Below are 288358 nucleotides of genomic sequence, written 5' to 3'. Positions count from 1 at the left end.
TTCTTCCTATCCATGAGCATGGTATATGTTTCCATTTATTGGTATCTTCTTTAATTTCTCTCTTCAATGTCTTATAATTTTCTGAGTGCAGCTCTTTTACTTTCTTGGTTAAGTTTATTCCTAATTTTTTGTTTGTTTTTTTTGGTTTTTGGTTTCTGATGCAGTTATAAATGGAATTGATTTCTTAATTTCTCTTTCTGATACTTCATTATTGGTGTATAAAAATGCAACCAATTTCTGAATATCAATTTTTTATTTTGCTACTCTGCTAAATTCATTTATTAGTTCTAATAGTTTTTTGGTGGAATCTTTGGAATTCTCTCTATATATAGTATCATGTCATCTGCAAATAAAGGCAGTTTTACTTCTTCCTTTTCAATTTCAATGACTTTTATTTATTTTACTTGTCTGATTGCTGTGGTTAGAACATCCAATATTATGTTGAATAAAAGTGGTAAAAGTGGACATCTTTGTGATGTTCCTGATTTTAAGAAAAATGGCTTTAGGTTTTCCCCACTGAGTATAATGTTAGCTGTGGGTTTGTCATATAGGGCCTTTATTATGTTGAGATATGTTCCCTCTATTTCTACTTTGCTGAGAGTTTTTATCATAAATGGATACTGGATTTTTTCAAATGCTTTTTCTGCATCTATTGATATGATCATATGATTTTATTTTTCACTTTGTTTATGTGCTGTACCATGTTGATTGATTTGCAGGTATTGAAGCAAACTTGCATCCCAGGAATAAATCCCACTTGATTGTGGTGTACGATCTTTTTAATGTATAGCTGAATTTGATTTGCTAATATTTTGCTGAGGATTTTTGCATTTATGTTCATCAGGGATATTGGCCTATAATTTTTGTTGTTGTTGTAATGTCTTTGTTTGGTTTTGGAATCGGGGTAATAGTGGCCTTGTAGAATGAGCTTGGGAGCCTCCCTTCCTCTTGAATTTTTTGGAATAATTGATAAAAATAGATATTAATTCTTTTTTGAGTGTTTGAAGCCATCTGGTCCAGGACTTTTGTTTGTTGGGAGCTTGTTTTACTGATTCAATGTCAGTAGTAGTAATTAGTCGGTTCAGATTTCTGTTTCTTTTTGACTCAGTCTCAGAAGATTGTATGCTTCTAGGAATTTATCCATTTCTTTCAGATAGCCCAATTTGTTGCATAAAATTGCTTGTAGTATTTTCATAATTTTTTTATTTTTTATTTCTGTGGTGTCAGTTGTGACTTCTCTTTTATTTCCGATTTTACTTATTTGTGTTATCTCTCTCTCTCTCTCTCTCTCTCTCTTTTTTTTTTTTGATGAGTCTAGTCAAAGTTTACCAATTTTGTTTATCTTTTCAAAGAACCAGCTCTTGGTTTCATTGATGTTTTGTATTCTCTTTCAGCCTCTATTTTGTTTATTTCCACTCTGATCTTTATTATTTTCTTCCTTCTACTCACTTTGGGCTTTATTTGTTGATCTTTTTCCAGTTCCATTATGTGTAAAGTTAGTTTGTTTATTTGAGATTCTTCTTGTTTCTTGAGGTGGGCCTGCATTGCTATGAATTTCCCTCTGAAGACTGCTCTGTGTTCTGTAGATTTGGGGTCATTGTGTTTTCATTTTCATTTGTCTCAAGGTATCTTTTCATCCTTGATCTCATTGTTAACTTATCCATTATTTAGTCACATGTTATTCAGCCTCTATGTGTTTTTGTGTTTTTCAGTTCTTTTCACGTAATTGATTTCTCATTTTATACCATTTATATCATTGTGGTCAGACACATGATATGATTTCAATCTTAAATGTATTGAGACTTGTTTTGTCAACTTTTGTGTGGGCCGTCCTGGAAAATGTTCCATGTGCACTTGAAAAGAATGTATATTCTGCTGTTTTGGGGCGAAATGCTCTAAAAATATCAGTTACATTCATCTGGTCTAGTATGTCACTTAAGGCTGCTGTTTCCATGTTGATTTTCTATCTGGATGAACTGTTCATTGATGTCGATGGGTGTTAAATTCCCCTACTATAACTGTGTCACTGTCGATCTCTCACTTTGTATCAGCCAATATTTGTTTTATATATTTAGGTGCTTCTATGTTGCGTGGATAGATGTTTACTAGAGTTATGTCCTCTTGTTGGATTGATCCCTTTATCATTATGTAATGTTCTTCCTTGCCTCTTACTATAGTCTTTGACTTAAAGTCTATTTGTCTGATATATGTATTGCTATTACAGCTTTTTTTTGTTGTTGTTCCCATTTGTGTGAAATAACTTTTTCCACCCCTTTACTTTAAGTCTGTTTGTCTTTCAATCTGAGGTGGGTCTCCTGTAGGTGACATATGTAAGGGTCTTGTTCTCTTAACCATTCAGCTACCTTGTGTCTTTTGATTGTAGCATTTAATTCTTTTATATTAAACACAAGTACTGATAGGTGCAAAGTTATTGCCATTTTCTTATTCATATCTTTGTTCTTCTTTTGTTTGTTTGTTCCCCCAACCCCTTCTTAAAGTAGTCCCTTCAACATTTCTTGGAATACTGGCTTGGTGGTAATGAATTCATTTAGCTTTTTCTTGTCTGGGAAGCTCTGTAGCTCTCCTTCAATTTTATATGATAGCTATGTTGAGTAGTGTAGTCTTGGTTGTAGGCCCTTGCTTTTCATAACTTTGAATATTTTCTGCCACTGCCTTATGGCCTGCAAAGTTTCTCTTGAGAAATCAGCTGATAGTCCCTGGTAAGTAACTAGTTGTCCTTCTCTTGCTGCTTTTAAGATTAGCTCTTTTTCTTTAAACTTTTCCATTTTAATTATGATGTGTCTTTGTGTGGGCCTGTTTGAGTTCATCTTGTTTGGGACTCTCTGTATTTTCTGGGCTTATATGTCCATTTCCTTTGCTAGGTTATTATTTTTTCAGATCTGAGACGCCATTGGTCTGGTAAAATCCACATGCGGGTGTACCACCTTGCAACCCACTTGCCCACCCCTCACCACACTCCTCCAACTAATGCGGCATCACCCATGGCACTCCCAGATCCTGGGTGGCCAGCCCTTCCCTGAAAGCTAGAGGAGACTTGTACAACAGTTGACAGCCTGCTGCAGCCTGGAAAATTTTCAGTGGTGGGCAGTCAGCCCCAGTTTGTGCTGCAGGCTTTTTTGGGCATCTCTCTGAGATCTGTAGACCTAAGGTAAGGGATGGCTGGCTGCAGTTTTCTCTGGCCATTTTGCAGGGTGGCCACAGGCTCAGCACTGGCACAAGAAATGAATCTGCACTACATTTGTAAAGACCACAGGCCACAACCCGTGACTCCCTGAGACCCTGCCCCACCTATATTGAGAGGCATTGCTGGGGCACTGTCAACACTGGGTCATTCAGCCTGGCTGATGCACCTTAGGGAGAATCTTTTAGTGGCTGAGCGTCACAGGCAGCTGGTAGATGCCAACAGGCCTGGGGGGCTGTGGACCTTTTGCTAAGCTGTCCCAGGCTTGATACTAGTGGCAGCTGGCCTTGGTTCTCCTTGTGGTACTCCTATGTGTATGTTTTGTGAATGTTGTTAAGCTTGATGTTGTCCCACAAGTCCCTTAAACTATCTTCATTGTTTTTTATTCTTTTTTTCCTTTTTGTTGTTTTGATTGGATGTATTCTTCTGCCTTGTTTTCTAAATTGCTGATTCAGTCCCCTTCTTCATCTAACCAGCCGTTGATTCCTTCTAGTGTATTCTTCATTTCAGTTACTGTGTTCTTTATTTCTGAGTGGTTCTTTTTTTTATGATTTCTGTATCTTTATTTAAGTTCTCAAAAGTTCCTTAAGCATTCTTATAACTAGTATTTTGAACTGTCTCTGGTAGGTTGGTTGCCTCTATTTCACTTGGTTCTATTTCTGGAGGTTTCTCCTGTTCTTTTATTTAGGAGATGTTTCTTTGTTTCCTCATTCTGGCTGCCTCTCTGCTTCTACATATTAGGTGGATCTCCTATGTGTCTGGTCTTTGCCAAGTGGTATTATATAGTAGGTGTCCTGTGTGGTCCAGTGGCGCATTCTCCCTGATCAGCTGGGCATGTGTTCTAGGAGTGTCCCTTGTGTATGTTGTGTGTGTTCTCCTGTTGTAATTGAGCCTTAATTGCTTTTGGCACATCAGTGGTTGGGATTGACTCCCAGGCTGACTGACTGTGAGGATTGGTTATGTCCACAGCATATGAGCTGCTATGTAGGGCTGACCCCTAAGAGGAGAATTCACCCAAGTGGGCCTTTGCGCCTGTTGAGACCACCCTTTGGCTCTGCTACTTGTGGGGCTAATCAGGTAGTGCTCTGTGTGGTCTGGGCTTGACTCTGGGTGTGTTATTTCTGGTCCCTCTTGGGATTGGCTCCCATGTAAGCCAATCTCAACCATGTTTGTGACCAGCTTGAGGCTACCTAGTAGTATCTGCAAAGCTGTATGCAATTGGTTGCTGCCTGTGGTAGACCTGGAGGTGTGGGATGGTGGCCTTGCTGTGAACCAAGGCCAGCTGCCACTAGTATCAAGCCTGGGACAGCTTAGCAAAAGGTCCACAGCCCCCCAGGCCTGTTGGCATCTACCAGCTGCCTGTGACGCTCAGCCACTAAAAGATTCTCCCTAAGGTGCATCAGCCAGGCTGAATGACCCAGTGTTGACAGTGCCCCAGCAATGCCTCTCAATATAGGTGGGGCAGGGTCTCAGGGAGTCACGGGTTGTGGCCTGTGGTCTTTACAAATGTAGTGCAGATTCATTTCTTGTGCCAGTGCTGAGCCTGTGGCCACCCTGCAAAATGGCCAGAGAAAACTGCAGCCAGCCATCCCTTACCTTAGGTCTACAGATCTCAGAGAGATGCCCAAAAAAGCCTGCAGCACAAACTGGGGCTGACTGCCCACCACTGAAAATTTTCCAGGCTGCAGCAGGCTGTCAACTGTTGTACAAGTCTCCTCTAGCTTTCAGGGAAGGGCTGGCCACCCAGGATCTGGGAGTGCCATGGGTGATGCCGCATTAGTTGGAGGAGTGTGGTGAGGGGTGGGCAAGTGGGTTGCAAGGTGGTACACCCGCATGTGGATTTTACCAGACCAATGGCGTCTCAGATCTGGCCCTTTGGGTGTGGGTTTAAGACAGGAAAGATGACGCCCTCCTGTAGGTTACACATGAGGTAGGCACCACACAGGGATAATGGCAACTGTCCCTCTAACCCTTGCCCTGAAGCCAAACAACTCAGAATTTCCCTGTATGTCTCTGCTACCACTCAAGTTGTCACCCCTCCAGCAAGCCCAGGGTGAGTGCTTGCAAGTGAATGAGTCTGTGTGCAGGCTCTTTAAGAGGACATCTGGATTTCTAGCCACCCTCCATCTCACCAGGATGGATGGACAGAATCCTCGCTGATTTTCACTGCCGGATGTTGTGGAGACTCCTCTTCCTGGCACAGGACCCCTGGGTGGTGGAGCCTGGTGTGGGGCTGGAACCCCCTCACTCTTTCAGGGGGACCTCTGCCACCGAGGTGTCCCTCCAGGCGCTTAACAACTGCCTGTGGGTTTGAGGTCAGTCTGCTTCATGTCTCTGCCCTTCCTACCAGTCACAATGCAGCTTCCTCTTTATATTTTTAGTTATAGTGGTACTGTTCAGCTAGTTTTCAGCTGCTTCTCGAGGTTGATTGTTCTATAATTTATTTGTTATTTTTAATGTGATCATGGGACATGGCAGATATAGCATTTACCTATTTTGACCATCTTGGATCTTTTCCCATCCTATTTTCACTAAGATTTGTAAAGATGGTTAAGAAAAAATTTTAAGTCTTTTGAGCAAACCCAAATGATCAATTGCATAATTTTTCTACACATTTCAAATGGCTTCAGTATTGTGTACATGTGGGACCAGAGACCAGATTGTAGGGATGTGAGGAATGAACCAGCAGGAGAAACCAGAGAATGGAGGGAGACAGAGATAGTCTTTCAGAAAATTTAGTTAGCAAAGGAGATTACTCATAAGCAAAGATGTAGTGTCCATGTTTGTTTTTCTTTAGTTTCTCTGTTTAACTAAGCATGTGGATATTTGAGAGGTGGACTTATCCATGGCTTTTAATGCAGATTTTAGGAAGAGAGGTCACATCTCTCATTGGAAACAAACATTTCCAATGCTTAGGCTTTCTCCGGTTTATATTGTGTTGGCCAGAGACCATAGAAGCTGGGGATTTTATTACGTTATCCATTTGTTTTGTCATTGAAGAGGGAAAAAATTTATAAGTTTAGACACTCAAGTGATACCTTAAATGTAGTTCTTTACAAAGATCATGACAGCCTTTGTTTGTTTGTTTTTCACTTACAGTGAGATTTAGACATGATCCTTAAGGGTGAATTGCTAGAAACCATTCTCCATGTGGAAATTTTAAAATACGTATTTCGTATTAGAAGCCTAAAAATCATTCTTCAGTGACTTAAAAAATTTCCTTTAGAAAATGACTCTTATATGCATATTTTTCATAAGACACCTGACATAAAGAAAACCATCAGTGACTTTTTATTTTTTTTAAGCAAACATATTTTTAAGGGAAACCTTAAATTGGTAAGAATTATCTGTTTTCCTTTTGGAATCATTATGTTAATGCAGGTGCAAAAATAACTGTGCATTCATTTTCTAATCCATTTTATTTCCATTGCACTTCAGTACTTCCCATCTAATACCAAATAAAGTACTTCCTTACAAAAAAATGACTTCGAAGGTTGCTTATCTTGACATTTTAAAAAATATAAACTGAATCTATGCATGAGAAGATCAAAAGGTGATTTTTACTTCCTTGTTTGTACTTCAGTTTTTTCTTCTAAAAAAATGGGGATAACAATATCACCTGCTGTGTAAAATTATTGTGATACATTATGAATATCAAATACATGTTATTATAATATACTATTATTCTAGGTATGCTATCATATATTCTATAGACTGTACTATATATTAATATAATTAAAATATACTAGTATACAATTATTCTTTTCCTAAATGATACATAGTCCATTTTCCCTCCCACCTGTCCCTTTCAAGTGTGTTGTAATGTACAAATACGTCTTTACTATAGCTTGTGTTGTATTATGGTATAACATTACTATCTCTTGTAGTCTGCTTTCAGATAAATGCTACATGGAGTGAATCCACATAGACCTGAAATTTCCCTCAGTTGAATCCATAAACTTAGCTCAGACGATTACTTCAGTACTTTTCTTTGTTCCCAAATTCTTGTTCTGTAAGATTCAATGGAATCAGAGTGGAGAGTTTTTTTTTTTTTTTTATGAAGTCAGAACAAAAATCTTCCTAAAGTGATTATTGAAATATATTACAAGTGAAAGATGCCAAAAGGAAAAATGTTTAACAAAATAAGTTTTTTGAAAATATAAATGATGTGAAAGTTACCATATGTTGATAAAATATGACATATAGTGGAGGTAAAAAGACATTCTACAATCATTTTATAGTTTAAAGTGACACATTTGGATACCCCAAAAGCCTGAAGGAATTAATATTATTTCCAAAGTGTGACTGTTCCCTGGTCCACATTACTTTACTTTATCCATTGGGACAAAGTGCTAATAAAGAAAAAAAAAAAAAAAAGGCAATGATACAATTGGTAAAGAAGAACTCTCTTTCTCTCCAAAGACAGTCTTTATAAAGGAGATTTTTTAAAATGAGCTCCATTGTATTTACTCTTATAAGCTGGAGTGGAAGTATAGTGTGATGAAATACAGCCCCCTCAATAAAACTATGCCCCAAGCTCTTTTGCTCTCAACCAAATGTCCACAGCTACAGCCTCAAAGCATAAGGCTTTTCTATTACTTGACTACACATTTATAACAGATTACCCTCAAAAAGGTCAAGGAAATAAAATACATCTTAGCTTTGTACCATGGAAACTTCAGCATTGGCACTAAGATTTCGAGTTTGCATTTAATGTCTCTTCTGGATGTCTGAATTGGGCTAGCCAAGGGTGTTTTTATGAACTTGAACCAGAGTCTTCTCTTGGTGGGAATGCAGGATACAAGCTTCACTTCTTATGGCACTCAGGTAAATATGTATGTACGTATGAATATAACTTATGGTTTGGTGTCAGTCTGAGATTTTATTGTATTATTTTTATTTGTTTCTTTCTGAATTGTTGTCATTGTTGTTAAACCATGAGAAATGTTTAGCTGTTGCAAATTCCTGTCAAACTGTTGATAATGAATCCTGGTTTAATATGTTTATTTTATTGACTGCTGACATTAAGGAATAAGAGATAAAGTGCAGGATGTGACATGCTAGATGCTACTAAAACCATGTTTTTCATAACTTCTGATACAACTTTTCTAAGTTTTGATCATAATGACATCAATTTTATTATTATAAATAGTTCACAAATACATATTTATTTCTAGGTAACATTTTTTGTCATGTGGGCCGGCCTGTGGGGTCTCTACCCCCGCTCCCCACATAAGAACGCAGGATATGGTGAGGCCAAAAAGGAACACCCACGGAGCCATAGGTAGGGGAGTCATACCACTATTTTCTCGCTGGCTGCTGGGTTGGAGACACAGGAAGCAGGCGCCACACTGTCCGCAACCTGCCGTCCTAACTGCAATCTGTGCTTGCCAGCCACCATCTTCTTGCTAGCCCCCATTTTCTGTTGGCATAGCCATGGCAGTTATATTAGTGGCCAATGGCTCACTGGTTACAGGTGATGGCCAACTAGCCACAGCTGATGACCATCCAATCACAATTGATGGCCATTTACTATCTGAGCCAGCACCCTTTAGTGTGAAGCCGAGAGCCTGGAAACTGCACTCCTGGCTCTGTCCCCACATTTTTCTATACACTTTTCTAGAGAAAAAGAATTATTGGAATTATGTCATAGAAATGACAGCATGTGAGCCTCTTGAAATCTCTCTTGGAATTTGCAACAAATTGAACAGCCATAATTCCACAAAGGACTCCCTGCACAGCAGACAGGCAAGACTAAGAGATGCATAACTGAAATCATCTAAAGGTGGGCAAATTGAGCGAGCAGGGGTGGAGGGAAAGGAGGAAGTGCAGAGACACAGGTCGCACGGGTGCAGGACACGGACCAGAGTTCCCAGGAACTGCATTCCGGAGCTACCACAGCCAAAGAGAGGGGAGAATTCAGATGACCAATGCCCCCCTATGGTTCACAGTCCCGCCTGAGGGATCAGCATATAACACGGCTGAACCCAATGCTCACAGCAGAGACTTTGAAGCAAAGACTGAGGGAAGAAGGGTGAAAGTGGAGATTTAAGCCCTCACTGCCAAGCAGAGGATGGAAGGCATAGGCACGGAGGCTAGCTGACCCCTCTTTACCCTTCCAGAGCTCTCTCTGCCTCCACCTGCCCCATGCTAGAAGCAGAACAGTAGCGGTGTTAGATCAAAAAGCAGGACATTTACAGTTCTGAGAACTGCGGCCCGCAGCTACGGACTCATGGCCCAACTAGTGGTGGGGAAGGAGAGGGACCCTTGAGTACAGGACTGGCTGTGTTGGTGGTCACCACCATTGCTCAGAGCCACCTCTCACAACCCACTCTGCCACTACCTCCACCTATCTAGGTGGATCCCTGAAGAAGTAAACAGCTGCTGAAAAACACAGGCTCTGGGACTTGTGTAGGAAGAACTTTGGAACTTCAGAAGCTCTCCACATTCCCCCCACAGGGGTGAAGCCCTGAGACTTAAGTGAACTGCTCACAGAGGAGAAGCCCACCTTCCAGGGAACCCCCACCCATTCATCGTATTAGAAGCTGGAACAGTGCAGAGAAAATAAACCCTACAGCATGACAGAGAATAAAAGACTGCAGTCAGAGAGAAAATAAAACATTCTACCAACACCTAGTGGAAAGCGAAAGAAAACCTCTTCCTATAAACTTGTTGTAGAACTCACTCCTGTAGATGCGTAGGCAGAAAAATAATAATTCACTAATTGCTATAAATAACCAAGGTAACACAGCAGCTCAGAAGGAAAATTAAAAGACTCCAGAAAAGGAACTTAAAGACATGGAAATATGTGACTTAAATGACAGAGAATTTAAGATTGCAGTTCTGAAAAAACTCAACAAGATGAAAGAAAACACAGACAGGCAGTTTAATGAACTCAAAAACACAATCAAAGAAGAAAATGAACATTTTACTAAAGAGATTGAAATTTTTAAAAAACAACCAAATAGAATTTCTGGAGATTAACAACTCAATAAAACAAATGAAGAATGAAATTCCAGCTTAGGTAATAGAACTGGCCAGATGGAGGAAAGAATCAGTGACACCAAAGATAGAAATCTGGAAATGACACAGATGGAAGAAGAGAGAGACTTGAGAGTTAAAAGAAATGAAAGAACTCTGCAAGAACTTTCTGACTCCATCAGAAATAGCAATATAAGAGTAACGGGCATACAAGAAGGAAGAGAAAGGGAGAAGGGAACAGAGAGTATATTTAAACAAATAATCAATGAGAACTTCCCAAACTTGTGGAAAGAACTAAATTCTCGAATCCAAAAAGCAAATAGAACACCTAATTACCTCAATTTCAACAGGTCTTTTCCAAGGCACATTGCATTGAAGCTGTCAAAAATTAACGACAAAAAAAAAAAAAAAAAAAAAAAAAAAAAAAATTCTCAAGGCAGCCAGGGAAAAGGTAACCTACAAAGGAAAGCCCATTAGATTATTGTCAGAGTTTTCAGCAGAAACTCTACAAATCAGAAGGGAGTGGAATCAAATATTCAAACGATTGAAAGAGAGAAATTATGAGCCAAGAATAATATATCTAGCAAATATATCATTTAGAAATGAAGGAGGAATAAAGACCTTTCCAGACATACAGAAGCTGAGGGAATTTTCTAACACACGACCTGCACTACAAGAAATACTGAAGGAGGTTATTCGAACGAAGAGTGGTATTGTGAACAGATAGACAGACACAGGAAATCACAACCCCTACACCAAATAGGACACTATACACTTAAAACTAACATACAGAATAAAGAAGAAAAAAAATTTAAGAAAAAAAGAGAGGAAAAAGATAACTTGCTACTGCAGTGCAGAAATCAACTCACAGCATAAACAGGGATAATTTTGACAACAAAAACATAAAAGGGGAGAGAGTAAAGATCTGAACCAGTACAAGAGACTGGAGAAAGGAAGCATGTTGAAGAAAAAGGAATACTATAAATATGAAACTTTGTTCTACATAAACTTTATGATAACAACTCAAAAAAATCAGAACTGAAATATATAACATAAAAAAAGAAGCAAAGGGCAAAATCGTAGAATACCACCACACTGAAATAATAGACAGCAACAAAAAGGCAAAGAAACAATGGAGACACAGTCTTGCCAGAAAACCAGACATAGAATGATGGGAAATTCTCATATATTAATAATTGTTCTAAATCTAAATGGACTGAACTCACCAATATAAAGTCACACAGTAGCAGATTGGATCAAAAAACTAAACCCAAACATGTGCTTCATCCAAGAGACACATCTCAGTTACAAGGACAAATATAGACTCAAAACAAAAGGGTGGAAATTGACACTCCAAGGAAATGGTATTCAGAGAAAAGCAAATGTAGTCATACTAATATCAGATAAAATAAACTTCAGGATGAAAAAGGTAATAAAAGACAAAGATAGTCATTTCATAGTGGTAAAGGGGACTATACAACAAGAAGACATAACAGTCATCAATATTTATGTCCCCAATCAGGGAGCACCAAAATATACCAAGCAACTACTAACAAAACTAAAGGGAGAAACTTACCAAAACACAATTATAGTAGGGGACCTAAATACATCATTGACAGCTAAGGATAGATCATCCAAACAGAAAATAAATAAAGAGATATCAGCCCTAAATGACACATTCGATGAAATGGACATAATTGACATATATAGAGCACTTCATCCTAGAACATCAGACTATACATTCTTTCTAGTATACATGGAACATTCTCAAGGATAGACCATATATTAGGACATAAAACTATGCTCAGCAAATTTAACAAGACTGAAATCATCCCAAGATTATTCTCTGATCACAAGGCTTTGAAATTGGATATCAACTGCAAAAAGAAAGCAGGAAAAAAACAAAAAATATGTGGAGATTAAACAACATACTTTTAAAGAATGACTGGGTCAAAGAAGAAATAAGAAGAGAGACGAAAAGATACATAGATACAAATGAGAATGAAAGTACCTCCTACCAAAATTTGAGGGATATAGTGAAAACAGTTTTAAGAGGGAAATTTGTATCATTACAGGCCTATCTCAAGAAACAAGAAAAATCCCAAATAAATAACCTTATGCTACACCTTATAGAACTAGAAAAAGAACAACAAATGAAACCCAAAGTCAGCAGAAGGAAGGAACTAATAAAAATCCGAGCAGAACTAAATGAAATAGAGAACAAAAAGACAATAGAAAAAAATCAATGCAGCAAAGAGCTGGTTCTTTGAAAAGATTAATAAAATTAAAACACCATTGGTTAGACTCGGTAAGATAAAAAAAGGAAAGACACAAATAAACAAAATCAGAAATGAAACAGGGGTAGTTACCATAGATGCCACAATAATACAAAGCATCATCCAAGAATACTATGAAGGACTGTATGCCACAAAATTCAATACTTAGAAGAAATGGACAAGTTCTTAGAAACATATAGCCTTCCTAGGGTGAATCACAAAGAACTGGAAAATCTAAATAGACTGATCGACAGTAAGGATATTAAATCAGTCATCTGAAACCTTCCCAAAAACAAAAATCTGGGACCAGATGGCTTCACTAGTGAATTCTACCAAACCTTCAAAGAGGATCTAATACCAATCCTGCTCAAACTCTTCCAAAAAATTGAAGAGACAATACTCCCTAACTCATTTTATGAGGCCAACATTACCCTGATACCAAAACCTGGCCAGGATAACACAAAAAAAGAAAATTACAGACCAATATCTCTGATGAATACAGATGCAAAAATCTTAAACAAAATTCTAGCAAATCGAAAACAACAATGCATTAAAAAGATTATTCATCACGACCAAGTGGGGTTCATCCCAGGGGCACAAGGATGGTTCAACATATGCAAATCGATCAATGTGATACATCGCATAAACAAAATAAAGGATAATAATCATATGATTATATCATAGATGCAGAAAAAGCGTTTGACAAGATACAACATCTATTTAAGATTAAAACACTTAATTAAATATGTGGAAGGAAAATACCTTAACATAATAAAGGCCATATATGACAAACCCTCAGCTAATCTCATAATTAATGGTGAAAACCTGAAATCCTTTGCTCTATGTTCAGGAACACGACAGGGCTGTCCCCTATCACCTCTGCTTTTCAACATAGTGTTGGAAGTCCTCGCCAGAGCAATCAGGCAAGAGAAGGAAATAAAAGGCATCCAACTTGGGAATGAAGTTAAATTGTCAGTTTTTGCAGATGACATGATGCTATTTATAGAAAACCCTAAAGACTCCACCAAAAAGCTATTGGAAACAATAAATGAATACAGTAAATTTGCTGGCTACAAAATCAACGTACAAAAGTCCATTGCATTCCTATACACCAGCAATGAAATCTCAGAAAAAGAAAGAAAAAAAAAAGAAAAACAATATCTTTTGCAATTGCAACAAAAAAATGAAATACCTAGGAATAAACTTAACCAAGGATGTGAAAGACCTATATACTGAAAACAATGAGACGTTTTTAAAAGAAATTGAAAAAGACAAAGAAATGGAATGACATTCCGTGCTCATGGATTGGAAGAATCAACATAGTTAAAATGGCCATATTACCCAAAGCAATATACAGATTTAATGCAATCCCCATCAAAATCCCAATGGCATTTTTTTAAAGAAATAGAACAAAAAATCATCAGATTTGTATGGAACCACAATCGACCCTGAATATCCAAAGCAATCCTAAGAAAAAAGAACAATGCTGGAGGAGGTATCACACTTCCTGACTTCAGCTTGTGCTGTAGGGTAACAATAATCAAAACAGCATGGTATTGGCGGCAAAATAGACACACAGACAAATGGAATAGAACTGAGAACCCACAAATAAATCCACATAAATATGGACAGATAATTTTCGATAAAGAAGCCAAAAACATACAATGGCAAAAAGAAAGCCTCTTCAATAAATGATGCTAGGAGAATTGGATAGCTATGTGCAAAAGGATGAAACTAGACTGCTATCTGTCACCGTGTACCAAAATTAACTCAAAATGGATCAAAAACCTAAACATGAGACCTGAAACAATAAACTGCATAGAAGAAAACATAGGTACTAAACTTATGGACCTTGGCTTCAAAGAGGATTTTATGAATTTGACTTCAAAGGCAAGGGAAGTAAAAGCTAAAATACATGAATGGGACTATATCAAACTTAAAAGCTTCTGCACAGTAAAAGAACCCATTGACAAAATAAAGAGGCAAGCAACTGAATGGGAGAAGATTTTTGCAAACAGTGCCTCCGATAAGGGGCTAATATCCAAAATATACAAGGAACTCATACAACTCAACCACAAAACAACAAATAATCCCATTAAAAAATGGGCAGAGGACCTGAATAGATATTTCTCCAAGGAGGACATACAAATGGTCAATAGACATATGAAAAATGCTTAACATCACTAATCATCTGAGAAATGCAAACAAAAACCACAATGAGATATCACCTCACACCAGTTAGAATGGCTATCATCAACAAGACAAATAGTACCAAGTGTTGGAGAGGCTGTGGAGAAAAAGGAACCTTTATACACTGTTGGTGGGAATGCAGATTGGTGCAGCCGCTATGGAAGGCAGTGTGGAGGTGCCTCAAAAAATTAAGAATAGAATTACCATATGACCCAGCAATCCCTCTCCTGGGTATCTACCCAAAAAATCTGAAAACATTTATCCGTGAAGACATATGTGCTCTGATGTTCACCACAGCTTTATTTACGGTGGGCAAGACATGGAAACAACAAAAGTGTCCTTCGATAGATGATTGGGTAAAGGAGATGTGATATATATGCACAACAAAATACTATTCTGCCATAAGAAAAGATGAAATAGTACCATTTGCAACAACATGGATGGATCTTGAGATTATTATGCTGAGTGAAATAAGACAGGAAAAGTCGAAAACCATATGATTTCACTGATGTGTGTATTTAAAACTGAAAATGACTGAAGAACAAAACAAACAAATGAAGAAACAAAAACTCATAGATACAGACAATAGTTCACCAGAGGGTAAGTGGGAAGGGGGTGGTAGATGGTGGTAAAAGGGATCAAATATAGGGTGGTAGAAGGAGAACTGACCCTGGGTTGTGAATACACCATGTGATATATAGATGATGTATTACAGAACTGTGCACCTGAAATCTACGTCACTTTGTTAACAATTATCACCCCAATAAACTTTAATTTTTAAAAAAAAGAATTATTGGAAAATTAGTGACACTATAAGATAGAGATTATGGAGAGCATTTAAGTTTACCAGTGGAATATTGGTAATTCATTCTGCAGTATACATTTGTATTTTACTTATTATGGGTTGAAATGTGTTCCCCGAGTTCATATGTTGAATTTTAACCCCCCAGTACCTCCGAATGTATGCTTGTTTGGATTCTTCCACAAACAAAGAAATGCCAACAATTTTCAGCAAAGTTCCAGAAGCTAGGGGCGAGGCATGGACAAGATTCTTCCTCTCAGCTATCAGAAGGTGCACCTCCTGACACCTTGATCTTGGATTTCTAGCTTCCACAATTTTGAGACAATAAATTTGTTTAAGCCACTCAGAATGTGGTACTTTGTTTGAGTAGCCCCAGCAAATTGATACATTACATACTAGCAGAAGCATAGTCAGTTGTTTATAGTAGATAAGAGTTCTCATTAGCCAGTCATTAATTCTGCCTGATGGATACCAAGCTTTACCAGTTATTAAATTTGTGAATACTACCCCTGTTACTTTTCTATCAAGAACAATATTCATGCAAGATATAAGACTTCAGTTGAGCCTGAATACTGGCCTTCAGTTTCCTAATTTTAAATGAAGATGTTAGAAAAATAACCCCTAAGCTGTCATAGAATTCTGAAATTCTCTGGATGTTATAATTCTGGGAATGGAAAGAACATGTTACAGATAAGAAAAACTGGGACTCAAAGAAATTGAGATAGACTAGGATTGCATGCATGACCTGGAAATATCAGAAGAGAAATTCAATTTAAGACATATGCCTCCAGTGGGTTTTTCAGTTTGCCACTGTGTCCCCAAAATGGTGGTTTGTCATATAAACATTGACGGTGCAGTAGAATATAACATTGATACAAAGTAAAGCTGGGTCTAGTGGATGTATATGTTTATTGTCAAGAAAGTGTTAATTTTGTATTAGTATTAAAGGATAGGTATTTCCCAAGTACCCTGTAATTGTAAGCTTTATTAGAATGTTGCTGTGTAATGGATGTCCTTGAAAGAAAGGAATGGCTCAAGCAAAGCCAGCTGAAAAATCAGTAAACTGTATTTAAGGATTACATGTATGGCTGTAAATAGATTTTTAGAGTTCACATTTTATTTGTGTGTTTTTATAGCAATCAATAGGAAGTCGTCTATAGCATTTAGGTGTTCCCATGATGATTACTGTGACAGCTACTGAATCACTGCTAGGAAATTCAATGTGTTAACAGGTTATATTGGCTAGCTAAACACATCAACTGAATAGAATAGGAAACAACAGTAGAAGGTCAACGTAAAATAAAAATATAAAAATCCAGTTGAATAGAGAATGAAGGGGAGATACAAGCAGTTCCTACATTATGTCTTACTGATTGGGACTCTCCAGTGATACTAATATTTAATTTTATGTTAAAATTATAAATTAACAATAATTGCAAATCTGTTCATTGTTTCATATATTCTGCGAGAACAAGAATCAAATACTGCAGAAGAATATGCTGAGATTTTTGGTTCAGTAGTTTCTGTGTTTTTGATGTGGCTTTGTCACCTTGCCACATATCACTCTCAGTAAGTGAAAACTCATAAGAGTTAATTAGTCTATTCCTTTAATATCAAGATATGTTTCTTTATTAGGGAAAATCATATTCCATGTAAGATGTCTCCATATTAAATCTTAAAATCCTGGAAGAAACATTACTCAGAGATTGCTATTTTCTTGACTGAAATTTTAGGAAGTATTCTCTAAGATGGGTAGAATCTAAACTACAAAGGAATTTATTTTTTAAATCAATATCTTGGACCCATTTACAGGTAACCTTAGCATGTTTATCTCATTAGGTGACATCAACTAAACCTAAATGACAAAGCAGTTCCCATTGGATTCATACTTTGGAACCATCTTCAAAGAACACTTCCCAGGGATGAAAGTTGTGGTAAAATTAATCTGGAAAAAGTCATGAAATATTGTGATATATTTTGAATTTCTAACCAGAACATCATAAAACAGTAAAAATATTTTAAAGATTGATTTTAAAATTATCAAGAAAAATTAAAACAAAAATCTAAAAAATTAAAGAAAAATTAAAACTTACACAAATATAATTGATTGCATGTACGTTTATTTTAAAGTTTATATGAAAAATATCCTAAAACATTGTGATGAAACATTTATATATGCAGGGTTTTAAAAAGTAAATTGAGATATTTAGAAGAGACCAATATTGCTAAGTTTATAGCAGAATACTACTTATTTGAAGCATGAGTCTCTATTGCTTGTGGAGAATAAGGTGGGGCAATGTAATTGTACTTTTTTAAACAGTAACAGCAGACAGATAGCCAATATAATATGATATACTTATTCACACACACAAAGATTCATGGGAGTTTTATAATGCAATATAATTAAGTTATCAGAAAAACACACCCCTTTAAACAATATTTAATTGATGATTTTCTAATTCTTTTGTAGAAATATAACCATCTTTTCTTTTACTTTTGTTTTCATGAAAAGGGAGTTAACTTGTGTGATTGAGGCATGAAAAGTACTTCAATGTTGTAAAATTAATGGAAGAAATAGATCACTGAATTTATATGAAGAACAAATGGGGGGTATAAAAATTTCTTTACATGTGATTTTATGTTCTTCCATTAATTATGGTATTTATACTTTTTTCTATTTTAATTACTTATGTTTAAATTATACATAAAAATCCATCACTAATCAATATGTGGTAATATTAAATTATTGAGTCACTTGTTAGTGTGATTTGTTCTCTTATAATCTTTACTTTCTCAGATTGTTATTTATATATGTTTATATATAGATTTAGGAAACATAGGGCAAAAGAAAAACTGTAGAAAAATTTAGAATTAAAAATGTATTCGTATGTATAGAATATCATATAATGATATTTTATAAATGATGTATACCTTTGGTAATTTTTTAAGAAGAGTTATGAGCTGAATTTCAATGCATTTTAAAAAACCTCATTATTAGGTGCTATAATCCCATATGCTATGGGTTTTGAATTTCAACATACCTCAAGGGAAAAAAAATGTTTGTTTCATCGGCAAAATTATTGCATCTTAAGGCAATATTTAATTATTAATTTTATAAGGATTCTGTTTTGGTTTCTTTTGTTGTCTTAGTGAAGAAAACAATAGAGAGTACAATAATACTGCATAAAAATCCATCCACTGAATTTAAAAACAAACAAAAAACCAGGTTGGCATTTTAAAAGATGTTAGTCTTTGGAAAAGCCTGGACACCCCACTGAATTAATGTTTTTTAATCAAAGCCTAAAGTGAGAAATTCTTTTTCGTCATTTGCAAAATTATGCTGTGAATTATTGTCATTTAAAAAGTTTGCTTCTGATATGAAACTAAAAATTAGCAGAGAATCTTGAAAGATTTTTCTGGAATGTTTATAGAGTATCTGGAAACTTGGGAGCATTTTAGGCAGTATTTGTTTATTTATTTATTTATGTCTGTTTTTATGCCAGTACCATACTGTTTTTTTCTTTTTATTCCAATCTCCTGACCCCCTCAACTTTGGCAACCATCAGCTTGTTCTCTATATCTATGAGTATGTTTCTGTTTTGTTCCATTTTTTCACTTATTTATTTATTTATTTTTAGTCTGTATATAAGTGGGATCATACAGTATTTGTCTTTTTGTGTCTGACTTATTTCACTTAGCATAATACCCTCTAGACCATCCTTTATGTCTCAAATGGCAAGACTTCATCCTTTTTTGTTGCTGAGTAATATTCCAGTGTACATATGTACCGCCTCATCTTTATCCAGTCATCTATTATTGGACATCTAGGCTGCTTCCATATCTTGGCTGTGGTAAACAACGCTGCAATGTACATAAGGGTGCAGATATCTTTTTGAATCCGTTTTGTTTTCTTGGAATAAATACCCAGAAGTGAAATTGCTAGATCGTATGGCTGCTCTATTTTTAGTTTTTGAGGAATCTCTGTACTGTTTTCCACAGTGGCTGTACCAATTTGCAACTAGGCAGTGCTTTAAAATGCTTAAATGCCAATTTTTAAAGTTATCTTTTTGCCTATTAAGAGTAAAGGAACCTACTGATTAATGTTGTTTTTATATGTTTTAACTGTAATTGTATTTGAGGTGTTAATGGTTTGGAATTACATTTATGTAGCATTTATAATGATTTGGGTAACGCTTAACAATAGTAAAATCAATGACCATAATAATAACAATAGTTTATATTTCTTCAGTGCTTAGTCTGTGCCACATCCTATGCTTAGCAGGTGATAAGCACAATTCTACTTTTCCATCATAACAGATCTCTGACCTGTTTACTACTACATTTTCCTTTTTATTTTACACTGAATAGGAGATTCCCCAAGGTCACACACAGTTAAAAATCTTTTCACTTGCACCTGTTTTTTTGAAATGTGTAGAACCCAAATATTAAGAAAAGCGGTACATCTGCAATTGAAATGTCTATTTGACTTTAAAGCCTATATTCTGGATTGCTATTCTTTACTGTCTCATAAATTATTAGACTAGTTATCTTATTCTAGTTGGCCTTTTAGGGTTGTATTGAGAAGATATCAAGGATTTACATTCCTATGTCTATTTCAGTCACTCTCTATGTGGAAAGATATACATAATTTAGGAAACTGAGTTGTTTTTGTTTCAGTGATACAACTGTAAATAGTTCGTTTTTGGAAACTCTTCAAGGATTTGAATATTGATTTGCCTTGAGACTGCGGGTATGTAGCCAAGATGACAGGAGATGCTGCCATAATAATCCCCCAGCTATTAGAGGTGGGGTGTGGAATTTTAGCTTCTTGTGCAAATTTGCTATAAGCTCTGCTTTTGACCATTAAAAACTCATTTAGTTCACAAACTTTCCTATTTTCCATTTCATGGTTCTAAGAAAAATTACTGATGCTCCGTCAACAGAGATGACAAACAGTCCTTAAGTAGTTTTATCGTTGCTACTGGCTTCCAGTTATTATTATTATTATTATTGTTATTACCATCATCATCAACATCAGGTAAGATATTTCTTCTCTTTCTTAAATGCAGGCACTATTATCTGGTAAAGACAAAAACTAGAATGGGATTAAAGAGCCTGAAATCCACTCTCAATTTCTTCTCTCTTTTTGTGACATTGCACTGCCTCGGGATACCTGTGTAAGACATCATCCTATTTCTAAAATTCCAGTGTAAATTTATCACCAACTACAGCATCTCCTGATAGTATGAGATAACAGATCGGGTATGTTAATTGATCTTCCAAATACTGTGGGATTCTCTAATCATATTAAAATGGCTGATTTACAAATATAAACATTTGTTTTAAATCCCAGACAGTTATTTGATCTGCTCCTGAATCTAGTTCCTTTTTTATACCCCAAAATATAGACTTTCTTTGATTTGGTTTACATTTTCAAAGGAGAACATTAAATGAAGGTGACATTGTCTGGGGCATTTTCCTCTTGCCAAAGGGAAAGTATATGGACTACGTGGCAAAGAGGACTTACACAATAGCAGTAATTTTTATCTGGCCTAATATCCCCTGCATTCAAACAAAGAGAAATGAGTTGTGCTCTGAGTGCCTCAGAAGACACATCCCCATAGACACGGATAATAATATAAAAGATTTTTCCACTTGTACTTGCATGTAGAATTATTTAGCATCAGAATATTGGGACAAGTGAGAAAGACAGTAAGTATGGAATATGGTCCCTACTGTGTCCTTGAATTTCACATTCAATATTCCGTTTCAAAAGCTCCCCAAAGAGACCATTTCCATATTATTCCTCTTTATACTAAGCTTGATAGCCAAATATGACTATTTGAAGTCTGATCTTCAAATATAGGAACCCAACCTGGAATTTCAAATACAATACGTAGCATCATACACTTTGGGCAGACTAGATGCAACAAACTTCCAATGAATTAAAACACCTGCTTTACAGATACCCCATGGAGGACAAGACATACACATGTGGGCAATTCAACAAATTTAACAAGACCTAATGAGCCTTGAAACTGTAATTTAATTCTTAATTTCTGTGAAGTAAATTTAGTAATGACTGATAGGATCATCATCGTCCATACTTAGAGAGTCATTAACAGGGAAGTGGAAACACCTGTCCTTTTATGTAAGGCGCTTAGTTCAGGTTATCTAGGATTTGAAGCTGCTGTCCCTTGTACAGGGGCAACAAATAAGGATTCCAGGGTTAAAATTATCTTTAAAACACAATTCCACACTACAAGGTGTGATGATCTTTAAAATCAAATTCCAAAGCTACAAGGTTAAGGCTAACAAATGCTTTCAACGTGCTGTCTTGCCTGGGAAGAGCATGTCTGGTATGATCTATATACACTTGGGTGATTAGCTGCATGCATGATGGTAGTTACAAACAAGGATATGGTTTCCTTTGTGCAGTGGAGTTTCAGAAGAGACGATTTTCTTTCAATGGGTTTACTTTGTTAATATCACAGCAGAGCCTCTGAGCATTCTTTCTCTGATAGTACTGGTGTAGTGTAAGAGTTTTTATGTTGGATTTTAGACAAAGATACTGGTCATGTTGAACATTAAGACAATGATTGGATAAGTTGGAGATGAAGCAAACTGTTCCAACAGCTCTGAAGGAGAAAATTTGTCACAGAAGTCTAACAGGCAGTGTAGATTATTGGAAGGGATGGAGCATCAAACATCAAGCCTTGCTTCTGCCACCTCCCAGTCTACTAGCCTAGTGATACCCCTTGAATAGTAGGTGGCAGGAACTAGTTGATATCATTTCTGATTCTTAATTTCTCTGTGACTGCCTTTCCTCAGCTATAAATAATGATTTCACTCAACCCTATGTTTCTTGGAAGAAAACAGGGAGATAAATATCTGAAATTACTTCGTAAATGGTCAGATTTATGTGAGTCTGTTACCATTCTTGCCATAGTCAGTACGTCATTCCTTAGACAAATTTAATACCTTAACGCTTTCAATGCATTAAGACAAAGTTAATTCTTACAGTGATGCAGGCAGCAGTATCGCCTGAGTCTGAGAAGGAATTGTTGAGAGTGCTCTACTCCAGGCCTTATGTGGAGCTATCCAGGGAGAGTAATTTATTTTTTTGTTCTTGCAAAACAGATGAAAATGAACATATTTAAAATTATCATTCATGCCAATAATGGTGTTGATGTTTGTTATTTTATTTGCATTATACCTCAATGAGCACTTACAAAAGAGGGAATAAGGGAATAAGCGATTACATGAAGAAGATGGGGTTATAGAGCTATAGAGATATAGAGACAGGGCACAATATGCCATGAAAGTAAGGAAAGAGAATATGACGGTATGAAAGTGGAAGGGTGGAAGCAACAACCACATTATGAGGTCAATCTCACAGTTTTGCAGAGATAATCAGATAAGATAAATTCAAGTGGTCTGCAGAATATGGATTTTATCTAAAGAATTTCAAATTAATGTGTAGGAATTACCTAAGATGCCAGCTAAAGTGCAGACTTCCAGGCTGAACCATCGTGTCTATTTTAGTAGTAACGTATTTCCCCGAAAATAAGACCTAGAAAATAAGACCAGAAAATAATCCTTAGCATAATTTTTCAGGATGACATCCCCTGAACATAAGCCCTAATGTGTCTTTGGAAGCAAAAATTAATAAAGACCCAATCTTATTTTGGGGGAAACACGGTACTGTCCTCGACCCAGGAACTGGGTCATGTAGTTATGGAGTTGGTTTAAAGACCACACTGAAAATCACTGAGTTAGTGTAACTGAATTAAGTGATTAAAAAATCAAAATCAGTAAAATTTTCCTTCTGTTCAACTGTTCAATTGAAAGGTTTATTTTATAAGTAAGGTAATATGGCCTTTAGAAATTGAATAGCTACATAATTTTTTTGTTTTTAATGATGAGACGCTTTTAGGTGATGAAGTTTAATTTATTAAATTTTTCTTCTGTGTACTGTATTGCATAGCCTAAGACTATTTTGCTTACCCAAAGCCATGAAAGTATTCTCATGTTTTGTTCTAGAAGCATTAAAAGTGCTGCTTTTATGTTTTCATCTATGATGAATCTGAAATTAATTTTTGTGTGTGGTGTGAAGTAGGCCTCAAGGTCTCTCCCTCCTACTCCATATGGGTATCTCCTTATTCCAACACCATTTGCTGAAAGTATCTCTTTCCTATTGGATTGTTCTGTTGCATTAAAAAGAAAAATCATTTGATCACATAAGCTTGGGTCTGTTTCTGGGCCTTCTACGAATATTCTGTTCCATTGATCTATTTGTTAGTACACCAATACCAACCTCTATGGTTACTGAAACTTTCTTATATGTCTTAAAATCAGGTAGTGTGAGTCTCTCAACTTTGTTCTTTTAAAAAATTGTTTTGGCTATTATATTTCCTTTGCCTGTCCATATACATTTTAGTTCAACTTATTGATTCTACAAAATATCCTGCTGAAATTTTGACTGAGATGATATCTAATATATAGATCTGAGATAAAATGATATCTAAACATTGAGTCATGAATGCAATATTTATTTCTATTAATTTAGGTTTTCTGCAGTTTCTTTCAACGGTGTTTGTGATTTCACCATACTGATCTTGCATGCATTTTGTAAAGTTTGTATCAATGCATTTCATATTTTTAATGCTAGAGTAAAAGCTACTGTTATTTGTTTTGTTTTGTTTTCAATTCCCAAAGCTTTATTGCTCATCCATTGACTTTGCGTACTGCAATGTTGCTAAACTCACTGGTTGCTTCTGGAAAAATTTGCAGATTATTGGGGATTTTCTACATAGAAGATCATGTGATGAGAGAATAGAAACAGTTTTGTTTCTTCCTCTCAAATATGTATGAATTTTTTCTTTTAATTACTTTGCTATACTGGCAAAGGTACCCAGTAGGTTGTGAAACAGAAGTGATGGGACCAGATATCTTTATTGTGCCTGATGTTAGGGAAGAGTTATTCAGATTTTCACATTAGATAGAAGTGTAGCATTGGGTTGATATCCTTTCCATTCCTGGCTCGTTGAGAGTTTTTATCAGAAATGGATTTGTTTTTCTGGCTATTATCATTTATTTTATATTTACATATGCCCTAAACTCACAATACATTGCTATTCTTTTGGCTTTAGGCAGTTAGCTATAAGTGTAATTAAAAATGAGGAACAATCTTTTATATTTACAGTCATTCAAAATTTATCCAGAGTGATTCATAGGTTTTTATAGACCCAAATTTCTCTCTGGTATTATATTGATATGTTTGACAATTTCTTTTAACCTTTCTTGTAGTCCAGGTCCCTTGACAATGCATTCTCTAGTTTTTTTAAAATCTAAAAAGGCTTTATTTTTTTATTTCTCCTTCATTTTGAAACCTGTTTTCACCAGGTATTGAATTTTGGATTGACAGTTTTTAATCCATCAGCCTTTTTAACCCCCTCCCCATTGTCTTCTAGATTGCAGAATATCTGACATGAAATTTACTGTAATTCATATATATTCATATATATGTGTATATATATAAGCTGTTTATTTAGTGTTGCCTTTCAACAATTTGAATATGGCATGTCTGGGTATTTATGATCGTTTGTTATTTTTAAATGTACCTTGCTGAAATTTGTGTGCTGTAATTCCCCACCTACTCATTTATTTTGGCCATCTTTTGTGCTAGAGTCTTTTACATATTATTTATAGCTATTTTCAACTCTGTCTGATCCAACATCTGTGCCATGTCTGAGTTTGGTACTTTGGATTGCTTTCTCTTTGGACAGTAGGTTGTTTCTCCTGGCTTTTATTTGTCCTTGAGTGTGTCTCTAAAGTTTTGACTCAGTGCTAAACATCACATATGGGATAGTAAATTCAGGCAAATAGTATGCATGCCTGAAAATTGTCATACTTCTTATGTTAAGACATTAGTGGGGGAGAGGGGTTGAGTCAATAGAGTTGAGAGTTGAACTGAATTTGGATTTTGATACAGCTTTATGTTATTGTCAGTCCTCTGTAAGGGAGAATTCTTCCATGGTTGCCACGTGTGTAAGTAGAAGATGTTTCACAATATTTCTGCTGTAATCTCGCATTTAGTCCATTTCTCTGCACTTATGCCTCAGACAGGGCTTCTCACATTATTACCCTCCCACAGTAGTAAACTGCTATCACTTTTAACTCGGTGCTGATAGTCTGGTTATTGGATTTTGGGGGTAGTTTCTGTTGTCCTTAATCTTAGGCTGTGTCTGTGTGCCGGACTCTTGAATATGGGCCTTTCCCAAAGAACCAGCAGTAGGAGACCTGTAATGGTCTGAACTCAGGATTGTTCCTCCCTTGAGGGGTACAGAATTTGATTTATTTTCCCACTCCCAATGGGTATCCATCTGTTCCCTGGGGCAGTAATTTTGGATTTCCTCTAAGAGCTGAATCAATTGTCACTTAGGAGCGATAGATTCCTTTTCTCAGGACTGCATTGCTTTCTTGCCCATGGTCTTTCCTGGGAGAGCCTGATAGCGGTCCGTGGAAATGTGCCTACACACAGTCCAATCTCCCTTTGTGTCTGTGACTCCTTGGGTTTCATATTATCGTGCTAGCCAACACTCAGATTTTAGCAATTAGTTAAACTTGAACCTGAATTCTTCTTACTCATTGTTATGTCTGGCTGATCTTCCTCCCACGTTCTGTTGCAGGTGACCTAGTGCTCAAGCTCTGCCCCTTCTTGGAAGCTCCCCTGACTGTCTTTAAATTCAGATTATTGGGTTTGTGACCTCAGTTCTCTGAAAGGCTCAAGAAAAGCCATGGTTGTGTAGATTACCTGGAGTGACATTCTTTCCAGCTTTCTCTGTCCTAGGCAGAGAGGAATCTCTGTTTTGCTTTTCAACAGCTTTCTCTAATTTCTCAACCTCTTGTTCTGAATAGCTTTTGAATTTTATAAAAAGTCTTAATGAGAAAACAGGTCAAATATCAATTTCAATTTTCTGCCCCTCCATTTTCTGGCTGCTCAAGTCTCTAATTTTTTACTTTTACTAATGAAATTACCCTAAACTCCTGGTTTTTAAAACCAGATATTGATCTCTTTCATGAGTGACTCAGATTATCCCCTTCTTGTTTGGGACCCAGAAGCATTAAATACTCCAAAGAGAATGGTTTTCCCTACTGTGTGATCTTACCCTTTCAAGTTGGGTTTGCCTCTGCAGTTCTCAAATGCCTCATTTATTCATTCAAATTTGTAATTTATGTGAGGAAGCACTGGTCTGCCACAAACCATTCAATTTCAGTTAGCAGCAGATGTCCCTTTTTTTCGTGTTTTAATTAATTACTATTCTCCCCTTTTCTTTTGTCAATCTATCCACTTTATAATGCATATAACACCTTAAACACATTATTTAATACAATCTGGCAAGTTCATTTTGCATGTTTAGGGTGCATTATATGTAGCTATAAGAAAGAAGAAAAAAAAACACCCCCTAAAAATATATTGGCTCAGACAAGAGTTTGTTTTTCTCCCATAGAACAATCTAGATGTAGGGTCCTAGTCTGAAGTGACTATGTCCTGCTTCTTAGGTACATCAACGTATTCTGGTTCCCACTATCTTTTCCTCCTTCTGATAGAATGTTGTCCTATCAGATCAAAAGTGTTCATGATCAAAAGTGGTTCAGCAGAACCATAGTTTTCACAGTCTGTGTTGTTCTGCTGGTTTAGTTTTGGAGACTGGCGTTGCTTTAGAAGCAGAGAAACCAGAGGTGTTTTTTGCTTTGTGTTTTTTTTTTTGTTTGTTTGTTTGTTTTTGCAGGCAGAGCGATGTTTCCTTTGACAATAGAAATCCCCTAAAACGTAATCAATTTCTGTTTTTTTTTCCCCTTTCTCCAAATCTCTTCTGCAAATAACCACAGTCAAACTTCTCATCTTGTCATAATTCTTGAAATTTGGAAAGAATGCACTATCGGTCTCTATGCTATGCACATCTCTTTCTTCCTTAACTGAATGATGACCAATTTGTGGTAAAATGAAAAAAAATAAAAAATCAGCTGCAAGCAAAGAAAGTTTCTCTTTTCTGGGCTGTTCCCCCTTCCATCTCTATCTGAAAATTATGTAATTCTGGTCTGACTTTATCTTCCCTTGTGGAATTTTACTAAAGCAATGATCACATATCATCATTGTAAGTTTTGCTAAGCTCCCTTAGAATAAATAATAAGCTTGGGGGGAACATCTACTTTCTGTGTTAATAAAGGCATTAATTTTATCAAGAGCCTTATCACCTTTGCCCGATGCAGTATTTCTTTTCACCACCAACTGCCCAACCTCTGGGGCATTTCCACACATTTTAGGTTTATGTTAGCACTCTACCTCCAGGTGAAATTTTCTGGAGCCGTCAGTTACAACATAGTCACACATGTACATTCCTTCCCACACAACCATGAAATTATCATGTTAAAAATGAAATAAGGCAAAAAACTATAAGTGTTTCCTCATGCAGAATTTTCACAGGGTAAGGAACTCTAGAACAACCCTATTTTTAGAATAACAATGTCAACTGTAAATAATAAAAATACTTTGTATGCATGAATGGATTTCAGAAGTCAGAAAAAATAACTCCGGGAGATGCAATATATTTCCAACTCCTGGTGAAACTTTTTTTTTTTTTTTGTCTTATTTGACTGTTCTGAATGTTGAATCATTTATAAGTTAATTCCATGTTAATGCACCAAGAATTAGCTTATTGACACTGTTAAGTCTTCAAAGTCAATACTGAGAATATAGTAAGAAATTTTCAATTAAAACAATTGTATTTTAAATTTGATCGTTGATTATTTTGTTCTGATAGGCATTAGGTTTAACCTCATGATAAATGTCCACAATTGTATTTACTTTACTTCCAGGCATGATTTGAAATTTAATTATAGCAGCTAGTAGTTGTGTGTGTGTGTTTTCCCCATAAACATGCAACTTTATTCAAATTATCACCAACTGCTTTATAATGCATCAGTTCCTAGACTAATGAACCATATATCCTTGTCAATTTTAGTAATATTCTGACAGTTTTTGCCTCAGTGCCTTTGAATTATAAGTGTATACAGCTGTATTGCTCAAAGCTACAACAGGTCTCTTCCTAGGTCATGATTTCTGATTTTGAATTGTTTAACCAAGCGATGACATTTGTTTTTTCTAGTACAAAAAAAACCCCGAAATGATCTAGTTTTATGCTTTTCATTAAATCTTAGTTCATTATAAAAGTCAAATATAAATAAATTATTTATATATTTAAATGCATGACAAAATATGCACATTTATAAATAAACAAAATTTTTATAGCACGTGAGATTATCTATACTAGTCTACAGTCCTGGTCCACAGTTATGAAATCCAAAAAACTATGAAAAACAAATTTTTATTTATTTATATATTTTTCTTTTACCAGAGATTTTTTTTTTTTAAAGCTTCTAAACATCTCTAGGAGATAAGATCTATTCCTATTCTAATTTTATTTTATTTTTCCAACCCATTTGGTAGCAAAATCTGTTCTGGACTGAAGTGGGGTTATTTATTGACTTTATTTATTTAACTCAGGGTGTATATTAATTTTTTGTTAAAAAATATTAATGCACTTGACCCTGGGGTGCTGTTCCAGACTCTGCTGTGGGTGGTAATTAATATCCCATATATACACATTATTGCTTTACTAAAATAAATATATATGCATATGTATTATATATATTATATATATGTGTTTTATAATTCATATGTACATGTGATCCAAAGATAAGAGATTGTGTAGCTTTAAAATTAGATTGAATTACAAAAAAAGTGTTCACCAAAAGTAGATATTGGCAATTTCATATAGTTCAACTACGTAGCTCAATCTAATATGTTCCTTGATTACTTAAAAATAATTATAAGGAAATTATCTTATTATATATAGAGAGAGAGTATAAAAAACTACTATTTGTAAACCTTAGGTTAAAGCTATCCCCTAAAACGAGACCTCTAAATTCATAATTAATTATAAACCTGTATTTCTATTTGTAGTCCCAGTTTTCTATCTAAATTCAATCTTGTACTTCTACTTGTGATACAATTTGATCGCTTTTCCTCCAGTCTTTGTAATTTCACTGCACCTATTAATGGCGTCCTAGCATCCAGGTTTGAAACCTCAGTCATACTTGATATCACCATTGTTTGCTGGTTAGAGCCTAATTGGTCTTCTTTTAATCTTTCTCACAGCTTATCTGTTGCTTCCATAAACATTAATCTAGTTCAGAAATTTTGAGGCTCATACCTGGACTATTGTAATAGTTGTTCAACTTGACCTTCTTGAATCTCATTCTTTCATACTCCAATATGCTCTATCCATAGTTACTTGCTTAGCAGTGCTTAACAATTCTTTATTTTCTCTTTAATTTGTGCTGAAATTCTATAACTTTTTGGTTAATGCCCTCAACAGCCTGGTCAGACATTTATATTAAATCCTTATTTCCTTCAGGGTACTAGGAATAGAGTAGACTTCCTCAATCTAATAAGGTACATATGTAAAAGCCCACAACTCACATCATACTTAATGGTGAATGACTGAGTGTCTTTCCTTAAGATGGAGGAAGAGGTAAGGATATTTGCTGTTACCACTTCCATTTAGGACAATATTGGAAGTTCTAGCCAGTGCAAGAAGGCAAGAAAAGGAAACAAAAGGCATACAGATTAAAAAGAAAGAAAGTAAATCTTTCCCATTAGCAGATAGGATATGATTATGTAGAAAATCCCAGGAAATCTAAAAAAAAAAAAGAACCTTCATGTACTAATAAGTGACATCAGCACAGTTACTTTGTAGAAGATCAACATATGAAAATCAATATATTTACATATTAAGTAAAAAATCATTTACAATTGTACCCCCAAAATAAAATCTTAGGTATGAGCTTAAAAAAACATGAATCTGTATGCTGAAAACTACAAAACGATAATTAAATGAGTAACAGAAGATCTAAATAAATGGAGAGACATAGTGTATTCATGGATTGGAAGAATCAACCTAATAAAGATCTTAAATCTCCCCAATTGATCTGTGATCAGTTTGATGTATAATCAATTTTAATACAATTCCTATCAAAATCCCAGCAAGATTTTTTATAGATATAGATAATCGTTTTCTAAAACAAATAGCTAAAACTGTTCTGAAAGAGAAAAAAATGTGGGATAACTCACTCTCCCCAACTTCAACACTTGTTATATAGTTCCAATAACCAAGACTGTGATATTAGTACCCGGAATAGACAAATAAATCAACAGACTAGAGAACCCAGAAACAACCCCACACAAATATAGACAACTGAATACTTTTGCCAAGATGCAAAAACGATCAGATGGAGAAAGAATACTCTTTAAGAAATGGTGCTGGACTACTTGGCCATCCATAAGCTAAAAAAAACCCCGAAACATTATAGAAAAATAATTCAAAATGAATAATGTATTTCAGTAAAAAAGGTAAAACTTAGAGGAAAACATAGGAGAAAATCTTTGGGACCTAGAACTTGGTAAAGAGTCCTTATATGTGAAACAAATATGTGAAACAAATAAAAAAAAAAAAAAAACAATTGGGCTTAATAGAAACTGAAAACCTTTTCTCTGCCAAAACCATACTAAGAAGGTGAGAAGACAGGCCACACAGACTGGGAGAAAATATTTTCAAACAACATATGTAACGAAGGACTTTTATCTTGAATATATAAAGAATTGTCAAAATGCAACAGTAAGAAAACAAACAATCCAAATAGAAAATGGGCAAAAGAAATGAACAGACATTACACCAAAGATGATAAATGGAGAACTTTTAAAAATATACAAGGATGAGGTACAGCCAATTCAGACTGCAGGTTCTCTCTTGAGGTGGTGAGGAGGATGTAAACATCTGTAATTTTTATTTACTGGGTAAACATTTCTGAATTAAATATGACATGTTAGTATTTGTAAAAGGTGAATGATGAGTGCTGGCACTTAATGCTATTTCTATATTCTTTTTTAGGCTTGAAATGTTTCATGGAAATAAATTTTCTGATTTGTTTCTAAATGTACATGACAAGTATAGGTCTCTTTATACTCTCGATGTTTACCTGAAAAATATGTTGACGAATATTATATAAATGGAATAATTTTTAAAACCTCTGACAGCTTACTCTGTAAGGGATCCAAGAGTAAATTCTTTTGTTTTTTTTTAAATCATAAAGTGTATTATACTGGAATCTGCTTAAAACGATGTGTATGGATTGATGAACTCTAAGTGGGCACATCAAAGCAGTTACGCAATATCTATAGTTCTATCTCATGATTTATGTTAGATACGCCCTTCTTATCATGAAGTAAATAAGAACAATCCAGGAAAAAATATATTTAAATAATGGATATTTTTATTGTAAGAAACAGCATGATTTTATGAATATATTATAGGGATTTTATTACCAATTTAATGAGAATTAGACTATTACATTGAGAGTTTGTTATTTTTTTTGAACTTTTTCTATTTGGCATCAACTGTTGCAAAAGAAGAAAATGTTGAAAGGATGTAGTAGCAAAAATTTTATTTCATTTACCATTGGAATTCTGACAAGTTAATATGAAGATGAGCTAAAATTGCTGGTAATTCTTTGCATAACAGCTGTGCTTACACTCTGTGTAGGAGTCGGAACTAAGGGTGAACGCAGAGCTCAGGAGTACCGCTGGATAAGTGGTCAGGAGAAAAAAAGAGTCTAACAGATTAAATAAGCATCTTGTCTTTTTCGTTGTAATTATAGCTGCCTGCTGATCTTAAAAAAAGGATAATCTTCCCATAACTTGCCACAAGTCAAATCTCTATTTTCTCTAGTTAGCTGGCATAAAGACAGCAGCGCAATTTGAATGAAACTTAGGATGTCAGTGCATAGACCTAAACAGAAGACTAGGGAGAAGATGGTTCACAATGTTGGTAGTAGCCATTGCCGTCAGATCCTTCTACAAACCCATCACGATATCCAAGCTTTAAAAAAGCCAAACAAACGAAAGTCAAAGATCAGTATCGATGATACGTGAGCATATGGAGCAACTCAAGCTTTCACTCTGCTTTTGGAATTCCAAGTTGATTCAACTGTTGTGGAAAACTGTCAGTATCTATTATAGATGAACATATTCATACCCTACAGCTGCAATTCCACTCTGCTCAGTAGAGTATAGGCACCAAAAACATGTGCCAGAATGTTCACCATATCACTGTCTGTAATAGCCCAAAACTTGAAACAACATTAGAATGGATAATCTGAAATATCTATATGTTTCATACAGTGGCATATTACAGAGCATTAAAAATGAATAAATATTACTGTGTGTAACAACAAGGACTAGTCTTATAACAGTAATTGAAAGAAGCCAGGCACAAAAGGGTATGTGTTGTATGTATTAGTTTTCTATTGTATAAAAATCTACCAGAAGTTTAGCAGTTTAATACAACATATGTTCAGTATCTCAGTTTCCATGGATGGGGAGTCCAGGAATAAGTAGCTGGGTCCTATGCCCATGGTTTCACCAAGCTGAATCAAGGTGTCCTTTGAAACTGCAATCTCATCTGAGGCTTGAGGTCCTCTTCCAAACTCAGTCAAGCTGTTGGCAGAATTTGGGTCCTCACAATTAGGATTGAGGTCCGTGCTTCCTTGCTGGTTGCTGGCCAGGGTTTGCTTGGGTCCTGGAGTTCATGCTCAGGTTCTCACCACATGGTCCTTTCATAACATGGCAGGTTATTTCAAGTCAAGTAGGAGAACATGTATGTCTTTGAAACTCCCTCAGGAAGGCCCTAATCCCTCTTTTGGGCTCTTGAGTAGGTCGGTCTCATAAATGGTAATCTCCCATTTGGATAACTCAGAGTCAAATACTTAGTAACCTAATCACAGGAATGGAATCCCATTATATTCACAAGTCCCGCCTCTACTCAAAGGGAGGGGGATAAATGGATCATATACACCAGGGAGAGGGAATCTTGGGAGCCATCTTAGAATTCTGCCCATTTGTACCATTAAATTCTATTCACATAAAGTTCAAAAACCAAACGAGGAAAGAAAACAAAGCAGTGGCCGTTTTTAAGAGGGAATAGTAATGGCTGGAGTGGAGCTCAAGGAAAGCTTCTAGGGTACTAATAACCTTCTGTTTTTTGGCCAAAACGGTGGTTACAAGATGTGTTTAATCTTCAAACTGTTTAATTATGATTTGGTGCTTTTTGGCATGTATGTTATAATTTGATTTAGTTTATTATTTAAAAAAATAGTTTCCCCTTTCTTCAAGAATATATGTTGGTGGACATATATATTAGCATCCTCAGAAAATAATAGCATTCTCAGTCAAGAGTGAGCAGGGACACATTACTTATAAGTGAAAAGTTATTTCACGATGTAGCTCTGATTTGTCATCTAACAAAGGGGAATTCAGTCAAAATATCTTTGGGTCTACTGTCAAAAACAAAACAAGCTTTTCATTTTAAAGAATAAAATGAATATATTCCTCTTTCAGGAATCCTTCCTTGATATAGTTAGAATAAAATGCATCAAATTCTGCAAAGAAAATTGCTGTGGAACAACCACAACACAAATTTGGACACAATTTAGTTGATGATTAACTTTCAGCCTCTATGAAAGTCCCCACCAAAAAAAAACAAAAAAAAAAACAATAGCATGACATCTATTTTGGTTAAAGTTTATTTTACTGGTAAAAATGGGGAGGAGGGTTAGTTAGTAAGTGACACTGTCCTATGATTATTTGAGACTTTTCAGTCTAGTATATGGTCAATTACATATTATATATATAAAAGCCACGTCTTTGCCTTTGTGTTTTTTGGAATAGTGCAGTTCAATTAAAACAACCTTATTTTAACTTAATCTTGCCAAAATATGACCTGTGTTACCTCCAGCCTCATATCCTAATACGTTCTGCCTTGCTCACTCTGCTGAAGCCTTACCAGCCTCTCCGCTCTTTCGGGAGCAACTAGCACTGGATTGACCTAATGCCATCAGGCTGGCTGTTCCCACTGCCCAGGACACGCCCAGATGTCCACATTGCTAACTTTCTGTTTTCCTGCAAATCTTTGCTTAAACATCTTGATGACACCCGCTTTAAAAAACCTGTTTAAAACTTTAACCGATTCTCCTACCCCCTCACATTCTAAATCTCCCTTACATGGCTCCACTTAAAAAAACAAAAAAATTCTGACAGCTCTTTTCACATTCTAATATACAAAATAATGTACTTATTTATTAGATTGGTTGTTTATAGTCTGCCTCCTTTCTCTCCTCTTACTTTTACAACATACTGCCAGAACATACTGTATGGGGAACCCAGGCAGAGATTTTTGTCTGTTATATTCGTTGATGTATCCTAAGCACCTTTGGAACGGCATGAACACAGGCACATCATTGTTTGCCTATATATGTATTTAGGAGAAATTTAATTACAGATTGTCTCAGACACACACACACACACACACACACACACACACACACACTACATGCATAGTGACTAACACATGCCCAGCCCAGCAGCAAGTGAAGTAATTGTAGATGGTTCCAATGCTCAAAAATATTTGTAGCATTGAATTTTATTAAAATATTTAGAATTATTTAAAAAATAACTGGTAGATCTTAGCATAATTACCTCCTGGTATCTTGTAACAAAAAGCATAGCAGATAATTATTTGTTTAAACATTTTCTACAGTTCAGTTGTACTTTTTTAAAAAAAGAAAATCTTTTTTTCCCTGTGACTATTGATAGAAATGTGGCATTTAAGCTGTTTCTTATAGATCTAGTACCAACTTAACAGTATCAGGACACATTAGTCCTGAGTTTCACTGTTCTAGTCTTTATTAATAGCTATACTTAATAAAGTTAAGCTAGGACTTTTATCAATTTCTTAATTATCAGGGCATTTTGATTATACTAAAAGTTGGTTTGTGTTTTACTAAAATATGTAGCAGTCAGTTAATGTTGAAATTCTAAAGACAATTGTGTGAAGTAATCTCTTTCTAACATTAAAAGCAAAATATATACTTTTTAAATTTTATAATGTTTTCTAATGACTCTCTATATGGATGGCCCTGAAAATGATATTAAGAACAGTGAGCTTAATATTCAGGATATTATTCTAGGTCTCTTTGCATACCCATCTACTTAAATATCATCAAATTATAAGAAATACTGTGTTTGATCACATTGCTTACTGGTGTTCTGTCAATACCTTTATAAAATTTATGTATGCCTTCCAAATTGGTTCCCTACTCCAGATTTCTTAGGAAAAAATACATATCTGATGGTTAATAAAAAATTCATTCTACCTCCCATTTATTACATGCTGTACTTGAAAAAATGTATTGAGCATTGAACTATGTACTTGATAGACTGTAACAGACAGGGCACTTAAAGAAAATAAGGTAACGCTAGTCATACCATGAATTAATCCTTGGGGGAAAGGAAAGAGAAAAATAGGAAACTATTATCAATTTGCAGTGATGGTAATGATGCTTCTACTCTGAAGAGAGCAAAGTCCTAGAAACTCTCAGTATTTATTACTGAATAAAAGAGTGTTTGTTTCCTTCCAGTAAAGATCTTAATTGAAAAATCATAAAATAATGCCTTTCTAATTACTATTACTAATTTTAAGTTAATTTTAGAAGGAGAATTTGTGATCAATGGACTAGAAACATAAACCAGTTGTTTGTTATTTGATAATATAAACTTTTATTTTAGACTAGTCTTAGATTTAGAGAAAAGTTTCAGAAGTAGTTCATAGAGTTCATGTATACTTTATACATGTTGTTAAGACCTTCCATGAGCATGATGTGTATAACACAACTCATAACCCAATAGTGATATACTATTATTAACTGAAGTCCATACTTTTTTCAGATATCCTTAGTTTTTATCTAATGTTTTTTTGTTATGGAATCTCATGCAGTATACCATACGAGGTTGGACAATATGGTTCATGAACTCATTCTAGAAAAAGTGCTACCTACCTCATTGCTGAATATCACTATGGTCACCTTCAAAGTACTCCCCTTGTGAAGCTATGCACCGATGCCAGCATCTAGTCCACCCTTCAGAGAAATTTTGAAACTATTTTTCTGGAATAGCCATTAGAGCTGTCATCGTATTACCCTTGATCCTGAATGTCATCAAAATGTCTTCTTTTCAATATTTCCTTTCTCTTTGGGTAAAGAAAGAAGTCATTGGGACCCAGATCAGGTGAGTAGGGAGGCTGTTTCAATACAGTTATTTGTTTACTGGCTAAAATCTTCCTCACAGACAGTGCCGTGTGAGCTCGTGCATTTTTGTGATGCAAGAGCCATGAATTGGTGGTAAAAAGTTCAGGTCGTTTTCATCTAACTTTTTCACGCAGCCTTTTCAGCACTTCCAAATAGTAAACTTGGTTAACTGTTTGTCCAGTTGGTACAACTTCATAATGAATAATCCCTCTGATATTAAGAAAGGTTAGCAACATCCTTGCAAAGAAGTTCATGAATTTAATTGTCAGACCACATGCTACATTTCCTCATCATGTCTCTTTAGGCTCCTTTCAGCTATGACACTTTTTCTGACTTTCCTTGTTTTCTGGTGACCTTGAGAGTTTTAAGGAGTACTGGTCAGGTACCTGTAGGATGTCCTTTAACAGAATTATCTGATATTTTCTCATGATTAGACATGAGTTATGAGTTTGGAGGACAAAGACCACAGAGGTAAAGTGTCATTCTTATCATATTATATGAAGGATACATGTTATCACATCAGTATCACCATGATATTACCCATCATCAGCTGGTTGGAGTAGAGTTACGGTTTTCCACTGTAAACTTCCTCTCCCCAACTTTCCATATTGTATTCTTAGGACGCAAGTCAATATGCACAGCCCAGACTTGGAGATGAAGAGTTATGTTCCACGTCCTTGTGGGGCAGTACCAACATAAATTATTTGGAATTATTGTAAATGAGAAATCTACTTCCTCTTCCCATTTGTTTATTTAGTCATTTATTTTTATCAGCATAGACTTGGGGGTATTTATTTCATATTTTGGGTTATAATGCAATAATGAAGTTTATTTTTTGTTTGTTTGTTTTTTTGCTGCTCAAATTTTCCAATTTTGGCCATTGGAGATCTTTCAGTCAGCTCCTATATCCCTTTGGCACACCTCAATAGTTTTCTTCTTTTCTTTTTTTGAACACCTCTTTATTTTTTGACACTACTTCTGGTATCGTTTTGTATCTTTCTTATTCCAGTTTTAGAATCAACCATTTCCCCAAGAAGCCCTGATTTCTTGTATTGAAAAATAGTATCAGAAACCAATATCTGGGCATTGGGTATGCTAGTTTGTACTTAGGTGTAGTTGCTTCTAGCAACAGGTTTTGTAATTATGTGTGTACACTAACCCAAGTGTACACACATACCTGTAACTATTTCCATATTTACGCATCTGAATCTTTATTATGCTAAACATAAATTCACACTAATGTAACTAACTTTAATCTAGTATCACATGGCTCATTCTAGTTTTCATCCCTTGGTTACATTTAATATTCCATTCCAACAGTGAGAAATCTGGCTCCCACTATCTGCCATCCAGGTACTGATTTATTTGAATGCAACTACGGTGGTTCCAGAATTGCTAACTCATACACCAATAAGAAACAACTTTGCCAACTAGAAGACAGTGCTTATGTACAGTTCCTGTTGTCTTTAGTCTTACAGTCTCCATGATTTCCAAAGTTACTTAGGTTAACACTTATTTGCCTCTACCCTCTTCAATGAGGTGATGTCCGACAATTATAATACAAAGAGATTATGTTGTCACAGTCTACATTTCATCATGGTGTCCCCGAATATCCTAATTTAGTTTTTTTTTAAATTTGCGTACACTAAGGCTCACTCTTTGTACTATACATTTTTATGGGTTTTGACAAATGTTTATCATGTATACCACTATAGTATTATATTACGTAGATTAGTTTCACAACTCTTAAAACTCCTATACTTCAATTATTCAAAACTCCCCCTTCTGCAAACTCCTACCAACCACTGATGTCTATCCTTCTACGTAGTATTCTTTTCTAGAATGTCATGTGAATGGAGTCATACAATATGTAACATTTTCACTAAGAATTAGTTTCTTCCACTTAGCAATATTTATTTAAGATTCATCTATTTAATTGTGTGGACTGATACTTCTTTTTTTTAAATCACTGAACAATATTTAATTATATGTATTACAACAGTTTGTTTACCAATTTACCTTATGAAAGATATCTTAGTTGTTACCTTTTTTTTTTTTTTTTGGTGATTATGAGTAAAGCTGCTGTAAACATTTGTGTGCAGTTTTGTGTGTGGATATGATATTTCAAATAAGTGGGATAAACACCAAGCAGTATGATTGCTGAATTGTATTGTAAGACTGTGTGATGTATGTAAGAAAAACTGCCATACTGTCTTCCAAAGTGGCTGTGCCATTATGCATTCCCACCAGCAATGAATAAGAGTTCTTGTGGCTCCACATCCTCACTGGCAATTGGTATCTTCATTTTTTTTTTTGAATTCTAGCCATCCTTATACATGTGTAACATTCTCTCATTGTTTTAGTCTGCATTTCCCTAATGGCAAAGATGCTGGGCATCTTTCAATATGCTTATTTGTTATCTATTTATCTTCTATGGTGAAATATTTGTTGAGATCTTTTGCCCATATTTTTAATTGAATTTTTGTTTCTTATTGTTAAGTTTTAAGAGATCTTTGTATGTAATGGATGCAAATCCTTTACCAGATACATGATTTGCAAAAATTTTCTCTAAATGCTTTTTTTCACAGAGCAAATTTGGAATAAAGTCCAACTTCTCAAAATTCTCTTTCATATATTGTACTTTTAGTGTTGTATCTAAAAATTGATCATAATACTGAAGGTCATTTCAATTTTCTCCTGTTTTTTCTTCTAGAATATTTTTAGGTCTATAATCCATTTTGAGTTAACTATTTTGATGAGTGTAAGGTCTGTGTCTAGGTTCAGTTTTTTGCACATGGATGTCCAGTTGTTCTAGCATCTTTTATTGGACAGATTCACCTTTCTCTGCTGTGCCTTTGTCAACAATCAGTTGACTGACTATATTTGTGTGGATCTATATCGGGCTTCTTTGTTCTGTTCCATTGATCTATATGTCTATTAATTCTCCAGTAAAACTCTGTCTTGGTTAATCTAGTTTTTTATTGTTTCAAAATCAAGTAGTGTGAATCCTCCAACTTTGCTCTTTTTAAATACTGTTGCCTATTCTACATGCTTTGTCTTTCGATATACATTTTCAAATCAGTTTGCTAATATCTATTTTAAAAAGCTTGTTTGGATTTTGATTGGGATTACATTGAATCTATTGAATATTGCTAAGAAGTTTGATATCTTAACAACATTGTCTCTCAATCTATGAACATAGAAAATATCTCCATTTACTTAAATGTTCTTTGATTTCTTTCATTAGAGTGTGTAGTTTTCTGTATACAGATCCAGCATGTTTTGTTAGATTTAAACTTAAGAACTTAATTTTCAATGTTGTTGTATTTTAATTTTATATTATAATTATTATTTGTTAGAACATAAAAAAGCAACTGACTTTTGTATACTGGTATTGTATCTAGTGACCAAATGAAAACTATCTCAATAGTTTTCCAAATTCTTTGAGGTGTATACATAGGTGATCACGTCATCTGCAAATAGAAACAGGTTTATTTCTTTCTTTGAATTTATATGCCTTTTTTCCCTTGTCTTACTGTACTAGATAGGACTTTTAGTTGCTGTTAAATAGGGGTGATGAGAGAGGACATATTGTTTAATTCTTGAACTTATGAGGAAAACAGTGTCTCCTTATTAAGTATGATGTTCGCTATAGATATTTTTGTATATACCTTAGTTTAAGATAATTTCTTTCTATACACATTTTTTTTTGTCAGTTTTTATCATGAAATGAGTGATAACATTTTTGAATGTTTTTTCTGCATCTTCTAATAGGTTTTTCCTTTTTTAAAATTCATTAATGTGATGGATTACAAAAATCTGAGAACATACTTTGCATAATTTCTATCTCTTTAAATTTATTAAAGTGTGTTTTATGGCTCAGATGTGATTATTTTGTACAGAACACTGATCTTAGATCCTTCTTCCCTGTCTGACTGAGGAGAGGCAATTGGCAACAATTCATGAAATAGGTTTCAGAGGAGCTTATCTATAGTTACAGTGCATAAAATAATATCAAGATGAAAGGTATTAGAATCCAGGTGGATTATTTTGAGAGTAAATGCAAACATATCAATTGACATAGGTGTTGATATGAAAGACAAGAATTCTTAAAAAGTCAATATTCTCAAAACAAAGAATAGCAGAGTGAGCAAAAAGAAGATAATGTGGAACAAATAAAGATGGAGAGTAAATATCCATGATGTTTTTTTAAAAAGATGTATCTACATGATGTTTCATAGATTAGTAAAGTCATTTAAAGATAGCTGTAGGCAAATGCACTTCAGAAAATTTTTTCTTTCTTTCCTGATAGTCACACTTGGGATTTCAGTTAACATTACAGTGATCTAGTAGCTACAAAGTTAAAAGCTCATCTTAAAAGACATGAAGTGTTATGCAAGACAGATGAAATTTCAAAGAGAATGGTGATACCTATCTCTGATATTGTTACTGGTTAGCTTAATTCATTTCTATGATAAGAGATAGTAAAAGTAATAGATAATTTTTAGTAGATGTAACATTCTTGGTCAGTTTTCTCCCTAATGGATAATTTGGTATTCAATGAGCAACTTGTAACTTCAGTATTATGAAGGTGATTGAAGAGTTTGTTAGATGATAACATCCATGGAGAATACTGAAATTTTTATAAAACTATTCACAGTACTGTACTTAACCGTACTTGGAGTTTTGGACTAGCCTTGTCAAACAATGGTAGAAATCCACCTATTCATAGTATAAAGTAGTCACATAATTCCTTTTTTAGGTTCAAAATATTTTATGCATTTTAAATTATGTTTTGAATAAGTATTTAGTTTTGGGTGCATATGCCATCTTTGATTGAAACAGTTGAGTGGTTTTCCCGCTAAGTGATACGATTTGTGATGTGTGTATAAAAAAACAGAGTAGAAATAGTAACTAATATAACCTCCCGTTACAATGAGGAATTTTAACATTAAGTTGGCAGCCAAATTAGAATAAAGCAATTAATAATGTTTTTTAATTAAATTCATCTTTAGTTACTGCATTTAACATTTCATTTAGCTACTGTGTAATTATCTTTTCATTCTGAGATGTTCTTATATGCTTCCTTTTGTCTAAAAATTGTGTGAATTTCTGACACTTATTACATTTAGAAATATATTTTTCAACTTCTATAGAGTTAAAAGGGGGGGAGGTCTTCATGAGGTCAAAACTCAAATCTGTTCTTGTAATAGAAAAGTATGTTAGAATACAACATTGTGTTTATGACACATCTGTTGACCCTTAACAGCAGAAAGCCAGGATTGAGAATAATATTATCTTTACTTGGTATTAGAAGAAACTTAGACATAGAAATTACCATCTGTTTGAGGTTTACATAAATAACCTGTACACATAAAATACCACTGTCTTTGAGCTTCATGGCTAGTAGAGCAGTAACTCATTAGTACTTTTCTTTTGTGACTAATTATATCATTATTTCTAAAAGAGCATCAAGGAATGTATCTCATGTCTGTGAGTTCTTCATTAAAAAACTTTTTGTTTTCAATTATAACCTAAGAAAAATTCATGCTATTATATCCTCTAACATCTGAATGGCTACCTTACAACTCGGACTATAGTATGCTTTCGAGGCCCATCTTATTTGTCTTTGTATTGGTTCCAAGCTTTCTTGTTGCTTTCTTATTGCAGGATAATGAGAAAAAAATACAGGCTGATTTTATGTGTAAATGATGCAGTATACAAAGAATTTTGCTGTGATCCTAGTAGGTAAATTTGTTGTTGGAAACAAAGCTTAACAAGTTAATAAGAAATGCTAAAAGGGGGGGTAGAGAATGCTACTCTTGAAGGCACTAATATTTTCATTGGAAGTGGCATTTGTTATCAGTAAAATATCATCCATAATATTTTGTATTTAATGTTGTTAATTTTAGATTTTATTTGGTTTGGTTTTATTTAATATGTCAAAATATTTTGGTTTTAAATGATATAAAAGAGCTATTATCATAAGGAACCCAATTTTAGGTTTATATTTTTTTAATGTTATAATAAAATAATTTGAGTCACTGAAAGATTCATGTGTTTTGTTTTTTTTTCCCCCATAAGAAAGATTTAAATGTGAGAAATCCTGTTATTCAGGAAACATGTGGGGCTCACTTGTGTGATGCTTCCTACAGCCATGCAATTATGCTTGTACGAGAGCAGTGATTAAACACAGCAGTTCTAGCACTTACATTTTATAGCACATCAAAGAGTTTGCTTTTGTTTAGGATGGGAGAAAAACATGCAAAAATGCTATCAGGTCAATAGTTTAGTAATTGAAACCTTGTTTTTATTTTTGCCTTCAAACTGGAAGGAAAAACACTACTTCATTAGGGAATCAAAGCTGTCAAATGTGATATAAATTGTTCCTCAGATCTAGAGTGTTATCAGTAAGTTCACTTTGGTCACACATATTAATTTTATTTTGAAGTGTCTGTTGCATGGATAAAGATTTTGGTTCACATGAAAACTTTGTTGTGGAATAGACCTGGAGTAAGTAAGTAAAATAACTGATCTATATTGTCAAAAATAAATTATTGGACAATTTAGGCGCCACTTTTGCCTTGGGCATAGGGATATGTGGAGCAATAGATTGCAATTTATTTCCAAGTTCCAAGAGACATATTAACATCATAGTTTTCTTTCTTTATCTTTGTGACTATGTATGTCAACAGTGTTTAAAGTGTTAAAGCATCGCTCACGGGGTTGTGCAAGAGAGGACTCAACCCGGAGCAGCGGTGACTGGGTTCTTGTCTCTGCTCAAGAAAGAATTCAACAGTGAGACAGATGCAGGAAAGTGGAAGTGATTTACTGAAAATGAAAGTACACACTTGAGAGGAAGAGATGGTTGAACTCAGAGAAGAGTTGCATGGAGGAAGTCTTGACCATGCGTATTTATACCTCCTGGGGCAGGTTTTGGTAACATCCCATTGTAGGAACCACAGTGTAAATGAGATTATAATGACAGTATAATTAGCTGAAGGTCAGGTCCTGGTCATAAGGAGCAGCCTAGGTGGAATAAACTGGTTCTTGTTTTTGTCCAGCTGCAGGTACAGGATACATTCACTTTGTTACTGGTGCAACCAGCGAAGCACCTCACAGTTGTACCCTGGAGGGGGATGTCAATTTTCTAGGCTACATGTCCTGCCTCAGTTAGCAGTATTACAAATTGAACATACATCCCATCTCAATTAGTCCTTTACAGTTTTCAGCAATCTTTGTCTCTATCATAAATGACCTCCTATATCTCTTTGCATGTATCTATTTTCAAACCTTTTTTCACCCTTCTATACCAGTGTTTCTCAACCATGGCTCCATTTTAGAATCACCTGGGAACCTTTAAAAAATCCAGACATCCAGGACCCACACAGATCAATTAAATTTATAACTCTGAAAATGGAAAGCAGTCATCTATAGTTTTTAAAACTCTCCTGGTGGTTCCAACATACAGCCAAGGTGAAGAACTACTGACCAAAGCCATCATATTTCCCTCCAGTGGAAGATTATTTTGCTTCTTTTAAGAGTGAGAAGCAGGCAGACTCCATAATCATTCACAGCCCTTTGTCAATCCAGAACAATTCTTCGATCTTCGTTATTCCCCTCTTTCTTTGCTTCATTCAGAGCGAGGTGTGTGTACCTTCAGAATAGCACAACTGACTTATTCTTGGCTTTTGATCCCAGTGCTTTATGCCTCTTTGGGGTCCTTAGTACATCAACTAACTCCTCACTCATTTGCAATTTTCATTCGTCACTTTCTGATGATCTTTTTCTGCCAAATTCTTTCCTACCTAAAATGTAGATAATGATATATATTTTTTAAAGTCAGTGGAAGGATGGATTGGAAATAAAGTGCGCCTACAGCAACGTCATTTGACAAGAAACCTTGTGTGTCATGGTCCTCGTATTAGGATCAGGGATAAACTATTTCCCTTGAACATTTTTATCCTGTTTTGCTCTCACGCAGTTTGGGGGCTTAAATTTACACTACATACTTTGTACAGAAAAGCACACGCTAAATTAACTAACTAACTAATTAACTAACTAACTACTAACTAACTAACTGACTAAGTAAATAAATAAATATCAGGTCCTAGGTTGGTAGACCACTGAAACACTTGAGCTCCTTCCCTTCCCCCCAGAGAAAACAAACACAACTTTTTTTGCAGGACACAATCAACTTCAACACTGAAGGGTACTCACAGAGAAGTTTAAAGGAGAGTCAGCTCAGAATCAAAATGCTGGCAAAGAAACAGACAAGACTAGGAGTTGGTAGTCCTCTTAGATTGTTTTTAAGAAAGGATGTACTACATTGTATTGTATTTTCATCAGTAGAGACTACGTATGTACATCACTGCCAACACTTGGCTCTATCAACTGAGTTCTGCCACTTGAATAGCTATCCAGTGGCCTTTCCCTACTGTTTAATTTGCATTTCTCATTACCATCAAATGTGAGCATCCCTTCTAAGTGTCTTGGCCTTTTGGCTTTCCTCTTCCATACTCTGTCCATTCACAATTCTTCTACGGGATTCCTGAGTTCTGCATGTTGACTTACAGGAGTGCCTTCTCAGTCATCTTCATCTAGATCGTCATCTTCAAAATAACAATTTTGCTCAATTCCCTAATTGTTGTTGGATACAGTGTATGCTGTTTCAAAATATTAAGTTAACGTCTGTATTTTATCATATTTGTAAATGATGTAATTTCTAACATAACTATTGACTTGTTAAAGTTAAATAATCTTTTATTATGCAAAAGTAGCATATATACCCTGTAAAATGACAGAAAATAATGCAAAGCAAAACTAAGAAGTAAAGCATCACATTCCTGCCTTTCTGATCATAACAATCTAAAGAACTTCTCATATATTTTAATATATTATGTATCTCATCTACAAGCATTTTTTTACCAAAACATGATCACACTGTATATGTTTATTTACAAACTGCTCTTTTCAGTTACCAAAATGTATCTTTCCTAGTAAACAGATTTTTATCTCTTTAAAGCCCAAATCCGTAAGTAAATTTTCCCCCAAATTTCCTTTATAATTTGTTAGATTTGCTTTTTAAAAACACATTTTATGTGGTTATCGTGTTTTTTTAATGTTATTTTGCTTTGAACATCATTGATTTTGTTTCTCACGTCCTTGGTTATCGAATAGAACCATGTCTTTGTCCTCCAAAATGTCCCATCTTGGGGATTTATCTGGTTGCTTTTTCTGTGGTATCAATTAGATTATCTGTCACCTATGTTTAGATTTAAAAGTTTATAGATTCAAGTTAAGCATATATGGGTAGAATAAATCATAAATGATATTATGCATCACTTTAGGGGACTCAACATGGGGTGACTCTCCATTAATGATGCTAATATTGACCACGGGCTTGATCCCTTCACTGTGATTTATTTTTCTCTCTTGAGACTTTGTATTTACATTATTTGTATAACTGTTTGCACTCTGATAATCCTAGCATGAGTTAAGAATTTCATTAAGGGTTATATAATAGAATGATAATGAATTTCTAATTCTAACAGTAATTCTACAATATTCCATTGAAGTCTTTTGTACAATAGAACTTTCCCCAATCAAGTGTCCTTAGTCAGTTACTTTGAAAAAAAGTACCTAAATGAAAGGAAAAAAAAAAAAAAAATAAATATAAATATATATATATATATATATATATATATATATATATATATATATATAATACTTTTCTTTTAGTTACAGTATTTTGAAGATGGCTTATCAATGACATTGAATGGTGAAAATTTTTTTTAGATTTATCATTCTATACTCATTGGTTTTGCTGATTTACTGTGTTTGAAATGATTAACATCATTATTTTCTCCAGTGCAGGCTCCTGTATGCTGCCTCCTTCTCATTTTGATGTGAACCTTAGAATTTTTTGGAAACTTCTTTGCTTTCTGGTACAAAAAGATATCTGAGGTTTACTTTGCACCTTTCTTGACTCAGAACTACAATCAGTCCTTTGTCTGAAGAAATGTGGTTCCTTTTATGAAGAAATTATATTCAAGATAAAAATCTAGATTCTAAGGCACTTATTTCTCCTGGATTGGTATTGATTTTAGGTCACACCAGTGGACATAGCTAGATAACATATATTTTAAAATTTTTTAATTAATTTTATTTCAATTATTTTCAACATTGGTGTATATTTGTATATTAAAAAGTTTTATTGTTTCATTTTACTTACTACACTGAAAATCTTAAGCCTTAAAAAAGTATAATTATTGATTTTCTACAAATTATTATATAAAAAAATTCCAAAATGACAATATCAATATTAATACAAAAAATAAGCACATGTACTAACTATAAATGTCCCTTTTTTTTTTCCCAGCCAATGATAGGTGGTTCTGAGTGGATATTCTACTTTCATAAATTTTTAAAAAGATCAGTTTATTTAATAGTAGATAGTTGTTGAAGCAGGATGGCATTTATCACATTGTGGGCCTCTTTCTCTCACGATGTCTTTCACAGCACGTATATTTTTGGAATCCTTGTTCTGAAGTAAAAGATAAACAAACTATCATCCAAGACATATAGCGCTTTCCATAAACAGCATAAATCTCTTGTGTTCTCCCATAAATATCCCTTTGTGACTGGATCTTGGGATATCCTAGAGCAAAATATGTTTTTGGTAATTGATGCTCCTCAGCTAACATCATTAATCAAATGAGTTTATGAGAAACAAACCTAAAATGCCTATTGATATTTTCCTCTGACTTGGTAGATGGAAAGCAGACTTTAATAGTAGCACTGCTAGACTGTTTTAAGATTTCCAAGGGAATTTCACTTCCTTCCCCTCCTGTTCACTTTATCCACCCACCCTAAACCTTAACACCCCTCCTTAAATACTACATTCCAGGATGGGATAAAAATGTCCACTTCAAAAATATATTCTTTAAATATATAGGTTATTTCCAAGTAGGACAGGGAAGCAGAGTACAGGAGTCTTACTGGAGGCAGCCAAATAGCATAGTGGTTTGTATACAGGCTCTGAAGTTAGGTTCCCTGACTACAAATCTCACTTTGACCCCTTATTAGCTGTGTATGCTTTGACTATGTACACTATGTTTCAGTATTTTACATGTATTAAAAAATGGAAATAATATTTACCCATGTCACAGGATTATTTTAAAGCTCAAATATAATCATTTATATAATGTTCTTAGTTTTGTGCCTGGTGTATAATAAAAAGCCTTCAAATTTCAGTGTTTAACAATGGCCATATACACTTCAGTGTGAATTCAGTTCAGTTCCTCCAGATTTTTGACTGACAGTACTTTGATATGATTAGAAGGTCCAGACATGTGTACTGAAAATGACAAGAAAATTAACAAAAGTTGGGAAAGGGAGGAAAGCAAACCATTGTGCATATAGATAATGCTGAGTAATGACTGATAATTCATTGAATTAATCTTAATCCTCTACACATTTCCTATGTCATATGTGTTTTTAAATGCATAAATAAACTATAATCATTATATAAAATAGACAATCAAAATAACTGAATAGAAATTAAAAGTAAAACACCTCAAAGTTCACTACATAGGAATGACAATAATAGAAATTTTGGTGAAAATCTTCCAGTCCTATTTATAGAAAAATTCATTTCATGTAAATTAACATGTTATTAAAGTGTATCACACTATTTTTTATTCTGGATTGGATCTATTATTTGAAATACATCAACGCATTTCCATATGAATAAAAATTAGTGTATATCATAATATTTAATGATCAGAGGACATAAATATTAAGAATATTATATAAATTATTGCTCCAAGCCCCTCTTGTTGGACATTTAGGTTACTTACAATTTTGTATCTTATATAACATTAAGTTCCCTGCCAGGCTGCATATTTGGCTTCTTATCGAACATGGTATTAACAGGAAGGAAAGGTGAGGCAACGTGGATTTTTGTGAACTTGGTTTATTTACAAAGTAGAGACAATGCCAGTGGGAGAAATGAGAAGCATGCGGACTCTGTATGTTCCATATCTAATTGATCCTTATTATTTAGAGATTCCATATTTGCACATTTGACTCTTCCCCAAAATTTACTTTTTATCCCCCAAGCCTATACTTATGGTGCTTTCACAGTCATTTCTAGACGTGCAAAATGGCACAAAATTTGAGCCTCCAATGTTCACATCCCCAGATGAGATCAGACAAGGCAACACACTGCCCTTCTGTTTCCTTCTTATACTATGAACAAATAAATATCTTTTTCGCAGTCTTCTTAGTGCCATGATTTTTGCATTTTTGCGTTTTTAGTTGGTGATTTTATTGTTTAAATTGGCCCCAAAAGCATAATGCTGAAGTGCTGCCTCATGTATCTACGTGCAAAGGGCTGTGATGTGCCTTGTGAAGAAACTATGTGCTAGATAAGCTTCTTTCAGATATGAGTTATAGTACTGTTGGCCATGAGTCTAATGTTCACGGACCAACAAGATATAGTAAATAAGATTTGTTTAAAAAGAAGCACATACACCACAAGTTTTTTAAAAAAACAAAGAATAGTGAATAGTTAGAATCAACTGTATTTCAATCCTAGTTATCCCATACATGATTTCCCTCTTTATTTTCTATTTGAAACAACTGACATGCTCCTTAATGTCTGCTTCAAAATAAAATTTATGAGATTTTGCCTTGAATGTCCACGATCACTATTTAACTAATTTGTTTTTATTATAATGTTATTAGTAGGATGATAGAGTGCTATAACCAAAGCAACAGGGATCATTGGTTACCCAAATGAATGAAAAAACATTATTTCTACACAAAAACCTGCACACAGATACCTATAGGAGTTTTATTCATGATCTCTGAGACTTGAAAGCAGCTAAGAAGTTCTTCCAAAGATGAATCAATGGATAAATAAACTGTGAGGTATGCACACAATGGAATATTACTCACTGATACAAAGAACTGAGCTATCATGACATGAAAACACATGGAGGAACCTTAAATGCATATTGCTAAGAGAAAGATGCTAACTTGAAAAGTCTGCATGCTGTATAATTCCAAATACATGACATTCTGGAAAAGGCAAAATTATGGAGAGAGGAAAAAGATCAGTGGTTCCCAGAGGTTAAGGAGGAAGGAGAGATGAATGAGTGGAGCACAGAGATTTTTAGAGCAGTGAAAATACTCTGTATAATGCATGTAATTATACATTTGTTTATACTCATTGACTGTAGAACACCAAGAGCGAACTGCAGACTTTAGGTAATTGAAACAAAAAAAAAAACTTAATGTAAGTTATGTAAATACTAAAGGTTAGATTTCAACACCAATTACAACTCTATAAGCTCTAAGACAGAATTCATTTGGGGAGAGACATAGTGAATTTGAAAATACTACAAATTCAAGCAGTCTCAAAGAACCAAAAGGAAAGAGGAGTGATGAGACCTGGAGATTCAATCTGAGGCTTGATGCCTTATATGAAGTTCCAAAGGGAGATAGTCAGAAGGGAGAGAAACAATATTGAAGAGAGTTGCTGAGATTTGAAATTGTATCTTTAGATCAAAATTGCACTCAAATAGAAAGAAGATGAAGATACACTGAAACTGCAAAACAGCAAGAATAAAGAAAAAATATGAAAAGCTGTCAGAGAGAAAGCAGACGATCCATAAAGAAGTCATTCTTAGGCAAAATAATTAGACTTCTCTTCAGCAACAGATATGTTATAGAGGACAATAAATTAAATTTTAATCACTCTGAGAGAAATAAATCTCAACTTTGATTTTTATATAAAATAAAACATCATATATGGGAAAAATAAAGATATTTTTGTCCACATAAAAACTAAAATAATTTACCATTATTTTTGTTCAGCAAAACAAGTACTAAAGGTTGGATTTGAACCAAAAGAAAATAATACAAAGACAGGATTTGAAAGAAACTTGAAGTAATTTTATGCCAGAGATTCAGTCTAAAACCTCAAGGAAAAATTGGAATAGGTGGGATCTAAGTAAGGATCATAAAAAACTATTGTATGAGATGTGGAAAGGGAATGGGGGAGATCAGGCAATAAACATACTAGTACATTGGAATCAGTTATTTTACATATTGATGGCATTGTTCTATAGGTTTCTGTTTTTTCTTTTTTTTTTTTTTTCCACTTCCAGTGTTTTTCAAAAACTCCTTGTTTTGGTTCTTAATTTTGCCCATTGGAAATGACCACCTCTTTAGCTATAAATAAAATAAAAACTCTCCTGTATGTTCCAAACTAACTGCACTAAAATTCTATTTGTTAAATTTAACAAACTCAAAGCCATTAGTAGCCAGTAGTCCCAGAAGCACCTTCTCACCCCAGATGTTATTTACATACTGGGTCGTACCATTCTCCCTTAGCATCTTTCCAGGTAGTATCACTTGAAATTGAAATTCTGTTTCAAAATGTGAGAGTACGTTACTTAAACTGTGATTTAAAAAATATATATGTATAAATAAAGTACTCCTTCTTTCTTCCTTGCAAGCTAATTCATAGCGACATTTCCTTCTAGTTAGATTATGCTGACTATTTTTTTCAATCCTTTTTCCCCACTCATACTTATTTCAACCTGGCTAAAATTACACTCTGCCCCTGGGCTGTTCAGCCTTTAAATATCAGTGGATACCTATCATTTATAGTTCTCATTTAGCTAAACCACACCCATTGTGGCTTGTTTCAATCTTTATCCATAAATCAATCCCTTTGCCCTTAGTCAGAAAACTGAATAAAATAGTGAATCAACTGCTTCTAGTCTGATGGTTTTTCTTACTGAGCTCAGAATAGCAACTCAGTACAAAATTGCAGACTGCACCTCAAAAATGTACCACTGGCTCAAAGGACATGATAGCATTACAGCATTGCAGAAAGACCCTCAGTAAGTGACATTTCTGCAAATCCTTGCCTGACCTAATAAGCAAATCAGTTCTTGGTGGGTAAAGGGGTATCAGAAGGAAGAATTTTAGTGAATAATTGTTATGTAGTTTTGTACTAGTTGATAAAATGATCCCTAGAGTTAATAAGAGAAAAGTTTATATCTTCTTTTCTTTCTTTTTCTTTTTACTTTCTGCTGAGTTTCAGCACTGTAATTCTAATACTAATGAATAGCTTACATTTTTGCTAAAGTTTATTTAACTTCTTTAAATGAAATACTCTCTGTTTTACTATAGTGAAATGGAGGGCTTTAAGTAATCAGTATATTTAAAACTCTATTAATAATCATATCATGTAGCATTTCTTCTTTCACCACCAGAGGATTTCAATGACCTACCCTTTAAATGAGCATACCCCACATAAAAATACTCACCTACATTTTTAGGTATTCAGGTACTTTGTTTTGGATTTAGAATAAAATATTTCTCCATTAGGCAGAAGAGAGCCTGGGATGTTTCCTAGTCTGATGTTTAAGGAAAGTGTGGAGATAGCTAGTTATGTTACCTCTATCAGTTAACCTTTCTGTTCTTGATCCCAATTAATCTCTTATACACATACCCCCCACCCCAAAAAAAAAAAAAAAAAAAAACACAGAAAAACAACAACACAAAAACTCCCATCCCAAAGCAATGGATATCCCATAAAAGAAGTTTTTTCTATTTTACCTTCTCCATCTTACCTTCTCCCTTCTCTTCATATTATTTGCATATTTAACCTACCATTTACAGGTAGAGTCTATCTATTCTGTTGGGTTGGATTTTGATGTTTTGTTTCAATAATATTTCATCCATATTTATTTCAACCTGGCTAAAATTACACTCTGCCCCTGAGGGGCTCCTCAGCCTTTAAATATTAGTGGACAGTTGTCATTTACAGTTCTCATTTAACCAAGCCACACCCACTATAGTTATATACAATCTTTGTTCATAAATCAATACCTCTGTACTTAGAAAACTGAATAAAACAGGTATCACCTGCTTTCTAGTCTAATGTTTTTTTGTTTTCTGTTTTTTTGAATTAGTTTCAGGTGCACAAAACATAGTAATACTTAGACGTTTATCATTTATATCCCTCACACTGTGTCAATCCCCCTCCCCCCCTCCGCTATCCCTCTGACATCGTACACAGCCATTACATTTCCACTGTTTCTATTCCTAATGCTGTACTCCGCTTCTTGTAACTATATACATATACACACACACACACACACACACACACACACACACATATATATATATATACACATAGATATGTGTGTATATATGTGTGTGTATATATATATATATATATATATATATATATATATATATATATAAACTTGTAGTTGACATTCATTATTGTTCAGCTTCAGCTTCAGGTGTACAGTGCAGTGATCAGGCATCTCCATCATCCCTGAGGTGGTCTCCCTAATGAGACAAGTGTCCATCGGATACCCTACATTATTGATTACATTATTGAATCTTTACATTATTGATTACATTCCCCAAATTAACTTTCATAACCCCCTGGCAATCTTGTGGCTACTGACTGCTTTCTAATCCCCTCACCTTCCCCCTTATCCCCACCCCCCTGCCATCTATCAACCCTCAGTTTTTCCTCTATGTCTCTGAAACTGTTTCTGATTAGTTCATTCACTTATTCTCTTCTTTAGATTCCACATATAAGTGAGATCATATGGTATTTGTCTTTCTCTGTCTGACTTATTTCACTTAACATAATGTTCTCTAGGTCCATCCATGTTGTTGCAAGTGGTAAGATTTCTTTCTTTATGGCTGGGTAATACTCCATTGTATAAATGTACCACAGTTTCTTAATCCAGTCGTCTACCGATGGGCATTTTGGTTGTTTCCATGTCTTGGCTATTGTGTATAGTGCTGCAATAAACATAGGGGTGCAAACATTTTTTTGAATTAGAGTTTTGTGTTTCTCCAGATAGATACCTAGGAGTGGAATTGCTGGATCATAAGGTAGTTCCATTTTCAGATTTTTGAGATACCTCCATACTATGGAAAACAGTATGGAGGTAATGGTTTTTTTTTTCTTTCCTTTTCTTTCTAGATAAGAATAGCAACTCTCAGTGCAAAATTGCAGACTGCACCTCAAAAATTTACCACAGCTACACTGGACATGATAGCATGACAGCATTACAGGAAGACCCTTAGTGGAAAGATCCTTCCTTTCTAACTACTGTCCTCAGAACTACTCCTAAGTGTAAGTAAGTGAACCAGAGCAGACACAATTAAATAAAGGTCATTGACAGTAGAGGACCAGAGGCATTTCCTCTGCTCTACCCCTCCTAGTCGTGTACCCATTGCTCCCTATTCTGGGAAGGACCTCATCCGCTAGGCCTGATTAGTGATAGCATTTGCCTTGTTTGGAAATGCCAGTCAGGCTATAGGTTTTCCATGCCTTCCTTGTCATACAGCAGTAATCCTTAGAAAGATATGAAGCAGTAGTCTTCAGGCAGAAGTCTTGAAAATCAAAAGAACTAATGTTGAGTTCTGCTTTGCCAAGAAGAACATGCATGTTTGTATGTAAATCAGCTATTTTCTGTATTTCAGATTTTTCTTGTTCTACATGATAAGTCCAAGTGTATTGATCAGGAACTTTGCGGGAGTGAGAAAAGGGAGGGTAATGGTATAACTTAACAGTGGTTGTTGAATCGATATTTGCCCCCAAGTGATGAGTTTGTACCAATTAGAGAAAGTATCTTAAAAATGTGTGTATAAATTTAGTAACACTATTGAAATTATACTAGATATTTAAGAATCTTTGGGTGTTTTCCAAATCAACAGAAACTGAAAACACAACTTTCTTATTTGATTTTATTTAAAAATATTCTTACGTTAAAAAATTTTGATCAAAATGGCGGCATGAGGTGAGCCTCTGTAAAGCTCCCCTGGAATTTACAACAAATCGAACAACAAAAACTCCACAAAGGACTCTGTGCACAGCAGACAGGCAAGACGAAGAGGCCCACTACTGAATTTGCCTAAAGGTGGGTGAATCAAGCGAGCTGGGGAAGAGGGAAGGGAGCCGTGCGGAGACAGAGGCGGGGGCGCAGGACACAGACCTAGCTCAGTGCTCCGAGCTCGCTGCATCCCGGAACTACCACAGCTGCGGGAGAGGGAAGAACTCGGACTGCTAGGGCTCTGCTTATGGCCCACAGGGCTGAGGGGGCAGCATATAACACGGCTGAACCCAACGCTCATGGCAGAGACCTCGGAGAAAAGACTGAGGGAAGAAGGCTGAAAACGGTGGTTTAAGCCCTCACTGCCGAGCAGAGAACGGAAGCCTTAGGCACTGAGACTAGCCGCCCCCTCCCTACCCTCCCAGAGCTCGCCCCTCCCCCACCTGCCTGGTGCTAGAAGCGGAACAGTAGCCGTGTCAGATCAAAAGAACAGAATATTTGCTGTTCTGAGAACTATGGACTGCAGACACAGATTCACAGCCCAACTAGTTCTGGCAAAGGGGAGGGAGCTGTGGAAGCAGGACCGGCTGAGGTGGTGGTCCCCGCCATTGCTCTGGGCCACCTCTCACAACTCACCCCGCCCCTGATCCCACCTATCTGGGCGGATCCTTGCAGGAGTAAACAGAACTGCTGAAACATACGGGCTCTGAATCTGGAGCTGGAAGAGCTTTGGAACATCAAAAGCTCTCCGCATACCCACTGTGACACTGCGCCCTGTGACCCAGGCAAACTATTAACAGAGGAGAAGCCCGTCTCCCAGGAAATCCCCCTATTGTGTGAGAAGCTGGAATAGTGCAGAGAAAACATAGCACTACCATGTGAGAGAAAAAATAAAAGGCTGCAGTCGGAGAGAAAATAAAACATTCTACCAACACGTACTGGAAAACAAAAGAAAGACCTCTTCCTTTCAACCTATTGCAGAAGCCACTCCTGTAGATGTCTAGGAAGAGAAATAATAAATCAGTAATTGCCATGAATAACCAAGGCAACAAGACAGCTCAGAAATAAAGTGAAAAGTCTCCAGAAAAGGAACTTAAAGATATGGAAATATATGACTTAAATGACAGAGAATTCAAGATTGCAGTTCTGAAAAAACTCAAGGAGATGCAAGAAAAGACAGCAAGGCAGTTTAATGAACTCAGAAACAGAGAACAACATGAGCATTTTACAAAAGAGATTGAAATTTTAAAAAAGAACCAAATAGAATTTCTGGAGATTAAGGACTCAATAGAAGAAATTAAGAATGAAATAACAAGCTTAGGTAGTAGAGCTGACCAGATGGAGGAAAGAATCAGTGACATCGAAGATAGAAACCTGGAAATTACACAGATGGAAGAAGAAAGAGACTTGAGACTTAAAAGAAATGAAAGAACTCTACAAGAACTTTCTGACTCCATCAGAAAGAGCAATATAAGAATAATGGGCATACCAGAAGGAGAAGAAAGAGAGAAGGGAACAGAGAACATATTCAAACAAATTGTTGATGAGAACTTCCCAAACTTGTGGACAGAAATGGATCCTCGAATCCAAGAAGCAAATAGAACACCTAATTACCTCAATCCCAACAGGCCTTCTCCAAGGCACATTGTATTGAAGCTGTCTAAAATCAACGACAAAGAAAGAATCTTCAAGGCAGCCAGGAAAAAGAAGATGGTGACCTACAAAGGAAAGCCCATTAGATTATCATCAGATTTTTCAGCTGAAACTCTACAAGCCAGAAGGGAGTAGAACCAAATATTCAAACTATTGAAAGAGAGAAATTATGAGCCAAAAATAATATATCCAGCAAAGATATCCTTTAGATATGAAGGAGGAATAATAAAAGGCATCCAAATTGAGAATGAAGAAGTTAAATTGTCACTCTTTGCAGATGACATGATGCTATATATAGAAAACCCTGAAGACTCCACCAAAAAGCTATTAGAAACAATCAACAAATACAGTAAAGTTGCTGGCTACAAAACCAATGTACAAAAGTCCATTGCATTCCTATATAATAACAATGAAATCTCAGAAAAAGAAACATAAAAAACAATTCCTTTTGCAATTGCAGTAAAAAGAATAAAATACCTAGGAATAAACTTAACCAAGGATGTGAAGGACCTATATGCTGAAAACTATAAGACATTTTTGAAAGAAATTGAAGAAGACACAAAGAAATGGAAAGACATTCCGTGCTCATGGATTGGAAGAATCAACATAGTTAAAATGACCATATTACCCAAAGCAATATACAGATTTAATGCAATCCCCATCAAAATCCCAATGGCATTTTTTAAAGAAATAGAACAAAAAAATCATCAGATTTGTTTGGAACCACAAAAGACCCCGAACAGCGAAAGCAATCTTAAATACTGGAGGTATCACACTCCCTGACTTTAGCTTGTACTACAGGGCTACAATAATCAAAACAGCATGGTATTGGCAGAAAAACAGATGCATAAACCAATGGAATAGAATTGAGAACCCAGAAATAAAACCACATAAATATGGACAGATAATTTTTGACAAAAAAGCTAAAAACATACAATCGAGAAAAGACAGCCTCTTCAATAAATGGCGCTGGGAGAATTGGAAAGCCACCTGCAAAAGAATGAAACTGGACTGCTATCTGTCACCATGTACCAAAATTAATTCAAAATGGATCAAAGACTTAAGCATAAGACCTGACACAATAAACTGCATAGAAGAAAACATAGGTATTAAACTTATGGACCTTGAGTTCAAAGAGCATTTTATGAATTTGACTCCAAAGACAATGGAAGTAAAAGCTAAAAATAAACAAATGGGACTACATGAAACTTAAAAGCTTCTGCACAGCAAAAGAAACCATCGACAAAATAAAGAGGCAACCAACTGAATGGGAGAAGACTTTTGCAAACAGTGCCTCTGATAAGGGGCTAATATCCAAAATATACAAGGAACTCATGAAACTCAACAACAGAAAAACAAACAACCCAATTGAAAAATGAGCAGAAGATCCGAAGAGACATTTCTCCAAAGAGGACATACAAATGGCAAATAGACATATGAAAAAATGTTCAACATCACTAATCATCAGAGAAATGCAAATAAAAACCACAATGAGATATCACCTCACCCCAGTCAGAATGGCTATCATCAACAAGACAAATAGTAACAAGTATTGGAGAGGCTGTGGAGAAAAAGGAACCTTCATACAGTGTTGGTGGGAATGCAGACTGGTGCAGCCGTTATGGAAGGCAGTGTGGAGGTTCCTCAAAGAATTAAGACTAGAACTTCCATATGACCCAGCAATCCCTCTCCTGGGTATCTACCCAAAAAATCTGAAAACATTTATCCATAAAGACACATGTGCTCCAATGTTCATTGCAGCTTTGTTTATGGAGGCCAAGACATGGAAACAACCAAAATGTCCTTCGATAGATGAATGGATAAAGAAGTTGTGGTATATATACACAATGGAATACTATTCGGTGGTTAGAAAAGATGAAATAGGATCATTTGTGACAACATGGGTGGATCTTGAGATAATGCTAAGAGAAATAAGTCAGACAGAAAAAGCAGGGAACCATATGATTTCACTGATATGTAGTATATAAACCAAAAACAACAAAAGAGCAAGACAAACAAATGAGAAACAAAAACGCATAGACACAGACAATAGTTTAGTGGTTACCAGAGGGTAAGGGGGGTGGGGGGTGGGAGATGAGGGTAAGGGGCATCAAATATATGGTGATGGAAGGAGAACTGACTCTGCGTGGTGAACGCACAATGAGATTTATAGATGATGTAATACAGAATTGTACACCTGAAATCTATGTAATTTTACTGACAATTGTCACCCCAATAAATTAAAAAAATAAAAATTTGAAATCTCCAAACTAGATATTTTCTATAGCTCTTTCCTGTCTGAAATTATAGGATTCATTGACACTTGATAAATTGATTGTTTTGGCCATATTTATGGGTTGTATTTACTCTTGACACCACTAAACTAATTTTTAGTTTGGATTTAATCTTTTTTTTTTTTTAAAGCGTATTATTTTCATTCCCTTTTAACTTTTATCCAGTAAAACACACAATAAAAATCCTACCTATTTATTAACCTTTTCTATGTAACGTTTTCTTTTGGGGGACTATCTAGAATTCTCTTTCACTCTGCTGGAAGCATGTTTTTCCCATAATGGCAATGAATTGATACCTACATGTCAGGTGCCTAAGGTTTGTACTGGTTTTGACATCTGGGCACTTGACTTTTAAGTGAGTTCTAATGCAGGCAGCATGGGCTCTATCCCTGGGCAACGCTATTTTTCAATAGCGGTTACATTAACAATTACTGCAGGGCATCCAAGTGGATGCTGTGTGGTAAATAGAAGAGAGATGGACCACAGCAAGCCAGGCCTGGAAGTGAAATTGGATCAGAGCACTTTGAAAAATCACTTCTAAGAATGGGGCAGCATCATTTTTACAAGCCTGGAAGTTGTAGCAGCATACTAACTTTCCTGGGCTCTAACGATTCCAGATGAGGTGCTTGAGAGGAATTCTGTCCAAAAATTTAGAAACAGACAGTCATCATAAGATACCTGCCCCTTGGAAATTCATCTGTGTACTTGCAAAAAGAACGTACTTTCTTTTGTGTACAGTAATTCTTTTGTGAACAGTAATTCCCCTATTTATACTCGTGTATTTAGCAATGGTGTGCGTGTATGTGTGTGTGTGGCTCCTGTGCACCTATCATTATGCCAGGAATCATTATGACACCTTATCTTAGCTCCTTATATCATGTCTCCTTATCCTCCAGGAATTTACAACCTACTTGAGGAAATAAGACGTATCGGATGTTACTTGCTAAATGCATTCATGCCCTGTGAAACAGCTACCGAAGATGCCAAATTTACTCTCCAAAATTATAACACATTACCTTGAATAATGTGGCTCAGTGTCCCACAGAGAGCTAAATTAGAAGTCTGATTAAACTTTTTAGCCAGAAAATTAATGAATAACTTCAAAACTTATTCTCCTTTTTACATTTTTATTTCTAAAAATTATTTTTTAATTAAGAGGAACTTCTTTGAGTAGAGTTCTTTTCAAACACAACTTCTTGGAGAGAAAAACAACAGTGAAATCCAAACTTGTGGATTTATTAATATCACAATTCAAAGTTAATTCTCTTAATTAATCAGCAATTAATTTTTAAGGGATGAAAATATTTAATTCTAGTCAATAATTAAAATGCTCTTCCTAGATATGGCTTGAGATAGTCCATAGCATATACCTAGTGTCTATATATCATCTATCTATCTATCTATCTATCTATCTATCTATCTATCTATCTATCTATTATCTATCTGTCATCTATCATCTTCAATGCAGTAGGTGCTATGAATAGAAAAATGGATGTAATCTGAAAAGAAACATAGTCAGTTAAAATTGTTGATAATCTTAAACTAATGGGACAAAATATTCTTTATTTAAAGACAGTTCACCTTTGGGATGTTGGTTGATAACTAGAGAAATAATTACAAGCAAATTACTCGATAATAATTAATAGTAATGGAGAAGAAGGGAGTTACCTTTGAAGTGGACCATCTCTTGAAATCTAGCTACAAGGAAGTTTCTGAAGTAGAAAAATATTATAATATGAGATGAAACAAGTGAACAGACAAGTACAATATTAGTAGTGCTCAAAAAACAAAGGACATCAGACGTGGTAGCCCATGAACTCACAGTTTGCCCACTCTAGCCAGGCTGCTTGCTCATTAACAATGTCAGCCACCAGGAGGAAGTGTCCCCTTTTCAGAGGATTTGTACTAAGGGCTCCCAGATCCAGGGAAAGGATTAGAGCCTTGCAGGTTGCAAGAACAGAGTAGACCTGGTTTACAAGTCAAAGACCAGAACTGCTTCTAGTGAAGCTTGCACAGTAAGAAAAATATAGCCATACTCGATGTGTCCTCAAAACCACCTTCAGGTGATGATTTTCTAGGAGGACTTACAGGATACAGCACAGAGTCATACCTATGGTTATGGTTTATTACAGCAAAAAGAATACAGAGAAAAATCAGCAAAGGGAAAAGGTATATGGTGCAGTCTGGGGAAAACCGGGCACAAACTTTCAGAGTCCTCTCCCAATGATGTTACACAGGATGCATTTGATTTCCAAAGTAAAGAGTTGTGACAATGTATGTGAAATGTTATCTCTCAGGAAAGCTTGTTAGAGACTCAGTGCTCAGGGTTTGTACTGGGGGCTAGTCATGTAGCTACCGTCTGCCTAGCACATACCAAAATTCTAGAGTCCCAGAAGGAAATCAGGTATTCAGTATAAATCATATTGTTTGTACAAACATTTCAGGCACAGCAAGCCACTTTTACCAGTTCCGGGAATGGTGAAACCTTCCTGAAATGAAACCCAAGTTCCCAGATACCAGGGTAGAGCCAACCTTATAAATAGCCCTTTCAAAGGATGACAGTCAGGCTTGCTGTGTTAACTCTTTCCTGCACACTCATTACTAGAAACTGTACTTTTAGCTATACAGGTTAAATGACTGTTTCCCAAATATTTTCGTTTCACAAAAAATATAGAAAATTATAATATTTGAAGACACACTAGAGCAGGGATGTCCAAACTTTTTTCAACGTTTTTTTACCAAGGGCCATATGTGGTAAAATACACAAACAACTGGGCCACTCACTCGAGGTGAAGTACATATTGCCTCACCTGGTTTATTTAAGTAAACTAAATATATTTTTGGAATTTGCTGCGGGCCAATTAAAAATGGATTGTGGCCCGCAGTTGGCTCAGGGGCCGCAGTTTGGACACCCCTGCACTAGAGTAAATAAATTTGGCTGTTCCAAGAGGCAACGGTCTGTGCTCTTTCCCTTTGGCCACCAGCTGCTCAGACACCTGAGGGTTCAACCATATTGGTGTATCCCATTTGTGTCACACTGCAAACATTCTCTGCCTGAGAGAAAAGACCGAATTTGTACACAAGGAGACCATGTAGGTAAAGTTCTTTGCAACCTCGTTTTTAATTTTGAAAAATTGGAATGACTTAAAAGTCTATAAACTGGAGAATGAATTAATATATTACACTATGTTAGTACATTATAGCATATTTCCAAAAATGAAAATAAATGGCCAAAAGATACATGTATCAACATGTATAACTTTTCCAAATATAAAGAGTGAAGATGGTTAAGCTGTGGACTCTTACTCTTTAGATAAATCTATATACTTGCAAAAGTACTAAAGATTGTGTTTGAGTACATAGCTATGTAATACAAGTTTAAAAAGATGTATGGGAAAAATAAACACCAAATCAAGGAAATTTTTGTCTTTGGGATTGGCAAGAAATATGAGATCTGGGATGGGACCCTAAGGGATTTCAACTATATTAATAATGCTTTCTTCCTTAAAAAATTCTGAAGCAATTTTGGAAAAATGCTAATATTTTAAAAAGTTGGGTGGTAGGGTCATAAGTATCTATGATTTTGTTTTCTAGGACTTTATCTGTGTTAGAGCTGTCTCCTAATATAAATTCAAAATAGATTTTAGTGTCTGTATCTCCACTTATGTTGAAAGCACTTTAACCTCTCTCACTAAAGATAATTTAAAAGGCTAATTGAAACTGCAATAGTCTTTGACACAGTAATTCACCTTAGTAAGCACCACAGACAATATCAGGATGCTAGGTGAGTTAGGAAGTATATTCTACTAGGCCTAAAGATAGAAATAGTTTTGATTGTAACCGGGAGAATAAACCGTAGATGGTCTAGTGAGTAGAAATAAAGATAGCATTTATTAGTCTAATTTTGTCTCCAGTGAGACTCTGGTAAAGAATTGACCAGGGAACTTTTGAATCCCCAAATGCCATGCATCTAGCCCCTTTAAAAAATGCTAATTCTGCAAATACCAGATGTTGCTACTTTAACGGGGGATTTTGTCCCAATTAATTGCAGCTCTCAACTCTCAGTACTAGAGCCCTGTTGTCCCCAGGAAGCATTTTACCTTTGATCTTCTATGCCCGTATTCACCTTTTTTATCAATAGTACATCAGATGATAAGGCAGAAACAGTAATAGAAATAGTAACTATAATTCTCCAAGTTCTTACTCTGTGCAAAATGTGGTTTCGAGACTTTAGTAATTATAATAATACGTATTCTTAAAATCTCCGCTTTGATGTTAAGCAAACATCTCAAACAGAACTCTTGATGTTTGTATGACTCTTCCCTCTTTCCTGGCCTTGCCAGTTGGTCTAAGGCAAAAACTTCACACATACATTTCCTTTACACCCTACATGTAATTTGTCCATGAAACGACTCATTAGCGGTACCGTCCAAATATGTTTCTAAGCTCTTTCTTCTTTCCCGTTCCTTTTACATTTCTGCCCTAGTGCAAGCCACAACCACTGGCTGTATCATTCGTGTACCTTCCAGTATTTCTCTGCATCCATCTTGCCTCTCATGTGTCCTATTGTCTACATGTGCTCAAAATGGAAGTCATATCATGTCACTTTCTGCTCAAGAGAACATATCTTCTCATCATACACAGAATAAAAGCTGAAGTTCTTTCAATGTCCCAAAAGGACACTCTATTATCTGTGTCCTGACACTTTTTGACCATATGCCTAATTCAACAACCCTGGAATTTCTGTAGATTCTGACTTGTCTAATACACACCATCTCAAGGCATTTTGTACTTGATTTTCCCTCAGCCTGAAACAAATTTTCCTCTAATATTCGCATGGCTTGCTACATCAGAGATGACTTTCTTGACAAACACTTTGACTTTTATTGTTTTCCTTAATAACACTTTAAGTGTTATTTGTCTATTTGTATACTGTCAATGTCCTGCCCTAGAACATAGTTTGTGCAGACTGGGTGTCTGTTGTTTAGCATTATTTTCTAGCATCTAGAGTAGTGTCTGTCAAGTAGCAGGGGCCCAATCAATATTTGTTGAACAAGTGAATTAAATTTATGAGAAGTGCATTTTATAATCTCAATTTTACAGATGAGGAAACAGGCAAGGACTGATTAAGTAACTCATGCAACTAGCAAATGAAGGGTCCAAGACTTGAACCCAATTTCTGAGCACACACTACCAATGTCTATAGGGAGACATTGATATATATAGAAGAATGACTTTTTTTTTTTTTTTTTTTTTTTTTTTTTGCCTGGGACCTAGGAACCTGAAAGCTCAAATATTCAACAATCAATCTTGCAGGACCAAGTCACAAGTTAGCTTATACTGATTACTACAGGCTGCTATACTAGTGTGTGTTCCCTGTTGAGCTCTTAATGCAATCTCCTTGGGTATCAGCCTGCTCACTGTGGGGTGGCAAACACTCCTCTTACTGAAATGAGGCACACAAGTTCTAGCACCTAAATAAGCCAAGAAATCTACTTCTTTCTCCATAAACCTATTTCCAGAATATAGTCCTCAAAAAATAACCAGTCCCATGAGAATTAAAGACTAAAGAACTAAAGAAGAGTAAAGAAAAAAGAAAGTGAAGAAAGTGTTTTTTGTTTTTGTTTTTCTTCAATGTTTAGAATAGAACTAAATGAATGTACCCATCTTAGAAGGCGCCTTCTTAGAGCCTCTTCATATTGGAATAAGCCTCATTTTACCCAGTTTCCTCCTAATTACCTGAAAAACTAGGGCTCTAGTGTGATGAATCTCAAGGGAGGTTACAATGGGAAAACATGAGAGTCCTAAACTAGAGAGAGAGAAACGGACACCTATCACCTGGGCCCTACCCTGTCATGTGATTTATCCCATTTTAAGGGAAATGAGGGTATGAAGGAATCTTGGGCTCCTCCTTGTGGTCAGCATCTGCCATTAAGTAATCATCCTCAATTTTATGAGAAAAATAAAACTGAGTAAATAAAGGGTTTGAATTTTTATTTACTTAAATAACTGTGCTTTGGGGAAACCCAAGCATTCACACCATAAAATTAAAGTCAAAACAGTCTTATCAACCAGTTAACAGTTTATTTAAAGTTTAGTTCAAACATCTATCAGAAGAGAACACTCTCAGGAAATTTAGATTTACCACGCCAAATCTATAATTAGCACTTGCTGTGCCAGTGATACTGTCTCTCTATTCATAGATATCATTCCTAATCCATACCTTAGTCAAGTGATTTGAATGTTATTATCACTATCTTACCGAGGAGGAACTGAGAATAAAAGAGTTTAAATAACTATTTCAAGGTCACAAGATCAGTAAATATCCAAGACAGGATTTAAACCATGGTTGATCTAATTTCAAAGCCCCGTGCTCTTTTCTGCTATGCCGTGTGGCTTCCATTAAATTATGACAAATATCACAATGTTGAGAAAATTAAAAACATATCATTGATGTTTCAAATCTCAGCTTTGCTATTATTGGGGATGCTGTTGCTATTTATGTGAGGATGGCTGAAAGTGGGGGGAAAAATGAGTCACTGTATATACATCACTGTCGCTAATGTAGTCACTCTCTCCAGAGCCTGTCACCATTTGTAACTCTGCCACTTTCCTTCACCAGCTGTCCAGGGCCTCTGCACAAAATAAGCCAATCTATATCCGATCACTAAATTCCCAAGTTAGTTGGCTGTTTGTGCCCTTCAGTATCCTCAGTTATGCCGCAGAGGTTGAGGTTGTTTCCAAGTCTGCACGGTAGATCATCTGTTCTGCATACCCAGAGCCCCTGAACAGGCCGCTGTTGGATGCCTGGAAGCAGCAATTTGAGCAAAAGGACCAGGACTATCTCAAAATTTAATGGTCTTCCAAAGGTGCCAGTATAATTTGCCGGGAAAATATGGCTGGTTCTGCAAGAAATCAATTCATGTATTAAAACACAGGAATAGGTGGTTTAAATATTTAAAATCATTTCTTTTATCCTTAAAATGTATTTTCCTCCAGATTGAGTTGAACAAATATTCAGGGAATCACATATGCCAAACGTATGACAAGACGATTGGATGTTGAATGTGTGGATGGTTTCAGTAAATACACTTTGCCCAGACTGAAGTTCATTGTTTAATTCTCATGGGATGAGAGGGTGGGTGACGTGTGGTTGTGACCGTCCTGGGGTTGGGGGAACATCCTTTCCCCCAAATGGCCTAGCTCCGTGATTTCTTGACATTTGGAAGTCAAATGCTAGAAAATTGGTTCATTTGCCTGCTTGCACGGTGTTTCAATACGACACTTGTTGGTCCTGTTTGTTCCCTGGCTTCCTCATACTGCAGGTCACGTGCCATGCACTTCTCCACACACTTCATGCTCAAGTAAGGCCAAAGAGCAGCTGGGCAAAGACACTCAGAGAGCTTGGCGAGTCACGCCATACCTGTGTGCCTCTTGTGACAGTGGATGATCTTCTGAAACATCTGAGTTAGAAGGGAATTACAGCAGTCGTGCTGCTAAGATTGGGCAATTTGGAATCCTTGCTGTGAGTTACCACCGACTAATTTAATTCCACTGTTGGTCGAAAAGGTTGCTTTTTGCCCGAGTTATGAAAATAATCACATCGAGCCTTTTAGAACACACTCTTTTATGTGGATTCCTAAGCGTCAGGGTTTTGTCAGTTGATCACACACTTCATCAAATGCCCTTCTTTCTGGGACTTGCTTTGCACGATGCTGGACAGAAAGATTTGGAGATTAATTTGAACTCTAATGAAAATTAGCTGTGCTGTTTGGTTTTATGTTGTGATTGTCATTACGCAGGTCAGTACTAATGATGTGTCAGGCTCTCTGTGACAGTTTGCACACAGATAGAGTTTACTCAGAGCTCAGCAATGCCATTCTTAGACGATGAGGAGGTACTGAACTGTCAAATGGGGACTGCACAGGTGACAGCTGATGCATTTTAAAAGATAAGCTCCTTAACAAAGTGAACAGGCTTTTCCTCCTCTCCTCCCCATAACAATGAACTAATTTATTTTATCAAAGTTACTAGTGTGAACATAGTAAACATTTTCCCACCAGATTTTTTGAAATCCTTATGAAAAGAAATGTAATATCGTATGAACCTTTCAGAAACTATTTAATAAAAGAAAGTATTTGTGCTACATTGCAACTTAATTATCTTAATGCTTTTTTGTGATTGCAGTTAATTTGTGTGGATACTGAATTGTTTCAAGCAAGAGAAAATAGGTACAGATATTCACAAAAGGATATTTGTTTAAATATGACAAACAATTCCATATTAATAGATTTTTATAATTTCATGTCTTAAATAAATTTCTATTATTTCTTACTTTGGAAACATAAATGCAATTAATAAAAGTAGAATTAAATTTTAGTTCAGTTCTTACTTTATATTACCAAGACAAAATTATATGAAACAATTCAGAAAAATATGCAGCTTTTGCTAACTGATTTCAGTATATCTTGTTTTTTCTCCTCTAATCATAAATTTACAGGCAATATATGCTTGAGGCTACAAACTTATAATAATTTCTAATATATGTTAGCATTTGAAAGATTCTTCTGAGTCATTGGGGAATGATGGTTTGCTTGAGAGCTTTTTATTTAATCTTCCTTTGCAGGAGATACAAAGTCCTATTCCTAAGGTAAACCATTATCTTTCATAATAGTTTAATAAGAATATATTTACATATGTAAAAGTATTTTAGGAACTCTATGTTTTAAGTTTCTAAAGGTTTATTTCATTGTCCTACCGGCATTTATTTACATTAATCTACTAATTTAATATAGATTTTACGTTATTGGAAATATGATTTCAATAATAATTGGATTCCACAGATTATATTAAGTAGAATAGGCCAGACACTACAATTTGGCTTAGACATAAATGAACATAATAGCATTTACACTGAAGTCACTTAAATGGTATTCCTTTTACCTTCAGGCCAGTAGGGAATGCAATAGAACTAGAGATGATTGACATTTTTTCCTAACCTCTCTGTCCTTTCCTCATGAAAATGCTTAGCTACTTCTGAGCAGCACAGCTGTTGGACAAAGCACAGGGTCTAAGAGGTTGTGCCTTTGGGAGGGCTAACAGAGAAATTCAGCCAATCGAAAGGCAAGCTGGAAAATGTCAGATGAGATATGCCAATCACCATAAGAAAGGTGATGACCCAAAGAGGTGAGAGTGCCAACTTGACGCTGAACTCAATCTATGAAGCACAATTCTCTTGCTACTGATTTCACTTATTTATCTTTGGTATCAGTAGGGACAGTTGCAGAACATATGAGCTGACATGTAGTTAATGCTTCAAAAATGCTGCAAAAACATCTTTTGTTAAAGAGAAGGTAAATTTCTTTTACCAAAAGAAAGACTTTAGCTTATCATATAAGTGAAAAAGAAAAACAACTTCTGAACATAAATTTTTCTATGCAGGAAAAAATGACACGCATCTCTCTACCCTACTTTAAGCAGCAGAGTTATCTATTATATTGTGAAGATATAAAAAGGTGATTAATACAAAGAGCATGTTTTTTTCCTTTTTTAAATGTTGGAAGCATTTTTGCCTGATAATGTCAACAATTTAATTGGAAACAGACATTACTGTATGATAAAAGTGGAAAAAAAAAACCACACATAATTATTGGATTAATGCAATAGCTATTCAATGTCCAGTGTGAAGAGATAGTTTTACTCTAAATTATTAATTTGCTTTTAAATTGCTTTTCCATTTTGATTTCCTTTTTTAACAGAAAAATATTAGAACTCATTGCTACTATTATTGAACTTGGGTCTGGCTGCTTGCCACTCATAAGCCAATAACCAAGAAACAAGAGTTGATGGGCGGAAATCAGGTTTATTCAGGGGCTGGCACCCTGAGAGGATGGCAGACTATCATTCCAAACATCTCCGAAGTTCTGGACCCACCAGAGGAATTTAAAAGGGGGGGGGTGTGTGAAAGGGGAGTAGGGGCTCCAGGAAACTGAGAGAAAATTTTGCGTTTTTTTAGTCATAAATAATACTTTTTCACATCAGGCTCCTGGGCGCCAGCAGCTGGTCATAGGGGCCTTGGAGATATTCCTTTCTTCTGCAAAATAAATTCATAAATTCTGGAGATCCTGAAGTTATCTCCTCCTGCTTTCAGTTTGCTCAGCAGACATCTGAAACTGATTAAAAAGAGGGTCGGTCTGCATCATTGGTGGTATTTGCAGTTTGGTCTCTGGCACCTGGGTTATTTGGGAACCAGGTCAGCTTGCTTTTACAAGATCCTCCCTGGAACACTTTAAACAAAGGTTAGAGCATCTACAAGTATATGTTGCTACCTATAAGTAACTAGCAACAGAGCATAGAGGTCTGCTTAGTGTATAGCAACAAAAAGGAAGAATAAGAATTAAGAGCTTGCAGTTTCTAGTTACATTACCTACCACATTTGCTACTATATTTACATTTTAACATTAGTTGCAAAACGTCCTGAGCTATGTAATGTTACCAGTTACATTGTTAGTAAATTATATAATCTCCCAATTACAACTAAAAATAAATGCCAGGTGTTTAGATCCCAAGTCATTAAAATTTACAGGATGGGCTGGGGCCGACCCTGGGGCCATCTTATTAATATTCCACATAAAAATCACAAGCACACAGAGTAAAAACAAGAGGGGGCAATCAGAAGGAAAAAAAAAAATGTCTCTTTTATGTTCCTGCTTTTCTGTCAGCCCATGTGCTCTTCTTGGTTTTTGTAGTTGCATGCTGACCAGTAGTAGAACTTATTTTGCAAGCCTCTATGGTAATACAAGTGTTGGAATGCATATCTTCTATTTAAAAAAGAACAACCTGAATTCCATTTGTGGGGGTGGAAAAATGATTTTCTCTCAACCCTTTTAGGCTCTTGGTTGAAACTAAGTGCTGCAAGCCGTCACCTTAAATACCATCTCCAGACAAAGACAAAAAAAGATCTGGGCATAGGGTCGGAGCATATGAGAGCAGGTTGTTATGCAGATTTAAGTCCTGGCCCTGTCCATTGATATGAGTTTCTAGATTTAGTTATTCTCCCCTTCCTGGTTCAGCCAGGGAGACCCTTTACAAATACAGATTTCCCTTATAAATGCAAATGTCTCTTATAAAAGGGTAACTTCTACTTGGTTTTCAGAGCTCTTCCTGTGACTGCAGTTTCTTAAAAATAATCTGCCTAAAATAATCCTTATGCCAAAAAGGCATATTTTGGGGTGACAAATTCTGCTCCCTTTTACATTAGATATTAGAATGTTTTCTCCTAAACATGAGAAGGGAAAAAAAGAGTAGAAAACTGTAACTGCAGAACCAGCTCAGAATGGTCCTGTCCTGTTTAAAATGATTCTGAGTTGCTTCTCAAAGACAATAGAACAAAACTGCAACCATGTTTCCCCGAAAATAAGACCTAGCCAGACAATCAGCTCTAATGTGTCTCTTGGAGCAAAAATTAACATAAGACCCGGTCTTATTTTACCATAACATAAGACCGGGTATAATATAATATAATATAATATAATATAATATAATATAATATAATATATAATTAATATAATATAATATAATATAATACCAGGTCTTATATTAATTTTTGCTCTAAAAGATGCATTAGAGCTGATTGTCTGGCTAAATCTTATTTTCCGGGAAACATGGAAGTTATGTAGCTGAAGCATTCCTGCATGAGAGAACTTTAACCTCCAGCTGCACAGGGAACCAAAGTCTCACCTCCCTCCCCACCCTGGAACTGAAGGACAGGGACAAAACTGGAACTTGAACCTGAACCCTTTCAGAAGGGAAGGCTCAGTTTTCCAGGAAGAGCCGGTGCTAACACCCTTTACCATAAATGAACAAGCTACAAGGTGCTTCAATTAAAACTTGCCCCCCAGCACTTCTGCGTACCTGACCAGGCTAAACCCGTATGACCTGCCTCAACCCCACATCAGGGAGTTTGGGGTTTTCCAGCACCAGGTGCCCCTTCTCCATTATGTAGTTCTATACAACTAACACCACTGTCACTGCACCCTGGCGTCAGCGTAAGTGGCTCTATGCAGCACTGGATGGACAAACTCTTTGCTCTGTTACAAAATCTAGATGCTTCTCGGAACACATTTATCAATTCAAGCTGTGAGAAAACTAAAATAATTCAGATTTACAGATGTGTTTTAGCTGCTTTTACATTAATTGTAGATTTTTTTAAATTCTTACTTACCTTCCAGGAACCTTAGAATCTGCAATTTTTGAATTCACCTCACTTTCTAAATATGATGTGGAGATAGCAGAGGGACTTACGTCCAGGGCAGGAGGAATGCCAGAAGGCCAGGAAGAACGCTGGATGAGCTGACCACAAGAAAGCCACCACCCCCTCACCCCTACACAAAAGTGCAGAAGTAGGTAATTTGTATCGCCTTTTTTACTCCTTCCAAGAGATGGAAACCACTGTTTCTCATACGAAGTTGATGAAGGTTGGACAGCATACAACCTTCTTGGGTGGCAATAATGAGCAAGCCATCATCTTGCCCGAATAGCGCATGCGCGAACATGTTTACCAGGCAACATAGCAACTAAAGGCCCGCCTTTAAAAACAAACCGAAAAAACGCCTTTCGTGCAAGCCTAATTTGTCCCCAGCTTATACAAGCAGCCAAGCAGAGCCAGCCCTCAAGTCCAGAGGACCTTCCTTTTCTCTATGCTGCCTCCCTTGTGCCTAAGCATAAGCTTAATAAAATTTGTCTGGAAATTTTCCTGGGGGTTCCTCTCGATTTCTATCTTGGGAAACCCAAGAACCCTAACACCCTTAACAGTGTCCTCTTCATTGGCCTATATGAAGATGCCTAATTTAAAAATGCTCCGTGAATAGTTGCCAAGTACAGGGGATGACCGTGGGAATGAACAGTGGTGCCGGGTGTGGGGCATGGAGTTGAAATCCTTATCTATGCCCATATAATTGCCTTTCCATTAAATATCCGTGATCCCAGCAAAAAACAGCCCTACTTGTGCATTACCCACCTACTCAAGGACAGTACTCTTACAAGTGTATCCTCCGAGTCCTGCATTATCAATGTTTCCATCTTCACGGTCATTTGAGGGTCACCCAAACATGCTATAGCATTTCTTATGTTAAGTAAGAATGAACCTTGTATCCCTCCATAGCTCCAGTGTAACTTCTCTGCTCCCATTTACATAAAACTCTCAAATGACTGTGTTTTATCTTTACGCATTATCTCTTGAACTCACAACGTCATGTTTTTTCCTAACCATGCCATCAAAACAGTTATTATGAAGGTCACAAATGACCTGTAGTTAGTAAATACAATTTTCAGTTCTCAAGTAATACCTTATTCAAGCACTCAGAAGCAACTGACAGAGGTGATCATAACTTCCTCTTGAAACATTTTTTCCACTTATTTTTTAAATTGTATTATGTTTTATCTAACCCAATATAGTGAAAATAGTATCCTTCCAACCCATAATCAATATTTAAAAATTACTAAAACATATTACTTTTCTTTTTGTTGCTAAATCTTCCAAAATCGGGGTATATTTTATTCTGTATTCACAGCACTTCTCAAATCAGACCAGCCGCTTTTCAAGTGCTCTATGGCCACACGCTGCTGGTGGCTGCTGTGGGGACAGGCAGCTCCAAGCCTTTCCTTGCTTGTGCATCTCCACACCCCCATCCCACCCCACCCCCACCCCACCCTCACCTCACCCCCTGCGCTGTGCTCTCCCACTGAAGCAGATTCCGAGGGCAGGGTCTGCATTCCACCTCGTCCCATGCTTGCTGGGCCCTGTTCCACCTTGGGACCCCTGTGCACTGGCCCCTGGCTGCCCTGGCTCCTCGCCCAGGGTCTCTGAGGGATTCATCCCTACCTGCCACGTGAGCTCTGGCCACGTAGGCGGGTCCCTCCCACACCACGCCAGCATCGGATTCCCTTGCCAGCGGCACGCCACCTGCTGGGAAGAGGCCCTGCCCTAAGGCCTCCGCCATGTGGCCTACGCCCACGAAGCCCAGAGCGGAGGGTCAGGCCCAGCAGCCTCCACTTACTTTTGAGTCATCGCTCTTATCTGTACTCCGGTTACCTCTTTGGATGCTTCTTCTCATACTTCATTGCTCCACCGTTTTCCTCCTGCTGACTTCTCGATTTTGGACAGCCTGAGTTCCAGCCGTCCCTCCTACGACACACATCCACTTCCCAGGTGACGTCATAATCTCCCATGACATTAAACAACGTTTATTCTGACAACCAAGTGTACCGCTGAAACTCAAAACTCTCTCCTGAATTCAACATTTGAAAATCAAATTCCCTGTTCAACATTTCTACTTCAATGTCCAATAGACGTCTCCAATGAAATATGTCCCAACCTGCACTCTTGATTTCCCTCACCAAAGGTCTTTTGCATTCTAATAAGAGGCAGTTCCATTTTGTCAATTGCTCCAGCCCCAAATCAGGGAATCCTCAATATTTTTCTTTCTCTTATACTCCAGTCTTTTCACCTTCACCTCCTGTCAATTCTTTCAATTGCCCCTGCTATCAATCTGATCTAAGATTCCTAAATTCTTACCTGGGCATTTGCTGTAGTCCTCTAACTGCTTTCCCTGTTTCTGCTCTTGCCTCATCCTCTTCATTGTTTATTACCCTCAAAGCAGCCATAGCTATTATTTAAAAAAACAAAAAACAGTCAAATCATAGGACTGTTCTGCTCAGACCTCTCCACTGCCTCCTATCTCATTGAGAAGAAGTTGGAGTACTGACTAACAGTCTACAAGATTCTATATGATGCAGGTCTCTGGTTTGACATGAGAGCTCTTTGATCCTTTTCTCTACTTTGCTCTTTCTGCTCCAGCCATGATGACCTTCTTGGTACCCACCAACATGCTGAACCTATTCTGCTCTAGGTTCTTAGCTCCTGCTCTTTCCTCTGATACAATACTTTTTTTTGTTTGTTTGTTTATTTGTTTTTGCAAAGTGCTTAGTTTTCTCTGCCACTTTCTTTGGGTCTCTTAACTTATGTGACTTTATCAGACAAAGTCTAACCATACGCATACTAACCTGATACTTTTAAAAAATCCTGTAATTCTCTATTTTCCTTTATCATGGCTTACTTTTCTTCGAAGCATTTATTGGATGTCATATATTATACATTCACTTGTTTACAATTTTAATGTCTGCCTCCCCAACACATAAATGTAACAGGCTAATGACTTTATTTGCACTTTGTTTCATTGTTATATTCTCACTTCCTAGGACAGTGAATGATACATGGTAAATGCTAAATAAAGATATTAGAATGATGAATAAATTAGTAAAATAATGAGAGAATTTTTTAGTATACTACAAGATATTTCTGTTCATATTAAGTAGTTCTATAATGAATTTTCTTTGGGTACAGTTTTTCCACCAGCAATATAGCAATATAACAGCATATCTATCAATATTTATACATCTAATACATCTGCCATGTATACAAGAACATCGAAACCTGTGAAAAAATATAAATATATTTCTAATTCATGAGATATAGTGGTTTGGAAATTCTATGAATGATTTTGGTAAACACAATTTGGACTTTTTTTATTTTCTATGTTTGCGTGTATGTATGTATGTACGAGCATGTATGTATGTATGCTACAGGATTTCCCATGTGGCACAGCTATTGATGACTCCTTTCTCTTCCAGCATTTCCAAAAAATCTGTTTGACAATTTAGGCTAGATCTTATTAGGGTGTTTTTATCACCGTGTTTGAATTTTGGAAATAAATTACTTAGTTTAATTTGAATATTGATGCATTTATCCACCACCTCACTTTAAGTGACTCTTTGATTCCCTGTTATTGTAAAACCAGTATTACAGTGGAATTGCCATAAAATCAACATTGTTTGTCAATCCCTTTTGATGTAATTTATAAAAGGCATAAAAGATAAATTCACTGAAAATTTTAAGGATTTAGTTACTGTGTGGGTATTAGTTTTGAATTCCCTCTTATTTTCTTGTGTTTATTATTTTACTACTGTGGGCTCACATCTGTGGGAACTCTTGGAACAGAAGTTCAAAGACACCAGTATTGGACTGGAGATCCCCACACCTTCTGCCTAGGTAAAAACATTCACACATGTATGAGTGTGTATCTATGAAAACTTCTGTTTGATTTTTCCTGGTACTGTCAGAAGTACCATCTCAACTGGATGATTTGAGGATGTAAACATTCAGGGCCTAAACACACATGAGGGTGACTGATGCCCTTAAAATTCTAGGGAAGAGGAAGAAGTTTGGCTTTTCTAATTTTTGTTTTTGTGTTGTTAATCTCCTCTCCAGAGTATACAAGAAATGCTGTCTATTTTCTAAGTTCATCACTTTCCTCAAGATACATCTTTCCCTGATTTTAGATTTGTGAGGAGAGATTTCTCTTCTGCCTCATCACCTAGCACAAGCCCAAGGCTCATCCCATAGCACCCCTCTCTGCATGGCCCCCCTCCCCCCCGCCCCCACCCATGTAATCTCTGGTGGCATTAAGCTCTAAACACTAAGGCTGAATGCCATCAGTGTTCTGTTTTTGTTTTTGGCAATTCTCCCATCTCTTACTTTCCTGGATGGTATTCTTGCTTCAGCGCTAGTTTCAAATAATTCTGTGTTTTGGCAGTCTCTTCCATTACTTGAAAATAATATTTTTAAGCTTTTGCATGTCTTATAGGCAGTAAATTTGGGGGATCTCCAACCAACAGATCACTTTAATCAGAAATCCCCCTTTTTAATTTTCCCTCTAAAATATTGTTTACTTTTGTTTATATTTGTTTACTCTAGCATTTGCATACGGTTCTCATTGATGGAGTAAACTGAAATAAAAAAGAAATCAGGATAGTTCTGTTTTGTGATTATTTTTTGATAGCATGATTTTTGTTGTTGTTATCTAGGAAGAATGGCTTTGAACAGCATGTTATAGACTGTGGATGCTAGAAATACAGCGTGGGGAATATAATCAACAATGTTGTAAAAAAATGTGTAAGGTGCCAGATGGGCACTGGACTTATCAAGGGGGTCACTTCATAGACTGTGTAGATGCCTGACCAATGCGCTGTACACCTGAAGCTGAAGTAGAATAATATTGTATGTCAACTATAAAGAAAAAATATATACATATATATTCATGGGAGGTGGACTATAGCATAAGGAAGACAGTCAATGGTATTGTAACTGTTATATAAGATGTCAAAGGGATAGTAGCTTGGGGAAGGAGGATTATCACTTTGTGAGTGGTGTAAATATCTCACTATTATGTTGCTTTGTACACCTGAAATTAATACAATTTTTTAAAAAAGAATTATGCTGGGAAAAAGAAAAATTCAAATTGTTGTAGTAACATTGATGGCCATTTGATTGAGAAAATTCCTGTGACTGAGGATAAATTTGGATTTCATATTAAATTAAGGAGATATTCACAGTGACTCTTAAGTCAATTGTTCCCTATAACCAGGCACTCTTCAAAACTTCCGGCTTACATAATAAAATACTCTGATACACCAGATATCAGGCACGAGATGATGTTATTACATTTTAAAAGGTATCTGTAGATAAGATAATCATTCACTTACTATATAGATTTACCACAAATGGTATCAAATATTAGCATATTAAATAATTATGATTGTTTAAATTCCCAAAATAGGACAAATTTATCTTTTTAATTCTGGAAAGTAAGTAAATTTAGCTTTTCTTAGATCTTTTCACAACCTTTGAAATCTGCTAATTTTTATTCTAGTAGTGAAGCAGGAATTTCAGATATTGACCTCTTGTAGTTCTCATTTTAAATTTTCACTCTACACAAAAATATTAAACTATAAGAGATAAGTTATAATTATAATTAAAGTATTTTGTTAATTTTAAAACAGGCATTAACTTATGAACTTTGAAAGAACTGACAAAATAATGAAACTATCAATTTCTGAGAAAATACCAAAAGGGTAGAGTACCACTTTATAATGTCTTAACTATTCTGTATACTCTAATATAGTAGTAAATTACTGAACCCTTCCCACACACATATTATTTAAATTTTGAATATTTATCTTACAACAGAAAAAACAACAACATTTTGCTTTATCCCTCCTTCAAAGACAATTCAGATAATGACTGTCAATCATCTATAAATGTAAATCATATATCATATCTATCTCATATCCTCCCACTCTTTCTTTCTCTACCCATCTCTATATCTACTTTTCTCTATCTACACGCTTTTAGATATATTTAGTTTAGGAAATACAGTTGACCCTTGAACAACATAGGTTTAAACTGACAGTGAGGGTCCATTTGCACGCTGATTTTTTTCAAAAATTATATTAGAAAACTTTTGGAAATTTCCTTACTACTGTGAACAATTGTATAGATTACACTAGGCTACCATAAAGCAATCATATTGCTGTTTCTTTACTATCAATGCATGAATCATTATACCTGTAAATAAATGTGAATTTCTTTTTTCACATTATCTTTTCATTTTTGATGTCTAGTGTTAGTAATATGTATAACATCTACCTGTTTTGTGTCATATAAGACAACATCAACATAGGTACTGACAGACAGATGATTCGTCTTATAAGAAGATGTTATAAACTTATGGTATCGATATGATACAATATTGTAAATGTGTTTTCTCTTCCTTATGATTTTCTTAATAATATTTTCTTTTACCTAGCTTATTCTACGAATACAGTATATAATACATATACATACAAAGTATGTGTTAATTGACCGTTTATGTTATCAGTAAGACTTCTAGTCAACAGTAGGCTATTAGCAGTTACATTTTTGGGACATCAAAGTTATATAAGGACTTTCAACTGAGTGGGGTGAACAGTCAACACCCCAAATCCCTGTTCAAGGATCAACTATAAACAGATCTTTCATACCATTTATTCATTGATACCATTTCATATATTAATACTTCTATAGTCAACTGCAAAAATCTCCCTGGATTAACTGGACTAATCCTTTTGGAAAAATGTGGTTGTGAATCGTCCCATATAAGCATCTTAAGAACAAATTTTATGAGTCAATTTGGATTTAAAAAATGCATTGCAAAATCATGAACAAATTATTTAAGGTTAAATATTCTTATCAGGTCTTTGAATTCATGTAATTTGTTCATTTATTTCACATATTTTCTACATGCTATTATTTATGGCATTTCTCAAACAGTGGGAGAGAAAAAATATGAAATTCCTCATTTTGTTTCCCCAGGAAAAGAAAATTTACCAATTCTGTTCTTTTATGTATCATGGTTTTGGTGTCATATTTAAGAATTATTTGCCTAACCCCAGGTCATAAAGCATTTCTCCTATATTATGTGTTGGATTACTCAGGTTGATTTTTCAAATATTGAACTAGCCTTTCATTTGCAGAAGAAACCCCACCATTGTACTCAATTTAGTAATATTTTGCTGAGTGTTTTTATGTCTATGTTCATGGGGAATATTTGGTGTTTCTCTCTCTCTCTCTCTCTCTTTTTCTCTCTCTCTTCCTCCTTCCTTTCCTCCTCCCTCCCTCTCAGTAATGATGTAATACTGGCCTAAACAAATACATGAGGATTTATTTCCTTCTTTTCCGTTTTCTAGAAAAGATTGCATAAAATTAATGTTATTTCTTCTCTAAATGTGTCACAGGATTTTCTAGTGAAACCATCAGGGCCTAGAGAATTTTGTCTCCATGAGGTTTTAAAATATGAGTATAATTCTTCTAATACACTGTACTTACCTATACTATTCTTCATGTTAGCTATGAAACCTTGGGGAAATTTGGTAATACATGGTTTTTGAGAAATTAGTCCATTTCATCTAAGTTGTCACACATTTATGCACATAGAATATTTGTAGCATTCCTCATTATCTTTATAAAGTTTCTGGTGCTTTTAGCATTACCCCTCTTTTATTTTAATTTTCAACATTTTTTTTTTTTTTTTTGTAAGAACATTTAAAAATAATTGATTAAAAGCAAAACAGCAACCCCTGTTTCTCCAGGGTATCTTACTATTTGCTGTTGACGGTCTAGGTGGAATTCATAAATTAATCTATGCAGGCTGCACAATAACTTTTATCTACCCTCCACCCCTCCTCCCCCCAAAAAAGAGGCTCTACAGTGTATGAAGCTCAATGTCCTCAGAAGTTGGGTTAAAATCTAATTTCTAATTCATAGCTTCAGAAGAGATACAGATTTCTCCAATTTAAAGAACTCACAGTATGTCATATATGTCTATGTCTGAGTCACCTAGTCTTGAAGAAAGCATTCTCTTCCAAAATTAATGTTACTCTCACAGTAGTATTCCCATGGTACTGTTGGACTCTGTCATGTATGTTTAGAAGTATAACCACATTGTATCAAAGTTTGAGTAGTTGCAATGAAAATTAAATTTTGATTTGGAGTAATAATAATAGCAAGTCCAATTGGGTACTGCACCATTGGTCAGCATCTGATAAAATGGTTCTAAAATATAAGCAAAATATAAATCTAATCTGAGATGATGTTATACTCAAAGAAATGCATCCACACAACAAAATCGTAAATAAATAATTCCAAACTTTCTTGCGTCTCTTGAAGAACATTAAGTAGATCGACTTAATTAATTACAGCAATTTTTCTTAAAGTTTCTTTCTGCTCACTATTTTCTTGTGAAAGTAAACTACCATGGTAAACAGTAGGTATTTAATGAGTGTTAGTTCCTTCCACCTCTTTTTTTGTGACTTTTATCTTTAATAATCTGATCTCTCGCTTCTCTCAGAAATGTAACTGAGCTAACTGGAATATTTAGGAGGAATTAACAATGGGATGATCATTCCTGTGGACCTCATTTCTTTTGGTATATGAAATTACAACACCAGAAATTTATGGAACTAAAAATTATTTCTTTAGCTCTTTTAAGAACTCATTTTACGAAGGGTCAGTATGCCTGTATGAATATCTTTTTTGCTTATCGGTAAAATTACATTTGGAAACGATATTCCTTTCTCATTTGATAGCAATGAGGGGAAAAGCTATGTAATTAATCCTCTTGAGATTTCACAGGGAATGAACAATTTCTTCTAACCAGCTAATAAACTACTTACTAATAAATAATAAAGTTTTTATAATACATTATGTTTTCATTTATGCTTGAAACACCAGGAAATACAGAATTAACTGTTGTGCTTACCAGCAGTGCTTATGCTTAAGCTGTTTTCTTAATACTATTGTCTACCCTGACTTTTAAAAAGGGGACACTTTTTGTGGTATCATTTAATTACTAGATTATACAAGTAGGATTATCCATGTGTGTGTCTTAGAAATGGGTAAGAATAATGAACTAATTTGTTAGTTAAATTGCTAATAAAAATACACACAGAAAATTTTATTCAAGTTGTTGGCTATGAGCCACTTAGTGGTGGTCTTTCTCTTCAAGTGGTGGTCTTTCTCTTCACATATTTGTTTCTTGACAATCTTTCTCCCAATTCCTTCATTCTAAAACAATGAGATAATGTGATTTTCACGTTAAATTGTATCATCTTTCAAGAAATTTTACGTATATCTCAACTTATAACTAAATCTTAGTATATCACTTATTGCTGTAAGTAATATTGTAGCATATCAGGAAAACCTGTATGGGAATAGGCAATTATTTAAATGATTAACGATCAGAAGAAAACATTTGAAAAACTCTTTGGGGTTGGGGCTAGGTGAAGCATTCTGAGATATGATGCTGTTAAAATAAAAAACAAGCACAGATCAGCCTTGAAAGTTCCCTGAGCAGACAAAACCAGTTTAGTCATACAGACAAAGATTAATTTAGCTTATTTTTAAAACGAATTTGACTCGGGTCATTTTTGCTTATGTGTTTGGAAGTCATAAACGAAACTTGAACTGTTTCTCAAGGTTGATAGGAGGTAACCACTGAAAAGTCCAATATTATAACCAATCACAATGAAGCATAAACTGTCACCGCTTTCTCATTATATAAACAATTTTACAGGCATACTTGTTTTATTGCCCTTCGTTTTATTGTACCTCATGGATGGTGAGCTTTTTACAAATTGAAGGCAAGACCCTCCACCATCAAAAAGATCACAACTCCCTTTACTCCAGTGGTGTGGAACCGAACCAGCAATATCTCTGAGGTCTGCATATACAAGAATACACCCCTAGCCTTATTCTATGTTTTGAATGTTCCCAATTTGCAAACGTTTTTTGGTGTGTGCACAATAAAATTTTACTAATTACTACTTCATGGTTTTACTTTGGCTATTTAGTGACCTTTGACAACACCAACACTGTGATTCTTTTTTTTAATTTAACTTAGAATAAAAAAAAATTGTGTTGTGAAAAACCTTATGAAAGGGACAAAAAGACAAAAAGTTTATGTTGAGATAAAATGTTTGCAAACCATATCCAACAAAACCATTATCCAATATTTGCAAACTCATATACAGACTACAAAGAGAACTCTCAAGACTCAATAGTAAAAAAAAGTAAATTTAATTATAAAATGGACAAAAGACATGAACATATATTTCACCATAGAAAGGAAATGGATGCCAACTACATGAAGAGATGCTCAACATCATTAGTTATTAGGGAAATGACTAATAACCACATTTATTTATCACTAAACATCTATTAGAATGCCAAAAAAAAAAAAAAAAAAAAGTGATCATGCCAAATGCTGGTGAAGACAGGAAGAAACTGAATGTCATATACATTGCCAGTAGGAATGTAAAATGCCACTCTGGAAAATAGTTTGGCAGTTTATTTCAAAACTAAATATGCATTTTTCCATACAAGTCAGCAATCATACTCTTTTCCATTTATCCCAGAAAAATAAAACCTATGTTTACACAAAACCTGTACTCAAATGTTTATGGCAGCTTTATTTATAACATAAAACCGGAAACAACTCACATGTCTTTCTATAGGTGAATCATTAAGCCAACCCTGGTACTACGGAATATCATACAATGGAATACTACTCAGCAATAAAAGGTATTGAACTATTGATGCATGCAAAAACCTCGATAGATCTCAAGGGCATTATGCTAAGTGAAAAAAAAATTCTCAAAAAATTACATACTGGGTTCAATTTTTTAATGTTCTCAAAAATGACAAAACTATAAAAATGGAGAACAGCTTTGTGTTTGCCAAGGAACATGAACGGGAGGGATGCGAATGTAGAAATATAGTTGGAGAGGGTTTCTTTGTGATTAAAAATAGTTAATTTTATATTTTATGTGTCAATTTGACTGGGCCATGGTGTGCCCTGTTAAGCACTTTTTTAGATATCCCTGTGAAGGTGTTTTGGATGAGATTAACACTTTAATTGGTAAACTAAGGGAAGCAGATTACCATTCCTAATGTGGGTGTGTCTCATCCAATCAGTTGAAGGCCTGAGGAGAATAAAAAGGCTGACCTTACCTTAGAATTACCTTACTAAGAGGAAATTCTTCCCTGCCTGATTGCCTGTGACCATCAGCTTTTTTCCTGCCTCCAGAATCGAAGTGAAACATCAGCTCTTCCTGCATCTCAAGCCTACCTTTCTTTGTCTCCCCATTAAGCTGGACTACAAACCTGCTGGTCTTCTATGATGAAGACACAACATTGGATCTCCTGGTTCTCAGGCCTATTGACTAAGACTAAGACTAAACCATCAGCTCTCCCGGTCTCCAGCTTGCCAATTTATCTGGCAGGTCTTGGGATCTGTCTGCCTCTGTAATCATGTGAGCCAATTTTTTTAAATAATAAATCTCTTTCTATATATACATACGTGCCATTGATTCTGTTTTTCCGGAGAATTCTAATACAGCTGTGATGGAACTTGTCTGCTTCTTGATTGTGGCCTTGGTCATATGAAACTGCACATAATATAAAGTTGCATAAAACTACATATATGTGCACCCATGCATAGAGGAGAGATATAAAAAATGGTGACACCAATTAAGTCCTGTAATTTACTTAACGGTGTTGTATCAATGTCAGTGTCATGTTTTTGATATTACACTATAATTATGTAAGATATCACCACTGGAGGAACTGGGTAAATGATATATAGATTTTATATATCATTTTTTGTGACTTCATGTTGCAAAATAAGATGTTTTAAAATAAAACAAAACAAAAACATTTCAAAGAGATCTGCTGGCTTTCCTTAGTCCTTCAAGCTCCTTAAAATTCCTGTACTTGGGTACTGCACTATCATATGGGCATGCTAGGTACAGTTTTACCAGAATGAAATAACAGTGACTATCCATGAAGACATTTGATCCAGAATTATTTAATACCTGTAATAATCCTTAATATTAGTGGGTATATGTGTAACGAAACTACCGTGTATTGGGTGCATTTTTTGTCAGTGCTAAAATGCTTCGTCTCATCATCTGGTTTCTTCCTCCCAAATAATAATAATAAAGAAGGGTATTATATGTTGAACTTACAGATGAGAAAACTGAAGCTCAGAAGAAAAAAGTAACTTGATTCAGGTCACCCGGCTAATCATGGGAGTAAGATTCAAACCTGGCAATTAGACTTGGCTGCTACTGATTTCAGCAACATCTCCCTAAGATTTTCCCAAGACAATAGTAACAGTAAGCAATATTGCTACATTGGTTGTTAAAACCTCTATTATATTCTCCTTCGTTGATTCTAAAACTACTACACTGATAGAAATCCAAGCTTTCAAAAAGTTATACCAATGCTAATGAAAACTTTTCATGTTTAGTGATTGGAAAGAATTTTAATTCTTCTTGAGATTTTCCTTAGTGTTTTAGTTCCTTCAGATGGATAATATAAAGATTTAGAGTGAGGATACACAAAGCATTACTTTTTTTGCCCTGTTTAAATATATTTTGAAATCTTCATGACCTACTGCCTGTTTCTTCTTCCCACCTCCTCTCTGCCACACACACAAAAAGAAAAAATGGCAACAAATAATCAATTTTCTAATCACACACAAATGTGGATTACTATCAGTAATATACCTGAGAGACTGTTTTCAATTACATTGTTCTGTTAGGTACTATTAAATTTGTATAAACTTCTTTTTTTAATTTAGAAAGTATATAAGAGGTTCTCTTCTACAAGAAAAGTTCATTTCTTGTAAATCACTTGCTGTCTCTTAAAATACATTATTATTTTTGTTTTCTTGCCAGAAGAAGTTAGAAATTTGATCGTGTTTTAATAATTACTTTATATATGTAATGCATTTTATTTTTTAAAACTTTTACATAATGGCCAAAGTGATTACCTACCAGTAAAATAAATAACTTTCAAATATATAACCTCATAAGAAGAGTTTTATTGCTAGAACAAACTGCAAGCATTTATGGCCAATGAATATATCACTTAATCATGAACACTGAGTAGGACTAGGAGAAAGAAAGTTCCAGGGGTAATATTAAATCAGTCATTAGTGAAAGTCTCTTTAGCAAGAGAGGTTGTTAAACTACACTGAGTCAGAAGCCCTAGAACCCAAGCAGAACTTCCTAGGTAGCTTATTTGAACAAACTTTTGTTTATTTTGAAGGAAACTTTTCATATTTTGCAGTTACAGAAACTTAGGATCAATGGAAGCTACACGTGCATTTGAAACAAACATATCTGTGTATCTGTGTGCTTTCAAAAATAGAAGCTGCAATTTCTTTTATTTTTATTTTTTATTTTTTGCAGTTTCTTTTAATTTAACTAAAATGGTAAATTCTATGGTATTCCTCTTCATGCCACAATATGTTCAAAGTGTAGCATGACTGGGTTCATTCAAACAATTTTGGTAGGTGCATTTAGACTGTGAGGCTGGGTGTTTACCCTTCATGTTGCCAGGTGCATGGAAATCGCAGAAGAAGATCCTTGAGTGATGAGACAAGGGGAAAATGTTACCGAGTGAACCCTTGATGGAGAGGAGATCCCGAACTCCACACCTTCATGAACTCTCATTATCCTACCCTGCCTGATTTCAAGGAGCTTCAGGACGTCCCAGACCTTTGCCTTAAGGTTTCTCACATTTGTGAAACTTTGACGGTTGCCATCTATGCATGGAACAACTTACAAAGTGTTGTCTGGATCCCCAAGATGGCGAAGCTTGTTCTAGGTCAGAGAAATTGGAAAAGGGACCTCATTGTTTCACAAATTTGAAATCATTCACACATTTAACATTAACTTAAGACGTATATGTTGAGAGTCTATTTTAAGTCAGATACTGTATTAGAAATTACTGATACCAACATCATTAGGGCAGAGACCTTCCTATTAGAGAGGTCGGTGCTTAAAGGTAGAGCCCACCAAGAAATAGAGCATTACTTATTGTACTCTAGTAAGTATTATCACATTCGGTGAGAATGCTATTCAGGTAATGGGCAGAGCAGGGAAAGGCAGACAAGAGTGATAGACAAAACCAAGGAAAAACATTGCTTTTTCCAGTTTTCACATATGCTATCTCTGATACCTCGAACAACAAAGTAGAGAGATATTTCTTAACGTGCTCTTAAAGTATTAGCAAGCACACCTTGCATTTTCAGCAGCTTTACCTGACCTTGGCCATACTAAAGTACTCTTACCAAAAACAGTTGCCTCAATAGTACATGGGGAAGGATACAAAATACCTATCTCTCCCCATCAGAATTAAGGGTGTATATATATTTTATAAGCATGGAGAAATGGCCCAAATAATTCTGGTTCCTTAGCTGTACTAGTCTGAATACCTTGCAAATTCTGAACTCTGATTTATTATAATGCAAGTAAAACAGTCAAAAGATAAAGATTTGTTTTAGTTCTTCTACCTTCCCAGTAACCTAAGGCTCCCTATTTTTTTATGGGATTGAAATTTAAATGACACAGTGGACCTGAAGGACTGTGTCATTAGCTCTCAGATTGCAGAAAATACTTGCTAAATATAATGGTGTTAAATAGCTTCAGAGCAAAAGAGTCAGAACACAACTCTTGTGTATAGAATTTAAAGTAAAAAAACAGAAAGTTGAAGTTTTAGGAATTGAACTAAAATATAAGTTATATGAACATAATAAAATAATACTATACCCACATGTTTTAACCCTAGACTAGCATTTTCAAAGAATAAGAAGACATGAAACATTACAAGACGCTATTTTTCAGTCTCTTTTTAACTTACAGGGTATCAAAAATCTTTAACTCTGTCTTGTCTATAGTTATGAAATCTGGAAATTCTCATTTTCAGCACAATATCTTCGATTCTTTCTCGGTCTGCTCTCCTTTCATTTGTTTTGTTTTTTTCTCCTGCTCTTAAAACAACTGGTCCTTGGTGTGACTAATATCTTTAAACCTAGTCTTCAATTCATCTATTTTCTCCCATTTTCCCTCAGTCAACCTTCCCTTGCCTCCCCTTAAAGTGGAATTACATTTTCAACATTGTTCATAGAATCTGTCACTTTCTTGTCATTCCCTATTGCCCATTTTGCTCAGTCCCCAAAAGGGGTACCTCCACACTGCACAACAGAAATTGAACTTCCTGCCATGTCACATTCTGTGAGTGTCCTTCTCAACCTGTTTGCTGTTTGCACACTGTCTCTGGAACTGAGAGCTCATCACGTGTCAGTACCAGCCACCTACTCACCCAGTTCATGAGCTTCTAAGGAGGCGACACTCACTTGTCCTCGCTACAGCGTTAGACATGTTTTGTTTCCATATGTCTGTATCTTGAAAGTCTCTCTACCTGTAACTTCAGGGACTCTTTACTGTTCTGTTTGTTCTTTTAAAATATTCTCCATTGTATCTTTTTACTCTCCCTTATTTGTTGGTATATTCAAGGTTATATTTTAAATTATTTTCCTACTCTGATTTCTCTTCATTAGATAGCCCATTTATCCTCACACCTTAGTGTAGATGACAACCTAGGCAAGTCTAGGATGAGAAAACCAGCATATTATCTGAGAATAATTTACTCCATTGATTGTAAGGATTAATTACTTGAACAGTTCATCCTAAAAGAGGGCAACCTTTCTCTTCTTCGGCTTATATAACTGTCTTTCTTTCTTTTTTTTTTTTTTTTTTTAGTTTCAGGTGTACAAAACAATGCAATAGACATTTCACCCCTCACAAAGTGGTAACCTCTCTCCCCCAATCTATTGCCCCTCTGACATCGTATGTATCTATTACAATTCCATGGACTCTATTCCCTCCCTATGCTAGTCTCCATATCCCGTGACTACATGTAAATTAAATTATAGTTGACGTACAATATTATTCAGTTTCAGCTTCAGGTGTACAGTGCAGTGATCAAGCATCTACACTGCCCATGAAGTGGTCTCCCTAATAAGACATGTGCCCATCTGACACCCTACAAAATCTTTACAATATTATTGATTATATTCCCCAAACTGGCTTTCATATCCCCGTGGGAATATTGTAGTTACCAATTTATGCAGTTTTATATCTTTCAAATCTTTATCGCTTTCTCTAATTATCCTTTTTCTTTCCTAATGTCCGATCCCATATCCCCAGCTAGCTCATAGACTTTTCTAGCTAGTGGTATTTGGCATCCCTCAGTTAAGGTCAGCATCATCCCAACGTTGCCTTGAAATCAGCCTGTCTGACTTTTCTGTCTTCGTTATTTTTGCTTTCTCTCCTAGTCAACCAAGGTGAAAATGTGGACTCATCTTTGATTCAGTCCTCTGCATTGTCTTTTTAGCTAGTTGTCATTTGTCAACTTACTTCATTATAATATATATATATATATATATATATATATATATATATATATATATCATACAATATTTTATTCTTATTCCCAACAGTCTATTTAGAAACTCTTCTATATAGTTCTATTGTCTTTCAATTGTTTTCCCTTCCCTATTCTCTTATCCTCCATTTTGTTGTTGATAGTCCCTTTAGATTTATTTTCCTTAGTGAAACTTCCTGTCATTTACTCCGACACTTAAAAACAGTGACTAAACAACAGGGCTGGCTCATAAGCATGTGACCTGTACAGTCCCATAGAGTCCCAGGCTTAGAAGGGCCCCACATTTGGTTTAATGCTCTACTACAGCTGTCTCAAAATTCTTAATAATACATTAATAAAGGGCTGTGCATTTTCACTTTTCAGTGGGCTCTGAAAATCATGTAGACCATCTGGCTTCTAATGACAATGAATAAATTCAATACCAGCCTCCCACCTCCAACTCTAGGCCTTTGATACCTCGTATTTTCCCAGCCCTAATGACTACTCCTACCAGATTCCTCGGTGAGACCAGCTTGTTAGTTGATTTCCAGATATATTTATTTCCCATTTTTGTGGTTTATTACCATTTGATATACTGTTAATTCAATTCCTCAAAAATTGTACTCGAAGTCATTGTTCCATATCTCCCCCCCTTATTTTTATTTTCTGGGTTCCCACACAGCTGAGTTTTATCTCACCCCTAAAATCTAGAGTTCTGTGTTTATTTCTTCTTAGAGGAAATATTTTTAATGCTTCCTTTAATTTTTCTTTGACTAAATGTCTTGTTATAACAGACAACAAACTCCCTGAAGATAAGGATAAGCTCTCTTATTTATGTATCACATAACAGTGTTTAATATATGAAATAAGTATATTTAATGCAACAAAATTTACTAATATATAGTCTATTTAACTGTTTTACAGCAAAAAAAATAAAAATATGCTTCAGTGTGGTACAGAAGACTAATCCTTTTCATATTATAAATTTAAAATCTATATGGATATGTTTGGCTTTCCTGATTCCCTATATACACAGCTGTTGCTTCTGAATGGAATTAGGAAGGGCAGAAATCCAGGCCACAATAAATTCAGTGATGAGAAAACTTGAAATATAAAGTAAAAGGGGAGAAAAAAGAAATGGAGAGAGAAAAAAAATGGGAATATAGATGCAAACATATCAATTCTGCTGATTAACATGTTTCTTGGTTGTAATCACTGCCCTCTCCGACATTCCAGAAAGGTGATATATCATTTGATGTGCTTGATCTGGAACAGTAAAGGGAGAATTTAGGAAATAAAGCTGGAGATGATGTAGCTAGCCTCCAGCATTTTGTTTATAAGAACATCCATTCGTGTCTGCTTGGGCTTGTTGAATAACACCTATTCTGTCCTGGAGGCATAGATCAAACAATAAAATTTTGTTATGTTAATCCTTTCAGGTTTTCCAGATTCCAGAATATCTGGAAACTTCTTAGTGTAAAATGGTGATATTTATCAAAATTTTGTTGAGTATATCAGTGATTCTATTATTTTGACTTATTTTTTTTCTTTTACAATGTCAGATAAAAATGAAATAATGGAGAAAAAGAGAGTGAAGAATTAGAACCATAATAAGAATTTAAAAAGTGAGAAATATATTTTCTCACTGGAGTGTAACTCAAATATCAGCTAAACTAGTTCAATCATTTAATTTCCCAGTTATACTTACTCTTCATCCACACTATTTTTTCACACATTTTGCTTAAATAAATGCACATTTATTTGTTAGAGAGAAAATAAAAAATCTGAAAGCCAAGCTTAAGCTTTTACAATAATTGGTTTAAACTATTCCTGTCAAACAAATGTGTTCCTTATACCATTTAGAAAATAATACTGGTGTGTGCAGAAAATATAGTATCAAATGTAAAAAAAGCAAAATAAATTATTTGTGAGGAGGGTTAATGTAGTACATATAAATAGCCTACATAATCATCAGTATTGTTATTTGATTCTTCCAGTCAACGGATATAACCTTGGTGATACAGAGAGGGTGATGCAAAAAGCATCCCCTTTCTCGGGTATGCTAAAACTGTCCCTCTTGGAGGTCCTACAGAAGAAATATTGAGGCATTGGAGAATATTAATCCTAGAAGAGACAATGGAAATCACCTAATTTTTCCTCCAAATTTACTAATAAATGATAAAATATGAATGTTTACAGTTTTGTCTTCTACTTTCCAATACTTATACTTCATTTCTCTTTCTTTTTTCTAATTGTCTCAGTATATTCAAGACAATGAACTAATGGTGATAGCATATATAAATAGAAACACACACACACACACACACACAAACATACGAGTTCGGACAATTAAGTTCATGAACTCTTCCTAGAAAAAGTTCTACATACCTCATTGTTGAATATCACTATGGTCACCTTCGAAGTACTCCCCTTGGGGAGCTATACACTGATGCCAGCATCTAGCCCACCCTTCAAAGCAATTTTGAAACTATTTTTCTGGGATGGCCATCAGAGCTGTCATCATATTACCCTTGATGTCCTGAATGTCATCAAATGTCTTCTTTTCAATATTTCCTTTATTTTCGGGTAAAGAAAGAAGTCATTGGGGGCCAGATCAGGTGAGTAGGGAGGGTGTTCCAATAGAGCTGTTTGTTTACTGGCTAAAAACTCCCTCACAGACAGTGTCGTGGGAGCTGGTGCATTGTCGTGATGCAAAAGCCATGAATTGTTGGCGAAAAGTTCAGATCATTTAACTTTGTCATGCAGCCTTTTCTGCACTTCTAAAAAGTAAACTTGGTTAACTGTTTGTCCAGTGGTACAAATTCATAATGAGTAATCCCTTTGATATCAAAAAAGGTTAGCAACATCATTGCAACAAGTTCGTGAACTTAATTGCCAGACCTTGCGCGCGCTTATGTGTGTGATGTTTGTATATATGAGCAGTTGTATCAAATGCCATTCCAACATCTCTTGTGATATTTTTCTTCTTTGGTCTACTAATATTACAGTAACTGTATAACACTGATTCAGTAGATTTTTCAATATATTCTAAATGAGTTGTGTCCTTATCTCTCCTTTTCTTATGTAACTTAGAAGCCAACAGTTCAAGTCATCTGTCAGCCCATATTTTCATTCCTGCATTGTTGTGAATATTGCCTAATGTCGAAACTCATAATGAGGAGCCAACCAACTACTGAGGCTCTTGAACCCTTGATCTCCTTGGCTTTAATAACATCTTTACCCATCGCTCTTCAGCTATAACTCTGGATGTTGTTATGACCAACAACAGCACCTCATTTAAAATCTTGATTTATATCTTCTGATTATTTTATCATCTATTAGCCTTCCAGCTCAATATTCCATTCCAGCGTTTCTTCAACCGCACTGAGAATTCCTGTTCTCTAAACTCTTACCTTTAACTGATCAGCCTTTCCCCAGTCCCTAACCACCCAGGTTCTGTTTTTTCCTAACTCGGCTTACATTCCATAAGCCACAATTATAAAAAGCATCTTTTTTTTTTTTTTTTTATAAAAGCTTCCCAGCTTTCTATACTGGGCCCTGCCAGTGACTGTGGGGCAAGGGGATCAAGTTTGAGATCTCAGGGCTCCTCCCTAATGCCAGTAATGCTTTTGGCACTGCTGTATTTTTTTTTTTAATTAAAATTTATTGGGCTGACAATGGTTAGTAAAATTATATAGATTTAAAGTGTACAATTCTGTAATACATCATCGATATATCATATTGTGTGCTCACCACCCAGAATCAGTTCTCCTCTCACCACCATATATTTGACCCTGTTTATCCTCTTCTAAAATCCCCCACCCCCATACCCTCTGGTAACCACAAAATTATTATCTGTGTCTATGACTTTCGGTTTCTTTATTTGTTTTTCTTATTCTGTGTTTTTCTGTTTTATATCCCACATATCAGTGAAGTCACGGTTCTCGACGTTTTCTGTCTGATTTACTTTGTTTAGCACAATAATCTCAAGATCCATCCATGTTGTCACAAATGGTACTATTTCATCTTTTCTTATGGTAGAGCAGTATTCCATTGTGTATATATTCCACATCTTCTTTATCCAATCATCTATTGAAGGACACTTTGGCTATTTCTATGTCTTGGCCACTGTAAAAAGTTGCAATGAACATCGGAGCATATATATCTTTACGGATAAATGTTTTCAGTTTTTTTGGGTAGATACCCAGGAGAGGGACTGCTGGATCATATGGTAATTCCATTCTTAATTTTTTGAGGAACCTCCATGCTGCCTTCCATAGCGGCTGCACCAGTCTACATTCCCACCAACAGTGTATAAGGGTTCATTTTTCTCCACAGCCTCTCCAACAGTTGTTATTATTTATTTTGATGGCAGCTATTCCAAATGGTGTAAGGTGATATCTCATTGTGGTTTTTATTTGCACTTCTCTGATGATTAGTGATGTTGAATATCTTTTGATATGTCTGTTGCCATCTGTATACCCTCTTTGGAGAAATGTCTATTCAGGTCTTCTGCTTATTTTTTAATTGGATTGTTCGTTTTTCTGTTGTTGAGTTGTTTGCGTTCCTCATATATTTTGGATATTAGCCGCTTTTTGGAGGCATTGTTTGTAAACATCTTCTCCCATTCGGTAGGTTGCCTTTTTATTTTGTAGATGGTTTCTTTTGCTGTGCAGAAGCTTTTTAGCTTGATATAGTTCCATTCATTTATTTTAGCTTTTACTTCCCTTGCCCTTGAGGTCAAATTCATAAAACCTTCTTTGAACCAAGGTTCATAAGTTTAGTACCTATGTTTTCTTCTATGCAGTTTATTGTTTCAGGTCTTATGTTTAGGTTTTTGATTTAATATTGGTATATAGTGATGGATAGCAGTCTAGTTTTATTCTTTTGTATGTGCCTTTCCAATTTTCCAAGCACCATTTTATTGAAGAGGCTGTCTTTGCTCCATTGTAAGTTTTTGGCTCCTTTGTCGAAAATTATCTGTCCCTATTTATGTGGGTTTATTTCTGGGTTTTTAATTCTATTCCATTGGCCTTTTTGTCTGTTTTTCTGCCAATTCCATACTGTTTTGATAATTGTTGCTCTGTAGTACAAGCTGAAGTCAGAGAATGTGACACCTCCAGCATTATTTCTTTTTCTTAGGATTGCTTTGGTTATTCAGGGTCTTTTGTGGCTCCATACAAATGTGATGATTTGTTTTTTCTATTTCTTTAAAAAATGCCATTGGGATTTTGATGGGGATTGCATTAAATCTGTGTATTGCTTTGTGTAAATGGCCATTTTAACTATGTTGATTCTTCCAATCCATGAACACAGAATGTCTTTCCATTTCTTTGTGTCTTCTTCAATTTCTTTTAAAACTGTCTTGTAGTTTTCAGTGTATAGGTCTTTCACATCCTTGGTTAAGTTTATTCATAGGTATTTTACTCTTTTTGTTGCAATGCATAAGGAATTTTTTTTTCTTTTTCTGAGATTTTATTGTTAGTATATGGGAATGCAATGGATTTTTGTACATTGATTTTGTAGCCGACAATAACAAATATCTTACAAATGTCATTAAATCCTATATCCCTCCATAATACTTGCCTAAGAAAATGACAACTCTAACATATTCCAAGTATTCAATTATTGCATGTCTTTTTAAAAGCAATTGAACATGTTGGGTAGACATATTGACTGATCACACTTTAAATTCAGGACCACAGATTTCAAAAGGAAACCCACACTTTCCAACAATTCTATTATATATCCCCAAAATATTTGCCATCCTAAATAGTAGTTTAATACCTTTTATTCTGTACAACTTAGAAACTCATCTTCTCCTCATTCTCAGCTGATAATCTTGCTTCTTACTTCATGTTAAAGAGTAAAAAGAAACTGTCTCATTTTCTTAGAAGCCTGCCTACATATGGATATTTACCTCCTTCCTTTAATGAATGTTTCTATTCCTATCTCAGACAACACACTCTCTCAAATATGCACTTGATCTCATAAACCCTTGCCACTAAAGGAATTTGTCTTGAAATGTTCCCTTACCTTGGACCATTAACATTCCGTCTCTATAATGCTATTCTTGTCAACATACAGACATGCTGCAATAATTCTCATTTTAAAACAAACAACTAATCAGAACTCAAAATAACAAAAACAGTACCCTCATTTTCCTTTTCAGTTTTCCACTCCACATTTCCTTATTTCTATTCATTTGTTACAAAAGTTTTTGAAAGATTTCTCTGAGCTGATTTCATCTGTCTCTTCATATCTCATTTTCACTTTAACTCACTTTTTATCCCAGCAATTCATTGAAACAACTCAGGTTAAGGCCATCACCATCTTCCATCTTCTTAAATCCTGTTACATGATCTTTATGTAACAATTGACACTTTGTATGATCTTTATGTAACAATTGACAATTGACCTCTATGTAGCACTTGATACTTTGGATCAACCTCTTCTTTTTTTTCTTGACACTCTTCTTTCATTTGGATTCTATGACGACACTATCTCCTAATTATCTTCCTTCTCAATGCTTGTTTTTCTTGTTGTCAATGTTATCCATATGTCTTTTTCTTAATCTCTGAAAGTAGCATCCCCCAGATCTTGTCATCAGTTCTTTCTTTCTCCTTATTTGCACTTTCTTCCTAGGGAATCTACGTTAGCCTTATGGGCATAAATTCCAATTAGTTGTCAATGGCACAAAAATACAAATACTTAGATTTTCTTTTCACTGAGCTCCAGATTCATATATTCAGCTGCCAATTTGATAGCTGAAGATGAACAGATTTAACATGGAACACTTGCTTTCTAATCTCAAAGATCAATTTCTCCTACAGTTTTCCCAAACTCAATGAATTTGTTTTCCATTGGAGTTCACTAAATTTGCCTCTTTGTAGTAGGTAACTGGAAAACATATTAAAATTTTGTTTTTTGTGGACCCTGAATACTTCTACCCTTAGACTGCTTTGTCATTTACTTTAAATGTAATCAAAACAGTGTAGTGCTTCCAATGGTGACATAACCAACAAGCATCTCTTAATTTTTTACTGACTAAAATTTTATACTTAATCTACAAAACCTCTGATAACATATTTTGAACATTAACAAACATAAAATTTAATGAATGTTAGTCAATTTTTTTCTTTCAAAAGTCACCAAGGTTTGTAAACATGATTGTGTCACAGGAAATGTCCCAACTAAGAAAGAATAACCTGGAAATAGTGTGTTGAATGAATTATGATAGGAAACATTGGAGAGAGACAAATGGTAATAAAGCTACTGAATCCAATAGTAAGATTACAAAGATCTTTTCAAGGATGTGGTGAGTACTTATCACCTCACTTGGTTAATAACCTGTCACTGAGTTTCTACTATTCACATCAAAGTGTGCTACTCACGTTGTGCTACCAAGGACTAGGATTGATGTTTGGCAAAAATGGCACATACATTTCAAAGAAATTTGTTAACTAAAATATGTTAAATGGATCTTTTTATAATTACTAGAGTGCATTAAACTGGGGATGGAGAGATGTTGAGTGTGTAGGGAGACTTATGTTTCTGAGTTTCCTAAGTGGAGATGTGTTGGGGTTGGTGATGAGATTTTGCCTCCCAGGGTAAGATCTCACCAAGCTGTGGGAAGCAGATCGGGAGCTTAGCAAACACTCTATTATGCCCCATATGTCATCCTGAAGCTCCAGCAAAATTTCATTACTTGTTTGCAAAACTTGTCTTTTTCAAGCCAGAATACTAGTTCTAATGTCATATTCATAAATACAATTTATTATGCCATCAGCATTATTTAGCTGCATTGCTCATTGGTTACATAATAATGACTAAGCATCCCATATACACGGTTGCATCAGGACTATATAAAGACGATCTGTCTGTAGGCTTACATAAGCAGTTATTTACAGGCCTTGAAGCAACTGATCATGGCATTCTTTGGCAGGGCTCCCCGTAACTAAGCATTTTAGAAATACACAAATAAACGTTTAAAACACAGGTACTAAATTAATGCCCAGCAAAACAAAGATTGACAAATATGTATAGGAAAGAGAAGACTATTTTTTGTAATAAAGCAGATATATTCAAAGCATGTTTATTCTTCTAACATAGTATGGGGTCAGAAACAGACTCTGAGCACAGTAGAAAGAAAAATTTTTACCTCTTGAAAGAAGCAACAATGCAACTGTGGAGACTAGTATTGCTTATTTAGATTTAAACATATTTTATGTCTAACATCTGAAACTCTGAATTAGAAACTCTCACTGAACCTTGATTGTGTGACTATAAATCTGATTTATTAATAGACATACAAATCAATAACTCCTTTTCACATAAGAACAAATAATATGTGTGAATAGCTGAGTGCTGTACTTTATGTTTGGAGGATCTCACTGCAAACAGTCATACATTTAGGCAGTATTTCTAAGTGCTGAAATTTGCCATTCCATTATGGAATTAGTTGATATTGTGAAAGATGAAAAAAAGGAGGAGAATTCTCAATCGAGAATAATCTAGTTTCTTCTGTACTTTATATTTAATGAAATATCTGAAGTATCCAAAACTTGGCAAAATATTTAGCTTCTGTTATTTTTATTTTTGAATAGTTAAAAAAAATAGGTATCATTGGTGTGGGGGCAGAGCCCCAAAAAGTAGTTTCCAGGCTCTCGGCCTCACATAGACAGGTGCTGGCTCAGGTAGTAAATGGCCATCAACTGTGATGGGATGGCCATCAGCTGTGGCTAGTTGGCCGTCAGCTGAGCCATTGGCCACTAATATAACTTCTGTGGCTATGCTAGCAGAGAGGAGAAAGAAATGGGGGCTAGCAGGAGGATGGCGGCTGGGCTGGCAAGTGTGGATGGCGGTTTGCAGACAGTGTGGATCCAGCCTCCAGTGAGAGTATAGTGCCACCAGAGAGAATATAGTGGTATGACTCCCCTACCTATGGCTCCGTGGGTGTTCCTTTTTGGCCTCACCATATCCTGCGTTCTTATGTGGGGAGCGGGAGCAGAGACCCCGCAGGACGCCCTCTACAACAAATGGCGCAGCGAGCAGGGTCTCCCGCACAACAAATGGCGCAGTGAGCAGGGTCTCCCGCACAACAAATGGTGCAGCGAGCAGGGTCTCCTGCATGACAATTGGTATCATCGATATGAAAGAAACTTAGTAGCTTTGTGTGGAGACAGAGCCCCACAGAGCAGTTTCCAGGCTCTCGGCCTCACATGGAAAGGTGCTGGCTCAGGTAGTAGTTGGCCGTCAGCTGTAGCCAGTTAGCCAATTGGCCACTGATATAACTGCTGCGGCTGTGGTGGAGAGGGAGAGTCAGTTGGTTGGTAGAAAAGCGACAGCAGGTCGCACGTTGTGTGAATCCAGCCTCCAGTGAGACTATAGTGGTATGACTCCCCTACCTATGGCTCGGTGGGTGTTCCTTTTTGGCCTCACCATATCCTGTGTTCTTGTGTGGGGAGCAGGAGCAGAGACCCCACAGGCCGCCCGCATGACAAATGGCACAGCACGCAGGGTCTCCCGTACAACACTTTGTAAAGAAAATGTCCATTTTTCTTGTGAATAAGGTTCCAGGGAAGTTTCCATATACACACAGAACAGTCTCCTGCGTATCTTCTTTATTTATCTGTTTCTCTCTCTCTCTCTCTCTCTCTCTCTCTCTCTCTCTCTCTCTCTCTCTGTCACACACACACACACACACACACACACACACACACAGTATAGGAGGAGGCCAGACACTCTGGCATCCATGTCCTGGAAGACTGAATCACGGACTGTGTTCCCATGATATCTCATGCATCCATCCTACTGGGTTAGCATTCTATGGGTTTTCCTGGGGTAGAAACAAATTTGCAGCTTTTCACTAGATCTGATTAGAGGCTTGAAAGTTTTTGAGATATGTTATCTTTTCAATGGTAAGTCCATCCATTTCTAGTACCATTGTTTTAAATAGAAAAATGTATGTTTAATTCATTCCAATGCCTTTTCATCAGCTAAAAATAGTAGCAATACTTTTTCTACTTTTGACATATCGATAAATTAAATTATGTAGAAAGAGTCCTTCTATAAAATTCCTTTACGTTTATAAAGTGAACTGTGCTTGACCATGGTGTTTTACAATTGAAGTGTCTTTCGAAATTCAATTTGGTAGGATTTTAGATAAAAGTATTTTCATCAACTAAATTTGTTACTGTTTGTGATTGTTATTATCCTGTTTTGATGTCAGCATTCTGTTAGCTTCACAAGATTAAAATTCTAATACATAGGCAGTAAATAACCCTTGGATTATCTGTTCGACCTCTAACTTCTTCCAATGAACCACTCTTTGACTTTAGATATGGATATGGAAAACCGTGTTTGTTTTATGTCACTTTCTTCATAACATTTTGGATTGAGAGGGGTCCATTTAGATCTCGCTCATAAAAATTTAGAAATGGGATTCAAAGACATTAGTCAGTCACCCTGGTTTCCTGAAATTAGGACAAGTAAATTCAGGAGCTGAGACGGACTTTGAGAGTCTCAGATATAAAGGCAGACAATACTAAGTAAAGATAATATTTTCCAACCCCCAACTTGCACTAAATGTGGCAATAGACCAAATTCTCACCACTGAAATGTTTGTCTTGTTTTTAGGACATTATGTGACCCTGTGCTTCCATGCATCCCAAAATGTTGAAATGTAAAAATATGTATAGTCCAGCCTGAATTGCTTAAGACAAAAATCAGAGGGTATATAGAAATCAGAATTTAGAAAGAATCTGGGTCTTTGAATGATTGCCAACTTGGGCTGCTCACTTTGGGACTTTTATATCTGAGGGGAAAAAAATCCTCTTTTTTTTCTAAGCTCCTTTACTTGGGCCTCTTTTTTAAAATAGCAGCTTAGCCTTTATCCTAAGTAGGCCAAGAATATGAAGTAGTAAATACTATTAGGCGGAAAGGGAGTAGAAAACCAAGTGAACTGAGAAACGCAGAATTATAAAGCATATGATTCCAAAGGGATAGTTTAAGAGATATCAGTACTAACTTCCATTTTTTCTGTTTCTTATTTAATTTTTGAATCTTGAATTAAGTGCATTCTAACAGAAATGCTTCCCATGGTTCGGCTCTGTAGGTTATAATAAGTTCCTCTTCTTCCTTTAAGCTAGATTGATTTTTCCTTCCAAAAAAGTCATTAACCATCTCAATATTTGAAAGCCTGAGATGACAAGTAACCTTCCACAGCACCACGCCTAGATGAGGAGTAGAGAGAATGGGGATATCTCTATCCTGGCATGTGAAACTGACTCCATGTATGCATTAACCAGGTGGTTTTCTACCTCCTTTGGCACCCAAATGATATGCCCTCATAAAATAACATTTTAGTGGACTTAGGAGGCAAATGTGATCAAATTGTTTTGATTAGATTTCTACATAGACAGGAGTACAATTGAAATCCAAAGCTCCTTCAGCTGGAAGTAGAGAAAAAGAGAAAACCAGATCAATGCTCTGAAATTACTGAGGTCGAAATGAATTAGATTGATAATAATTATAATAATTATGGTAGTTTACATGCATGATTCCTGGGAGCCAACTAATTTATATGCATTGTCTTAATTTTTACAGAAGTTCAAAAAGGTGGATTCTATTATCATTCCTCTTGTACATCTGCATAAACTGAGGTCTGGAGTGTTAAGAGTGTTAAGAAATGTGCTCAGTGTTAGAGACAGACTTGATTCTTCTTCTGTTTTATGCAACAACTGCTACACTTTTAACCACTGTAGTATACTGGAGATTAACAAGAAATTAACCATGTGTATTGCTGAATTGAAGTGACTAAATTCTCTCTTTCTATTTGTGTTTGTCACACAAGGTGATTCCTGGCTGAAAAATGAGTGAAATCCTAGAAATAATACATTGGGATGGTTATGAGAAGGGTAGAAATGTGAAATAATAGGCACCCAAACACTTTCTGTAACTATGTTCAATTATTTTTATAGAATGTGGGAATTAATCCACATTCTATTATTAAAGCCCATTCTACCATCCTGCCCTGTACAAGGCTATTTTAAAATGTCAGTTCTGGTTTAGCTAATTGTTTTCTGTGTAGCTCTTTAGACTAAAGTTATTAAGAATCACTAAAAGAAGTTTCCAAATACTATGTGGTTTTTATCACATAAAAAAAAATATATATTGAAAGTTGCTTAGACAGCGATCATAAAAAGTTCTCAGCACAAGAAAAAAAATTGTAATTATGTGAGGTGATTGAAGTTAACGAAACTTACTGTGCTAATCATTTTGCAATATATAAATATATGAAATCATTATGCTGCACACCTTGGACTAATACAATATGCCAATTATATTTCAATAAAACTGGGAAAAGTCCCAAATACTATTGAACATGAACTTTTCTTAATTCAAACCAAGAGAGCAGAGAAACTTGGCTATTCAGACCATTACTAAGCTATTCATGAGTACAAAGTATGTCAATCTTAGCTGGGAACTACATGCTACAAACCCTGGGATGTTATTGCCCCCTTCATTGACATTAGACAAACATGGAAAAGGACATTTGTATCAGTTGTTGGAACCCAGAGCAACCACATTTACTGACCAACTAAATCACCCCCCACACAAACAGCTGTGTCACCACAATGAGGCCCATAAGAGTCACTGGCTCCATCACTTTTCTCATTGTATCTCCCAGTAGAATATAAATACCTCAACCATTGATCAGTATGTGTTGCTGTTTCATCAGGTTTCTCCATTCCAGCTTTTGAAATGGAAATCATTAGTGTAGTTTGGCTGTTTTCCCTTCTCCTGTGTTTTGGATACAAGGCACAACAAATATTTGGATGGTGGGGAACTGCTTATCAAACTTCTAAAAATTTATGCCGAGAAAAAGTATTCTGAAAAGATTGTTGTAAAACAGATGCCCATTATAACCTATATCCTGTGTTAATAGGTTTATGGTATAAGCTGTGTGTGTGTGTGTGTGTGTGTGTGTGTGTGTGCGCGCGCACCCACATGTGCATGTGTGAGTGTAATGCATACCAACATTTAAACACTTATTTAGATTATGGTAGATGCATGGTGAATCGTTCACAGCAGGGATGGTTTTAATTTGCACTAAGGGAAAAAATGTCAAGTTCAGGGGAGGAATGTAAAGAAACAGGGGAGGAATGACCATATGTGACTGCAGGAAGTTATACACATTGACAGGCAGTCACGGGCTGCTGGTGTAACAGAAATATTGATTCTGTCACTATTACATTTACTATTTATATCACTATATTACTAGATCTAATTGTAAAATCTAAGAAAAATTGTACTCAACTCATTATGCCCTTCCCTTGAATAAAGTATTGTTTTTTAATTTTTATTATTTGTTTGAATTTCAGGTCAGCACAGTTCCTTTTTTTTCTTCTTACTAGTCACTCTTTTTCAATCTCCCTATTATTTGATTACTGTGTATCCCTTCTACTTTGAGCACTCTGACAATCAGATTTATAATATATTACTCAGTCCCACAAGCCACAGATGATTAGGCAGAAGTCTTTGCCAGATCCCACCTCAATCATTCAGTCTTACTCCCAGAAATGTATAATTAATTTTGAAATGCTCCCTCTGTGCTAGTTGTTTATTGGAACTAAAGCTGGACATTTGGGGCCACTTTTGGCAATATGGCTAGTGATCGGCAGAATTTTGAGATGGCCCCAAAGATTGCCATTCCCTGATGTACATACATGTCTTATGTAATCCTCTCCTTGAGTGTAGAGCATGGAAGGATTAAGAATATGGTGGATTTCTCTCTGATGATTAGATTGTGCTACATGATAAAGGAAAAGGGAATTTGCAGCTGTGATTAAGGTTCCTGATTGGTCATTGAAAGGGAGATAATCCTGTGTAGGTCTGGCTCAGTCAGGTGAATAAGACCAGGGATTTGGCCCTTCCTGAAAGATGAAATGAGAAGAATGAGAGAGATTCTCCTGCTGGCACTGAAAAATCCAGTTGCCTTTATTTATACAGTATCCACAAGAACTAAATTTTGCCAGCAAGCAATAAGCATTAATGAGCACCCTGAGCCCCAGCTGACATTGGTTTCAGTCTGGTAAGACCATGGCAGAGGACCCAATTAACCCATATCCAGACTCCTGACCTCTGGATACAGTGAAATAATGAATTAATATTGCTTCAAACTACTAAGCTTCTGGTAATTTGTTACATAGCAATGGAAAAATAACCCATTATTTTTGAAGAAGCATAGACAACATACAAGCATAGAGGTAGAAAGAGGAGGGGGAAAGGTAGGGGGAGAGAGAGAGAGAGAGAGAGAGAGAGAGAGAGAGAGAGAGAGAGAGAGAGAGAGAGAGAGAGAATTTGATCCAAAAGCTGCAAAAAAGAGACCAACTAAACTGAGAGACTCATAGAAAATGAGAGGAAATATATGCTTCCATTTCTGATGGCTTTTCAGTTCCTGATTCTAGACCGCATAAGATCTGATTGCATGTTTTTGTACCATGTGAAATTCTGACTAGTTCAAGCACAGCCTCCTAAACGAAGCTAGTTTGTATGGGATTTTATTACTTGGAATTGAAAGGCCTTAACTGAGACCTCATAATATTTTTGCTTAAAAACAAACAAACAAACAAACAAACAAACAAACAAAAGAAAAGGATAGAAACAGTCTTTTTCTCCCAAAGCTGAGCTGATAAAATAGTGCTTCATAAACTCCATGTGGGGAATGAGTACATGTAAATATAATTCCTTGAGTGACTCCATGTATTAGTTCTCTCACACGAAGAAGTTGTTTGATGCTACCACAAGGTTGGTTTTGTTTGTTTGTTTGTTTGTTTGTTTGTTTTGTTTCTTTGGTGCCCAGTGGCTCCTATCCCACCCCGTCCCAGCACACCGCTCACATATAACTTAACCATACTACTGTTAAGTTAGTACTGTTAAGTACTGTTAAGTTACTGGCAAATGTAAAAGCTTATGAAAACTTTCTCCATTTCCCATTTGTCTAATTAAAGTATTCAAACACTGAGTTTCATAGACTCCTATTTTGTCCCCAAAGGGACATTAACTCTAGCAGATGATACTTGCGCCCAACATACATCCCTGGGCCCTCGCCTGTACAATTGCGGAAGTGCTCTGCGAGACAGATTTATATTCCCCCCACTACACGGCCATGGATGAGTGTTCTGCTCAGACACACAGGGAAGACTGGAAGTACTTGTGGCTGATATGTCAATGACAGATGGATAATGGCAACTACATATCTCAAATTTCTTTCTTGGTGTAATTCTAAAGCATGTTCCACACCGTCTCCCGAATTTCCCAGTGGAATTGGGGTCTTATTGCCCACAGTGTTATTTAGCTTGATGTTGTATCTTTTGCCTTTCTTCTCTCCATTGCCCGATTGCCACACCCTCCTGTCCTGCTCTCCAAAACCTGCTTACAACAGGCCTTTGTCTCTAGCATTCCACCAAAAGTACTCTGGCATATTCAACAATGATCTCTATATTGCTAGATCTAATGGTTAATTTTTCTAATCATTAGGGAAATAAAAATTATGCTTATAATATGATACCATTTTGACTTGTCAAAAAATAGAAAACATTGATAATAGTCAATAACGAAAACAGTTTAGTCACACTAACATGGCTGGCAGGAGTAGTAAATGTTATGCTCTTTCTCTTGGAAATTTGTCAATTACTACTATTACAAGTTTGCTAGAGCTCCCATAACAAAGTTCCACAGACAGGATGAATAAACAACAGAAATTTATTTTCTCATGGTGCTGGAGGCTAGAATTGTATGATCGGGATGTGGGCAGGTTTGATTTCTTCTGAGGCCTCTCTCCTTGGCTTGCATGTGGCTACATTCCCACTGTGTGCTCACAGCGTAGTACCTCAGTCGCTGTGTTACCTGTGTTCTAATCTCCTCTTTTTATAAGGACGCCAGTCATATTGGATTAGACACTTTCTCCCCATAGGACCTCATTTTACCTTCATCACCTTCTTAAAGACCCTATCTCCAAACATTCTGAGACAGTAGGGGTTAGGAATACATGATTTTTGGGGGGACAGAATACAATAATAACGATTGAATTTAGAAATGGACATACCCTTGAGCTCAGGGGCTCCACAGGAACATATATGGTTTGTGTTTCCTTTGCTTTGGGAACTTACCCCTTCTCTAAACCACAGCAATCTTTTCTAACTGCTGTTTGAGTGGAGCTGGATCTCTGTGCTCTCGTTTAGCCTCTGAGACTTAAGTCTGGAGGTCAGAATATTTCATCTCCTTACCCACAGTTGATTGTTTCCCACCATCTGGACACACATGACCCACCCAGACTGGACCAATTAGTGTTGTTACTGGACATTTCCGAAGTATTTGGGAAAGTTACTCTCTTTCTTTGGATGACATTGTTTCATCCATAAATCTAACAGTTCTTGAATTACATGTACCTTTTGGTTTCCTAATTACTTTAACCAATAAATAGATGTCATGCAGGGCGTCATGCCGCTTCTCAGCTCCCGCTCCCCACATGAGAACGCAGGATATGGTGAGGCCAAAAAGGAACACCCACGGAGCCATAGGTAGGGGAGTCATACCACTATAGTCTTGCTGGTGGCTGGGTTGGAAATACAGGAAGCAGGAGCCACACGATCTGCAACCTGCTGTCCGCTTCTCTGCCCAACCAACCAACCCCTCTTGCTAGCTGCAATCCACCCTGCTAACTGCAATCTGTTCTTGCTAGCTCAGCCACCATCTTCTTGCTAGCCCCCAGTCTTCTGCTAGCGTAGCCACGACAGTTAATATTAGTGGCCAAAGGCTCACTGGTTACAGCTGACAGCCAACTAGCCACAGCTGATGGCCATCCAATCACAATTGATGGCCATTTACTACCCGAGTGAGCACCTTTCCACGTGAGGGCGAGAGCCTGGAACCTGCACTCCTGGCTCTGTCCCCACAATAGATTTTGTTGCTGAACTATTTGAATTGCATTTTTGTCATGTGCAACCAGAGTCCTAACTAATACACACAGGTACTCACAGTTTTAATGTCAAAATGTTCATTGAAATATTCTTTTAAAGTTAAAATGAAAATAACCTGAATTTTTAAAATATGGCAATCATTCAATAAGTTGTGTTATAGCTAGACTGTGGAATGAGGTGAATCTATATGCAATGACATGCAAAAACTATATTTATTAAATAAAGAAAGTAATCACTAAAAAAGTATTATTCTACCTATATGTGTATGAATATATACATAAATGGATAAATTATGGATATAGTAGTTACTAGGACAGAACAAGTGGGATTGGGGTTAGTATGGAGATGAAGTAAGATTTTCATCATTCATTATTTACACTTGCATTCCCCCCACTTTTTTTTAACACTTAACAAATATGCTGATCCTTTTTCAAATGATACTTTCTGAGCTTTTGAATTACTCCAGCTCACATTGCTAGTGCATTGCTATTGCTAATAGTAGATGCACAGAAGATGTTTATAGATTGATGTATTGAAGGGTGTAGATAGCAGAATAATGTCCCCACCCCACCCTAAGATGGCCACACGTGGAATCTGGGAATATGTTACCCTACATGGCAATTTTGATTGTCCCACATGCAGATTTGATTATGGTTAAAGACAATGAGAAGAGAGGATTAGCCTGGATTATCTAGTTGAGCCCAATCTAATTGCATGGGTCCCTAAAAGCAGAGCACCTTTCCTAGCTACAAAGAGCCAAGGAGAATGAAGCATGATTAGGACTCCACCCGCTGTTGCTGGGTTGGAAGAAAAAGGAAGGGGGACCTGAGCCAAGAAATGTGCATGGTCTGTAGAAGCTGGAGAAACAGACAGGAAACAGATTATTCCCTAAAGCCTCCAGAAAGGAATGATACCCTGCAGCCTGCAGACCACTGTCAGAATTCTTACCTGCAGAACTGTATAATATAAAGTTGTATTGGCTAAGTGTGGGGACAGAGACAGGAGTGCAGTTTCCAGGCTCCTGCCCTCACATGGAAAGGTGCTCACGTGGGTAGTAAATGGCCATCAACTGTGATTGGATGTCCATTAGCTGTGGCTAGTTGGCTGTCAGCTGTAACCAGTGAGCCATTGGCCACTAATATAACTGCCATGGCTACGCTAGCTGCAAATGGGGGCTAGCAAGAAGATGGTGGCTGAGCTAGCAAGCGTGGATTACAGAGAGGCATGGATTGCAGCTACCAAGTGAGGTTGATTGGCAGAGAGAAATGGACGGCAGTGCAGATAGTGTGGCTCTTGCTTCCTGTGTCTCCACCCCAGCTGCTGGCGAGAATATAGTGGTATGACTTCCCTACCTATGGCTCTGTGGGTGTTCCTTTTTGGTCTCACCATGTCCTGCGTTCCTATGTGGGGAGTGGGAGCTCAGACCCCACCTGACACCCTGCATGACACTAAGCCACCAAGTTTGTGGTTGTTACTGCAGCAATAAAAATAAATAAATAAAAGTGTTCCAGAATTTACTATAAATTATATCAAAACCTCGGCAGTTATGGTGATACCAGCATCATTTCATTCATTCTATATTTTGTGCACTTTTTGTATGCCCAAACCCTCCCTTTATCTCATTATTATAGAAAATCAATGTCTACAGAAAAAGCAAGATGAGCTCTGTTCAGCGTGCAGATGAACATAAACACCCAATATATGGTGGGAAATGCAGGCTTTAACGTGGATCTTAAAGTAATTAAATAACATGCTTGAACTTCAAACTGCAGAACATTTATTTCATCAAGAGGGAGTCAAATAGAAAAATGCCCTAGATTTAAAAATGCAACAAGGCCCAGATGGATTCACTGAAAGGTTGCAATTCTCCTCTAAAAGTGCAGACACAGATTGTTAACTATATATAAGGGAGCCATTCAACAGAAACTAAAAAATGCAAAAAATAACTGTTTCAGCCCAATTCTCTTGTGAGCAGGAAATTATTCTTTAAGTAACTAAAGTAACATGAGCTTAGGGAGGGCAAAATTAATTTTGCAGCTGCATTTATAATAAATATAACATTGAAAAGAACAAAAACAAACCAAGGCAGATGACTTTATAGCAGTTTGAGATCATAAGACTGAAAAATACCTACAGTGACATATCTGTTAAAGTTTCATGTACAGATATATTAATTAGATGAAGCAGGTGAGAAAGATTAGCAAAAGATGAAAGATAAGGCTTCACTTTTATAGTGAGAGTGTTCAACTAAAGGAATACTAGATGTGATTATAATAATGATAATACAAAATTACTGTCTACATCCTCAGATATAGCATGATCAGTGTATACAAGATTAAAAAATCACACATCTTAATTACTGCTGGAATAGGAAGCATAATTAATTAGTAAATTTAATATTTAAAATATAGGAGGACCAGATGAATAATATCCTCCGTGAACTAGCATTCTTTGCCAAGACAGGTTGATAAAACCAAAAATTATAATGGAAAGTTGAAATTATCATAAGAAAAAATGCTATGGAAACACCGAAGAGATAGAATACCTGTGGGAGTCAGGTAAAGCTTGCCAGACAGGGTGATGTGTGATTTAGGTTTTATTCAACAAAAAAGTTATCGGGTAAAAAAAAGAAAACTTGTCTCTGCCTCCTTGTATATTTTTGGCATGTAGGGGTGTGTGTGTGTGTGTGTGTGTGTGTGTGTGTGTGTGTGTGTATCTCAGAACCCTGAACAGCTACCACACACAAAAATTGGCTTTTTATTGCTATAGCACTCAAAATTTTGGTTTCTATTCTGAATATATGGGGTAGGTAAAAATTTTAAGAAATATTCTGACAATTCTTTCCATTAATGGCCATTTTTCTGGCCTGCTTGTTCCAATAGAAGGTGACCTTTGTATGCTGCATTCATAGTTGGCAACTTGCATTGCCTCTCATTTTGTCTGAAAGTTTTAATTCTGACTTAATATAGTTTAATATTGCCAAATAGTTACAATAGAACAAAATTAGATAATGCATGTAAAATACGTTAGATCTTAATCAGCAAAATCTATTTTAGATAAAGAAAGTTTAAAGAAGGGAGTAGGGAAGAGATAATGGTTTGAACATTTAGTTTTGAATATAAAACTTCACCATTTAACTGGTTCTTATACCAACAGATTTCTATCTTGTTTACAAAATATATGATTACCTTTCTCCATTATCGTATTAAAAACATAGTCTTCTTTCTAGGAGTCTGATTCTAAAGAAAAGATGGAAGATGAGAGTAGAAAGTTGGGTGAGAGAATATATTGATCAAAATTATAAACAAATGATTATAGAATGTTCATGGATTGAAGGGAGAAAAAGTCAAGTCTATGAGAGATAATTGTTCCAGGAAGATTCCAGAGGAGATAGGAGGTGATGTGATCCAGGAAAAACCTCTTACTGGAAAAGGGTTAAACTTATTCTTAGATGGAAAGGAATTAACTTGTCTCTTCACTTGGGGAATGTACTCTGAAAAATTTATTGAGCTCCTACTATAAGCCAGATACCTAATCTATCTGGGGATTGATTCCGTATTTAAGACTTCACTTATTAACACAGTATAATTCTGAAGAGGTGCAAGGCTCCAAATGAAGCTTTCAGCTGCTCCCACTTTCAGTGGTGAGTGATTATGCACCTACACCACATTTCTGGTTGGGGATATTTCTATTTTATATGAAGCTGCGAGTGTTTTATCACATTTCCTTTGAGATTAAGAATAGATATATCATCCACTTACTTTGGGCAATTACTGATTTCTTTAGTCTTACACGTTTTAGTGTTGCTTTTCAAATTCTTTCCAAAATATTTTCAATTGCCTTGAAGAATTATAAAGAACTTAAATGGGAATTTAATCAAATTTGTACAGGTGAGAGTACCTGTATTTCTCTCATGCTAATAACTTGAATTTAATTTGGGGAAGCTTTTAGGCAAAGTTAACGTCATCATTATTGCATTCCAGGTTTTCTGCCTCCCACCTAGGGTCTATGTTCTTTTTTATTATTTTCTGAAAGCACCTGTTTTAAAATTGTTCAAGTTGAAATTGTACATAAATTATTTCATTTATCCACCATCTGTGTCTTATTATCTGTGCATTAATTCTTTATGATTACCTGTTAACTTAATTATGATGGAAATTACTGAAAAATAAAAGCAGAACAAGTTAATAAGTTCTACCAATGTGACATTAATATTCATAATCATTTATGTATAAATCTAAGGAATCTGGAGTCTGAAAAAATACTGAGTAACAAGTAGAAACAAATACTTGGGATGCCAAAAAATTGTATACAAGCGGACACTTTGGTCAGCGTTGCTCAAGCAGTAGTTCGCCATAATCAAAAGTGTCTGGATGCTGATGGTAACCACTTTGAGCACCTCTTGAAATTGCAAAAGTCAAACCTGACTTGCATTCATTTTTTTTATCGATATATATTGATTATTACAGTTTTAGCAGTTTTTTGCTTTCTTAAAATGTGTATGCATTTTTTTGGTACTCCCTTTATATTCTGATGGAACCAGCCTTTGCAAGATAGCAGTTGCCATCTCATGGCCTGTGACTCAAATCCTGCCACAGATATCATCTGCTTATTTTACAATATTTTAAACACATTTGAGTTAAACATTTTGAACTCTAAAGTTAACATGTAAGTCTAGAAAATCTAGCTTCTTTTGTCAAACTATGAGTTCTAGAAGCAACGGAACCATGTGCCTGCATGGCTAAAATTGGCTGGACCAAGGTTGGAACATGAGCTGTATGGGTTGTCTTAGTCAATCGTAGCTGGCTTGCTTAGGACTACAGAGGAAGTAGAAGAGGGGGGCAAAAAAAACAGATGATGCTAAGCTGTAGGACCTATTGAAAACTTGTTCTTTGTGCTATGCTATGAATAATGGGAAGGTACTAAACGATTTTAAGGAGGCAAATGGAATGAAGAGATTTTTATTCCAGCTTCTGTGTAGAGAACCATTTGGGACTGGTCAAAGTGGAAGTAGCAAAGCCAGTCAGAAAGCTATTGAAGTGTTTCAGGCATGATATGGTTGTGAGTGACAGTGAAGAGGAAAAAAATGAATCCATTTGTAAAACAAATCAAGGCATGAGTTATCAGTGCCCAGGGGGCTGGATATGTGGGATTCATGGGAAAGAGGTGAAGAAGGAAAGTTTTAGGTGATAGGACTGCTCAGTGAGATAGCGAAAGCTGGAGGGGATCAGGTTTGTCAAAATAAAGATCCTATGTGTGGATTTGAAAATGACATGTGTGAGGGTCTCTTGAGATATCCTAGTGTACAGATTTTGCCTGGAGGTCCCAAAGATAAGTGCTAGGGAGTGAAAGAAGAATGGGAGGCCTGGAAGAGGAGGACAGGCCAGGAAAATGAGAACCAACAATTAGGGAAGTAGTAAGAAAATTGACCAGGAGCACACATGGAAAACTAAGATAAGAAAGCATACCGTGTTTCCCCGGAAATAAGACTGAGCCGGACCATCAGCTCTAATGCATCTTTGGAGCAAAAATTAATATAAGACCCAGTGTTGTTATGTTATGTTATGTTATGTTATGTTATGTTATGTTATGTTATGTTATGTTATGTTATGTTATGTTATGTTATGTTATGTTATGTTATGTTATGTTATATTACATGCCCAGTCTTACAGTAAAATAAGACCGGGTCTTATATTAATTTTTGCTCCAAAAGACGCATTAGAACTGGTGGTCTGGCTAGGACTTATTTTTCGGGAAACATGGTATTACTAAGGAGAGAATTTTCAGGTGGCAAATGGAGTGAAGAATGAAAATGTTCATTGTGTACAGGGACCTATTGCTCAAAGGGACTTTTTATGGATTTTGAAAAAATGCACCAATATAGTGTATATGTATATGTGTGTGCATGTGTATCCTTAAACAATTAACTTTATACAGGTAACCCCCATATAACATGGTTGTTAGGATCCTAAAAAATGCAGTTATGCAAATCCATGTTATACAAAACAAAGAACTAGTACAAAAAAAGGGGTTAGGTTCCAAAAATTTAAAAAAAATATAGTATTTTTCTATAATTAAGAGAAATATATTTATTAAAGCAATTTTCACCAAAAGTATAACATATTAATATGTGTTAAATAATGTTTTCTTCGTTGTCACTACTAAGCACCATTAACTGAGGGTGTTTTCTTTTTGACAAGATATCTTCATCCACTAAACTTAATATTCCACAAACAAAATGGATTTAAAATTCTAATGAATTTTAAAATTCTGCAGTCAAATCTGATAGGACATCCATGCTCAAGAGAAAATTTTCAAATGAGATATCTTTTGCTTTTAAAAGCTCGTATTACTTTCCGTGTTGTTTGGGGATTTCTCTAATTCTCAAACCGTGTTAGAGTGAAACAGTGTTCTAGGATGCTGTGTTGTACGAGGGTTTTCCCCAATTCTTGAACCATGTTAGAGAGAAACCGTGTTATAGAAGTGCTGTGTTAGTTATATGGGGGTTACCTGTAATTAACTGTAACATAAAACAAACTTTATAATTTATACTTATAAGGTTCTAATATTAGTTTTGACTTTATTCCTCAATAAGCAATAATAAAAAATAACCTACTTTAATATTTTCAATTTTGTCCTGACTTTTTAAACTTTTGTTTTGATCCCAGCTGACAAAATTAAATGGATCATAACAATCATTTATTAGAATATTGTCTTTTTATCCCAAGTAGAATACTTACATGTTTCTTCATTTTCTTGTTCATCTGTCATTCTTTATCTCATTTTCCCTACCCCAATTTTTACCTATAACTTACAGGTGTCTACTGTATGTCTTAAAACCACTTATACATCTCAATTTTATTAAAAAAGAATGTTCATCATGATCTCATATCTATAAAATTCCATTAATGACACTGTAATTATGTTTTATCTTTTTCTCTTCTTATTGGCCATTGGTTGCTCTTGGATCCATGTTAATACATGTAGATGTTGTTCTCTGAAAATGGATTGGAGAAGGAAGAGCATGTATATTCTTGAAATAAAGGGAAAAAAAGATCAGTAGATGTTTTAATTGAACTGTTTCATTGCTTTTTTCTTGTCATAAGTGCTCACTTTGAAGAAGGAAAGATACAAAATACCCCCAAAAGCTCTTGATTCTAGAATGCATTTTGTATTGTCTGCTGAAAAAATATTATATGCTAAAGAATATTCTGAGATTGATTTGCCTTCACTAAAATTTTTACATATCTACAATTGAACAATAACAGCAACATAAACACAGACGGAAAATGAAAATTTAGTTGATTTACATTGGTTTCAGTAGCTTCAGAGAAATATTTGTTGAATGAAAGTATCTCATTTTTATCTTTCAGGGGAGAGAATGGTTTTCTAGTTGTTTCCCTCAAATTTTAACAGTATAGAGTATGCATAAAAGACATCAAGTTAAGATGCAGAAAGGAACAGCTTTGTCCAATTTTCCCTCTTAGCTCCTACTGAAATCCCATTGAAATGACTAATAGGATATTTAAATATGAAAAAAAATAATGCAACTCTGCTGAAAATTAGGAAAGGATGTTACCCACATGTAGGGAATAATAAAGAATTAGTACTAGATATAGTGCATATTAAACTAGACTTGAGGAAGTCACGAAGGAACACCTTACACACGCTTCTTTTCCCAGGAAACAGTACTGTTCCAGGGAAATTACTAGAGAACACCTAAACAGAAGCCAATTAAAAGTTAATGATTTGTAGTGAGATATGGAAGCAAAAAAAACTTTGAATAACATAGAGAGCTTATGATTTGGGCTTCACTCCCCCCCCCAATACAGTGTAGTCTTTGAACACAGTGATGATATAATTTGGTCAGTGGCTAAAATAAACAGAAAGGGAGCCAGGAGTACAGCTGGTAACAGTTGTGCTTGGAGGTGGAAATAGAAAAGATGTACAGCCAAACCACAAGGTCGCCTGGTCGGGTCTGCTCAGACAGAAGGCCAGACATCGTAAACTGAGCACCTTGCTGCAGGGTCACCATTTTCAGAGAAGGAAAGACACAGATATGAGTTTCCTCTGTTAAGTTATTCTAGGTTTTCTTCCCACCAACCTCAGGTAGATTGATCTTTGAACTGATACTGCAATTTTATATCAATAACCTCTTCAGTTCAGCATTTCCATTTTGGATGAACCTAAGTGAGACTTATCTAATAAGATGAGAAAAAGCAATCTTTGGCTCTGATATCTGATTTAATGACATAAACAAGAAGTAGAGATACTATTTAGTGTAGCAGTCGATAAACCACATGAAGTTAATATATTTTTGCTTTTTCCTTGTCCTAGGTGTTATATCAGCCTGGGCATAGAAATTTATTTTTAAATCTTAGAGAATAGAATTTTGGAGGTGGGTTCAGAATTCCTTGACATTTAAAAAAAAAAAAAAAAAAAAAAAAAAAAAAATATATATATATATATATATATATATATATATATATATATATATATATAAATTCAAATAATGACCAAAAGATGGTTCAAGGGTAGTAGATTAGCCTATTTGCCTCAACAGTAGGAAAAAACTACACCCCAATCTTCTCACCGCTTCAGAATCAAACAGGTCCAAACATCTTTTTTGGGGGGAATTTATAAAAGACCTTGGACTTTACCGGTGATAGCTCTGGAGGTTCAAAGCGAAATGATACATTGGAACACTTCTTTGGGATCCCAAGGAACGATATATTGTGTCTGGTTCTCTGTGACATAAGCCCAGGAACTGAATGTGTGTCGTTCTTCCTTGCTACAAGTAGTAGAGGTTGGCTTTCCTCTCAGGAACTAACAATGTTAAATATGCACTTTCTTATTCTTCTTTGTTATTAATGCATGCAACGGGACAAAATCCTGACCAATGGAACATTTTCTGGGCAACATATGGGAAATGTGTCCTCGTATAATGACGAGATAGTCACCACCGTGTCCTCTTCCTCATGGTAAGACATAGCCATTCTTACGTGTGTGCTCAGAGCTGTGGCAGCCCTCTTATGTGCAAGAGGGGAGACATCACCAGCGCACTGAAGACTGCAGAGCAACTGTCTGCTTGATGTATGACTGAGCGTCTGCACACCTCTGGAACATCTCTGCCCTGTTCTTTTTGTTACATGATACAGGACATAACTCTTCATGTGCCAGTTTTCTGGCCTCTGATGATCCCCTACCCTTATGTTCATGCTGGGGAAGATAAATTGTTTTAGTTTTCAATATCTTCCAAATGCATCTTTGCTGTAATCCCAAACGTCCTGTTTATCAGTTACTGATTTCACAGTTTTGATTTCTTGGTTCTATCATCAGAAATATGGACCTTTGATATATCTATCTATCTATCTATCTATCTATCTATCTACACATATATATGTATATATATATATGCACATATATATACACATATGTGTATATATATGTGCATATATATATACATATATATGTATATATGGCATTCTAATAATCAGAAAAAAATTGATAGAAGTTGTGAAAAATAGGAGAGGGAAGAATATTAACACAAACATTTATATCATAGCTTACATTTTGTTTAACTCAAATTTTGTCTTCTTATTTTTTAAAGCTCTAAATCTGGACAATTTCCTCAATTATAACCAGGAAAAATTGGGGGAAGCTGTTCCATTGTAAGTTTTCAGAATGGTAACTGTCAGCTTCCATGAACCTATATGTATTGGTTCATGAAACGTTTGCAACAGGGCTCATCACACTATGCCTGTGATACCACAGGATGAGAAGAAGCAGGAGAACTTTTTTTAATCACTCAGCACAAACGATATTCCTGAATAGATCTTTCTAGTATTAATATTATTAAACAGAGAAGAAAAAAATCCTTCAATTTTATCCTATGAAAAGATACTACAATGACAAAAAAGAAAAAGAAGATGGTCATACCATTCAAAGATAAGACAAAAAGCAGCTTTGAAAAGAAATTTACAATAAGAAAAAGAATAAATGTTAGAATATATCTGTCTGTGCTTTCAATATAATTCAATATAACTTGAATTTTCTGTAACAAGAGATGAAATGTGAAATGATAAGACAAAAGACATATGACAAAAGTTCTGGCTGGGAATCAGATTGAAATAAAACAGAGATGGATGAGATTGGGAAATATTAAAATTAAATTCAATGCAGCACCAGCGAGAAAAAGTCCCTTATATTTTAGGAAAAGAAAATAAGAGAGTTGATATTGTAGAAAGTGTTGTGAAGGAAAAATACTTCCCTGCATAGGGAGGATGGGGCAAACGAATGAAACCAACAAGTGGAGAGGTTCTGTATGGAGCACCAAGAACAGAACTAAACCTAGATATAATTAGTGCTCCCTAGAAAGTCCTCAGAGCACAATGGAATGGAAACTATAGTGAAAAAAATATAATAGGAAAAAGTCAAAGATTGAAAGTGTTCAACAGTGTTCCAGGAAAGATTAATGGAAGTATAACACTGTCCATATAAATTATGGCGACTTTCTTTAAAATTTAAGGAATATGGAAATAATCCTATAAAAATCTAAGCAGAAAGTTGTATAGTTGAAGGACTTGAACTGATGCTAAGTAGAAAAAGGGGAAACATGTATTTGATACACACACACACACACACACACACACATATGTGTGTGTGTATATATATATATATATATATATATATATATATATATATATATATGCAAGATAATAAATTTAAAAATCCAGAAAGTACTTACCTGTATAGGGTGTGGGCATGAGATAGGAGAGGAAAACATGAGTTTATTCAGTGATTCTGGTGATGTTCTAATTTTCCTGTTGAATTTTGGGATTATTAGGGTTCACTGTAGTATCATGCTTTATAACTTTCCTATGTATCACATACATTCTATTATATGCATCAAAAATTCACTCCTTGGTTATAACCTCTTATTCTTCCTAGCATTTTTTAACTTACTCTTATATGCCCTTGAAATTATATGTATCATCATTTCTAGGCCCTTTACACTCTCCTTGTCAGTTGGTTTCCTTCTGTCTTCAACCTCTTTATCCAATATATTGCACTATTTTTAATTACACCACATTTTTACCAATATTATCTATTTTCTCTGATTTTCCTTTTGCATCAGCTGAAGTGATCATTACATGCTGACTTCCTCCAAAGAAACACAATATAACTCCTCTTCTTGTCTCCTCAGTCACAATGAAACACCACCATCCATCTACTCAGCTGCTCACATCGTTCTTTCTTCCTCTTCCTCTTTCAATTTCTCCCATCTTCACATTCATAACACTGGTTTAGCACTCCAACATACGCTGTATAGATTACTGCCACATTTCTCTAATGCAATGTTCACTCTTAAACAAAACCACATGTTTCAAGGGACAGTGAAAGTGACCTTTCAAAAGTGCTTGTAAATTTTCTTACCTTCTCCAATGGCACCTTATTGTTATAAGATAAAATAATTATGAGGGAATATTATGTAATAATTTAAAAAGTTTTGTAAAGCTATGAAATGATATTCTGATATACTTGCGGTGAAATGCACGTCACAAGAGTTTATATAATTTGATTTTAGTTTTGTAAAAATAATGTTTATGTGTACATGTAAATCTGTCTACCATCCATCAGTCTACCTACCTAGGCCTATTTATATTTCTTTTAACATATCCACCACATCCCTTTATCCACACACATTACAGAAAATACTTTAAAAAAAAACATAAAAAATTTAAGTATTTCTGGGGTGGACGGATGGCTCAGTTGGTTAGCGCGTGAGCTCTGAGCAACAGGGTTACTGGTTCAATTCCCACATGGGCCAGTGACCTATGCCCTCTGCAACTAGAATGAAGACAACGAGCTGCCACTGAGCCCCTGGGCGGCCAGATGGCTCAATTGGTTGGAGCGCATGCTCTCAATCACAAGGTTGCCAGTTTGACCAAGGGATGGTGGGATGTGCCACCTGCAACTAAGATTGAAAGGGCAACAACTTGACTTGGAGCTGGTGGAGCCTGGGAAAAATACACTGTTCCCCAATAAAGTCCTAGAAATACATACAGTTCCCCAATGAAGTCCTATTCCCTTTCCCCAATAAAATATTTTTTAAAAAATTAAGTGTTTCTCCATGAATTAAGAAGTTATGAGTTATTTTTATTATTTACATATTCCTGCACTTTCCAAATGATCTACAATTCATGGCTGTGTTTTCCATTTTTTATAATATGTATCTATTGACATAATAAGAAAAATAAGTAAAAAGATAAATAATGTTTGATTTCCCCTTTTAACCCCCTAGTTGATAATGAATTTTCCTATTTTTCTTCAAAAGCAACTAAAACACTGAAAGAAAAAGATACCAGTATTAGATCCTATGAGATTCTGTCTGATTTAATCCTGCTTCTTTGTACCAAGTAAATGTCAGCTAACTTCACTTTGCCAGATGTGAGGCATTTATCCATGAATGTTTGCTCATTTGACAATGTTAGCTCTGGCTTAAGTCAAATGTTACATATAGGGGAAGGGGAAAAACATTGATATTTAAAGCATCCTCACCTATAATGTGCCACACGTACACACACACACACATTCACCACACACACATACAATTTTCTCTGCATCTGTTTTATTTTTAAATTACATTTATTAGGGTTCCATCGGTTAATAATATTATATAGGTTTCCAGCATTTTCCTCCATGCTTCCTCTCCAAATAGCATTTTGAGGGTCTTCCTTGCAAATTATTCTATACAAATCCTATCGCAATATGTAGTGTGATCAAACACCAGATTTCTAGAATAGAGTTTAATGATTTCCACTAAGAGATTAGAATACTAGATTTGGGTGTTTTCCCTCTTACATCTCTGTACCACTCCCACTCTGCCTCACCTGGCAAAATAAAAAATGTATCTCATGGTCAAATGGAGCTTCCAGCATTCTTTTAATTGGCATTCTTAATAAGTGGTGGGGTTTCACTGTTTCACTGTTTCCACATGTTTTAGCCATTCCTATGCTGAACGCTGTCTTTCAGCACATAGTCAGACAAAGTACACACTCTGTGCCAGACACTGTTATTGGTCTTGCAAATGCCATGCTCAATAGGAGAGAACCTCAGTCCTCAAGGAGGTCTCATTCATCTTTCCCTAACATAATACCACTGGCATATCTAGAGCAACAGCTTTATATCCACGTCTATAAATTCATTATTTAGTTAAGCCGTGCACTGCGTATGACTCATGAAGAAAATGTATTTCTCTCTTCTTCCTTGAAGAGTTTTAAAGAAAATTTAAGATGGCCACTCCAAGTTGATTTTCTTCAGAAGAAAATCTACATTCATGTAGTGCCGGCTCTCTTCCAAGCTTTAACATAAATTTCCAAAAGAATGCTTTAAGATACATAGTATAAATCATATTTTAATTTGCAAAAGACATGTGCCTATATAATCCAAAGATTTCCTATCACCATAAGGAGAATTTGGGTATTCATCATTTTAACTATGCTCTTACACACAGCTTTAAGGTACTAGGAAGACTGTAGACGAAATTAAATCTAAAACAGGCTTTGTTCAGACAATAGTATTCTGCTCACTGGTTGAAAGTGCAATCAAATACGCACTTTGAGGTCAGACCTGGGTTTGAATATCTCCTCTGGTAATTACTAGTGCTATTACCTCTGATAAGTTACTTTATGTTAATTAAACTGGGACAATAATAATCACTTTACTGGTTTTTGAGAAGTATTAAATGAGATAGTATATAATAAAGTTACTACTATGTAAAAATGAAATAACTCAATAAATGATAATTTCTCTTTTTGTTTCTATAAATAGTGTGTGCAGTGCAGAGGGGCTTACTCTAACGATTAAGAGTCTGGAAACCAGAGCCCTTTCTGGGCTCAAATTTTACCCCCATCACTGTGATACTTCGGTGTCCTAATTTATAAACCTCTTTACTATTAGAGATGGTGGAAAGATTGAATGAGTTATGATATATAAAGAACAGTGGCTGGAATGTACTTAGCAGCTATTATTATTATTATTATTACTATTATTGTGTTTAATGAACAACTGGAGCCTTCTCCACCCAGAAGTAACCTCTGTGTAGCTACTATGTCTGTGAATTTGGTAAGATATGTCTAAGAAAACAAGGCTTTTCCAGGTCCTATGCTAAAGTAGATTAAGAAATCAATCAATATTTGCACATGATCAACACCCTTTTTTCAATCTTAGTACTTATTTTCACTAGGAGAGCTCACAAGAAAACCAAATGATCTTGTAATTATACACAGGGAAATAATTTTTCTGGGACTAAAACAACAGCATAACCAAAATCAGCAAAAACAGTCATTGCTTCTTTCAGTCATTAGCTCAATATATCTCCCCGTTCTGGAGTTTCTGTAGGTGTGTTTACACATTTCAATTTAGTTTGCTTCAGCTCATTATTAGCTTAGTTATCTCTCACTCTTCTCATTCTCTCTCTTCTCTCCATCCCTTTTACTCATAAGGAGACTATCGAGAACCTTTTGAGCATTGTTTCTTCCCTAAGAGTTATATTTCACTCTGCCCACCTCTGATAAGTTACTCGATAGCCTCTGATAACTTATAACCTCTGATAACCTTCTTCTTCTTCATCTTTTTTTAAATAAGTTTCAGGTATACAAAGCAATATAGTAGTTAGACATTTACACTCCTCACAAAATGATAACTTCCCTGCCCCAAGCTACTACCCCTCTGACATATAACTGTTACAATACTATTGACTATCTTCCTTATGCTGTACTCCACGTCCCGTGTGACTACATAAATATATATATATATATATATATATTTAATTATACTTCACATATAATATTATTCTGCTTCAGATTCAGGTGTACTCACTGGTCATGCATCTACAGTCTTTGAAGTGATCCCCTTGAGAAGTTCAGTGTCCATCTGGCACCTTACATAATCTTTACGACATTGTTGATTATATTCCCCATACTGTTCTGATAGCCTTCTTTAATGAAGACCTACTTAGATAATTTTGCCAGACATCTTCTTTTTTCTTTAACAAATCCTTAAGAAAATATCTTGATATTATTATTATTTTAGGTACCAATGGAAAAATAATCTCTGTAAATTTATTTCTTTTCTAGCCTCATTTTGAAAAATAGGATTGCAAAAACACTGTGGAAATGTAATATATGCGTGTGTAGATTATGTGTATGCTATGTATGCATAGGTGTATATATAGTATACATAATATTATATATATAATAGTGAGCAAATAATCCTCAACATTTTTTTTTTTCCTTTTCTCTACACTTTAAGGGCTGCTTTACTATTTGAGTATGTTTTCTAGGTAAAAACACACATTGTCAGGACTGGATATGAATGATGGAATTTGTAATGTCTTAAACATGGAAATTAGTTGTGAACACTCATGTGTGCATGCCTACATACCTACACATGTGCATTTTTTATAGTGCATTTCTTACTCCATCCTCACATCCATCCATGTTGAACTCCTGGTCGTATAAGGTGAAAGGAATGAGATTGCTCATGGAAACCTTGGTAATAGAAGCACAACACTTGGAGGATTTCAGGAAAGCTTTTTACTCAACTCTCTTCCCTCAGGAGTTCACATTTTCTGTTTTATCTCTGATTGAGTTTAGTGACAAGCACACATTGAAAGTCTGTGAGAAATGCCATGGGAGCTGCTCAGCAGCATTCAGATGCAGAGGTGGCATTTCAATCCCCAGCCTCTGGCCCGCCTCTTTTGCATTAGAAATCTTAATCAGGTGAACATACAAGGTTGTTGGAAAAGAGACCATCCACATCTCTATTTTCACCAGTAAAAAAATGCATCCTAGTTTTGAATCAAATCTAAAGGTTAGACACCTGAATAATGTTTATTTGATTGGCATGCCCAAGGTAGTAAGATGGCTAGTTCTTTGAAACAAGATGTAGAACTTATATTTTTCTACAATTGTTCTACTATGTGGACCCATTTTATAAATTACATTTTTGCTACAGTCTTCTACTCTGTGATTCTGGCCAATTTACTCTACATCAACTGGCCAGCATGTTTCAAATTATACTATTTTAATATTTGTTTGGCATTTTATAAAAGGAAAATTAAGCAGTTGACTAAGATCTGTAATCAACAGCCACGCTTTATAATTATTACTTTGTGCTTGAAATGGGCACACATTTGATTATAAATTATATGTAATTTAATTGAAATGTTGCAGCAATCCTACCATTAAATATTTCTAGAATTTCAAGTGTACTTGAGCTGCATAACATTAAGAACAACACAGATATTTTCACTTTTATGAGTGGTAAATACAATGTAATTCATTCAGTAATGTGAAATTAAGAAAGGTATGAGAAATGATTATAGAAGCAAATGACTGAATTGGAAAAGTAATAAAAATATAATCACTGAAGCCATGAGGAAAGGTACTTTGCAATGTTAGCACTCTGAATTGCTGTTAAAATATAAAATAATGCCATTTTGCATGATATTTTAAATTCACATGAAACAAGTAGTTTAAGTTTGAAATATTTGCAAGTACAAAGAATTAACCTCACCCTCCAGACAAGATGTTTAAGGTTAAATATAATAGAATCATAAATCTTCTGTAAGTCTTATTAAAGGAGAAATATCTGCAGTATCTGAGTTAGATTTCTTTCAACCAAAAACTCCCATTCTGAAATGCTAGCATTCTGACATGGTGACAAATTGCTGGAACAAATGCTAAATAGTTAAATGGACAGGTGATGGATGGCCTCATAAGCCTTGCAGGGCAGCCTGTGTAAGATACTAATTGGTTCTGTGGAACTGGTTTTAGTCAATAAATTCACTTGAGAGATTTTTTTGTGTGTTAGACATCTTTAAAGAATGCAGTGCTGTAGGTGACAAACCAGTTGCAACATATTAGGCCACCAACAACGTTATTACACCTACAGTGCACGATATCTCTTTTTTTAGATATAGCCTATACTCAAACACTAAGTATTCATTATTAAACCCAATGGTGAGACTTTTTATGGATTCTCAATTTTGCCATTTGACTTTCAGGACAACCTATTTTTCTCACTCCAGAAAATTCCCTCATTTTCATTTCTTCCAGAAAGCATCTCAACTTGGAATTTCTTTCTCAAATAAAATTTAAGTGATAAAGTTTGTTTTTCTTTATTTTTTTATTATCTTATTGGATCAAAATACAAAGAATATTTTTTCTTCCAATATATGTGAAATATTAGCAGAGCTAATGTTGTTTTAAGACAAGTTGATTTGCTTTTCCTCTTGAAAATAGTAAAGTTGTGTCATGTTTATCAAATTTGTTTTCAAATTTCCAGCTAGAATCTAGTTTAGTGGAAAGAAGTAAGGAAGAAGGAAAGAAGGAAGGCAGAATGGAAAGAAGGAAGGAAGGAACGAAAAGGGGGAGGAAAAGAAGGAAGGAGGGAGGGAGAAAAAGAATAACGTCCAGTTGACTGTGGCCTTAGGAAATCACTAAGAAAGTAAGACTATACTTTCTCAGATTAAGGGAGATAAATACTAACAAATCAATTTGTTCATTCTTTGCAATGGCCTGGGACTTTTTGTACAATAACAGAGAATGTCAGTTACTAATTCCAGTACTTCACTGGGGAAGGTAAGTTTTTTTGAATCACAAACTGTGTGTTCCATTTTCAAAATATCCCAGACAATTCCTCCTTCAAGACTGAGCTAGGACTATGAATTGGAATAATTCTTCGGCCCACAAATATCTCATCTCTACAACAAAGAAGAAATGAGAAACTGTGTAGATGATAAGGAAACACCCTCTGGAAGTGGATTACCTGTGTTTGAGCTTAAACTAGAGAATTTACTACTGTGTGGCCCTGAGCAAGTTACTTTAATCTCTTTGTGCCTCAGTTTTCTCATCTGTAAAATTGGTATAAATTAGTACTGGGTTCATAAGTTTATACTCGATTTATGTATAAATCACGTATACCATTTTAGGTCACTGGTAAAAATCTAATACTTTTTTTTTTAACATTGAAACATCATGTGATATTTAGCTATCAAGACAATAAAATTTAAGAGAGAGGTGAAATACAATATTAAAGTATCATCTTTGTGTTATTTTTAAAGAAACTAAAGTCATATGGCGGTTGATTACAATCAAAATATAAAGGAAAAGAGCTTATATAAAGATCGTGTTAATTTTTGTCTATTAATGGAGTTTTAACTCTACATGCGTCTAACAGGTAGTGGCTTACATTACAATGTTTTTCATGAATTTAACAAATTAGCATGAATATCACAATGCTTAACTATTAGAAAGAAGATTATTTTAAATTTTAAAACATGTTATGCTGCATTGGGGACTTCTGAAAAACAAAGAAGCAAAGATAATATGACAGTATACCAAAAAGGAGGGCAACAAAATTAAAACCAACAGCAACAACAACAACAAACAACAACAAAAACCTGGTAAAAATGAAGCACTTAGAAACTTCACACCAGCAGGAGCAGGAGATTATATTCTTAATATATTAAATTCAGATGTTATACAAATATCCCCAACTATGTATCTTACAGCCTTTATGTAATTGTTTAATTCACTCCTCTCTGTATTACTCCACTGTCAAACTCAATTATTTTTAAAATAGCTTTATTGAAGTATAATTGATATATACAATATTTCACGTAAGGTGTATGTTTTGATGTTTTTATATGCATACATCCGTGAAACCATCACCAAAGTCAAGATAGCAATATGTTCCATACCTTCCTTGTAATTCTCTCTTGCCCCACCTTTCCTCTTTCCCCAGGGAACCACTTACGTTCTCTGTCACCATAGATTAGTTTGCATTTTCTAGAGTTTTGTATTAATAGAATCATTAAGTATGTACTCATTTTCCCCCTGACTTTTGTCATTCAGCATAATTAATATGAGATTTATCTTGTATATATCAATAGTTGATTTGGGCTTATGGCAGGTAGTATTCCACTGTATTGCTATAGAGTGAATTTGCATTATTTGTGGTAATAGCTCTGTTCTATAAGGTCCCAGCAGATTGACTTAGCAAATACGAAGTTGCTGTCCCTAGGAAAATACAGTGTTAGGTTCCTGCCAGTCTCTGGTCACAGCATTTCATCAACCAGTCAATACATATCCTGCTTTATGTGTGTTTCTGTTTAAAGGTACCTTATTTATTTTGATTCATTAACTGTGAACGTATTGCCAATAGCACTGTAACTCATGCCTAAAACAAGCTTATCTGACACATATTTTCTCTAGAAGAAACAGCACTAGAGAGCACTTTAGCACTATGTTTGGGGTCCTTTATAAACTGAAATCACCAACAAGAAAGCAAGAAAAAAAAACAAAAATGGCACTAAATATACAGTATAAAGGAGATTAGTTTATAGGATGAGAGCTAAAACAAGATGTCAGAGCATGACCTTGTTTGACGTTAGCCAGGAAAAAGAGGAATGTGGGGCAACTCAAATTTTTCACTGCTTTGTACTTGCACATAACCTCCATTCCCCGTGGAAATGCCACAAGGATTGATTTGGGGGTCACACAAAAATTTTCGCAGGTATCAGAATTCGCAAATGCGGCATGCACAAACAATGAGGATGGACTGTACCACAGTGTTTATCCATTCACCCGTTGATAAATGTTTGTGTTGTTTTACAGAGTTTAGGTATTACAGATAATGCCACTATTGATATTTGTGTACAATTGTTGCTATGGACATATTTATTTTTCCTCATAGGTAAATGGCCAAGAGTGGAATGGCTGAACATAGCAGATGTAGGTTTAATTTTTTAAAAAACTGTCAAACTCTTCCAAAGTGGTTGTAGTAATTTACCTTCTGACCCGCGGGGCATGAGCGGTTCAGTTGCTCTAGAGCCTCCCTAACACTTGGTATAGTCAGTGGTTTTATTTTCTCCATTCCTCTGGTGTGAAGTTATAGCTCATTGAAGTTTTAATTTGCATTTTCCTAATGATGCTGAGCATTGTTTCAGGTGCTTTTGCGATCTTTAGTCCTTCCTCTTTGTCAAACTGTCTTTTCAAATTCTCTGTCTGTGTTGTATTTAAAAAATTGTTTTCTTATTGAGTTTTGAGAGTTTGCTTACATATTCTGGATCTAGAAAATATGTTCATTATTTTCTCTCAGTCTCTGGCGTGTCGTTTTATTTACCTTCTAAAAGCATAAGCACCGTTCATTGCATCAATATTTTTCTATAATGAATTAATCTTTTGTTGCTATATCTAAGGAATCTTAGCATAAGCCAAGGTAAAAAATGTGTTCTCCTATATTTTATTTTCGAATTTTTATAGCTCTAGGCTTGACATTTACATCTATGATTCATTTAGAGTTAATTATTGTGTACATTGCAAGGTACAAATTGAAGTGGATTTTTTGGGGGCGGGAGGGAAGATTTTTCAATTGTTCCAGTGCCATTTATTGAGAATAGTTATTTTTTTCATACTGAATTGCCTTTAGAACATTTTCAAACATAAGTTGTTTAAATATAGTGGGTCTATTTCTAGATTCTCTATTCTTTTCTTTCATCTATTTGACTATATTTAAGCCAAAAAACATACTTTTTTAATTACTGTTGATTTATTCTAGCCTTCTAATTTTTTTTCCAAAATTATAACAGCTGTTCAAGATTCTTAGCATTTCTTAGCATTTTTAATAAAAGTGCAGATTTCTATTAAAAAATTCTGCTGGGATTTTTATTAGGATTGTGTTGAATCTATATGTAGATAAATTTGGCGAAAACTCATTTCATTATTACTGAGTGCTCTGAACCAGGAACATGGTAAAGTTTAACTATTTTGTTTGGGTCTCCTTTTAATGTCGTCAGTGTTTTATAGTTTTAAATATATAAGTTTTATGCATATTTTGTTAGATTTATCCCAAAGTAATCGTATTTTATTGCAAATTGCTGTTAAATTACATTTCTGACTGTTCATTGTTACAAGAGATGTAACAGAAATGATTTTATACTACTATATTTGATATTCTATCCTACAACTTTGCTAAACTCACTTCTAGCAGCTTTTCTAGAACATAGAAAATAATGCCTCACACAAATAAAATTTTTACTATTTCTTTTAAAATTTGCATCCACTCATTTTATTTATACCTTATTTCACTGGTTAGGAACTTTAGTACAATGTTGAACAGGTGTGCTGAGAACAGACATTCTCATCTCATTCCTGATCTAAGGTGGAAAGCATTCAGTCTTTTAGGGTTGTTAGCATGATGTTACACTAATGTTATTAGTAGGTACCCATTAGCAGACAGAAGTTCTTTTTTATTCTTAGTTTGCCAAGAGTTTTTATTTATTTATCTTTAAAAAATAAAATGGATGTTGGATAATTTCCATCTGGTCATAATGCTTTATCCTATTTATATACTGATTGAATTAGCTAGAATTTTCTTTAGAAGTTTGCATCTATGTTTATGATGGTTATTGTTTATAGTTTTCTTTACTTGGAATACTCTATATGGTTAGATATTCGAGTGATAATGCTCTCATAGAATGCATTGGAAATTCCTCTGTGTTTTAATTTTTCTGGGTGGGTTTGTGTAGAATTTGTATTATTGCCTTTTAATTGTTTGCTGGAATTAATCATGTGGGCCTTAAATTTTCTTTATGGAAAGATTTTTAGCTCAATTATTTAATGGATATTGGGCTATTCAGGTTTTCTATTTCTTCCTGAGTGAGCTTTGGCAGTTAGTATCTTTCAAGAAATTTGACCACTTTAACTGGTTTAATGAATGTATTGCTATAAAACTGTTCATAATGTTTCTTTATTATCCTTTTAATATCTGTAGAAACTATTCTGATGACACCACTGTTATTCCTGACATTGATAATTTTTGTCTTTCTTTTTTCTGATCAAAGTTTTTACAAATTTTATTAACTCAGAGAACAACTTACAGTTCTATTCATTTTCACTATTGTTTTCCTATATTATGTTCATTTGATTTTGCTCTGACCTTTTTCATTTTCTTGGTATTGCTTATTTTGGGATAAATTTGCGTTTATTATTCTAGTTTTTAAGGTGGAAACTAATGCCATTAATTTGTGACCTTGCTTCCTTTCTAAGGTAGGCCATTATTGCTATAAATTTCCCTCTGAGTGATACATTATGTTTACATTGCCATTCAGTACAGGATACTTTCCAATTTCCTGTTGATTTCTTCTTTGACCTATAGGTTGTTGAGAATTGTATTTTTGGGTTTCCAAATATTTGGGGGGAATCCCCAGCGATCTTTTTGTCATTGATTCCTAATTTAGCAAACATACTTTGTATGGGTTGAATCTTCTTTAAATTTATTGAAACTTAATTTATGGCCCAATTGTGTTCTATTCTGTATGGTGGCTTTTGAGTTGAGTGTATATTCTCCTGTTGTTGAGTACAGTGTTCTGTGAATGTTGGTTAAGGATGTTGTTAAGGGACTCTGTATCTTGAATGATTATGTGTGCATTGTTTTGTTACTGAGAAAGGACTATTAAAAGACCTTAGTTAATTAAAGATTTGTTTATTTCTACTTTCATTAGATCAATTTCTCCCCCCACCCCAACCCTACCTCCCACACACATATTTTGAAACTCTTAGATATAATACCAATAGCTGGATCCATAAAAGAAAAAAAAATATAAATTATAGTTCACCAAATCATGAGATTGCAGTCTTCAAAATATTATTTTAAGAGAATGAAACAATAAGCCACAGACTGGAAGAAAATAATGTCAAATCATATATTTGATAAGGGACTGATATCCAAATAATATAAGGAACTCTCAAAACATATTACTATGAAAACAAACAACCCAATAAAGAGATGGGCAGAAAGTTTGAATAGACATTCCATTTAAGAAGACATAGAGATCATAAACAATTATATAAAGAGATTTGAGAATCTCTTATAATTATTCATTGGGAATTTCAAAATAAAACATAAGGAGATATCATTACACACCTAATAGAATGGGTAGAATTTAAAAGATTTACCAAACCAAGTGCTGGTAAGTGTGTGGAGCAACTGGATCTCTCATACACTACTAGTGGGAATGTAAAATGCAGTTTTGAAACACAATGTGACAGTTTCTAAAGAGTTAATCATAAAATTACTGAATGACCCACTTATTTTACTGCTAGCCATTTACCTAATAGGAATGAATGTACATGTCCATATAGAGACTTACATATGAGTTTTCATAATATATTTGTGTAAAGTAGCCAAAAACTCAAAACAATCCAAATATCTATCAACAGCTGAATAGATAAACAAACATGGCATATCTATATAATGAAATGTTACCCAGTGACAAAATAATGAACTATTAAAAAACAGTATTAATAAATCTCTTAAATAATTATGCTGAATTAAATAAGACACACAAATTACATGTTTAATGACTGTATTTATTTAAATTCTAGAAAATGCAAACAAATCTGTATTGACAGAAAATAGATGAGTGGTTGGCTGAGGTGAGGAGGAGGGTCTTGAGAGAGGAAATTTTTAGAGGTAATTGATATGCTTACTATCTTGACTGAGAATGATTTTAAGGATATATATACATATTCAAACATATCAAATTTATATACTGTAAAATTATGAGCTTATTGCATATCAATTATACCGTAATAAAACTATTAAATAGTAACTAGACACTTGGGGGTGATAACTTTGTAGCATATACAGATGTCAAATTATAATGTTGTATACCTGAAACTTATGTAATAATAAATAAACTGTTGAAAGCAAAATTAAACCAACAAAGAGGGCTTAAATTTTCTGCTTTCATGAATATTAGCAACTCAAAAATAACATATTTAAGCTTTCAAATATATGAAGTTATGACAATTAAGTTCACGAACTCATCCTAGAAAAAGTGCTACATATCTCATTGCTGAATACCACTACAGTCACCTTCGTAGTACTCCCCTTGGGAAGCTATGCACTAGTTAATGTCAGTGCCTAGTCCACCCTTCAAAGCAATTTTGGAACCTTTTTCTGGAATGGCCATCAGAGCTGTCGTTGTATTACCCTTGATGTCCTGAATGTCATCCAAATGTCTTCCTTTCAATATTTCCTTTCTCTTCAGGTAAAGAAAGAAGTCATTGGGGGCCAGATCAGGTGAGTTGGGAGGGTGTTCCAATACAGTTATTTGTTTACTGGCTAAAACCTCCTTCACAGACAGTGGCATATGAGCTGGTGCATTGTCGTGATGCAAGAGCCATGAATTGTTAGCGAAAAGTTCAGGTCGTTTTCATCTAACTTTTTCAAGTAGTCTTTTCAGCACTTCCAAATTTGTACTAACTTCCAGTTAATGAATAATCCTTCTGATGCCAAAAAATGTTAGCAACATCGTTGCAACTAGTTTGCAAACTTAATTATCAGACTTTGTATGTAAAAACATAGTGAGATTATCATACATACATTATAGACATGAAAAGTCAGATGTGGTAAATTCAATTTCCAATTTAGTGAATTAATTATAGATGCACACTTTCATTATTAGTCATTCAATTATTATTTCAGTTTTATTTTCCAAGTGGTTCAATGTGAGCAATACATTTTTCTTAATTATTTGTGCTTACTCATTTTATGAAGTGTTCTTTTCCCAGTTGTTTGCTATATACCTCCACATTTTATCCTACCACTATATCCTGTGCATGGAGAATGATGGGAGCATTTTCCTATCAAAATATTATTATATTTTGGCTCCCTGTCTTCATGTATTTACTCCTCAGTTTCATCTCTTTCTTCCTCTCCTCCTTGCCCCATATGTATGCAAGCAAAATAAGGGCAGAGAGATTTCTAATCAGGTTTGTCAGGTCCCAGGATGCGTTTGTACTTTGTTTTACTGCTGGGTGTGGCTACTGATCATTAAATATCAAAGCCCATACTTTGACATGCAGGCATATTCCTGACCCCACTGAGTAGGCAGTAAACTCTACAGTGACAAGAACATAATTACTCATCTTTGTAAGTCTTTTGTTTTGTGCAGGACCTGACACATTGCAGGCATCGTTAAATATTCATTAAATGAGTGCATGAAAAAAATTAGCATTCAGTATCGGAGGGATTATGACAGAGCAACTATTTCCCTATCACTGCTGCCACAAACTAGAAGAGCAGTCGTGGGATACGCAGTATGTCAAGGTCAATAAACGATGGTAAAGGTGTTCATACTTATCTGCGTTTTAATCACCATTTGAGGATTTTTGCAGAAACGAACTCTTTACTACTTATTGAGCATCTCCACTGACGACACTACAAAAAGATTTTATGTACATTGTTGCTGATCCTTGCATTGGTCTCCAAGGTAGGTATTATATACGTCTTGGCCTTGACATAAATGAATCTTGGAGAGGTAGAATGAGTGGACCAAACATGGCTATCTGAAGTATATGCTCTTTCCACTTATTTTGTATTTAAATAAAAGTACAAAATGATCAAACTATTATATACATTTACTGAGAGTGAGCAGGTAATTTGGAGCCTGAGATACTTTTAAGTGTCACATCGTTTGGAAAAAAAAAATATTTTTAATATAATTACATACGTAAGACGGGTTGCAGCTCAGCCTTTATGGGAGCAAAATACTGTCCTTTCTGAGATTTTCTTTCTTCACAGGTCCACTCTTTCTCATCAGGTATTTATTCCTACTTCTTAGAACTTAAATTCCATGTCTCAGAGGAAAGTACTGTGGGTGCCATCTCATGCACTCTGGGGACATCTCTGTGCAAGTAAATACTTCCCAAGTATTGCAGGGTGATTTGAGCAAGCGTCCCTACCTCCTGAATGGATGCACCTTGCCAAAGCCTGTTAATTCTGGTTAGTTCGCCTCTTGCAGCTCCTCACACTGGACAATTGTAGCCCCACATCCAGAGCATTTTTCTCCCAGGCATTAACTGATATGATAATATATTTGAATATTAAAGAACTAACTAATCTTAAATAAATGAGCATTGTATCCTTCTCAAGTAGTCACACTAGGCTCAAAGGTAAGAACATTGTCTCTTTCTTTAAAAGCATGCGTAAGATATATAGTTTTATAAAAATACATTTTTCAGCTGAACAGTTTTATGCACGTTAAAGATGTATAGGAATGGAATTTCAGATGGTGGATTACATTAATGTGACTCAGAATTGCAAATAATAAATGTCAATAAGGGCAATCTATTTTCATCGCATGTATCTTGAATTTCGAATTTACTATAATAGAATTATTATTCAGTTAAATATCCATATAATTTTATTTGAAGTCAAAGTAAAAACACTGCTGACTTATGTGTATGTGTTTGATATAAATAGGAGCTTTATCCTGCAGTTTAGCAGCTAAAGACATACAGTAAATTGAATTGATTTGTAGTTGAGTTTTCAGATACGCTTCTCTTGTTTCAAATAGGCGACATATTACCGGAGTTAAGAGCTAAGATGTTAAAAAAGAAGAGTTGTATTTGCAGCCATCTGAGAGTCCATGGTTATACTATGTACTTTCTTGCATTTAATCAGACTTTGTGGCTCCACAACATAAGCCTCGGGTCTCTTAGGAACTGATCTATAATAAATATTTTATTTTATTAATACTAAGAATTGTGGCCATACACCAAACTGAACAAACAACTGTTATGTGATTTCCAATACAATGTTCTATATTTATATGCCATAAAAGCCAAGAGTAGACTTATCTAGAATATTGAACTAGAAAGCTTAACTACTGAATCAAACATAGCTCCAAGACAGAAATTGGCTAGATAAGTAAAATAATTTTGTAGAAACATTTGCTTTAGTTTTTGTTATTTTTATAAACTCTTATCTATGTTCTGAACATAATTTTAAAATTCACACATTCTAACATATACCACAATCTATTCACGCCCAACCTTGGCAAGTAATGAATGCTTCTATTACAGTGGGATATAATGTGTCACTTCTAATTAGCTGTTATAAAATGAGTGGACCAAATTCCAATAATGGGATTGTTTTTTAAGAATCCTACCATGAAGACCTTTTTTCTTTAGAAATTCATAACAGTTTAGCTTTAATATTCCATTATTTAATAATTGAGGTGGACTAATATAAAACTAAATGCAAATAAGTTAAGGGATCCTGAAAAATTATGATTTTAATATAAAGATGTGACAGATAAAGTTAGGCAGCCTTCAATGGCTAGCTTTTATCCACAGGGAATGATGCTGAGGGTTTTTCTTCAGATGCAGTTGACATTGATCATTAACCATACTCCTGGTGTTAGACATTGTTACAGATAAAAATAAAATTTGCCTAGAATTGACCTTTCTTTTTCCTTTCCACAAGTTTCTGTTCCTTTTCAGCTATAATTGCTATTAATTAAGAAAAATCATGGTATGCTTGCATTCATGTCAGTGATTTTAAAAGGAAATTTTAAGTTAACAAAAATGAATGTAAGTAGCTAAAAATGGCTTTGAAATTGGAAAAATTAAAACGCTAATACTCCTACTACATTCATAGTAATTTATTTTTTCCTTGTTTTTTTTTTTTTCTTGGTCATTATAAATGCATAAGCACAAGGTAACTTTTGTGTTTTTATTTTGCTTATTTTTAGCATTTTACTTTTTATTAAAAAATATATACAAAATTATAGTTCACATACAAAAGTATTCTCTAAAAGATAATCAGTAACAAGTTTAATATTTTTAAAGGTTAAAGAAATATTTGTACATTGCTTTTATGCTGTAGAATGGAAAAGTCATGCCAAAATCCAGTAAATTGTTCATATTTTCTTCATCTCGGTTTCCAGCTAACATATTTAGGGTACTATCAAAGGAATTACATGAAGTGGAGGAAGTAATAAGGGGATAAATGGTGATTATATGCTTTGGAAGAAAAAGGCGATCAAGAGATAATTTCTTTGTGCTGGTCTTGTCTAAGTCCTGTCCTTAATTCCCCATCAAATTTACTAATCTTTGCTTATATCATGCTACATCAGAAATCTAAAAGAAATGAAATTAGTTAGTGTCATGGCCATTTTCCTTGAACATTTCACTCTATATAACTGGAGTGTCTCCTGAGAATGACAAGCTGTGTTTACTTGGGAGCATTTCTTAAGAGATATTACTGAGGTCCATACAGAGATTGCAAACACTGCTGCATGTCTAAATATCTCAAAGTCAAGATGAGGGGCTAAAGTGTATTTCCCCTCTAGACTACGGGATCTTTAAGGACAACTGTGTCTCAACCTTTGTGAGCTTTCTAGCTTCTCCCACAGTTCCCAGAATGTGCCAGGGGCTGATGTTTGTTATACTGACTTCAAACTATGGGTTAAAAGATGAAGTCGTTGAACAAAGATTGAACAAGCAAGTAGATCACAGTATAAAAGCTTAAGGTAGACCCAATACAACCAAGCAGTTGGAATGATATGAAGGAACTCACACTGGGACACGTTATGACTGCATAGAATTCTCAACTTGGAATCCAGGCAGCAACGTCCCTCTAACTAGGCAATGATGGGATGTTTCAGTGAAGAGCTCATGACTCCGCTTTTTCTGTTATAATCACTAATAAGGATATGATTTCTTTACATTTTCCTCACTGTACTACTCCAGAAAAATGTCCTTGTCAAGTTATGCATTACAGTTGACCTCAAAATCCTGCATGTTATCCTTTTCCTTCCCATTGCATCTATCTCTCTTATAGAAGTTACCAGATGGTTCCCCTTCTCCTAACACCTTGTCCAGGTTGGGGTCTGCAGTGGACTATATGTGTGGGCACCAGGAAATAAAGGAGGAAAATGTCCTGTGAAATGATTTGAGTTTTTCTATGGTGGGGTTTGAGCAGGGCCCACTGTTATCAGAGAAGGGAATGTGATTCTAGTAATAGAGACAGTGGAAGATCAACAGATAGAAAGCAGGATAGGCAGCTGCTTAGAGTGACCAGCAAAAATAAAGAAAGGCAAAGGGGTGGGAGCAGGGGGAAAGAAAAATAAAGGAATGAAAAATTTGTGAGAGAAACTGACTAAGAGAGACATATTTGGGGACTTACAGAGTAATGAGTGACCACCTTGGCATTTTTTTAGGGTTGGAAATCCTGAGTTTTTTTTTTAAATTTGCTTCAGAGAGGTATTACTTACATATAATTACATTCACCAGTGTTAAGCGTATAATTCTATGATAGTTGACAATATGTGGAATCTTGTAACCACCACCAACCCAAAATGTTCCCTGATACCCCTTTGCACTCAATTTCCTCCCCCATCCCTGGATCCTGTCTTTCTTTTGCTATTAGTAATCTTTTATTATAAAATAATTTTCAGCATCCAGAAATATATAAGAATAATGTAAAAGTTTGCCCACATTGTTACCACCTAGCTTCATCAATCTTAGCATTTTGTTATACGTGCTTTCTTTTTAAAAATGAAATATTATAGACAGAATTAAACTCCATCTCACCGCTTATAAATTCTTCTCTCTGTCCTGATTTGGCATTTATCATTCCAGTGCATATTTTAATTAATTTACTATATACCTACCTGTGTGTAAGCTATATGTGATCATTTTCCATTTTTAAAGGTAAGTATAGATGATGTACTCTGAACATATTATTCTGTTTTTTGGCTCAATATTTTGTTTTGAGATGTGTTACCGATACCTCTTACTATGGATCATTCACTTTATCTACTTCAGATTATTCCATTCTACTTTCATTTATTTCTTCATTCTATATATGGATAATTTATATTGTTTCTAATATTCTGCAAGTATAGTCTATGAAACAATAAACATTCTTGCATGTATATTCTGGTACATAAATACAAGAGTTTCTTTAATGTGCATCTGAAAATAAATTCCCGATCCATAGAATATATACCTTTTAAATTCTCCCAGATATTGACAAATTGATCTTCAAAGATACTGAATATATCTATACCACTCAAAAGTACACATGGGTCCCTGTAGTTTCATATCATTACCAATCTTGATATTAAAGATTTGTTAGTGTTTTGACATTCTAATAGATATGAAAAAGTATCCATTATATTATGCATATATATAAACCATTAGTGTTTTCTCCTTTTTGAAAGACCTTCACATATTTTGCCATTGGATGTATTATATTTTTCGTATTGTCTTGTAGCAGTTTCTAAAAAAAACGTATTTCAGATATTAATTGTTTGCTATTCATATGAGTCACATCTGTTTTCTTTCAGCCATTAGCATAGCTTTTCACTTTGATTTCCCCCCTCCCCTCTATGGAATCAAGGGAACATAGATGATCTTCCCTGGAGGTGGTTCCATTAAGTGTAAATAACATAAACATGTCAAGGAAAATGCCTCAACCACTGCTGACACTGAAGCAACCCTGGGGGAAGGCATTGTATTAGACCACAATATTCCTTTCTTTCTTTTTTTTAGTAGGCATACACAGAACAGAGTTTATCTCCTGAACCTATCTAATGGTGAAAATGAGATTTCCCAGCCCACCTTGTATTTTGCTATTAGAGATCATACTTCAGTGAATAATCTTGTGCATATATTGTTTCATACTCGTGCAGGTATAAGAACTCAATATTTATTTATTTATTTATTTATTTATTTATTTATTTATTTACGTATTACCTTTTACCATGTTCACCCATTGTTTTTCATTGTAAAAAGACTTAATTTTAATGTATTCACACATACTGTTCTTTTCTTTAAATAATATAATCTTTCAGTGTATAGTTTTTTTTAAATCCGTTATGCATGAGCAATCATATGTAAATTTATTTATTTTTTCTGTTCTTTGATTTTTCTTTTTTTTATTAAATTTACTGGGGTGACAATGATTAGTAAAATTACATAGATTTCAGGTGTATAATTCCATAATACATCATCTATATATAACATTGTGTGTTCACCACCCAGAGTCAGTTCACCTTCTAGCACCAGACATTTTACCCCCTTTACCCTCTTCCACTACTCCCCCTCTCCACTTACCCTCTGGTAACCACTAAACTGTTGTCTGTGTCAATATATAAGGAACTCATACAACTCAACAACAAAAATATTATTTTTCCTTAAAATATTTTTATTTTAATTTGCATAATTTGATCTTTAATTCAACTGTAGTGAAACTAGGTATACAGAAAAACATAGGAACTTATTTTTATTTTTTTCCCTATGCAAATAAAAAAAACTGTCCAAGCACTACTGACTGAATGTTGGAAGTACAGTATTTCCGCACTGAATTATAATGCAGCTTTTGTCATATACTTGGATGCTCTACATGCACAGGTCTGATTTGTGGCTATCATTTCTCTTCCATTGGCCTCCTTGTCAAGGCCTAATTACCATAGGATTACAATAACTCCTATATTTGGTAGAGTAAATCTGCATCTCATTCTTCAGAATTCTTCAAGATATACCCCCCACACCCATATATGTTAGCTTTACTATTAGGACTTAAAAAATTTGGTTGCATTATACATATATCTATCTGTAGTTACAATTTCTAATGCTTTGATACAGATTTGTAGAACAAACTTTATTACTGATTACTGATTTTGTATCAAGAAACCATACTAATTTTTTTATTGGTTTTATTAGTTTGTGGTTCTATGGGACTATCTATATGGGCAATAATTTTATATGCAGATAATGGTAATTCATTTTCCTCCTTTCCAGACATTATTTCCTCTTTCTTTCTTTCTTTCTTTCTTTCTTTCTTTCTTTCTTTCTTTCTTTCTTTCTTTCTTTCTTTCTTTCTTTCTTTCTTTCTTTCTTTCCTTCCTTCCTTCCTTCCTTCCTTCCTTCCTTCCTTCCTTCCTTCCTTCCTTCTTTCTTTCTTTCTTTCTTTCTTTCTTTCTTTCTTTTCTTTTTTTTTTTAACTTGGTATGTTTTTAAGAACTTTCAGGACAATTCTGAGTAGAAGAGAGAAGTAGTGTTGCTAGCCAGTCCATCTCATTCTTGAGCTTTAAAGGAAATGTTTCTCATTCTTCTTTGAAAATGAATTTGCTGAGGTATGGTACAATGATTTTACCCAGTTAAGGAAATTCTCATCTATTATGAGTTTGCTAAGAGGATTTTTAAAATTCTGATATTGTTGAATTTTACTGATGTGTCTTCCGTTTATCGGGATGATCATATATTTATTTTTTTAAGTTGGTAAATGTGTGATGTAGCTTGCTTATAAATATAAATACATATATATGAGTCTCTCCATTTATATATACATACATATATATGTATATATATGTGTGTGTGTGTGTGTGTGTATAACACACGTTTCATGTATTTGGTTTTCCAAAGTTTTGTTTATAATTTTTGCATCTATTTTTAGAGGTAATATTGGCCTGTTGTTTTCCTTTCTTCTTGTATCTTGTGTAGTTATGGTATAAAACTTTTACTATCCACATAAAAGTGATTTGAAGACTTTTATTATCTGAATGACTTTGTAGAAGACAAAGATTATGTGTTTACTTATTATTGGTATTGGTGGTATTTACCTATAATCTAGATAGGAGATGAAATAAATGTATGAATCCTACAGCATAAATCCAGAAACTCAGCAGCCTTCTAACCAGGGAGATCTGCTCTTAATATTATCAGCAGATGAGAGGGATTATCATGTTGGTTTACTTGTGAAGTTCCCTTTGCCATTTTCATGGTGAGATTTTATAGATGTCTGGACTCTCCTGATTGTTTTGGAGTTAATTTCTGCCCCAGGTTCAAGTAACTGGTAACAACCCAAAACATTTTTGAGGGTTTATTCTAAGAATACATAAGTCAATTTTAATGGGTTTAGTTATTTCATTTACCAGGCATATGTTAAGTACTTTATAAGTATTATTTCATTTATATTTGAAAAAGTTTTATGAGGACAGATAAAGAAACCAGGGCATATATGGGTGAAGTAACTTCCTAAGGTCATTTAAGCCCAGCCATTATATATCCTGAATCCCTGCTTCTACCCAGAGATGACGTAGCTGCCCATCTCAGTTTTCCAGGTACATATTCCCCTAGCAGACCCTTGCTTTAGTACTTCTCAATGTCGAATTTTTGATGTCTAGTAAACATCAGATGTGATACCATTATGTTTTCCAAATGTGGAGAATTAATAATAGAAAATTAATATATTTATGAAGAGCAAGATCTTATAGTTTATGTTTATAGGCATTTGGATTGTGGTTGAACTAGAAATAAGAAGTTTGCTTTGTGCAAAACCAGTGTACTTCGTTGAATGCAGAAAGCTAATTATATTTAGAGTATTCTGAGCTGAGAGAGACTGTTATTCACACAGGGAAGTATATTGAGGAAATTAAGAAATCAGGTACTTTATATAGAACACGTTGCACATGTGTGTGCTTTTGTGAATTCTCATTGCTTTAAACAGCAAGTAGAGTTTTGAGGCCTCTGTAGTTGGTTATTATTAGTTTCACGTCCAAATAAACATTGGGAAGAAGAATCCTTGTATACTTATAATTTAGGGGCCTAGTTCAGTGGCATCATCCTTAGGTCAACTCACTAGAAATCAAATGGTTTAAAGAAGCATTCTGTATAGCAGATCCTTTGTGCCTCAGCCAGATCCTCTTCTCTTACCCATCAGGATAGGCTACCAGTGTTTTTTGCTGGTCTCTGGGACTCTAGGATTGAAGGCTTTTTCTCAACTTATACACAGGCTAACCTGGAAAGGCTGAGGGGTTAACACTCCTGGAAGCAGTCCAGTGATAAATGGATGTTGGAACTCAAATATCCCCATCTCCCTCTGAGAAATGTTCTACTTTCTCTGTCAAAGTTCCCCAAGAAGACTAACTATAGTTTTCACCAGCATTATCCTATTCAATATCGTACCATTTTTTTGAAGGGGGGAAGTTATATCTTTATCTCTCTTTTCCAATTTCCTGTTTTGTGTTTCTTGGAATCACTGCCTAAATAAACAGTATCTTCTCATTATTAGTATATCCTCCCATAATTATTACTCCATGGCTTCTTTTATCTCTAATATTCAAATTATCACCCTGAGCCCAGGGCTAGCTACATAATTTCTGGGGCCCATTGCAAGGGGCAGAGAAGTCAATTTCCCTTTCGCATGGGCTGGCTGCCCCAACCCATAGTGGATGGGCAATGCCAAGGAATTACAACCTCTGTACCAGGACACACTTGGTACCTGGTATGGGGTGGGCTAGAGCTTCACACCCACCAAATTTCCCATCAAACATGCCGGTTGCAAGCCTTAGCCAGGATGGTCACAGACATTCCCAGCTCTGAGATGCCATGGTTTAGGCTCACCAGGTCTTGGTTCTCCTCAAACCCATGCCTAGTCACCTCTAAGGGATGGAAGGTGACAGCACGTGCTGGATGAGAACATGGAAAGGTAATCAGGCAGAACCCTAGAAACCAGGGGGTAAGAGGTGGCAGTTGTCACCAGGAAGATTGTGGGGGATAGAAGAGGCCAGAGGAGCCTAGGTACTAGGGGTTGATGGAATAGGCAGCATTGACCATTTCCTGGAAAGATGAGGTGGTATTAGGAGGTGAGACTGGATGTGAGTTGAGGCTTCAAGCTATTGGCACATGTTCTGTTGTCCCATTGGACTTCATTCACAAAACACAAATTCAGAAATTAAATTAAGAATTTCAAGAGGGTGACAAAAGAGCATTAAATACCAAGTGTGGGACCCATCAGAGCAGGAGGACTTGTAGTGACTCCCCGAGTCTTACGCCCATGAAGCCACCCTACAGAACATGTATCCGTGACCTCATTCTCCCCTAACACTGCATTTCTGTATTTCGCAATCCATTCACATTGATCATATCCATCAACTTGCAAATCCCTTATGTTAAACCTTTTGCATTTCCCACTTCCCACTGGCTTTCAAAGTAAACATACTGTTTAGTTTATATTGCCTACTTCCAAGTCATTGTTATATCACTTTCCCTCTTTTCAAGTACAGAGACCTCCCTATTAAAACTGTTCCTGTCTTATCTCTAATTATCGACGAACTTAAAAATGATATTCTCCCAATGCCTGAATGTATGTGGGCACCTAATTTATAATTTATTTCTTCAGACATCTGTTACATCATTCTCAGTGATTTGGTATGCCCAGCAACATTGTTATAAAACTAGATTTCATTGTCCAATGAAAACTGCCTTCAATTCCCAGCCAGGGTCCCGAGGCCCACCATTAGACTAATGCTCTCAAGATCATTCCTATTCTGTTGAAGATCCTGAACTGGTCACTATCATATGGGGTACTGCAGGCATGCTAGTGGCTGTCTGTGTGCTCACCATCCCAAGGAACCTGTATGAACCACCATTGGTTGCACATATAGGATTAGGAAAGCAGGGTTATTCTGAAAGAGAACAGTCATTAGGGCTGGAAATCGAGCAAGACTCTAGGAAGGTAGAATTTTATCTGAATCTTTAAGACAATTCCTCTACTGACATAATCAAATTCTCAGGGACTTCATAATTCACAATTTCTTACTCCCCCCGTTCCCTACTAAATAAGGTGGGAGACAAACAGGAAACTGCTGACTGGCCTTACTATAAGTTATGTTATTGAACCTCACATGTAGTTTCATCAATATATGGCAATACTGCTCATCTCTAACAGATTCCTATGGTATTTCCAGGTTTTTTGAACTTTTTCCATACTCATTTCAAACCTCTCATTTCTCACTTTGCCCACATAACTGCTTGTCATTATTTTGGAATCACCTCATCCATCAGCCCCACAGAAATCTCCACTAACATTCATATGCCAGTCACGTCAGCCACCAGTCTGGATTGGCTGCTTTTTTAATGACTTTCAGTTACTCACTGTATATGCCTTTATACTAATGGTTAGTAGTGTTGGTCAAATGCACAAGTCTCCTTAATCTAATTATCTCCATCTGATTAAAGAAAAAAATAATTTTGTTTCCAGCTAGACTGAGAAAAAGGCTAGGTGACTGAAAGTGGCCTAGCTTTGTCCTGCATGTTCAAATATTTCAATGTCTTTAGCTGCCTCATCTTTCTGTCTAAGGTTAACCTTTCTACAGCTTCCTATGATTTGTGATAAGCATGTAACCCCTTGCCTAACTCTGCAGGAAAGATAAAATTAAAACTGGCTACCATAGAATATAAGCTAAACTGTAATCTATCAGGCAAAAACTAAAGTTCATTCTACTATCTAGAAGGAAATTAAATTTTAAATGATTTTACATATTTAAAAAATATTGAATAACATACCTTTAATTTTTAGTGCATTATCATGGGCATCTTTTATGGCAGGCACAGTACCCAAATCTTACGGATTGATTTTTTTTTGTTTACCCTCATTTTTCTTACGAGAAATTCTACATCAATGCCAAAGTATGTACATGACTATAGTTGCTGAAATATTGTAACTAATAGAATGTTTTTTGTAGGCTCTCTATATATTTTACACTGGATATTAGCAAAAATTATTTTCCTACTTACATCACACTTTTATTCATAGGTCCTACTGTAGGGCAACATAGATATAGACAGGGTGCATGTAACTCTTTTGATTATCAAAAGTGTATTGTGAACATATATTAATTTTTTTCTTTTTCTACATTCCCTAAAGTGAAATGATAGAGGTGATAAAATGAAGTGTGACAGAAAGAAACTTGGGAATGATAGGAACTCAGGAGACAGCAAAGTTCACAGTTTCCACCTGCATGTTCTAGCACATTTAGCTTGAACTGTTAATTGTTCTTACAGCTTAACTCCTTAGTGCCAGCAATGCAAAAAAAGGGGGTGATAGAGTCCCATGGAAAATGATTATCATTCTATTTATAGAGCAAGTAGCATTTTCATTTAAAAATTTTTTCTCAGTTTTTGTTAATGAGGATAAATTCAAAGATTCACATACCCCCTTTTGCCAACCTGGTAGTCTGGGGAATATTTGGAAGCAACGTAAATGTTTTTCCCTAAGAGATGTTAGAGAAAGATGAGTAATGTGCACGTCTCTCTCCTGAAATTAATTTCATGCAAACTAAAATATAAATATATAAAATCATTTACACTTCAATATTAGAGATAAAGTTTAGAAAGCTTAAAATTTTTCTTTGCACAGGAAACAGAATTGCTCAAAAAACAGCCTTGATTTTGTCAGTTACTACTTAGTCTTTTCATTCTCACCAGAAGAACTAACCATTTTCTCATTCCATCTCCCTTCATCTCATCTAACTTTCTTCCCGCTTTAGAAGACAGCAGTTAGGACCATTGGGACCCTGCTTTGTTTTCTGTATTAGGACAGCAGAAACCAATGTGGAGCCTTCAAAATCACAGCTTCATACAAGGCCAAAGTCAAGGCCCTTCCAGATGGCTGACTGAAGCGGTTTTAGGAGAGACTGGAAAGAAAAATTAAGGGCAGTACTGCCAATTATATAATAGAAGCCTGGAATTTAAGTATACACATTTTCATATTTAGCACCTCTTAAAAGGAAATTTTTATAATAGAACTGCTTTATATTTAGATGTGTATCATCCTTGGTCTCCGTGTCTGGTTCCAGTCCTCTGAGGGTACTCTAAAAATAACACAAAAGCTTCAGGATTCTTTGCAGAGGTAAATGTTCTTTGTATACAGAGGTGTTGCTGCAACTGGCCCAGCCTTTCTAGAACTTTCACTGTGCTTTTTTAAATGTGTTCTTGCCTTGTGACTTTCGTAATTAAAAGCAGAAGAAAACAGAGATAAACATGATCTCTGTAAATGTAAAATCCATGATGCTTGCTCACTCACCTTTGAATGTCCGGTATGTAATAGGTGATCAATAAATATTTGTTGAATAAACAGGGCTGTTGTGCTCTGACCGAGTTAAGATGATGATCTTATCACAGTATTTAGTTAATTAGGTTTAAAAACAAACATCCCATATTCCCTATTTTGCTTTTTTTATCCTGTCTTATTATTATTCTTACTGTTATCTAGCCCAAAGAAATATAATACATTTCACATTTTCATTGCTATATAAATCCCAGCGCCATTAATTCATTTATTTGTCTCACAAATATTTATATAGAATCTGCTATGTAAAATGCATAAGGAACATAGCCCAGTCCTCAAAGAACTTAGTCTAGAGGAGACGATGTGAATTAAACCACTACATAAGGTATTACGGTCATAGTAAATTTCGTGAAAGAAAAGTTTAGGCACTATGGTGGCACTCGTGATAGAAAAGTGCTTTGGCCTTCCATTCTTAGTGAATAGATGCCACTTTAGTGGCAACATTTGCCATCTCTTTCATTCCTTATATCTTTGAGTCCAAGCTTCAAAATCAAATGCTGCTTACATTCATTTTTTTTTTTTTTTTTTTTGGCTGAGGTTTTGTAAATGGAATGTTTTAAAAACACTGGACAAAGAGGCTGTTCTTTTCAGTGATGGCACACATGGTAAAGTAAAACACAGAGAATAATTTCTTTAAAAATTATGTCGTTTAATATTTAATGTCTATGAGTAGGTTTTGAAGTGTTACCTTTTAAGGTCTATAGAAGGATTTTAAAGCAAACTATAAATGATGTATTCCCTCAGGTACTTTAATTTTGTATGAGTTCGTTATAAAACAATTATCTTTGTCTATTCTGCCTTTCCTAATACAATACCTGGTGCTGAATATGTAGCAAGTAGGGATCTACTGACCATCTTTCCAGATCTTTTTTGAAGCCATTGATTGTTTTCAGTAGTTCAGTAAAGTCGTTTGAGATAATCTTAATGCAATTTTTTGAAAAGAAATAACATAAAGCAGAGCTATTATGTATTAAGTAGGAAAATTATAAATAACACTTCCTTTACATTTAGAAATCTCTTTCACCATAAAACCAACCCATAGCAAATAGTTATTAGAGCTAAATTATAAAAATCTAGAAATTTTACATGGTCATAAAATACATTTCTGATAATTTTATAGGTCATTCCAATTGAGATGCTGTTAGACAATGCCTGGTAACCATATTATTCAATAGCCAAGTGTATATAATTTTGAGTATTTTGCAGTAATTAAAATCATCAGGTATATGTCTTCCTATTTGAATACTAAAACCTACTCTGCACAGCAAAGATACTCTGGTTTCTGTATAGCACTTGAGCTAGGCTAGTCGCAAGTAATAAAATCTGATCTTTCTCTAATTACCAACAAACTATAAAATGTTCCCTCATGGAAGGTCAAGTACTTAACTGATATTCAATAGACAGTCTGGCATAGTTTCCCAAATCTTTCTTTCCACTCCCGTGTGAAAAAGTGGAGTTTTGTAAAGGACAAATCCTTGTTGTTTACTAATATGGAATTGCCATATTTATTAATAAACAGAGTTTTATTATTTTCAGTGCCTCTCATGTAGCTTTTAGGATATTTGGAAATTTATGCCTTTAAATGATTGTCAAGTACTTCTTTCACAAAGGACAGCTTTTTCAGAATAGCTAAGGAGGAAACGTTCCCCCAAAATGTCAGTTTACATTGCAGCTCTTGGACCCAGGAGTTTGTCTTTCTCTGAACAATTTGCACGGCATCATCCAAAAACTTAATAACTGGACTGCAGCCTTCCTTCACTTTGTTAGAGCTTTGCTTCCCCTGGTTTCCAATTCTACGAATATCTTACACTCTACTTTGCAAGGGTGGTTTAAATCCTTCATACACCTTCATGATAAGATAATAATTTCTAATTATAAAAAAATTACACATTTACTATATGACTTTTGAAAATTACATAAATATGCTGAAACTATACAGGCTTTCAGGAAGCCCACCTCCATTCGTTATACTTTTCTCCCCGGAGGAAACTTTAGTTACAATCTGGTATGTATCACTTCAGACTTCCAGTCTTTTCTGTGTGAGCCTATACCTCTGGACTGTGAACTTCACAAGTGTTTCTCAGATTGTTCGTTTCTCCTTCCTTAGGTGGGACAGGGTGACTAGAGTGGAGCTGGGCATTTCCCTTCTCCCAAGTCCCTTAGGCTCTGACAATACCCCAACAGGTTAGGCTCTGTTTAACCAGTTTCCTCTGAGGACAGGCCTCGTTAAGAAGAACTGAGTGCTCTGGAGAATTTCAAAATGGTTCTTCCCCACCAACACCTGTACCCCCAACCCAATAAACTTTAATTAAAAAAAATAAATAAAAGAATACCTGTTCCCAATGGAGAACAAGGCCATAGATATTTGGAGAGAAAGAGGTAGATGATTTTTGATGAAGGAAATTGGCAGCTATTAATACCTTGCTTTACAATGATGTCTGTTTCAGGATGGCTAATTTTGGAGATACTTGTTTTACTTATGCATTTTTTTCCTTACAGTACTTATTATGACTATTTGATATAAATCTTTTCAAAAATCACTACTTGACTTTAGCTGTGGCCATTTCTAAATAGAAACATCAAATCAAGAATTTTGTTCAGGTTTTATAAATTTTAGTGTTGAATTATGGTACAAGCAATTAGAAAGACTATGTAATAAATTGAAGCTATTCTGATATAGCATATTGATCAGTTTTCAATGTGATATGTGATTTTCAGGACATACTACATATACCTTAGTATCTCAGTGCCAAATCACTGTTCATTAAAATTTACTATTTAATTGAGATTTAATGCTATGGAGCAGAGGTTGGCAATATTTTTCCTTAATGGGCTAAAAAGCAAAAAAATAATTTCTCCAATGGGTCTTACGATACCTGCTGCAATGACTCCACCCTGACATTTTAGGGTGAAAGCAGAGCTAGACCATGTATAAACTAATGGGCATAGCTGTGTCCCAATAAACTTTATGTATAAAAAAACAGATGCTGGGCTAGATTTGGCCTGTAGGCTAGATTTTCAGATTCCTGCTATAGCTGAAAGTGAGACTAGGGGTAACTCAGTGGATATGGATGGGTGGAAAGGTACTCTTCTCCTAAAATCAAAGTATTAGGTACATTTCTGAACTTACATGTTTTTACATAAGTCTTTCTTTCCTGATTTGAAAATAAATGAACAGTTCTAAAGCATTGGTTTTAGATGATAGCACTGGACTTCAAAACCAATTATGTCTCTGTGTCAATACTGGTATTTAATATGCTGGCATTTAATACAATTTGGGGTAAAAAGCCTTTAATAAACAAAATAGAGAATAAAAGTAATGACTCAGCATAGAGGTCAAATACTCATTCATCTCAGATTATACTAGGCCTTGGGATAAAATATATTCTGAGGTTAATATTATATGCTGGCTTTCAACCAGTTCTGTATTCTACTTTCCAAGGATAGAGTATGAACATTTTATTTCCAATCTGTACTAGATTGTACCACACTCTGGGAAAATATTCCACTTCTCTGCCTCATTAACATCAGCCTGGGACACCAGACTTGCTTTTAGCCTATGATACGGGAAGCCGAGTGCCACATGTCACTTCTGAGCTTAAAACTTAGGATCTATCAAGTGATTCTGCCTTTGCTTTTTTTTCTCCCTCTGTATGAGAATGTTATGTCTCAGGTAGGATTTTCTTCTCTGGCTTAAATCCCCCCCCCCCCCCAAAAAAAAAAAAAAAAAGACATCTGGAACAAAGTCACAGCTGACCTAGAGCCAGCATATAATGAGAGCAAAACATAAACTTTAGTTGTTGTTACTCACTAAGATTTGCAGAATATTTGCTACCATAGCATAATCCACTGAAAGCTGATACAAAAAAGTGCTTACTGAGGTTGGTGGCTAGTCTCATAAAAATACTAAAACTGGTGACATTGACCTTAGAGCAAACAGTTAGCAATGTGGAAATTGTTATCAGAGTCTTGAAAAATGGTGACCGATATTACGCATTTGGAAGGCATTTGAGGAAATCATTCCTGCAGCTACCTGAAAGACAATATAATGAACAAATCAGTGACTTCAGGCAAAATTGTTGTGAAAAAATAAACAGTGCTAATGTGTGCCAGTGAGTGTTGGCCATACTTGGCAACATACAATGAAAAAAAAAAAAGACTCTAGGAAAGAATTAGCTGGTTTACAAGAGCAATGGAGAGAATCTAGAAAATTCTTGGATTTCCAGGGTGAACGAGGCAACAGTTTCTCAAAAATAACGAATAAAAGACAAAGTTGAGAGTTGCTGTAAAGGGGGAAAAAATGTAATCTTTGAGGCAGTCCTTTGCCTGTGATAACATCTCTGAATATTTTAAGGTTCTGTGTAGTAAACCATTTAAAGTTGACAAAATGGCTCAAGAAAAAAAAAAAGCAATAAATGTGTGGTTTTCCTACTTGTGTCTGTTAAGCTCATGGTATAGGTGAGACAGCTAGAGAGAGAAGCATTTCATATGGAAGGTAATTATGGATGTGGTTTTGCATATACTGCTGACTGGAAGCAAAGAGATTAAAGCAAAGTTTTGAGAGAGTCATATTACAAAACAGCTATCCACCTGGATAAAACATAATGTGATTACTTGGGACTTCAAACACATTCTGAACCTCTAACCTTCTATGGACAAAAAGCAGGATAAGAAAATGGCTCATCACCCAAGGTTGGTGTATTCTCTAATGCTTTCCTCATAAGAGGTCAAGAATGATAATGATGTAAGCACCACTCCAAGAATAAACAAAGAATCAGGCATAGCAATAAACCGAGGCGCTTTCCCAAGGAACAGATCAGCTATCCTAAGAAAGAATTTCTTAATACACATAAAGGAACATTTCCCACCTTATGTTTCCTTGGAACATTTGCCCAAGTAAGTTTTGGGAATTGCATAGATCAGAGTCTATATTACTGTGAGAATCTGGGATTTCAGCTTCTGTCATAATTGAATGGGACTCTGGGGAGAAGAGAGTGGATTTTAGTTAAGGAGTGGAGAGAAAACATCTATTTGTGACTAAGAGGATGAATTATTTGTGGCCAACATCATATAGTTTTGCCCAATTTCTTGATGTTGCCCCAATAATAAGATTCTCTTTGTCCAATCTATTTTCACCAAGCTTTTCTATGGCCTTGATTTGGCCAAGGAAATGTGGGTGGAAGAGATAAATGCCGCTTCTGCAGAGGAGATTTCACGGCTACCGCGTGAGCCCACCAATGTCCTTTCCCTCTGAGATGAGTCTGGCAAGAAGCTCCCCTGGCAGTTATCTGAGAATGAAAAAATGCCCCATGTTGCAGTCACAGCTGAGTAAGAGCCAGCAACATGGTCTAAACAACATCTCACTGCCATTTCCATTTCACTGTGCTTAATACTGTGAAAGTTAACAAAAGATATTTGTAAAACCTAACAAACTCGACCAATACTAGGTTTACTGGAAATTTGAGTTGGTTTTTCTTTTTGAACACTGAAAACAAATGGTGTGGCTTGCTTATCCAAGTCATGCAATGGAATCATTATATTAAAGGATGGAGTAAGACCTGTGTTACTAAAGAGATCACTGAACCATGCACAATTCAAAGAGTCTTAACAAAAAAACAAAACAAAACAAAATAAAAACCAAAAAAAAAAAATTCAGAGGAGTTTCCTTTTGAAAAATGTATTATTTTTGCATGTTGGTTTATGATTACTAAGAAAATAAAAATATGTGGGTTTTGTTTGTTTCTTTTTCATTAGGATTCAGGCTGCAGAAGAAGACAATCACATTTTTCCTTTATCTAATTGCTTAAAGTTAAAGCTGTTTTATGAATCTAAATTATTGAATAATTAAACCTATTTAGAGTTTTGAAGGAAGGTAATGCTGACTAGTTAATTGGTGTGTTCTCTTTCTATTTAAAGCTTTGCCAGTCTTGCTCTTTAAACTCCCACATTACAAGACTCTGAAGTGATATAAACCTTGTTGTTGTTTTTAATAATTGAAGAAATATATTTTTAGAACACATGCAGGAAAATAAACCCTGATAAATTTAATCTGGACAGCTGCATAAATAGAATCTCTTGCACAATTTGCCTTTTCTACATAGTTTTAGATTGGAAGTTACATCATCTGTTATAAGCTAACAAAAAAGAATCCTTTTTTATATAAATATGAATTTTTAAAAACTTGGGATAGAGGCTGTAGGGATGGCTGCTCCCAAAGTCAGCAATGAAGCCAGGATTGGAAATCTGTTAGCCTGTGTTAACATTCTGTTTGGTTATATCCTAACAAGAGCAGTCAACTTTCCTCTATTTATAGATATGTCTCCATCTTTGCAGTTCAACTATCTACTTTTCATTATTTTCTGTTATCATTAGCTTATTTTTCTGAAAACTAATGCTTTTCCAATATAGCATTTTTCAGTAGCTAGGTTTAAAATCTGATCAAACTGGAAGTTGAAACAACACTGGAGCTCTATTATGGAGGCCTCTTTTCAGGGTTTATGCCAGGAAAGTCTTATAAATAGATCCTTCTAGAACTTCTAGTCGCTGTTTCTTTGAGCTGAATTCAAACTTCTTTCAGGATGAAAAGTAGCTATTGAGGACACACTCATTTGCTATTATTGTAAAATCCTATATTTATTTATCTACTTATCGCATTCCGCTTGTTTCATGTTCTTGTCATTTTATCCTTTCTTTTCTTGAAAGATCATGTTATGATTATTCTTATTATAAAATGGGTAGGGTAACCTACATTTCCTTTCCTAGTTCACTGTCAGATGATAGGCTAAAATGAGAAATAATTTTTTTTTCTGGTGGATATGATTTATTTTGGGAGCTCATCAATAATTTAGAATTGAATGTAAACTTCAGGAAACTGTTTCAGATATCCCTTCTAGAGCGGCAAGTAGGTTATAAAGCAAAAGAAACTACAAAGAAATATGTATTGAAACCATGTACCAAGGAGTACTACAATAAAAGTTGCTTATGTGTTTATGTTTAGATGACAGCTTGAAATGAATACCCTGAAACCTTCCAGTTTACCAAAAATAAAAAGAGAGTAAATAAGACAAAGACTGAAAGCAAAAATGCACCATCACTTCTGCCTTACAAAGAGACAGGCTCGGCACATTCAAGGTAAAACACGTGGTGGCAAAATTATCTTTTTCCCAGCACTCAGTGTCATAACATCATAACTTTATTTTCAGTGGATGTGTCAAGGTTGGCATATCTTGGAGTAGACATGTATTCTACAAGTTTGGAAAATACTTTTCCTCATCTTCCAAAAATATCCATGAAGTTTTCTTTCCAAATAATGGCAAAATCAACTTTTTCATGGGACAGGAAAAACAAAACAAAGTTTAAAGAGTTATGGAGTTATCATCCTTTACAGAGAGAAGCCTGCCCTGAATGTGTTCACACAGCTGAGAAGCAAAACTCATTATAAGAGCTTATTCCAAATATTCACGTCTCTGAGCAGTTATTCAAAATAACTGTGAAGAAATTACTTTAGTAGTTGTGAAAAGAAAATAATGACATCATCCTAAGTCTACAGTTTCTAAATTTGATAGTAAACTGTATTTAAAATAATTGCTATGATTTAAAATAATGCCTGAGCTACCATATTTTTTGTTTTCAGTTAAAAAGAGTTGACATTGAATCTTTGATCAAAATATTATAAATCAATTTCTAATAATAGTGAAATGTTTCTTCAATGCTTGAGTTATATAATTTCACTTCAATTAAGATGTAATTGCAGTCATTCATAAATTGCCATGTATTTTGATGATAGATAATAGATAGATAGATAGATAGATAGATAGATAGATAGATAGATAGATAGATAGATAGATAAGGATTCTGGCATTTTTAAATACAGATCATAAGCCCAAATAAATCAATAGAATTTTTTGCTCCCTATATATTACCTGATATACTTGCCCTATTTATATTTGTAATTAAAACTTAAAGGAACTGCCAGTTAACTTCCAACTATCCTATACAAATAAATGTGAGAGTACAGAAATGAAATCCTCAGTTTTCATTGAGTTTTTAAAAGTATTCATACTTATTTTAGAGAAAATAAATTAGTGAAGTGCTAAACAGTATCAATAACAAAAATAACTCAGAAACATTGTGCTTCTTAGCTGCATAGAGGCCAAGAGACAAAATCAAACCCAGTGGTTAATGACAGTATTCGAAGTAGTTGGTCAGAATACTCTGCCTTCCTTGTAGAGATGGGTGAAGCATTGCAAAATAAAGCCCACAGCCAAATAACTAACTAAAACATATGGTTCAGGAACTCAATACATACCAAAGCTTTAACTTTAGTACATTGATTTTTAAGCTTCCTTTTCTGAACACTGGTATAATCTGAGGATTCAAATTCAGAGTTATTTCTAATTTAGTTCTTTCTGGAGAAGGAGTGAGAATTGGTACTCCCACTTAAATTTATACCAGGCTATTCAGATCCATTTCTCTGTCCTTTATGCTAAACATCAGTCCTTGAGGAGGTGGGGGAAGGTCTCTAAAATATGCAGCGTATCTATCCTTCTGTTATTTGTAATAAAATGATGAAAACAATAACTAGAATGTGGAATCCGAAACTATGCACACTTCCTCAGTTTCCTCCTATATCCTTTATTAGCATGAATTGAATGGTAGCGTGAGAAAGCTATAATTTTGGGTCGTGTTAACATAAACCTTGGGATTTGAGCCAATCGTCGAACAGTCAGTGAAATACTAGTTCCTAGGAATATGATTAGCTGCTTAAAAAATAACATAAAATAAAATTTAAAGTCTTCAATGTTCAAATAGGTTTGGCAAATGCTGCATATTGATTCCCCTTCTTGGCGAATCACAATGATATGAATATTTTAAAGGCTTTGAGAGGTCCTCACGCAAAGAAACGAGAGTCTCCCAAACAAGCATAATCACAGCAACCTTGTGCATAGAATATTACAAGCTTGAGGAGCTGGTATCCTCTGTAGCACAATTTGGGTAATGCGATGATAGAACAATGTAAACTAGGAATTAAATCAGCTGTCCAGAGACCTATGGATAGGATCAATATTAGGCATTAGCTGGATTGTAACCAGGTCTTCAGTATCATTTACTTTATTTAATGGGTCTGACCTTTTGACACATAAGTAAATAGTGAAACCTCTCGAAAAACCACACCCCTAGCCTTGGCCAACCATCTTATAAATGCATTCTTTGGTGAAAGTACAGGTGGGAGTGAGGTAGGGAGAGGAGGAATGGGTTTTGGTGACAGATTCAATCAATAAAAACTGCTTGTTGTTATACAGTGAGTCACAGGATATAATGTACACCATAGGGAATGAAGTCAATAATATGACAACTGTGTATGGTGACTGATGCTTACTAGACTTATTGTGATCCCATCATAAGGTACATACGTATTGAACTACAACTATGTCATACACCTGAAACTAATAAATTGTATGCCAACTATAATTAAAAAATAAATTAAAAAAAAACCTCATTGTTATTAAATAAATAATACGCTTTGAAGGCCTCCTTTCCCTTCTCTCTTTTTCTTTCTCTCTTCCTTTCTCTCTCTCTCTCTCTCTCTCCTTCTCTCTCCCTACCCCATATGTCTACAATATCTATAAAAATTATACTATTTGCCAAACTCTATTGTAGTAAAATGCAGTAGGAGCCCAAAAAAAATTCCTCTTTGTGTGGGAATCTCTATGCTAGCAAAGGAGAAATAAATGAAATAACCACAGAGTTAAATGTAACTGGCAAGCTGGAGTAAAGTTCACAAAAATAGACAAGAGGATCTGATATTGTTGGGTCTTGGGATGGGGAACAGTAGGGGATAAAGAGTAGTGGTTGAATATCGTCTATTTTTTTTCCCTAAAGAATGACTTTTAAACAGAGATCAGAAGTAAAGGTTGCTTTTATAATCTTAGTTACCATTGGAGAATGAAAGACAAAAGTACAGATTAAATTTGCTGAAAACTGCTTTTCTTATATATACCCCGAGCGAGTTATTTTTAACCAGCGAATCAATAATTTGTTAGTGGATCCAACTATGAGCTCAATACCACGGGAGATGCCGAACATGAATTAAACTTGGTATCTGTGTCAAGAAGTTTGCAAATTTATGAGGGTGCTAAAATGGATATGCATAAAATATATGTTAGTTTCCAGGACATATTTGGGACTTCATATAAAAGATTTCTTAAATTCTTTGAAAAAATACATTACCTCCACATTAGATTATAATTTCATATGTCCTTTTATAAAAACTTTGGCTATGCTGAAATTAAATGAGTAATGGAATTCTTGAGACAAAATCAATCAATCAATCAATCAATCAATCAATCAATCACACATGAGCTTCAGAAATCCTTAAGATGCCTTGCTAAATCTTCTAAGAAGCCGGCTTGTTACTTGTAGGTGTTCAGGTTCTCACTTATTTCTGACATCTGCTTACTGATGGGGTGTAATGAGCTCACCATACCTTTAAAATACTTCCTGAGAGAAAACATGTCTATGTTTTCCTAATGATGCAGTTTCCCTAATGATGCAGGTTGCACTTCTTTCTCTGTGACACTTAATTGTATTTAGTTAAAACTCAAAATAGATTATTCCCAACTATGGAAAATGTAGAAACTCAGTACTGAAATTTTGTTGTGAACTTTACTGAGTCATGATTGACTGTCCTTCACGTATAGTTCTTCTCCATTACTCTTCCTTGGGTATCTTCCAGTATTTCACACCAAAGTATTTTCAAGACTCTAAATTATCTTTCTTCTCCCCCCCCTCCCCCCCCACACTGCCCCAGTAATGACTATGTTGAGAAAGGCAATGCAATCTCTTTTTGGGTTTCACTCTACTTGATTTCATTTTTAAAATTTTGGCTACATGTAATTTGTAAGTCAAGCTTTAATGCTTTTTTTTTCCTTACAGTCCAGAAAATGTATAGAAAAGACAATCAGTTTTGTTATTGACAAAATAAGTCAAATAACTAGTCAGTTTCAAAAAAAATTGTATGTTGGAAGAGTCAAGAATGAAGTTGAGCTTCATTAAGCAGAGCCAGTTTACATGTCTGTGGAGCAGCTATAATAGCAAGACAGGGTCAGGGTCCTATGGACACAGTTAAATAGTTTTCAAGGAGTGTTCTTAATACAATAATAGGATTTTCATTCTTTGTAATTCTGACAGCTTGTTTTTTTCATTAACATGTCAAATGTATGAAAATCTAGTTAAAGTGGTAGATGTACAATTGTATTTTAGTTCATTGTTACTCAACTTTTTTCTTTCATAGTCACATGTTAATTTACTTAACTGTAAATTGAATAATTTTAGGTACATTTGGCTCTACTTCAAAACAGGTTTTTTTAAAATTTCATTTCATTTTGTTTTGTTTTGTTTGCAAGCTACATTGTTTTTTAGCCTAGGACTGCCAGTTTAGCTATTAATTTTTCTGACAGGAAAATTTCTAGAAGTGTGCCTACTCTTTCTCATTTGAATAAGTCCCCAAATCTATCAGCATGGTGATTGATAGATTGTAAAATAAGTTTCATTTGTTTTAGTTTTAAATAAAGGATTTCACCCAGTGGGTTACCTAATGACTCCTTATGAAGGTATCTAAGAAAAAAATATGACTAGTATATTTAAATATTATCCAGGTATTTTGCAAAAAATTTATATAATCTAATATGAGCACATTGTTGTAATTCAAAGATATTACTACTACTGTGAGGCTCGTTCTTGATTAGGCATCGATATACCAGTTCTTTTGTCTCTATTTCACTCTAGGAAAACCTATCAAAAGAGCAGAAGTTAGGCAAGTCAAGAAAACTGGAAAACAGTACAGAAAGAAAATGTCGGGCCATAGTAGACTATCAAGTCATTGACAGATCTGGTGAAATTCAGTTGCAGGAAACTGAAACCGTTCTATCCATCTTAATGAAGAATGTTTAAACACAGGAAATTAGTTTCTTAAAATATCAGTTGGAGGACAGCAAGAGCATTGTAGGCTGACTTTCCAGAAATGACTCCAGAGCTCCACAGGGCCCAGTAGGAGAGCTGATAGGTCTGCCACCTCAAGACGTGACTGATGCGCTTCAGGGAGCTTCTGCTGGAAACTGACTCAAAGAGCTTCTTACTGTCCCTGAATGTGGAAGCTGTCTTATCTCTGCCATGTTGTGGGATCAGAGCCAGGAGTGCAGTTTCCAGGCTCTCGGCCTCACATGGAAAGGGTGGCTAGTTGGCCGTCAGCTGTAACCAGTGAGCCATTGGCCACTAATATAACTGCTGTGGCTACGCTAGCAGAAAATGGGGGCTAGCCAGAAGATGGTGGCTGACCTGGCAAGCATGGATTGCAGTTAGGATGGCGGGTTGCGGACAGTGTGGATCCAGCCTCCAGTGAGACTATAGGGACGCCAGCGAAAATATAGTGGTATGACTCCCCCAGCTATGGCTCCTTGGGTGTTCCTTTTTGGCCTCACCATGTCCTGCATTCTTATGTGGGGAGCAGGAGCTGAGACCCCGCCGGACGCCTTGCATGACACATGTCTTCCTCAATCTTGCACAAAGCTAATGAAGGGTCACAGTGAAGAAAATTCACTATTTCAGCATTTGGATGCATCATCAACAAACACCATAGACTTATATCCCCATTTCTGCCTTCCACATCTCATGTGAGAACATCCAATTGGAGGAATCTAATTTATATAGGGAGCACAACTGCTGGGAGTCTGAGGAATCTAGTTTACTCTGACATGTAAGAAGGCACAATCAAAAGAGATTATGGCAAATCAACCTACAAATTACAAACTCATCCTTTTCCTTTCTCTTTTATATCTGTACATTCCATTCAGAATATATTAGTCCTTTAGTGTTGTCCATGTAAACTAAACTGTTTTGAACTGGAATTTTAAGGCTGACCATATAGTAGTTAGAAAATCAGGCCTGACTATAATTAATTAACTGAATCCGCCTCAGAATTCGAAAGTCACAGGTTTAGAAACGACCTTTAATTTGTTCACTGGGGACTGGAAATTAACAGTCAGGCTCTTAGAAAAAAATCTGCAAGTTACTTGAATCCTTTCCCAGATTACATAATGGCCACCTTTCAAATTATCATATATTCAATTCACTTGGTGCATAAAATTTCTGTCAGAGTCACAGTTTACGCATTGGAAACATTTTCATCTACCAAGGTCCTATTCTCTCGAACATTCCCACCTCTGTTTTTTCTCTCTCTAAATTCAATCCAAATAACAAGAGAGCAACCCAGAATAAATTCAGAAAACAAACATTCATTCTACTAATATATTATAGTGCGTTCAGATGTACAGAAGTACCTATATAATAGCTCATCCTCTCACCACGAAGTTTGGAGTGTAATGGAAAGTTTAAAATGTAATGGTATTATAATATAAAGTATAAAACAGCAGGTATAAATTAGAAATATTTTCCTCCACTTTACTCTCTTCACCACATGCTCTGTACCTCTTTTGCCTCATTTCTGTTTTAATATCTTGTTCCTGAACTTGAAAATTTGGTAATCTAATGTGGCAGTCAGGACAAGTAAATACAGCCATAAAGAATAATATAAAAATCGCTTAAACTTCGTTTCGTAGTAGAGTCGCAGACAATAAAGATGGTTGCAGATGTATCTTACAATTCTCCCTTACCAACATTCAGACATCAAGCTCTGTTGGTCTCTCTTTTAAAACACTGTTAAATTAGTATTTTTCTCTCTATGCTTCAACACCAGATGCGTGGCCTTAATGATTCTTTAAGCTCCTCTTTTTCCCAGCTTTCAATTCTATGTATATATGTATGTATCTGTTTCTGTTTTGCTCTGTTTGTCTCTGACTCTACCTGTCTCTTTGATTCAGGTTGCAAATCCTTATTAAAAATTGTCTTGATTAAGTATCACTTTCTGACAATTCCATGCTGAATACTTTTAGGATTTTGTTGTTTACCATTGGATCAAATTACAGACTTATAAAAGGGATATATTAATATTATTTATTCTATACTTTCATTCTGCACATGAAGAAAATAAGCCTCAGAGAGTGATTTTTCCATTCACTTTGATTTAAACATTTAGTGCCCTCTATATGTCCATTTATTGAGTATCCATCAAATATTTATGCAGTACCCAGACTGGTTCAGCAAAAAACTGTATACACTTTCATTTTGATCTCCCCAATGCCTAGCAGTGTACCTGCCTCCTACAGAGTATGCAAGCAATATTGATTGGATGGATAAATGGGTGTACCAATGGATGAGTGGACGGATGTGAAATATTCCAGGAATTCAGAAATTGCAACAGTCATCCATTATAACCCAGCATTAGTGACTCCTCCCAAGTTTCAAAATAGAAGACTCTTACGGTTGGAAACTTGCTTAGAAATGCAAGCTAAGTTCCTGATTTCAAAGTTGCCTTTGTATAGCAAACTGCCTTAGGTATTTCAGGTCATTTTGAAGAATTTCATGGAACTTAGGGATATTGTCCTGCAAGCCAACCTTTAGTGCAACCACTGCCCGTAATGAACACTGTGTTACCTTGCAAAGAGATACATTTCTAGCATATATTACTTGTATTCATTCATACAATACATGTCTGTTGAGTGTGCATATTAGTGGGTAGAGGATTCCCAACCTGTGGAGCTTACATTGTAACACAGACAATAAACATAATAAAGTATGTAGTATACTATGTTGGAAGCTGATACCTGCCAGAAGGTAAAAAAAGCATAGTAAAGCAAGGTTAATGGGGTGTTCTGGGTAAGTGAGGGGGCCAGATTATGGCAGTAAACTGTATTTTGAGAGCCAGCCCCCTTGGGAGGGTGAGAGATGAGCAGAGGCTTGAAGGAAGATGAGGTGTCAGGATGAGGGGAGGGCTGAACAAAGCCCTGAGGCAGGAGTTTGCATGTAGTATTTGGAAAAAAAGATGGAAGTCAGTGTGGTTGGAGCAAGGGAACATAGTACTAGAGAGGTCAGGGACATCAGATGACATGAGACATAGAGTGGAATCTCATGTTGAGCCTTGAAGAATATTTTAAGGACTTCAGCTTTTACTTTGGGTGAAATAAAGAGTGTCTTCAGGTTTTTTTTAAACACAACTCATTTTTTGCTTCTGTACAACTTATTATGCTGTTCATTCATTCATATATTTATCCAGTCATTTTCCATAAACAGGTGTCATGGATTGGAAGACTGAGAAATAGGGAGAGTTGGGGTAATAGATGAGTTTCAACAGAGGAAAAACGTAATAAAGGAATTAAAGTGGTAGAAGGATAAAAATTGGGGGTTAAAATCAGATATTGGGATTTATGATTTCTGAAGTGAAAGGGTTTCAGAAATTACAAAAAACATTTTCCCTTTTTTTCTGTTGCTTCAAAGTTGAAATTATACTGGAGTTCTAATCCATGCATTAACCCCATCTAAAATGAGACTATTCCCATCTCTTCTGCTTTCTTATACATAGTTTGTATGTTTAGCTTAATTTAATGAAACTCAATACATTCACTGAGTCTGTGATATAATAGCTAAGAGCTCCAATTTCCCGTATCAGTCAGCCTGGTTTCTAATATGCAGATAATGTAGACTCTATCTCACAGGGTTTTGTGAAAATAAAATGAGTAAAGACTTGTGAAGTGCTTAAAACAGTGTATTTCTTTATTCATAAGTATGACATCAATGATACACATTACCGTAATACTTCCACCATGTGTACCAAAAGAGATTCAGAGATTCCTTAAGAAATAGTTCCTATTTCACAACATTTTAACCTGTCACCTCATTATATGATGCCTTATCTATGACCTAATATTCTATATGCATCTTCTGCTTCCTTTAACAGATTACATGTTCCCCCAAAAAAGATAGACGAATAATAACTAAAAATATATGTATTTATTTATAAATATTTAAATTATTTATATTAAATTTAATATATTATATTAAATTATTTGTACATATTGTGTATATATATATATATATTTATATATATATATATATATTTGGGAGAAAATGTAAATTAGCTATAGACTGGATTTCTATTAATTTGATAATTATTTCTTTAAAGGGTATTATTTATTCTTGAGCTGAATCTTATTTTCACTTATGAATATCATTGTGTGATCTGAAGAGTAAGGCTCTGGATATTGGAAACAGAAACCAATTTATGGTTTTCAATTTAAGTCTTTGGTTTCTTGGATACACTATAATTTTTCTTCCTTATAAACTACTCGTCCTGTCAGGGTGCTTTCTCATGGAATTAGTCATCAAATCTTCTCTTGTAGACATTTTATAGCTCATTGTCTTTAGATACTTAATGGTGAATTTTCTGGAGATTACTAGTAGCAGTGTTTCTTCATCTGAGCCCTTTACTCTATAATTATCTAATTTCTTCACAAGCATCTTTCCAATAAGCAATCTCCCTTTTTCCCTCCAAGATCTATACTCTTTAGGGATAAAACTATATAATTATATATAGACGTGATATGTATCTTGATATTTCTGTGTTGATGAATACGTCCTCCTTATACTTTCTCTTTTTCATATTCTTCAAATTTAAAAAAAACTGTGATTTATTCATTTTGGATCACAAGCAATGATATTATAACTCTCATAATTTTGCCATAATTTGGGCCCTATGGGTAGCAATATTTAATAACTCTTCTAGTCTAATTACAATATGGAAATGTTACAAACACAGATTGGCAAAAGAGAATATTGTGTCTAACGCGGCAGTGGTATGACATTGACATTGATGGCTGTGCCAAATGGCAGACTGGCAATTTTAAGAGCCTCTTAATAGCCTTAAAGTTCTTAGCTATTTGCCATCTGAGTCATTTCTAGGTTTTATTAGCAAGACACAGGATTGAAATGTCTCTACAAATTAATCAACAGATCAACAACAACTACATTTTAAAACAGCAAATTTCTTAAAGGAAATTTAGGCTCACTTAAATTCTATTCTTTACGTATCTCTGAATAATAGAAACAAATATACTCAATTTAAATTTAATAATGCATATGCCATTTTAAACATTTACATTTTAAAATGGGGAATCGGGTGCTACATCTTACATTTTATGAAAAAGACTCTATATTATTTGGATAGAAAGGAGCATTAAGCATTATCTTGTCAAATGCTGCAAGCACTTGGAAGAGTGCCTTTGCACTAAGTAGGTGCTCCATAAACATTTGTGAAAAGCTCTATGGATTCTACCACTTAATATGCGCTCCTTCTCTGTTTCATATGTTCAGTTTATATGACATGTTCTTATCCTGTAAACATTATGACCCCAGAACTGACTTACTGCTTATAAGCTATGTTCTACACAATACATTTTTCCTATTGTACAAAACGATTTTATAATTACATTCTTGTATGCATTTGCTACTTTATTGAACAAATATTAGAATGTACTATGGGTCAAGTACCGTGCATAGTTCTAGAAGTCTGCCCTTCCGTAGTTTATGATCTAGGGATGTGTACAGAGCAAAATAACACAGACTAAAAATGTTAAGACAGGTTCATTACATGTGTCAATGACAGTATATGGGGAGGTCAATAATAACATTTGGGTGGGGAGAATAGAAAGACTTTTTGAAGGAAATGATTTAAAAAACAAAAGGCTAAGATGAAAAAGACAAGGAGGGGTAAAACAGTTAACTGGAGAGATTGAGACCGCGGTGCTGGTACCAGCCAGTGAAAACCTATTGTGCATATTGTCTCCCAATTCCAGAATCAGTGACATAGAGTTAGCAGCTTGAACTAGACCATGGCGGGAAACCATGGGCATTTTTGTTTGTTTGGTTAATTATCCTCTACACCCATCCAGTTTCCTTCCTAGTGCGGCCACGTGGTGACAGGGAAAATGAGGATTGAGAACAATGCAGGCAGAGAGAAATAGTATGCACAGAGGCCCAGGGGCTGAGACCTCATGCCTCCTTAGGGAAAACACTTAATGTGGCTGAAGAATGGTGTTTGACATGGAGTCGGTACTGGCGAGATAAGCAGAAACTATCATAAAATACCCAGTAAACCATGTCACGTACTATGTTCATATATTTGAAATATTTGAGGAAGAAACACTTCATAATTTTGTGTGTGTGAAAAATATTAACTTGTTCAATAGACGCTTCCTGTAACTTATGGAACATATGGAACAAATGGAACATCTCATTCCATTTCCCCCAGGGAAGAGATATGGTGCTGCTTCTCTTGCCTCTTGTGATTGGTAGTTCCCTTGTAACTGTGTTTCCATTATTTCTTATGAGAGTTTCACTATTGGCATTCGTTTAACTTTCTGAACATAAAAACCATTGTTATTATAATTGTCTTTTTGTCTTCATATCTGTGAAGATGATAGTTTCAACGTTTCCATTCTGTTACCTGCTGCCAGGAATAATTCATTGTTTTTACATAAACTGCACTTTCCCTACCACTCCTACTTTCCCATGCAGATGGTAAACAGTGATGAGATTACTTAATTTTCTCATTAGCATGACAAAGTCTGGAACCAGTGCTGCCTGCACAGAGGTAGTTTTGCCTGGAAAAACGTTTTTTTCTATAATTTATTGTAGCCGTTCCCAGAACATCTGAAGCTATTTACATGAATGGAACATCACAGGCAAATGTGGATGGTTTGGGGGGATAATTTCCCTTTATTCTGATCTGACTAAGAGGGGTTTCAGTCCCTAGCTTCTACCATTCATGGGACCATTTGCCCTTTGAATTCTAGTAGGTCAGCCCCTCAGTGATCAACCTACAGGTGAGCATTGCCTTCTATTAATGGGAGAACGTAACATCTTAGTGGTCTCGGGAAGCTATTCACCTTTCACTTAGGGGCTTCCTACCCTTAATCCCAATAGTATGGAAGCGACTTTTTGTCCCGTATTTGTATTTGTAAATAAGGGACAGAAAGTCGCTTCCATATTATTGGAATTAAGTTATTTTTGTTCTTTGTGTTTATTATTGGAATTTTCCATTTTCTTTTTTTAAGTGAGTTTTTAGTATTATTTTTGTTTTTCAATTACAGTTGACATTCAGAGTGGTTATACATTTTTATAATTTATGAAGTGATTCTCCCCCTAATTAGTCTGTTTGCCCTTATTTATTTGTATTAATTTGTATTATGGTTTTTATACTTTGTTTATAAGTTGCAGTATTTCCCAATTTTAATATTTGTGACATTTTATACATAGTTTTAAACTTTTATTTAGTGTTATAGAGATGTCATGGTGCCAGTAGCAATTCTTCATTTCTCCTACCCTGATAAAATTTTCAGTTAAGACAACAAGGGAATATCCTACATTTCTAACCCCTCTAATAGTTAAGACCATGTGAAGTCAGAGGCAGAGACTGGAGTTATGTAGGATTGTTGCAGGAAAGAGGATTCCTGGCTACGTGCAAGAATTGGAAAGCTAGCCAGATAGCAAAGTCAAAGTAGTTTATTGAATAAAGATCTGCTCTGAGCTAGAGACAAGCTCGATTTCAGGTGCAATAGCAAGTTTTACTACCAAGTTTTGTTTGTTTGTTTGTTTGTTTGTTTTTCTGTGTGGAAATGAAGGGGGGATACTCTATTAGCTCCAGGAAATGGGTGGGTTTTTCTGAGAATCGGGATACACCCCCTTTCTTGTCCTTATATGGTCCTTTTCAGGAGTGTCATGATGCTGTGGGTGTGTTATTTAGTATGGAAATGTATGCTAATAAGGGTATAATAAGGCTGGAGGTTACTTGGAGGAGCATCTTGTCACCATCTCAGTCTTGGCCAGTTCTGGCTGGCTTGTGCCTCGTCCTTCTTTACTGGTGTTTTGCCCTGGGCTGATGCTTCTGTTGCTTCCTGTCATTGGGTGTCCTGCCCCATCCTATCTCAGGCTCAAGCCAAGGACAGCATGGAGCCACCAGAAACTGGAAGAGGCAAGGAGGGACTCTTCCCTAGACCTTCTGACGTATGTTACCCTACCAACAACTTGATTTTGGACTTCTGGCCTTCAGAACTGTGAAACACTCAGTTTATGTTGCTTTAAATACCAAGATTATGGTAATGTGTTATATGACAGGCCCTAGAAAACTAATACATTCTGAAAGTAGCATATTCACCAGTGCTAGGAATTAGGACATGGCATTTTTAAGAGCCATTATTTTGACTACAACGTTCTATAACTATGTTAACTATCTGTAACTATACAAAGTAATGTCATCATGCAACATTCGTTTAATTTTATGGGCCTCTTATATATCATAAGTAACTGCTATCAAATCCAGATTTGTTGTTTCAACTCAGATAGAACAATAAAGCAATAACATAACTTTATTAACGTTAATGACAAATTATATTTATAAGAATATTCAAATACTATCTCGTTATCTATTGCTCTATAACAAACGTGTCCATGACTTAAAGGCTTAAAGCAATAATTAGGTTACTTCCTTATTATTCTGTGGGTCAAGAATCTGGACTGTGCTTGGTTGGGATCTGTCAGTTGTCTGCATTCAGCTGGTGACTTGCCTGGGCTCAAAATTGTCAAACTTCACCCATGGCACCAAAAATGGTGAAAGTCCAATGGCCCAGCATCACACTGCATTCTGTTGGTCAATGACAGTCACAGGGCCAGCCCAATGTCAAAGGAAAGGGGAACTGATACAATGCTTTATATGAAGAATAGGTAAGGAATTATGACCTTATTTAGCTCATGCACAGGGCCCGCTTCTCAGGCATATGACCTGCTTGGTTGTACACGGCTCCACCCTCAAGATGGGACTGCACTTGGTTTAATGAATCACTGTTTACATTTGTAATAATTTTTGAACAACGGTCCCCTAATTTTCATTTTGCACAGGGCACCACAAATTATGTAGCCAGTTCTGACCACACATATGAACCAGAAAGGTAAAAAAAAAAAAAAAAAAAAAAAAAAGTTTTAAACTTATTCTTCAGGTGATAAAACTGATTCATAGATGTTAAATAATTTGTGTGAATTTCTATTTATAACAAGTAGTAGAGTAGGATTTCTAATTCCAGACCCTGCATTCTTTCCACTATGCTATTTTACTTACCTTTTGTTATAGGAATCTGTTATTTTTTCAAGTATAAAAATTTCAAAATTTTATTATGTGCCTGTTATTTGCCAAGCCTAGGAGGTTTAAAGTCTTTTATGTATAATTAATAACATTATTATCACCGTTATGTTACAAAAAGAAAAACCCTATCTCTTCAGTAGCCACAGCAATCCCATGTAAGGACCTGAATTTGTCACGTGCCCACCCCTGGGTCAAACTTTATGACCTGTGGAGTTACACATTTTGATTGACCAGGTTTGAGTCTCTTTCCCAATCCCTAAACTGGAAGTCATGCTAAGTACCACCCAAATCTTATGAAATAAAATGGAAGACGACTAGTTCCCTAAAAACATGGTTGACAGGCAAACACAATATTTCTACTAAGTAGTTAAGATGAAATACTAAACCATATTTATCATATTATAAAACTATGGTCCTTTTAAAACCACAGTGTAGATTTGGGGGACCAATTCTATATTATTACCCTCATCTCGCGGCTCAATTCATTCTCCGTGGTACTATATGGAGTGACCTACCTGTGTTAAGAGAACTCCTACATACATATTCATTGCCTAAATGTGGTATCTTACAGCACACATATAGAAGCACGTATTGCTAATAAATGGGCCATCCTAATAGCTTAGGAATTTATATGTAAATTGGGGCTAGTCATATGTAGATTGTATACTTTATGATATTTTTATGTAGGCAGAAACTACGATCATGATCACAAGAAAAATATTACTGTAAGGTGACTGTATACAAATCTGCAAGACTGCCATGTTTCCCACTCTGTTTTATACCAATCTCTATAGTAGGTAAGTTTTTCATTAATTCATTGTTTGCAATTGTGTTATGTAAATTGCATATGGAAGCTAGAAGTCTTCTTTCACCATAAAATATTTTGGTTCAAATCAGTGCTATGGGTTTTCCTTTCTTCAGTATAATCTTATTTCTTGCAATTTTTTAGTAAAATATATAACCTATATAGTCATTTCCTGGGTAGAAATAGAGAAATATATACTGTGAACATTTTAAGTGTCATTTTTACATTTTAGATAAATCCACTTGTCCTGGGAACAAGTAAAGTAACAAGAAATATGTTGATAAAATATCAAGAACAGGGTTATTTTTAATGGAATTTAAAGCATAATCAGAAAACACGTTTTTAGACGTATCATGGCTGGCACTAGTGCTGAGTTTGCCGTTGTGAACTTCTGAGTAATTATGCTGTTTATTCTTTTTTATCGGAAAGAGAAGTCTTTGCTACCCTTTCCAAACAATTCAACAGCAGAGTAGAATAACTATTTTGTAGATTCAAAGAACGTTTACCCCTTTTACCTCCTTATAATGGAGGTTACTACTTGTGAATCTAGTACACAGCCTTCCTCTCTCCCTTCTTGATTTTATTTGGATGGAGAAATGCAATGAAATTAACAAAAGCAAACATGGAAAAAATTTCTCTAAGCCATCCTTTCACATGGGTTGGGCAATGAGAAGGGACTGAAATTTCTGGAAAAGCTCTCTGAAAGGAATTTTCTAATCTGGGAATGGCACCTTTAGTTCTTCTTGCAACTTGTACCTAATGGTAAGGGTTCCAGTAAGCACATTATGTCCTTGAAGTTGGAAACACTGTTAGTCAGAGAGACAGAAGGACTTAAACCCCTCAAGTGTTTGTGGAACCACCATACCAACAGCTCTGGACTGGCTACCTCTGTAACTGTTTTTACATGATGAGATAATTTATTTAAGAAACTGAAGGCTTTACCAATTTACTGCTTTACTATTTGTTGAATGCAATTCCCAGGTTTTAAACTGGTTCTCTTTGTGTATCTGAGATTCTGTTTTGTTTTTATTTCCTTTTCCTTTTTTCAATATTCAAACCACCTTTTCACATTAACATCAATAAAGTTAATTATTGTGATTCAGTTCTATTCAGATTTGCATATGTAGTTCATGTAAATGGGTTGGAGAACGTAATTTGTCCAACAACACTAGTTAATCGATGTTTTTAGTAATACAGTTTTAGGAACATATAGATGCTTCACAAATACTTGTGGGTTGAATACAGCACTTAAAAAAAATCCATGTAGTTAGAATCCATATATAAAATCTAAGTTATAGTTGCTATTTATGAAGAAAAGTATGGTAGACAAATCTAGATATACGGGTGAAACAATAATAATCAACCACTGACAAGTGTTCTGCTCCCTGAAGCACACAGACTTTCAGTTGTGCTTTATCCAGAGCTCTTCAAACGATTTTTGATCCTTAGATAAAGAATCTGTTAATACTTTAAAGTTTTAAACTTAAGATCTATAAAGATTTTTCTATTTCTGAATCTGATGTGTGATAGTTTTACTTAAGCAAGAAAACTCATACATCTGGGTAAGGATATAATGTAATGAAAGAAAAGAAATGACCTGAAGATTGTGTAATTTATAAATTCACACTGAGAGAGATTTAATTCTTTTCCTTTTTTAAAATTTCTGTTATTGCCCACTCACTATCTTGCCTAACTCAAGGTATAAATTTAATATCCTGTTCATCATACAAGAGGTTTTTGATATCTCTTAATCACAATTAATTATTTTTTTCTTTTCTATCTGATTGAATGTTGATTTTGCCTTTTTCTGGAACCTACATCATTTTAACTTGCATCATTGTTATCTGTGGTTTTTCTTTTCTTCCCTATTGGATTTTAAGTTTTTAGGGCACATTTATAATAACATTTTATTCTTCCTTGTAATCTCCACCATCCAGATTATTTCAATTGTGGCTGCTCAATTAATATGTCTAAGCACGTCCATGAATGACTAAAAGCAACCTCATACTATAATTGCATCCAGGGAGAAAAGTGCTATCACAGCATGTGGGGCTATGGGAGATCAGAAAGTTCACATACTCAGCATGTGGATAGCGTTTGTAGCTCAGGTGTTTCCTCAAGCCATCTAATAACTGGGATTGCTCTTTGTAGTGGCACCTAAATTCCCTTAGGGATACAAATGATAGATAATCATTCTTTTTGTTTCATCATTTTTCTTCAGGCTTGTCAAGATATTTCTTTAAAATGAATATTCCTGGGAATACCCAACCCCCGATTCTGATTCAGTTATTAAGGAGTAAAACCCTAGAATCTGAATTTTTAAAAACAATTTAGGCAATACTGGTGTAGATGGCCCAGACACTCTCTTTTGAGAAAGTGTTCCAATTATTTCCTCTTTCCTATTGTTGGTTGTTAGATTCTGAACATATCCCAAAATGCCTTTACATCACTTGAAGAAAAAAAAAATGAGGAAGACGTGATGCCTCCTGATAAAACTCCAATTATAATGATAATAGAATAACCTGACAAGAACTCAAACAGAAATTATATTTTCTTACTATCAACCCAGCTAGAACTGAATTCCACCTGTGAGCTAACGTTTTCATAATTCACAACTTTTTTTGATGAGGAAAGCATGGTAGACTTATTTCTGGATATATGGCTGAAACAATAATGACCAACCATTGGCATTCATGTGATTTCAACTCAAAATGCCCAATATCAGCATAATTCAAGCTTAGCATGATTTTCTTTACTGAGAATAAAATAAAAACTGTGTTTTGACTTTAATGTTTTTAAAAACCAAATCAAGCCCCTGAAAAATGTTTTCTTTAACATCTGAATCCTATGTACAAAACCGATTCACATTTTTAGAATTGTTTTGGCTTTGAAGTAAAGCATATCCATTTAAAAACTCCATATGTCCAAAGTGCACTTCTCAAATTCTTTAGTTAGCTTATTGTTATTTTCATCAAAGTGTTGCCTAAACTGAAGCGCAACTGTTAACTCATGTCAATATCAAAAAGGTCTTTTAGAAAATTTCTTCCTGCGATTACAAGCAAAGCATATGACTCCATGGATTATAAGAAACATTTTTTGCATTTTGATTCATACTAGAAAAAAAATGCATAGATTCATTATTATTATTACATACAGTTTCTATTTCAACAATGTTTCATACTCGTATTACACGACTCAACCTGTCTAGTTAGATCTCAGTAAGCTCTCCCATTAATTGGTGCTTCATATTTTCTTTTTTTTTTTTTTTTGGTGCTTCATATTTTCTAGTTTATATGCATAGTGATAGTAGTGTGAAAACATGAATCACAGTCATTTTTTGTCTTTAATTATCTAATAATTGGCAAGCATTTGTTTTGTTTCATGAAAAATCGTGAATTTGAATTAACAGCATACTAAAGCTTCACAACTCAACCAACAACATTGACAATAGTCACAATATACGTAAATATATTGTCTATATTTCTTTCAGTGATTCTAAAAACTGGTGATTTTTCATAGCAGTTACCTGTATACACTGAAAAAGTTTAACAATTATATCCGTCACAGTTTTTGTAGCTTTCACTTCAGAAAATTAGGCATATTTATGTTCATTATGTATCATACAACAGAAAACAAGGTAAACGTTAGTCTCTTCTTTTTAAAATTTCAGTAAATCTGGAACAAAATCTTTAATATAGCAGTAATTTTTGACAGATGTAAATGTAAATTTGAAAAAATACATACCCAAAATACTAATCGGTCAGTCTTTCTTATATTGCACATTTTATCTACATCTAAAATACACAAATTGTAAAATTTTGAATTATTGATCATTGATATTATTAAAAAGATCTTGTATTATATGAACAATTGTTAGGTGACTTAATTGAAAAAAGTTCACTTTTTATAAAATATACATTTTTTCTTTCACTCATAACTTTTAAACAAAATTTCCATAATTTAAATAATAATTTATTTTTGCCATCTCTCCAGGTAATCATAATACCTTATTATCTGGAATGAAATTTGAAGGTCAACCATTTAAATAAAAACTAAATAGCAGCCTGCACATAGCCAAGTTGTTGCTGGAGATATCTGACATGCTATTACAAAGAAGTCTTATTGTTTGGATTATTCATCTCGATTATTTATCTCCGCCTATGGTTTACCTAACCTTAGCTAATTACTTAACTTAGCCCTTCAGTTTAGGAAACTCAATAACCATGGTCAGTCTGAGACAGACTCATATTAACTGTCCTTAAGAGACTGATGTGTTAAACAAGAAATTTTATGCATGATGTTTAGTCTGAAATGAATTTGTCACATGGGTGAAAATACTAATTTCATTCAGTGTGGAAATAACTCATAATCAGATTCTTTGGGGAGGAGATAATCAGAACAAAGTAAATTAAATAGAGCAGTCTTACCAATGACTTCACTTTGGACTGATCTAATCAAACTGGAAACACTCAAAATGCCCACATCTCTGTATGTGTCTCCAGGACACAAAGAGCCATACCATTAGCTGAAGCCCTAGTCTTTGTCCCCTTCCTTAGTGTTAGCTATCCTTCCCATCAGGACTTGGTTGAAAACTTTTGACTTTTAATTAATTTACTTTCCTTCTTCTATGGGTCCAAGGTGATCAACTCACTCCCACCCCTAACCTGTCCCCTTTTCTTCACTATATTTTCTTTAGTTATGTAAATTCGACAAGGATAGCCAATTCTCATAAAACTGGGATTCAGCCTCTTTGGGGTGACTTTGCTTGGGTATTCATGTATTATTTTTACAGTTCAACTTTTACAGTTCAACTTTTACAGTTCAACTTATATTCACACTTCCAATGTTTTGAGAGAAGTCTCAGGCTCCAAGTACTGACAAAAGAGGACGTGCACCGGAAATGTAACATTTCTCTGCAAGTGCTGGTTCTACAGAATACTTGTAAACGTATGATCTCTGAGAAGTGTTTGAAGGTCCTAGCTGACTCAATCCGTTGTCTCTACTTTCACATATACCTCCTTTACCCAAGAAATATTTTCACACTGAGAGGTATTTTGAACATTCTCAGAATTTTGGTTATGGATACACGCATGGGGACAAATGGTCAGAAACTATCTCCAAGGATGTCCATAAAGATTTGATACAAAACAAAACAGAATTTGTTCTAAAGTGTTCTGGCTTTCTCTTATGTTTTTCTCTGAGTATTATTTATGATAGAAGCGCAAGTCAGATGAAAATTAGTCTTCAGGAGGAATTCAAGCATGCTATATTTTTATACACTGAATTTATGACAACCTTTTAATAAGACCAAGTTCTTAAAAGCCAGGGTTGTTTTTATGTTACTTTTCTGTTCCATTATACCTAGTACATTTAATATGTGATTATAATTCTTTGAAAATGGCATCATTTTCTAAAATCAAAGAAACAGACATTGTGATATTTCATTAAAGGAAAAAAATATTAGGTTCATCATCTATTGGGCTATGAAGAAATAGTAACAATATTTCCATATTCTTTTATTTTCTTATGGAAGAATATTAGGGTAGCAGAGTTTAACACCTTGGCTTCTTGGCCTATCCATTTTGAGATTGTTTCCTATACTGTCAGTGTTTTGTTTCCAAGTTATTTTACTGCAGCAGGCAGGACATCTAACTGAATACATTGCTTCACTGAAACAGCCTGGACTTTAATTCTGCAGCAGTCCTGTTACATTACCATCTTTCAGGAGGCCTGTCACTAAGCCATGGCAGAAGGAAAGAGGAGCAGGAAAGGAACATTGATGAAGGCAGTTGCATTCTAGTGATTTCCCAAGAGAAGACAAACACCGATCTGCTGAAGGACTGTGGCTGCCAGCAGGTAAAATCAGGACACAGCCTTTATTTCCAGCATATTAGGAATGTTTCAGTTCTGCCTTCCTCAGCTCGATGGAGAACATGCTGACAGACCCTGACCTTTCATCAGTGGAATTGGGGAATCTGAAGGTTATTTTAGGACGACCTAGCAACAGAGTCATAAGCATTACAGTTTCTGAGAATTAAGTATGTGGCCTCCTCATTTAGGGAATGTGGTAATCTCTTCAAGGGGAAAAAAAAAATAATGCAAAAATAATGTAGGTTACAATATTTGTTACTTGTTTTATTTATTTTTTTATTTTTTTCCCTGTTAAGTGGAGATGATTACTCTTACTGCAGAAGAAATGTGTTCCTATCTTGCTGGTGTTCATTGACCCATTTCTTAGAGTAGGTAAGAAATGGATAAATGTCTAATCTCAAGATGCAAACTGGTGCTTTCCGATTTGTGCATATTGGCGATTGAGTCTTATTATGCTACAGCTGGCTTCTTGTCCTGCCACTCACCTATGAGTGCCCTCCCCTCCACTTAAACTGAAATTGTTCCCTGCATCCACCCAGTGCTTCTCACACCTTCCTGATTTCACCCATACTGTTCTTCTGCCTTGAACATTCTCATCCATCTTTGCTTGCTATGCTGAACCACATGTCAATTTCTGTAGGCAGCCTTCTTTAAATGCTGTAATCTGAGAAGGTTAGATGTCTCTCCTTTGCTCTAACATTAGGTTGTTTTGGTTTTAGCACCTTTTACTTTAAGAAGACTAGTTGTTTATTCCACATGAAGTAAAAATGACTTAATTGCTTTTTTGTTTTTTGTTTTTTGTCTCCAATGCATAGCATACCTGCTGAATTACAGTAGTTTTTATTAATTATTTGAATAAATGCATTAATGATGGTTTTGTATTTAATATTTCTTAGAGGAAATGATATTTATAACTTGTCCTCTTAACATAAAGTGGATTCATTTCACAACTTTAATGGTGATTTTTTTCTACACAAGAAGAGTTCTTAAAGACCTACATATTTTTATGTCCATATAAACAATATGCCCTCTAAGTTTTAGAGAGATTTATGTCTACTACTATTTAAATCTTCAACTACATAAAAATATTTAAACAAAGATGAAGTTGTATACTGTTTATTTATTCATGGATTCTACCACCTTTTCACTGTGTCTCACTGCCTTTATGTCATCTGTTACATTTTTACAAGAATGCATTCTGAAATCCCTTGCATCTTTTATCTAATTATCTCTATTGGCAAAAGCCCAACCTTTTTTAAATTCAACATTGCTAACTCAATCCCATCTAATTAATTGGCCAATAGATCCATCATTTTATCTAGAAGTTTACTTTATCTCTATCTCTATCTCTATCTATCTCAAATCTCCTGTTGTCTTTACTTCTCTCTTTTTGTCCCTCCTGGCTGAATGATTCTGAGCATGGTAACACTCTACCCCATCGCTAGAAGTATTTCTACACTCTATATCTTCTCTTGCTATTAACTAATTTATTTTCTCTCTTTTAGAGCAAGAATTCCACCGAAGTTGTCTCTGCTTACAAATCCAATTCTGTTCTATATGTTATAGGAGATAATATCAGTTGTTGAAGGCAAATGATCTAAAGGTACAGTTGGATACTTAAAAGCAAGTAAGTTTTCATATAGCAAATTTAGGTAACGAGAAATGAGGTTGACCTAAGGCAAATGAAAAAACAGGTACTGAGGATCTATTTCAAATTGAATAGCACATATGTTTGCAGTTGCAACAGTATGCACAGTTTTGTGGTATATTTTAGTCATACTTGTCAATTGTGTAGGTTTGGAGAAGTTGAATGTTTAGATTGATCCAGGATTGCAGATATAAAAGGACAGAGGATGGAAGAACTTGAGAAAGCTCCCAAAAGAGTAATTATTAAAATAAACCAGCAACTCATAGTTAGGTAAGGACTATATGAAACCGGGAGGAATACTTTTAAACCAGAAGAAAATAGAAGCATAGTAAGAGGTGGTTAGGATGAGATCAAAGAGTGGCTGAAGCTAAAACATGGGAGGTGTAGAGCAGACATGACAGGAAATTGTCATCACAGAAGAGGAACTTAGGTTGTGACATCAAACAACCCTACACAAAACAATGCTTACTTGTGGCCACGACGCTTGTTCTAATAATTGGTGGTTAAAATGTGTAGCCTTTAATAATCCTTCCAATTACGATATATTCTCTTTTAGAACTGTATTCTCTGCAGGGGATAAAGAGGTGTTTGAGCTAAGAAGTTATGTCAGAAAAGGTGTTTGTGGACTTGAGAAAACTTGTACTATTCCCAGACTGACCTTTTCTTGGAGAGTTCTTGTTCATAAGCTATGAAAGAAAACACCCGTGTTTGCAGTTTTCCATGACAGGAAGATTGTTCTAGGTATCACTCAAACCCAAAGGTACCTACTCTTTCTGTTATGTCTTCTATGATAATGCCTAATATGTCATTAGTTTATTATTATTATTATTATTATTATTATTATTATTATTTCTGAAAAGGGGCCACACATGTAAACTAAGAACATAAAACCAACTCCAGGCAAGGCCAGGACAACTTGACCTTCATTATCACATTTGTCATTTTCCATGTCTTTCTCTCTATCTCGCTCTCTCTTCTCATTTTTATGTCCACACATTAATGTCTATCCAAGCTCCTACTCCATTCTAAAGATTTCCCAATTTCTCCTCCTTCTTCTGATTGCATTTTTCTTTGAATTGTTTATTTCCACTATTCATTTTGCTCTTTAACTCTGTATTTTTTATAGAGCTATTGAACTTTATAATTTATGTGTCTGCTTTTCTCAGTAGTGTGCTTTATTATTCATGGAGACAAAGAACTCTTATTTATTTGTGTAGCACCTATAAGGGAAGGAGATGAATAAATTCTTTTAGAATTGAATTGACTCAAGAGGTGTTGTCAGTAAATTGGGGGGTGGGAGATGTACAGGGAAATAAAGCTGTATCTTTGGAGACTACCCTGGTCACCACCCTTTCATCATCTCCTGTATTAATCCAGCAGTTTTGTAGATTATTTATCTGCACGGGTGTTCTGTGAAGACAATAGGGAGGAATTCATTATGCTTTCAAGGCAGCGCATGGTACTAAAGTGGTTACAGGTCACCGATTTTTCCATTATTCTTGGGAGCTCTTAATTGCACATACTATTAGTATTGTTTCTTTTCAGGCAATAGAAAAATGAGTATTCATAAATGCTGAGCATATCAGTCCACAAACGTGCAAATTGTATATGCTGCTTAATGTAGTGTTGCTGATGTAGCCCAGCTGGGTGTATGACATATATATTCCTTACTCACTAACGAGGCTGGGAGAAACCTGTGAGTATGTGTTTCTGAGTCCTGCTTACTGCCCTTACTTCATGAATAGGGTCATGGCCTGGATGAGGTTTCTTTCTTCAATACAAAAGCCTAGTTTTCCAACACAAAAAGGCAAAAAGTGACATCCTTACATATTTTTACAACAATTTTTACCAAATTTAAAATTTCTGTAGTCTTTTCTTGGGGGGTGAGTAAAAGTAATTTAGAAGATTTGAAATCTGTTAATATGCATTCATGAGCAACTGGTTTATAATTACTGATATTCCTATTAAACTGAGTCTCTTATGGATATTCACAAAATAACAACTTAATTGTAAAATCCACCAGGAATACTGTTAACATTAAACAGCCAAGATAACACTATTTTAAGAAAGATGTTTTTACTCACATCATAATTATCACCAATCTCACTAAATATATGATCATATGCATTTATAATAACATTGATATTTTCCTAAGAAACTAAAGGCAGGGGAATATAAAATCATAATAAATATTTTAAACATATTTCCTAAAATCTAAGTGATCTGTTATGAAACCTGTGCCTACAATAGCTTTATCCATCCATCTAATACTAAGTATGTGCTTCCTTGTTGACTGACCACAAGCTCTTGTGATAAATCTTAGAGATAAATTACTGGAATGTCTGAAGGGTAAGCTCATTGTCCAATAAAATGGAAAAGGGTTCATATAAAACATAAGATAAGTATGATTTAATATCATTTATTTTCTCCCGAGAACTATGTGATTTCAATTTAAAAATTAAGTATTTCAGGTGGGAAAATGAGAATGCTCCTGTGGCTTCTAAAAAATGGTTTTTTTCTTTAGCACACCCTTCCTTATGTTTGAAAGAAAAGAGATTTGTCTGCTTTTAGTTACAAAGTGGCCTCTCTGCCATTTCTTTTAAATAGCATTGTCTCCAGTTTTCAACCCAAAAACTGGAATTGCTAGAAAGTATTATTGTGATGAAAATAATTGGTTTTTCTTAGCAACAAACTCACTGAATCAATGCATTGTTTATGAATGAGGGGTCATAGCTCCTTTATGGAGATAAATTTACTTAACGAGTGGAGAAAATGGGTGTTTTGATCTTCAGATAATATAGTACACCATTGACAATAGCTCGTGAAACAATTTCAATGACGGAGCTCCATGCAATTTTGTCGAAAGGATTTTAATTTACAGCAAGCATAGACCTAAATCATAATTTGATAATACACATGATGTGGTATTGCAAATATTTATGGATGTTTCATCATTTTTCTCTATTTTAAATAAATGTAAGTATGTAATAAATTATTTCTACTCTGCATTGATCTTTATGGTTAAAATTAAAGGGAAGTTTTGAACAAAACTAAAATTTTAAGAGTAGGATGTTCCAAGGGATGTATCAATTGTCATTTCAACAACAGTTTTGAGTTGATCAACTTTATTTCAACCAAATGGCTCCAACCCAACAATATCCAGAGCACTGTGACTCGAGCCTTATAAATATTAATAACAGTGCCATCTCACCCAGTGCTAAGTATCTTATATTGAGACATGAGAACAAATGGGAAGCCTTTAATTCACCCGTAAGAAAGTTAGCTGGAAGACTACCTAGGGAGAGTGTATGAAATAGTACAAGTACAGGGGGACACCGGGAGCCCGTGTATTCAATCACGTTGCAACTTCTAATGCGGCCTCAAGGAAATCACTCTCCTCTTTGGGTCTCAGTTTTCTTATTTTTATATATGTGGGTTATTAGATTACCTCTGATCTTTCTTTTGACTTTTGTATCGCGTAATTAAAGAGATCAAAATGTGGAATTCACTGACTATAACATTATGTATTATATACATGATTTCCTACCTCTAGACTACAGTCAATAATACATCATTCAAAGTATTGTCCCTAATGATAGACTTTGAGCCAACCAAAGAATACAGAAATTATACTACTTTGATTTCACTTAACTGCTTTAAACACATATGGCAATTTACAGTTTCTTGGGTAATCGCTCTTCTTCACCTTCTAAAAATTTTCAGTTTAGACATGACACATGTTAAAGGGGAAGTTGGATTAATTTTTATATTGAAATATTTTCAAACAGATTTTACTGGAAAAAATTAATGTTTAATAGTCTGCCACTCTTATCTATGCGTCATCTACCAAAACAGATCTCAGGAGCAGTGCAGTTGCTGAATTGCAGCTGTGGTTTCAATAAGGCATTTCAGCCAGAAAGGGCAGCTGTCATATATTAGGTTGGTAAGCAAGAAGGAACTAATAGGAAAATAAGTTTTAACTTTTATTTTCCTAGTGGGTCATTAGCAATTTTTTTGAGCCTCATTCTAGTTAATAGAAGGGCCATGATAGATAAGAATGTTTTCATTTATAATCTAATTGTCTTAATTCTTTTCTGTAATATCTATAACAGTTTTTAAGAAAAAATAGTTTAGATACTACAGTACATATTCCTTCATAGAGATTTGACCTTATGAAGATTTTATATGTAATTGAAGATACACTGGCATGTGTTTAAAGGCAATGGCCCAGTAAGAAGTATAGTTTAGGTCCCCATATTTGTTTTTTCCATATAAAGATATTTATCTTCTCCAGGTCTGTCATAAGAATGTGGCTGAACTACAAAATTATATATTAATAATAACTATATTTAAAGGCCTACTAAGTATCAGACTCTGAACTAAGTCCATAATTAGAATAGCCAGAATCATATATACATATTGAAATAGGATTAGATTATTCTTTCTCAGTAGAGATCTCTTTGATACATTTTTTATTTCTGAGATAGTATCTCTGTGTTTTCCAAATGTCCTACAATCAGAATTTTCCCCCAAGACTCACTTTCAATACGCAAAAAATAATAGTGTTTTATACCAGTTAACCGGTCCATTAACTATTGATATTTTCTGATCTATATTCATTTCTCTGGGAATTTAGAATTGCGACTAAGGAATTTTATTTTCAATTTGTGCTTTCCTTTTAAAGAGAGATTTAAAAGACTGGACTGTCACCATGTGAATTGCAAAAGAGAAAAGCCAGTGCATGCAGTCAGAGAAGAATGAAGCAGAGGCTGAGAGAGGAGCAGAAATGAAAGATGGCAGGCGTCGCCTGTCCTCCGGTTTCATATACTCTGCCTGTATTCCCATAATAAACTAGATTATCATTTGCTTAACCTAACTTCAATGGGTTTCTCTGACTCATAAACAATCTTGTTAATAAATGAAGCTTCTGACTAAAAATTAATAATGGTTATTTTGGATTTGATATAGTTACTTACAGAATCTAAACACAGGAGCAGATTGTGTATTCCAATCTCATTTACCCCATTAACAGGCCAATCAACCAAGGTAGGTCTTAAAAGAGATCTAACAGGCAAAGCCTCAACCACAGTAGGAGATTTTCACAGGTCTCAGAGATTGATAGATAAAGCAGTTAAGAAGGAGTAAAATAATAGAAAAGTTGTACCAAAAAAAAAAAATAGATAAAATGATTTTATAAAGCCTTAAAATGTTTATGAGGCAATATATGAGTTGAACAGTAACAATTTAAAATTTTATTTTACATGTCTATGTATGAATAGAATGATAGACAGACGAATATATCGATCTTGTACGTGAAAAACAGGATGTACATTCTCTTCTGGCTTACGTGATAGCCACAAAAGATTTTCAAGCAGCATATCTTAAATGGATCTCTTTAATCACACAATAGAAAAGTCAAAAGAAAGATCAGAGGTAATCTAATAACCCACATATATAAAAATAAGAAAACTGAGACCCAAAGAGGAGAGTGATTTCCCGAGGCCACATTAGCAGTTGCAACATGGTCCAACACATGCACTTCCGGTGTCCACCTGTACTTTTATTACTTCATACACCCTTCCTAGGTAGTCGTCCAGCTAACTTTCTTACAGGTGAATAAAGGCTTCTCATTTGTTCTCTTATCTCAATATAAGATACTTAGCACTGGGTGAGATGGCAGTGTTATTAATATTTATAAGGCTCGAGTCACAGTGCTCTGGATATTGTTGGGTTGGAGCCATTTGGTTGAAATAAAGTTGATCAATTCAAAACTGTTGTTGAAATGACAATTGGTACATCCCTTGGAACATCCTACTCTTAAAATTTAGTTTTGTTCAAAACTTCCTCTTAATTTTATCCATAGCAATAAACACAGAGTAGAAATAATTTATTACATACTTACATTTGTTTAAAATAGACAAAAATGATGAAACATCCATAAATATTTGCATATTGCATGTTTATTATCAAATTATGATTTAGACCGATGCTTGCTATAATTCAAAATCAACAAAATTGTATGGAGCTCTGTCATTGAAATTGTTTCACGAGCTATTGTCAATGGTGTACTATATTATCTGAAAATCAAAACATCCATTTTGATCCATTTTATACAAATTTCATCTCTGATTATAATTCAATAAAATTATAATGACCAATAAAACAATAACCGAATCTGTCTCAATATACTTAGAAGTTAAGAACACACATTTCGTGTGCCCTGAAAGTCACAAATCTGTACTGACTATTTTGTGGTAGATGTTCTGCACTGCTGTTTAACAGAATTTCTAGCTGTATCTCTCCCACATGTGGGGTATAGTGTCAGGTGCAGTAGACTTGTTACTTTTAACCAGCATTGTTTGCATTCCATTTAAATGCTTTTCATACTAATTATGGTATTTCTGTCCTAGACACAGTCACAATTACAGATTAAAAGCCCAATATACAAATAAATGACACAATAATAAAAGATCTGATTTATTTTGGAGGAAAAGAAGCTAGCAAGTATCAAATTGCAGCATATCACCTTGAAGTAATACTTACAGTTCTTGTGAAATCTCTTAAGTATGTTTATTTTCACACCCTTCAGGAAATTGTGCAGAATAGAAATAAGTGCATAAGGAATAAAAATGACACCTACGTTTAATAGGAGCTTCTCTGCTAGAGCTGCCCTCTTAACACAAGAAGATAGATGAGGCACTGGGGCCTAACTTTATTATTTTCTAATCAATATTTTCAGTTAGTAAAATGGAATTGAGGACTAAAATGCAACTCTTACGTTGAAGTATTTCTCATCTTAAATCCTCTCTTGCCCTGTTAATTGAAAAATCAAAATAATCTACTAACTTTTTTTTCTCTTTTTTTAAAAGCTTAAAAAAATACCATGTATTATGATCTTTTGATCAATAATTTTAAAATCATCTAAGCGGCAGTTCGGTTAGGCGCAGATTGGAAACCCGAGTGTTTTGGGGAGGCTGTGGCGGGACCTCTACAGAGAAGCAAGAGGTTGGCAGCTTCAAGCTGAGCGGCAGCGGCAGCTACCAGCTACAGTCCCGAGCGACAGCGGCGACAAGTGGGAATCCCATCCTGCTTCCAGCAGTGGAAATACTCATGGGTCTGGGAAATCTGCATATACCCCTGCGAGGTCTCGCTCCAAGGAAGATTCCTGGCGCTCCAGATCAAAATCCAGGTCCAGATCTGAACGTAGGTCTAGGTCCAGAAGAAGTTCTTGAAGACATAACACAAGGTCAAGATCTCGGTCTCGCTCCCACAGACGATCCTGTAGCAGGTCTTACAGCAGAGGTTAAAGAAGACGCCACAGCCATAGTCATTCTCCCATGTCTACTCGCAGGGGTCATGTTGGGAACAGGGCAAATCCTGATCCAAATTGTTGTCTTGGAGTATTTGGATTGAGCTTGTACACTACAGAAAGAGATCTAAGAGAAGTGTTCTCTAAATATGGCCCCATTGTTGATGTCTCGATTGTATGTGATCAGCCGTCTAGACATTCAAGAGGATTTGCCTTTGTATATTTTGAAAATGTAGAAGACGCCAAGGAAGCAAAAGAGCGAGCCAATGGGATGGAGCTTGATGGACTAGAATCAGAGTAGATTTCTCTGCAGCAAAAAGACTGCGTACCCCAACATCAGGAATATACCTGCCTAGGGCAGCTCAGGCCGTGGTGATTACTACGACAGGATACGACCGAGGCTATGATCATCGGGGCTACTACAGCAGATCATACAGAGCAGGAGGTGGGGAAGAAGCAGGTTAGAGAACTGCACCAGACAGGGGTTAGATTTACAGAAGGCCCTCACCTTCTCCTTCCTATAGTCGTGGAGGATAGAGATCACCTTCCAGATCTCCATCATACTCACCTCGTCGCTGTTCAAGCACGAACTTGACTTTCTGAAACCTGCCCTAGAGTTGGGACATTGTTTATGGACAATATTTTTTATTGTCTCCTGTTTAAAAAGTGAACAGTGCCTAGTGAAGTTAGGTGATGTTTACACCTTTTATGATGACTACTTTTGGTGGAGTTGAAATGCTGTTCTCATTATGCATTTGCGTCATTTGGTGCTTTGTTCAAAGTTAAGTGGTTTCAGAAAAGTATGTTTTGCATGTCTTTTTTTTTTTACAGTCTAAATTTTGACTGCTGAGAAGTTTATATTGTACAAAACTTCATTTCTAAGGGTTTTCTACTGAATCCAGGGTATTCTGTACATCGAAGTCAGTGTGTAAAGTGCTACCAGATGGCAAAAAGCAACAATAAAGTTTGATTTTTACTTTTCTTTCTAAAAAAAAAAAAAAAATCATCTAAGCAACATAATATTGAATTGGGTGTTATTCTGAAATCAATACTACCTGATGTAGATGAATACTGTAAAACAAATTCTCTTTTGTGTGTGTGTGTGTGTGTGTGTGTGTGTGTGTGTGTGTGGGGGTGGGTGAAGCCTTGGCAACATTGTTTCAGCTTTCAGTAAAGGAAAAAACTAATAGGGGTGAATTGTGATTAACTAGTTACTATCCATTTTGTGGAAGGGGTTTCCTCACTGTTTTAGGTCAATGCAAATTTGTAACTCCAATGGAAACACACACACAAGTGGGCTTTTTCAAAATCTGTGATTGAGTCATTCATGGATTTCAGATTAGGGCCCTTGTTAGAGTCTCATGTCAATAAGACGTGCTTCTCTTGTCTTAATAATTGACTCAAAAATAATAAACAGTTGTTACTAGTTTTACCACTAATTATTAATAGTTAAGGTTTCCCAAGGAGACCATTCAAATGATCATATCTAACATAAAAAGAGTTATTTTGTGAACTTGAGTACGGGTATGTCTTTCAAATTGTGGAGAGAAAATTCCATTTCAAATAAGAGGTCATAGTGAGGGGAACTATAGAAATGATGATAGCAAGAAAAAAAAAAATTAGTTAAATCAGAAATCTTGAACTCTAACTGAATCCAGTCAACCTATTGCATCCCTTATCTACAGTGGCAAATCTCATATATAATATGAGTTTAGCAAATGTTTGCTGATAAAATCAAAGATATCAAGTATTGAAATGTCAATTTGGGAAAACAATCACTCTTTTAATGGTATGTCTTTTTTTGAGACCAATGTGAAGAATTAGAGAATTTAACCAATTTATTTTGTGTGGATGTGTGCATAATATTTTCTAGTGTACAGAAATGTATTTTTATCCATTTGCCTTTTTTTAGGAATGCATCATATTGCCTATAAAATTATTCTTTGGAACTCAAAGCAATTATAAAATGTATTTATGTACAATGAGTTACTATTATAGAATATAAATTTTCTGTTTTGAAATTAGTGGTGGTGGAAAACAGTAGCCATGGTCGCAATTTTAAAGTTATTCTGTATTCAGTATATCCTTTATTATCTGAGTCAGTGTTTTAATTGATACAACAAAATTGCTTAATCATGACTTTTAACTGAAATTTAAGTATTTACATATCTAGTCTTTGGGTTATTATTGAAACTGGTATCAGGACTGATATCTTATTAAGAATTACTTCTGAATGGATAAAAATCATAATTTTGGAAAAAAAAAGTAAAGATAGAAATTCATTAGTGATCTTTCAATTGGTAAGATAATTAAATGTAATAAAATGTTTATTATTGTACATAATATCCAGAATGCACAGGAGGATTTAGTGAAATCTGACCTAACAGTAATAAAATATGGGTGAACAAAGCAGGGCATTATTTAGAAAATGAACATGTTTATTCCCTTGGTAAAAAATATGGCATTTGTCATATTTCTGTCTCAAAAGACAATATCAGATTCAGCATACGAATTAAGGAAAATTAAATCAGCTCAATCTTTAATATCAGTGAATACACCATATTATTTTCTTATCATTGTCAATTATAATAATACTGCTATAAATGTAGTATATACCATAGGACAGAGAGTGCAAAGTAAACCTTTCCGGGTCTCAATCAACACTACTCAGAGATAATTACTCTCAAAGATTTTTATTGTATCCATTCCTACATTTTCTATGCAGACACAAAATACGTATAATTGTGTTTTATAAATGATTGAAATCCACCTATTTAATCTGTATATTATGTAAAAATTTAAAAACATTTTAATTATCATCTATTTAACAGAATATTTTGGAAGACATTTTAATCTTTCCTGATTCCTCACTTTGGGTCTATTTTTATAGCCACCAAGTATTGCATTGTTACTATGATATATATATATGAATTTTTTTACAAACTTATTTTTTATAACAAAAAGTATAAATTCCTAACCGTGGGATTTCTAGGCAAGATGATGTATATGTTTGGATGTTCGTTGCTTTCACCATCCTCCACTCCAAAACTGCTGCATCCATGAAAACTCTCAGCAATTTTATGAGTGTGCTTCTTTGTACATTGGGTAATAAGAAGATTCTTAATATTCCAATCTGACAAATACAAGTCAGCAAAATCACTTATGCTTTTTTAAATGCTTAATTGTTGATAGTGACTTTTTTTTTCAATATATCTTTAAATTCATTCATGTCTAAGTCTTGGTAAGCCTATTTGAAACATTTGAATCTTATAGCAGAAATATGAAAGTAGACAATTTAAGGTTTTTGAATACTTTCTGATTAAAATTAACTTAGAAAATGCAAAAATCATAACAGAGGAAAAAATCACTATCCATAATTACAGAAACCAAATGTAACCATTAAAATATGGTGTATTTCCCATAAGCAATTTCATCGTGACACGCACCCTGAGACTATCTCTTTTTGTCCACACCACACCCACATCCATGCACTTAGGTGATGCAACAGATTTCATAATGCAGGGGCACACTTATATTATGCTGTTTCTAACTCTGTGGCCTTATAATTCTTTGAAAACTTATTTTTAGTCAATTTATATAACATGTTATAGCTGCATGATAGTTTCTTTAATGTTGGATATTTAGTTGGTTTCCAATTATTTACTATAGTAAATAACATTTGTAAACACATTTGATCACATCTGTAAAAATACATCTGCCTCTAATTTTTTTAATTAGTTACTGTAAAAGTGTTAGACTTATTGTGCAATATTTTGATAATACTCGTATGTCTTGCGGGTATCATACAGTAAGCTCAGAGTTCCTTTTAGAAAAGGAGTGGGCATTTCCTATGTAAGTGGGATGTCTGATAAGGGAACTGGATGTAGGAAGAAGGTCAATCTGGTCTTAACTGGATAGAGAACACATTTTGGGGGAATCACTTTTTAAATCTCTACTTCAAAAAACATAATCGTGGTTGAGAGAAAGGAAGATTTTACTTCCTGGAAGTAAGAGGAAAGCAAGAGAGAGACAACCCCATAAAATACCCCCTATAGATAAGTCATTTTTATAAAATAAGATGTCTATATTATTTCTATATTGTGTGTCTCCGTTCATTTCCTATTTGTGGTTTTCTAGAAAGTAAAATGCACCTCGATAGTTTTAGCGCACTCATGGGAAAATGAATGAGGGGTCTTATAACTTCTAACAGGCTGTAGCCAAAGACATAAAAGGCAAAAACCCCATCCAAGAGCAGAGTGGGATTAACAGGTTTTCACAAAGTTATTACACCTTTGGAGATCAGAAATCAGGCTACATTTCCAGGCTCTTCCCTGTGTAAGTTTTTCCTCCTTCTTCATATAGACCTGCCCCCTCTTTGTTTAAAACGGGTTCTAATAATGTCAATAATACAATGAATAATAGTAATAGTAAAATATACTGAGTGCTTAACATTTGCTCTAAATGTTCTGAGAATTTTACACGTATAAATTCACTTAATTTTCATGACAAACTGATGAGGTAAGCATGATCATTATTCTCATTTACAGATATGTTAAGTAAGGCAGGGAAAGTTTCGATTAGTTCCTTATAGACACAGTGCGAATCAGTGAAAGAGCTGGGATTTGAAACCAAGTGGCTTCAGATGCCATGTGCTTAACCACTGTGATAAACTAGCTTTCAGTGTATCAAAAACATAGATTTTTATTCAGAAAACAAGCCACTAGCATTCATTTTCAAATTACTTTCTATAGAAATATTGTACCATTTTAGTTTACTTGTAGTGCATTAGACAGCCCATCACTTTTTACCTCTTCAACTTTGTGTAGCATGCATATGTGTTCTATTTAAAATGTGTCAAATTTGGAGTTGAAAATTTTATAATGGTTACATTTATATAGTTTTGCTTGTTAAGATTGTAAACAATATCTCCTTGTTTATTAATTGCTTGTAGTTATTTGATGGATTGCCTGGTCCTGTTCTTTGTTTGCTTTTTCTTTTCATTTTATATACACTCATTGTACAGAGGTTAACCTTTAAAAATTGATTTAAATGTAGTTTATCAAAAATTATTGTACTTAACTCATTTATACTTTACATGTCACTATTTTCTTTTTTTCAATATGACATGTATGGCTTTTATATTTTTTGGTAATATTTTTCTTTCTAATTATAAATATAATACATATTTATTAATGAAACTTGAAAAAACAAACAAACATAATTTAGTGAACAGAATAAGGTATGAATATCACCCAGCGCCATGTACTCCAAAAACGTGGTACATTTTATTCTATTGATATCTCACATATAAATGTATATGTACAGTTATAAAATTTGTACTTTATAGTATATCAAGATTTATTTCTTGATTTTTACATATAGTTATAGTATCACTACATACTACACTCTATTTCTTAGCTAATTTTGAAAATGTGATTTCTAAAACTCTATATATAGATAGTTAATGCTTTCTTTAATATATTTGCTATTTTGGACATTAAGCTTATTTGTAAATTACCCAATCATAAATAATGCAATGCTGAATATTCTTCTCTACAATCATTTGAGGGCTTTTATGCTATGATTATTTCCATTGGATGAGTTCTTATAATTATTAGCTATATGAATATTTCTAAAATTTTATATATGTATTTTAATATTGTTTTTTATAGTAAGAACATTCTATTTATTTTTTAATTAAATTTATTGGGGTGACATTGGTCAGTAAAATTATACAGGTTTCAAGTATAAAATTCTGTAATACATCATGTGTATATTACACCATGTGTTCACCCCCAGAGTCAGTTCTCCTTCCATCACCATATATTTGACCCCATTTACCCTCTTCTACCATCTCCCCCCTCCCAGTTACCCTCTGGTAACCACTAAACTGTTGTTTGTGTCTATGAGTTTTTGTTTGCTTGTTGTCTTGTTCATTTTTTGCTTTCAGTTTTACATCCCACATATCAGTGAAATCATATGGTTCTCAATTTTTTCTAACTTATTTTGCTTAACATGATACTCTCAAGATCTATCCATGTTGTCACAAATGGCAGTATTTCGTCTTTTCTTATGGCCAGGTAATATTCCATTGTGCTCTTTAACTTTGTTTAAGTGTGTTTCTAAACACCTTTTCCAAGAATGTGTATGTGTGAGGGGATGTGCCTTTTAGTATTGCGTGTGTAATAAAAAAAAAAAATTATTATAATTGCTTTATTGATATTTAGAAAACTGATTTAAAAAACATATATATATATATATATTCACCATAGGTATTATTTCTTTTAAAATGTCTGTTGATGTAATTGTACATTTAATTGAGATATTTTTATTATTGATCTGTAAGAATATTTATGTATTACGTCTATATTCATACTTATAATGTATCAGATAATAAACCGTATATTATATCATACTATAATATATACTCATATTATTTCCAAATTTCATATTCATAAGGATTAAATTGGGTGGCTTCTTCTGTGCGTGACACTAGTGATCCTTTATTTAACTTTCCTAAATTAATTTCTGGTGTAAAAGATATCAACATGAATAAGCTAAATGGGTGACCATCCCGGTATTATTTATTTCAGAGAAGTACTGAAATTTTTACCCATTTTGCACTGAATGATACCATGAAAAATAAGGAAATATAGGTTGAAATAACTGTGTAAAAAGCAAGGATCAATCACTGTAATTCAGCTCCCTAAATATAAAAATGTAATTTAGAACACTTTCTTATTAATCTCCAAGATTTTATAAATTAAAGTGAAAGTAATTGTGTAAACCAGAAGTAAATTGAGAAGGTAAGTATTCCTGATAATAACTCTTTATTTAATGCTTTCTAAACTTGTGAGACTATTGATTCAAATTAGAATTTACTGAATTATACATAGAACAGAAAAAGGTATCCATTCACTCCATTGAATATGGAAAATACTAGAAAATGCTGATAGCATCCTGAAGAAAATGTACACTTTTCCCTGAGGCTCATAGAAAGTTAATTACTTAACCAATATCAATAATATTAAACTTTTGCACACTAGCTATAACTAGTACTATTAACAGTGATATCGGGTTCATTTTTCATTATCAAATTCTATAGGTTATTACCTGAGGTTGAAGAGGTAGTAACATAAGGAGGTAAATTAAGCTAAATATAAATGGAATATAAAAAAAATATTAGTTGGCCTCTCTGATATGCAACGTATCTTTTAGTATTTGCATCAATGAAATGCATATTCAGAAAACAATGCCAAGAACCCTTTGGAAAATGATACATGTTACATCCTTTGACAGCTTTCTATGATTTCTCTATCAATTAATCAGTTTCTTAATCACCTAATAAAGTCAGTGTCAACTATAATTTTCAGTATTTCTGAGGTTCTCATCTATTGTGTTTCCCTGAAAATAAGACCTAGCTGGACCATCAGCTCTAATGTGTCTTTTGGAGCAAAAATTAATATAAGACCCAGTCTTATTTTAATATAAGACCCAGTATAATATAATATGATATGATATGATATGATATGATATGATATGATATGATATGATATGATATAATATAATATAGTATAATATAATACCGGGTCTTAATAATATAATATAATATAATATAATATAATATAATATAATATAATATAATATAATATAATATAATATAAGACCGGGTCTTATACAATATAATATAAAACCTGGTCTTATATTAATTTTTGCTCCAAAAGATGCATTAGAGCTGATGGTCCGGCTAGGTCTTATTTTCAGGGAAAAAACGGTAAAATTAGCACTTCTGTGAGTACATCCCAAGGGAAGTAGAACATATAGATTCTACCCAGTGTAAATACATGTTCTCGTATTAAGATGACAGCTATGACACCCTAGAAAGACCACTGAACTTTAGGTTTTTTGGGGGTTTGTGCTCTGACATGTCCAATTACCAGAAGGATAAACAACTTTTCAGAGTTTCTGTATCTGTAAAGCAAGTAAGTATGCTCATAGATTTATTGAACAGATAAAATATGATCATGTATGTCATCAGTGTAATATGAGAAATGTACATTACTGCTACTAAAAATAATAAATACAAATAGAGATACATACAAAAAGGAAGATAATGAACTCATGCAGCAAGAAATACTTATTTTTTAGAGGGTATATATAATCGTGATATTTATGCTTTGAGCTACTTGGGGGGTGTAATATAACTAGGATGTTTGAAGAGAGAGTTTATCATAAAAAAAAAAAGCTTTTGGAAAGTTAACAAAGTCTGGATCAGTAAATTTTATATTTAGTGTAGGGAAAAAAATGTTAGAAAGGCAGGAGTGGTGACAAATAAAATAGCTGGAAAATGACTGTGCAGCTGTCACCGAAGATGCTGACATTTCCTCAATGGACAGAGGGAAAATTGTACATTGTACATTGGAGGTTATTGGGACTATTTCAAAAAATAAATTAATATGGAAAACTGTCATTGATAAGAAAAGAAAATTAAAAAGGGAAGAAAATGGGACCAAAAGAATCACAAATTGAGATTTGTAATCTGTTAATATAACTTCCATTTAAACTTATCTCACTACTTTAAGTAAGGAAAGCACAATACTAAATTAAATCATTACATCAGTTAAGCTTATAAAATTTACAGTGTAGTTTGTGAAAATCAATGGGAAAAAATGATGTACAGTGAACTGCAAAAAAAAGAATCAAGTAATTCATTTGCACTTATTATAGACTTTTTGATTTGGGTTTTAATGAAAAATAATTATCAGAGTAAATTCATCATCTGATATAAAGGTGTAAATATCTATTTTATTTTAAGAAGGTGCAAAAGTCATTTGATTTTTGAAAAATTTGTGTAAAGGGTAGGTATATTTAGACAAAGAGTATTTAAAATAAGAGATTTGGAAAAAAAGGAAAAGAAATGTAACTTCTAGCAAGTGTCTTCTGAGATCACATAAAAAGTGTCAAATTGCAGCCTTTGTATCACCTTTTTGTGACCTCTAGAGATGTAAACAAAATAAAAATTTATGAAATTAATTTTTTGTTTTAAAGCCAAATCATATTTACTTGTTGAATTTGTTGATGCTTTATTTCAGCCACAGATTATGTACAAAATCAGGTTCTTGCTGGAAACTTGTTTCAAAATTTGCTCTATTTTAATTATCCTAGAAAGATGTATAATAGGAGCTGCATTTACTGGTCCTCAAGTTTATAATCATAGGTACCAAATACAATAACCCAATGTTTAAAATTACCTTGAATTACTCAGAAACACATTTTATTATGAAAGAATAATCCAATTCCTTTTCTGTTAAAGATATATATATATATATATATATATATATATATATATATATATATATATATATATATATAATATATATGTATGTATATATGTATATATATGCATATTTATATAGTGATGTATAAAGTTAAAGTGATTAGTGGTTATAATACCTTTTCTTATGAAATTATTAGAACCAAAACAATAGAATGTAGCATGGAATTTAACTTAGCAAGTCTAAAATTGCTCATGAAAACAGGCATATATACAGCAACTTAAAAAGAAAATACTCTTACAACAACCAGAACCTAAGAATTTTACTGTGAATCATGTAAAAGGGCCAAGAAATGGCTCTCCGTTTTTTCTTTACTTTCAGTTTTCATGATAATTATTTGAAGTAAATTATGCTAGTATCTGTTTCCAAAGCAACAGGACAAAGAGATGCTAGCTTCTTGATTACAGGAAATGTTCTAAAATATTTGTCATAATCCTATTTGTATATAAATCTGAAATAACTCTCTCCAAATGAATCTAACGTGCACTCAAACAACTTCTATCTCCACTTTGTGTGTTTGTGTGTGTCGGGGAGGGAGGACAGTGACTTTACTTTGCCAGTAGTTTTGCTCATGCTACCAAAGATTAAATATTGATATTTCATAATTAGAGATGCTTCTCATTTTCATAGACTGCCTCATGTTTTTGAAAAAGATTTGCAAGATGAATTAGAGTTTCATTTATCGACATTATAATACATTACTATCATGTTTTATCCCACTTTATTTTTTCCATTTGGCAAAATACAAAGCAGATCAGGGAAGATATCCTCTACTCACTTGTTTTTATCATGTTTATCACCCAATTATTATCAAATTACCAGAACAGATTAGTTTTTAAAAAAGGACAAGTGGGGCAATGAATCCAGGAGGTTGGCTTGTATATCTTCTGAGGTGTTATCTGTCTGGAACCTTATATATACATAGGGGGAATATATAATCTCTGACTGCAAGATTTTACATTTTATAAAAGACATAAAATTCAATAACTGTTAAAATAACTGTGCCAGTTTGGGTCATTTTGCTCACTCCTCTCAGAAGGCTGAGGGCTACTAATAACACTCATTTCTTTTTATTGTTCTTCTTCTCAATAGTAGGATCACAAATGTGGGGGATCCTATTAGTTTATTTCATTTTTAATTCAAATTAATATAGTTCTTGATGATCAATATAATAATGTGCAGTTAAAAAAAAAAGGCTTTCGTTTCCCTGATCAAATTCCTTCATGAAATTGTCCAAACTTCTGAGCATAAAAATCAAAGCTCCAGATAATTTGGCATACTTTTTAGTTTAGTCAATTATTCAAAAGCGTTTGTTAAGTGGCTTCTCCGGGCTAAGCACTGGGCTAGGAACAGGGACCTGAGAGGTGGACATCACAAACTCTGGCTCAGAACTTACCTAGTGTTTGGTGGTTATAATAAAGGTTGATGCGAGTCACTGTGAAGGGTGTATGGGACGAAGCATTATTTCTGTTAGAGGACTTCTAGGCGGTGATAGTCAAAGGATTTATAGATGCAGCCTCAAACCCTTCCTAATAGGCAGTTGTTACCTGTGAATCAGTTATTCCAACAACTGAAACAAATTTACTATCCCTGCTCTGATGGTAAAACTTATATAGAGGCTAAAAGCAGAAACTGAGAGTGAAAATGAGAGTATTATGGTATGTAAACTGGAAAATTGCCAGTAAATTTAATAACGAGGAAGTGGTCATCAAAGTAAAAAACTGAGATGTTAGATCAGTACTTTGAAAGGAGCACTGTAGATAATTAAAACCAATGGGTCGACTTTACAAGTGCACATTCTGTAGAATGGAGGCAAAATGGAGAAAGCAAAGGCTAAGAAGTACAGGTTGTAACAGTGCATTTCCAGGCCTGTTCTCTTTCTGACTCCTATTTGGAATCTGTTAGTAATTTGTTTGGAGATCAACATATTTGTGAGTATTGTTTATAGAAATTCTGTGCTGCTGTGCCATTGAAATTGAATTTAAGCAATAAAAAACTGAACCATATTATTTTGAAGAAAAATAATATTTTATGAGAAATTATGTGAGAGAACTAAAAAACCTTTTGAAAATAATAAGAGGTTAAAAATTTTGTATAACATAGTCGTAAGCTACACCAAATGCTTTTCAAAAAAGGAGTTCTCTAAAAACTATTTGGAAATGGAGGAAAAGGGCAGAGATAATCTTATTAGTGTTAGGAATTTAAACATAACAGATGCCAGATTGTTCTACCTGCATATAATCCATCTTCCCGGGAGCTGCTGACCTTTGGAAAGGGCGCTGAGAGTTGCCTAACTACACAAAGAGAAAATGTTTTCTATAATTACCTGTGTGTTACAAATAATTGGGATTGGCAACATATTTTGTATTCTTATCTAATCATATGTATATTGTTAAAAGTTCTTTATTTACCTTTCAATTTCCTAATTTCATTTGTATTAGGATACTATACTTGATGTTCATTCTCTACTGTACAGACACACACACACACACACACACACACGTATCCATTAAAATCTCATTTTGATATATGAATCTATAAAACTTCCTAAATTAATGCTTAAGAGTCAGGTAATCTTCCAGTTAATGTTTCTTATGCTTGAACATAGTTCAAATGCAATGCTTTCTCGACACAACAGCAGTCTAAATGTGGACTAAATATATGAGTGTGCACACTTAGAGTAGACAACACACTTAATGTGGGAATACAGATTGATATTTGAAAGAGTATAAAGGAAAACGTGTACAGAGCACACCTGAATGACAACATTATTCATAAAATACACAAAATGCAATGAGAAATAGAAAATAATTTACTCCAAGTTGTTTCTTAAATAATTTTAAAATATCAAGTGCTAATTTATCCATTAAGAATATTACATTTCCTAATCGCAAATGGTTTGTTGGAAGCCATCACTTGAAATCAAACGAAAGTATAACTACATTATTTATTAATCAGTTAAGATACCAGTGAAATTGATTGTGGTAGTAACTTAGATAAAAATTATTCTGAGTTCTAATTTCATGGTTATGTATTTTAAAAATTGTTGGAAGCAAAATTCTGTCCACACCCTCATGTCTTTCTCTTATATTTTTATTGTAAAATCATATTTTCAAACTTTAATTTTTAATCACACTTTTGATGTAATTCAAAATTAACAATGACTTGATTTTTATGTCTCTGGGTTCTCCATAAAGAGAAGTCATACAACACAAACTATTATGGTGTTATAATTTTAAATAGACATATTTTTATCATCAAAGTAATACACACTAAAGAGCAAGAAACTAGCAAATAAAATGCACTGAAATCCCACTACCCAGAGATCAAAATTGTTAACATATTATGCTATATACCTAATCCAGACATTTTTATACACCAAAAATGGAAATTGAATCATTCAGCAAATTTCTGTAATATGCTCTCTTCTCTTGCATTTTTATAGTATTTTGACATGTATATGTGCCATCATGTATTTAATCAAAATTCTTAATGTTGGAAATTTCAGTAACTTCTAAACCTGAACTTTTTTCTTTTTAATTAAATTTATTGGGTTGATACTGGTTACGAAAATTACATAGGTTTCAAGTGTACAATTCTATAATACATCATCTATATATTGCATTGTGTGCTTACCACCCACAGTCACTTCTCCTTCTATCATCATGTATTTGACCCCCTTTACCCTCTTCTATCTCCCCTCTCCCCTTTACCCTCCGGTAACCACTAAACCGTGTGTCTTTGAGTTTTTGTTTGTTTGTTTGTCTTATTCATTTGTTGCTTTCACTTTTATATCCCACATATGAGTGAAATCATATGGTTCTCAACTTTTTGTATTTGACGTACTTCACTTAGCATGATCCTCTCAAGATCCACCCATGTTGTTGTAAATGGCACTATTTCATCTTTTTTATGGCTGTGTAATATTCCATTATATATATGTATATACTGTATATACCACATCTTTTTTATCCAATTGTCTATCAAAAAATACATCAGCTGTTTTCATGTGTTGGCCACCATGAATAATGCTGCAATGAACATAGGTGTACAAATATCTTTAAAGGTAAATGTTCTCAAAATTTTTGGTTACCTACCCAAGAAGATGGATTGCTGAGTCATATGGTAATTCTATTCTTAATTTTTGGAGGAACTTCTGTATTATTTTCCACAGTGGATGTACCAATTTACATTTCTACCAGCAGTGTATAAGTAAGCCTGGATTTTAATAAAAAACTTTGTGTGATAGACTGTTGTAGCAACATCTTTACTCTACAGCATCTTTACAACATAATTTACCCTTGGTAAATTAAAGGCTTTCAAAGAATGCTCAAATAGCCTTCAGAAAATTGGTGCTAAGAAGTTCATGCAAGTACATTTTTTAAGCAGTTCAAGTATGTAATTACTTCTTTGCATGCATTATTTTCCTATTGAACATGATTTTGTTTTAATTTGCCTTTTTGATTTTAAAAATTGGATGATTTAAGTATGTTTATTGAATTTCTAAAAAATTAATTTCTTATTCAAGTTATTTGTCTGTGTTTCTATTGGCATAGTCATCATTTTCTATTGAATTTGTAGGTGTCTTTTATGCATTTTAATAGATACTGACTTTTGTAAAATTTCTCATTCTGAGCTATGTGAGATATTCAATATTGAATTAATAAAATTTTCATTTTTAGAGAATCAGTCATATAACTGACTTAAATGTTACAAGAAAACTATTGCTATGGATGGGTTATTAACCTTAAATAATCTAGTGGCCATCTGTATCATACAGCATATTATTTAGTCAAATAACTGAGTAAATTACAAAATATAGATGCTAAAAATAAGGGATGCTTATGCCTTTGTGAAAAAATAATTAAAATTAAAACTGACCATGTTTAAGAAGAAAAATGTTAAAACAAATTTAAAAGAATAAGTAATGAATAGTATATTATGAGAAGAAGTACAAACAGAATATAAAGTTTTGTGGCCTAGTATTTTGGGCAGAAAATAATCTTTATGTCATAGCGGACCATAACCTTGAAGTGTTTCAATGATAAGAAGTAACTGGTGATGGAAAAGCATGATATTCAATAGCATTAATGACAAATGTAATAGGAAATTGATTTCCTAACACCTTTCCTGTTGTGTAGTATGTTTTCCCTTAGATTGAAAGGGAATCAATATGTGAATATCTGAGTATATGAGAGTCAGCGAAGTGCAGAGAAATACTATTCAACTAACAATTAGAAGGCTTGATCTCTTAGCCTAATTGTGCCACAAATGAGTTGTGCAACCTTGGGCAAATCTTTTGGTCTTTCCAAGGTTTACTTTCCTCATCCATAAAAGAAAATAGTATCTAAGGCTCAAAACTAATTTTATGTAAATTAATCTTGAAACATTTAAATCAAAAAGGAAGTTTGAAGTACATTGAATGTCCTTTGATGATGTTTCTCAAACTGTTTTCTACAGAAGGTCTTTTTCCTTTTTGAATAACAAAAGCTTTGTGAGAGTTCCATCTGGAGTAACCACTATTTTTAGTGAATGCTCGCAAAACTCTAGAAGGTCAGTATTGCTATTTTTTTCATTTTTATAACGAAGAAACTGATCTAAAGGGAGGTTAAACAATCTGCCGTAGGTCACAGTGCTAGCTAGTGAGCAAACCAGGATTCCAAGCCTGGCAGTTTGATTCCATCACCTGTAATTTTAACCATTATCCAAACTGCCTTAAATAAGTATTTTTGCTCAAACAAACTTGGGAAACACTGGCTTCAACAGAGCAAAATCAGTTGAACACAAGATACTTTGGAATATTTAAAATTTATTTTGACTATCCAAGAGGGTCATCACATGCAGGGCTGCCCACATTTATTTTGACCACGGAGGTCCAATGAAAAATACCCAACATGTCAAAGGCACTAAAGTTCGGTAAAACATTTTTAGAAAAACCTAATTCTTGAGTTTTAGCTGATATTCCAATGGTATTTTGACTCAGGAAGATCTGTATAGAAAACAATCCCTTAAGTTATCTGAAGAAGTAGTAAAGATGAAGAAAGTATTTATGAGATTTACTTTCCCGTAAGAGTAAGTCCCATTTTCCATTTTTCCATTCTTGGGTGCTTCTTAATGCAAGAAATCTTACCAGTGTATTAAAAATGTGTTTCCCAGCAGAAACCTGGTTTCAGGATGCAGATTGCTGTGTTCTAGGAAGATGTGGATAGTTTCACACTAATCATTCTTTTCCAGCAGTTTTGTTTAGCTCTTCATTGTGGAAGCCATTGTTGAGCACCTCTTAGTAGCTATAAATTTCAAACATAGGGATTGTTTGAAAAATACTTTCTATAATGTGTTATAAAAGAATAAAAATAATTTATAACATTAGCCTGTGAACATTTAAACATTTATTTTATATTTGTAAAATAAGCGAGTTATAATAAAAAAATCACAAGTCTTCCAAATTAGACACTTTATCATATTAATCATCTGAAATTTTCTAAATATTGCTTTGAATAAAAAAATAAAAAATAAACCTACAAAAAAATCACAAAATCAAAAACAGAATTTGTACTTAATGACTTAATGACAGTGACAATGATGGACATAGAATGGATAGATTAGTATTTTATATATTTCATATTGCTTTTTCTCTTTCTCCTGGGGTTCATAAAATATATCCAATCTCATAAAACATTCCAGAATTAGAATATAGGGAACAGCATAGTACAGTTGATCTTCATAATTCAGATTCTGTATTTGCAAATTAGCCTACTTGCTAAAACGCATTTGAAACTCCAAAAGCAATACTCACAGGTGTGCTGCAGTCATTCACAGACATGTTCAGAATGAAGAAAAATTTGTGTCACTCAACTCACTTGTTCCTAATTCAGGTTGAATGAGATTGCACGCTGCTTTCTTGTCTCAGCTCTCATACTGTGTAATAAAGTGTCCTTCCCATGACCTATTTATTGCCACTTTTTTTGTGGCTGCATTTTTGTACTTTTTGTTGGTGATTTTCTGTTTAAAATGCCCCAAAAGTGTAGTGCTGAAGTGGTATCTAAGTGCAGGAAGGTTGTGATGTGTCTTACGTAGAAAATATGTGCATTAGATAAGTGTCTTTCAGGCATGAGTGATAGTGCTGTTGGCTGTGAGTTCAGTGTTAATGAACCAACGATGCCATACTTTGAGAAAAGGAGGATCAATACAAAAAATGCAGTAGATAACATTGTTGTGAGGTTAAAAGACAAAGAAATTTACAGTCATGTTACTCAGGATCAGGAAAATGTTAAACAATTCCTGGCTAGTTCTGGCTGGATCCCATGTTTCAAAAGGTGATATGGTCTGGGGAATGTTCAACTCCCAGGCAAGGCAGGTTCTGTAGATCAGAACACTATGGAGGAATTTAAAAAATACCTGCTAGGTGTTATACAGGAAAAGAATCATGTTGAAGAGTGAACAATGAGAATCAACTGTATATTTTTAAGATTTTTTTTTTCCAGACAGTTGCCTGGCTTATGTCTAAAACTTAGAGAAAAAAGGTGTTTTTCAGTTTTTTTTTAACCATTTTAACCAGTTTTTTACTCTTTTAAAATGAGGTAAAATTGGTATACTTGTATAACATGTTAGTTTAAAGTGTACAACATAATTCGATCTTTGTGTGCACTGCAAAGTGATCACCACAATCTGTCCAGTTACCATCTGTCACCATACAATTGACCCCCTTCACCCATTTCACTCATCCCCTAACCCTTACTGTCTGATAACCACCAATCTGTTCTCTGTATCTATGAGTTTTGTTTTGTTTGTTCTTTTGATTTTTAGATTCCAAATATAAGTTAAATTGTATGGTATTTGTCTTTCTCCTTCCGACTTATTTCACTTAGCAAAATATTCTCAAGATACCCATGTTGCTGCAAATGGCAAATTTTCCTTCTTTTTTATGGGCAAACAGTATTTCGTTTGTGTGTGTGTGTATGTGTGTGTGTGTGTGTGTGTGTGTGTGTGTGTGTGACACATCTTCTTTATCCATTTATCCACTGATGGACATTTAGGTTGTTTCCATACCTTGGATATTATATTAATGCTGCAATAAACACAGAGGTATACACATCTTTTCAAATTAGCATTTTTGTTTTCTTTGGATAAATACCCAGAAGTAGAATCACTAGATCATATGGTAGTTCCATTTTTAATTTTTGAGGAATCTCCATACTGTTTTCCATAGTGGCAGCACCAATTTACATTCCCACCATCAGCATATGAGGGTTCCCTTTTCTCCACATCCACTCCAAAACTTATTTATTGTCTTGTTGATAATAACCATCCTAATAGTTGTGAGGTGATATCTCACTGTAATTTTGATTGCATTTCCCTAATAATTAATGATGTTGAACATCATCTCATGTGCCTGTTGGCCATTTGTATGTCTTCTTTGGAAAAATGTCTATTTAGATCTTCTGCCCATTTTTAATCAGATTTTCTTTCTATTGGGTTGAGTTCTTCATGCATTTTGGATATTAACTGTTTATTAGATATATGAGTTGCAAACACTTTCTCCCATTCAGTAGGTTGCTTTTTCATTTTGATGATGATTTCCAGTGCTGTGCAGAAGCTTTTCAGTGTGATGTAGTTCCATTTGTTTATTTTTGCTTTTGTTGCTTTTGCTTTTGGAGTCAGTTCTAAAAATTCAACACCAAGACCAATGTCAAGGAACAGCTGCCTATGTTTTCTTCTAGAAGTTTTATGGTTTCAGGTCTTACATTCAAATCTTAAATACATTTTGTGTTAATTTTTGTGTCTGTGTATGATGTAAGATAGTGGTATAGTTTCATTCTTTTGCATGTGGCTATCCAGTTTTCCTGACACCATTTATTGAAGAGACTTTTTGCCCCATTATACATTATTGGCTGCTTTGTCATAAATCAATTAACCAAAAATGTGTGAATTTATTTCTGGGCTTTCTATTCTGTTGTGTGTCAACTGCAATTCAAAAGCAAATAAATAATTTAAAAAATGAATTAACATTGTTAAAATATCCATACTGCCCAAAGCAATCTATAGATTCAATGCAACCTTTATCAAAATTCCAATGGTATTTTCACAGAAATAGAGTAAATAATTCTAAAATGTGTTTGAAACCATAGAAGAACCCAAATAGCCAAAGCAATCTTGAGAAACAAGAACAGAGCCTAAGGTATCACACTCTCTGATTTCAAACTATATTAAAGTAATGGTGATCCAAACAGTATGGCATATGCATAAAAAGACACATAGATCAATGGAAAAAAATCTTGCAAATAAAAGCTGAAATACCTTTTGCAGCCAGCATCACTGCTCTGGCGTGCTAATGGAAACAAAAAAGTGGCATCGAGTGTGGTGGCAGATTGTCCCCACTCCAAAATGACTCTTTTACAATGAGGACTGAGTAGCCAAGATGCCACTTTGATGTCTCAAAGAATTGAGAGAACCTATGACATAAGAATCAAGATTCCTAAGCAATGTGGGTGGAAAGAAGGCCCTCCCATTCTCCTAAAATAGAGTCTTGGACAGGAAACTGCTAGAATGGGAGAATATAATAAGATAGGTCTTAAACATGAATAAGATACTGAGACTCACCAAAAAATACTTGGAAAATTTAGAAGGAGCTGTGTTTATTCTTTATGCAAATATCCAGTAGAGTTTAAATTATTCTTATTCATATGATACAATCAATTCCGCACATATAGATTTGGTTATTAGCTACAAATGGGAGTTTTTGAACACAAAGGTGCACATGAGAATCTCCCAGGCAAAATGTATAAGGAATGGGTGTCAGCAACAGTGACTTAGGGAATGTCTACTTTTATGGAGTTTGTAGAAGAAAATAGGTTAGCAAAATAGAAGAGATATCATAATGCTGTGGAGAAAGTAAGGTAGAATATAACAATGTGACCACTGGACTGGATGTCACTGATGTGATTTAAACATCAATGCAGGCAACAGGTTTAAACAAGATGTGCTGTATTTAAGGTAATCACTGTGTGTCACAAAAATAAAGTTGAAGGAACATTATAAGGAACGCTTGTGATAGGGAGGTGGGTGTGGGGATGAAAGAAACCGTGATTTAAGTGAAACTAAACTACCCCAAGGATCTACAGCCTACCTGTTTCTAACAGTTTTACTTTTATTTTGTACAATATGGTTTCATAAGATACGAAATAGTACAAAGTTTCCTATCCTGGAAATGTTGAATTTATAAATATCAAATGCGAGTACGCTTTGATGTTCATATTTTAAATAGATGGATGAGCACTTAAATGAGGATGGTAAGAAATCAGACATATAATAGTGGGCATTCAATATTTTTTAATTAAATTACAAATACCATTAAAACAAATGCATACACTGACGATCTAATAGAAAATAAAAATATTTAAAGACATATTTTTAAAGCTAATAATGTCAAAATAAGTTTTATGATGAAAAGTATGATAAAAGAGTATTGTTTTTGTGTATATATACTCCTTTTACATATCAAGTCAGGAAACTGTACATTTACAAACAATATTTTAGTTATAAAGATACAAATAAAAATAAATGATGCACTACAAATAAATGATCCACTACTAAATGAGAAAAAAAGTATAATAACTGATATGCCAAGACAAGAGAGAAAATTAAATCATACAAAATGCTCAGTTGTAACCACAAAAGGTAGAAAAAGAGTGGAAGACAAAAATATGAACAAACAACAAGGGAAACAAATAGAAAACAGTAACAAATATGACAGATATCAATGATCACTTTGCGTGTCAATGGTCCAAATATGCACCAGTTAAAAGAGAAATTGTTAGAATGGATCAAGAAAAAACAATCAACTATATGTTGTCTTCTAGAAACGCACTCTAAATATAAGATACTATAGATTAAAAGTAAATTGATAAAGAAAGGTATGCCATGCTGACACTATTCAAAAGAAAGCAGGAGTAAGCTATATTAATTGCAGACAGAGCAGACTTCAGATCAGGGAAAGTTATTGGGAATAATGAGGGGTGAGAATTTGCCAAAACTCACATAAATAGAAATAGACAATTTGAATAGAACTATATCTATTAAAGAAATCGAATCAATAATTAATAACCTACCAAAACACAAAACACCAGGCCCAGAGGGTATCACTGGTGTAGTCTACTAAACATGTAAGAAACTGTACCAATTATCTTACAATCTCTTAATGAAGACAGGGGCATAGGAAACACTTTAGAACTCATTTTATGAAGCCAACATTACTCTAATAACAAAACCAGACAAAAGCATTACAAGAAAAGAAAGCTGTGACCGATACCGCTCGTGAATCTAGATGGAAAAAATCTTCAACAAAATTAAAATTTCCCCACATTGTAGTGAATTTCAGCTTACCCTTGCAGATTCCAATTTTTCCTTGCTGCCCCCAATTCATATCCATTTTTCCTTCCAGACCACCTTATCTTGTGGTTTTAAGTCATCTCCTAGGGGTTATGCTTCTCTGCTCAACCCTGACTGAAACAGGCAGATTCCAATTTGGGGCATATTTTCTGCTTCATTGGTCCCCTGGCGATGCCTTTATCTCAGCAGTTATCAGATTGTCCTGCCCTTGCTCGGCTCTTTCACGGCACTGTGAGGGTAATGTGAGGCAGGGTTTTTATTTTATTTATCCATATTTTTATTGCAATAGACCAATTATGCATATTATGCATTACGAATAGTATGTGTATGCTGAATTGAACGAGACCCTTAACAAATTTTTAGAGTTACTTAAATATTTCCAAGAACTTATTTTTTAAAGTAAAGTACTTCAAAGAGGCCTAATGTTGTTACGGTTTTTATCCTTAAGGGCTCATGTACATAATAGTAGTAAGGTGAGCAGGTGTTTAATTAGAAGGAAACCCTTAGGTCAATTTCTGATGTACTTAATAAAGACTATTTTCACCCCAAACCATCTGTGAATCTTAGCTTTCATCATTCACGAATTGTAGCTTTGTTCTTGATTACATTTGGAGATTAATGGTATAAGAGGGCATATCATCCTATAAATCTTAATCTACTATAATCTTTGCTTTATGTTGATGACCAAAGACTGTATCAAAGACTGTTCTGTCCTGAATCCACATCCTGCTTCAGCCACTGCTACTCTATTGTTTTGGGCAAGACACAACACTCCAGGTGTGTCAGGCTACTATCTATATTATAAACAACGTTTTTATAAGGGATGGAAGGAGCACGTGTAAACAAAGGCATACACAGTCCTTAGCACATAATGTTTCTACAGTGAGTATTAGCTATTATTATTATCAGAGTCATTTTAAGAAAATGGATACTAATAACTCACCAACTCATAGGTGCCTATAAAACTCCATAGTTTAGTTCAATGCTGATACGTACACTTGGGTATAATAAGAAAAGTTCATTGCTCAGTTGAAGTTATGAATTTTTCATATGTTTCCAAATCTTATTAAATTAAGATATCACTTCTGACTACAAGTTAAGCAATTTTTAAAATTGCTATTCTTCCATTGCTGACAGTGTATGAGCAATATATTAAAATTCCAAGAATACATTTGTAGGTATAACTCATGAAATACTATTTACAATGAGAATGTAACTCATTGTCTCTCAATCCACATTTTTTTAAAAAAAGTTATTTGCAAGGTAGATTATGCAATTTCTTTTAAATTTAGTATTTCTGTATGTGGCATTCCGAATAAGTGGTAAGTTAATGAAAAAATCCCCAAGAAGAAAAAAATATCCAGTTTTAAAATAGTCATAGATAGTGATATTATATTGCTATTTATTTTGGTATTCATTGAAATCTGAGTCTAAATAAATATTGATGATTATATCCTGTTCCCAATAATACTGATTTCCATTTAGTAAAGTGCACAGAGAATCCTGCATTGTTGATCCTATAGCTAACATGATAGCAAATGATTTTAGGGATTTCAGCACATTCCGGTCTCAGAGGCTGCTTTTCATTATTACTATCCATAAACAATAAACTGCCAAATGTGTGAGAAAATTATGGTGGTAAAAATCATTACGTGATTTTTAAGAACCAATATAATCCTTTTAAAAAGTGTATTCTTAGGTATATGCCTTGTAAATCCATATACATGCATTGGCTATTATTAATAAAATTAATAATCATTTGAAATAATCTGTGCTGTGACACTTTATGGCACACTTATGGCAACATGATTAAAAGTGACCAACTTATTACATCATATACCTTCCTGAAGGGGAAATTTCCCGGGAGGGGTTATTTTAAAGTTTTAAAAAGAGCCTTTAAGTAGGAAATGGTTTTGGTCAGAATATTTATGTAAAAGAAAGCTGTAATAATTTATTTACAGGCTTAACAGGTGAGGTTTCCAAATTCAGATCATCCTTATCATTGTTAAACGTCACCCCAAGAATCCACAATGCCATTCTCCTCGCATCTGTGAGCTCCACATTTATGTGCCTCATGATTATAATTCTAACTAATTAGTTTATTTTAATTTTAATCAATACACTAAGGAGTAGTTTGAGACAGCTGATAATGATTTATTACCAATTCTAAAAGCATTTGTCGTGCTTTTGGCAGTTGTACTATCTCCGAAATGCCCCTGACTGCTTGGCAGCAACCTGTGAGGGTCGTTCTGATTGCTGTATGCAGGGACATTAGCTGACAGCTCTTCTCCACTCCTGATAAATGGATGCCTGCTGTGTAATCACACCCATACGGTCTTGCTTTAGCGTTCACCTATAGCCTCATCAAATATGAGGATATGTAGCATAAATATATTATAGCCACGCATGTATACTTGTATGAATCAAAGATAATGTCATAGAGAGGTGGCAAGAAGTTTATGTGATAGTCTCTTGAAATGCCAGGCGACATGAAGCTATGCAAGTACCTCTGTGGGAAGCAAACACTTCTCTTATTATGTTAAGGACATTTGAGTGGTTCTTAAAAACTGGTATAGTGGAAAATGATTTCAGAGGATTTTCCCCAAGAGTAATATTTAAAAATCTGTGATTCGGAAATATCATAGGCTTTGTGGTGGGGTGGGAATTTCCTATATTAAGTTATTAACAAAGACCTGCACTATAGAAAAACTCAAATTGAGCATTAAAATATATAACTGCCCTCTGACGCCGTTCTAGCATATACTTATATTTTAAAGCTCCGCTTGGGAACTTGACCCTGTTTTCATTGATAAATCTTTTATTCTTCTCTCATGAATTATTCAAGTACTGTACCAGGCTAGCTTATTCTCAGTGAGTGAAAAAGAGATCCTTAAATCATATGCCATCATTTCTTTCAAGGATAAACAAACTCTTCTTTTAAAATAATTTTATATGGAAAACTTGTATGTAGTTCGGTGATTTAACATTCGTTATTACTGAAATAAACATCATAATTTGAAAAGTATTTGATTCATTGAATCAATGTTAAATGAATTAACTTTCCCATTACTGGTCAACACTAAAAGAATATGGCTCGATTTGAAATGTGCACCTTGTCACACTGATATGACAGAGTCAGTATTGCTCTGAGAAAAAGAGAGAGAGCACTGAAACCACTAAAGACTGTGTAACCGCACGATAAGGAAGAGACAGAAAGATATACACAGGTGATAAGGGCTGGAAAACAGCCAGGAATAAGTCACTGATCTCTGGCCTACTGACTGCATGTGCATTAAAAATAAGAGATAAAAGTTGTCAGATTGGATATATTAAAGAAAATAAAAACACTAAATTAACTTTAGAGAGATTAAAGACAATCTTATTTAGCAGTTGACTGACTACCAAAAGTATCTGATATTAACTTAAATAAATGTGAATATTTTGCCATGAACATGAAAGAAGAAAAACAGCCAACAACATTTTGCTTTTTTTTAGAGGGGGATGACTTTATATCTTAATTTCTTCACCTATATATTTGGTTTCTATTTTTATTGATTTTAGACTATCAGAAATAGAAGGAAATTACAAAACACTCCCCAATTTACAGGAAACTAAAGAGTCTGACAATCCCGAAAAACCGTTTATTATAAGGAGTGCCTAAATTAGAAAGTTTTCCAGATTCAATCCATGTTAGACATTCTCTCCCTCTGTTTCACTTTTTAAACTGTGACCTCTTCCTCAAATGTGTATTATGTAGGCATTGTTTTAATATTCAATATCTATGCATCTGGGACTTCCATAGGTATATAATATGTTTCTTCACATTGCAGCCACTATATATTACAATTTTTAAAATCAAATAATTTGGTATATATGACGGATCAGTAATATGGCTAATTTTCCAGTAAAGTAAAAGGATAATTTTCTTAGGAAATATCTAGAGTTCTATGAATTCACAGTGCAAATATGTCTTACTATTAGAAATGTTTCAGTTATAACCACTTATCTATATAGCACAGTTTAATATATCAAAACCTATTTTCCTATTGACCCCTTTTTAATAGACACATCTACTCTACAAGTTAACCGGAATAGACACAGTGTCAGCTTTACTTCCTGTGACTCATATTACAAGATCAATTATATTATAGGTTACATTCAATACTTTCTAAAAGTACATTCTGTCCCCTCCTCTATACCTTCTCTCAGAAAAACTATCTCCTCCTTAGAGAGATGGACTTTCCCTCCTTCCCCAATTCTTCTAATTAATGCAAGTCACTCTGCAGAGCAGGAGAAGGAGGAAAAGGAGGAGGAGACAAAGGAGGAGGACACTATAAAGGGGACAGGTGATGGCTGCTTGAGACGACATTGTGTATAGTCTTGTGTAACTGGCTTTGAAAATAGTGTTGTGTTCTTGTGCTAAAGCCATTGCCCACTTTTTTTTTTTTTTTTTTTTTTCATTTTAGCAGAACCTTCTTTTTAAGGGGTTGAGTCTTTCCATATCGGGGTATATAGTACCTGCTCCTAGATTGTAAAGCACATATACATGACAACAAGGGCACCAGCCATGAAAAAAGTCAACAGACTTTGAATGACTCTTTGGGTAGATGGATGAAACCCATTTCCTTGATAATATTGTTCAGTTCCTGGAATCAGCCTGCTCTGGAACAAATATCACATAACTTTTGGTTATCAAAATAATAAATTTTCATATTTCAAGAGAAAAAATAAAAAATATATGATGTTTTATGCTGAAAATGTCTTAATTGATTCAAAACCTATGGCATTTGAACTTGTTCTGCAGGCATGAGATAGCAATCAACTTTTGCAAATGGGAAACCATCTAACCAAGATAACATTCCAGAAAGATAAATCTGACAGAGTGTATGTGAAGGACTGAGACAGAGATAGATCTGTCATTTGGATAAGGCACTATTTATTATCTGAAGTCAATGTAGCTTTTTTAATGAAAATTGTCATTTAATAAAAATTTCTAGGCATGTAAGAATACTAGACCATGTAGACAATAAGTAAAAAAAATAAAAGAAAGAAAGAAAGAAAAAAGAAAGAGAAAAGAAGCAAATAGAGTAGAAGCATACCCACAGGTAAATCAGCTATTTAATTTAAAATAACATGACTCTAAAAATATTGGTGTGCTCACAAAATTTATATATATATAAATACATTGATATATTAATATATTAATACATTAATATATCAATCTATTTATATATATATATATATTTATTTCAATTAATTTTCCCATTTTGTTTCCTATTTGTGTTCTTCCCCAAAACATAGTAAAGTTCTTCCTCCCCCAAAACATCATATATGAAGTCCCACGAACCAGTTGGATAGCAGCTTTGAGGCAGGTGCTGAGCGTTGAGACCCCTTGTGGTTTGGGTGGTGACCGCATGTGAAGATAATTTAAATGTGTGAATTGGAGGTATGTATCCTGAACATTGACCAACCAACCCGTCTGAGACTTCTGATTTTTCTCTATCAGGCGGCTTGGAGGGTTTTTTGGTTTGGGTTCATGAAAGTATATGTAATGTGAGGCTACTCTTTCTTTCTCATTCTCTTCTTCTCTTTCTTTCTCCCTCTCTTCTTGTCTCCCTCCCTCCCTTTTTCTCTTCCTTCCTTGCTTAACTTCATTCTATTTTATTGAAATGTATGCTAAGTGCATGGGACTGTCTAGCATTAAAGGCTTAGCACGTATTTTTGTTTCCTCTATATTTGCCTACCACCCACTACTGACTTCTATGTTCCATTACCCAACTTAGTTTCTTAGTTATTACTGTCTCATAACAATCTGTCTCCTGCTAGTAGCCATTTATAAAAAGTTTGTGACATGGATGAATGATTAAATATATGAAAGAAGTATGTTATAGTAAGTGTGCTTCCATTTTTTTCATGTCTTAAGGTTGTTCGCAGGCAATTATGTTTACCCATTCTACTGAGTAGTACTCTCTCACCAAAATTTTGTTCTTGTGTTTTAAATTAAACCGGAGGAGCCAGGACACTTTCTCAATTGAAGTTTTTCCCAGAAGTAGGTTGGCATAATCATTTACAGAACAGAAAGAACCAAGTAGTTGTCAGTAACAGATATCTTAGAAAATCTGGTGTGTGGGGATGGTAAATGAAATGTTTCATAAATTTCAAAAATCAATGTAAGGAGAAACATGTTTCTGTGGAGATGATCAGGTAGTTGAATAAAAGAAAATGGTGAGAGTGTATTTTGCAGCTCATGTTTATTACACACTTCTGAAATGTCTGCTGAGAAATAATAATTATAACAAACAACATCACTGAAGAGACTTTCAATGAGATTATCAGACTATCTTCACAGATTTATGTATTGATGATCCATAGACTCTGGGTGGCTTTCATGGCTCCTTTGAAATATAAGTGGTAAAATAAAACAAGATGGGCACAGATGATAGAGTTGACAGAGAGAGCAAATGTGACTTGTCAGTTTCTTTGTAGGTCTTTACATGAATCAAACACATGTAACAGGTTTCAATAAATCACTGTTATGAGATGGTTTTAAAAAGATTTTACTATTATTTAGGCATAGACATGTTCATGCCTTCCAGTCTTAGTTTTATTATACCACTTACATACATTGACTTTTTCTCTTTTGTTTACTGTATTGATTTTTTAAGGGAACAAAAAAATTAAATTAGTAAGACTTTAACAACATCACCAAATATTTGAAAAAGGAATGCAAAATATCAATGCTCAAAATGTTTCCAGGATATATATATATATATATATCTTAGTCATTTGTAGTACTTAAGACAAGGAATAGAATGGTATTTGCCTCAAATGCACTTAATTTATTAAAGAAGATGATTTACATCTACCATGCAATCACCCCTTTTCATTATTCCTATGGTGGAAGTATTGCTTTAGCATATGATTTTTAAAAAATATTAATCAATGTCTCACATTAACATCCTCCTATGTATTGCATCCACCAAGTTATTTTTCCTAAAACAGTAGTCTTTGTGATTAGAATAATCATATTAGAATATTTGGCTCTAGGTAATTGGTTTAATCTCCCTAAAACATATTTTCACATCTATAAAATATTTATTCAAATACTTAGCTGACACAAATTTACTGTGAAATCAAAGAAGAATAAAATGTGAAAGCTCTTTTTAAACTACGATAAGTATCTTAAAATAACATCAATTTTTAATCGCATTATACCTGTATACAAAATGAAAACAAAAATATCTCCCCTTTAACATATACGTAGTATATTAACCCCTAATCCTAACATATAGGACCTTGTAAAATCAGACTCTGTTTTCACTTAATACCCAGCAGGAAATTTCTGATATTTACTGTTTTTGTTTTTTTCAATATCTCATTAATTCATCCACTCATCATCTATCCATTCATAAAACAATTTTTAAAGATTCATTTATTATCTCAGGGCCTATGATTAATGCCGGGGAATCACTGAAAGTAATATACTGTTTCTGTTTCAGAGGCATATTTGTCTTGAATGCATGTATCAGTTATCTATAGGAATAGCAATACTGCCTAACAACGAACCTCAAAACCTTCGGTGGCATGCTACAATAAACATTTATTTTTGTTCATTATTCTATAGATCAGCAGGTGGTTTGTTGATCGGAGCCAGGATTAGCTCACCTCAGCTGGTATCTCCTATGTATGTGGTGTTACCTGGCAAAGGAATGGTTGCTCTAAAATGAGCTTAGGTAGGACAACTTGTCCCTGCATCACGTCATCTCTCGACTAGCTTGGGCTGGTTATAAGAGTCTAAGCAGATACCCAAGAGAAGGCGATCCTGGGTATGTCCTCATGGTGTAGGCAAAGGAGATAGGCAGAAAGGATGTGTGCAAGGCCTTTTGAGAACAAGGCTTGGAACTGTAACATGTTTACAACAACCTCATCCTATTAACTAAACAACTCAAGCTCAGTATTCAGACAATGGAAAAGTAGACTCCACTTCTTTACGGAAAGTGCTGTAAAATCATATTTAAAGGATGTGAGTACAGGGTGAGATGGAGAATTGGAGCAATTTTTGCAATCAGTCTCCCACAATAGGAGACAAATAAATGGACACAAAATATAGTGTAAATGCTTCATTTTCCTCTCCAGCTCTATTTCCAACTTTCTCTCTTTCCTCTTTGTCCAACTTTTCTCACTCTCAGTGGTGTTTTAAACCATTAATTACTCTCTCCCTCATCTCTCTCTTCTCTCTGTTGGCAGCTCATTGGAAGACTTATTAAATATTTCCTTCTGAAAACACTCTATACAGTCAAATGCTCTTCTCCCTCAAGCTCTCACTTCATACCTTTCCATTTACTATCAAATTCTGGCAAACTGGTCTTAAGCACTCATTGTATTTCTGATACTCTAAGTACAATGTTTTAAATTTGCTTTTTCTGTTTCAATACCACATGTTTCCTCCTCAACCTCTTCGGTCTGACTTCAGTCCTGACCACTCTAGTGACAGTATTTGCAGGGATCGCCACCCCAGTCTTGGACTTAGGACCTTAGTGACTGGCACGTCCCTTCTCAAAACTGCATCTTTTGGCTTTCTCCTGCCTCTTCTTATTCTGTGAACAATAATTCTCCATCTATTTCTTGGCTTTTCTTATTCTCCAGGTGAAAAGAAATAAGGACATGCACCACACACATTCTCAAGTTCTAAGAATTTTACATACATTATAACATTTTACCCACATGGGGAACCTATGAGAGAGATAATACCATCAACCCTGTGTTTCAGATGAGGAAATTGAGGCTCAGAAGTGTAAAAATCATTCAATAAAGGTCATATAGAGCTAGTAAATGTTAATCCAGGATTTAAATTCCAGATTTGTCAGATTCTGAAGCTTCCTCCCCGGGAGAGGGGTGGGCTGCGTTGCTCCTCATATGAGATACAAACTGCTCATTTTTCAGAGTGAAGGACACTGAGTGTCACACAGATGGCTCTATGATTAGCAGTAAATTGGCCCTTAATTAGAAGTAAAAAAATGATCTCTGAAATCTCATGTAGAAAAATCACTTAATATCAGTCACATTGCTTTCTGGCAAGAGTTAATGAATTAATTATATTTGCATAAGCAAAACAATGGAGCAGAAAGTAGCTCTTCAAACTTAAAAAAAAACAAAAACGGCAGCTTTTTAAACATATTACCCAGGCAGAATCTCCAATGAGAAGATGATCTTGAATACACCTAAATCAGCAAGTTAAAGGATTTGCTTTAATGTGCTATCACACTTAACCTTTGTACCCCTTCCTTTCACTTATGCAAATTTGAAAAAGATAATCTCAAATGAAAAAGAGACAAAATGCTGACAACATTATCTGAGCATTAAAAATTTTATGTAGACAAACATATGCCTACAAAGTAGAAAAATGGGCATGGTTTATATTTAGAAAATTATGAGTAAAATCCCTGCTAGGAGTAGCAAAAAAATAAAATAAAATAAAATAAAAATGTTTGAGAACAAGCATTCTATAGAAAGTATGGATAGCTTGTTAACCTAATAGCCACTTAGAGGCTTCCCTGGAAAAAGAGAATAAATGTGACTTGAATATGGCATATTAAAATCTAATATTCTTTTGGTATGATCATTTGTTTTGACGAGAGGAATTGTTGGGTGTTGAGAGAGCATGGTGAATTGGATTATTGAAAGGAATTTAACCAAACACAAAGGGCTAGTAAAATTGCATCTTTATGAGTTCCCCTTCTGCACGAGTCTACATAATGTATTTACCACAGCTGAGCGAGCTCACTTGAGAGCCATTTATGATGTGTAATGCTCTGTGTCCTTTTTGGAATGTTGGATGACAGGTTAATTGAATAGTGGCAGGGCAACGGATCAGGGTCATACAAGATGACTAGTGTATATGATAGCTAAAGATGTATTTCATTACTGAAATCTTTTACATACAAGTACAGCTTCAAACAGTCCTTTCAGAAAAGTATTCAGTCATCTCTTCCAAAGCATCCAGAGACTTATTAGGTAAAATTTTCATAAAAAATTTTAAATAGTGAATCAGTATTGTAGGTCAGACAGTTAATTAACAACCCCCTAAATGATTTACTTTATTATTCAATATCAGTATCTCAAAACCATTATGGTCCTCTGTAGTGTACTAATTCACTTTTTATGATTAGTTGTATTAAAGCTGAAAGGTTAACCCCACATGTGTTCCTTTTCTATGACAAAATAAAGCACTTCATCTTTATGTTTATATTTGGCCCATTATAGACATAGCCACACAGGGTTAAAATATACACATGGGAGTATATAGAGTTTTGAGAAAATAACTAAAATATAAAAACGATATGCAACATTACTAGAATGTACCAACTCTTAATACTTCTCTTTCAATGCAGTTTTAAAATTCTTTTTTTCTTCCACTTCAAACCACTGATTAATTTCCAAATACCCACCTTGTGACTTACTTTTGTATTCATATTTATCATCTACTGGTTTAAATTTAATTTTTTATTTCAAAAAATGTAATATCAATTTACACTTCAGATATATTTCTCTTATTTTCTATTGTAATCTATTTTACTTTTTAGAAGGGCACAGTAAGGATATCCCAAAATCCACTCTTCCATAAAAGAAATGAGAACACTGTCAAAAATAGTTAAGATCAACTTTTTTTTGAAGAAGCTCTCTGAAGAAGGCCCACTCCCAGGGCTTGTCTTTATTTGATCTGACCCAGAGTCCACCCAGTGAGAAAAGTTCTATGCCTAGGGTTTTGTTAAAACAACAACAATGAAACAAACAACCAAGCAAACAAACAAACAAACAAACAAAAAACCCCAGCAGCAATGGTTTCACATTGCAGCTGCCTAAAGAAGAAATACCAGTTGGACAAATAAGAAACATGGAAAAAACTTAAAAGGAAAACCTGTGAAGTGAGGTATCTCTAGTGGCTTTGAACAGCTATGACATATTCCTAGAGATCTAGAAGGATATTCTCACCCACAGGAGTGTGTGTACACACAGGAAGGGACTGAGAAGCCCCATTGTCAACCTTGAGGTTCTGTGAAATCAAGAAGTGAGAGGTAAGGAAAAGCTGCAAATTGCTAGAGTTTTGAAGCTGTGTTCCCACTCGCCACCACCACCACCATACAAAGCCTTAGCAAAGAGTAGGAGACTTATTGGGTCAATGCATTTAAGGAAATCTTTGCTCAATCAATGGCTGACCACTAATCTAACTGAACACAGACTTCAGTGTCCATGCACAACAAAAAATTTAGGCTTTATAGAGTTAGTTTAGGAAGGAAATTAAATTAACAAACAGGAGTAGTGGCAATGATAACAAACCTTGTAGAGGGGTAGGGTTAATTTGATTTCCCTACCTACTTTATACTATTTATAACATCCAGTTTTTGACAACAACAACAAAATAAGATGAGCAAGCAAATATAAAAGCATGTGCAAAATGAAAACGTTAATCTGCACATCCAAAAAGCACAGCAAACTCTAAGTAGGGTAAACGCTACAGCAAAACACATCATCATCAAACTGTTGAAAACTTAATTCTGATGAGTGAATCTTGAAATCAGCAAAAGAAAAATGACTTACCACATACGGGGAATCCACGAAAACATTAGGACAGGGCTTACCATCAGAAACCATGGTGGCTAGAAGACAGTGGGATAACATATTCAAAGTGCTGAAAGGAAAAACAAAAAACAAACAAACAAAAAAGTCAAATGAAAATTCTACATACCACAAAACCACCTTCAAAAATGAAGGAGAAATAAGGACATTTTTACACAAAGGCTGAGATACATTGTCACTAGCAGACATGCCATACAAGAAATACTAAAAGAAGTCTTCAGTTTGAAATGAAATGACACGACACAGTAACTCAAATCTATATACCTACACATACACAAAATAATGAATATCAGTAGAAGTAACAATAGTATTAAATATAAAAGACAGCGAAGTAAATATAGTATTAAATATAAAATACATTTTTATTTATACCTCTTTCCTTTGCCTATCTGATTTAAAAGGCAACTGCATAGATAAATAATTATTAAACCATTTTGATGGGTTCTTAATGTATAAAGATGTAATTTGTATGACAGTATAATACAAGGAGAGTGTAGGGACGAAAGCTACATTGAAGGAAAGCTTTTACACACTATTGAAATTAAGTTGGTATTAATCATAACTAGATTGTTCGAGGTTAAGTGTTGCCTTATTCATATCAGGCTGCCATAAGAAAATACCATAGATTGGGTTGCTTAAACAATAGAAATTTATTTTTCATTGTTCTGGAGACTGGCTGGAAAGTCCAAGACTAAGGTACTGGAAGGTACGTTTTATTCTGAAGTCTCTTCTCTTAGCTGATAGATAGCCACCATCTTGCTATGTGCTTACATAATTTATTTTCCATGCACACAAAGAAAGAATAAGCTCCGATCTCTTCTTCTTATAAGGACACTGATTCCATCAGGGAGGTCCTACCTTCATGACCTCATCCAAACCTAATTACTTCACAAAGACCATTACTTCCAAATACCATTGTGTGTGTGTGGGAGGGGTGGTAGGTCCTCAATATATAAAATTGGGGGGAGAGGTTATAAACATTCAGTCCCCAACAAATGTTAATATAATTTCCAGGGCAACCAATAAAAACTAATTCAAATAGATAGTAAAAGACACAAGAAGAAATTTAAAATAAAACACTAGAATATATTTAATACTAGAAAATATTTAATGCAAAAGAAGGCAGTAATAGAAGAAAGGAACATGAAACATATAAGACATATAGAAAACAAACATGAAAATGGCAGACTTTTATCCTACATTATCAGTACTTACATTAAACTTAGAGCAACACTCCAATAAAATGAAGTTTGGTAGAATTCATTTAAAAAAAATCAAACTCTATGATGCCTAAAACAGAAATATTTTAGATTCAAATATACAAAAAAGACTAAAAGTAAAAGGGTTAAAAAGTATATGCCAATTCCATGCAAACAGAGTTGGAGTGGCAACAACCATATTTAAAAAAAGAAAAAAAAAAAAAGACTTGCTGACAAACATCATTATTGGAAGGACATTTCATAATGATAAAAAGAATAATCCAGAAATATATAACAATCATAAACATATATAAGATAACAACAAAATCTCATATTCAACACAATGCCTATCAATCTCCTAGCTGGCTTTGTTTATTCCAGAAATTGACAATTTGACCTTAAAGTTCATATGGGAATGTGTTGAACCAGGAATAGCCAAAACAATTTTGAAAAGAAAAACAAATTTGGAAGACTCACACTTCTCACTTCCAAAACCAAGTCGGCAATAGCAATCAAAACAATATAGGAATAGATATGTAGATCAGAATAAAATTGAGAGTCCAGAAATAAATCTTCACATTTATGAGGTTCTGATTTTGGCAAGACTGTCAGGAAAGCTCAATCGGGAAAGAATATTGTTTTCAATAAGTGATGGTGGGACTAAATATATACTGCAAAAGAATGAGATTTGAACTCTTACCTCATATGAAATATGAAAAAAAAATAACCCTAACTAGATCATAAACTTAAATTTATAAGTAAAAACTATAAAATTCTTAGAACAAAATATAAGAGTAAATGTATAACTTTGGGTTAGGCAATGATTTCTTACGTGTAACACTGAAAGCAGAACTGACAGAAAAAAAAAATAGACAAATTTGATTTCAATTAAAAGCATAAAAATAAAAAATAAAAACTTTTGTGCTTCAATGGACACCATCAAGAATGTAAGAAAAATAACAGAATAGGGGGAAATATTTGCAAATCTAATAAAAGACTTGCATTGAAAATATATAAAATAAAAAGACTAATAACCCAATTTAAAAATGGACAAATTATTTGAAAAGGCATTTCTTGAATGAAGATATGCAAATGATCATTAAGCACATGTAAATCTGAACATCATTATTCACTAGGAAATGCAAAGCAAAATCAGAACGACATACCACTTCACACTCACTAAGATAACTAAAAACTAAAAAGAGAAATAAATTTTCATGAGGGTTTTCAGAAAGTAAAACTCTTAAGCACTGCTGGTGGGATTGTAAAATGGTTCAGATATTTTGAAAAAATTATTCGGCAATTCCTAAAAATGTTAAACACAGAGTTGCCATATGACTCAGAAATTTCACTTATAGGTACATATCCAGGAGAAATGATAGTATATATTCATACAAAAACTTGCATACAAATATTCACAGTAGCATTATTCTTAATAGTCTAAAGAGGAAATAACTCAAATGTCAACTGATGAATGGATAAACAAAATGCAGTGTATCAATAAAATGCAATATTACACAGTTGTAAACAGAATAAATAAGTGATACATGCTACAACATGAATAAACTGTGAAAACATTATGCTAAGTGAAATAAGCTTGTCACAGAAGGCCGCATATTGTATAATTCCATTTATATTAACTGTGCAGAATAGACAAATCTATAGAGGTGTGATCCTTAGACATACAGTTTTCATAGGCAATGTGTTATAATTAGAAAACCACAAGAATTTTTGTCAAGTAGCCAAGGTTCTTTGCTATCCTGCCTTTGCTGCTTACCATCAAGTACAAATAATTTAATACACAAGGACATTGATAATAGCAATAAGAGACTCAAACAGAGGTTTAAAACTAAACACACCAAACATGTAGGAATACACAGCCATTAGCTGTAGGACCAAAAGATTTATACATCCTTTGAAAGGTTTCTGGGGATATTACCATACCATAGCATGAAGCAACTGCTTATTTTAATAACAATCTTCTGGCAAAACCAACTAGATTGTGTTTAAATAATCTGTTTATAAGGGAAATTGATATAGTGTTTATCTCACAATATTTGAATTAAAATGGTTAAATAATTTGTAGCATTGGATTCAATAGGTATAATTCATTTATCCAGAAAATGCACTTGTGTGTGTTTTCTTCCCAAAGCCAGAAAAATTTTAAATTGCTATATGGGTGTCATCTAAAATTTTTAAATATCCAAATTGCCATGGCAGAGGCACTGCTATAGAAGGAGGATAGATTGAAAAAATAAGTATCATTAAGAAAGCATTTTGAAACTATTGAATGAACAAACATATGTTTCATTCCTTTTTCTTCTGAATCAGGTTTGAAAATCAAACTATTAGTATGGCCCCAGAAAAGAGGAAATGGCTAATGCAACTTGTACAAATCGAATATGACAAGGAACAATTCCTTGTCCAATGGCAAGGGTAAAAGGAAATGCTAAATCAAAAATGGGGTGTGTGGTGTCCCACACCCCACAGATGTCTCTGTGTATGTAAATAAACAGTGCTACTCGGGAACACACTATGGCAACATGAAAAAAGAAAAAAAGAATGCCCAGCAAAGTAAGATGGCGATGTGATGAGAAGGCAAAGAGAGAAGATCTGAGTTTCTACTTTTAAGATTCCTTAGTTTGGATTTCTGGTCAAAATGGCAAAGTAGGTAAATGCTGTGCTTGTCTCCTTTCATGACCACATCAAAATTATAACTAAACTACAGAAAAACCGTCATAGAGAATCACCTGAAATCTTGCTGAACCAAAGCCCTACAACTAAGGACACACAGAAGAAGCCACCTTGAAATCGATAGGATGGTCAAAGATGCAGAACAGGCTGGTCTCACACATGTGTGGGACCATTAAAAATCAGAAGGCATACCTTGGCTGTGGAGATTCCCCCTGGAGGAGCGAGGGGTTCCAGCACCACCCCACCACTCCAGCCCAGGTTTCCAGTGCCAGGGAGAGTGGTCCTTATAATTTCTGGTTGTGAAAACCAGCAGAGATTGTGGCTGGATGAGACAAAATGTCGCTAGAGTCCCAAGCATTCCTCATAAAGCACCTTCACACAGACTTTCATGCTGATGAACTAACTCACTCTGTGCACCAGTGCTGAGATAACAGCTAGAAAGGTTCCAGGGACATACAGGGAGGAACTGAATTGTCTGGCTTCAAAATGAGGGCTGGATAGACAACTTTCTACCAGACAGAAGTGCTGTCAGAATCCATTCGTTTTTTGTTGAGCTCTCCCAGCATGCAGACTCAGGCTGATGCCATATGTGAGTCGCCATCAACCTAGCTAACAAAGTGTGCCCCACCTTGGTGATTCCCTGAGACCCCACCCCACCCAACTTTCAGACACACCCAAGCCTCTGTCAGTGGCTATTCCATACAAATGGTCTGTTTTCGCTCATGTTGTGGACTTTCCTGAATTCTCGCAAAGGTTCCCAAAACCTCCCAAAACAGCATCTGGCTTCAGTGTTTCCTGTACCTCTTGCTGAGCAGCCCCAAATCCAGCACTAGCAGCATCCAGTGCTGGTGCACGGCTTGGCCATTCTAGGCATCTTCAACCCCGGGGTGGGTGGCAGACATCTGTAGGCTGTTTTGTGGCTCATGCCAGGTGGCTCTGGGCAGGGCACAAGCTGAACTTGTCTTGTGGTGAGGTCCCTCCCAGGGAGCCCTAGGGCTGGCATGGCTGGTGGCCAGCTTCAGACCCAGTTGGAGCATTACTCGCTCACTTTCAAGGATGACACAACCAAAGGGCAGACTGAGCAGTCACTAGAGCCCTGCTAAAGCTAATCTAGCTCTGTAGGATCAACCCCTGCACAACAGCTCATTTACTGTATTATGACCAGTACTCATAACCAATCAGCCTGAAGTTCAATCCCTTTCATTGAAGTGCAAACATCAACCAAGACTCAACTACAACAGGAGGAGACACACAACCCACACAAGAGACACACCTGGAGTACCTGGCTCAGGTGAGCAGTGAGACTTCACCACTGGGCTCTGCAGAGCACCTACTAAACAAGGCTCTCTACCAACACCAGGAGACATAGCAGCCATAACTAATATGTAGAAACAAACACAAGGAGACAGCCAAAATGGGGAAACAAAGAAAAAATGTCCAAATAAGAGAACAGAACAAAGCTCCAGAAAAAGAACTAAACAAAATGGAGACAAGCAATCTACCAGGTGCAGAGTTTGAAACACTGGTTATAAAATGCTCAGTGATCTCAGGAACAACTTCAACAAGAAGATAGAAAACATAAAAATGGAGACAGAAAACATAAAAAAGAACCAATCAGAAATGAAGACTACAATAACTGAAATAAAAAAATATATATTTGAAAGAAGAATCAACAACAGATTAGGTGACGCTGAGGTTCAAATCAGCAATTTGAAAGATAAAGTAACAGAAAATATCCAATCAAAACAGCAAAAAGGGAAAATAATCCAAGAAAATGGCAGTTTAAGGGGCCCCTGGGACAACATCAAGTGTGCCAACATTTGAATCACAGGGGTACCAGAAGGAGAAGAGAGAGTGAGAAATTGAAACCTATTTGAAGAAACAATGATGGAAAACGTTGCTAACCTGGTGAGGAAATAACCATCCAAGTCCAGGAAGCACAGAGAGTCCCAAACAAGATAAGCCCCCAAAGGCCCACACCAAGATATAACATAATTAAAATGCCGAAGTTAAAGATAAAGAAAGAATCTTAAAAGCGGCAAGAGAAAAGCAGTTCATTACCTACAAGGGAGCTTCCATAAGACTGTCAGCTAATTTCTCAACAGAAACTTTGCAGGCCAGAAGGGATTGGCAGAAAATATTCAAAGTGATGAAAAGTAAGGACCTACAACCAAGATTCCTCTACACTGCAAAGTTATCATTTAGAATTGCAGCACAAAGAGCTTCCCAGACAAGCATAAACTAAAGGAGTTCATCACCACTAAACCAGTATTATAAGGAATGTCACAGGGACTTTGTTAAAACAACAAACAAACAAACAAAAAAGAACAAAAATATGAATAAAATGGCAACAACCACATATCTATCAACAATTATTTTAAATGTAAGTGAAATAAATGCTCCAATCAAAAGATAGCATGGCTGAATGGATAAGAAAACAAGACCCTTACATATGTTGCCTACAAAAGACTCAACTCAGATTCAAAGACACACACAGACTGAAAGTAAAGGGATGGAAAAATACATTTCATGAAAATGAAAACAAACAAACAAAAAAAGCTGGGTATTAATCTTATATCATACAAAATAGACTTTAAAACAAAGGCTATCACAAGAGACAAAGAAGGACCCAGTAATCCCACTTCTGGTTGTTTATCCAAAGAAACCTAAAATGCCACTTTGAGGGCACATGAGCATCCACATGTTCATTGCAGCATTGTTTATAATGGTCAAGATGTGGAGGTAGCCTGGGTATCAGTCGATGGAAGAAAGGATATAGAGGAGGTGATACATGCATACAGTGGAATATTGCTTGACCATGGAAGATAATGGGTTCTTGACATCTCTGGCACCATGGATGGACCTGTAGGGTATTTTGCTGAGTGGAATATGTCAGACAGAGAAAAACAGATGCAATGTGATTTCAGTTATATGTAGAACCTAAAGAACAAAACAAGCAAACAAACAAAATAGAAACAAACTCATAGATACAGAGAACATTTTGATGGTTGCCAGATAGGAGGAGGGTTGGAGGTGAGAGAAAAAGAAGGGATTAAGTAGTACAAATTGGTTGTTACAAAGTAGTCATGGGGATGTAGAGTATAGCATAAGAAATATAGTTAATGATATTGTAATAACTATGTATGGTGTCAGGTGGGTACTAGAATTATTGGGATGATAAATGGGAGGGGGTTGGGGATAGGGTGAAAAAGTTGAGTAGTACAAAGTGGTTGTTACACAGTAGTCATGGGGATGTAGAGTATCGAATAAGGAATACAGTCAATAATATGGTAATAATTGTGTATAGTGCCATATGGGTACTAAATTAGACGGGATCACTTCTTAAATGATATAAATGTCTAGCCACGATTTTTACACCTGAAATTAATATAAAATTGCATTGAATGTCAACTGTAATTGAACAATTAGAAAAGGGGAGCAAAAGTGAAGGGAAATAAGAGGTCCAAATTTCCAGGTATAAAACAAATAAGTCTTGGGGATGCAATGTACAGCACAAAGAATATAGTCCATAATATTGTGGTAGCATGGTATGGTGTCCGATGGTTGCTGGTGATATCATAGTGATCACCTCTTTAGGTATATGTTGAATAACCGTGGTGTACCACTGAAGCTAATATAAAATTGTATGTTAGGTATATTTTAATAAGCATCTGTTTAAAAAGGATTCCTTAGTTTGAGTTTGAATAATAGGGATCCAGAGTTCTCCATCTGCCCCATGAGGACGCTAAAATGTAGCTTTTGATGCTAAATGGTAACTTATCCTTGAGTGTCATCTCTGTTTGGGTATGTATGTGTGTGGACAGATGGGTGTAGTTGGGGGAGGATGGCACAAAGTTAGAGATCTTCTGCACCAGAATCAGCTTCATGGATTGAAACTGACAGGGATTGACCTCTAGGCACTGAAGAACTTGGAGAAAATGATTCACAACTTGAGAAGCAAGACTAATTTAGTTATGAAAAATATGACAGCACTTTTCTCTTTGTTTCTGAATTTGAGCTTTATAATTTTACTACATATGAGTACATAAATTCATAGCATACAGAAATATATATGTTATGTTTAAGCATTTAAAACACATGATGATTGAGTCCTTGGAACCTTATTGACTGGATCTAGAGAAGCTGCTTCTCACCCTTTGCCTTCACCCTTAGCCCTGCAGGGCTATATATAACAGCACAATTATTTCACTGTCCTGCAGACATCTGGTTGTTGACTTAACCATGGAGTAGGTCATAACTGGGCCAGGCCTTTAAGGACCAATGCTGAAAAACTGCTGTTGAAGACATTGTCCATTATGTAACTCAGTGCCTGATTTAAAGTGCCACATGACAGAACTCTCCTAGAAATTAGTTATTAAAAAAAGAAGAAATATGTCTTGAATAATAGGCATTTTTGCTTTGAAATAATGATATTTGTAAGCTTTTTATCATTGGGTATCTAAGAAGGTTAGTAGTAAATTTAATGCTAATTGTATAAAATCATTGCCTTACTCATGATTCTTATAACTTCACATTTATTATTCCCTGTGTACATAACAATACCTATAGCTAAGACTTGACACCTATACCTACCTACGCTCACCTCTATTTTCACATCTGCCCATTCTCCTACATCTATGTCTATATCTATGTCTATATCTGTATCTGTATCTGTGTCTATATCTGTTCCTGCTCCTATTACTTTTACTATTTCTAGATCTACACCTAGGCCTATAACTTTATACCTATCTATTTTGAGACTAAAATAGCCTCAGTGGTTTGGCTACATTTTAACCTTAACCTAAGAACTACTGTGGCAATAGCAATTGGCATATATTAGAGCAACGTAATGTTTTACCCACAGGTTGACCTGCAGATTTGCGGTGGACAATGGGTTTCGTATATTTGTATTAATTCTTAGTAAGTGAAATTTATCTTTCTCCAAGTTTCCTTTTGCCAAGTTGATTATGTTTTATCTAACTTGCATACAAAGCTTGGTTAACCATTAGAAATGTGTTAAGGAATTAAAAGATCCTTAGAGACACAGCAAATAGAGCGTATGTTGAAGGCTGGGAACAATGTGTAGTACGGAATCGTCAGTTTCCTGACATAGGAATTTTTTCTTCTCTCTGATGTATGTGCTTTTCTACCCCAGTGGCTACATATGTACATTTGGGCAGTGGTCAATTAGGACAAAAAAGCCAAATGAAAAGGAATAACCAAACCTCTGTTCATGAACTGTGTGTGACACTGCAAACAAGAGGCGACAAGTGGTGTCAGCTTCCTAATATTCCATTTTCCCACCGTGGAACGGCACTAGACAACAGTCAGGCAGATCAGCACAGATGGGAGGAAGTGTCTCACTGCCAGGGGAGAAGAGCTCCTCAGCAAGGTCCCCATAATGAAACCTCTGAACAGAGACACTGGGACCAGGGATGCAGATACAAATATAAGCATGGCGGGCCAGGAACTGTACCTGAGTCCTTGAATGCAACCCCCTCCAGAAAACTGGCTGGCTGTGCACCAAATTGGTTTGTTTTTAACAACTGCGAATAATAATCACAGAGCTGACTTTCATATCCCTGTGTATGCAGCACACCTAGTAGGGTATTCCAATGTAGGTGGAAGTTTTCTTTATTTAAGGAAAGACAAGGTACATTTTTTCCCTACATTTTGCAACCTGCTGGAATTATCTGAAATCTAATATATATATATATATATATATATATATATATATATATATATATATATATATATATATATATATATATATATATATAAAATATAACTGTGTCTTCATTTACCATGAGTTTACATGTTGCCATTTTTACTGTTAAAAGCAAAACCTTAAGCCAGATGTGTTTTGAATGAATTTTTGATGCACAATGGAAGTTGCTCACAGCTAAAATGAAATACGTGCTGTCTTTGCCACTGTTTGCTCCCTCAGATTTCTAAAGACAAAGACAAAAAGGACAGAAAACACTTTGTATTTGGTACAACCTCGAGCATCAATCCTAACAGTTAAATGTCAAATTGTTGAATAAGTTGCTCTTATTATCTTCCCACTATTCCACATTCTTTTAATTGATTCAATATTGTAAAGATAAACGCCTTGGCCATTCCACATTCTTTTAATTGATTCAATATTGTAAAGATAAAGGCCTGGCCCAGTTATGACTACTGTGTAACAACCACTTTGTTCTTGGGTTACATATAACATAGAACATAGCAAAACATAATGCAATTTCATAAAGGATCTTCTGTAATTGCTTATCACACATGGCTGTGCATGACAGTACCAATAAAGGAATAAGTGAAAATAGTTAGACAAAACCTTATCATTGAAATGATATTGCAATGATCCTGAAATGCTTTTTGATATACTTTGTCCAGATATAGCAGTGAAAATGACTCATATCTTCCTGGTTGTATATTGGAAATCATAAGAGCTTACTTTCCAAATAATTAGGATAAGTTATGGACATTTTAAGAAAGCAAACAACTGATTCAAAGTAAAACCTGGTACCTGAGTAAGAGAAAATTGCCTGCAGACACGTTATCATATGATAAAAGCAAAGCATCAAACTCGACCCTGATATTAATTAAGGCACTACAAAACCTTAGGCATGAAAAGGATCCTTCTAAATGCAAACAAGTACACAGGTAAGTTAACATCATTTAGTCAGAACCAAGTTTAACGAGAAAGGTGCAAAACATTCACTTAGGTTGATTTAAGAATGTAAAATTTTAAGTTGCTCCTTTATCAATTATAAACATTCCCCAAGATACACAATTCCAGAAACAACATGGAATGTTTCACTACTATTGCTCTCACTACATTGTCCACTTCTGAGGATTCTCTATTCTGCAGACCATGTGAAGCATTTTAGTAATAATTTAATGAACTCTTCTACATTGAAAAAATTATGAGAGTAGGGTCAGAGAAGTTAAGAAATTCAAATAAAACTGATTCTATGATGAGTTTCTGATAGGGTTAATATAGCACCTAAGATTTTTGTCCCTATTCTAGGGTTTTCAAATGTTTCCTAAAGATAAAAAGGCTCGAGGGCATGCTCCAAGGTGTACAGGAGTATGACTAAGCTATGTCTATGAAAATAAGTTCTTTTAAATTTCTACTTAAAATAATAAAAAATGTAAAATTTATATTCTAATCAGTCATCTTTGTTTTAAATATAATTTATATATCAATCCCCCTGAAAACACCTCACAAAAAAAGTCCTATTTCATTGATTAAGAGGTGCAATCAAGCTATCAAAGCAGAACACTGAATTAAATTGAATAGTTGATGTTGAATTTCTTTTTATTTTTTCCAAGTTTATTGAGATATAATTGGCATGTAATAGGTATTGTGTATGTTTAAGGTGTACAACCTGGTGATTTGACACATGTGTATATTGTCACGTGATTACCACTGTATGGTTAGATAACACAATCATCAATTCACAATTACCTCTTTGTGTGTGTGTGGTGAGACCATTTAAGATCTATTCACTTAGCAACTATCAAGTATATAGTATGATATGATAAACTATAGTCACCATGCTGCACATTAGATACTCAGAATTCATATATAACTGGAAGTTTGTACACTTTGACCACCTTCACCCATTTCCTGTACCCTCTACCCTGGCAACCGCTATTCTACACTCTGATTATATTAGTCTGGTTTTCTAGATTCCACATGTAAGTACGATCATACAGTATTTGTCTTTTTTTTTTTGTCTGAATTATTTCACTTAGCATAATGCTCTCAAGTTTCAGCCCTGTTGTCACAAATAGCACAATTTCATTTTGTGTGACTAGATAATATTTGTGTGTGTGTGTGTGTGTGTGTGTGTGTGTGTGTGTGTGCCATATTCTTTATCCACTCATCTGGCCAACAATGTGAGGGAAAGGACATCCTGGAAATAACGATCTGTTGTGAGTCTGGAAAGACTGGGAGTTGGTCAGGTGAGGATAATAAAGATTTTATTTAAGGCAGAGGAAGCATCAATACAAAGGCTTGGAAACATGTCCATGTATTATGTGTGTTGTTTATTAGGCACCAAATATGTAGTATACCTTCCAGTCAATCAAGAAGTGGCTGATTATGTATAAGTATGTAGGAAACTTTTATCTCTCTACAAGGAACAAAAAATTATTCTTGATGGATTTAAAGAATTTTGATGTCTACTAAGATTTTTAAGGTACTGTAGCTTCAAAATGGACTAATTTGGTGGCTTGAATAGTGTTAAACATAATAGGAATTCATTCAATTTCTTTGCCTTACCATCTCTGCTTAACACCCCTCATGAACTCAAGAAGGATTCAGAAGAGGTACTGTTTCTTCTCATGTATTAAAATTTTAAAAACACTTTATTAAAATATAGATAATATACAATATTACATTTGTTTCAGGTACACACCATCGTTATTCAGCATGTATATACCTAAAGAAGTGATCACCATAACTCCAGCAGCCATCTGACACCGTACCTATCACGCTATCGCAATATTATTGACTATATTCCCTATGTTGTCCATTACATCCCCATGACTTATCTGTTTTATACCTGGAAATTTGGACCACTTATTCCCCTTAACCTGTTTCCCTCCATTTTCAGCTTTTCAATTACAGTTGACTTTCAATATTATATTAATTTCAGGTATACAGCATAGTGGTTAGACATTTTTATAATTTAAGAAGTGATCCCTTGACTAGTCTAGCACCCAATTGGCACTATACATAATTGTTACCATATTATTATCTTGTCTATGCTTTACTTTACATCCCCATGACTATTTTGTAGCTACCAATTTTTACTTCTTAATCCCTTCACCTTTTCCACCCTGTCCCCAACCCCCCATCTATCACCCCAATAAATCTAGCACCCACTTGACACCATATATAATTATTGTATCATTGATTATATTTCTCATGCTCTACCCTACATTCCCATGACTCTTGTAACAACCAATTTGTACTTCATAATTCCTTCCCATTTTTCATCCTGCTCCCAAACCCCCCTCTCATCCGGCAACCATCAAAATGGTCTCTATCTATGAGTTTGTTTCTGTTTTGTTTGTTTTTTTATTTGGTTCTTTATATTCCACATATAAGCAAAATCACATTTTATTTGCCTTTCTCTCACATACTCCATTCAGCAAAATACCCTACAAGTCCATCCATGCTGCCACAGATGGCGAAAACCCATTATCTTACATGGTCAAGCAATATTCCGTTGTATATATGTGCCACCTTCTCTATCCACTCATCCATCGACAGACACCCTGGCTGCCTTAACATCTTGGCCATTGTAAATAATATCGCAGTGAACATATGGATTCACATGCCCCTCAAATTAACATTCTGGATTTTTTCAGATAAACACCCAGAAGTGGGATTACTGGGTCCTTCTTTGTCTCTTGTGATAGCCTTTGTTTTAAAGTCTATTTTGTCTGATACATTGTATTTTGCTGTGTATAATGTGTACCTTTTTGTCCAAATTTGTGAGAAAAAAATAAGGATGCACCTTATACATGGGTAGTACTAATTCCATATCCATATAAATGTTTTTAACTCTTTTATTTAAGCTTATGAGTTAAAAGTATAGCTCTAGAAATCAATAACGATATTTGCATGCAAAATAATACCCTGGAATACGACAATCAGTTTTGTTGAACTTACAATGAACTTGCAACAATGAAGAGTTCGTGGCCTTTTATGATGCCTAAATATCGTAAATTTGTTACCAGTACATAAAATTTCTTGTACCTTGTATCTGTTTCTGTGTTTGTAATTATTTATTGCATAAAATTTCTTGTACCATAATATGTTAAAAAATAATTGCTAAAATTTCTTTATAATACAAAAACAAGTATCTAATTGTAAACAAATAAAAATTTGAATTAAGAAAATTAAAATGAAAGATTTTTTCCTGAAAGTTTGGGCCAAAAACGCTGGTGAGCATTATACATGTGCATTATATACAGCAAAATACATAAATATTGCTACCCCAGATTTTGTTTTTGTTTCCATTTTCTTGAAGTACTTTTTTCCATCCCTTTGTTTTCAGCCTATGTGTGTCTTTTGATCTGAAATGAGTCTCTTGTAGGCAGCATATGTATAGGTCTTGTTTTCTTATCCACTCAGCCACCTTATCTTTTGATTAGAGCATTTGATTTATTTACATTTAAAGTAATTGATGTAGCTGTTGCCATTTTGTTATTCATATTCTTGATCTTTTCTTTTCTTTTTTTTTTTTTTTTGGTCTTAAAGAAGTTCCTCTATCATTCCTTGTAGTACTGGTTTGTTGGTGATGAACTCCTTTAGGTTTGTCTTGTCTGGGAAGCTCATTCTCTGGCCTTCAATTCTAAATGATAGCTTTGCTGGGTAGAATAATAATGGTTGGAGGTTCTTGCTTCCCTGCTCTTCATCATTTTGAATATTTCTTGCCAATTCCTTCTGACCTGCTAAGTTTCTGTTGAGAACTCAGCTGACAGTCTTATGGGTGCTCCCTTGTAGGTAACTGTTTTGCTCTTGCTGCTTTTAAGATTCTTTCTTTAACCTTTGGCATTTTAATTATGATGTGTCTTGGTGTTGGCTTCTTTGGGTTCATCTTGTTTGCGACTCTCTGAAGTTCCTGGATTTGTATATGTATTTCCCTTGCCAGATCAGGGAAGTTTTCCATCATTTCTTCTAGTAGGTTTTCAATTTCTTCCTCTCTCATCTCCTTCTTGTACACCTATGATACAAATATTGGTATGCTTGATGCTGTCCCAGAGGCCCCTGAAAATAGTCTCATTTTGTTTTGTTTTGTTTTGTTTTGCTGTTCTGATTGGATATTTTATGCTACCTTATCTTCCAAATTGCTGATTTGAACCTCTGCTTCATCTAGTCTATTGATGACTCCCTCTAATGCATTCTTCATTTCAATTATTGTATTCTTCATTTCTGACTGGTCGTTTTTTATGTTTTCTATCTTCATTTTTAGGTTTCCTACCTATTTGCTGTAGTTCTCCCTGAGAATCCTTATAACCAATGTTTTGAAGTCTGCGTCTGGTAGATTGCTTGTTTCCATTTTGTTTATTTATTTTTCTGGAGCTTTGTTCTGTTATTTTATTTGGGATATGATTGTCTGCTCATTTTGGCTACCTCCCTGTGTTTGTTTCTATGTATTAGGTATAGCTGCTATGTCTCCTGGTCTTCGTAGAGTGGTCTTATGTAGTAGATGTCTTGTGGGTCCCAGTGGCAAAGTCTCCCTGGTCACCTGAGCTGATTGCTTCAGGTGTGTCCCTTGCTTAGGTTGCATGTGCCCTCCTGTAGTTGAGCCTCGGTTGCTGTTTGCACATCATGGGAAGGATTGGCCTTGGGGTAGACTGGTTATGAGAATTGGTCACACAGCAGAGGAGCTGTTGTGCCAGAGCTGACCCTAAGGAGGAGGATTTGCTTTAACAGGGCTCTGATGCCTGCCCAGTCTGCCCTTTAAGGGCAACATCCTTGGAGGTAGTTGGGTGATGCTCAAGCTATGTCTGAGGCTGGCCACCCACTACGATAGCCCCAGGGCCTTCTGGGAGGGGCGTGCCACAGGCCAAGTTCAGCCACAGCCTGTGCCCTGCCTGGGACCATCTTGCATGAGCCACAAAGCAATCCACAGATGACCACCATTTGCACTGGGTTTGGAAGTGCCTCAAGAGGCCAAGCAATGAACGAGGCTGGCTGCTACTAGTGCCAGGCTTGGGGCTGCTCATCAAGAGGTACAAGACATGCCAAAGCCAGATGCTTCTTTTTTGTGTTTTGTGAAGCTTTGAGATAATTCACAAAACTACTCAGAATGAGCCAAATGGGCTGATTGTATGGAAAAGCCACTGGAATCAGCTTGAGTGTGCCCACAAGTTGGTGGGGCAGGGTCTCAGGAAACAACCAGGGTGGGGTGAAGGTATGGTGTTAGCCAGGTTGATGGAGACTCAGATACGGCTTCCTCTTGTGTCTGCACACTAGGAGAGGGTAGGGCTCAACAAGGAAACAATTGATTCTGCCAGTACTTCTGTCTAATAGAAAGCTGTCCCTCAAATGCTCGCCCTGTAGCCAGATGATTTACTTTCTCCCTGTAAGTCTCTGGTGCCTTTCAAGCTGCTGCCCCAGCACTGGAGCTCAGAGTGAGTGAGTCTAGCAGAGAGTAGGTCCATGTGTGGTCCCTTTAAGAGGGATGCCTGGGACTCTAGCCATCCTGTGTCTCACACAGCCACAATCTCCTGTTTTTCACAGCCGGAAGTTATGGGACTTCTCTCCCCAGCACTGAAACCCTAAGCTGGGGAGCCTGGTGTGGGCTAGGAATGCTTACCTTTCCGGGAGGGCCTCTGCAGCCAAGATATCCTTCCCAGTTTTTAAGGATCACATGTGGGTGTAGGATTAACTTATTCTGTGTCTCCATCCCTCTACCAGTCTCGAGGTGGCTTCTTCTGTATGTCTTTAGAATAGGACTTCGGTTCAGCTAGACTTCAGGTGATTATCAATGATGGTTGTTCTGTCATTTAGTTGTAATTTTGATGTGGTGGTGAGAGGTGGCATACAGAGCATTTACCTACTCTGCCATCTTGAGTGGAAATCTCTCATGTATTACATTTTAAGAGCAAGGAACACTTTCCTTTAAGTCCCCAAGTAGATTTTCAAGTCTCAGTGGATACAATGTGTCATCTGTCAAGCCCAAGCCAGTCACTTAAAAGGGGAATTGGATCAGAATGATTGATTTAGATTAGTGAAGAATTATCCTAGGAGCTGAAGTGAGAAACACAATTACCTGAGTCTTGTGTAGGTGCAGTGCACACCTAAACCAAACTGTTCTCCGCTAGTAATGAAATATGTGAAATGGGAGTCAGATAGACCAGTTTTGGTGCCTGCAACAGCCAGCTATTTACCAGGTACTGTGTTGATGCTAGAAAGGTAATGTTGAGCAAAATACATCATTTCTGACCTCAGCGCACTTAGAAATTTTTGAGTAAATTATTTAAAAATCACACAAGTAATTACAAATAACAATAGCTTTTTGTTTTTGTTTTTCTTGTGTGCAGGAAGATGCAAGAGCATTTAATGGTAGACTTTATTAAATATGGTGTGTTAAGTAAGGTTTCTATTAGAAAATTCATTTGAGCTGTATCTGAAGTTTAAGCCAGAATAAAGCAAATAAAGGGCAGACAATTTAAAGGGACACATATTGCTGGAAAAGAAAACAGCATGTGCATAGGCAATGAGTGTAGCTATAGTACACTCATTGAGTACCTTTGAGGAATGGAAAGAATTCCAGTGTAAATTCTTTAGAATTAGAGAATGTTCTCTAACATGCAGAAGTGGGACAGGAGAAAAAGCAGGACAGTTAGATAGAGACTATCCTATTAACATATATCAGATTGGTCATCGCAGAAGTGGAAAGAAAAAGAAAAAAGCAGAAAAAATTGAAAGCAGGTTAAACAGTTTCCAGAATACTGTAAAGCAGCACATATAATGGTAATATTCAGGGAAACCCTGGAACTGACCTCGTTTTTACCTTCAGATGATGAGGTACCTTGTTAACTACGAGTTAGTTTCAAAAACCAGGAAAGGAAGTCTAGCATCTATAAGTATAATGACAAAAATTATTAGCATAAAATCTCCTGGTATGATGATGCAATACACAGATATAAAAGAATAAAGATAAAGAAGATACAGAACTTTTCTTATCCATCAGAAACTTACTTTGTCCAGGAAAATAGAACAGAGATATTAATCATGCATTGGAGGAGGACGTGGGCTTTATATGGTCTCTTGGAGCAAATATGTAAACCCCTTGTCACACTGCATCTCAATTTCAGAGTTGAATGTTTCTGGTATGTGTGGAACTATTTTTCTAGAATTTGGGGACCCAGTCTCCCTCAATCTTGTGCTTCATGATGGCATCTACAAACCAGCCAGCAAGAGGAAAAATAACTTATAGGCTCTTTAAGAGCCTTGGCCCAAAAATTGCTCACATAGCCTCCACTTAAATCCTATTGGTAAGCATTTGGTTATTTGACTCAAATAAGAAAGAAAAAAAAGACTCTTTTTTTTTTTTTTGGGGGGGGGGGTTATCAACTGGTAAACTCTGCCACACTTACCACTAATCTTGTTGTGATCCAAATTGTCCTCCAAATGTTATGAATGATCTTTAAAACAGTTTAATTTATTTAAATGTTTCTCTGTTTACAGCCTTTAAAGATTTCCACTGAATTGATCAAAGTTCATGCTTTCTCATGGATGCTCATGTGCAGTGTTTATCTCATCACATTTCTAAATTTCCAGCCTCATTTCTTGACTAGCTTTTCCTTACAAATTTTGCTGCCAACTTAAGTAAACTTTCACCTGTATTTTAGACATGCTGTATTATCTTGCCTCTAGGCTCCAAAGCATGATCTGCTGTCTGCCCATAACATTCTTGCTGCTAATTCACTTCTCAAACTCACCCCCCCCACACACACACACACACTTAAAGTCTCAGTTTGAATTTCACAGGTCCACAGTGGCCATCTCTATCATAGACTAGGTGAGGTACCCTGCATTTATTCCCATAGTGCTCTACAGTCTCCTTTCATAAAATCTCGCAACACTTAAATTGACAATAAAGTGTCTATTTCCCCAGGGGCATTTAAACCCTTTAAGGCCAAATTTGTAACTCTTAAACACTGTACATAGCAGTTGTTGAAGACTTTTAAATTATAATCAGTTCTGTTGTTTCTTTTTGAATGCATATTGGTTCCAATACCATTGTTGTTTTAGTAACAAACTGAGCATAATGCAAATTTTTCATTTGCTTGTGTGCAATTTTTTTCCCTGGAAACAGTAGGTGAATGAAGAAAACTGCACCCAGCTGAACTATGCCACATAGGACACACAACACACACAGGCACATACCCTGAACATCTCCCAGATAACCTGGGTCACTGTGAGTGGAATGTGCCACATCCAATCATATTGGGGATTATAACTTTCCATCAATTTCTAATAATACCCCTTTCACCATTTCACAATAATGCCCAAATAGCAACCCTTCTGATACCCATTTCCACAAGCAAATGGTCTTTTTAGAGCAAAGTAGCATATTTATTGTAGTTTTTATCTTTTCTTAACCAGTTAAGATGTACAAAACTGTTCTACCATTTTTGCCAGGTTTCTATCTTATTTTTTGACCTCATTTTTCTAACCTCATTTTTCTTCACAAGCCCTATTGTTTTTATTGTGTGATTTGGTAAACTGTGATGATTTTTAGGAAAGCATACACTATGTTAAACAGAAGTGACCGTAATTGAGTTAATCTAAGCTAACTGGGCAGGGGATGGTTGGGGACTTGTTATGTGAGTGGAGACTTGGAAAGGCTTCAGTCTCCTATTTTAGGCAATTCAAGAGCTCACAGGACTGCCAGGTTATGTTTACCCTCAGACCTTCATATATTGCGGTTCTGAGAACATCAACCAAGGAACCAACCCTTCCTCTGGATTTCCTGGTGTCCAGACGGAAAAAGAGATAAAGCTGAGGATATGTATGGTCAGAGGCTCTTTCGGGGTCACCTCTGCCACTGAAGACAGAGGAAGTGAGACTGAGCATGTCTGCCTCTGTGCACATTTCATGCCTGTCCTGCCTCGTGCAGTCAGCCTCACTACATTCCTGACACCAGCTGACCTACTCTGTGGCTTTTGCTTTCCTTACGAGCTTTTTAGCTGCCATTCCTGTCCTGGGAGGTTTTGTCAGTCACTTCACTTCCATTGCCTTTAGTTGTTTCATCTATCAAAAGATGTGACTGAAACAGCTCATCTGTAAGATTCCCTCCTTTTCTTATAAAAGCCTTTTATTTGTGGTCTCACTCTCATTTTACCTGTGCCATATCCAAGCATCAAGGTAACAGGGAAACAGAAGAGTAAATTGAAGAAACTCTGCTGACAGCATAGCAGACTCCTAACCATAAAAGTGATTATACCTTGTTCTGTGTGTCAGCTTTTCACTCATCATTGCTCACCTATAGATCCATCTTTGCAGTGATGCCTGTTGGAACATAGAATACCACAGAACATTGGTTAATCTTGAGCATGCAGAGCAGGATTCCAAAGCCCAAAATTAAATTGGGAATAGGACACACTTCTCTAACTTCTGCTTGGTGTGGTCAAGCAGGGGAGCATTTCCTGGTGTCAGTGTTGAATGAGAGGTTCGAGCAACATGATTGTCATTTTCCATTGTCGTTGTTGATGAGATATGAGCAAAAAGAGCAGCATAACTATGCGTTCAGTTAACAAGAAAGATAAAATGATGCTACATCTTCATGGCAAAACATTCAGCATATACCACAAAGGTTACATTTTAAGAAAAATAATCTTGCAAAGGGAAGAAATTATCTAATTCAAAAATAATGTTAACTGTCTGTATATACAAATAACACACAAATTTTACTTTAAATTTAAAGGGGTGGTGGTTACACTACTGTATTTTGATCCCTGATCTTTAAATGTAATATTCCTGGCAGAAAGAAATGTGTATGGGGATTATTTAACAAATGTAATTTTTCTCAGGTTATTTTTGTCTTCTGTTTGCTTAGGTTTTCTCAGCTCATCTAAGAAGAATTTGAGTTCAAATGATGGCACACACTTTGTGCATTAGGGTACAAAATTTCAAGTAATTTAAAACAAAATGGAAAAAAAATGAAATCCACTTTCTCATTATTAAAAGCTTACAGTAAAAGCTCCAACAGAGGAGGAAGAAAAGTAGAGAAAGGATTAAATGAAAAATCCACAGAGGAAGCCACACAGTGTCAAGCCCAGTCCTGAACTGAGAGCTGACACATCAATATCAGCTGGAAAAAGTGAAGGTAATTTCAGCGTCTTAACATGCAGAGGCACTATGAGAACAAAATCAGTGAGATCTATACCAGCAGTGGAGATGCAGCACATCATATGCATTGTGGGATTTAAAAAAAAAAATTTATATACTTGACATCATTATGCTAAACAAAATAAGTCAGACAGAATAAGTCAAAACCGTATGACTCCACTCATATGTGGGATATAAAACTGAAAGCAGGGTGGGAGATGAGGGTAAGGGGGACCAAATATATGGTGATGGAAGGAGAACTGACTCTGGGTGGTGAACACACAATGGGATTTATAGATGATGTAATACAGAATTGTACACCTGAAGTCTATGTAACTTTACTAACAATTGTCACCCCAATAAATTAAAAAAAAAACCACTCAAAAATAAACAAACAAACAAAAAACTGAAAGCAACAAAGGAACAAGACAAACAAACAAAGAAACAAAAACTCATAGACACAAACAACAGTTAAGTGGTGACCAGAGGATAAGGGGGTGGGCAGATAGTAGAAAAGGGTAAAGAGGGTCAACTATCTGGTAATGGAAGGAGAATTATGAGTGGTGAGCACAAAATGTGATATATAGATGATGTGTTACAGAATTGTACACTTGAGACCTATGTAATTTTACTAATTATTGTCACCCCAATAAATTTAATAAAAAAACAGTTGATCTAAACAAGGCCTGCCCCTATTTATAGACTCTGTTACATAAGTGTCACTCTCAGCAGTAAAACAGGCACTTGGAAATGTTGATCTCAGAAGGCAATTTATATGAGAATTATCATAGAAGCTTTGTGTTTCCTCTGCTCTGAAAAAGAAAAAGTGATGTACAGTAAGTGGTTGAAGGAAAAAAGGGAATAAGGATGAAACTTTACTATCATTCAGATGATAGACATAAGTCAAAATTCAGTAAGTTCCACTGTCTAAATTTTGATGTTTCTTTTTACTCCACTTTTCCTCTTGGTTTCATTATTAGTTGCTTAAATAGATTATGACAAACAAACCCTGAAAATGTTTTCCCTCTTACTATTCCTTAGGAAGTAGCAATACTTTTTAAGCAGGCCTATGGTTGCCTTGGTCCTTTTAAGCTTTCAGCACGTTGAATGAACACGTCCCATGACTCAGATTTCTAAGTCTCAGGACTGCAGGATTCGCTGCATTTACACTGACATTTGTGTCAGACAGGGTACAAAGAAAAGTAACCGAGATGAGTGATATAGGATAAGTGATGTATTATAAGGGTTAAATCTTAAGCAACTGTGGGCATTGGCAGGACAGTTTCCATGGGCTAACGTCTCTGGGTATAATGTTCAACTTGAGTCATTATAGCTTTGCCAGACAGTAATAAAAAAAAAAAAAAAGAATGTGGAAAAGAATAAGGGCAAAATGGAACCCAAAAGGGTGAAGCAGAACTCCCACCGATCTTTCACCATCTGCAACTCTGATGCGATCGGTGGCCTGTTAGCAGAGCTGCTGCCCTTCACCATGGAGCTACACGTGCACTTGGCCTAAGATTCTGAGAAGCTGAAGGAGACTTGGCAGGAGCTGAAGGTGCAGGTACTGCCTTACACCAAGATGAGCTACCAAGTCAGTGACAACTTGCCAGAGTTCTCATGGCACCCTACGCAGATCTTCAGAGTGTACATGCTTGAACCACTATGTTGTACACATGAAACGGATATAGTGTTGTAGCTTAAAGAAATAAGGGATTTTAAAGGGCAGTCATAGAGGGTTTTTAATCCCTAAAACTTGAGGTGAAGGATTAATAGCCTTGAGATAATGATTTTATTTCTACAAGTTCTCCACTGTATACTTACAAGGAACCAACTCAATTTTACTGCTTATTTTCATGAAAGTGTTTCATGACAGCAACTACTGTCATGTACTTGTTCTTCTTTGTCTTTCTAGGTGCTTTAATACAGGTGTATACAGGTGATAATTTTAAGTAGCCTTGTCACCACTGCATGCCAAGACTACCACTGTCTACTTTACAAATGGAAGCAATGGAAACTGAAGCAGTCTGGAAAAACCACATTGTACTGTTTTTATTCCTACTGTGAAGTGGACCACAGGGAGGCTCTTTAGCATAGACTCCTTATTAAGGTTATTCATCCCAATGGGCAACAGACTTATTTCTTATGAGAACGGAACATTCAGATAGACTACTGATTAGTTCAACTTGGTTAATCAGCTACAGAGATCAACCTCCCAGCACTTATTTTTACACCAAAATAAAATGATCGCTTTCATGTGTTAATTTTTGTGACAGCTTAGTCAAAATGTATCAAGAAAAGCAGACCTTACATCCTTTACCAATTAAGAAAAGAAAAAAAAAGAGCTGCTATCTGGTCCCAGCTAAATCTAACAAGAAAGAGTCTGATTAGGAACGTTATAGGGCACCTGCTTTTAAGTAAAATTGTAGATCCCTATTGCTTTGAGTCATATATTCAGTAAACAAGAGCTTTTTCAAATACAGCATTTAGAGAGAACACAGATTTTCAAACTAGGATATGGTTCTAAGTTAAAAGGAAAAGAAGAAAAACGGTAACGTGATTGACAGCAGTCAGGCAAGTCTTCAAAACACAATGATCTTTTGGCAGCATTGTCAGTTTTATTGTTCTGAAATATATGGGGGTCTATTGCTGAGATGCCAGAGAAACACTTCATTATCCCTGTGAGTCCTGGATGAGTGACTAGATGTGTGTGCGTGAATTGATGGGTGGAGTACATTGGATTTTGCTCTGTTTACTGTTATATTTCTAGGGGTATAGTGAAACGCCAGCTGGGGAATCCTTGATGCAGCCAGCAGAATAAGTGAAGACAGTTTGGGACAGAGTGAAATTCTACTGCCTGTCGTTATTCTCCACTGGTTCAGAACAAAAGACATCAGTTAGAAGTCACAGAGGGAAATTGAAGTACTAAATTTTATTTGGTTTCAAAGTTCAGAAAAAAAACACCACACACACAACAAAACAGTGTTAGTTACACAGAAAGGAAGCACATGTAGAATCCAGAGTGGTCACAAACAAAGTCTTGGGAGACTCCAGAGACCAATGGAAATGAGGGCCACCAGGCACTCTTAAAAGGACAGTGTGGGTGCCTGACCACTGAGCTGTACACCTGAAGCTGACGTTGAATGATAATGAATGTCAACTATTATATATATATATATATATCTCACAGGGTGTGGAGTACAGCATAAGGAATAGAGTCAGTGGAACTGTAACAGCTACATATGATGTTAGAGAGGTAGTAGATTGGGGGAGGGGGCTTATCACTTTGTGAGGGCTATAAATGTCTGACTGTCCCATTGTTTTGTACATCTGAAACTAATAATTTAAAAAATGATATTTTGTTCAACTTGGTAGAGGTATATCATTTTAAGGGTGCTAGGCTTGAAAATAAATTTAAGTTTTATTCATATTTAGTTAAGTTAAATTACTGGATCAAAAAATTCTTTAATATGGTGTATCCTAAAATATACATACATCAGAAATAATTGAATAAGCCGGTGGGTTTATGAATGAAACAATTTCATCTTTTTGACAGGTAGTGTAGATAGTAAGAACACTGGCACTGGGGTCCAACTAGTCTGAGTTTCAATCCTGGCTATACCTCCTATTAGCTACAAGACTTGGGCAATAACCTTTACATCCCTATACCTTCAATTTCCCATAGGAAATATTGGTGGTTAATGGTTATACTGTCCTTTAAGGGTTATTGTAAAGGTTAAATAATCAAATGCATACAAAGCACTTAACCCTGCTCATATTAAATACACTACAACTCTCACCTCTGTTTGGTCCCAAACCTCAGTACTTACGTAAATAGATATGGTTGATCTTCATGCCCTCTCTTTGCTACTAATGAGATGACTTCTTGGCTAAATATTTTAGTAAATTATAGATTGATGTTATCCTGCAACCTAGTAACATTCAGGTAAACGTTAGGATTAACAGTCAGCTGATAAGCAGCAAGTTTGCAGAATCAGACTTCCCAAGACATCGTTAACTAGTTACTAGTACTGAAGCTCCCTGTGTCACTATCTCAGCAATCTCAAATCTCTTCTCACTCAGAGGACATTTAATGCTGTCCTAGTCAGGAAATAGCTGACACTTCAACAAAGTAACTTCCATTTTGATCAAAATAACTTCTATGAGAAGTGACTGTTTCATATTACCTATTCTGGGGTTTAAATTTTCTTTTTAATTAACTTTTTGGAATAAATGCTTGCCATTCCCACAGTGAATAAGTCTCAGAGAAGGTAGTTGCATAAGAAATACTGCTGAAACTCCCTGGGCACCTGAATATTTACTGGATTAAGTAGCTGGGTGTGGAACATTTCAGATATTTATATTTACTATTTTAAAATTTTTATTTTTATTTTTCAATTACAGTTGACATACGATATTATACTAGTTTCAGGTGTACAACACAGTAATTAGACATTTATATAACTTATGAAGTGATCACCTGATACACATCCAGTACCCATCTGACACAACACATTAAAATATTACTAACTATATTCCCCATGCTACTATACTCTACACTGCCATGACTATTTTGTAACTACTAATTTATACCTGTTAATCCGCTTCTTTCTTAACCCATTCCCCCACTCTTCCAATCTGGCAACCATCAAAATGCTCTCTGTATCTATGAACTTGTTTCTGTTTAGTTTGTTCATTTATACTGTTCTACAGATTCCATATGTAAGTGAGATCATATGGCATTTGTCATGCTCTGTCTGACTTACTCCACTCAGCACAATACTCTCTAGTTCCATCCATGTTGTTACAGAAGGCAAGATTTCATTCTTTTTTATGGTTGCGTAATATCCCATTGTGTATAGGTAACATCGTTCTTTATCCATTCATCCACTGATGGACACCCAGGTTGCCTTTATATCTTGGCTACTGTAAATAATACTGTAACAAACAGATGGATGCAAATGTCCCTTCAATGTAGTGTTTTGTGTTTCTTCAGAAAAACACCCAGAAATGGGATTACTGTGTTCCTCTTTCTCTCTTGTTATAACCTTTGTTTTAAAGTCTATTTTGTCTGGAATAAGTATTGCTCTTCCAGATTTTTATTGTTTGTTTGTTTTGTTTGTTTGTTTATTTCCATTTTCATGAAATATGTTTTTCCATCCCTTTAGATCTGTGTGTGTCTTTCTATCTGAAGTGAGCCTCTTATAGGCAGCATATAAGGGTTTTCTTTTCTTATTCATTCAGCCACACTATGTCTTTTGAGTGGAGCATTTAATCCATTTACATTTAAAATAATTGTTGATAGATATGTAGTTATTGCCATTTTGTTCATATTTTTTATCTTATTTTCCTTCTTCTTAAAGAAATCCTTTTGACATTTTTTTGTAAGACTGGTTTGGTGGTGATGAACTTTAGTTTTTTCTTGTCTGGGAAGAAACTCTATCTGTCCTTCAATTCTAAATTATAGCTTTGCTGGGTAGAGTAATCTGGGTTGTAGGTCTTTACTTTTTATCACTTTGAGTATTTTGTGCCAATCCCTTCTGTTCTGCAAAGTTTCTGTTGAAAAATTAGCTGAAAGTCTTATAGGAGCTCCCTTGTAGTTAACTAACAGCTTTTCTCTTGCTGCTTTTCATATTCTCTCTTGTCTTTAGACTTTTGTGGGGACAGAGCCCCAGAGAGCAGTTTTCAGGCTCTCGGCCTCACATAGAAAAGTGCTGGCTCAGGTAGTAAATGGCCATCAATTGTGATTGGCTGGCCATCAGCTGTGGCTAGTTGGCCATCAGCTGTAACCAGTGAGCCATTGGGCACTAATATAACTGCCATGGCTATGCTAGCAGGAAATGGGGGCTAGCAAGAAGATGGTGGCTCAGCTAACAAACGCAAATTGCAGTTAGCAAGGCAGAGTATGGATTGCAGATTGCAGAGAGGTGGACAGCAGGTTGCAGACAGTGTGGCTTCTGCTTCCTGTGTCTCCAACCCAGCTGCCAGCAAGAATATAGCAGTATGACTCCCCCATCTATGACTCCGTGGGTATTCCTTTTTGGCCTCAGCATATCCTGTGTTCTTATGTGAGTAGAGGGAGTGGGACTAGAGACACTGCATGACACCCTACACGACACCTTTTGAATTTTAATTATGATGCGTCTTGATGTGGGTCTCTTTGGGTTCATCTTGTTTGAGACTCTCTGTGCTTCCTGGGCTTGTATGTCTACTTCCTTTGCCAGGTTAGGGAAGTTTTCAGTCATTATTTCCTCAAATAGGTTTTCAATTCCTTGTTCTCTCTCTTCTCCTTCTGGTGCCCCTATGATGTGAATGTTGGTACACTGGATGTTGTCCCAAAGGCCTTTTAAAATAGCTTCGTATTTTTGGATTATTTTTCCTTTTTGTTGTGATTGGGTGTTTTCTGCTATCTTATTTTCCAAATCATTGATTCAACCCTCTGTTTCATCTAAACTATTGTTGATTCCCTTTAATATATTCTTCACTTCAGTTATTATATTCTTCATTTCTGACTGGTTCTCGTTTATGTTTTCTATCTCTAGTTTTATGTTTTCCATCTCTTTGATAAAGTTCTCACTGAGATTGAGCATCTTATAATCAATGTTTTGAACTCTGTATCTGGTAAATGGCTTGTCTCCATTTTGGTTAGTTCTTGTTCTGGAGCTTTGTTCTGCTTTCATTTGGGACAGGTTTCTTTGTCTCCCCATTTTGGCTGCCTCCCTGTGCTTGCTTCTATGTATCATGTCCAACTGCCATGTCTCCTGGTCTTAGTTGAGTGGGCTTATTTAGTAGCTGTCCTGAGGGGACAATAGCAAATTCTCCCTGATCACCTAAGCAAGGTGCTCCAAGTGTGTCCCTTGTGTGGTTTGCATGTGTCTTTCTGTTATAGTTGTTTCCATGTCAATGGTAGGGATTGACCCTTGGGTCCATTAGTTGTGAGGATTGGTCATGACTACAGTGAAGAAGCTGTTTTGCAGGGGCTGACCTAAAGAGCAGAATTCACTTTAGTAGGGCTCTGGTGCCTGTCAGATCTGCCCCTTTGGTATGTCTTCTGGGGAGTTGGTTGGGTGGTGCTTTGGTGTGGTCTGAAGCTGGCCACCAGGTGTGTTGGATCTAGGGCCTCTTGGGAGGGGCTCTCATACAGGCCAAGTTCAGCTGCTGCCTGTGTCAAGCCCAGTGCCGCTTGGAATGAGCTACAAAGTGATCTGCAAAAGGTTGACAGTTTTTCTGTGCTTAAAGGTGCTTGGGAGAAGCTAAGCTGTGAACTGAGGCTGGCTGCCACTAATGCCAGGCGTGGGGCTGCTCAGCAAGAGGTATGCGACATGCTGAAGCCAGATGATGCTTGTTTGGGGTTTCTGAACCTTTGAGAGAATATAGGAAAGTCCGCAGCATGAGCCAAGATAGGTTGTTAGTATGGAAAAACAACTAGAAGTGACATGGTTGGGCCCACAAGCTTGGTGGGGCAGGGTCTCAGGGAATCACCAGGGTGAGGTAATGTTATTAGCTAGGTTGATGGAGAGTCAGATATAGTGCCTGCCTACATCTGCACCCTGGGTCAGGGAAGGACTCAGCAAAGGAACAATGGCTTCTGTCAGCACTTCTCTCTGGGAGAAAGCTGTCCCTCTGGACCTCACACCAAAGCAGACAATTCAGTTCCTCCCTGCATGTCCTTGGTGCCTTTCAAGTTGCTGCCCCAGCCATGGAGCTCAGAGTGAGTCTGTCAGAAAGTAAGTCTGTGCATGGGCTCTTTAAGTGGAGCACCTGGGACTCCAGGAGCCCTCATTCTCACTCAGCCACAATCTTTGCTGGTTTTCACAGCCAGAAATTGTGGGGACTTCTCTCCCCAGCACTGGAACCCTAGGCTGTGAAGCCTGGTGTGGGGCTGGGACCTCTTGCTCCTCAGGGGGGACTTTCAAAACATAGATATCGCTCCTCATCTTCAACGACCACATGTAGATGTAGGACCAGCCTGTTCTTCATCTCCACCCCTCCTACTAGTCTACATGTGGCTTCTTCTGTATATCCTTAATTATAGGACTTCTATTCAGCTAGACATCAGGTGCTCCTCAATGATGGTTTTTCTGTAGTTTGGTTGTAATTTTTATGTGCTCGTGAGAGGAGACAAACACATTTTTTTATATATACTGTTGACGTTTGAACAACACAGGGTTGAACTCCACAGGTTCACTTATATATGGGTGTTTTTCAATACATTTGTGCAGTGCTGTAAATACGTATCTCTTCATTATGATTTTCTGAATAATATTTTGTTTTATCTAGCTTACTTTATTGTAAGAATAGAGCATATAATACATATAAAATATAAAATATGTTAATCGACTATTTATGTTATTGGTAAGGCTTCAGGTCAACAGTAGGCTATTAGTAGTTAAGGTACTGGGGAGTCAAAAGTTATATGTGGATTTTTCAAAGTTATATGTGGATAGTGATCAGTGCCCCTAATTCCTACATTGTTCAAGGGTGAACTGTAATAGTACCTGAATAGACTTAAATACTGAATCCCGACTCAGTAATAGAACCACATGCTGGGTACTGTATATATATATATATATAGTATATATATACATACTAAAGGGCTGCACTGTCCAATATGGAAGCCAGTAGGTCTATGGGACTATTGAGTATTGTTAAAATGTGGCTAGTCCAATCGAGACGTGCTCTAAATGTGAAATATGGTTCAGATTGTAGACTTATTCCAAAAAAATCCCCCCCCCCCACAAAACTCAATAATTTTTACTATTTATTACATGCTGAAATAATATTTTGATCATGTTGGGTTAAAAAAATGTATTGTTAAAATTAACTTGTTTTTCCTTTTACTTTATCTAAGTCATGGTTATTATTAAATTTAATATTACATGTATGGTTATCATTGTATTTCCATTATGATAGCAATTATAATTTCTCCTTCATTTAGGGATTTAAAATGACATAAGCTTTGTAGCTAAGAAGATAGTTCTGATATATGATTCTTCAGTTCTGTCTTTTTAAACTGCAAAATATTTTCTTCAATCTTTTTTATATTTACATTATCTTTAAAAGGCCAGTTTGTTCTGCAAAATAGATAAAGAAGGAGTGTTTGAAAACTTTACTAGAACAATAGCCTATTTTCTACTTGAAGTAGGAGCTGGAAACCCAATTCCTCCATTCAGGAATACTATGGCATTTCTGTAAAACAACAGTTAAGTTCCTCTTTGTAGATGAAAGTTAGAAGTCTACTCTTTACTATTCCTGTCATCATTGTTATCATCACTGCTGATACTACCATCATTCATATTAATATTACATATATAAGGTCTTGCTGTGCTAAGTACTTTAGATCCATTATCCTACAACAATACAATAAGGTACTGACCTTATTTTACAAGAAAATAGAAGCAAATAAGTAATTTGCTCAAGGTCACACAACTAATAAGTAATAGAGACAAGATCTGCCTATAAAACCTGTGCCTTTAACAACTATGATTTACTGTGCAATATAATCATAGCAATAAAAGTGCTATCTGAGATACAAAACTCTAACTTTTGAAATGGAATAATTAAATTATCAATTGTAATTATGTTTCAGTTACTAATGTCTGATTACATATCATAAAAATAATGTTCTTTTGCATTTCTATTGCTCTATGTAAATAACTCTAATTGTTTAAAATATATTCACGTAGCTTTCCCCCTAAATTCACTTATTCACTCAGCCAATATATTTTGAAAGCAGTACTATAGCATTTTTGATACACAATTCATCTCAGAGAAAGTTATTTGCCATTATACTCCCTACTCACTAAATTCTAATAGTACTTCCCCATTCATTATACTGAAGTCAAATCAACCAAAAACTCTCACATGCTTTTCCACATACCTTGGTGAGCTTGAGGTAGGGAGGAGAGTATGTTTATGGTTGATTATCATTGAACATCTAATTCAAATGTTCACATTCAACTAAACCCTTATATTCACAGTCTTGCCATTATAGCTTAATAATCTCTTATGAATAGCAATCTACCCCCACCACCCACACAAACACAGGTATATTCTTGACTGGCTTTCTCCATTTCCAGTTTACAAAGTAGTTTCTATCAAAGCAGTTTCTGTTTGGTTACATTTTTTTCTTTAACTTCAATAAAAACATGCATCTTACATGAGGGAAAAATCTGGAGCTCTCCTATAAATATTCATTTATATTCTTAGATGTTTGTTTGCTTTGTTTTGAAACAATTAAAAACTTACAGAAATTTTGTAAGAGCAGAACATTTCAATTAAATATTTGTCATGAACCATTTATGGGTCAGTTGCCTATCTAATGCCTCATCACTCTTGAATGTTTACTATGATTTCCTATACATAAGGTGACTGTCTTATAAAACCACAGTTCAACTATCAAAATCAGTTATCATTATTTATCAATTAAATATCATTTTGTTTTCTAAAGATGACTGAAACCCAATGTCTCTTGCATCTCACATGCTCTTCTTATAGAGTGAGTTTCACATTCTTCTCATCAAATGTGTGGTTTTGTCTTGAGGAAGGCGGAAGTGAGAAAGTCTTTATTCCCTAGCCTTGAATCTGCGAAGGCTCTGCAACTTCTGAGGCCAAGTCATAGTGACAATAGGACTTCTATTTGATTCTCCTGGGACACTCACTATTGGGACCCAGCCACCATGCTGTGTGGCAGCTCAAGCATCAACATGGAGAGACCACAGTGAGGTCTGGGTTCTGAGCCAACAGCCAGAATCAACCACCAGACATGTGAATAAATAAAACTTCCTGCTTCCAGCCAGCAAGTCTTTTCAGTTAAGCCCCAAGATCATGGAGCAGGAAAAAACCATCTCCACTGCTTCCTTTTCAAATTCCTAACCCACAAAATGTGAGCAGGAGAAAGTCATTATTGTTTTATGCCACTAGGTTGGAAGTGAGTTTATGAGAAATAGAATAATGCATTACTATCATCTAATCCTCAAACCCCATATAAGTTTGCCAACCATTATCCTAAAAGCAAACAAACAACAACAACAACAACGACAAAAAGAACAACAAACAAACCAGAAAACCTTTCTAACAAATGAGTCAGTTCGGGAAAAAAGTGTTATATTCATTTATTAACCTTCTTCAATCTGGAACAATTTCTCAGTCTTTCTTTTCATGATCTTAATGCTGTGGAAGATCACAGGTCCATTATTTTATAGAATGCCCTTGGATTCAGGTTTGACAGAGATTTCCTTTAGATTACATTCAGATTATGCATCTTTGGCAGAAATATCACAGGAGTGATGCTGTGTTTTTGTCATTAATTCTATCACTTAGCACAGAAATTCAGCTTGTCCTAATACTGGTAATACTCACTTTGATATTCAATTAAGGTAGTGTCTGTGAGGCTTTTCTACTCATTTTTTTTTCTTTTGTAATTACTAACTGTTTTGTTGGGAGATACTCTGAGACTATATAAATTTCCTGTTTCTCATCAAACATTTATTTAGTCATTTAGCTTTTACATAAGTATGAATTCATGGATTCTTATTTTATGCTATGGTATAGTCTAGTATTATTATTTTATTTGGAGGTCCAACTTGCCCCAGATTTGGTCAGTGTGACCCGTTTAAACTAGGTGCTATGCCCTTTTGATATCTATCATTCTTTGATAGAGTGTACTTTATTTCTGAAAAATACAGATATTTTCTACTTTCTGACAAATAAGATGTCCAGGCTCATCTTGTACTGCCCTGCTCTAGTCTTAAAATCAATCATTTCTGCAAGGAGCTTAGTCACTTTTAGTGGAGAATGGTGTTTAAAAACCAATGCCTGCTCACTAAGTGTGTTTGTGTTTTATGCTAACTCACACGCAGAGACTCTTTCCTGCTTTGGCAGTTTCAGTGCCCTACTACTGACTCCTAATGCATTTTTCCAAGGCTAAAACTGTACATCTATATCTACCTACAGATAGATAGAGATATAGATGGTCTAGATAGAGCTATATATTTTATATATTAAAGATAATATGTATATTATCTTTACAATATATATAAAACTATATTGTAAAGATATATAAAAGACATTTATTAAAAGACACTATTTACTAGTAGAAAGACCATAAAGATATATATATATATAGTGAACATTTTCAATATTTTCTTCCAACTCTGTTATTCCAAAGGAATAATGCTGTTTATCAGTTTAGAGACACTCTAACTGTTTCTAGGCAACACACACACACACACACACACACACACACACACACGCACATACACACACACACAATATGCCACAGATCACTTCACTGGTAAATTAAAGAAAAGTGTTTGGTTAAACACATTTTGAGAATTGAAATCTCAAGAGTCAATTGGGCAAATCTGTTTTTTGTGATAATTGACTATGTAAAACCTGAATTAAAACAATATGAAATAGTTTGTAATTTTATTTAGACAGTTTGCAGTATCAAACAAGAGAGTATTAGGTTTATTCAAGGGAATGTTAATTTTCATAAAAATGCAGGTTCATAACTAACCCATGTTTTCTACTACAACTCAAGATAGGGTTATGAATACAGATAAACCTTGGTAACAATGATATATATTGCCCAAGATATACCTAATGAGTAGAATTGGTGTCAAAAATAGTGTTAGATATTGGGGACACATAGGTTTAAGACAAATTCCCTATATCAAAGAGTTTACTGTCTAGTGGAAAAGGTAGCTATATTAATAATTAAAATACAGTATGATAAGGGCAAGAGAAATAATGGACACACGGTAGGTAGATGCACAGAAGAGGCTTCCCTACCAGTTGGCAGAGGAGACATTTCCCTGAACCAGACCAAATAAGGTAGCCAACCACTGACAGAACACACTCTTGCAAGCAGCTCTACAACTACAGGAGTATTTTTTTGTTTAACCTAAGGGAACTTATATAAACACAGCTAAATTGGAGAACTAGAAATATTTCCAAAAGCAGCCAAGTTCATAGCAAGAAGAATAATGTCAATGTCTACACTGGCCTCCAATGAGCTGTTGTTTTCCTATATTTAAAAGACAGAACTTTTTATTTAATCCCTTCAAATTAGGGCTGCAAATTAAAAAAAGAAAACAGAGAAAGCAAAAATGGCATGATTTTCTTATCCTAAAAAAAGAGGATATGCTATGATAACTTATTTTTATCTTCTGCTAACATGATACATCTTTAGAAAATATCATTTAAGGTTAATTTACTTAAATTTCTACACTGGCAGAGTATGTAACATACCGTGTTAAAAAAATGTCAGTGAAATGTATCACAGTGGCTTTCTATGTTTGTGGAATAAAGTGGAGAATTGTAATTAACTTCATCTCTATTTTTCCACTTTGGTGTTCTTTTTAAATAATCATAGCTTATACTCATAGCCTCAATTTTAAGTGCATCTATCTTTCAGAAGTGTTGGCTACATATAGACTGATTACGTTTTAGTACATTCTGATAGTAGGAAGACAATGTCTTTTATATCATGTTAAGTTACAATTTTATTCAAGGCTGCATATAACTTTTTAAAATAGTTGTTTGTTTCATTATACTGAGTCCCAGAACAAACATCATGGGATAAATATACTGTAAATATTTATATTTCTTCACAATAATGGGAATCACAAGGCTAAATCCCTATGTATTGCTCTAAATATTTACCCTCCTATGTTAGCAAATGCACTCAAGGACAAGAGCAATCACTCTCAGTGTTTACAAATAATAAGAGCTACTTACCTAGAAAAGTAGAATTTCCTACATACAACAGGAAAATGCAGAAAAAGAAAAGGAACATCCATCAAATTGCTTCCCATATGTATTCATACGTATAATCAATTGTATATATAATTATATGTTAATGGTATAATCAATTTTATACATTCTATACTTTAAAATCAAAGTGCTTGAAAACATCAGGGGGCAGTTTTAATTCCTGCCGCTTGTAAAGAACAGGTGAAATGGGAAGTCAGGATAAAGTACCATCCTTGAAATTGAGAGTAGAGACACTTAAGCCACCCTCAGAAAGTATCTCTCCCTCCGTGAAATGTCCTGGCAGTAGAAAGATGTTTTTTCTTCTTTTACTCAGACTAATAACAGTGAGATCACAACATCTCTCTCTGATTGTAATATTTTACCCTTACCGCTCTTTCTTTATTCCCAGTATACTTGACCTTCTCCTTTAATATAAAGGTTCTCAATTCTTTAGCTACTCTTTTATTCTCCTCTCCTATCTGTTTAGTGTGATTAAGTTTCACGTCCTGTCTTGTTTAGCATAACCCTTATGGACGGCCACTTCAAATATATGTTAATATTAATTTTCCAGAAGTTTTTAAAAAATCAGAATAAGACCAAGCATAAACAGAAATATCTGGAAGAAAAAATGTTACTGTGTCTGAAGACTCTGTGCCTTAAAATGGAAACTTATAGCAATTAATAGTAGACACAGCTCTGATACAAGAATATATCCAAATAATAGGGACGCACGTGTGAAACTGAACATCACAGATATATGAATTCCAGCAAATGACAGAAAACAAGTTAAGAGAAAAGGGGACAATTTGAATTAGGCCATAATAACATATACTTTGTCACATCTGGCTTAAGGTTTCATCACATCTTTATGAAGAAGGATCTGATTCTTGAATCAGACAATCTCCTATAGTTAAAGCTGAGTAGTGTTTATAGTTGTTTTTTAAGAAGAAGCACTTCTTCACTTGCCTAAGAGCACTCCCATTTGAGTGGTCCACTCGTTATTTTGATATCATGCTTATTATTATTATATATGTCATAGTATGATACTATTTGATAAAGTAGCTTGAACTCATTATGTTACAGCGTAATTTGGCAGAATGTTTGTTCTTCGACTCTTGGTGCAGCTGAGCAATCCAAAAGTTGAACATAACAGTTATCCTTAATGGGTCTGAGGACAAGTTATAAGTTGACCAAAATGTTTTATCTCAGTTACAAAAATTAAAGTTATTATTTTTTTTTAGTGCTTTTATTTGCACTGATTCTTTAAAGTCGAGACTATTTTTTTTTACAGCTTTTGATGCCCAGCACTGGGCATAATACAAGGAATATATTAGGCCCCCAAGAAATGCTTGCTGAATTCAACTTAATTGAGAGCCAAGTTGTTGTTGGTTCACTTTACTCCATATATCATTTAAAAATCAATACTATATTGATGCGAAATTGAATAAAATGAAATAATACGGAGCACAGATATTACCATAGTAAATAATTAATTTTCCATTGATTTTTTTTCTACCATTATTATAATACAGCTACAAATTTCTATTGAATATCTATCTACTCTCTGGCAAGTTCTATTTTGCATGCTAGAATACAGTGTTGACAAAATCTTGGATCTGTGCCCAAAGATCTCATAAGTCTTGTGAAGGGACAGAGTATGAGGGCAATTCCAGCATAATGCTTTACATTTTGAGATGGAGATAAGCATATAAGCGCATAGAAGGTCCTCCAATTAATTTCTGGAAAGGGGAATAAAGATCAGTTTCCAGAAGAAAATAGTATTTAAAATAACGTCTTGCTGTATCTATCCTCAGGGTCTTACAAAACTGCCAGTAGCAATTAAAAAATGTTTAATGACTTGTTGAATCTAAAATGATATTTTAACACTATAATACATTTCCACTGTTATTTTCCTTGATGTACTTCTTGACTGAAAAAAATGTCTTCACCTATGCTAAGTAATCCAGGAATTGTTTAAATTTAAAGCAGCCATCTGTCCATAAATTATGACTGTCTTAACCATTAGAATGAAATTAATCTGAAAATGCCATCATTTAGAAATTGCCTTTCAAAAAAGTTAACAAAAATGTAAGTGTGATGTCACTATTTTGTCAATCTCCTAATTAAGGGAATCAATTTAAGTAGAATTGAGAAATAACCCTGCCCTCTAGTGGTGCTTAATAAACGTTAAAATATCCTGAAAACACCATTTTGTTGCTATAACAAATCTCATATCTACACATATTCGATTGGAAACAACAAAATTTCAGATTTTACATTAATAAATTGACATATATATGGATACACACATATATGATTTATTATTTATACATTATACACACGCACACATGCACCACGCATGCACACACACATCCATGTGCATGTAAGAAGTATCCCTAGAACACAGATTTATATATAGGATATTTGAGGGGTCAAAATGTATTCATATTTAACATTTGACTGAATATTTAAATTGACTTCCAAAAAGACTTTTTAAGTTTAGACTGACACAAAAGAGATATGAAAATGAAAGACAATGACGTATGTTTAAATTTAGGCTCACATAGTGAATTGTAGATCTAAAGAATATTGAAATATACAGATTGTTCCATTTTAAAATCATGCCACAGTGATTATTTCTATAATGTGTATTTTAAAAAGCTTGCAGATTTTGTAAAAAAGTATTTTTTGTAGAGTAGGAATAACATCTATTAGAATGATGGATCTCTGTAGCTCTAAAATCCCCTTTTAGTTCTAGGTATGTCTGGCATGTATCACTCTACCAATCGAGTGTAACATATCATTGAATCACGGTGATTAGAATTATGTCTGGTCATTGCATATTTTCTTTAAGAATTCAAAACTGGTGTATCTACACAATCACAAAAAACACTCAATTAATTCTCATGCATATCCTTTACGAACGCATAGTGAAAAACTCAGGAACACAAATGTACCCTAAAACTCCGAGACTATAAATAAATAGACTGTTGGATAAGATAAACTGCTTTTTAATTTTAATTGATGTTACAATTTAATTTACACATGAATGTTCGAGTTAGACACTACCATTCATTCATTAGTTTATTATTTTATCCAGCAGCACTGACTATATAGCAATAAACAAACCTGAAGACTCTGTTCTCATGTTGCTTACATTATTACTATTATTGCTATAGTACAAATAAAAACAAACAAAACAACTGAGCTTAGAAAGTATTTTGCCTGAAGTCACAAAACAAATGTGAGAGCTGAGATTTCAATGTAAAGATGTTTGACACCAGAGCCAGTACTGTTAACCCATTGTCATACCATCTCTCTCTCTCTCTTTTTTTTTTTTTGCATACCATCTCTTAAAGGAGATGGCTAGGCATTTGATTCCTTAGGACCCAGAAGTGCAAAATTCATCGCCTATAGAAAGTTCTAGTTTCAATAATGCATTTTTCAGAGAACATTATAGCATCAGTGAAAGAAATTGGGGGAGTGTCATGAATTAAACCACTGTTCTCACATGGTCTATACATCTTCCACATTCTTTTCTATGCCTCATTGTTTTTCTGAATTATCTAAGGGTTGAGATAGGTGACAAACAATAACATTAGAGTAATTCAAGTATTAAGACAATAAACATTTTTTCTGCCCTTGATTATTTTTTGAACTGTTTTGGAGAAATCAAGGTGATTTCTCAATTACATTAACTAATTGATATCATTACTATCTGAAGAAGAGAACCTTATTTATGAGTTATATACATATTCAATATGTGATTGTAAGACACAACCCAATTTCAGAAATATATTTCTAAATTCTAAAGATTTGAATTAAAATAGGCAAAAGGTATATTTTAAGATGAAAGAAAATTTGTAACTCTTTTTATTTATTTATTTATTTAGCATTTTCCCCAGATAGACATTTTCCACAAGAACAGGAACTTTAGTCCTCTTGTACACTCATGTGTCATCAAGTCATAGCATATAATACAATAGTACCTCAGTTTTCGAACGTCTTTGTTGATGAACATTTCAGTTTACAAACGCTGTAAATTTTATGGATCTATGGTATCATTAAATAGCAAAATTCATGCTAAATTTGCAGTTTTCAGGGGTTGATTTTAAAGGTCTGGAATGGGTTAATCCATTTTGCATTACTTTCTATGGGGAAACCGTGCCTCGGTTTTCGAACATTTCAGAACTTGAACAAACTTCCAGAACGGATTACATTCGAAAACTGAGGTACCACTGTATGTGTTTAATAAATGTCTTAAATAAATGAAAGGCTGTATGCTCCAATAGTAACAGTAGTGTCACCACATTCTTACCAGTATTAGTATTATTATTAATGTCTGTTAATTTAGCAGATGGGAGATTAATCTAATCATTGTTGTAATTGGATTACTGATGAGGTTACTGATAAACAAGTTTCCTTATATTTATATATAAATATATTCTTCATGTCAAACTGCTCATAGGTTTTGTCTTCATATCTACTAAGGGTTTGCCTTATTTATTGTTATTTTTTAGTTAGATTGATTCTTGTATCTAATAAACAAACTAGCCACTTGATGTTTTGAGCAGTATGCCGTCCATTGAGAAAGTAATAAGAAATCTCCCTTTGGAAGATTTCTCAGAAATTGCTCTGTTACTTTCCACCTGGCACACTGACTTGGAAGATGGCTAAGTTTAAGGTGGCTGAGTTTAAGAAGAAGAATATCTGAAGATTCGGTGGCTATTCAAGCCTATCTACTTGCACACATTCCAAAAGAAGACAACAAATTTACCCTTTCATTTTGGCAATTAGTCTAGGTTCCAATGAAATAAATATAAAGCTGGCAATGTTAAACCTATTCAGCAAATGTGAAAGTTTCTACTAGGATATTTTAATCTGTGAGATAATTGAAAGCATTGTTCTTTAGTCAGATAAAAACACCTTCAGAAAGATTAAATGAAAATGAGGGGAAAATGCATTTTAATTACTTGGATTCTGCTAAACAAAAAGAGAAAGAGAGTTTCACTTGGGGAAGTCAGCCAATATTTCACAGAATATACAAAAGTAATGCAATTCACACTGCCATAGATATAATTTAAAACTGGTTAAAGTCTAAATATGAAACCAAAGTAGATGCTATTTGGAAGATGGGCTAATTTAGGAAAGTCTTTTGGCACAATTAGAAGCTATTATTTCTTATTCCTTCAGATTTGATTCCATTAGTAAAGTGAAATTCACATTGTGTTAACACATTAAAAAGGCAGAAACCACTGAGGAGAGTGAGAAGTAAATACAAACCATCTGGGCATAGTCATATTTTCTAAATAATTTTATTCATAATAGTAGTCACTACGAAATTATAATTGTATTTATCTTAATTGCATTTTCAAAAACTCTCTTGGAAGAATTTAGTCTAAATTGATCCAATGTTTTGAACTCTTTCATTTTTTTCTTGAAAAGGTATACAGTTGAATGAATATTTACTTCCAAATACAGCAGTGAGAACAAAAACCACAAAAGTCAGTGACTTCCATTTTCCAGTATATTTGCATACGTATGTTTAAAATCTTGTGAGAACCTGTTAAGTACTGTGATGTATTGACGTACTCATAAGTAAGTGATGCTTAGGGTACTAAAATTCCTCCTAAATGGCAGTTCAGCACCAGTTTCTAAGGAAAGGCAGAGAAAGGAAAAAGAGACATTGTATTGGCAATCTAGGAGTGAGAGAGGAAGGGGATAATTAGAAAAAGCTGGATATTTAGGATTGACACACGTAGAAAACAACATACTCTGGGCTAGTCAGTAGGTGGCAGTTCAATTATTGACTGAGCTTTGTTTTTGCTGACTTGTTGAGTGGCCAGCGCCAATCTTTGTTCCTTTTGTGTTCAATTCATTGATTCAGTAATTCTTACATGATCCAAGAATTGTGGGTTTTATTTAGTCAGGTGGTAGGAGAAGGAAAGACTAGGTACACATTCACATTCAAATGCTTTAGCTCTTTAACCCAAAGCACTTTACCTACTCCTTTAAATTTTCTCTTTACTCGTGTGTGAAATGAAGAAAGTTATGTCCTCCTTATAGGACTGCTCAAAGGATTTAACGAAATAATTCATGGAAAACATTTAGCAAAGTACCAGGAATAAATATGGTAAGAAATAAATAAATAATCGATTTTAGATGATGTTGACGACGGTGATGATGATAATGAAGAGGATGATTCTACGTATGTGCTTGGGAATTGACAATAAACAATTTATTTAACGTTCTTGGAGAGTGTAATTTGTTTATTCATTCTCTTAACAATGTCTATTGAAAACTGCAAGTTTAAATTTTGATTAAATCTAATTTATCGGTTTGCACTTCTATGGATTATGCTTTTGATATTATATTTGAGATACTCTTTGCGTAAGGCAAACTCACAAATATTTTCTCCATTTTTTTCCCTACAATTTGTAAAATTTTAACTATTACATTTGGGACTATGATTCATTTTCAGTTAATTATTGTACATGGTGCAAGGTTTGTATTGAAGTTCATTTTTTAATATACGAATATCAATTATTCCATTTCAACAGTGGATTGCCTCCTTTGCACCTTTGTTGGAAAGTAGTTGTCCATATATAATGAGCGCTATTTATGTAGTCTCTATTCTGTTCCATTGTTCAATTTGTCTATTTTATGCTGATAACACTGTCTTGGTTAAGGTCGTTTAAAATAAATCTTGAAATCAGGTAATGTTGAGCTTCATCTTAAAAGTAGTTTTGGACCTTCTAAGTTCTTTGCATTTACATATGTATTTTAGAATCTGTCAATTCCCATAAACAGACTCTACTTTTTGAGCAGTTTTAGTTTACAGTAAAACTGAGAGAAAGGTAGAGATTTCCTATGCACCCTCTGCCCCTACATGTGCAGACCTCCCTCATTGTCAACATGTCCCACAGAGTAATACATTTGTCAAAACTGATGAACTTCAACTAACATATTATTATCACCCAAAGTCCATAGTTTATATGAGATTAACTTTGAATTTTTCTTACAGTCTTTAGTAATAATAATTACGGTATTAAATAACGTTCCTAGAGTACACGCTACTTAAAAAATAACTATTTTATAATTAATAATAGTGTTGTAGAGAGTAGCATAGTTTACAAAGAGCTATAACCTGTAATCCCTTCTTATTATAGTAGTTTCTAAAGGTATTTCCTTGTATAGAAAACTTGTTTTTAAGTTACTTGTCTAATATTACATAACATACGGGGCATAACCAATACTCAAAGCCAGCTACGTTTAGGGGAGGCTTTTTTATCATAATGTCAACGATAATTGCTTTAAAACAAGTAAGAAACAAATCAAACGTAAATATGAATATTAGTTTCACTAAAGCACATCTTTTCAATAACACACGTTTTCCTAAATTAATGTTTTATTTGGTATCATCACAATAGCCCAAATATAAGTGCCAAAGAAAATTGTGTTTTACTGGCAAAGATTTTATAATTGCAAGATTTGTTCTGGTATTTATTTGAAGTAATAGTTATGGCTAGCTATGAAGGCCCAAAATTTCAAAACAGAAGCAGAATGTTTTCATAGCATATCTGCCATCAATGCCCTTGTTGACTGGTGTTTGCACTATTAAACTCCAAGTCACTTTCTCCCTACTATAAAATATAGCAACTGACATTCATCTGAAGCCTCAGCTCTATACTGTCTCCATGTAAATCCTTATTAAGTAAGGCATTTTATTAGTAGATTCAGACTCAATAGCTGGTGTGAAGTGCAATTAGTCTTGTGGCCGTAAATTGAGTACCTATTGTGGCTGAAGTATTTGTCTTCCACGTGCCCACTGCAGGCACTTCTGACCCCTTTTCATGTTGGTCTAATTTATATTGCTGAGCTTCTGCTTCACTGTCAAATTCAGCTCTTCTGGTGCATTTTTTAAATCCGACAGCTGGATGGGGAAGTACCTTCTATATGACTTGGTTCAGGAGGAACAGCTTTTCTTAGCCACTCGTTGTGATGAGGGCAGCTAATGAGTAAAGATGTCACATTCTCAGTATAGGTTTGAGAGGTTATAATTCAGGCTATGTGGCATTCTGCTAAATCTAGAGAAAAAAACTGAAATAGGCAAGGCACAAATATGGCTTAAGAAAACCAGCCTGAAAAAGTTTCTGAGCTAAAGCTTATTGACAATTTTCACATATCCTCTTAAAACAAGGGTGTATACCTGTGAAAGGACCAAAAATGGAGCGGACATCAGGTTCCACGTAGACCTGGCACTAGATCTGTGACACAATGCATGACACAGTCACCGCACTGCTTTCAAATCAACTGGGAGAAAAAAAAAAAAAAAAAAAGAAAAAAAAACTTATTAAACTCATGTTTGATAAATTAGCTTACTGAGAATAGGATTTAAAAATTCAAGTGTAATAGAAACATGGAAAAAGTGTCCAGGTCCATGAATAGAAGATATGCCATATTATAATAGCACTGACTATTTCTTCAATTACTTATTAACCTACAAAGATGTCAAGATAGAAAAGGAAAGCTATATGCTGAGCACTCTCACAAATTCAAGGAGAGGAAAGAAAGCACAATCATGGTGCTTCTCCATTCTACTTTTCAAAGGTCTCAATGCTTTGAACATTGGTTTGCTTGCTTTAGATTTAAAAGAATAGTATTTTATATTAATTTTAATCACACAGATGATGCACAAATAAAGTATCCTTGGAAGTAAAATGAAATGTTATAGCCAAAGCTAAAGTTTTTATGCAGTGAAATATGGTAATACAATTCCATGACCCTGAACAACACTTTTTCCCCCTTTTTTGCTCTTTCCTGCTATCAGATTAAATATACTTTGCAAAAAAAAAAAAAAAAATGTAAAGATTAAAAAATGGTGGGCATATAGAGATTTCAGCTTTTTTTTATTAAAAATGAAATGTTTAATGATATCAAATATTTTATTTGCATCTAAACTTTTTAGGCTTTGAATATTTTGTAGACAATTCTAAGACCAGGCTGATTTTCAGCCCTGTCTCCTCTTATCTGGACACCTGAGTGTATCTTTCTTTATTTTTTTCAAGTTAGTAACTGACAAAAGATGTATTGGTATCAATCATGCTTTACCAAATTTTGCTGGAATGTTCTATGTCGTTTAATTTACAGATATAATTTTTCTTCATTTCAACACAACTTTCTCCAAATATACAGTTGACTAAGTTTTTGTTCCATTCATTGAAGATGTCAATTATCCTTTCATTGGATGGTTTTTGCCTGTCTTCTATATTAGTTAATTTTTGTGACTTAATATGATCTCTTTGACTTTTTCCCTCTGATTTCCACTTATTAACTCAAGATTTTTCCTCCATCAGTAAATAAAATGGCAGCAGTATCTATTGCCCTCCTGTCAGTTTCTTATTTATTTTTCTCTCTAGATAGAGGTTGTATTGATCTTCATCTTGTTTCCTCAGTTTTGCTATTCCCATTTTAATTGCATTCTGTTGTTTGAAGGTATGATGTTTCAGCTGTCTCTTTCTTATAAAATTCATTCTCATTAAGTTAGTCTACGGTATGAAGTAAGCACCGGGGAATTTTCTCATATTTCTTGAGTTATGTATTTTTCTGTGCTAGATACTTCCATCTAACTTTTAGATGCCTTTTTCCTTTCCTTTAAAATATATATTCTTGTCTTATACCTTCGCCTCTTTTGGGCCATATGTTTTTGTTTTGTTCACAGATAGTTCTATGATCTATACATGGCTTTTTCTTATTGTACTTTCCACATCATTTCAGACCTGGTTGTCTTCACTTTTTACCCACAGTTTGAGAAAGTGTCCTCTAAACCAAAGTTATTTTGTAGAAAAAAGGAACTCAGCTAGAGCTAGCTGTGGGCAACTTAAGCAATGTGTTCTGGGATTTTGTGAAATATTCTTTCCTGGATCTATTCTACCTAAAAGGAAACTTTCGTTTCATTCTTATAGAGAATTACTCTCAGGACTGGGCTTACTGTTCCAATCAAGATGAAACCATTTCTATTTATTCACTTTTACCATTTTATGTGTAAGATGGAAACAGCAGTTCTTAATCTACCACCAAACTTACTCAACCAATCAATTTCTATTAGAATTTGGGGAAATGTAGTGACAGTTTTCAGGATCTTCTTGACGTGTCAGTCCCAGTTTTGGTAAATGGGCACTTGATTAAAAGTGTTACTATTCTGTGCTAAATTCCTTCTCTTTTCCTTGGACTTTAGTTTCTAAAAGTGTATGGCATAGGCTAAGATCTTTTTCTTGTTTAGTAATCACTAGAGACATTTATTTATTTATTTGTTTGTTTGTTTGTTTTTTTATTTGTTTATTTTTGATATTTGAATTACTTCACTTACATAATGTATTAAGAATTTACAATGTGGCTTCCTATTATCATGTTCATTTACAAATCAGTATAGCTGATTTTTAATGAATATGAAGAAAAATGACAAATGAATAAATTTGTATAAAGCTTGGTCATTATGTTCTTATTGAAAAACACAACTTCTGCCAATTTCATAGCATTTCCTATAGCTGTAGTGCTCTATTAATAAACTGTTATTTCTAGAATTTAGATGTACTATACTTAACTTTTAAAATTATGATTCCTCAGATTAAAAATGCAGCTGCATGCTTAAAACAAAAAAAGGAAAAGTAGGAAAAAGAGACAGATAATGTACAATTTCTACAAAGCAAAATTTGTAAAAAATTTAATTGAGGTAAAGACAGATTCACTGTCTCTTTGTTCTTTTAATGGTGAAACATCAATCTATTCTTCCAACATGTTTTAGCTGCAAGATGTTTATCCGACTAGAGCTACCTTTTCCAACATCTTATTGTAGCTAGCTATAGCCATGTGACTAACTTTAGACAAACAGAACGCTGTGCACCTTCCAGACGGTGTCATTTAAAAATGAAAGTTTTCTTTCTCTCAACTGCCTATTTCTCCCTTCCCACTGGAAAGGCAACAATGAAACAGCCACCATGACCTGAACATGAAAGCCTCATATTAAGAATGACAGACCTGCCTCAACAGCCTTGGAAGGGTCATCTCTTCCCTATGAGAGAATTTCTGTCTTATTAAGGACAGAATGTTGGAATATTCTTATTATAGAAGTTTAGCCCATGTCCTAACCAGAACACAGTATGTGTTAACAATTATTCAATAATAAGTAAGGGAAATCCACAAAAGAATATATTATAATAGCAAGAAGAGAATCAGAAAAACATGCAATTAGAAAATTATCTAGGTTTCCATAGAAGAGAAAATAAAAAAGTGAAAAAGAAAAGACCTCCCCCCATCACTCTCTTCCTTGCTTCCTTCTTTTCTTTCTATCACATGGGTAGGGGCTAAATTTTACTGGATCATAAAAGCCTAGGTAGGAATTTGGTGTAACTGAAATGAGGAAAAGTTTGAAGTGGGGTCTTGAGCAACTGAGGTAGTAGTGGAAGACTGGAGAAGTAGACTAATCTGATACTATATTGGAGGTTATATTTGTAAGATTAAAGAGAAAGAGATTTCTCAAGAGACTCCTAATTGTATAACTTGAGCAATCAGGTACATGAGGGGCGGAGGGAAGATGAGCACCATGAAGTCAAGGTCTTTGTTTTGTTTAAAGCTGTTACCTAGTGTCTAAATCAATGCCTTTTATATAGCAGGCACTGAATTAATACCTACTTCATGAGTGAAATAAGTGGTATCCTTTACTGAGATAATGACAGGTATGGGTTGGGGGCTTCCTGTGGAATATCACAAGCCCAGATTTGGACACATTCATTTGGAAATGCTTTTGAATCTTCAAAAGGGAGATGTGACTTAATCAGAGCTGAAAAATAAAATGAAAAGAAGCAATCTGGATAGAAGAAAAAGGTTTAAAATCTTTTGCACTTAGGTAGAACATACACTCTCTCTGAGTGGAAACTAGGGCCTTTGGCATGGCCTGAGAACTCCACAGGCTAGAAAGAAGTGGATAAGAAATGTCCAAAGTAGTAGCAGTCGAGGAGCTAGTGCCTACACATTCCTTCAGCATGCTAGGGCCATCCACCTGTGAATTAAAGGCCATGTAAGGCATTCAGAGGACTTTCGAGTGGTAGGGTAACAGAAAACAACAATAGGGGAAGCATGAGCTTTCTTTTCTAAGTTGTGAGTAGCTGACTGTATTTCCTGAGCAACATAATACGATGTCTGAACACATATGAACAGGATTTAAGGTTTTAATCAAATAGACTTTACAGCAAAATTATCTAGCATATTTAATAATACGACTAATCCTCATTGTGCTTCATGGTAATTAGGCACAATGTTAAGCAGCTTGCATAAATGAATGTAATTACCATGAAGTTTATATAGCTAACCTCAATTTTTTAATTATCAGCTGAAGAATAGACAGGCAAAAACGTGAAAGGAAGAATGCTTTTTTCGAGGCCTCTTCAAAATTCCTTGATAAGTAACCTGGTAATATCCTGCTTTGCAAAGTAAAGAAGCTCCTCAATCAAAAGCCTTGCTAATTGCCTCACAAGAAAAGCCAGTGAAAACTGGACTCTGAGTTCCATTTCCTGTTTGGTTTAAAATATGTCATCTCATAGAGAATTAAAGGTACTTCAAAGATGAGACGGAAGTAGTTTGGTAGAATTTAAACAAACTGGCATCAAATAAGAGGTAGGTGAGACCAAGGTAGTCTAAAAAAAGCCAAAGACAAAATTGGACATCACAATAAAGGAAATGTCAGAATAAGAAGCAAAATTGTGAGCGAAAATCAGAAATTTTTCTCTTTCACAGTGCAATCAAACCCATTTCTGACTTTTTTTAGGCATGTCAGTGAAAGTTCTATGATTTCTATGTATATTTTTGGATAACGTAAATCCCTACAGTCGTTTCCAGTGATAAAGTAGTGTCAGATCAGTAGTTAATAATGCCAGTCCAAATTAGCAATTAAAATTTATAATCTTTATTGAATTATAAGGCTTTTAGTCTTATCTCAACCTGGGTATGCATCTTTAATGGAAAAAAAGAGTTATGGTAGGCATCTCTCTTTCCCAAACTTTCTCTGCTACACTCTCTCATTCATGCTGATAGCACTATTTTTTGCTTGTTTTTTGTTTGTTTGTTTGTTTGTTTTGTTTTGTTTTCCTCCTTCAGGGTTCAAAGAGGGAAAAAAGGAGATTTATTTGGGGCTAGAGAAGTCCTTATGTCACTAATATAGTCATAGTGTGACAGTTATTCTGTTATCTGTACTCAGCATTGTATTTAGAGTTGAATCTCTCTTTGTTTTTCCTTGTTTCCCCCAATTTCCATCCCCAGAAATGTTACCAACTCCTTTCATTCAACTGTGATTTTAATTTAGATCACTTTCTTTAGGGTATCATTTCATAATGACAAAGGAAGGTCATTTTAATTCAGAAAATATAATAATGCTAAATGGTATTGTGCCAAATAAAATAACTTCAAAATACACAAAACAAAACTAAGGAGACTTTAGCCAAAAAAGTATAGTTTACAGATCTCAATATTCCTCTCTTAATACTATAATTGATTGGATATTAGGCAGAAAATCAACAGGTATAGAAAACAAACAAACAAACAAACCATTACAAACAAACAAACCATTACAAACAAACAAACAAAAAATATTAACCAACATGACCTGACTAACATGTATAGAACACAGAAATTTCCAAATTCTTTTTAGGTATGCATGAACATTTTTCAAGAAAGAGTATATTCTTAGCTATGAAAATTGTCCCCAATAAACAATCCAAAAGGGATACTAAGAAAACAATTCCATTTACAATAACACCACAAAGAATAAAACATATAGGATTAAACTTAATCAAGGAGGTGAAACACTTGTACAAATAAAAATTACAAAAAATTGATGAAAGAATTAAAGAAGGCACATAAATTGAAAGACATCCACTGTTCATGGATTGGGAGATTTAATATTGTTAAGAGGAGAATACTACACAAAGTGATCTACAGATTTAATGCAATCCCTATCAAAATCTCAATGGTGTTTTTTTGCAGAAACAGGAAAAACTCAAACCTAAAATTTATATGGTGTCTCAAATGGATCCTTAATAGCCAAATCAGCTTTGAAAAGAAAGAACACAGTTGTTGGACTCGTATTTCCTGATTTCAAAACTAATTACAAAGCCACAGTCATCAACATGTGTGGTCCTGCCTTAAAGGCAAACATATAAACCAATGGAATAGAATAGCGAGCCCAGAAACAAATTCTTGCTTACATGGTCAAATGTTTTTTTTGACAAAGGTGCCAAAGAGGTTCAGTGGAGAGAGGACAGTCTTTGACAAATAGTGTTGGACAATCTGGATATCTACATGCAAAAGAATGAAGCAGATCCTTCTCTTACACAGTATAAAAGTTAATTCAAAATGCATGAAAAACCTAAATGTAAGAACTAAAGATAAGACTTGGAATAAAACAAGGGAAAGCGTCTCATGACATTGGATGTGGCAGTGATTATGTGAATATGATACCGAAGTACTGACAATGAAAGATTTAAAAATAGATAAACTGAACTACATCAAAACTAAATACTTTTGGGCATCAAAGAACACAATAGAGTAAGTAGGGAACTTAGAAAATGGAAAAGAGTTGCAACTGATATATCTGATACAGGATTAATATGCAGAATATAAAAATAATTACTAATCACTAGGAAATGCAAATCAAAACCACAAGGAGAGTACCTCACAACAAGTAGGGTGACTACTATCAAAAAACAGAAAATAAGAAATACTGGCAAGAATGTAGAGAAACTGGAAACTTTGAGCACTATTGATGTGAAAGTAAAATAGTGCCGTCACTATGGAAAAGAGAATGGCATTTCCTCAACAAAATTAAATACAAAATTGCCATATAATCCAGCAACTCTATGTCTGGATATATAACCAAAAGAACTGAAATTAGGATCTTGAAAATATATTTGTACATTTACGTTCAAAACAGTATTATTTGCAATAGCCAAAAGGTAGAATGAACCCAAGTGTACGTAGCACCTTTTATTAATAATTGCTTCATTCAGCACATATACTTGTATGTTCCAGATCCCTTTCTACTAAGCTAATGAAGATTTAATTCAGATGAAATAGTCTTTAGACCTACTCTCATGTCTCATATATAGACAGCAAGGCTTTAATACAGAATCAATAAGTGGTTGTTAAATAAATGAATTAATTACAAATTCAGTGTTTCTAGACCAAAAATGTTGAACTACAGTTGGACACACGATTCTAAGCTTTGATTGTGTGCAATAAATACTAGTGATATAATAGATATTTGAAGACGTATGCCCTAAAACATTTGTTATTTTGTGTCCTCATTTGTAGCCCTAAAAACTGATACAAAAACAACTATTTTATCTGAAATCTGACTTTTTAAATTTAGGCCAACAGTCAAATAAGTGAGAAAAGAAGCTTTTGAAGTCAAATGCGGCCTAGATTTTTTCTTTTAAGAAATATCTTTTTTTTCTTTGTTTTTTTTTTCTTGACCTGACTTAAAACTCACAGCTTCCACATTCAAAATAGATAAAATAGTATGAAATAGGCATTTACTTATAGAACAACTTCTCACAAGTCACGATTAACCTCAACTGCAGATTTTGCTTCCAAGTTATGCCCTTTCTTTCCTGTGCCCAATCAAAATGAACATTTCTGAAATTCTGTTCACTGAGGACTTATATTTTGTGGTATTTAAAAATAAGTATCAGCTGACCTGATTTTTCAAGACATATAAAATTCAGGCAGTATCGTGTGCTTATATAAAGTCATGGTATTTACAGTATATAAAACTCATTTGTTTGCATCTTATTTCATCACCTGAGATGACCCAGAATGACTAAGCAGTCACAGAGAAATATTGGGGTTATCTCTATTTCTTGAATGTTTGTCATTAAGCACCTACTAAGTGTGTAATATGATTCATGTTTACAAGAGGAATATAAGATATAGACCCGTTTCTATGAGCTTCAATTTTAAGTGGAGACAGATACAGAGTGTTTGTTATAAAAACAGTGGGAGACCCGGAGAGCTAGATATTTGAAATGGTTGAGATTAAGACTGGTGAATAGTAGGAGAATGCAAATGTGAGGCTGGAAGTTCTGACTGTAGAGTGAAATGTATCAGAGAAGTATTTGGCTGTAGGGTTTAAAGGCGAGAAAGAATGTTCATTTCATGTTTTAATGTTTCTATATCTCATCATCATCATCATAGTCATCATTATCTTCCTAACAAACATTTATTGAGCACTTGGAATATCCAAGCACTGTTCCAAGAACTTTTCACATATTAATTCACTAATTCTAACCAAACCCTTATAGGTTAAGTGTAAATAATGTACCAGTTTTAAAGATGAGGAAGGTGAGGCAGAGTGAAGATAGAAGAATTTCTTCAAAGCCAGGTATGGAGTTTGGTTTATACACATTATGACATCCAAGTGGACCACTGAGCTCGTATTTTCACGATCTTCTCAACAAAGTTGTCTGTCTTGAGAATTTGTTTACATTGTATCCAGTTCTACTAAAAATACTTTCTAAAAGTACTATTAAAATATAAATCTTAATAGATTCAGTGATAAAAGTATTTAATTTAGTTTAGTTTACATGAGTTAACCATCTGCTATATTCATTGCACAGTCTTAGGCTCTGTGTAGGATATAAATATACACATTATCAATACCCATCTATAGATAGATGACAGATAGATAGATAGATAGATAGATAGATAGATAGATAGATAGATAGATAGATAGATAGAATATATAGTTTGAATATTTTAAAAAATATATTTATTTAAAAATATGAATTTCTTTGTGCTTTAGCCATGCTGAGGTGCTTACTGCTGCTCAAAGACAGAATGCATTTTTGAATTTTGGTCTTGACCACTTACCAGCTGACACAAGTTAATTCAACTTTCTGCTCTACAGAAAGTATGCAGATAATAAAATACCCATCTTACAAGGTTTTGAGGAAAAAATGCTTTTATGTAAATGCTCTTAGGATACTGTGGCACATAGTAAGTGCTCAATAAAGTTGGCTATTATTCTAGAGATGTGGATTCCTTTACTGGTGTCTTCATACTTACTACTTCATTTCTTAACATCCAGTTCAAATACCAGCTCTGAGAATTCCCTGGAAAGATGACTTTGTATAAGTCTTATAATTCACTTATAGAAGCAACGGGATTGATTAGTTTACCTGATGAAGTAACAATTGAGTTTTTTTCTAGTATTAGATGTATCCTCAGAAACATTTTGGTCACAGAAATGCAACATTCATTATGTCATGTAAAGAATTTGATGAAGCCATGCATTATAGAATTCTCTGTCTTTCGGATATACCTAATGTTCAGTATATAAAATCTTATCAAGTCAACTTGCATGTTTGGGACTTCCTTATTGTTACATTTAACTTCACTGCTTCTCCACTTTTTCAAGTCTTTTTTTAAAAAAATCAGAGTAAGTAAGTACTAAGGAGAGAAGAAAAATTCTGGGTAAACCCCAATGAATTATTTGCATTGACATGTCCTTTTAAGGTAGACCTAATTAATGCTGAGAAATCTATGTGGCACACCAATTCTTCCAAAAACATGTAAAGAATACCCCCCAAATAAAACCTAACTGGGAGTATGAATAGTCTTACATGGGAAAAAATTGCACAACTGAGTTTCATTGGGAAGAATTTAGAAATTATTCACTGAGCATCTAGTATGTGCAAAACACAACGCAAACAGATACAAATTAGTTTATAATCTAGTGTGGAGGTTCAAATAATACAGAAAAAATAAACAATATAAATTGATTGCAGAGATAGTGATTTCAAGTGAATATAAACTTAACTAAAACTACATGTTTAAAGTCTCATTTCATAGAAATGAGACGTAGGTGTCTCCACTGGGTCTAAATGATAAGAGAAGTAGTGAGAGGTTCTTCTTTTAAATCTTATATCAGATTTATGGTGATTGTTGAGTCTTAGCTAAGCAAATTGTGAGCAAGAAAACGACATGAGGGTATCGTATTCCATCCTAGCATAGGAAATTGTTTTATGTTATAGTAAAAGAAAGAAAAAAAGAGTAGTCTTATTATAATATAAGGTACTTCTAATTTGTATTTGTTAGGCATCCCTGTTTTTAATGTTTTTAATGAAAAAATTGACTCACACATAGTGAAAAATCCCTGTGCTTCTATGTGAAGTCAGAAGAAGAAGGACCGGCATTTGACAGACCTCTGTTTCCTCAAATCTCTGCGTGTGTGGACATATGTGTGTGCACACCCACATGTGTGTGCCCACATGTACACACACATACACACACACAAACACACAGCTCTCCTTAACCTAGAGAAATATAATCTAAGCATAAACTTAGAAATTCTTTTTTTGTTTGTTTGTTTTCCCCACACACAGTTGAAGAGATCTATATGGCCACAGGCAGCCTGCTCTGAGAGAAATGAGTCCTTCAGCCCTCCCTATTTCACAGGCTGGGTTGGGGTAGAAAGGAATCCAACACTCTGTAAGAAAATATTTTCTTATACGACTTTTCTCTCATTCTCAGCATGAAAGGAACAGAAAACATTCTGAATTTCTCTGATGTAGCTACTTACAAATTCTACTTTTTTCTCTCCTCATTTACTAACAAGACAATTTATTTCATTTCCAAAACATAGACTTTTTAAAACTAATGTCAACATTGGTAGAAATCTTGGTTTTAGCTAGAATTTAAACACACACGCACACACACACCCTCAGCTTCATATTATTTTGACGTGTGTGTGCGCGCGCACATGTGTGTATGTGTTTTTGTTTTGTTTTTGGGTCAAGGCTCTGTGTAAACTGTCACCTGCTTAACTCCAAATTCTTGTGCCACTTTTCCTTTGCTTCTTGCCTAACTTTGCTTCAGTTTTATCCTTCAATGTTCTTTTTACTATGAGTACTTGATACATGTTGGTCTCTTTTCCTGGTATACTCCATATTTTGTGGTCAAAAAAGTCCATACTCAGAATTTACAGCATAAATGAAATTTCCCTAACAAATCTTTAACCTAAAAGGTTCCTGTAATGTGTCTCTTACCACTGTATCGCTAGTAAATATATATTTGTGTAATTATTATTATTATTTGCCTATTTCCTCAACTAGACTGTAAGTGTTATATCTTTTTCACTAAGGACGATTTTCTTAGAATCCAGGCTGAAAGTCTTTCTTAATGAGAATGAGCTTCCTAGAACCTGTCACACTGCCTAATTCTCAGGAAGCAATTTTTGAATGGATGAATTAAAATATCCTAATTCTATTTCTGAACTCCCCAAAATATAATAGTATATTTAAATAAATGTGCATAGTAGGAAGGGGCCTCTAAATAAAATTGAACAGAATGATTTTATGCAACTAAAAATAGTATTGAATTACTGGATGAACATTCTAGCAAGTCTAGCTTTGAATAGCCTAACATCTATATTTGACAGGCTACCGTCCTGAACACATGCGACCTTGATCAACCCAATAAAAAGTTAGGGAAGTTAGGGAAGTGTAGTCTTTGCCCATAAAGACTCAGGCACATTTTATTCTATAAATTTAGTTCTTCACATATTTGTAAAGAGTTATTTCCTGGAGATACGACGTATACAAAATAAGGTATCCCAAATAATTATCAATTAGTGTCTTATCAGTGTTTCTGATGCAGATGCATAACAAATATGTATAAAGATCATGCATGTCTATTTTCAATCAGATAATCAAAATAAATCTTAACAATGTCCTTACATTCAGTGGAAAATATTTCTTTTTTTTTTTTTTTTTTACGAACAAAAGGCTTTAAAAATAAAAAATAAATTGAAAAAAACCAAAAAAATATATATATATTTCAAGAAAACTTGCTCAAATAGTGCAATACATTAATTTTCTTTCCAGGTAGCCAGGAGATTTGGAAATCAAAAGTTATTTTTTATCTTTGTGTTAAAAGCCAAATCATTTCAAGGCTAAACCGAGCAGTTCTGTTTCTCTAAAGAGGAGTCTTGACTCCTGGGGACAGTCCTGCTGACTGTTTCTCAGGCCAATGTTTTCACTTTGTTTTTGTTGTTAAAATTTAAGTAAGCTTCACATGTGCAATATTTGGTCTTTAGAGTTTTACATTATTTTCAGTTACCAAAACACTTTTCTTTTTACCCACCTGAATGACTGGGATTCTGAATAGTTGCCGGTAGTGTGCCTTTATCATTTCTGCTTTGAAATTTTATCCTTTTATAGCCTGGAATGCTGATTTTATTTACTTACTTATTTAGAAAACCCAGCAAACAGGAATCTTGTATGCGAGTAAGCTCCTTCCTTGAAGGAAACTTCTCCTCAGTAATTGCCATGATCAGGGTACTCAACCACTCTACACAGAAAAACCTCTTGACCCTTTCACATTCCTTCCTTCATTTGGCAAAGTGTAATCTGTTCATGTAAAGGTGGAACAACATAGGTTAGTTAAGGTTTTTATTCTAGTGACCTAAAAATTGATTTAAAATAGTGTTTTTTGTAATTTCTTAAATTCATGTTTAATGAATTCGTGAATCATACTGTTGGTGCCATTTAAAACCTGTAGGAGTTTATACAAACTATTACTGGAAGGAGGTTAAAATATCTTCAGCCTCAGAACCTTTCTGTTCACTTCGTCTATCAGCATTGTCGTAATGATGGCCTGGATGCGAATGAACATCACAAGCCTAACCTGGTCCAGGACTATGGATGATGGCCAACAAGACATGATGTTTCCTCAAGCAAAAATGACAGAAAAGGCAATTTGACTTTTGCTCTTTCAAAATGTTCCAGAATGATCCAGCATCCTATCCTTTCTCTCACTTTGCAATTCCAATGCCTTTGCCATTTTCTTCCTTAAGCAGATTAAAAGGCGAAACAAATAGGCTACCGTTCTAATCAGACTCAGGCTTGTTTTGTTTTTTTATCTTATTTTATTTTTAAATATGTTATAACAAAAGGCCAAACTGTCAAGAGTAAGGACACTCTTTTAATTTGGTCAAACTCTTGTACTGTTAGGTTTTCTAAAGATTTTTCTTTGAGAAACTTTTCTAGTAGACATGTCTGTGGTTTTGGAACATTTATTTATATGTATTTTCTGACTTAAACGTTTTTCTTAAACATTAGATTGTTTATCTGGTTGGTGTTCTTTTAGATGTATGGTTAATCTTATCCTAGGTCTATAACAGTTCCATGATTATTCTCTGTGATTTACTAAATAATTTGGGAAAAAATTCAGCCTCTCCAATTATGATATAGGAAGCCTCAGACCACAGATGCTCATCCCGATGACTGTTTGAGGAGGTTATTGTTCAACATCTAACTAATTCTGTCACAATCATATAGGGATCCTTATTCTTCCAATCCATTACTAAGTTTACTAAAGTTTACTAAAACTTTCCATCATAATAAAACCTGAAGAAGCATTTGACCTCTCAGCCCCCATTTGGGGCAACAGCATAAGGAAATCCAGTAACCCTAATCCAACTCCTTTCCAACGATACGGGATGCACTGTGGTCAGGTGACACTGTGTCAGGCCTCAATGCTCAGGGTCCACTTGAGCCTTGGAGAGGTTGATTCCCTTGGGAATGGACAACTCACCAAACTAACATACTACCCTGTGCCTGTCACCAAAGGCCTGGTCATGCTTCGGTCATAAATACTCCCAAATCTCAGTGGCATAAAACAACAAAAGTGAATTTCGTCCTTATGCTATATGTCCACGGAAAGTCAGTAGTGGGTGGAGGAAGGGAAGTCTCCTTATCAGCCACCCAAGAATCAGGTTGAAAAAGAAGCTTCCATCAAATGTTGTTGGATGTCATTCCAGAGGAAATGTGATTTCTGAGGTCTTGAACCGTCAAAGAAATTCCTGGCATGGAAATGTTAACATCCCTTACATATAATTCATAGGCCAGAACTACTCAAGTATTCCACTTAACCTCAAAGAGAACCAGATATAAAATCCCACCATTCTCCTCCAAACAAGAAGGGGATAAAAATATTTGGTAAACAGCACTATAGACTACTAGAGTTCTCCTTTCTGTCTATCAAAAACTCCATTTACCCTCCTTCCTACAGTCAAAATGCATTACCCCATTCAAGGGAATCAAGAGCACATCCAGTCCTTGTACCAGGCTAGATTCAGGGAAGTTAGTAAGACAGGTGCTAGTCTCTCCATAAATTCTGGGTATGGTTTCATATCCAGAAACTGGAGCCAAGAGCTGTTTTAAATTTTAAGTCATAAACTGTCTTAATTCACATTTATGAATTTTTTTTGGCGCTTTCCACAAACTTAACTTCCTGATTCTAGTCACTTCCAACATGTTATTTTCACAGAATAAACACATATTTGTTTGGAGACATGAGTATCACTTGAAAAAATTTGTGGTGCATTGGGCCTATCAGTATTCAGGAAAGCCATAAATCCTTCCTCCGAGAGAATTTCCTGGGCATCACCTCAAACAATAGGCTTTAGCATTGAGTATTTGAGTGTGAGTGTGGCTACTAGACTTTTGATTTCAACCATGCAAAAGGATAAGTTTTAAGCAGACTTTGTTGTTCAAAACCTTCTCAGTTTATATCTTACACATTGGAGATGAGAAGGAGTTGCCTTTTCCAACTTGCCTAGTTGCCAAATCCCTGGAGCCTCTATTTCTTCTCATGTTTCTTTGTAACAACAGCCAATTATTTCATATGTTCATCCCTTCCTTGTAGCACTTTGTAAATGTAACCAATAGTAATGAGCAAAGGCTGCTAACATTCCTTTCCAACCTCTTCTTTTGGAATATAACTCTTTAGGTATATTATGCAGACAAGTTCACCAAATTTTTGCCACTGCATTACAAATTCCATTCTCCAGTCCCTTTCATTATAGCTTTTGCTCAGTTTGCCACATGGCCTGCAATTAATTTTATTACAGTAGCATTCCCTATCCAGGTACCAATTTCTTTACTAATAAGGATTGGCTATATTATGCTATAGTAATAAAACAAATTTCAAAATCTTAGTGGCTTACCATAATGCAAATTTATTTGTTGGTCAAACTATACTCATCAAAGATGGACAGAGAATTCTCTCAGGATGATAGAGTGGGCACAATCTTAAACATTGCTAGTTGCCATGGAAAGGAAAAAGGGATATTTTGGAAAAACTTTAAAAAGTAATGGAATGCTCAGTCTGAAAGTAACATTCTCATTAGTCTGAATTAATCACATAGTTACAATAACCTATAGGAAAGCTAGAAATGCAAGTTTAATATGTGACTAGAAGGGAGAAGAATTAGGAATATTTGGTTAATAATCACTATCAACAGTACAGAGTGATCCTTACAATGACCTGAACTGGATCTGGTGAAAAACTATATTGCGTAAGTGTAAAATATATAATTTAAGGGCATACATTTTAAGTTAAAGCCAAACACATAATGAATCAGCAACATTAGGCTATTAACTCTTACTGAAACTAAAATAGATTTTTAAACACTAAAATCGATTTTTAAATCACTGTAGGCTTTAATTGGAATTTCTCAATGGATGACAAATTACATACTTCCTCCATTTAATGAAATTTTATTGAATTGTAAAAACATCTTTCTTCTAGAAAGTAATAATCATGGAGTAAAGTCAATTTCCATATTTAGTACAAAGTAAATATGTATTGCATATATATCACTTATGTGCCATTTATTTATGACTTTTTAAATATGTAGTTCTTTATACATAGTACAAAAAATATTAAATACTTCTATTAAATATAGTGATATTTTATATCATTTGATTATTTCTAATAAAACACTTATTTTAAACAAAATTCATGATGATTAGCTTAATAGCTGCTAAGACAAAGGTGAAATAGCAAATATATCAAAACAACTGGATATCTGACTCTGGACTTATCACAAGGAGGGTCTTTCCTTTGGGTTTCATGATGGAATCGGGAATGAAAAACCAAGACCCCCCATAGCCCCTCCATCTGAAGCCCTATTGAACAGCCCCCCTTCCAAAATAACTCCTTTGAAGAAAGGGGATCAGATGTGGAGGAGAAACCATTCCAAGAAGATGGCAAGAACTTCTCTTCCCGGTTACGAGAGAACAGCACTGAAAGGCGAGAGTTAGAGCCCAAGACAGACAAGGAAGAGAATTCCAGGAAAACTGAACCCAAAGGGAGAAGTAGCTGCCTTGCTCCATCAGAAGCAGAACGCTGCTCCAATCAGAAGAGCTCCAGCAAGAGAAAAAAACAGTTCCAGGGACAGCCCCATTGATAGAACAGAGGCCTCTGTAGGAGATGAGCGCAGTGTAACTTTGGAGAAGAAGAAACGAAAGGTCCCTGATGCTGGCCACAGCAGCGACAGTGAGGAAACCTGGGATGCCCGCCCCAGGAAAGCCCAGAGGGGGAACACTAGGCACAGCAAGCGGCGGAGATCCAGGTCCGCAGGAATCCAGCCACCTCCACTTCGGAAAAGCCTGGTGACTTCCCTGCCGGCTATGTCTGAGGCCATTTATCAACGTAGTCCAGATACAGAACCAGTGGGTTCCTTCCTCTCTGAACTGGGAGCAGCTGGCCCAGCTCCGCAGGCGTCTGTGCGCCCAGGCGCAGACCTTTTACATCGTGGCCACACAGGCGGCCTATGTCTTTCCTGCTGAGGGCTGGCTCGTCCCACCCCCCTTCTGGGTCCCTGGCATCCTGCTGAGAATGGAGAAGCCCAGAGCTCCTCCTAGGAGGGAGACCTGGGAGGGTCCATCTCTTCCCTGACCGGAGATGGCTGAGGTTGCCAGGGGGTGAGATTAGGGCTCACCTAAGGGTACAGGGCCCCATTCAGCAGATATAGCTCTGGGAGCGACAGCAGATTCATGCAGATGACCAAGCAGGACCTCTTTTTGATACTGTGTGTTAATAAATGATAGAACTTGGGATTTTCATCGGAAAGGAACTTGAAAGACTCAGAATGGTGAACGCTCGGTTTCCTTGAAGACTAAATTTCCAGTCTAAATTTCATGTTAGACATTTCATGTATTTTGAATATCTTAGGAGAGCCAAGCGTTATTTGAGCATGAGAGCAAATATCTGGGTGTAATTCTTATGTATTTAAAGTGTAAAAAGTCAACATATATTTCTGTCCTCCCTCTTTCTCCTCCAGTCCATGGAGGACTGATATCCACAAGGCTTTAATTCTGTGTGGAGAAATATTTCTACTTTTCAGTTTGAAATCATGGTGAGATCACCATGTCACTTTTGTTTCCCCTGTAGTTGCTACATATTAAATGCTTATTGATCATATGTATTTATCCTTCAGCTGGCTCATGATATGCCTAATTGTAAATTTTCTTCTATTTTACAGATTTCAATGTATCCTATTTTATTAGATATTAAATTTAACATAAGATATTGTCATTTGTTTTACATATTGTATCTTATTTTAATTTTTTTATTTGCATTTTACACTGGGATCATGAAATGTTTCATCAAATAAATTTTTTATGTAAGCAAAAAACAAACAAAAAAATCAAACAAAAGAAACAACAAAAAAACAAAATCAAACAAAAAAAAATTGTATTAGTTCTCATGCAATGTATAAATCGTATTAATGGCTTTATCCACTTTTGAAACAAGAATATTTTGAAGTACTTGTTTATGTAAATACACATTAATATTCTTAATCTTATAGTTCTACTTCATAAATTTGCATTTGACATTGGCATTCATCTTTGTATAAAATGAATGCTATTATTTTTGAGGGAGGAATTGCGATTTGACCAAATGTATTTATTAATTTTGTCAATAATTTAATGTGACCAATCAGTTAATCCCAGCCATTCTGTACTGAGGTTCCTCAGCTCTCTGCTCTACACTTCCTGTTTTCTAACTCCACATTTTATCTGCGAAATCACTCCCACTCACCAGTGAGGACAACCAATTAGTTATTTTCCATCAAGTTTTCCTTTAGATTCTTCAAATACAGATAGCATATATCAAGATTTTATCCCCTGATATAGAACTAATACTTTAAATGGAAAAGCTAAAACTACTTCCAGTTTACTGGCATTTTAGGATCTGCCACAAATCCTACAAATCTTTATTCAGAGGACCCCCAAATTTTTTTTTTAAATTGTGTTATTTAGATTATAACCTGCTGAAAATAAAGTATTTTCTAATGTTATGATAATTGCTCTTATTCTGTTCCTGGGGTTTTGTAATTGCTTAGAAAATAGTCATGTAGTTCAAAGAACATGATTCAGCTAGTCATCATGAAAATTACTTCTTGCTTCATGAGTTCAGTGGATTTTTGCATGTCAAATGACACATTATTGTGCACTGAAGTTCCCAAGGATACGCTTGCTCTCATCGCTCTATTCAGAAATTTCCAGATTGCCTTAAACTCTTATTGAAGACTTGCCTTTCCTAGGCCCTTGTTGTGTCATTAGCATCTTCTTGCACAAATGAGTAACACACTGATATTTAATGAATTGATGTCAACTAAGGATTAATGATTAGGTAAGGATCATCGTCTGAAAAACATGCAAGTCTTCATCAATCATTACTCAATATTAAATTGTACCCAGCTTATGAAAAGGTATATTTAGTTAGTGATTTAAGTGATTATATTCTCTGCCTCTGCTTCAATCCTTAGCCAATAAAAAAAGGAAATGTGCTTTCAGTCATCGTTGTTAGTTTACTGATGACTTAGAGGATAAATAAGCATAATTACTTGCTTTTTTCAGGTATACAATTAGCGAAAATCCTTGACCTTAGATAATGGTGCTCAGTGATTAAGAATATGCATAGAAAATTCTAGAATGTAGACCTTTTAGTATTTTTTTTCTTTTTGGCCAAACATGAACTCCTTTGGTAAAGTAATAAAAATTATTACATTTATAGTTAAAAAAAATTATTTAACTATAAATGACATCAAAGTTGGAATGAACAAGCAAATGTATTATCTTTTGCTTACTTTGTCAATGCCTCCCCAGACTGTCAGACACATATACACATATACCCTTTTTTTGCTCAGGCCCTGCATGTGTTTCAGTGTCAGGTTAGTTACTTCACTCTATACACAAACAGCACCAGGGACTTATTTCCCTTGTTTATTTGTCATGACTTTAGAAAATAAGTTTCTGGGAGACTATGGGATGAGTTTCTGTTTCTAATCAAATTCTGCACTTAAACATCTTGCATCCTAAGATTCTATAGAAAGCAATTACACAGTGAATTCTCAATAAAACTACCAACATGCCATATACTTATATTTTATTTTCATATTTTATATAAACACTCAGAATTTATAATGACTATATTTTATTTTGCAAACATAACCAAATGTATTCATTTTATTATTCATTCACTGAATATCTATTGAGATCCTTTTATGGATTCAGACAGCATGCTAAGTACACTGTATATTATTGCGACTAAATCTGTCAAGGTTTCTATCCTGGTAAAATGGTAAATGTGATGGGAAAGGCAGAAATGCATAGGATAACAAATAAATCAATTAATCTGTATTAGCATCCAACCTTCAATTACATTTAGAGATAATACCAGGTAGTGATGGGGACACTGGTTGCTTGAATTTTTTATACAATAGATCTTAGCCTTAATGTTTAGATCCTTATAAATCAATATTTATAATTGTATTTAATATATATATATATATATATATATATATATATATATATATATATATGGTACTTGTTTTAATTAATATAATACACATAAAATACTAAATAAACTAATAAAACTATCTGAGTTTCTATCTGTTTTTAAACTCATTATGAGAAGTTACAAATGTCACTAATATACTTTTGATGGTTCTGCTTAAAATATTCAATATTCATTTTGAGGGATTTAAAAAGGATGTATCCTTTTCTTTTAGGCATAGTAGGGTTGCACATTATTTGCATGTTTTTACTGAGATGATTTCATACATTTAAATGTTTCTGTAATTATATGTTCAGGGACTCTAATATTAATTTTGCAAAGTAATTGATTTTAATTTTACTTTTTCAGTGAATAAACATGAATTAGATTGAACAAGATTCCAATCTGAGGATCAATAAGTCTTAGTTCCACACTGCTGAGACCTAAAACAACAGAGAATTTTGATAGAGTCTAAACATCAGACTGAGAGGAATGACAACCTAAAGGCCAATTGGAAAATACTTATTTCTTTTAATGTAAATAATGGGAGGGGCAATAGCAAAGCTGTCACTTTTCAAGGGCAGCTGAACTGAGGTCAATGTGAGAGAAACGTAGGGAGCCATGGACATAAACAGATGTCACCTTCAGAGCAGCAGAGCAGAGTATCTGAGGTATGACAAAATAACCATGTGGCACACACTGAAAAAGGTACATGCTACAAAGCAAACAAGAGTTCAAAACAGGCTCAACAATTTATGTCACATAGTCTAAAACGTGCTGTTGAAATATTATTAGATGAAACAACCTACAGTATTTGGAATTAATTTATCTATCTATCTATTTATCTAGCTAGCTAGCTAGCTAGCTAATCAGTTGTACATACAGGTATACCCTACCCCCCAACAAGCACACACCAAAATAATGTAGGAAGGACATGGTAAATCAATGTCTTCCCCCTAATAGAATCTAAGTTCTATGAGGGCAGATCTATTGAATATGCCAGTTATCTTTATCTCCTCATTCACTTGAACAATGCCCTACTCACAATAAGCTGCTAAAATGTTTTTTAATGAATTATGGAACCACTCTTGTTTCAAAGGACTGGAGTCCTAGTGAGTACTGTTGTAGTTTTGACTGTAAGGTGCAGAATATATGCTCAGGATCAGAAACGTAGATGCATTGATTTATGACTAAATTGCTTACCCTGTGGGCAACTCTAGTAGCACCAAAACTTTTTTTCATGTACACACTATAGAGTAGATAATAAAACGTAACATAGATAAAATTTATGCAAAAAGCCTGAAATTATAACACATCTGTTAATTTATAGTTATTTATCTTAATATTTAAAATAGTTAATTCTCTCAAGCTGAATCATGTAATTAGGAGACAAAAATATAATCAGTAAATGTTTGACAGAAGAAAAGTTTACATAGAAATTCATTAAGGCAGAATTGGAAGAGAGGGTAAGATCAGAAAAGGGATTAAGCTTTATACTTTAAAGTTCACAGAGCTTCTTTAAAGGCAGAGAATGAGGTGACACCTTGAAGAATTCTAACTAAATTCCAATAAATTTAATGTTCTTTATCTACATTTCCTAAATGAAAACAAACAAATTAAATGCCATGAACCTTGTAATACTCTAAATTCGCTCTATTGTGAACCAGGTAAATAGTCAATATTTAAGTTTTTTATTTGTTTTTAGGATTTTATATCACAACAGAGATAACAGGAAAGTTATTTCCTTTTCCATTTCAAATACAACTCAGCCTTATTTTCATCCAATTCCTCTTAGCAACTGTCTTGATGTCCACCAGCTGGTGAACATAGGAAGCTGGCCTAAAGGGTAGATGACTTACAGATTCATAGAACAGATTCACAGAGCTGGCCTAAAGGGTAGATGGCCTAAAGGGTAGATGGCCTAAAGGGTAGATAACTTACAGATTCATAGAACAAGAAAGAAAGACCTATTATTCTCTGTTGCGCCTATCTTTACACAAATTACATATGGCATCTTTGGATGAATTGCTCAGATATAGCTTCCTCAAAAACAGAGGTGTGGCTAACATAGCTTAGCAGTATCCATCTTTTGTTCAGCCGACATGAGTATCTGCTGTTTAATGTGGTGTAGCTGTAAACTCACAGAGGACATGAGGATGGCAAACTGGTCTGCTTTTCGTAAAAACTGTTTACAGGAGGTGCCATAACATGAGTTAAATGTTTTAATTCTTAGCGCATTCCAATTCCAATTCCATAAACAAATATGAGCTCATTTATGTATATGTCGATACAAATTCACTCTAGTCTCCAGCCACCCTTGAATCTAGAACACAGCAATTGCTTTCTAGTCTCTGTGCAGCACTCCCGCAGCCTAGAATTCTACTTACTGGTACTGTTAACACGCTGTTAACACATCTATTCTTCTGATAACAGTTATCCAATCATTCTTTGGATTGTGGATCAGATTGTATAAATCTTTCTGTCCCACTATATTTTGTTTGCAGATGGAGTATCTCATTTGTTTTCAATCTTTTTGTAACATTCAGATATACCTGGCACATGTTTTCTCAAAGTTTATGAAAGACAAATTATGTATGTGTTTAAAATTTTTAACGAGAAATTTTAGTATTGGAAGTATATATTTAATAAAAAGTGATTCTTCAGAGAAAGGAAGAGAAGTGTAAAATGATTTTGTTTACATATATATTTGGAAATACACTAATCTATTTGTATGCCAAAATTTTCATTATCAATGACTTTTCATTTTATATAATTTATATAATATTAACTATATATATTTTAAGATAGCATCATATGAAATTGGATAACTGTTTTCCTATATCTATGTATTGTGTATATGAATAGATACCACATAATTATATTATAGACTTATTATAAAAAGTTTCATTTAATAAAGTCATATATTTCATATTACATTAATCCAATGTTATTGGTTTTTCATTGTTTTATTAAGAAAAATTTTCCCAATAAAATGTTTTAAAAATAATAGACTGCAGTTTTTTAATAAATGTATAAAAATAATTACAAACATTAAATATTGTGTAGCCTTATAGTAAGTGGCTATGACCAGAAAAATTTTAATTTAACGTCAAAGATTTCCACATTATCATGAGAATGTTGTATTTTTTTCAATCATGATTTTTATTGGGGTCACAGTAGCATATTTATTTTAATGAATTTCTACTTAGTTTTATTTCCAAAAGTAGTTAAGTCAGTGACAATTTTGTCATTTGCATTTCTGCTCTTGGTTTCATCACTTGGCAATTTGTATGGATTACGGAGCCTTTCCCCAAAGAGCAGTGCGGCTTGAATATAAATTAAGTCCTAGAGCGTTCTCTTTCAAGTGCGGGATCCCTGGGTTAATCTCTACATGAAACAGTCTGGTTGCAGGATGGAAGGTCTGCCATGGGGGCTAAAGCTGGCAAAGTCAATATATTTTAGGGGATTTATCATGACACACTTTTCAAAAGTTTCTTCATAAGAACCCTGTGTGGTCTATACTAATCTAATGACTTTGATGTTCTTTGATATTTAATTGAAACACAGCTTTATCTTGTATCTTTATGTTTTCTGGCAAACAAAGTACTAAAGAAACTGATCCCTTTGGATCACTGCGTTTGGCAATAGATTAGACTCAAAGCACGCATACTATTTTCTTTTAGTGTTTGTTTTATTTCAGGTATTAACTGCAAGATGACCACAGACATAATATTAGGACAGCTGCAGATTAAGGGTTAAAGGAATGATTAGACATTTTCAAAATAATACCTTTACTGAATATATCTGACGAATGATGCAGAATGCAGAATGTATAAATTCCTTTTAAAATCTCTATCCCTAGATATGAATACTTAAAAGAACACAAGAATTGTATATAACATATTCAAAATGACAGGATATTGTTTGAGGACTATAGTAGCATATTAGGTTGGTGCAAAAGTAATTGCAATGTTTGCAATTATTTTTAATCTTTTAAACTGCAATTACATTTGCACTAACCTATATTTAGAAATTCTTATTTGAATTAGATGCTGTTTTTTCCTATTCATATCAGTAATATTATTTACAGAAAGGACTAGTGGTTGTACAATTTAATAATTTTAGTAATCTTTTAATGTTAATAGGTAAAGGAAATGTCTAATGATAATTTCCTAAAAGTAACTTATAATACAGTGATAAAGCTGTCTTGGCCTGAGTTTTACCTAACACCTAAGGTATAATTGCTTTGCCTATTATCATTGGAACCCGAAGAATAATATCTCTCACTGGCATCTCAATCAGAGAATATTCTCTAAGAATTAAATAATTAAGAATACAGTGTCACAGAAAGTTTTTCAGCAATGGTTAAAAAGCTAATTCATACCACAAAGAGAAATTATAAGAAGAGATGACGTAGAACAACATAGCTTTAGACATTAGAGGGTGGTTGTCAGGAATTAGGTGAGGGTATAAAATACAAAAAGAGAAGCTTAACTGGAAAAGGGCTGGCAAGAAACTTTTTAGTGTGATACAAGTATTATATATCTTGTTTGGGGTATTGGTTATATATGTGTATACCTAATTGTCTAAATTCATTGATCTGAACACTTAAGGTAAGTGCATTTTATTGTAAAAATTATTGTATATAATAGTTATTGCATATTTATCATCTATAATACTTACTGTACATTTATTGAGTACAATAATTACTGTATATTTATTCATATTATAGTACTATTATACTCAAATCAACCAATTTTACAAAAAACTATACATTAGTTTAGGTCCAGCTTAAAATCCAGTTGTTTTATAAAATCTCCAAATATTTGGCCTGCATTGATCTCTCCCGTCTATAAACTGCTATCAATACCAAAAAATGTAGCACTTATCAATTTATATAGTATTATTTTACCAATAACTTTACTGGGAACAAAAACTTTATATTTTATATAGTAAAATATTAAATGTTGCATACAGATTATTTTAATTTCAGTTTATAGGAAACTTTATTAAATATTTAAAAGTGATTACTAAAATTATTTCATAAAAAGTGATCTGCACACATTTTTAAATTAACACTAGTTTTGCAGAGTCAGCAAATCTTACAGATAGCTTATATTGTTGACCATGATGGACCACAAAAATCCACTTCCTATATTTCATTTGTTTACATACTAATCAATTTCTATTTTAAAGTTAAGTTTTTCATTGTGTGATTTTAGATATGCTTTGGCATTAAACACCCTCAGTCTCTTATTCATTTTATCTGTAGGGTATGTGGGCGCCTCTAAAATTAAGATCCAAAGAACCGTGAATGATCATAGCAGTCTAGTATCTAATGGAACATGCTACAGTTCTTATTTGTGCAACATTCTAATATTTATCAGTAATAATCTTTAACTGGTATAACTTCCCCCAGCCCCCGTAGGGCCACCAACCTTATGCAAATAAATTTTTCTATACTCCTGGTCTGTTACCTTCAATGGATCAATTATCATCAAGCTGGACGGCCTGAATCATATCACATAGAAGGTTATTTATAGAGAACGAATCCACTGCTAAAGAAAAACATTTTACTTTGATTAAAATACTACTGCAATAAAATATGGTGAACACATTTGTTCCCATTGAAGAGAAAATCAAGAAATTGAAACTATATCGTTATTAGAGCCAAGATCCATTTACCTTCCACATTTTAAAAAATGTTCGCTAACACATTTAATACTTGTCTCAACAGTTCTTTTTACACTATTTAATTTTCCTCAAATCTATCAGTTTTTTTTTATTTGATATGACATTTTTGTCACAATGTTGAAATTCTGGCATCACAGCAGATGGCATCAGTTTAGTGTGTCACAAGCTTCTAATATTTAATTCAGTGAAAAGTGAAGGAGTAAGGATGTAATAAAATTAATTTTATCTTTTGCTAAAAAAATAATCATAATTCGCTTTAACTTTTGCAAAGGATTAAGATTATGGGCATGGGAAAAATGTAACTTTTTTTTTAATTAAGAAGATTTCATAGTGACTGTTATAAAATTTTATGGCTAAATCAAAACCTGTTTGTGAAGTCTAATCACAGATTATTACTTGGAAAGCATATGCTGATGGTGGAGTATGTTTCAGAAACGAGATACTCTTGAAGGATAAAGGCACAATAAACAAATTTGCAGATTATTCTTCAATAAAATCTCACTCTTCTCAACAAATTTTTATTAAAACTCTGTAACAGATATTGTGATTGGTTTTGAGACTATAAAGTCAAATAAATATGGCCCTTGCTTTCAAATCATTTACAGTCTAGTAGGAGAAACAATGCAAAGATTTTAAACGATTATGATAAAACCCATGATAGAAGTATGCATGGGGGCATTTTGGAAGTTCAACAGAGGAGACTATTATCACCTACGAGGGATCACAACAAGTATGTAGGGTTGTTCTTGAAGGAATAATAGGTGTTACTCATATTAGAACATTAAAAATGTGTTCTGGGTAGAGGGAAAAGCACAATAAAAAATGCAGAGGGGGTAGTGCCGTTATACACTTGGGAAAATGTGGGGGCTGGTATATTCTGGAGTGAAGGGCCTATAAGGCAAGAGTGAGACTGGAGAGTAAGTAGGAGTCAGATTACGAACTGTCTTGTGTGCTAAGCCAATGTATTTGTACTTACTAACATAAATTTATGAGGAAAGTTTTAAAACAAAAAGTGACAATTTTTTTTTTTTCTCTCATAAATACACTGGCAATAATGGGAAAGAATGATTAGAAAGGGATCAAAATAAAATAGGGAAACCCATTCGGAGGATGTGGTCATGAAGGTAAGAAGAAAAACGAGCTTGGACTAAGGCCTAATGGAAAAAAGGAAAGACAATTTTAGCAAAGCCAATCTCAGGGATGATTTATAAATTTCATGTGAGAGGTAAAAGAGATTATCTCTTAAGTTTCCAGCTTTATGTAGCCACGATGGACACCATTCAATACAGATGGAAGAGAAGGGAAAGTTATGAGGGGAAAGGTGAGGATGGGAAAGACTTTAATACGCTGAATTTGGCATGCTTTTGGAACATCACCAAATGGTGATATCTGGTCAATTGTTGGATCTTTAATTTTTTCCAATCACTTTCACACACACCACACACACACACACACACACACACGTGCACTAGAAACCCCCTACTTTGTAATCTTGTTAAAAATTACATTTCTTAAACAGTGCTCTGAGCAGGTTAGGGCTTAAGTGGGAGCAGTCAGAAGGAAAAAAAGAGGGGATCTATTATATTATAGTACAAAACTTCACATGGAAAGTATCATTATTATGGTGAAAAATGTCTAAGCTCATGGCAGACAATACTCTTAATGCAACTGCTACAAAAGACAAATAGATAAGCTTTAAATCTTTATTTTAAAAACTCTGATGAACTGTGGAATCAGTGAGGACCAGATGAATTAAAAATCTGGATCCATTCACCATTTCTGAGCACAGACTGAAGACCTAGCTTGGCTCCAGCAGAGAGATTTTATTATTGGAAAGAAAGCAACCAGCTTTGACAGTTGAGTAGGGCTAGTGTGATAAACTGCAACCAAGAGGAGCCTGCAAATTCGTGGATGGACCCAAACATGACTTCTGGGGGGAGCTAGGAAGATGGTGGGCTGAACTGGCAAGGTAGACTGAAATCTCTCACAGTCTAATTGAACTTAAGAGACAAAGTTCCACTAGAAGGAAGGAAACTACCACAAAAAATAAAATAAAATAAAATTCCCACTTATGATTTTTGAAGTCATGCAGGACAGAGGGATAAAAGCTAAGCACAAAGTCTTCAAGGGCAAAACTGCAAGCACTGTGGTCTCTCAGGTCTGAGGTGTCAAAGACCCACTAAGGATCTTAAAAATACCAGGAATGTCAGACTGGAAAACAGGTGGATTGGGTTTTACTAAAATAGCAACCCAGCTCTCATTAAATCAAAGTGAGCAGACCCTTAGCCTCAAACAAAAACCCTCTCTGGTAAAAGATATCATTTGCCACCTCCATGGTTATTTGTCTAGCCATATAATAATAAAAAAAAAATATGACATACATGAAAAGTTAAGAAATATGACCAAAAATTAAAGGAGAGACAAAAAGAAAAAGCAAATGCATAGATAATCTAGTCTTAGAAGTTAGCAGACAGAAGTTTTTTTAAAAAACATGTAATTCATACTTTGAAAAAATATATAAGAAAAGGTGGAAAAAACTGATGAAAATTGAGAATTTCAACAGAGATGAAAATAGATGAAAAAACCAAATGGATATTTTTGAACTGTAAAATACAACTAAGTACTTATTCAATTAGTCTACCAACAGAGTACAGAATTAGTAAACAAGGAAACTCAATACAAAAATATATAAACAGAAACACTGAGAGGGAAAAAAAATGGTAAAATAAAAAAGAACAGAGTAAATAAGGGTACAGGGGACCACATATATGGTGATGGAAAGAGAACTGACTCTGAGTGGTGAACACACAATGGGATTTATAGATGATGTAATACAGAACTATACAACTGAAATCTATGTAACTATGTTAACAATTATCACCCCCAATAAACTTTAATTAAAAAAGAAAATCTAACCTATGTGTACAAAAGTCAAAATAATTGTTTAGTTCTGGATACACACAGACTGGGAATTGACAGAAGGGTCCTTGTGTGATATCAAAATGTTTTGTATGTCAGTCTTGGTAGTTATTGCACATGTGGAACCAGATATAAAACTTGAGTGTACATTTAAGATTTTTGCACTCTATACATAACAAGCATTTAACATAGGTTAATAATTGCTGCTTGATAACACAATAGTTTGAGTTGTTTGTTTAAAACATACAGAAAGATCAGGGTATTCAGAAACTTACATTTTCACTGTGGATGTTTTAACAAACCCTCATCAGCCTGCAGCACTACAGGAAATGAGGTGACAGGTTCCATTTGTCAGCACTACCTGGTATTTATGTCTTTTAGTGATAGATCCCCCAAATCGCCCCTTTTGGGGAAGAAGACTACGTCTAAGAATGACAAAACGTAGGGTTTGAAATGTGATAGGCCACTTTATAACATGGCTTCATGACTGGCTGTAACTAGTACTTTTATGTCACTTTCTGACATACTTTAGAAATAGAATTGCTGGAAATGCTAATAATTCAGTTCAGTTGAGGGTGTTTCCTACTTTTCCAAGAAATACTACAAACAGTTGATTCAGACCCACACAAAAAATACATTATGAAGGTATTATTGGGTAGAACAATCAGATTTGCTTTCAATGGCTTCTTTGTTATTACTTATGAAGAAGAGAGGTGATATTTAATTAACTCTGAGTACATTAGGGAACACAAACAGTAAGTCAACTTAAAAATATTCAAAAGCAGAATAAATCATTTATTGGCCTTTGTTACATGTCACTTATTCTGAAGTCTTTTAACAAACTATTTGCATATTTAGATATAGAGAAACTATTTGTATATTTAGATATAGAGCATATACTGGTGATTTGGATTTGAAGAATACAAATTTGTAAGTATATCCATTAATTGCCTTGTGTTAAATTCTAATATTTATATTTTTGTCTTTGAGGTGAGAGCACAGCTTTATTTTGCACCCAATCATCTGTTTCTCCTTAATCCCTGCCTTTTTAACATTCTACTTTTCTTTCACACAACAAAAGTTCTAAGGTGTCTTCTCACACTGGCGGCTTATATAAAATGTAGGTAAGGAAGCAAGAGGGAAAGAAACACAAGACAAAGAATTAGAGGTACCTAAGACATCTGCCCTGTTTTGTGATCAATTATGGGTTCTATACAAAAAATTGATTCTTCAACTTTTAAATGTGTCAGAATGTCTTATTAGTGAATACATGGAGTACCTCCAAGTCCTTGTTCTTCTCACAGCCACCTTCTGTGAATAGAGGTTATAGACAGTCTTTTATACATTACTGGCCATATTTTGAATCTTATGATTCTGTTATCATGTTCAAAACATGCTACACCAGGTATTTCCCCTAGAAATTAAAGGCATTCCATGATGCTTTGGTGCCTTGTCTTGATAAATCTGTCCCTTCCAGTTATTATATGTTGTGTGGTATATCAGGATTTGTACAGCTGGAGGTAACAAAACTCTAAAAGTGGACTGAACCCCAAGGCAATGTATTGTTTACTTAATCAGACGTCGATATGTAGATGATTCCAGGACTAGTACAGCCAACTCAAAAATAGCATTGAGGACACAACTACATTTATCACTACACAACACCTTCCTTAGCATATTGTCTTAGACCTTGAAACTTCTTAGTTCTAAAATGGCTGTCACAGTTTCAGGCATACGTGGTCCCAATACAGCATCAGTACAAAATGAAGGGAATAGCAGCAAAAGTGTTGTCTCTTCATGATGCTCTTATTTTTATTAGGAAACAAAACCTTTCTCAGAAGCTCTCAAATAGACAACCACTAATTTCTCAACCACAATCAATGTCATTGGGAATCAGACATATATGACTGAACTAATCATAGAGTATTCATGAAAGTTGACCATTGTTGCCTAAACAAAATAGAGCTTCTGTTAGCAAGAAAGATGAGTGATGGCTATCAAGTAGATAACCAAAGATGTCATATCTGTCACAGATGATGAGTATGCAGTCAAATCTATATTAGAGAGTTTAAGTGCAAGGCTAAATAGATAATACAGTGGAAGATAAAACGTAGTTAAGAAGTGCTAAGAGGAGAAATCATAGCAGACAAGGGAAGAAAGAGACATGAATCTGGCAGATTACTAGACCAAAAAGCAATAGATGTCGGATCCAAAGGCAACAACAAAATTACTGGTTTACTATATCTACTGTCTGGGTCATTGAAGCTGCTTATGGGTCACTGGAGCTACTTTTATGTCTGAATGGTGATAAATGGTTTTCCAGTGCTCTTTGATATCTTGCCCTTTTGATGCAGTGTTGGTTTCCCTCTGCACTTCCCTGTGTTCCCTTAACATAAATACCACCACCTGAGTGACATGAGAATACCTGTGTCTCTTGCAAACTAAAAGCTCTAATATAGAGAAGGCATATTTATTTAGACTACAATGCTTATACAAATCATTCAATGAATATTTTTCGACTCCTCACTGTATGCCTGATATGACACTTGGCTCTTGTATTAAAGGGTAAACAAGACAATCTTTGCCCTCATAGGACTTCATTCTATTCTAAGAGATAGACAAAGAAAAAAAAAAAAAAGATAAATTAGTAAAATACTTTTCTGTTGGTGTGATGTTGAAGACGACAATGATGATGAACGTTATCATGTGCTAAGAAAGATCTTACACATTTTGTGTTGCTATTGCATTTAATTACCATTTTAACATAGGTACCCTGTGTTCTATTTTACAGATGAGAAAATGAAGCACAAATTAAATCTATATTTTAAAAAAGGATAAGAGCATTTTCAGTGAATTCTGGAATAACCATTGGTATATAATTGTGTAAAAGAAAAACATTCCACAAAACAATAAGAGAAGTCATGGAAAACAATTCATTAGACAAAGGAGCAAAAGTAAGGCTATATACCGGCAATTAGTTGGGGATTTTGAAAAATAGTTAGGAGGTCAAACTGTACCAAATCCAGTGAGGAAGAGTAAGAATGTAAGAGAACGGGTCCCATAGTTAAGTAGTGAGAGATTTTGTAAAGCTTCTTAGGCCATAGTAAGAGGTTTAATTTTATTCTGAGAGCAGTGGAAAGTAATAAATCGGTTTAAAACAGGAGATGATGTGATTAAACTTTTAAAAAGATCATTCTGGCTGCTGTGTGGAAAACAGAGTCTAAGAAAACCAAATTGGAAGTAGGAAAACCAGTTAATTTTTATGGTAGTGCTGGCAACAGGTTATGGTATGAACAGATGGTGATAACAGAAAAAGTGAATAGAAGTGATCCAATTCAGAAAGTATTTGTCGATGGACTGAATGTAGGGTAGAAAAGAAAGGAGGCAAGAATAATGCTTAGCTGTGGGCATGGAAAACTGGTGAACGTAGGCCCCTTTCACTGACTATACTGGGAAGAACCAGTTTCAGGGTTTTTTTTTACTGGGAAGAGGTAGTGCATAGAGTGACTAGAATTGAGAATTTCTTTTGAGATGTCTATAAAGTAAAAGTGTCAAATGGAAAAAAAAAAAAACACAAAGCATTTTCTTTCTAGACTAGAGTCAATAAGGTAATTACTAGACCTAATTTTCTCACTGGTAATGCTATTACCCATTTTTATTAACTCGTTCATTGACTCATTCAAGAAGAAAGAAATGTACGAATTATTTTAGGCCCTGTGTAATGGCTTCAGATATTTTTAGCCCTCTCCTCTCAACTGAGGTCATTTCACCAACCATTTATAGAACACTTCATTAGGATAATTTACTAATAATCAAACTGGACTCTTCTGTCCTACTTTTGACCCTCTCTCATTTTTTGAATGGCCATGTTGAAGTTTATTCAAGCCCTGTGATGCTACAAAATAGAAACTGTTAAGAAATTCTCCCAAAATTTTGTGTTCCAGGAAGTGGCTTACTGCACACCACCCTTCCCCATATGCCAGAGGAGACTCACAGAAGTGCTCCCACCCTCCCTCATTGTTTATTTATGACATGGCCAGACACCCTCCAAATCTCCATTCATTGCCTCATAAATGATTAGTTTAACACTTCGGTCTCCACTGATCAATCAGAACAAAACTTTGGATAAGATTCTGTCCTTCCCCAGGTCCCTGAATTTTGGCTTACCTTCATCCTAAGCCAGCATATAACCACTTCTTAAGGGCCACTTCTAAGAATGCACTCACTGTAGGGTAAAACATGCTCCGATCTACTGTCCAGTCATGCTACCTTTTCATCCCATGCCCCCACATTCAGTTCCTCTATCCTTGTTCATTCCCCTGTATAAAATGAAGCTACTTTTTGCTTAGCCCTGCAGACATTTGCAGATCTTATGTTCAGAGTGTTCCTCCCTTTATTTCAACAGTCCCTTCCTACTCAATGCAATAATGCCTTTCGATAACCTCTCTTCTTACTAAGTCTGGATTTGGTCATTGGATACCAGATACCCTGACTTTAGTCTAAAAGATTCAGAACCATCTTTGGTTCATTTTGTCAATTATAATGTCTATATACTAACAACATTCTATCTCACTTTTTTCTCTAGAATGTACTTTCCTTCAGTACTTTCCACTCTCCACATGGATGGGAAAATACTTCTACAACACAAAGAGCCACAGAACAGGGAACCAGCCACTCGGGCTAAAGAGTCTAACCATTTCACCCATTGTTCAGCACTGTCAGATGATTTTCCCAAAGGTCTCCTCTTCTAGTAGTTTCCATGGCTAAATATAAAATATTCAAAAAAATAAAAATAAATAACAACAACAAACTTCCACTATTTAGCAAGAAGTCCAGGAAAGAGAAAGTAGGTGGGATAAGCTACCTTAGACTGGTATTAGGAAAATAGGTGAAAGGAGGAAGACTCCGGATATAAGTTAAAGCACCTTTGCAATGGATGACCATGGAACTTATACTGAATAAAAAGGAAAATTGGATGAAAAAAATAGGGGGATTTGAGAGCATGAAAGTCTAGTTGAAGAAGGAAAATTAAGAAAATAACTGAGGATCTCTTGGAGGGCGGTTCACCAAGATGGCGGAATAGGAGGTTCCTGAACATCCTGCCTCCTACAGACACACCAAATGTACAGCTATACACAAAGCAATCTCCTCTTCATATGATTCATCAACCTTAACAATTTAACAAAATTATAGGAAACAGAAATCACATGCCAGATCATCAGAGAGAGAGAGAGACAGAGAGAGAGAGATTCTTCAATTGTTACATTTTCACATGGGCATATTTTACAAAGATATAAAGAAAATCATGAATACTATAAGCATTATAATAGTATGAGGTCATTCCATTTGCAGATTTCTTTCTCATTATATTATAGATATTTTATTATAACTCAAGAACAGAAAAGGAAATAGAAATTATAGAAATGGAAAAAAAAACATAGCATTATTTCGTCAAACTCAAAATATGAATTAAAAGGATGATATTTTTATATAAAGTAAAACTTTAACAAGTAATGATTCAATTTGAAATCATTCTTTTGAAATCATTTATTTATTCATCAAATATCATTCAACACATATGCACTGAGCACTTAAAACGTGCTGGGAACTACTGCAGTGGTTGTATGAGTCAGAGAACAAAACAAAGGTCTTGCTTTCATGAATCCTAAATTATAACTGGAGAATATAGATGCATACACAACATATACACGTGTGCATACACACCACAGACAAATCAATAAAATAAGTCTGTGAAAGGATATGAAGCAGGGAAGACAGTTGAGAACGGCAGGGCAGTGTGGAATGGCAGTTGTGATTTTAAATAGTTAAATACAATGGTTACAGAAAATCTTCTTTGAGATGATGTTTGTTTAAAGACCTGAAGGAAGTAATCAATGAACCACACCCAGTCTGTGGGAAAAGCAGGCCAGGCGGTAGCAACCCTGAGACAATCATGTGCCTACTGCGTTTAAAATTGCTGAGCGAGATAGGGGTAGGGAAGCAGGTACTTTGGTCAAAGAGGAAATAAAGGCTGAATAATTTAGGGCTTTGCAAGCCAATGTGAGACCTTTGGCCTCTACCCTGACTCTGATAAAAGGGATAGGAGCATCTTGAGCAGACGAGTATCATGCAAGGCAAAAACACAAGTATCATGCAAATATCACACAAGGGCAAAATCAGAGAAACTGGTTAAAAATTTTAAACTTCAAACTATTCGCTAAACATCATCAATCTGTAAGAGTTGAGAAAATGGAAAAAGAAAACCTCATTACTATATACCTAGAGAACAGTGAATACCTCTGAAAGCTTTCAATAGTATTAAGTAGATGGAAAAAAAAAAAAATTTCCCCTGGAAGAAAGCTCCAGGCTGCCCCTTTCATCACTGCCCTAATTCTTTCACAATATAAAACTTCACACACATTCTCCTTAACCACATGTAAAACACATAT

At 34.9% G+C, this 288358-nt stretch overlaps 1 pseudogene; it reads left to right on the top strand.

Annotated features, from left to right (window-relative positions):
* The first annotated feature begins 72545 nt into the window (after nucleotides 1–72545).
* Nucleotides 72546–179750, top strand: LOC109455138 (uncharacterized; annotated as a pseudogene).
* Nucleotides 179751–288358: the final 108608 nt, after the last annotated feature.

This window comes from Rhinolophus sinicus, chromosome 7, assembly GCF_057876585.1.
Source record: "Rhinolophus sinicus isolate RSI-liver-muscle chromosome 7, RSI-T2T, whole genome shotgun sequence".
Lineage (NCBI taxonomy): Eukaryota > Metazoa > Chordata > Mammalia > Chiroptera > Rhinolophidae > Rhinolophus > Rhinolophus sinicus.
This window is presented reverse-complemented; position numbering and strand designations above follow the sequence as displayed.